General features: G+C 35.6%; 2 protein-coding genes across 6 annotated transcripts; both read left to right on the top strand.

The window, feature by feature from the left end:
* The first annotated feature begins 47,446 nt into the window (after positions 1-47,446).
* Positions 47,447-84,915, top strand: XIAP (X-linked inhibitor of apoptosis). Of its 2 annotated transcripts, none has more exons than XM_051969255.1 (8): positions 47,447-47,543; positions 55,981-56,043; positions 68,563-69,448; positions 71,481-71,580; positions 72,443-72,521; positions 72,972-73,011; positions 76,492-76,686; positions 79,345-84,915. In XM_051969255.1, the coding sequence occupies exons 3-8, from the start codon at positions 68,590-68,592 to the stop codon at positions 79,536-79,538; spliced, it is 1,467 nt and encodes a 488-aa protein (XP_051825215.1). In that variant the 5' UTR covers positions 47,447-47,543; positions 55,981-56,043; positions 68,563-68,589; the 3' UTR covers positions 79,539-84,915. The 2 variants fall into 2 exon arrangements, with proteins under 2 accessions (XP_051825215.1, XP_051825216.1); XM_051969256.1 differs by having other exon boundaries at positions 68,558-69,448.
* A 58,176-nt stretch (positions 84,916-143,091) lies between these two features.
* Positions 143,092-271,483, top strand: STAG2 (stromal antigen 2). 4 transcript variants are annotated; one of them, XM_051969250.1, is made up of 34 exons: positions 143,093-144,782; positions 192,742-192,888; positions 196,920-196,998; positions 213,182-213,343; positions 214,071-214,167; positions 216,061-216,137; positions 218,805-219,009; positions 219,964-220,115; positions 220,597-220,670; positions 221,044-221,167; positions 221,904-222,002; positions 222,109-222,188; positions 227,482-227,589; positions 229,181-229,292; positions 231,687-231,804; positions 232,177-232,280; positions 233,003-233,095; positions 233,255-233,344; positions 234,159-234,362; positions 237,769-237,839; positions 238,457-238,544; positions 238,629-238,709; positions 239,881-239,973; positions 243,130-243,304; positions 244,950-245,101; positions 246,125-246,226; positions 246,662-246,810; positions 248,741-248,869; positions 250,057-250,262; positions 253,489-253,678; positions 253,771-253,884; positions 260,132-260,258; positions 264,182-264,259; positions 269,515-271,483. In XM_051969250.1, the coding sequence occupies exons 2-34, from the start codon at positions 192,845-192,847 to the stop codon at positions 269,536-269,538; spliced, it is 3,801 nt and encodes a 1,266-aa protein (XP_051825210.1). In that variant the 5' UTR covers positions 143,093-144,782; positions 192,742-192,844; the 3' UTR covers positions 269,539-271,483. The 4 variants fall into 4 exon arrangements, with proteins under 4 accessions (XP_051825214.1, XP_051825213.1, XP_051825210.1 ...); XM_051969252.1 differs by having other exon boundaries at positions 143,094-144,782; positions 244,962-245,101; XM_051969254.1 differs by lacking the exon at positions 253,771-253,884 and having other exon boundaries at positions 143,092-144,782; positions 244,962-245,101.
* Positions 271,484-272,441: the final 958 nt, after the last annotated feature.

The raw sequence follows: 272,441 nt of genomic DNA, 5'->3' as shown, positions 1-272,441 counted from the left end.
GTCCAATTAAGCAACGTGTATTAGGAAAAGAGCATTCTTTTTTATTCAATTATCATAATTTATTCAGCTATACCCCAATGGATGAGCACCTTCTTAATTACCTGATCTTTAAAACTATTCAAAAGTACTGCCAAGGTCATATATATGATTCATTTCACTCTTTCTGTAATCTCTTTGGGATACTGCATAGTGTATTTCTAAGTCAAAGGGTATGCACAGTTTAGTAACTTTTGAGGCACAGTTCCAAATTTCTTTCCAGAATGGCTAGATCAATTCCTAGCTAATAGTGCATTAGTGTGCTATTTTCCCTTCAGCCCTTCTAACAATTGTCTTCTTCCTTTTTTTTTTTTAACTTTGTCACTCTGACAGGTATGAGATGGAACCTCAGGGTACTTTCATTTTCATTTCTCTAATCATTGGTGGTTTGGAGCATTTTTCCATATGGTCTCTGATAACTTAGATTTCTTTTCTTGAAAACTATAGGTCTTATCTAAATCAAATGCACTTCCCCAAATGGCTTTCCAAGGTTGATATCTATTCCCATCTAGTGAAATATCAAGCTAATATGGGATAGAGTGATTTTGCCCTCCTCCATTAACTGTAGAATTCCAATCCCCTAAATTAATTTTATTTACTCCTCATTTTAGTGTACTTACACTTAACCCTTTAGTGTTGGTTCTTTGTCCCTTTCCCAGTATGATCCGGCTTCAAAATCTCATTCCAGATCCACAGACTGTTTTTAATTCTGGAGTCCTTGACGCTGGAATCTGGTCCCAGAAGTCGGGGAACCAAGAACCAGGGCTCTAAATGGAACCAAAGACTGCAGATCAAGAAGTCTAAACCCTTGATTTCTAAAATGATCAAACTGAAACACAGTGAATTAAACGACTTGCCCAGGACACACAGCTAATTAATGTCCAAAACAAAACTCCAACCCAGGTCTTCTTGACACCAAGTTCACTTGCTCCCGTCCCTATGCTTAGAAATACAAGCCTAGAATATATTCAGAAATAATACATGTGGATTACTTGCTGTCTAAGGGAGAGGGTGGGAGGAAGAGAGGGAAAAAATTTGGAACACACGGTTTTACAAGAGTGAATGTTGAAAATTATCCATAGATATGATTTGAAAATAAAAAAAACTTTAATTAAAAAGAGAAAATACCCTTTGATCCAGCAGTATTTCTACTGGGCCTTTATCACAAAGAGATCAAAAGGAGGGAAAGGAACCCACATGTGCAAAAATAATTGTGGCAGCCCTTTTTGTAGTGGCAAGGAACTGGAAACTGAATGGATGCCCATCAGGTGGGGAATGGCTGAGTAAATTATGGTATATGAATGCTATGGAATATTATTGTTCTAAGAGAAATGATCATCAGGATGATTTCAGAGAGGCCTGGAGAGACTTACATGGACTGATACTGAGTGAAATGAGCAGAACCAAGAGATCATTGTACACAGCAACAGCAAGAATGTACGATGATCAATTCTGATAGATGTGGTCCTCTCCAACAATGACATGATTCAGGCCAGTTCCAATTGTTCAGTGATGAAGAGAGGCATCTACATCCAGAGAGAGGACAGAGGGAGCTGTGTGGACCACAACAGAGCATTCTGATTCTTTCTGTTGTTTGCTTGCATTTTGTTTTCTTTCCCAGTTTTTTTTCCTTATTGATCTGATTTTTCTTGTGCAGCAATATAACTATGTAACTATGTATCCATATATTGGATTTAACATATATTTTAACACTTTTAACATGTATTGGACTACCTGCCATCTACCAAAGGGGGTGGGGGGAAGAAGGGGATAATTTGGAACAGAAGGCTTTGCAAGGGTCAATGTTGAAAAATTACCCATGCACAGGTTTTGTAAATAAAAAGCTTTAATAAAAAAGAAAACTTGTTAACTAAAAAAAGAAATAATATATGCTATAATGATAATGTTAATCTATTAGCAACACATATGTTGTCTGCTTTGACTAATTTTCTAGACAAAAGTGGGAAACAGAAGGAAGAGAGGAGGGAAGAAAAGGTATGGCACAGGGACAGGAGTATTGCACTGGCATTAATTATGTGACCTCTCTGAGCCTCAGTTTTCTCATCTGTAAGACTTTTACTCCTCCATCAGAAGACTGTTGGGAGAAAAGCAGCTTGGAAACCATATAGAACTCTTAGCTGGGCCAGAAAAGTATTTGTCGGGTACAGACAAATAGGCTATTCTCTGAACTTGACTTGGCTTGTCATTGTTACCCACCCTAAGGATAGCATTGCAGGGTGAGATCACTGATTTCAATCTGAGGATCATGTAGTGGGACTGCCAAGAAGCAGATCTGCCAAATGATACCCATTAAAAAAGAATGGCCACTTTTTTAAAGAATAGAAATATGTGACTGTAAATATTTCATTGACTTTACAACACAGAAAACAGTTTTTCATATTGAGAAATCAGAAGTCTTGAAAAATTGTCTCCAGAAAATATCTTACAGAAAAAATAAAGACTGTTTTTGCACTTTTAAAAAGACTAATCTTTGATTTAGTGTTTTCATTCATTCTGCTTTGTCTTTAATTTTGTCTATTTCTGGTTCTCAGATTACTAGGAATGTTTCCCTTCTCCATAATTTCAAAAGACAAACATTCTGATTTTTATGGTGTGTTTTGTGGTAGAGGTTGAGAATCGGAAGCAAGTCAAAAAGTTATCAAACTGTGCATACTCTTTGATCCAGCAGTGTTTCTACTGGGCTTATACCCCAAAGAGATACTAAAGAAAGGAAAGGGACCTGTATGTGCCAAAATGTTTGTGGCAGCCCTGTTTGTAGTGGCTAGAAACTGGAAAATGAATGGATGCCCATCCATTGGAGAATGCTTGAGTAAATTGTGGTATATGAATGTTATGGAATATTATTGTAATGTAAGGAATGACCAGCAGGATAAATACAGAGAGGACTGGCGAGACTTACATGAACTGATGCTAAGTGAAATGAGCAGAACCAGGAGATCATTATATACCTCAACAATGACACTGTTTGAGGATGTATTCTGATGGAAGTGGATCTCTTCAATAAAGAGAGCTTTAATTGATCAAAGATGGACAGAAGCAGCTACACCCAGAGAAAGAACACTGGGAAATGAATATAAACTGCTTGCATTTTTGTTTTTCTTCCCGGGTTATTTATACCTTCTAAATTCAATTCTCCCTGTGCAACAAGAGAACTGTTCGGTTCTGCACACGTATATTGTATCCAGGATATACTGTAATCTATTCAACATGTAAAGGACTACTTGCCATCTGGGGGAGGAGGTGGAGGGAGGGAGGGGAAAAAATCGTAACAGAAGTGAATGCAAGGGATAATGCTGTAAAAAATTACCCTGGCATGGGTTCTATCAATAAAAAGTTATAAAAAAAAAAAAGAATCGGAAGCAAGGCACAAAGAATAAAGAGTAGGCTGCTGGATCTGGGAATACAAAGCATGGAAAGACCTACATGAACTGAGATAAAGTTAATGAACAAGAACCAAGGGATCATAACAATGAAGATTTTTAAAAAACAACAGCTATCACAACACAATTAAAAATGAATATTAAAAATTGCAAAAAAAAACCAAGCTTCACCAAAAAGAGAGAATAAAAAATATCTTCCCTAGGCCCCCTCAACACACACACACCCCTTTGCAGAGCATGGATGGATCTATGAGTCTGGAACATAGCACATTTTTTTTCTTTTATTAATCTGTTCCTTCCTTTATCTTTCCCATTTTCTCCATTTGGAGGTTTAAAAAAAATCTGAAGAATAAAGTTCTCAATACTCACATGCATGGTCTAGCAAGACAAATTCTCACATTGATCATGTTTTAAAATATGTTTCTCCAAACAGCAGGATGATTTCAGAGGCCTAGAAATTCTTACATGAACTGGCGCTAAGTGAAATAAGCAGAACCAGAAGATCATTGTACACAGCAACAGCAAGACTATACGACATTAATTCTGATGAACATGACTCTTTCCAACAAAGAGATGATTGATGCCAGTTCCAATGGTCTTGTGGTGAAGAGAACCATCTACACCCAAAGAGAGGCCTGTGGGAACTGAGTGTGGGTCACAGCATGACATTCTTACTCTTTCTGTTGTTGTTCACTTGCATTTTGTTTTCTTACTCATTTTTTCCTTTTTGATCTGATTTTTCTTGTGCAGCAAGATAATTGTATAAATATGCTTACATATATCGGATTTAAACATATTTTAACACATATAACATATATTGGATTGCTTGCCATCTAGGGGAAGGGGTGGGGGGAACGAGGGGAAAATCTGAAACACAAGGGTATGCAAGGGTCTGTGTTGAAAAATTATCCATGGATATGTTTTGTAAATAAAAACTTAAAAAATTAACTGAGGGTGTAGGACAAGGGAAAGATAACATTAGTAATTGCCTACTATGTGCAAAGCACTGTGGATGCTACATGCTGAAAACATGAAACTAAACTAAACAGTCCCTGTCCAAAAAAATGTTTCTTTTGCTACATTTTAAGTTCATCACCTCTCCAAAAAGAGATGAGTGATGTGTTATCATGGTTTATCATTTCATTGTTCCATTCTAAAGTCTTTCAGTTATTTATCTCTTTAATATAATTGTAATTGTATAAATTCTTCTCCTAGTTCTACTCACTTCACTCCCCACAGATTCATAGAAGTCTTCCTAATTTCCTCTGAAAGTGTCCATTTCATCATTCTTAATAGAATAACATTCTATCACATTCATAAATCACAACTTGTTTTGCCATTTCCAAAGAGGATACACTCTGAATTTTCAATCCTTGACCACCATAAAAAGCTGAAGACATTGTTTTATATACATGTCTCATTCCTCTTCCTTCTATTTTTAGAGGGGTGGGGAGATAGGCCTAATAGTGGTATAGCTATGTCAAAGGGAATACTCATTTTAGTAACCTTGGGGACATTGTTCCAAATTACTTTTGAAAATGGCTAGACCAATTGGCAGCTCCTCAAGCAGTATATGAATATATTTCTTTTCCTACTTTTCCTCCAATAGTGTGATTTTCCTGTTTTGTCATCTTAGTTGGTTTCTGAGAAGTGTAAGCATTTTTCCTATAGTTATCATATAGTTTGGATTTTTTTTCTCTAAAGACCTGATCATTTATCTACTGGGGAATGGTTCTTGATCTTATCAATTCAAATTAGTCCCTTATATTTCTTGGACAAATGATAACTTACTTTTTTTTGCTGTTGCACAAACTTTTTTATGAATGGAAGCATTTAAGTTTAATGTAAAAGGGTTACATGATTCATATTTATCATAGATCACATTTGCAATCCTATTGTCTTCTTTTTTTGCAGTAGTATTTTATTTTTCCAAATACAGATAAAGATAATTTTCAACATTCATTTTTCTTCTTTTTTCCAATAGTATTTTATTTTTCCAAATATATGTAAAGAGAATTTTCAACATTCATTTTTATTGAAGCTTTTTATTTTCAAAACATATGCAAGGATAATTTTTCACCATTGACCCTTGCAAAACCTTGTGTTCAAATTTCCCCTCCTCCCCTGACCCCCTCCCCTAAATGGCACGTTATCCAATATATGTTAAACATGGTACAGATCTATATAAATACAATATAGGCATACATATTTATGTATCTTGTTGCACAAGAAAAATCAGGTCAAAAAGGGAAAAAATGAGAAAGAAAATAAAATTCCAGCAAACACCAACAAAAGAAGTGAAAATGCTACAGCATTCATTTTTGTAAAACTTTTTGTTCTGGATTTTTCTCCCTCCCTCCCTTACGTCTCCCCACCCCAAAACAGCAAGCAACTTGATATAGGTTAAATATCACCATTCATTTTTATAAGATTTTGTATTATACATGTACAATACTTTTAAATATATTCCCAGGTGTTCCAAATCATTATTGATTAGAGAAATGCAAATTAAGAGAATTTTGAGGTGCCACTACACACCTCTCAGATTGGCTAAGATGACAGAAAAGATGACGAAGGTTGGAGGGGATATGGGAAAACTGGGATGCTGAAGCATTGTTGATAGAGTTGTGAACAGATCCAACTATTCTAGAGAGCAATTTGGAACTATGCTCAAAAAGTTATCAAACTGTGCATACCCTTTGATCCAGCAGTGTTTCTTTTTTTTTTTTTTTAATAACTTTTTATTGATAGAACCCATGCCAGGGTAATTTTTTTTACAGCATTATCCCTTGCACTCACTTCTGTTCTGATTTTCCCCTCCCTCCCTCCATCTCCTCCCCCAGATGGCAAGCAGTCTTTTACATGTTGAATAGGTTACAGTATATCCTAGATACAATATATGTGTGCAGAACTCAACAGTTCTCTTATTGCACAGGGAGAAATGAATTCAGAAGGTAGAAATAACCCGGGAAGAAAAACAAAAATGCAAGCAGTTTATATTCATTTCCCAGTGTTCTTTTTCTGGGTGTAGCTGCTTCTGTCCATCTTTGATCAATTGAAACTGAATTAGCTCTCTTTATCGAAGAGATCCACTTCCATCAGAATACATCCTCAAACAGTATCATTGTTGAGGTATATAATGATCTCTTGGTTCTGCTCATTTCACTCAGCATCAGTTCATGTAAGTCTCACCAGTCCTCTCTGTATTTATCCTGCTGGTCATTCCTTACAGAACAATAATATTCCATAACATTCATATACCACAATTTACCCAGCCATTCTCCAATTCATGGGCATCCTTTCATTTTCCAGCTTCTAGCCACTACAAACAGGGCGGCCACAAACATTTTGGCACATACGGGTCCCTTCCCCTTCTTTAGTATCTCTTTGGGGTATAAGCCCAATAGAAACACTGCTGGATCAAAGAGTATGCACAGTTTGATAACTTTTTGAGCATAGTTCCAAATTGCTCTCCAGAATGGCTGGATGTGTTCACAATTCCACCAACAATGTATCAGTGTCCCTGTTTTCCCACATCCCCTCTAACATTCCACATTATCTTTCCCTGTCACTCTAGCCAACCTGACAGGTGTGTAGTGGTATCTCAGAGTTGTCTTAATTTGCATTTCTCTGATTAATAATGATTTGGAGCATATTTTCATATGTCTATAAATAGTTTCAATTTTTTCGTCTGAGAATTGTCTGTTCATATCCTTTGACCATTGATCAATTGGAGAATGGTTTGATTTCTTATAAATTAGAGTCAATTCTCTATATATTTTGGAAATGAGGCCTTTATCAGAACTTTTGACTGTAAAAATGTTTTCCCAGTTTATTGTTTCCCTTCTAATCTTGTTTGCATTTGTTTTGTTTGTACAAAAACTTTTCAATTTGATATAATCAAAATTTTCTATTTTGTGGTCAATAGTGATCTCTAGTTCTTCTTTGGTCATAAATTCTTCCTTCTTCCACAGGTCTGAGAGGTAAACTATCCTATGCTTTTCCAATTTATTTATAATCTCATTCTTTATGCCTAGGTCATGAACCCATTTTGACCTTATCTTGGTGTACGGTGTTAAGTGTGGGTCAATGCCTAGTTTCTGCCATACTAATTTCCAGTTTTCCCAGCAATTTTTGTCAAATAATGCATTCTTATCCCAGAAACTGGGGTCTTTGGGCTTGTCAAACACTAGATTATTAAAGTTATTGGCTGTTTTGTCCTTTGAACCTAACCTATTCCATTGATCAACTAGTCTATTTCTTAGCCAATACCAGATGGTTTTAGTAACTGCTGCTTTATAATATAATTTTAGGTCTGGTACAGCTAGGCCACATTCATTTGATTTTTTTTCATTAATTCCCTTGAAATTCTTGACCTTTTGTTTTTCCATATGAACTTTGTTGTTATTTTTTCTAGTTCATCAAAGTAGTTTTTTGGGAGTCTGATTGGTATAGCGCTAAATAAATAGATTAATTTAGGTAGTATTATCATCTTTATTATATTTGCTCACCCAATCCAAGAGCATTTAATATTTTTCCAGTGGGTTAGATCAGACTTAATTTGTGTGGAAAGTGTTTGGTAGTTTTGCTCATAAAGTTTCTGATTTTCCCTTGGCAGATAGATTCCTAAATATTTTATACAATCAGTAGTTACTTTAAATGGAATTTCTTTTTGTAACTCTAACTATTGGGTTTTGTTAGTGATATATAAGAATGCTGATGACTTATGTGGGTTTATTTTGTTTCCTGCAACTTTGCTGAAGGTGCGGATTGTTTCTAATAACTTTTTAGTAGAGTCTCTGGGGTTCTCTAAGTATACCATCATATCATCAGCAAAGAGTGATAATTTGGTTTCCTCATTGCCTATTCTTATTCCTTTAATCTCTTTCTGAACTCTTATTGCCTCCAGCAGTGTTTCTACTGGCTTATACCCCAAAGAGATACTAAAGAAGGGAAAGGGACCTGTGTGTGCAAGAATGTTTGTGGCAGGCCTCTTTGTAGTGACAAAAAACTGGAAACTGAGTGGATGCCCATCAATTGGAGACTGGCTGAATAAACTGTGGTATACAAATATTATGGGATATTATTGTTCTATAAGAAACGACCAGCAGGATGAATACAGAGTGGCCTGGAGAGACTTACATGAACTGATGCTGAATGAATTGAGCAGAACCAGGAGGTCATTATATACTTCAACAACAATACTATATGAGGATCATTTCTGATGGACGTGGCTCTCTTCAACAATGTGGGGTTCCAAACCAGTTCCAATTGTTCAGTAAAGAGAAACAGCTACACCCAGAGAGAGAACTATGGGAAATGAGCATGGACCACAACATAGCATTTTCACTCTTTCTGTTGTTGTCTGCTTGTATTTTTGTTTTCCTTCTCAGGCGTTTTTCTTTCTTTCTAGATCCGATTTTTCTTGTGCAGCAAGATAAGTATATAAATATGTATACATATATTGTATTTAACATATACTTTAACATATTTAACATGTATGGGACTGCCTGCCATCTAGGGGAGGGGGTGGAGGGAAGGAGCGGGAAAATTGAAACAGGAGTTTTTGGAAGAGTCAATGTTGAAAAATTGCCTATGCATGTGTTTTGTATATAAAAATCTCTAAATTAAAATAAGAAAAATAAATAAATAAATATATCTCCATATTTGGCAGGATATGAAACTTTTATCAGAGAAACTTTCTGCAAAGATTTTTCCTCCAGTTACCTATTTCCCTTCTGATTTTTACTAACTACATTAGATTCAGGCAATATTTTTTTAGATTAATAAAATAAAAATTATCCATGTTACCTTGTGACATCATCTCCACTCCTGATTTAGTCATGATCTCTTCCCTTATCCATAGATCTGAAAAGTAATTCATTTCTAATTTGATTATGATATGATTTTTTTTTATATCTAGATCATTTATCCACCTGGAGCTTGCCTTGGTATGTAGAATGAAGTGTTGGTCTAACCTGATTTTTGTCATACTGTTACCCAGTTTTCTCAGAAGTTTTTGTCAAATAGTGAGTCCATTTCCCAAGAAATGGCATCTTTGAATTTTATGGAACATTATGCTACTGAGTCTGTTTGCTTCTCTGTATCTGTACCTAATCTGTTCACCTATCAGTCTCTCTCATTTTAACCAGTACCAAATCCTTTGCTATCAAACTCAAATAGAAACAGATCCCTGCAGCCATGTAGTAACTTAGAAAATCACAAATTAATATTATGTTGCATTGTATTTTTTTGCTTATTTTGTTACGCTTTTCCCAATTACATTTTAATCTTGTTTAGTCAGGAGTTTTGCCAGGCTTTTGGAAGCTGTTAATTTGGTACCTTTGCTTTAATGATTACAGCTTCATGTAGTACAGTCTGAAATCTGGTACTGATCCTTTTCCTTTCCTCCCACCTTCTTGTTATTATAAAAATTATTACTGAAGTACTTGACCTCTCGTTCCTTCATATGAGTCTCATTATTTTTTCCTATATTTATTCCTTTAGGAGTTTAATTTATACTGTTTTTCATTGAATTGTTTCAATCATGTCTGACTCACTTTGGGGTTTTCTTGGCAAGGATCCTGAAGTGATTTGCCATTTCCTTCTCCAACTCATTTTACAAATGAGGAAACTGAGGCAAATAGGGTGAAGTGACTTGCTCAGGGTCCTACAGCTATTAAATATCTGAGGCTGGATTTGAACGTAGATCCTTCTGACTCCAGGGCCCATACGTCAGTGCCACCTAGCTGCCCTTTTTGTACCATACTAAGTAAATTAATTTAGTAGTATTGTTACTTTTATTATATTGGCCTGACCTTCCTGTCAGAATACTCCCGTCTTATCCTTATTTATAATATGATGATGTTTCATCCCTCCAGGGATATGTTAACTCTGATTATTGGACAACAGCCTCACATTTAAAGTAAGAGTAGCAACAATTCACTTAATTATATGGAAGACCACAGTTTGGGTAGAGCTATAGGAACATAGGAGAAAAGCTTTTATACCTTACTAAAAACATTATTCAAGTTAATATTTTAGTGATTGGATAGACTTTATTATTTTTCAAAATCTTTGGATATAGCTATGGGAAATCAGGCAAAAGTTTCTGGATCTTGCTAAAATTACCATTCGAATTAACATTTGTAGTGAGATCAAAATGTTTGAATATTATTGAAGAAAGCAAATATGCAGGCACAAGTCAGCCAGAATCAGTCTTTATTAAGCTAACACAATTCTACATGAAACGATCTGAGGTAACATTGAACAAGGAATATTGAACAAGGAGGGATAATGTACAATTATACAAACATACAATTCAGTGTTAACATTCCAGAGGGGAATCACTATTCAGTTCCTTCCTGGACCACTCCCCTCAAATATTCTCCAGATGTACAAAGGAACTCTTTCCTGGGATCTAGTGGAAAAGGATGGATCATAGAATTAGCACTTCAGGGGATGGAGGCAGAGGGGTTTTTTCTCTTGACCTAACCTGCCTTCAAACAGGGAAGTCTAGTAAGGGCTTTTTGGACCATAGAAATATTATTGTAGATAAACGAAAAAGGAAGTTTTAAATATGATTCGTTATTTTTCAAAATCTTGGACAGTGATCAACGTGCCTCTGTACGCCTGCTAAATGACTAGCTTCTAACTTCACCAACTTACGTGGCAGATTATGAAACAACTTTCAAACCATAGCTCATTTGATATATTTTTATAAGGTTCCAGCACTCCTTACCCTATCCCCAACTTAATAACCGACATTTATATAGTTGCAAAGTTTTTTTTTTCCCCCCATAGGTTGGTTCATTTGACTCTCAAAGCAACCCTGTTAAATGAGTTAGTATACACATGCATTTTATAGATAAGGCCATTGAAATTAAGAGGTTATCAAATAATAGATCTAAAAGCATTAGAAAGCTCAGATGTCAGCAAGTCCTATCCCCTCTTTTGACAGAAGGAAACCCAGGGATGTAAAATACCCAACATCACACATAGGTTCTTAAATGTCGATGATGGAAGAGGCCCTAGTGGCAAGATAGTTTAACCCTTTCATTTTTCAGAAGAAGAAACTGAAGCCCTTGGAGGTGTAATGAGTTATTCATAGGTCTGCAGATATCCTTCAGGGGTATCAGAGGCCATCCAGTCCAAACCTCTCATTTTACAGAGAAGGAACTAGGCTCCAGGGAAGTCACACAGATCACACCGATAATATCAGAGCCAGGATTTGAACCCATGTGGACAGAGTGCCAGGTTTGGAGTGAGGAAAACTCTTCTTCCTGAGTTCAAATCAGGCTTCAAGACACTAGCTATGTGATCCTGGGCAAGTCATTTAACCTTGTTTGCCTCCATTTCCTATTCTGTCAAATGGACTGGAGAAGGAAATGGCAAACCATTCTGGTATCTTTGCCAAGAAAATCCCAAAGGGTCACAGAGAGTTGGACACAACTGAAAATCACAAATAAAAACAACCTCTGACTTTAGAACACATTTTATTTCTATTACATCATAATTCCTCTTCAAATGCTTTCATACAACTTGCTCATGTTCATATAACTGCTAAAGTAGAGAGCCTAAATACATTTCAACCTGGGCCTTCAGCATCCAGGTCTAATGCTCTTGCCATTGTGTACCACTCTAGTCCCTCTTGCACTGTGATAATTTCCTACTTTCAAATGAATTCTTTGAACGACAGTTCTCCCTTCTTTTTTCTTTTTTCTTTTTTCTTTTGTAAGCTTTTTATTTTCAAAACACATGCATGGAAAAAATGTTCTACATTGACCCGTGAAAAATCTTGTTTTCCAAATTTCCCCCCCTTCCCTTAGCCCCTCCCCTAAATGGCAAGTAATCCAATGTATATTGAACATGTTAAAAAATATATGTTATATGTATGGGACTACCTGCCATCTAGGGGAGCGGGTAGAAGGAAGGAAGGGAAAAGTTGAAACAGAAGGTTTTGCAAGGGTCAATGTTGAAAAACTACCCATACATATTTTTTGTAAATAAAAAACTGTAATAAAAATATATATGTTATGCCTTCTAGGGGAGGGAGTGAGGGGAAGGGGGTAGAAATTGGAATATAAGATTTTTCAAGGGTCAGTGTTGAAAAACTTATCCTTGCCTATGTTTTGAAATTTTAAAAACTTAAATAAAAAAGAATAGGAAAAATATATGTTAAATCTAATATATATATGTGTGTGTATATAATTATAATGCTGCACAAGAAAAAACACATCAAAAAGGGGAAAAAATGAGAATAAAAGCAAAAAACAAGCAAACGACAACAAAAAGAGTGAAAATACCATGCTGTGTTCCACGCTCAGTTCCCACAATCCTCTCTCTGGGTACAAATGGCTCTCTCCATCACAACATCATTGGAACTGGACTGGATCATCTCATTGTTGGAAAGAGCCATGTCCATCAGAATTGATCAATGTATAATCTTGTTGATGTATACAATGATCTCCTGGTTTTCAAGTTCTCCCTTCTTACCAGGAATAGAGCCATAACTAGGGTAGAGCAATGGGGCTTTTACTCACGGTGCCAAGGGTAGCCAACATTTTCCGAAAGAAGTCTTCTGGCACACTCTCTCCATACTTTATGGTCCTCTATCGTGTCCTCCCTGTTCTTCGTGGTACCATGAACCTCACTTCTTCACTCTGAGCTACCATTCCTCACCTCCCCCGTCCCTGCAGCTTCCATCATTATGGCACCCACTAACTCTGGCCCTATTCTCTTAGGCCTTCCACCTCCCCCAAGGTTAAATGTTAGTGGAGGGGGTTAAGGTAAGTTTCTCTGGCCTAATATAAATAAATTTACCTGTTGACACCATAATGGCTCATTATGTCTCTAACCATACCTATTTGTATCAAGAAGTCAAGAGAGGGGGAAAGGACATTTCTCATGGGTGCTCTGAATTATAAGTGATATGATGTTGATAATATATGCATTTTGTAGCATTTTCCCTTTTTCTGAATAGAGTACTATGATTTCTATCAGTGTTTGGATTCCTCAGTTGCATTTACCAAGTATGACCACCAGAGGTCACGATCACCTAAGCTAGAACCACAATTCCCCAGTTCACTTGGCCAAGAGACTGACTTTCCGTTCATTCCTTCCCAACCCTTCTTTCCCTTTCCCTCCACCCCCAAATAAACCAATGAATGAGCTGACTGCAGCAACACCCCCTCCCTTAAACTTTGGCAGAGCTGGTGTGTTGTGAAATCTTCCTGCCTCTAAACTTAGGATGAAAAATTGTGGGGCTGTTAAATAACCTCAGCTCAAACTTCCCCTGAGTCTTTCAGAGAGCAATATTTTGAAAATTACCAAACCAAAACACCAGTAAGGCAGCTGAGATTAGGCCAAAAGTGGTGGAGACAAAGGAGCGAGAAAACCTGGAAAGGAGAAAAGCAATCATGAAAAGGAAAAAAGTTTTCCCCAAATCCATAGCAGTTCCATATTGTAACTGTTTTTGGTCCTCAAAATACATCTGTGGGAGGTGATATGGTGACCCTGGAGTCAGAGAACCTTCCAGATCTAATTCTGTGACATTGTGATCATAAGTATAGAATTCTGCTTCTGAAGCACCTATAGGTCCTTTGGACTCAAAACTCTGGACCTTTGAAAAAGTCAATTCCCTTCTCTGGAGTTCAATTTTCTTAGCTATGAAATAAGGAGGTTGCATTAGTTCTGGCTCTATGACTCTATGATTTGCTGCCCCACTCCTACACAAATATCTACATACTAATGTCTGTTTCTAGAATCATCCACCTTCTCAAAATAGTCACAGTGTTGGTGCTCTGGGCTTTCCTTTTTAGATTAGATTCATAGATAATCTCAAATTAAAAGGAGCTTCAAAGGATATAAATTCCAACTCCAATTTATTTTACAGAGGAGGAAAATGAGACCCAGACAGGTAAAAGAAAATGGCCAGGGTCATACAGCCAACTGGTAAGTGTACACAGAATGATTCGGGGCCAAGGATTCTGACTCCAAGTCCACCGTTTTATCCACTGTGCCATACTGCTTCTCTCTTGTCGATGCTTGAAATATTGGTTGAATTTAATTGAGTACATTTCTGAAACCTGATCATAACAGAGTGATTACTCACCCCATTTCTATTTTGTATTTGGTTTTTTCTCTAATTATTTCAAGAACCTCTTATTGGAAGAGCCATTCCCCAAATGAAAATTGATCAAAGCACATGAACAAGAAGTTCTCAAGGGAAGCTATCAACTGTTATATGAAAAAAAATGCTCCAAATTGCTAATAATTAGAGAAATGTAAATTAAAGCAATTCTGAGATTATACCTCACACCCTTCAGATCTGCACAGTTGACAGCAAAAGGGAAATGACGATTCTTGGAAGAGATGGGAGAAAATAGGTATGTTAATGCACTTTTATTAGAACTATGACTTCTTGCCATTCTGGAAAACAATCTGGAATTATGAACCATCAGTCATTAAACTGCACATTATCTTTTGATCCAGCTATCCATTATTAGGCCTATGCCCTAAAGAGATCAAATAAAGGAGAAAAAGACACACATATGTATATGTGTATGTATATTATACAACTTATATTTCTATTTCTATAATTTATAGCAGCTCTTTTTATGATGGCAAAAAATTGTAAACTAAGGGAGTGCCCCTCAACTGGTGAATGACTAAACAAATTATGGTATATGAAGGTGATAGAATACTATATTTTACTGAGAAAAATGATGAAGGGAACAGCTTTAGAGAAACCTGGAAAGACCTGTATGAACTGATGCAAAGTAAAGGAAGCAGAAGTAGAACAATTTATAAAATAATAGCAACATTGTAAAGATAAATAATAACAATATTTGAAAGACTTAAGAACTCTGATCAAAGCAATGACCTGTCACTATTCCAGATTACTTGTGATGACACAAGCTATTCAACTCCTCAGAGAGGTAATGTAATGGACTCAGGGTATAGATTGAGATGTATATTTTTTGTATATGGCCAATGCTAGAATTTGTCTTGATTATGCATGTTCATAGAGTTTTCTTTTTCTTATTTTTATAGCTTTGTTTTTCGTTCTTTTTTTCAATGAAAAGAGGAGAGAGAGAAGGATTTTTTGTTATTTGAAAAATGTTAAATGGCAATAGATGAATGTAATGGAGTACTCTTGCTCTGCAAAAAATGACAAAGGGGACAGTTTCAGAGAAAATTGGAAAGACTTCAGTGTATTGATGCAAAGTCGACAACATTGTAAAGATAAACAATTCTGAAAGGCTTAAGCTCTCCAATCAATACAAAGATCAATCAAGATTCCAGAGGCCCAATAATGAAGACTGTGGGAATTTGTTCTGCTAGACTATGTAAGGTTTCTCCCCTCCCACTAAGGATGTGGAGAGGAGAAAGAGAGAAAAAATAAATACTTATTAAATGGAAAAAGGGAAATTTAATTTTTTCAAAAGGAACATCTTATTGCTTTTATTCAGTCTCAGATCCAGAGCTGGAAACGACCTCAGAGACTATATAATCCAGCCCCTTCATTTTACAAAGGAGGAAACAGGTTCAGGGAATGGAAGTGACTTGTCCAAGATCTTAAAAACAACTATAAAAAGTGGGATTTGAAGCCCATTAGTCTGTCTGCAAGTCCAAGCATGTAGCTACTTTATCATGCTGCCATATGAGACATATGTCTCTTGGTGCTGTTTACTAGACAGGCACTTTAATTTTCAGAGTCCTTTGGAAGCTGCTCATCAAGGGGAAAGTTCAGAAGAAAACATGAATAAGCAGGGTAGTTTTATTACTATTGTGTTAAATTTAAAATACAATTTTTAAAAAATCTATCTTATTTTCTTTGGACTTTAAAATATCTGTTGATGTTCAAGTTCATAATTTTAAAAACCTGTTTAAATGGACTTTTCAACCTGCCTTGATTTTTTAATTAATTACTTTAGGTCACATATGTATGTACATTCATTTCCATATGAGTCATGTTGAAAGAGAAAAATCAGAACAAAAGGGAAAAACTTGACTTACCTTTTTTAGTAAGTTTCCCTGTACCTCTCCAGTCTCTCCATTATCATTTTTTAAGATGCCTTTTGCATTTTGCAATTAATAATCTGCTTGACCTGTACAGTTAGCCAGGCTGAATTTTTTCATTCTTCTAAGGCCTGATGGTTTTGACCCTCAGCATATATTTTTCATGGGTTTCAGATAAGGTGTTTGTAAATGGTCTCCAGGCTTCCTCTTGGTTATTGATTTTTTAAACTCTGCCTTTTCATTTTCCCTAATGCTTACATTTAGTCTGGCTCCTTTTTCTTTCTTTCTTTTTTTTTAGATTTATTGATGTTTTTTTTTTTTACATACACCTCAGTTGCTTTTAAATATAGTCTTCCCCTCTCCCCCATATAACTCTACTTTGATTTTTTGGGGTTTTTTAATTTATCTATTTATTTTTCTTAAAGCTTTTTATTTTCAAAACATATACATCAATAGTTTTCAACATTCACCCTTGCAAAACCTTGCATTCCAAATTTTTCTCCCTCCCTTCACTTCCTCCCTCCCGTAGATGGCAAGTAATCCAATTAATGTATAACTCTACTTTGTAATAAGGAAAAATAGTTAAGCAAAATCAGCTGATTTCATTGAGCTACCTGTAGCCCACCACCTCTCTGCCTAAAGAAAGGTGTTTCATGCCTTATCCTCTGAAAGCAAGATTTCACATTTAATCTGAGTTTTTAATATTATTATTTTTTATTAAAGCTTTTAATTTTCAAAACATATGCATGAATAATTTTTAACATCAACTCTTGCAAAACCTTGTGTTCCAGATTTTCCCCCCTTCCTCCCACCCTCTCCCCTAGATGGCAAGTAATTCAATATATGTTAAACAAGTTTAAAATATATGTTAAATCCAATACATATACATATTTATACAATTGTGCTGCACAAGAAAAATCAGATCAAAAAGAAAAAAATGAGAAAGAAAACAAAATGCAAGCAAACAACAACAAAAAGAGTGAAAATACCATGTTGTGATCCACCTTCAGTTCCCTCAGTCCTCCCTCTAGGTGTAGATGACTTTCTTCATCACCAGACCATTGGAACTGGCCTGAATCACCTCACTGTTGATGAAAGCCACGTCCATTGCAATTGATCATCACATAATTTTACTGTTGCCGTGTACAATGATCTTCTGGTTCTGCTCACTTCACTCAGCCTCAGTTCATGTCAGTCTCTCCAAACCTCTCTGAAATCATCCTGCTGGTCGTTTGTTATAGAACAATAATCTTCCAGAACATTCATATACCACAATTTATTCAGCCATTCCCCAACTGATAGGCAGCCACTCAGTTTCCAGTTTCTGGCTGCTACAAAGAGGCTGCCACAAACATTTTTGCACATGTGGGTCTTTTTCCCTTCTTTATGATTTCTTTGGGATATAAACCCAATAGAAACACTGCTGGTTAATCTGAGTTCTGATGCCTTTTAGAGGGGTTTTTATTTGCTTTATTATAAATAAGTTACTGTATATATCCTTTCCCTGATTCTACTTTCTTTTCACTACATTGGTTCATAGAAGTCAGTCAACAAGCATTCATTAAGTATTTGCTATGTGCAAAACACTGTGCTAAGCTATAGGGAGATAAAGAAAGACAAAACTGCCCAAGGAGCTGCAATTCTAACAGATAATTTAATAATAACAGATTGAGACAGATAATCCTGAAAAAAATGTTCCTACAAGATACACAGGTGTAAATGGAATGTATTTTCAGAGAGAAGGCATAGGGTGAATAAACAGATAGATAGATAAACAAACAAACAAATAAATGAATAAATAAATAATTGATAAATAAACAAATAAATAGATTGGTAAATTAAAAAATAAATGAGTAAGTAAGTAAGGTGAATAGGGTTGGGAAAAGCCTCCTGAAGAAGGTAGGATTTTAGCTGGGCCTTGAAGGAAGCCCCACGAGAGAAGTAAGAGAGGGCATTCCAGGGATGCGGCACTACTACTGAAAAACCATGGAATTGGGAGATGAAATATCATGCGTGAGGAACATCAAAGTCAGTGTAACTAGGCAATGAAATATATGGAAAGGAGTAAGATGTAAGAAGACTGGATCAATAGGGGATCATTGAAGTTTATTGAATGAGGGTAGTGGGATGACATGGTTAGACCTGTTGTTTGGGAAGATCCCTTTGGTAGCTGAATAAAGGGTGGAATGCAGTGGCACAAGCCTTTCAGCAAGGAAACCAACCAAGTAGGTGATTGCAACAATCCAGGTGTGAGGTAATCAAGGCCGACACCAGAGTGTCAGCTGTGTGAGTGGACAGGGTACACACACAAGGGGACGTGATGAAGATAGAAACAATAAGACTTGGCAACAGATTGGAGATGTGAGGGTGAATGTAAGGGAGATGTCAAGGACGAGAACAAGGTTCCAAGCCTATCTTCCTCTGAATTACTCATATCCATTTGTTACAACACAACAATATTCCATTGCATTCGTTTCCTCCAATTTGTTCAACCACTCTGAAATCAAGGACAGACCTTCCTACTAGCTGGGAGGAGGATAGGAGGAAGAGTGAGAAAATCATCAGTGGTCCAGCCCTCCACCATCAATAGAGACTCACCTCCAGGATTAGAGATTGTGCCACTAGGGTGAATACATCAACAATGCCCATGGCCTTCCAGTCCTACCAAACTAGACCAAACGTTGGTTGAGAGGCTACATCTATAGCTTCATGCTTATACAGAACTCTGAGATGAAATCCCTCTGCAGTCTGGCACATCCTCTGTTTTAGAGTGTTATGTGGGGCACTGAGCATGAATTGCCTAGGATCACAGTGCCAGCATGTTTCAGGATTTGAATCCAGTTTTTCCCGGTTCTGAGTCGGGGTCTCTGTTGGGAAGGGTGAATAAAATCACCAGTGCCTCAGACCTCCATAACTGAAGTACTGAGCACCAGAATCTCTACCACCAGGTCCCCATCCTGGACCGGAGTCTCAGATATCAGACCGCTGGGTAATAAAACATCCTTTCTGGCTCAACCAGAACCAAGTGCATATTCCATATGAAGGATAATTAATGACCACATCAATTATCCCTCTCTTTTGGAGATGAGGCACCGAAACTGATTTACTGAATGTAAAGTTAGCCAAGCCCCTGGGGTCCCAATTATTGGATTTTTACTCTATTAGTTTTCCTTCTTCCCTGGTATTTGAGAAAACACCAAAACATTACTGCCCTCTTGCATTATCTGAACACTCTGAGGTGGGAGCCCCAATCAAAGGGTACTTACTTCCTTGTTCTATGGCAAGCAAATACTAATCTGCACTCCTCACTTTAGCCTGTGATTCAGGGTCATAGGCTGGCTAGATGAAAACCTTTTTCTCCCACTCCCATTGCTCAGTCCCATCAGCTCCATCCATATCAACCCTACCCCTCCCAAGCACCTATCTGATTGTGCTCTCCCCTTCTACTGTGCCCTCTGCCAAGCCAATTCTATCATGAACAGCCTCTTCATCTTAGACTTCTTCCTCTGAGGTTCCTTCCATCCTCTCCCAATCATCAAAAACTGGCTTTCTTCAGAAGCCACTGAATTCCTGCTTATCTTCTCAAGTATTATTACCTGCTGTCATGCCTCAGTTATGCTGAGCCAAGAGGAAAAGGAGGGATACTCCATGGCCCCATTTCCATGTCTTCCCTCTACACTGCAGGGGTCCTCAAACTTTTTAAATAGGGGGCCAGTTCACCATCCCTCAGACTGTTGGAGGGCCGGACTATAGTAAAAACAAAAACTTTGTTTAGTGGGCCTTTAAATAAAGAAACTTCATAGCCCTGGATGAGGGAGATAATCGTCCTCAGCTGCCACATCTGGCCCCGCGGCCGTAGTTTGAGGACCCCTGAGTCCTAGAGGCCTTTAGGTAGCACAGTGGCTATCCACTGGGCCTGGAGTTAGGAAGTTAGGAAGACCTGAGTTAAATCTGTCTGGGCAAGCCACTTAACCTCTGCTTACCTCAGTTTCCTCAAATATAAAATGCAGATAATAATAGCACCTTCCTCCCAGCATAGTTGTGAGCATCAAATGAGGTAATATTTGTAAAATTGAGTAACGCAATGCCTGGCATATAGTAGGTGCCTAATAAATGCTTATTTCCTTCCTCTGTCACTCAGCAACATTTCTTCCTTTGCTACATACTTATAGGAATACTACACACTCTTATGCCCTACTATCTAAATCCTGGCTCCAACTGACTATCAACCGTGAGATCCTTTTTTATTTCTCTTTTCTCGCTTGACTCACAGTCCTCCTGAACCTGAATTCCTGACCTCATGCAGGAAGACTTCAATATCCACGTTGATGTCTTCTCAAATACATCGGCCTCCTAGCTTCTCAGCCTCCTCAGTTCCTATGGCCTCCCAGTCACACGCAGGGATCTAGATCTCATCATGCTTTAAAATTGTTTTTTTTCACCAGGCCAAGACTCTGTCATTCTATTTTTCCCTCCGCCTTTTTTCTTCACCATCACTGCAGCCTCTCTATTCTGCTAGACAGTCACCCATATTCTGCTCTCCCTTCTTCACTTGACCTTTGAATTAATGGACTCCATGATGTGCTATCCTTGACTTTCACATCTTTTCCCTCCTTGCATTATATCCATTTCCTTTGCTCCCACTACTATTCAATGCTGATGGATCTCATCTGGAGGAAGTCACATGACTGTGGTTCCTGGGTTCAGTACAAATTCATGCTATCTAATCTCACCTCAGGTCACTACAGGGCAATGCCTTTATTCTTCTTCATTTGGCTAGCTGAATACTCACAGCAGCTATTCCAGACATTTTTTTTAATTGAAAGCAAAAACAGATATCCAGAAAGCTTCATATAAAACTCAACTGACCCATTTTATCCCAAAAGAATTTGTCGATGTAACTGGCAAGAAAACAAATAGATGGAAAATGAGACGAATTTGTCAGTATCTCTATATGCTCTAAAGAGGAACCATCAAATTATTTGAACCCTCTGACTTCAGTATTTGATACGTGCTAAGAAGACTTTTTAATAACATGAAGAATTTTTAAAACACCCATAATGAATATGAAAAGAGCAGCCTGACCAGACGAATTACAAAGCGAAAAGCCAGGCTGGCGATTACACAATTTTGAAAGCATTGAGGAATTATTTTATACAACATGAAAGCAGTGTGTTCCAGTCGAAGTTGAGTCAAATCCCACTTCTGATATTTATAGCCTGTTTGACCATGGCCAAAGCACCTAATATCCCTTGGACTATTCTGAACACTAGATTTTTTTTTTTTTTGGCAAGATGATTGGGGTTAAGAGACTTGCCCAGGATCACACAGCTAGAAATTTTTAAACAGTCTGAGGTTGGATTTGAACTCAGGTCCTCCTGACTCCTGGGCCAGTGCTCTATCCACTGGACCATCTAGCTGCCCCTCAGTTTTCTTTTCTGGAAAATGGAGGGATATGGTAGTTAAATCAAATGGCCTGGCAGTCATGAGAGAAAATGGCCCTTTAATGGGAATAGAGAACATAGAAAAGTACATTAATGTAAGCAATGAAAAGGAGCTAAATATTGATATAGGGACAATATTGTAATTGAAAAAACAAGCGTCCCTTTGGAATCTGTTTTGTAAGCACACTGAGAAAGATAAATAAGAAAATCAAAGGTCTGGGAGTTGATTGGTTCTGTTCTAAGATTTTTGAATAGGGGACAGAGAAGAGAAGGTAAAAATATAATGTAAAAAAAAGGAGATAAAGCTTGCCATTTTTCATAATTGCATTAGAAAAGGAGCATATAAACATGGAGGAAATGGGGGAGTAGGCCATAAGATGAATTTTGCTCTTAATTTAAACAGATGAAGGAAGGTTGAATAAACACACAACACACAACACACACACACACACACACACACACACACACTTGCAATTTGTAGAAGTACAACATTGTGTTATAGGCTTGTAGTCCATGCCTCTAGGAGAGCTGAGTCTAGTGAATTGGGTGGAGCTATTGGGCTCAGGAGTTCTGAGCTTTAATAAAGCTAAAGTTGATTAAGTGTCCACACTAAGTCTAACACCAATATGATAAGTCTCAGGGAGCTAGGGACAACAGGACTACACTAGGAGAAGAGAACTGGGCCAGATCAAAAACTGAGAAATTATTATTACTTTTTCCAGTAGTATTTTATTTTTATAAATACATGTAAAGATAGTTGTCAACACATATTTTTGTAAGACTTTGTGTTCTAAATTTTATTCCTTCCATCCCTTATCTCCCCCTTCCCCAAGACAGCAAGCAATCTCATATAAGTCAAATATGTGCAACTTTTAAACATATTTCCATATTTGTCATGTTGTGTAAGAAAAATCAGACCAAAAGGAAAAAAAACATGAGAAATAAAAAACCAAAAACAAACAAACAAAAAGGTGAAAATCCTATGCTTCAATCCACATTCAGTCTCCATAGTTCTCTCTCTGGATGTGATTGGCATTTTCCATCTCAAATCTATTAGAATTACTTTGAATCACCAAATTGAGGAGAAGAGCTAAGTTGATCACAGATTTGTTGTTACTGTGTACAATGTTCTGGTTCTGCTCACTTCATGCAGCATCAGTTCATGTAGATCTTTCCAGGCTTTTCTGAGATTAGCTTGCTCATCATTTCTTACAGAACAATAATATTCTATTGTCTACATATATCAAAACTTATTCAGCCATTCCCAATTGATGGGAATTCACTCAGTTTCCAGTCCTTTGCCACTACAAAGATTTTTGCATATATGAGAGTCCTTTTCCCTCTTTTGTGATCTCTTTGGGACACAGACCCATTAGTGAGACTGTTGGAAAACTGAAATTATTCAAACTTCCATGCTGATTAGTAATGTGATTAGTCCCATAAGTGGTTGTTGTGCTTCCAACTTTGGTAAAATTTGGAAAAGAGAGAAAGGAAGGAAGAAAGGAAGGAAGGATGAAGGAAATTGACTAAGAGAAAGAAAGAGAGGGAGAGAGGGAGGTAACTTGGAAGAGGGAAGGAAGAATGAAAGATTGATATATCAAATTCAATGATGAAACAATTTGCGATAGAGGAAGGGAGGTGATGAAAAGGGACGGTAATACCAGTGAGGGAATAGATACAAGTAAACCAAACTTCCTGATCCTGAAATGGGGAGTTTGAGGTGGAGAAAAAAGCAAAGAACTAGGTTGTTTAAGGGGAAGAGTATTAGATAACTTCTCGGACAACTTGAGAACAGCTGAACAAATTATGGCATATGAATTCTAGCTTGTATAAAATGACACACACCAGAACCAGGAAAACAAAGCACACAAAGGCGGCAACATTGTCAAGAAAAACAGCTTTAAAAGATTTAAGGCCTCTAATCCGGACCAGTGATTTCCATACACCTGTCTCCAGAGGACATATGATGAAACATGTTACCTAAATGCTGAAAGAGAGGGCATAGACACAAAGTGCAGAGATATTTATATTTTTGTAGCTTGCCATCATATTTTTTTTAATGAAGGGATTGGACTCAAGAGACTGTGAAGTGTCTTTCCATCTTAAACCTTTTCCTTTTCTCCTTGCTCCAATCCTTTGGCTTTCACTGCGACCTGGCTCCCAGCTTAAGTGGCCTAGCTACCATTTCCAACTTCTCTCCCCCCAGTTATTGAGAAAGCAAGCAACATCATGCTAGTTATTCATGTGAAGTCATGCAAAACCCATCTCGAATTGCTTCATATCCTCCGACATCTCAAACTGGACGTGTCCCAAACTGAACTTATCTTTCCTCCTTAAACCTTCTCCTCTGTATGTCTCCCCTGTTCTTCCTATAGTGCGGATGTGATCTAACCTTGTCACACACACACACACACACACACACACACACACACACACACCCCTCCAGCTTTCCTAACTAACCATTCTTTTAACTTCTCTCTCCACGTACAATTCCACTACACAGGCCTTTTTTTTTTTTTTTTTTCCTAATCTTCAGACACGATCCCCATCTCATACTTGGAATTTTGGTTTTCCTGACTTCTCTCCAGCTTCAATTGCAATCCCACTAACTTTAGTGCCTTTCCTCTGAGAAGGCCTCCCATTTACACTATCTCTATCTGGTATGTAGCTATTCACAAGCTGTGGCCCCTGTTGCAACATGATTTTTTGGAAGACAGGAACTGGGTTTTTGCCTTTCTTTGTATCCCCCAGGGTTAAGTGCTTCAGAAAAACCTTTTGCCTATTCCTCTAGTTCTAGATCCCTAAGCCTATTTATGACCTTCAGTTACTAACTTATTGCCCCGGGTCTCTTTTTCCTACTCTGTAAAATGAGAGGACTGGATGAAACGGTCTCAGTTTCCCTTCCAGATCTAAATCTACAATTCTATTTCTCGTGGACCAGATGGGGGAAAATACCGTTCCTGTTATTATCCATTCACCAGGGGGACATTTCGCTTCATTGCCTGTCCGTCTGTCTGGTTTGAGGATCTCCAAAGGGCTCAGGAGAATCAGAGATGATTAAGTGGATTTCTAGAGCCATTTGTACAGATCCACCCTAAAACAGCGGACATTTTAAAAGGAAGGCGACTGTAATTCAATAAGAAGACTTCCGGAGGATTGGGAGTGGAGAAACTTCCGGGGGAGGAGGCGGGAGGAGTGGGGGAAGTGAGGGGGGAAGGGCAGGGAGGAAGTGAGGTTGGACAGCAACCAATGGGAGCTAGAGGAAGGCCACAGGCAGGCCAGGCCCTGCTTGAGGAGGAAGGAGGAGTTGGGGGGGAGGGGGAAGGGCTGCTACAGTCGGCAGCAGTAGGCCAGAGCTTCCTAGAAACCACTAAGAGCGATGCTGATTGGCTGGGACCGGGCTTGGGGAGCCAAAGAGGCTTGGCTCCCGTGCCCTCCTTTGTCCTTGAGGAACACTGCCAGCATCCTCCCCTCCCCCTCTCCAGCCAAGCTGGGCCTGCGTGGCAGTTCCCCAGCACAGAATGGCTGATTTTTACAGACTCCAGGAAATAGCTCGTTTGAGTGGCAGCCCAGGGTTCAGATTACCCAAGCTATATGTCTCAGAGCCCCTCTGTTTTCCAGTGAAGGGACGTGAAGTCCCTGGCAGGACCCACTGAGAGTGGGCTACCCTGGCCAAGGTACACAGTTCCTCCAGACAGTCCACATTCCTCCTCCAGGCCAAGATCCGGAGCAGAGGGAAAAAGCCTAGCAACAGGCCCCAGCTTAAGTCAATGGCTTGCAAAAAAGGAGCCCAGGGGATCTCCAGTGCTTTCCTTTCTTCCTGGTTTTGGGAGCACTGCCCTTTGGGTCACCGCAGGAGTCCTTTAAAAGCCACCCGGCCACATACAATGATAGTCCAAGGACCAGATTGGACACACGCAGGCAAAATGAGTGCAGGAGCCCATATGCTATGGGAGGCCACGGGGCACTTGAGCCAAAACATCCCTCCTCATTAAAGGACAACCTTCTCCCTTTTCTATCACCAGGATATGTGACCTCAAATAGAACTGCCCCAATTCTATTCCCTCTGTCCACTTCTTGCCACAGAAAATGGAGATCTTTTAGTCTCAATTGGGCTCAAGGAGTTGTCAAAGAATAATATCAAATGAATTTGTGAGGGAAGGGCTCCCATTTGGGATTTGCCCCAATGCTCTAGACGCTTAACCCAGTAAAAAGCTTCACCAGTGGCTGCTGTACTTCCCTGTCTCTGTCCTGACAAGGTTCACCTTAAGGGAGGGGAAAGTCATCAAAGCTTTTTGACATCTGATTTTGATATGCAATCTGCAGGAGGGACACCTGAGATCAGAAATGCTGTACAATGGGAGCCATGTTAAGGAGTTCTGATAAAAGCTAGAGACAAATAGCAAAGGGATCACCTTAAGGAGCCAGTCATTGTATTCAACTGGCCGATCTGCTCCCTGGAAGTTGGATGGGCCAGGCAATGATATTAATAATAATACTATCTATATAATACTTTAAGATTTGCAAAGAGTTTTACATAATATCTCATTTGATCCCCATAACCCAATGAAGGAAATGCTATTACTACCCCCATTTTACAGGTAAAGAAGCAGAGACAGACAGCAGGTGAGTGATTTGCTCAGGATTACAAAACTACTAAGTAACTGAAGCAGCATTTGTACTTTGGTCTTCCTGATGGCACATGATGGGTTTTATCCACTATACCGCCTACATGCGTGAGGCAAAGGCAGGAAAGGTTCTGGGAGGAAAATTCAATTTCCAATAAGCACTGCTGGGGGCTTGTGAGAAACATTTCTAGGTATTCTACCAACCAGTCCGCAAAACATGAATTAAGCACCACCTAAATTCATGGTACTGGGAAGACAAATATAAAACATGAAGCAATCTTTGGTCTCCTGGAGAGCAGAAGGAGACAAATGAGGGAGGGATGTGTGTGTGTGGTGGCTGGGCGTAAAGAATAAATACAAATAAACCCAAGGTAGTTTAAATATAGGAAAGGCTTCAAGTAAAAGTGTTTAAGCTGCTGCTTGAAGGAAGTGAGGAATTTTCTGAAGTTGATGAATTCTAGCCAAAGGTCCAAAGATGTGGGGGAGTAGGGTGGAAAGAGGTTTATTTGAGGAGAGGAAGAGGGCTAATCTACTGTATTTGGGAGTGGAAAGGCAAATAATGTAAAATGAGGTTGGAAATATGGGTTAGGGATAGATTACAAAAGACTTTAAACAATAAACAGGGAAGTTTATGTTTTAACCTAAGGTCAGTGGGGAACCACTGACATTTATTGAGTAGGAAAGTGATTGGGTCTATCAGCAGGATGAGCAGCCCTGTTTAGAGAAAGACAGAAAATCTCGCAGATTGGGCTAGTAAAGGTCAGAGCGTGAAGGGAGGAAGCTAAGGAGAAAATAGCCGTAGTAGTGGCAAGAAAAATTAGAATAGACTAAAGAGCTGCCCCACCAAATTACCAACTTCTACCTCCTACATTTTGTCCACTGACTCCACAATGTACCGCAAGCTCAATCATCATCCTTTGGGATTTCAAGGAGGCTTGGTACTGTGTGTGGTTTGAATCATCCCCTATATTCACACGCTGGACCTCTGAATACCTAAAGTGGGAAATGGTCCTCTATAATCCCCATGTTAGATCTGGGAATAGGGCCTAGGACTGTATCCATCACAGCTTGAGGTAATAGAAACTCCAATAGTAACAGAGACCCTAATACTTTTCAAGAAACTCTAGGCTACCGGGCCTTGGGAATAATGTAGTCATTTTAGGAATAGAATTATTGGGAGTGATGTACCCCCTGCCTCTGAGAATGTGTATGAAGGAAAGGGAAGTGGGCCTGCTATCTTTCTACCACCAAACTATCCTTCAAGGATATCTGTTTGTCATCCAAGAGTCTGGGCCTCTATCTCACATCTGGACTCAAACAATGAGCACTTCTTAGTTTCATGAAATAAGAAAAGGGGTTGTCATTAGCCTTCATTATCAAACTTCCCATCAATCAGGTGAACCCCAGTCTCGTGATGTCATTTACCCTGCTCTATTCAATTAGATACAGTGTAGATGCACTGTTAGTGTTAGGCTGTATGAGAGAGGAAGAGTGATTAGGAGTAGAGAATTCATTCAAAGCACTGGAAATATTGACTATGGAGAAGAAGTAAGAGGAAATAGGCCATCATCAAGTATTTTAACATCTGCCATGTGGAAAAGGAATTAGATTTGTTCACAGAAGGGAGAATTAGGAACAACAAGTAGCAGTTGTTAAAAGCAAATTTAGTTTTGAAGTCAAGAAAATCGGTTACTGGATTCTAATTCAATGACTCTGTGAGTTGCTGAACAGAAAGAGACCCGAGCAATATCCCTAATATATTCTCCTGCCTGGTTTTGTATTGCACTAGGTACCCTGTTGCTCCTATATTCATTCACTGCTACAAGGGACAGGGAGCTTGTTTGAGAGGGAGTGGGTTGTATTTGCACAGGTTCCAGTGCTTCTATGTATGTCACCTATCACAGGATGTGCTGAAGGCGGGGCAGGCTCATCCCCTCCCTCTCTTCTTCCCTCTTCCATGGGGTAAAGGTGGAGGGAGAGAAGGGGAAAGCGGGAACTGTCAGCAGGAGCAGCCAAATGCGATTGGGGAAGTCATATGGTGCAGCCATATGGCACTGAGGATAATGTGCCAGTCCTAATGTGCCTTTTCTTATGCCCTGTAAGTACATGGGGAGGTTCATGTGTCTGCAGGTACAGGAATTTCTCTATCTATGATTGGTACCTTTTGACAGTAGTACCATATTTTCTTTTTTTACTTATTAAGTATCAAATAATGGTGAATTCTAGCAATCATGGTCCACTTGAGTCCAGCCTCCAAGTACCAGCAGTGTTGGTTGCTCTGTATGTATGCTTTTTCATTTGTTAGGAGCAGAATAAGAGATCTGGGATCCAGGGGGAGAGTAATCAGTTATGGGGCAGCTATCGGACATCTTGGTGGCCATTGAAGATGCAACAGTAGGCCCTAAAGTTAGGAAGACCTGAATTCATATGACCTCAGGCACTTACTATCTGTAAGGTGTAAATATGACACCTTTGCCTTCCTGATTGCCTTTGCCTTCCTGCCCAAAAGACAAAGTCATCAGCTAATGGATCAATTAACATTTATGAAGTATTGCCTACCTAGACTCTTTTCTGAGATGGCCTGGCACCGTGCTAATACAAAGAAAAAAATAGTCCCTGCCCTCAAAGAGCTTCACTTTTAATAGGAGTAACAACATATACATATATAGACACATATGGGACACCTACAGAATAAATGGAAGATACCCCTAGAGGAGAAGACTTTAGTAGCTGGAGAAAAGGCCTCTTGTTAGAATGTGGAGTTTAAGATGAGTCCAGAAGGTGGATTCTAATAGTGGATGTAAGGAGGAAGAAAATTCAAACCGTGAGGGACAGTCATTACAAAGGTATAGAGATGGGAAATGTAACATCTTGTATGAGGAACAGCAATGAGGTCCAGCTATGCTAGATCAGAGAATTCACTTAAGAAGAAAGATGCAACAAGATGGGGAAGGTAGGAAGAGCCCATGTTGTGAGGAGCTTTCAATTTCAAGGAGGCATTGATATTTGATCCTAGAGATAATGGGAAGCCACTGGAATTTATTGAGTAGAGGGGCAGACATGTTTAGACCTGTGTGGGACAGGGGCTAGACCCATTTCCCAAATTAACTAATCAGAGACATCTTCAGGTACAAAGAGAAAGCATTTATTTAGTCCCTGCAGAGAGAGGCCTAGACACACACCAGGGAGCCATCCCCACTGCCACCTTATGCTCCTGGAACCCAACCAGCTTCTGCCTTCTCAGGTTTAAATAACAAAAGACCCAAGCCCTCTCATTGTTTAGACTAAAAGGAAGTAACCATCCTTGACCAATGGTCACCAATGTTGTCTGCTTCGTGTGGGCTTGACTTTTTAGAGATCACATGACTCCCTGCAACCCAGGGTTCAAGACTGGGAATGGGGATCATATGACTTAGGCCTAGTCTAACAAACTGAGAAAACTTCATCCAGGCTTTGCCATGCAGACCTAAGCTCCAGGAAAATCACTTTGGTAGTTGTTTGGCAGATGGAATGGGGAAAACACTTGAGGGAGGGAGACTAATTCGGAGACAGTTGTAATAATTCAGACAAGTGGTAATGAGATCCTGAACCAGGGTGTTAATTTTGTGAGGAGAGGGAAAGGGACATATCCGAGAAATGTGGATCCTCAATTATCAATTCTATGCAGATAATTCTCAAATCTATTTATAAATCCTGAACTCTAATCTCCTATCACCAACCTCCTAGTAGATATGTCAAAATAGGCATTCCACAGACCTCTCACACTCATCTCCAAAACAGAACATGTGATTTTTCTTCCCTTTTCTCTTTTTTCTTTCCTCATCTCTTCTTTTCTCTTCCCAATATACTTATTACTGCCCAGGATATCAACATCTTCCAAGTCACCCAGGCTTGTAATCTCAGTATCATCCTTTAACTCTCAACTCTCTCATCCTCCATATCCAATCTATTGCCAAGGTCTGTCATTTGATCTTTATAATATTTTTCCTAAACTTGCTTCAAGCTCTCAAATGAAATAATCTTCTCAGCTTGTTTGATAATTTGTAAACGCTCTCTGAGGCATAGCTAAGTTTTCTGAACCTATTGGAATATAACTTTTGTTTAGGTCATTTCAGTTCAAAGATCTTTAGCCATTTAGTTTCAAGGTTTTTCAATGAATTTGATTGATTGGTATCTTATGTCTTACTTTAAGTGGGATGGGGTCCAATAAATCGATTACTTTTCACTTTTACACTATGAAATATAAGAGGGAAACAGGCTTTCACAAACAGTTCTCCACAGCAATCATATCTTTAGAGTGACACAATGGACCGAACGGTACAGAGAATACAAGGGTTTATTGTGTTTATTTTTTGTTGGTTACAAAAAAGCATTTGATTTGGGAGAACATATGCATCCTTAAGGATTCTCCGACTCTCTCAAACATGTGTTAAGCTGAAAAAGATTCCTGGGCAAATGCAGCAACAGAGACTATTGTTCAACAATCCTCTAAGTATTAATGTTAAGGCAGGCATAAAATAAACAGGTGAATGCCCAGTAAACCTGTTTGCCATCATCATGGAGAATATCATAGGCAAGGTCCAAATAGAAGAGAGATTCCTTGTAAACAGTGAGGTAATCCAACAGTTCCTATTGTCCTAGTTACATTGAGCCTTAGGACATAACAGAGCCTACTCAATGGGATATATGATTAGTCAAAAGAGATCAGTTTAACAATCCAAACAGCAAAGTTAAACGGATAATGGATGCCTATAGTCCGAATTATGACATACAATTGGATAGTCATTTCATTGAGTTGGTAAATCAACACATATATTCAAGACAGGTGCTATACATAGACAGTGATTTATGTGCGGGGTTAAAAAAGAAGAAAAGAATTGACTAGGTTGTGTTTGGAAGTTGTGTTGTGCTTTCAGTGACCTCAAACTCCTACCCAGAACAAATGTACATCTTTTTGATGAAAAGATGGTTGCAAATTTTGGGACACCGTGTTCCCCAAAGAATCAAAGGAAAGTTGACTAATCATGCTTTGAAAACAAGGGAACAGCCTGAGTCCTACACTAGTGCTGGGAAAATTTAGAAAGTCTTAGAAGGAGGCCTCCAGCACATTAAATAACTCCTCTGCAGAAGATTTATGGGAACAGCAAGTAAAGGAATTTGCAGAGGATGAAAAGTCATGGGTTGTGATCTGCTCTTCTCTCAGATTCACCGATGTATTACAGCATCCAGAATCAGGAAGTGAGTCTGCCCTGTCTTCTGCCCTGATCAGACCCCAACTGAAATCCTGTATTCAGTTCTGGAAACTACATTTTAGGAAAGTCATTGATAGAGATGAAAAGTGTCAGCCAGAATAAATAAGAATTTTGAGATCACAGGGAGAAAAAAATGGAAATCAATATCTTATGAAAGTAAATGTTGAAAACTATCTTTACACATAACTAAAAACTTCCCAAATTCCAATCTAGCCTCAGACACTTACTAGCTGAGTAACCCTGGGAAAATCATTTCCCCTGTTTGCCTCAGTTTTCTCATCTGTAAAATGAGCCAGGAAAAGAAATGGCAAACCACTCCATTATCTTTGCCAAGAAAACCTCAATTGGAGTCATGAAGAATTAGACACGACTAAACAACAAACCTGGAGAGGAGACAATTTGGCAAAGAGTGGGAAAGTGGGGCAAAAAAATTGTTGCATTCAAATATCGATGGGCTGTCAATTGACATATGGATTAAATGTGTTATACTTGTCCTCAGAGGTCAGAATTAGAAAACAATAGGTCAAATTAATATTTAGACTGTATGTAAGGGAGAGCTTTCTAACTACAGAGGTGTACAAAAGTAGAATGGGCTGCTTTAAAGATCAAGGATGTCCCTACACTATAGGTCTTCAATTGAAGGCTGAATGATCATTTGTTGAAGATTTTGTATAATTCTGGTCAATATGACTTACAAATGATAGCTTCTGAGAATTGTGAAAACTTACAAATATATGAATAACTGTCTCTCTGTTGCTTTGACTATCGTAACTGCCAAAATCAAACTAAAGTCAATTTTCTCTTTCACTACACCATTTAATGGGTAAGCACCTCACATCTGAAGAATTAGTGATATTTGTCACTTTTTCTTCACCTCTTATTTCTCTGCATTACTCATCACTACACTATCTAATCTAGATTCCCATGCATCTTTCTCTATCTGCTTCTCTCCTTTTCCATTTCTTTCCTTTTCATTTTCTAGCTTTAGGTCCCACTCACACATGATCCTTGTAAAAGCTACCCGAGGTTCAAGGCATTCCTTGGGTCAGCATCCACTCAAAATCACATCATGAGCCCCCATTGGTGTTTCTTTTCCCGACCAAAAAGGAGAACACCAATTCAAAGCAAATGACATTTAATTAAATAACATTGCAAAATAAATGATGAAGAAAATTTCCTCCTATGGACAAGGGGAGTACATTGTCTTACAGATTCCTACAGTACTGATGAATGCAAGAATATGTATGGTTTACATGAGGCCTAGGAACATGTGTAGGAGAGGGGTACAATCAAAAGGAACGCATATAGCTAGGGTACACGTATGGAACATATAAGGAACAGAAATAGTCCAAGAAAGTCAAGTTCTCAGAGAGAATGTTCCAAATGGAACTTTCTTTCTGCCATTTCCCATTCCTTGTGGAGCAGTCAACATTAACTGGCGGTTAAGTCAAGTCACTGAGTTACGGGTTGCTGGATTGGACTACCGGATTTCATTGTTGGGCTATTCTATGCTCTCTGCTGCCATCTGATGGCATTTCAGGCCTAGACTTCTTTCTGCTTCCATCTACTACTGGTCCAAAGCATAGGTCCATAGGAATGGGGGAATAGCCTACCATTTCTATTTGCCATTTAAAGCCTTTCACAATCTACCCCACTTTCCCTTTACCTCCTTATCATACATTACTTCTCTTCACACACTCAACAGGATAGTCAAATTCATCTTCTTGCTGTTCTTTGTATGAAACACTTCATTTCCCATCTCCATGACTTTGCATTGGCTGTTCCTCATGCCTGGAATTCACTCCCTCTCAATCTCTTGGAATCACAGGGTTTTTTAAAGACTTAACTAAAGCATCACTTTCTTTTTTTGTGAAGCCTTTCCTGATCCCACCCTTCAGTTGCAAATGACTTAAATCCCTTCCATCCCCATGATCTATCTATTGGATCTAGCTAGCTAGCTAGCTAACTCATTATCTATCTATATGTTGTCTCTCCTGATTGATGTAATAAAAGGGCAGGGACAAAAATTACTTTTGTCTTTGTATTATCCAGTGCCTCAAATGGTGCCTGGCACATAGGACCCTAAATGTTTATTGATTGTAGATTGATTGACAAAGCCAGAAGTTATCTCAGCTCTTTGTTATAGTTAGCCCTTAGGCATTACATCTGTCCCAATGAATTCCTTTGCCTTGTGGTCATCCTAATATGCCAATCTCCCATCTGCTTTGCTCTTAGAAAATTCTTTTCAAATCCTTTGCATTTCCATGATGAGAACAGTGGTCAATGCAAGTCTCGCTTCAGGAGCAAGGCTAAAAGAAGCTAATAGAACTGGCAACTTTTGTTCTATTACTCTGCCAGAACCAATTCTCTATACTTTTAAAACTTCCATTCATTCTCTTCCCTTCCATATGTGAGCGTTCCCTTCATCGACGAGGATTGTGACATATTTCATGTAATTCTTTTTGGTGTTCTCACATAGATCTTTCATTGCAAATCTATTCAATTTGCTAGGTCTTGCTCTAGTTGATTTTATATTCTGTGGATAACAGTGCAGGGTTCAAGTCAAGTCAACATGTATTTTTTAAAAGTGCCTACTATGTGCCAAGCACTGGGCTAAAGAGATAGAAAGGCACAAAACAACCTCTTCTTTGAAGGAATTCCTAGTCTAATGGGGGAGAGAGAGAACTATGTACAAATATATAGATGATAAATTAAAGATAATCTCAGAAGGAAGGTGCTAAAAATAAGAAGGCCTAAGAAAGATTTCTTGTAAAAGATAGGATTTTAGCTGAGACTTTTTAAAAATCTCAGGAGGCAAAGATGAGAAGGGAGAAAAATCCAGACTCAAGAGAAAGCCAGAGAAATCACATGGAGTCAAAAGATGTCTAAGGAACAGCAAGGAAGCCAATGTAACTGGATCGCAGAGTATATGGAAAGGAGTGAGGTGTATAAAGATTGGAAAAGTAGGAAGAGGTCAGGTTATAAAGTGTTGTGAAGGCCAAACAGAAGATTTTATATTGATCATGGAGGTAATAAGGAGTCACAAGTTTGTTGAGGAGGGAGGTGACCTGGTCAGACTTGTATTTTCAGAAGATCAATTTGACAACTGAATTGGGGGTGGACTGGAGTGTAGAGAGACTTGAAGCAGAGAGACTGCTAGGTGTGAGATGATGAGGGCTTTGCACCAGGATGGTGCAAGTGTCAGAAGGGTAAGGGGGCATGTATATGAGAGATGTTGCAAAGGTAGAAATGACAGAGCTTGACAACTGATTAGATACAGGAATTGACAGAGATTTGGGCTTGTCCATTCCTTACTCTCACCATGGGATTATTCCATCTCCTTTTCTGATATTACATTGTTGTATTATCAAAGGAACTGTGAATAGAGAGCCAGAATGGAGCCAGGAAGGCGTGGGTTCAGGTTCTGTATCTGACACATGTCTCTATGACCCTGGGTTAGTTGTTTAACCTCTCAGTGGTCTATGCAACTCTCATGGACTAAAAGTTACATCATGAGCATGGGATAGCATTCTTTTTTTTGAAATAGCCCCTTATTTTCAAAATAAATGCAAAGATAGTTCCCAACATTCACCCCTGAAAAACCCCATACTCCAAATTCCTCCTATTTCCCCACCTCCTCCCCTATACAGCAAGTAATCTATGTTAAACATGTGCAGTTCTTCTACATATATTTCCACAATTATCTTACTGCACAAGAAATATCAGATCAAAAGGAGAAAAAATGAGAAAGAAAACAAAAAGCAAGCAAACAACAAGAGTGAAAATATCATGTTGTGATCCACACTCAGTTCCCACAATCCTTTTCCTGGATGCAGATGCTCTCTCTATCATAAGACCTGTAGAATTGGGCCGAATCACCTCATTGGCTAGCATTCTTTTAAAAAGAGATACAGAGAAAGAGACAGAAAGGAACAGACTTCCTACTGTGTCAGATCTATGCAAGATACCCTCAAGGAGGGACATCACTTTAGTTGGTATCTTGGCTCTCTCTCTCTTTCCTTTCTCTGTGTTGAATCTGCTTTTCTCACCTTGTTCTTCTAGTCTCCACTGCTCTCCCTACAGTACTCAGGTTATATCTTCTGTTTTGGGTACCATCTTTCTGCCTCTGTTACTCAACTTGTTTTTGTCTCGCTTGATTATTTCTGTATCTATATTTCAGAGCATCTGTTTCTGTTACTCTGTTTCCCTGAGATCTTTTCCTTTACCATTTTTCAACCAGTGTTGCTCGTGATCTCCATCACTGCTTCTGTTGGTCACTGATCCTCACAAGGAATGAGGACAAGATCATTGGTGTTCAGATGTATATTCCTTGCTCCCAGCCCTAACAAGGATCTCTGTTCATCTATCACAGGTTCTACGGTAGGGGCATCCTGCTGCCTAATCAGTGAATCTTCACAGCTGCTTACTGGTCCTAAGAAAACATACCCTTGGCCACTGGGAGCCCTCAGAGCAATTGTTCAGGGCGGACCACCGGGTACCCTACTCTAAGTAAATCTCAACCCCATCAACCATGACCTCATTCTGCTTTATCTCAAGAAACCAGTTAATCTGACCCCCAAAGTTCAACCCATTAAGCTGGGCAAAAGACTAAGTCTATCTATCTATCTATCTTGAAACAACTTGCTTGGTGTCAGGCTGGGGGACCATTTCCAGCTTTTTTGCCCAATTTCCCAGCTCCTTCCAGTGCTCGAATATCAGTATCTCATCTGAGGAAAAATGCCAAAATCACTCCAGGTGTGGTTTGTGCTGTGGACAAGAAGGGTAGAAAGGACTCCTGCCAGGATGGGGGTGGGGGCCTTTGGCATAAAACATGTCTTGGGACATAGAATACTGAACTCTGGTCAAGTATCCTGGTGTTTATACTATAAATACCTCTGGTCAAGTATCCTGGTGTTTATACTATAAACACCTGTGCTTTTACCAAACTTGTATCCAAAATGAAATGCAGAAGAAGCAGCAGCCCTGACATGCACCACTCCCTCCCTCTCCCCAGGAAGGTTGCCTAGTCCAATCTTTCTCCAGTCCTGTTCCTTAGGTAGCCTGAAACTCCAGCCATACACTCTATAAAAGAAGCCAGGCACCCTGATCCTTTGGATCAACCCAAACAATCTGTTCTCCATGCCCCAGGGACAGAACCGAGGCATCATGATTTCCCAGCCATGGACTTCTCAGAGGACTCAGGTTTTTCTAGGCCCCATTTCCAGTTTGGATTTTGATGCATGAGAAGGGAACCAAAAGGATTTAGAAATGCATCAGACAGGAGGTCTGGAAAGGGCCTTTTAGAAAGACCATGTACTCCAATTTTTACAACTAGGGAAAATGAAGTTTAAAGTAACCTCCTAATGTTATATAGCTAGGGTAAAGCAGAGCTAGATTCAAGATTAGTGTTCTCTCTCAGACTGGGGACTGAAAGCACAGGTCTATCTCTTATCTCCCAGGAACCTTATCCCCTTCTATGAAACTCTTGGCTGTCATTGCTCAGGTATCCAGAGCACTCTGGAAATGGTCCCTCTAGATCACCCCTCTCTCTCTCACACAGTAAATAACAGTCTTAGATTAATAAGACCTACAATAGATTAATAAAGAAGGTATGAATTGACTTCAAAATAAGAATTCTGCTTATTAACTCACCAAAAATGTATCTGACAGAGGGGAAAATACCTCTAAATGCAGAGAAGGTGCTGACTTGCATTGTATACTCACTAGGGAGTTCATTCCTTATACCAGTGAGTGAAATCACAGGTCAAGACCCTACTCTGTTTCTCTCTCTACAATAGCATCCTTGTTCCTACAAACTTTGCAAATAGCATTCCTACATTCTGGACCCATTTCAGGAAGTCTTCTGAAGACACAACCACTTCCTTTCTGAATACTGTAACACATATTAGAACAGTTTTTAAGCAAAGGAATTTGTAAGCATAGATAACAGTTTCCTCCTAATGTAAAGTGCACGTCCATGCCAGACATTGGGAATATCACTATAAATAGTTCTAGATCTCAAACTATTAGCCATTTCTACTTAGATGAGCCATCTACTTAGATATAGATGTCTACATGTCTACAGTATATCTAGACCCATTATCTCTCCCTCTAACTACCTAGCCTCTCCTAATGTCCCTATTTCTCCCAGTTTTACTCCAATTCTCTGATAGAGAGATAGAGACAGAGACAGAGAGAGACAAAGAGACAGAGATAGAGAAAGACACACACAGAGAGATGGAGAGAGAGAGACAGAAAGACAGACTCAGAAACGGAAACAGAAAGAGACAAATAGAGAAAGAAACAGAGAGAAAAACACTCATAGATGGAGCGAGAGAAAGAGAGACAGAAAGACAGAGAAACAGAGACAGAGAGACAGGCAGAGAGAGACACACACAGAGAGAAAGAGACAGTTTTTTTCATGCCTACAAGGCTAACCTGATATATCACTTCAGTCAATCAATAAACATTTACTTTGTGCCAGGCACTGTGTTAAGTGCTGGGGATATAAACATATAACTATAGCAGCAGTAGTAGAAACAACCACAATGCTAACAGTAGCAGCTATTATTTAAAGAGTGCTATGTGCCATCTCTATGCTGATTGTTGGGGTTTACAAATATTTGAGTGGCTACTGTTTTCATGCTTAGGCCCAGAGATGTGTTCACTTTTATTCAATGGTTTAAAAAAGGCTGCAATCCTCTCAAATTGATTAATGGGGTTAATCAATGGGGATGGAATTGTTAATTCTTTAATTTACTCTATTGCTTGCTTGATGGATTCAAATGAGGTATGTAGGACTTTTATGATTATGTTAATTTGATGCTGTTTCTAGTGGCAGTGCAGAGAGTTGTGGGAATCCCCTTCTTTGGTTGGAGGTGGAGGTCCAATGTAAAAAGAATTCATGAACCTGAAAAGTTTGAATTGGCACTGAGAAGTCAGCTTTACTAGGAAGGCAGACTTCTGAGTGGCAAAGTCCTGTTAGAGAAATAGAGGTTAGCACTGAGAAGAGAATGTCTTCACAGTGGACACGAGTCCTGATAGGCAGCTGTGCCAAGAGGAGAGAGAGGTCCCTTGGCAGAAGCATAATTCCTACTTCAGACTTCTGCAAAGATACGGAGTTTAGAACTGTCCTTTATAGAAGTCTTGTAACATGTTTTCATAGCATTTACTATTACCAGTCTCTCCTGATTCCTAGGCCCTCAAGGTACCTCTGGCCACTTACCTTTGCAATATCAAGTAATTCTACCAATTCCCCTCCTCTGAAGCCTTCTTGAATCGTAGTTTTATAACCAATAGCACACTCAAGAACAGCCACATGCAAACTTAAAGTCTTTATTATATCTATTCACATAATGCCCTGACTTGTTAACTCCCTAGTGAACACCTGAAGACCCATGTGTTCACTATCAAGCTCCTTACCTTTTTTGGCTATCCATCCACTCAGCTCGGCTACCCCAGGATAAAGAGAATGACTTGCTGCCCGCAGTGGGCTTAAAGAGGGTCTGTGAGGTCTCACACAGGCCAATCAGAGAGAGAGAGCTTTCTCCCGTTAACAAGCTATCTCAATATGGACAGGATCCCGCCCAAGGGGCAGTCCTTACCCATAGAAATTACTTCCAGGCCACTCAAATCTCCTGTTGCACTGTGCCCATCCATTTAAAAGACCCTTACAAAGTCTGAGGCTAAAGTTTCCAGTTGAAAAGAGAGCTTATGCCCCCAGACCTAAATACTTATCTTGGAGTTTCAGCCACTCTATATCAAGCTGAGATCTCCAATTGAATGAAATTCACTTTGAAGGCTTCCTGAATGCGGATCAGGCTACCCAAAAGATCAATGGGGGGGGGTGATTTGCCTTGTAAAAGGCCCAGTCTGGAAAATATGCCTTCTCCTAGACTCTCTGGAATCTGGGAGACCCCAAATCAAATTCAGAGTGATTATTTTACAGATTAAAGGGGACACAGTTTCACCCCCATCAAATTGAAGTAGGGGATAGAACTTCTACCCTAACAAATATATAGTTATTCATGTATCCCACTGAAAGGCAAAGCACCACAGGCTAAACTAATGTACTTTCTAGAGTTATCAGTTTTGAGTTTCTAACTTCCCAAATTTATAAGTGTAGATCTTTAAGAGAAGTATCTTCTAAAAATGTGACATTTACTTATGAAATTGAAAAATTGAAATATTCTATTCATTACTTTGTTACATAAAGGAAAATATCACCTCTTAGAAATAAAACAAATCCTAAGAGAAAGTAAATATTTAACATGAGTGATACTTCAGTGTGGAAAGAAAATTGTGATAAATCTAGTATTATGATGGCACTTAAGTGGTGTAGTGGATAAAGTGCTGTAGTTCAAATCTAGCCTTGACAGTTACCAGATGTGTGATTTTGGGCAAATCACTTAACTTTAGTTTCCTCAGCTGTAAAATGAGGGTAATAACGATACCTACCTCACAAAGTAGTTGTGAGGATCAAGTGTGATGATATTTGTGAAAATGTATAAAGATAATGTTTGACACATAAGTGCTATATAAATGCTTATTCCTTTCCTTTCCTTCTACCAAGACAATAAACTTTTTTCCAAGTTTTATCCTGGAGAAAGGGACTTAGATACTTAATTAAAAAGACCAAATTCATTTTCTGCTGATTTCTTTATGAAAAGCATTTTAACCCCAGAGATAACTAACTCCATTTTCATAAATTTGTGGACACTGACAAAGGCAATCAATAGGAGGAAAAACCTTAGTGAATTTTGTAATCGTTGGTATATTGGATTGGTACATGGTTATGAAACCTAAATTTACCACTAGACATAAGCTGAATGTAAGTCCTTTCACAAATTATTTATTGTCCATTCACTCTGTATCCCAAGAAAGCCACTGGTCTCTGGTATCCAGGTGCACCTGTCATAGATTCAACACTGAGAGATTCCTCGATGACGAGGTGGTTTTCTGTACTGGACGTTGAGTCAGAAAGACATTTATTAGATGTGTGACTTAGATGACTTAGCAAGTCACTTCACCTCTGATTTAGTATCCCCATTATAAAATGGGGATAAGAATAACATCTATCTTAGGTTGTTCTAAGGATCAAATGAGATAATATCTGTAACTTGGCACAGTCCCTGATGCAGAATAAGAAACTATCAGTTTAGAAATGGAAGCTAGAAAATCTCTCTTAAGTTAGAAATTCTTGGTCAGTGTTAAATTAATAAAAAGTCATTTCTGCTAGATTTCTGCCTATTATAGAATTGAATATTAATATTTTTATTAGTGTCTTTTAGATTTTGATTCTGATCACTAATAGAAAGCCAGCATGGGCTCACGACCACCTCTCTTCTAAAGACTTCCATAGTCAACTAAATGGAAGTAGGAGACCTTTAAAACATCTCTAGGCAGTTTTTTGGAGAACTGCATAGTGCTACTGATTCCTGATTAACTTCTTTTAATATGACCTTTTAAAAAAGAAAGACCAAGTCTGGAAGCCACAGAGAAGGAGGTATTTATGCATATTTCTATTCATGCCTGTATTTTTAGGAAGGAAGGAAACAAGCATTTATTAAGTGCCTGCTATGAGCCAGGCATTTTTTTTACAACTATTCTCTCGTTTGATTCTCACTAACAACTCTGGGAGGTAGATAAACTCTGTGATTTCAGATCCAGAGCTCTGTACCACTTAACTCTCCTTGAGATGGGAAGGAAATTAGTATTCATGCCAGGTCTTGTGCTTTACAATTATTATCTCATTTGGTATTCACAACAAAGCTTTGCTATTATTATCCCCATTTTGCAGGTGATGAAACTGAAAGATGTCACATAGTAAGTATCTCTCAGTGTTTGTAGCTACCTCCTATGTTGTATTTTTTAAGACTTAAACTATGCTAGTTTTAACCCTTCTTCTGACAGCTATAAGCCACCTACCTACTCTGAGACTAAATCCATTTTAATTATATAAGACCGCTTGTGATGCCTTGAAGGGATATTTTTTGACCTTTTAGATTGGACTGCAGATCTTGATTAGGCCTAGGACAACTAGTCCATGAACCAGAGTTTGCTCCCAGCTCCTCAAAGAATCCTATAACTCCATGGCCTTCTGTCCAGGGACAAAAATGATACATTTTGTATTTTCTTCGTTTTTTTTGTTCAGTTGTTTTTTACTTTTTATGACCTACTTTGGGGTTTTCTTGGCAAAGATACTGGAGTGATTTTCCATTTCCTTCTCCAGCTCATTTTACAGATGAGTATACTGAGGTAAACAGGGTTAAGTGGCCTTCCCAGGGTCACACAGTAAGTGGAGGAGGCCAGATTTGAACTCAGATCTTCTTGACTCCAGGGCTGGCATTCTATCCAATGGACCACCTCACTCTCACAATTTTTTCATTGCTTATTATTCAATAATTTTAATTAAATTAATAAATTTAATTTAAATTCGGTAAATTAAACAATTTAGTATATATGAAGCTGTTTTGTGTTTAGAGGTATAAGGGAGTAACAGATCTTCAAATGAATAGATACTCCACTGTTAAGAATGTGTGACCCCAAGAGTCCCCCCCCCAAGAAATCCCACCCCAAGAAATGTTTGCTCAACATAATCTTCTGGTCATTTCAAGGTCTTTGACCCAAACTGGTAACTGACTTTAAAATGGGAAACAAGGCTAACAATGCCTTTCTGCCAGAAGGAAAGAGCAGGTTCCCTGTTAAAGGATTGCAGCTGGAATCATGTTAGTGGGCTTTTACCACAGAAACATGCAGACAGAAGTTAGTTTTGAGTGCTTAACTTAGGAAAAGTTGGGAGGGCTCAGAACATATATAAAATGTTTCTGTCCCAGAAGAAGTCAGTATTCATGTCACCATTAAGAAGCAAATAAAAATATATTTAGAAAAATAAAACATGAAGATTCTTAGACTAAATTGTCTATCATGTTTTTTTCAAAAAAGGATTATTTCAGTATAAATTAAGGATATACACAGTGCCTGTCTTCTCAATTGGTGGTGGGGGAACCAGAGGGAGAGAAAGAATTAGAAATTCAAAATTTAAAAATTAATGTTAAAAATGTAAAAATAAAAAAAAAGCACAGTAATTGGATTGTTTTGGTTATAATGTTTTGTTTTGGTTTTTGCTAAGAACAGACTGTCTTTTCTGAGTTTATGTAGAAATCTTTTTTCTAAAAAAAATGTTCAATGCTTAACCAAATGAAGCCAGTTTAAGAGTTTTTTCTCCACTGACTACTAAAAAAGAGGAGAGGGAAAAGAGTTTGCAGTTACTTCACGTTTTAAAATTTTGCAGTTTCTAGCAGCTTAAAAACCCTGCTTTGTAGTTATTGTTTTAACTTTCCCTTCTCTTCACATTGGAGGGAAGAAAACTTCCTTTTAAATTGCCTTGAAAAAAGTAATTGCCTCAGAAAAAAGGAAGTAATTTTTTAAAAGGTAAAATTTCACATTAAGATTTGGGTTTGGCCAATCACAGTGAGCTCCTGAAGGATTTGTCAGAATTTAATTGCCTGGTAAATTAGAAGCAAAACCCCCTGAAAGGAATTAGAATAGACCATGCCATTTGCTACTTCTTGGGGAAAAGACAAAATTGGAAAGTGTGCTGTTTTGGTTTTTTTTTTTTTTTTGTGATGAGAAGATGCCAATAAAACGGAAAGTTTGTGATGAGATGAATAGGAATATTGTGCTAATTTGCAAAAGGGCTGGAGACTAGATCTGAAACATAATAGTGAAATATGATTTGAAGGCAGAAAGTAGATGTTAAGCAATTACTCAGTATTGAATAGAAGATGAAATATTGAAGCAGTATGAAGAGAAATGCACTACTGTGATTTATATCAGTCTGGGTTATAAAGAGTTAATAACAAAAATAGGCAACAAGCTTTTATTAAGAGCCCACTTATGTACCAAGCACTGTGCTAAGCCCAGGGGATACTAAGACAAGCAGAAAAACCAAAACAAACCCAGTTCCTGAAGGATGGCAGGCTTGGGCCTGTTCTCAAAATGAAGGCCCCAGAAGGAATTTAATATTAAGAGAGAAGGGAGCTGGAGAGATGCAGGGATGTTCCAAGGACCAAAGGCTTCAGGCACTGAAGGAAATTCCAGGTTGAAAGGGCAGCTGATAGTGGTAAAATCCTCAGACACAAAGGTGGAAGGGGAATGAAGAAGTACTGGTTTGGGACTGTCCCAAAATGGAAAACTGGTCAAGATCATTAAAAGAAGTGAAATGTTTAGGGGTCCTCAAACTTTTTAAATAGGGGGTCAGTTCACTGTCCCTCAGACTGTTGGAGGGCCGGACTATAGTAAAAACAAAAATTTTGTTTTGTGGGCCTTTAAATAAAGAAACTTCATAGCCCTGGGTGAGGGGATAATAGTCCCCAGCTGCCGCATCTGGCCTGAGGGCAGTAGTTTGAGGACCCCTGGACACTGATGAGATATATAGCTGAACCTTGATTGTAAGAAAATGAGAAATGTATAGAGATGCTTTTGAAAATAAAAAAATTCTAAAAATACACTTTCGAATACAGTATTTTTAACTCATGTAAAATCCAGATTAGTGTCTTCAATTTCTGATTCTCCAATGGCAGAAAAATAGAACAAGTGACTTTCACTTAAACAGGGACCAATACTGGATTGCATTAAGTAGAAAAACAAGAGATTGTCATGCCCAGTTTCAACGTTCACTCTGTGAAACACTTATTTGCTCCCCAGGGAGTTGGAGTTAGTTTTCAGATTTCTAATGATTTCAAAGCTTCACTTTATGGATACTAGTATTCTTGTGAATTTTGAAAAGAAGCTGGAATTATATAGCAACTTTTAAATTTAAATAGTTCAAAATTTGAATTTCTATTGGATTTATGTTGGGTTTTTCATTTATATTGGGTTGGATTAATTGAGGATAGTTACTATTCATGGAATAGTTGATATGTGCTTGGGGTTGCTGGTGCTCTACCTTTGCAGGTGTGACAATAAAAGCAGGAAAAAATCCTCTATGCTAGTTTCTGAACACAATCAACATAGACCCCTGCTTCTTACACTATGGTTCCAGACCCCATATGTGGCTGAATGTAGGGGGCACAAAATTATGATTTATTATCAGTAAGTGTTTGATTTGTATAGCTATTTTATATGCCTGGAGTCACTGAAAAATTTCGGGCGAAGAGAGGGCACAAGTCTACCAAAATTGGTAGATGAATGGAATGGATTTTTTTTCCATTGATGATTTGGAAATTTGATTCAACTGGATTCATATTACTAGATTGACAATAGTTTTATTTCATGTTTATGTCTCAAGTCCATGAGATTGTTTTATATTTGTGCTATGTTTATAGGTTTTGTGGGTATGAGTGTGGAAATTATATAGAAGTACTATTTATTTGAGACATTTATAACATTATAATTTGAATGTTGTGATTGATTTATAATTGGAGTCACTCTTCCCCAAGTTAATAGTCATAAGCTTCCAAATGTGTATACTCTGGTTTGTCAGACTTAATTTGGATTTGATAAACGGTACAACAAACTTTGGGAATGATCAGAAAATGCAGTTTGAAAACAATTAAATTCCTAAGGATTAGGGATATTTGGAAATAATCAAAACTGTAAAATATATTGTATTTGAGTGGATGGGGTGGCGCCTGCAATCCCTACTTCTGAGGAGGCTAAGGATGAGGGATTACCTGAGCTCTGGAGTTGTGAACTGCAATGGGCTATAAAGATGACTGTCTACAATAAATACTGCACCAATTCAATGAGCCCGCAGGTTTTCCTAAGGGGTGGTGAACTGGCCCAAGTCTGAATAAATGAGCAGTTCAAAGATCCCATGCTGATGAGTGGCCACTGCATCTGGGAGAAGATGTGGAGACCCAATCTCTTGAAAAAAAAAACTATGGAAAGGATAAATTTGGTGGGTATATCTTAGAAATACAAACTCAATTGCTATAGCAATTCTCATTGAGATAGTTAACCTTGTGTTGGTTGATGAATTGGGCCTAGTATACCCTTAGTCATTTGCTTCCATCTGTAAATGTGAGACATTCCAGAATGTGAATTTTTGAGGAGTTTCTGTAACTACCTTTTATTTATTTTGTATTTAATTCTGTATATATTTATTTATGTTCCTGATGTATCTCACAATATGCTATCTTTGTTAGGATTGTTTCACTTTTTCTCAGGGGCCTGACACAGGGCCTGGCATATGATGGCCATTTAATAAACATTTATCGATTGATAATTAAATTTCAGAAGGACTGGAGAAATTCATAGCTCCAAATAATGTTAGAGTTCATCCCTCCAGCATGAAAACGTGTCTTTTGTCAGCTTTGCCCTTTTCAGGGGCCTGAAGTGAAATCTCAGGATTGCCTTAATATGCAGTTCTCTTATTATTAGTGATTTCTTATTTCATTCTTCTTTTGAAAACTGTCCTCTCCATTGGTCATTTACTCAATTATTGTGTATTTAGATTCTGCCTTCCAAGAGCTCTTGCAACATGGATTATTGATGCCTTTTATCCTAGTTCCACTCTGAAGGACATATTGTGAAAACTCAGCTTTATCATTGCTGCCTTGGAGAATGTTGCAATTCTTTTAAAAAATATTTAATATCCTTTATCTTTTAGGGAAAGGCTCTTGTTCTCAGATATTGATGGTAATTCCCCATACACGGGATCCTATACTTTTATCTTTGATTATTTGATAAAAAGCTCTTTTCCCCCTACTTTAGTTTTTCTTACTGTAATGTTATTGATTTTGCTTGTGCAGAAGCTTACTTTTTTTTTTTTTTTAATTTCATTGGCATAGGAAATTTCAGTGAAGAAATTCCCTTTGCCAAGGAGGTTCAGCACAAACTCTTGCAATTTAGTCTTCTAATTGTCTGAATTATTAAGAGGCAAAACATCTTGCTCAGTATTTTCCTGCCGGTGTGTGCTCTCGGGCTCGTTGACTTGGAGCCAAAAGGGAGGTCTAAGGCAATCTGTTTAAGTTCCCTCCTTTTTTCAGAGGCAGAAACTGAGGTTTAGAGATCTAAGATCATACAACCAAGATATGTCAGAAATGGCATTTAAACTCGGGTTTTCCTAAGAGGCCAGCTCTATTTCTTGGATGTAGTCAAAATTGCCTTTTCGGTGAACTCCTCTAGCCCTGGCTTCCAGGAATTTCTCCTCTACTCATAATTTTGAAAAAGTATGTCCCTTCTATTGTCTCTATTCTTAAAAGAAAAATAGTGTAATATTTGGTGCGTGTATCTATTTGAAATTTATTTCTGTATACAATATTATCTGTTGGCTTAAATTGCTAGCCGTTTTTCAGCTGCTCTCGTTAAAACAGAGGGTCCCTCTCTCACTGGAAGCAATGGACTGCTGAGTTCACTCCCTTCTAGCTCAGCCCTGCGGATTCATTTCAGCTCGGCTCCGCCCCGCCCTCTTTTTCTTAGGCCCGACTCCATTTTTTCATCCTTCCCTTCCCTTCCCTTTCCTTTCCTTTCCTTTCCTTTCCTCGCCCCGCTCCTCTCCTCTGCCTCCTCCCCTACCAACGGAAACAGGAAAAGGTTTTGCGTGGATTAAGCTGAGCTTTACTGAGCATGCGCCAACGTGGCCCGGGAGGTGCTCAATGGGCATGCGCCAAGGCTGACGCCTGTCGCCGCCTGACGCTGCCTTTCACTTTCTCAGCTGATCCGTAGACGTTTTTTCTCAGAGCCGTCGTCTCCTCTCGAGAAGCGGCGCAGGCTGCACATGCGCGGTGGTTGTGGTTCTCTCTGGTTGCAAAGGTAAGTGAGCGGATGGGCAGAATAAGAAGGAGGGGCCCGAATTTAGAGGCAGGTGTGGGAGAATAATCTCCCACCCGTTTTAGAAGGGAGGGGTCGCCCTTCGTGTTTTTTCAGCCGCAGTCGGCTCGGTCTTTACGGCAGGCCTGGGGAATTGAGTCCTGGCGCTTTCCCCCGGTAGTTCTTCGTCTCGTCTGCCGAACAGGTAGTCTTTTCGGTGGGCCCACGCCGCGGATTCGGCGCGCGCTGTATTTGTTTGCTTGCCCGTTCGCCCTGTGTTCGTTCCCCGGGCCTGAACTGGGACCGAGATCGTGAGCGGGGGGGATGGGGGGGGCAAGCGGAGGGAGAGGGCGGTGGCGGTCGGGCAATACCCGTGTCAGGGTTTTCTTCTCCCTTATGTCGTGAGGGACTAAGACAGGCGTGGGGGCGGGTTGGTTCTTCCCCTAGTGTTATCGGAAGGAAAAGGAAGGCGGGAATTGTGGCGGCCTGACTATCCCCTCCAGGGCTGGGAAATACAATGGGAATTTCTAGAAAGTTCCGTGAGGTTGTGGTGCACCCACTCTTAAAAGTGGAGCGGGCTTGAGGGAAAGGGGGAGAAAGGAAAAAAGACTCGCTCTAAGAGGTCACTTCTAGAGGAAATGAGCCCATGATTCATCCTTCTGCTACCAAAGCCTTTCTCCCAAGCCAGCTTTGTGGAACAAAGATGAATTTGAATTTGATAGAAAGCTTTGGAAAATAGCACAAAAAACCCGAAGTGGGTAAATCCTTACACCCCTCTCGCGAGTCTCTCCTCCACCCTTCCCCCCAAGCAGTAATGTCTCCCATCATGTGTAAGGACTGTCCGTCGTGGTATTCAAAGATAGTTATTTCATAACTAGAAAAAGTCAAAATTACAATGTATTTGTTACGAATTTACTTGGAGCAGACTGGTTTTTGTTGCTCTACGGGATTTATGTTTAATATTTGCTGTGACTGGATCAAGGAAACACTGATAATGAACTGGGACATGGAAATAACTTCCTTGTATTCAGATGTACAACTGTTTGGGTGGTTTTTTTGTTGTTGTTGTTTTTGTTTTTTAAGGCTCATTAATAAAGCACCAAGTTTGTATGTGAAACTGGAAATTTGGGTTTTAGGAGGAAATCAGCAAATATTTCTTAAGTATCTACGTGCCAGGCATTACTGTCTATACTTAGGATACAAAACAAAATAATTTCTTCTCTCAAGGAGTTCCCATTCTATTTAGGGGATAGGGGATTTTGTATTCATTTAAATATGTACGAAGTTCAGGAAAGACCCCATGGAGGAAAGGTGATTGAGGTTTTTTTTTTTTTTTTTTTTTGAAGAAATTTAGGGTTCTGAAAGGAAGTGGAGAAGGGAATGTGTTGTTGGTAGAACAGTATGCAGTTCGGTATACAGAAAAATGAAGAAAAGATGCTTTGTTTTGTGTGAGGAACAACAAGTTTCAGTTTAATTGGACTAGAAAGTGCAAAGTCGAGTGATTTCGAACCGGGCTGAGAAGAGAAATTGGTAGATGATTCTTCAAAGTTTTAAATAACAAATACGAATTAGCATTTGATCCTGAAGGTAATAGGGAGCTAAGGGAGTTTATTTAGCAGGGATCTAACAAGGCCAAATATATCTATGCTTTGATTGTTTTGCCGAAGATGAATTGAGAAGGGGGGAGACTTGAGGCTGGAAGAACATTTAGAAAGTTTATTTCGTGATGCAGGTAGAAGCAATTACGGCCTGAAATTGGGCGTGGCCACATAAGTGAAGAGAAGGATTCTGTAGATAATATCATGGAGGTAGAATGGACAATGCTGAATAGGTGTATGGTTTGAGGCATCAGTGGTTTGTGTTATGAAAACTCAGTGTGATAAATTTTAATTAAAGAAGGGAAAGACCTAATTTAGAAGGTTCTTATTTCTTTCTTTCTTTCTTTCTATTTTTTATAAAGACATTTTAAAATAGCTTCTTTTCATTTGCAGAAAAAATGTCAAAGTTAGGGCACGGATTCGTCTTTATTTTACACAGAAGAAAACGGAGTTTTAGAAAAGTATATTTACTTGCCTAGGATCACATAGCTAATGAATGCTATGTTGGGGATGCACACCTAAAAGAGTCTATTTCCAAATCTTTGCTATAGTGGGCTTGCCTTTGTCCACGTTAAATCTAATGGGTTGGAAGTTAATGTGACTTAATTTGCTTTTAAATGCAATTCAGTCCAGGAATTAACTGGTACCATTTAATTAATGAAAGGTTATTGACTATGAGACTTGAGATAAATCATGTTTTTTCTTAAATCAAGCACTGCTGAAAAGCAGGGAGTGCAATAGTTTGATTCTCTGTATTTTTTTCCCTATAGAATGGAGCTAAAAATAATAGTATATGAAATGGTTTGGAATTTTTTTGTGAGAATGCTATCACTACTTTCTCACTAGTCCTTCATTCCTTAATCTTTGTAATCTGGTTTACATACAGCTTTACTCAAATTATGCTCACAGGTCATTTTTTTAGTTTTAGGAAATCCAGTATTATTTTCAGTCCTCATTTCTTTTATATTTGATAGGACTAGCTCTCTTCAGGAAGTTCAAGAGGCTTTTCCAAGTCCACCTAGTTGTTAATGCCTCCTCCTTTCTATTTTTTATTCTATTTTATTTCTATTATTTTATTTATTTATTATATTTTATTTCTGTTTTATCATTTATCAAATGATAAGTATTTCTCATTGAACATGTTTTGTTCTGGTAGAATGTAAGTTTGAAGGCATGGTCTGTCTCATTTTTGTTATTGTATCTCTGGCACATTGTTGATTAATAAATGCTTGTTTGATTTTTAGAAAGTATGAATTGTTTTCAGTGATCCCAAACTTCTCCTTGAGAGAAACAAATCTGTTTAACACCAGTATCCTTCTGGTGTGCTGTAAGGCTTTGAATCATGAAATACCACAATCTGAAGATTGAGAATTGCCCAAAATGTTACGGTGAGATTCAGAGGTACAGCCTTAATTAGCTGTGACTTGTTACATGTAGTATAGGGATAAGAGGAGAAAAACTGCAGAGGTCACAAAAATGATGAAGAAAGCTACAGGAAAACAAGAAAACCTCAAGGAAAGTCATTGACATAAATATCAAAGTTTCTCTAAGATAGATTTTACTTTCCTCTCCCATTTCAGGATTAGCAAGCAAATAAATTTACAGTAAATGAAAAGTTTCTTTTCAGTGTGGGGCAACAGAATCTTGAAACCCTTACTGGTTTCTTGTTAATGTCTACCCCTTTTTCTCCTTTCCTGTAAGTCCCCAAAACTTGGTCAATGTTTTTATCACCTGGTCTACATCTTTCCAAGTCTCCTTGGAACAAAATTACAAGTTAACAACTATTCTTCTGCCTTACAGTCTTTGAAACAAGTAGGGAACACTCCCCCTCTCTAAGATTGTCCTTTCCTCTAAGCATTTTTGAAAATTCTGATAGCTGAAGAGAAAGATTCCAAATAAAAAGTTACAAGACATCTTAAAAGCTTATGGTGGTTAGGAATCTTGTCTTCTTTAAAATGGGAACAACAACTCCTTGCCTCTTTGAATGATTCCTTTGGGTCCTCATTTTTGGGCATCAGTTTTGCTAAAAGCTTTTGGATTTCCCTCTTCTCTTTTTGGTCAAAAAGTAGATATGAGTTCCATCTTTATCCTCATATCTTTACAATTCACCACTGCTAGACCCCAGGTAAAATAAAAGGTGTGCATTGGGTCTCATTAGGCTCACACAATATTTGTTTGTTTGAAGAAACAGAAAGCTGCCTTTATGATGAAAATCAGCTGGGTAATTTTTTTTAAATTCAGTTTTTTCGTTTCATGTGCTAAACAAATATTAGAATATCAGTTTGGAGCAAATAAATACTTTAATAGTGTGATTTTTTTAAAAAATGAAACGGCTTGTGTCTAAAAGACCAGTCTGTATATATTAGACTAGAAATAGTCAAGAACCTATACTTAACCCTTTACTTGCCTGTATTAGGCCATTTGTCAAAATGACAGCTTTTACAAAGAACTTACAAAGAAATAATTATTTCATTATTAGATCTTACCATAAAATAATAGACTTAAAATAGTCATGGAATGGGCTTATAGTATGATCATTTTGGATTTATACCAAAATGCAGGATTGTTGCAGTATAAAGAAAGCTAACAGCATAATATTCTATATTACTAACAAACATAATAAAAACTATGATTATATTATTACATTCCAAATTTTGTTAGATAAAATACAACAGCTATTTCTGTTAAAAGACTCTAGAAAACATAAGAATAAATGGACTTTTCCTTATCATAGTGAGTAGTAAGCTATCTGAAGCTGAGTGATCATTATTTGTAATAGAGAAAGGTTAGATGCCTTTCCAGTAAGATGGGACAGAACAATGATGTCCATTATCACCAGTGTAATTTAACATAGTGTGGAAAATGCTGTCTTTCACAAAATGACAAAGAAATTGGGGGAATAAAGATTTAGGCTAGTTAAGGAAACAAGTACCACTTTTGTAGATCATACGATCATATCTAGAGAATCCTAAAAAAGAGTCAACTAAAAATTAAATGAAAGTATATTAGCAAAGTTGTAGGACAAATAATTAAGTCCACATAAATCATCAATCAGCATTTCTGAATGTTAAAACAAAATCTAGCAGTAAGATAAAGAAAATTTTAATTTGAAATATGCTACAGAATATAAAAATACTTGGGAGTCTAATAAGCCATAAATAAGGACTATATGAATGTAACTACCAAACTGTCTTTGCAGAAATAAAGACCTAAATAATTGAAGAAATGTTAATTATTGTTGTTAGTCCAAGTCAGTCTAATAAATGACAATACTACCTAAGTTAATTTATTCATTCAGTTGCATTCCAATCAAACTACCAAAGAATTATTTCATATAACTTTAAAGAAAATAAAATTAATCTGTCAGAAAAAAAGTTAATCTCAAGGGCAATAATAAAAATAGTGAGAAGGAAGGGAACCTAGCAGTACCAAATCTCTAAGCAATACACATGAAAATTATTCAGCAATTGTTAAACAAAGAGGGTATGTGGAGCAGATTAGACTCCAGCTTACTGGTAAGGACTCAACTATTTAACCAAAATTTCTGGGAAAGCTGGAAAGCAGTCTAATAGAAAAGAAATCTGCAGCAAATTTCTCTGATTCAAATTTATTTTTAAAAAAATTTCACAACAGTTCCTAATTCCAGTATCAAAGTTTACAAATAGTTCTCAAAGTAAAGAACCTAACATGTTAACAAAAGTGAAAAAATACTCTGAATCATTAATAATTAAGGAGATAGAAATTTAGGCAACTCATATTGCATCTCCTGCCCCAAAAGAAAATGACTGTTGTTTGAAGGGTTAAGGGAAGGCAGGTACACTCATGTACTTACTGGTAGAGGTAAAAATGAACGAGTCATTTTGGAAAGCAGTCTAAAACTATAGCCCATAAACAAACTGGTACATAAATGTAATGGAATGTTACTATACAATAAGAAATGATGCCCAGAGAAGCACAGAAAGTTTTATAGAATGAAGCAGACAGAACAACTACAACAACAAAAAAGCAATATGCTACATGATGACTACAAAAATGTAAATGGAAAAAAAACCAAAACAATCAAATGTGAGTCTTGCAAAATTATTGAGAACAAGCAGAGTTCCAAAGAAGAGATAAAAAACCACCTCCATCCCACCCTTTGCAAAAATGGGAAGTCCATGAACGTGGTACCTTGCATAGGTATTCAGTCTTTTTGATGGATTTGTTGGTTTTTTTCCCCTTTTTTCTTTAAAAATGTTATTTGCCATAGGAGATGGCTTTCTTGGGAGGTGAGTGGAGAGGAACACTGGGAAATTTTGATGGTGTAAAAAGGCAAATTATTAATTAAAATGCCTTTTTAAAGTGTTAAGAGAAAAAAGACGAAATTAAAACTCAAAAGTCACTGAACTAACTCTTATTTTTTACTCAGTAATACTACTACTGGGTTTATTCTCCAAAGAGAACAAAAAAGTGAAAAAGGATTCATGTATTCAAAAATATTTATTTGTAACACTTTTTGTAAGTGGCAAAGAACTGTAAATTAAGGTTTGCCCATCTTTGGGCAATGGCTGAATAAGTTATGATATATAAATGTTATAGAATACCATTCCAGAGAAACCTGGGAGGAGACCTGTATGAAATGATGCAGAATGAAGTGAGTAGTCAGAGCAACATTATAAAGCAGACATCTTTGAAAGACTTGGAAATTCTTTATTAGTGCATTGACTAGTAACTGATGATAGCAGCTTATTTTCCACCTTATGACATATAATGGACTCAAGATACAGAATAAAACAATGCTTTCCAATTCAGAGAATGTGGGAATTTATTTTGTCTGACTATATATATATATATTTTTTTAAGGTTTTTCTTTTTCTTTTCTCAATGGTGGGGATTGGGTATGGAGTGAAAAGATAAGGATACGGCCTGAAAAAAAGTCATTGAGGCAGTTTTTTTTTTTTTAATTCTGAAAGGGGACCATAAAAAGGCCAGTAAGACGCCTAGACAAGCAGGACAGCTTTGAAAGTTATATGATCAATTTATTATATACATAAAAGGAAAAGCAAGGCATTCTTTTTCTTCCTTTTTCTAATTCTGATATGTATCTATCTGTATATGTATCTGATATGTTTCTGTCCTATATAAGAGGCAGACGTGATCAGAGATGAGAAGCTTTAAAGAGGATCAAACTGGGAGTATCCACTGCAAGGCATAGACAATTGGAATATATTCAAAGCGGGGTAATCAGGTTGAAGGGACTGTGCTAGAGGATCATTTGAAGGAACTGGAGAAGTTTAACTTGGAGGAAAAAGACTTAGTGGGGATATGATAGCTGTCTTCTGGTGTTTTAAGATATGTCATGAAGAAGGGAAAAGATTTGTCTTGGTTCTAGAAGGCAGAGATAGAGGCAATAGGTGCTGATAGCACATTACCTTTTCCGACGTTCAAAGAAAGGGTGTTAGGATTATGTAAGTCACTGCTCTCCCCCAGTTGAACAAATCTTCAAAAGTTGATTGCCATTTGCTCAAAAAGACTCTGATATTTATTTTTATTTCATTTATTTATTTATTTTGCGGAGGCAATTGGAGTTGTGACTTGTCCAGGGTCACGCAGCCAGGAACTGTTAAGTGTCTGAAGTCAAATTTGAGCTCTGGTCCTCCTGACTTCAGGGCTGATGCTTAGCCACTGCACCACCTAGCTGCCCCTAAGACACTGATTTTTACACTGTTGCCCTTAATCCCATTTTGTAAGGCACAGATACTAAGACTAAATTCAGCAAGTTGCTGGTGGAACAGCCCTCATATTTTCTCTGCTTCACTCATTCAGCTTTGGTTGACTAGGTTGAAAGTTATATGATCAATTTATTATATACATAAAAAGGAAAAGCAAGGCATTCTTTTTCTTCCTTTTTCTAATTCTGATATGTATCTATCTGTATATGTATCTGATATGTTTCTGTCCTATATAAGAGGCAGACGTGATCAGAGATGAGAAGCTTTAAAGAGGATCAAACTGGGAGTGTCCACTGCAAGGCATAGACAATTGGAATATATTCAAAGCGGGGTAATCAGGTTGAAGGGACTGTGCTAGAGGATCATTTGAAGGAACTGGAGAAGTTTAACTTGGAGGAAAAAGACTTAGTGGGGATATGATAGCTGTCTTCTGGTGTTTTAAGATATGTCATGAAGAAGGGAAAAGATTTGTTTTAAGATATGTCATCAAACTGGCAAACTTCACTTTTCATGGTCAATAATCATTCATTAGATGGTATCGGCCTTTTCTTGGACAGATGTAGTTAGTAGCAAGAATTCTGGATACAGCAGTAACATGTGAACTCTAGAAATTCATTTCATCCAAAAAGCAAGGCAGCTCCCAATCTATTTGATTCATTTGTGCAATGTATTATTTCTGGAAGCCTCATGCTGCAATTTGTCAAGTAGCTTATACTTATAAAGGAATAATACACTTTTAAAGAAATGTCCAGTAGATGGATAGGTATGGAATTTGGGGATAATAATTTCTCTTTCTCAGAGATAAGATGGACTCATTTTGTGTTATTTCCCCCTCCCCATTTGCCTCTCAGGTTAATTAAATTTAACAGATTGATAAGGATTTAAAAATCTTATTTATGTCTAAACTGTGAATGAATAAATTCTGAATGAACTGGTCTATCTTCATATGAAACTGATCTTTCTCTTAGGTGCTTCCTAATGTGTTTCCTGGTATTGATAGAACTCACTCTGGGATTTAAAGACCAGCACATATTATACTCTGAAGCATTATTAATAGTATTATAATTCATTGAGCCAATGGGCTCATTCAGTTATTCAAATGACCTTAGTGACCTTAATGCTTGCTTTCAGGGAAAGAATTTTACTTTCTTGCTGAGTCCAGAGGGTAGAGCTGATTTGGCTGAGAGTTGGAAGGTGAGTACTTCATTATGTCTCATTCCTCTCTAAAGGATCGTGCCTTATTTTTCCCACCCCAGCTCTCTACTTCTGCTTAGGAATAATAGTCAAATAAACATTATTATTGCCTTTGATTCTGATTTGTGAATTGGTAAGGCCGAGGCTTCTTCTTCTGACCATCTTTCCCCCTCCCTGGCATATATCATTATCAGACACAATCATCCGGTTCCTCTATCATATGCTACTCTGCCATTCTATTATGTCTTCTGTTGATAAAAAAAATTGCTCTTCATATTGGATCTGTACATCCCCCCCCCCCCAAAAAAAAAGTTTGGATATATCTTATATTTAATTTTCTTTGTGTGTGTTCACCTCCAATCCCCCCTCCTCCCTCCCAAAAAGAGAGAGAGAGAGAGAGAGAGAGAGAGAGAGAGAGAGAGAGAGAGAGAGAAAAGGGGATGAATATAAGCTTGAGGGCAAGTTTAATTTTGGTCTCTGTAGACTCAGGATCTTGGACATTGTCCAGCACTTAGTTGGATACTTAAATGCCAATTGAATTGACTTATTTATTTTATCCTATGACTTTAACATTAAAAAGAAACTCCTTGTTTAAAGAGGGTAGGTTAAAATACCTATTGAGGATTTTTTTTTTTCCTGAGGCAATTGGGGTTAAATGATTTGCCCAGGGTCACACAGCCAGGAAATATTGTGTCTGAGATCTGATTTGAACTCAGGTCTTCCTGACTTCAAGGCTGGTACTCTCTCCACTGCACCAACTAGCTGCCCCTATTAAAGATTTTTTTTTAAAGCTTAAGTAGTTCAGTTAAATGTTCTGACATTTGACAGTTTTACATTTGTGATTTTTACATTTTATTTTATTGTAGCTTTTTATTTTAATATAGTTTTTATTTATTCTAATAACAGAGATCTTATTAGCTATTTATTATTCCCAGATGTTACACTAAAATGGCATTCTTAAAGAGGAAAGTACCTGTGATTTTAAGATATTTACATTGGGTCAGAGACAGTGCCACCCAGTTAGAAAAAGTGTAAAATTTTTGTTCCTTTTTAGCCTGAGGGAGAAATGGAGATTGGGTTTATAAAGAAATTTAGAGTTTTTCTGTAAATACTGTAAAGAAGATAGTTTTTTTTTTTTTTTTAACAAAGGTTAGTAGTATATCTTCTTAAGTTAGCACATTTTTAGTTTTTATTATGTAGCTCTGAAAGAGTTTATGAATATTATATCAAACCCTCAAACCCTGTGATTCAGTGTAAATTTTTACAATCACAGCATTATAGTATTAGCTTATTGTGCAAAGCACTGTTTTTAGCTTATACTTTCTGTAAATAATAGCTGCATTGGGAACTTTGGTCTTAGAGGTTTCATATCCAAGGAGGTGGCAGTGGTAAGTGTTCAGACATGAACCACTGGAAAATGTATTCCTGATTTGTCCATTGTATTTTAACGTTCTTTTTAACAAACAGCCCTAAGCACAAATATTATTTTAAAGTATTGCAATATTGGATCTGTAGGTATTCATGTTGATATCTTATTAATTTTTGCCTTTTGAGGTATAATTTAAACAAAGAATCACAGAATCTTAGAGTAAAAATGGGACTGTAGATGCTCTTCCCTTCCCTTCCCTTCTTTCTTTGTCTCATTCCCTCTCCACAGTCCTAGCTGTGCACTTGCCTTTGTTCAAGGCACAGTTCAGGTCCTACTTCCGTGAAGTCTCAATTTTTCTGTCAACCTCTCCACCTCCCACAGTGATACCCTAAGAAATTTCTCTCTCCGGTTTCTTTGTATTTTCCCTGGACTTTATATCCTTGTATCAACAATAGTGCTGTGTATATAACCAGCATTTAATAAATCTTTGGTAAGTAATAAACATTAAAAAATAGTTAAATGGAAGAATATAATTCGAGCTCTTTATTTTATAAGGAAACTGAGACTCATAAAGGTTAAATGATCTATTCAGGGTCACAACTAATTGGTAACTAGAACTAGGGTTTTGGGTCAGGATGGGGCTCTAAGATTCTGTGTTCTGTCTTTCCTTCCCTATTGTTCCTACCCTTTTATTCTCTACAAAGAGCAAGCCAGCCACTGCCATTTCCCTGCCCCCACTCTCATTATTATTAAAAGAAAAGGCTCTCTCCACACCAGCCACAACCCCCGTCTATACCACCAGACCTTTATAGATTCATGTCACACACGATTGCTTGGCTTAAGTCGGGATTCTTAACCTTTTTGTGTCATGAACCCTCTCTCAGAATGTTTTTAGATGTATAAAATAAAATTCATAGAATTGCAAAGGAAGCCAATTATTTTCCAAAGCAGTTGTAAATATATAAAAAACCCCACAGATTCATGAACCTCAACTTGAGAAATCCTGACAAAGGATTGGTTTATTAATGCTTTTCTAATCTACAGACTTTTCAGTTGATGTTAACAGGTCAGAGTTTATAATTTCAGTCATTTTTAAAAATGTCATTGTTTAAACTCTGGGGAAGAATGCTACTTAAATTATATTTGAAATATAATCAATTATATTTAATATATAGCAGAAGTATTTTAGTGAGGTGTAGCATGAATTGAGTAATAGAGATATTAAGAGAGCTGGGCTAGAATCTTGACTATGAATTTAACTGTGACTGAAAAAGTTGCATGCCCTTTTTATCCCCAGTCTCTTTATCTAAGAAATTATTAAAACTTCTATTACTTACCCAAAGTAGTAGTAGTACTACTTTCAAAATATGAATAATGACTATTATTACTAGCCTGTGAAGTTTAGGTAAATGCCAAGTAGATTTTAAAAGAAACTATTTTTTACTAGCTCCTTTTGGAGCTTGATTACTTTAGTGGAGTGAATAGTCACAGTATTAAAACATTTAAGGTTATTCCAAAATTTATTGAAATAAATTAATAAGTATCTTTAAAGCATACTAAATAGAATCAGTTACATGACTTGGTGGATACAGCACTGAGCTTGAAGTCCAGAAGACCTAAGTTCAAATTCAGCCAAAGACACTAGATGTCTGACCCTGAGCAAGTGACTTAACCTCTCTTTGCCTTAATGCACTGGAAAGGGAAATGGCAAACCAACCACTCCAGTTATCTTTGCCCAGAAAATGTCAAGTGTCATGAAGAGTTGGCCACCACCAAAACACTGAATAACAATAACAAAAGAGTACCAAAGCATGATATTGCTTAGGTCTTCTAAGATATTAGTAGCTAATCGGAAGAAACATCACAATCGGTGCCCAATTCTTTTATAGTAAGATATAGTAGGTGTCCCAAGACAAATAGGATCAAATTTGGTCAAATTCTGAATGGAAAAGAAACCCTGATGTCCAGTTCAAAATGGGAATTAATGGTACTGGACTCTGGGCTATGTGGAAGGGGGGAAAGTGGTTTATGTTCTCAAATAGTATTTATTAGACAGTACCTAGTTGGAGAGACAAACTTAACATAGATAAGATAATTAACAAGCAACTACAGCAGCATATAATTAGCTATTAAATGGTCTGATGAGGAATATAAATGAAATCAGAATTAGCACTTAAAAGATTTCAATGAGTGAAAATGAGGGAAATATTCCAGATTGGAGTGGAAGAAGCAAGAACTGGGACTACCTACCTTGGAGAGCATATATACATGCAAAGGATTAACATGATTAAAATGATACTTGGAAATTCTGTTGTGCTTTATTGTTTATGAAGGATTGAAGGTGGGAGAGAATAGGAGACAGGGAAACTTGCTAATAGAAATAGCCGAGGCATGGGGTATTGGCTTAGATGGGGACAAATTCAAAACCATATGGCAACTCTGAGAGATTTCAAGGAGAGAATCATCAGGCTTTAGTAGTACTAGATAGTGATAAAGGAGAGGGAGTCAAAAACGAAAGGTTCTTGCATGATAGTAATGACAAAATTTTTGTTTAATTTAGTACTTTGTTTTTTTTAGTCATAGGGTTTTTTCACTTGGAGAAAATATCTCTAACCTTAACACTTGTAGATTTTAATTAAAGGGACAGAGTCCTATCATAATGATGATAGTATAGTAGTTTAGAAAGCAAATAGATTTGATCTTGTGACTGGGGTCCTATGAAGGAGCAGCAGGCTCAAGAGAGATAGTAACCCCCCAAAAATCCCTTAAAGTAAAATTCCCAAGTTCTGTTAGTATTAACAGATTGTTCCAAAGAGGAATTTGCCTTTGGGGAGGGCAGATGGAATATCAGAAAAATCTTCATGAAAGGGAGGGTACTAAATATGTACCCCAAATCACAGGAGGAATTCTACAACAAGAGATGTATGTATGTGACTCAGGAGATTGAAGAATTTATAATAAACAAAGGTACAGTGACATATTCATTTTGGTACCAATCCTTACAAGTGGAGCAGTGGGAGATGATGCTGGAAAGAGAAGTTGAAGCAGATTTGTGGAGAGTCTTGAATGCTGGCCCCTTAAATTGGGACTTTCTTTGGTGGGCACTGAAGAGAGATTGAAAGCTTTTTAGGAGCTCTGGAGGGAATAACAATAAAACTAACTGGCATGTATATAGTGCTTTAAAGTTTGTAAAGCAAGCTGGCAGCATTTTATATTATGGCTTGGAAAGAGAAGAGATTTTGAAAGGAGAACAACCAGTTAGGTTATTATGAATGTCTAGATGAGAGGTTATGATGCCCTAAATTAGGGAGATGGAAGATGAGAGCTATTGTGGAGAGGACCAGACTCTGGTGCTTGTCAACTGATTGGATGGGGGGGAGGGGGCGCGGAGATAAAGAAGGGAGCAAAATGGATGAGTCAAAAGATGACTCATGAATAGAAATGGGGATGTCAAGAGGAGTTGGTGTGTGGGCCAAGATGATGAATTGGGATTTAGTCTCTTGATTTTCTATTATCATTATAATTCAGTTCAGCATTTATTAGACACCTTCTGGGTGCTGGGACTACAAAAACAAAACAGGCTCTGATGGAATTTTGAGGAGTAGCCAGCCTCTGAGGTTTCTGGGAGGCAGTGCTGTGATGTTGAAAGCCCCTTGGCTGGGGGGGGGGGTGAAGGAGAAAAAAGCCCAGAGGCTTCCGGGTAGCTTTAGCGCTTCCCCCCCCCCCCCTCCTCCCTTTAAAATATTTAGGTCAGTATGGTGTTAGGTTCTGAGTTACTTGCCTTAACTTCTTCGATTGTGGTTTTATTTTCATTGCCATTTAATTTTCTTTGTACAGTGCCACGTGCAAATGGGCACTTAATAAATGCTAGGCTTACGTAAGCTCTCAATTTGCATAGATAACATTCATTAAACATTTACAACTCCTTAAATGAGCCAGTCCACATTGCTCAGATTTCACCCAGAGGCCTCCAGGCGCAAACATAATCAAACAAGGTAATCAGCAAGTAGGAGATTTATGAGCTCCATGGAAACTGTTTAAAGGTTTTACACTCATTTTTGTGGATTTAGAATTGTGGCTATTGCACACATTACTTTGGCCCTTTAAGTAATATGGGCATTTCAAAGGTGTGTTTGTCAAAGATGTTAAGGATATTTTTTCTGGTCAGCCATTTTAATCTGTACTGCCTGTAATCCCCAGAGTCCCCTGTTTTGTTTTCCAATGGCTGATGCAGACAGAAAGCTGTTGCTGTTTTTGGTTTTGGCTCTGACATTCAGTCCACAAACTCTGAATCTTGGAGCTCCTGACTTCCTGGAGTAAATTATTTTTAAAATGTTGAACCCTGGAAAACTAGATTGGGGGGGGGGGAAGCTACCCAATTCAGTCTTATTTAAGGTGGTACACACTTGAATACTAATAAGGTTAATCCTTAAAACTTTTCAGAGTACTGCTTTGTTCTTCAAATAGTATTTTTGTTCCAAGTCAAATTTGATAGTTCTCAGAGTGTCTAACTGTAGCACAAAAGGAGACTAAAAAGAGCTTTGGGATTTGAGATTGTTAGAAATTTGGTCTCTCCTAACAACCTCAGCTTTTAGTAGCTGCTCTGGGCTAAAATAATTTGTCTTTAGTGCAGTTACCAAATGGATATTGAGGAGTTATTTTCTTCCATTATAACTTGGCCAGAGACACTAGTAATCAATCCCTTTTTCCTATTTTTCTTCTTTCAAACTCTTCTCTCCCCGCCTCCCCCAGGTAAAAATAACCCATTTAGATAATAGCCCAAGCTTTCTAGGTATAATGTCAGGGGTATTAACTACTTGATGGGTTTTTTGTGCTACCTATGACTTACTACTTTTGCAACTTTTTATTTCGAATGACTCATTTCAGACACTGTCCCCCAGGCTCAGAATGAACTTCCTCCCTCAAAATCCCTCTCCCAGTCAACAAGCATTTTAGTGGTATAATATCCTCCATTCAAGGTGCTGTGCCTAGGGTGCCAAGACAAAATGAAGAATAGCCTCTATCTTCAAAGAGTTTTCATATTTTTCTAGAACATTTGGACTGGATGTTCTCTTTGAACCTTGTTTGTACACTATTATCATATTTCTCTGTGTTTCTCTTCTCTCCCTGTCCCTCTTCCCACCTCCTCCCCAAGTAGATTATAAAGTTGAGAGAAGTAGTTGACTACTTTTTTCATCTTTGTACCCCAGACAGTCCCATGTTTGAATTGTATTCCTAAGTGATATCTGGAACTAATTACTTATTCAAGGAATTCAAGGGTAGGATTGAAACTACCTCCCCCATCCTTTTTGGCCCTGGTGCCTAGCATAGAGAGAACACTTGTTGATGGCCACTTTTGCTTTTGTTCCATTTAAATTCAGCATTTCGAAACCTAAGCCCTCTTTTTTTCCTTGTTGTTCAGTCCTGTTTTACTCTTTGTGACTCCATTGGAGTTTTTTTTTTTAAATAGTATTTTATTTTTCCAAATAGATGCAAAGATAGTTTTCAGTATTCACCTTTGTAAAACCTTGTGTTCCAGACTTTTCTTCCTTTCTCTCCCTCCTCCCTTAGACAGCAAGCAGTCCACTATAAGTTAAACATATGTTTAGAAAAATTGCATATTTCCATATTAATAGGACTGTGCAAGAAAAATCAGATCAAACATAGGAAAGAAAAAACAAGCAAGCAAACAACAACCAAATAAAGGTGAAAATACTTGCTTTGATCCACATTCAATCTCCATAGTTCTCTCTCTAGATGTGGATGGCACTTTCCTTTTGGAGTTGGCAAAGATACTGGATCACTTGGCCATTTCCTTTTCCATCTCACTTGACAGATGAGGAAACTGAGGCAGATAGGTAAAAGCGACTTGTCCAGGGTCATACAGCAAGTAAGTGTCTGAGGTCAGGAGGGTAAGTCTTTCTAACTTCAGATCTAGCATTCTATCTATTATGCCATCTACCTGGCCTGTGATGGCATCAAACACTCAGAACTGTGAACAAGGTCATTATGATAGTGCTGGATCACCTAGGCAGTTTGAATAAAAAGAAGTCAGCTTGGAATTGAGGAAAAGAGATTTTGAACCTCTGGATTAGAAGGCTGGAGCAAAAGGGACACTGAACTGAAATGGAGAAGGAAAATATCGAGAAGTCATGGTCTCTACAGACCTCAGAGGAGAACTCAGACAAAAAAAAGTCTCAAGGAAAGGTCAGCTTCCTCCCTCCATTTCTCCTCTGCAGCTTATCTGTCCACAGACACTAATTTTATCCTGTGTTTTCTTGTCCAGATGTTTCCAGGAAACTGAATTTTGTCTTATTCCTAAAGAGATCAGGAGATATAAATGTGAATTTACTTTTAATACCTCTATCTAGGTGTTAGGAATTTTCCAAACTGGGGGCATTGTGACTGAACATTGAATTTTATTTTAATCTAAAATAAACTCCCTAAAGCCAAAGAGAGAGAGAGAGAACCAGTTGGACCTTAGAGGCTTAAAAGACACTAGTCATTCTAACAGGGTATTACATGAAAATTCCCTGCTATACACTTGACACCAAACTTTCACCAGCCATTCCCTTTGCCTTTGGACATCTTCACAGATTTTAGCTTCTCACCCCACCCCAATCTATTTTCTCTTATAAATAGCCTTAAATGAGGCCTTTTTATAACCAGTCCAAGAGCCCTCAAGATCCTCTTAACTGCCATCTTAGCAGTCATTTCTATTACCCTTCCCTAATATTCTGGGCTGAAGGGTCCTTCGTTTGCTACTTAGGTAAGCACTCCACCCTCCTCAACAGATCTTCCCAAATCACTCACAACTTTCACCCATACTTCTTCCTTGGTCTGTTTCATTGCCCAGCTCCTCAATAATCTACCTCTATTCTTTTTTTGGTTGAGGCATTTGGGGTTAAGTGACTTGCCCAGGATCACACAGCCAGGAAGTGTTAAGTGTCTGAGGTCAAATTTGAACTCGGGTCCTCCTGAGTACCTTTATTCTTAAATATTTTCATATCCCTACTTCTCTTGGGTGGTTTATCAATTTCATTATCTTTCTCCAGCAGCTCTCTTTCTCGGTGATACCGTGTATGGGACAAACCTAATAATACTCAGTAGTGAAGAAACAGCTTTCAAAACTATAAATGAATTCCCATCTTTTATTGTTTAACAAAGAGAAGGTATGGTTCTCCCTTGGAAATTTCAAGTGAAGATGAGCATTTATTAAAATAATACAAGGGCCAGACTTAGTGACACACACCTATAATTCCTGCTGCCAAGGAGGCAGAGTCAGGCATGACTCCTGTGCCCAGAAGTATTGAGATCTGGCCCAGGAATAGCTACTTGACTTTCAGCCTGGGAGAGATAGGGAGACCCAGTCTCAAAAAACTGAAACAAAATAATATAGGGAAGGGATGACTCCCAAGGAGGGAGGAGAACACAAGAGAAAATTTAGGCAATGCAAACCCACCCACTCCCCCAAAAAAAATCAATAGAAATTTATTTAAAAATCAATAATAATCGACTTTATTGTTCAACATTAAAATTGTGACAAACAAATCAGAATACTAGTTTGGAATGTGAAAGTACCTTACGTCTTTAGATTTTCTTTTTCCTTGAATTAGTAAATTAGATCACTAATATCTCCGACAAGATGATTTTTCTTATGTTTTTTTATATACCCAAGAAAATCACTTCATTGTGATATTAAAAGTTGTTGATGGTTGCCTAGTGGCCTTTGCAGTATATTGATTGTCTCAACATAGTGTCAGCACAACCTATCAATTTTGTTTTGTTTTTTTAAAGAAGGCCGACTTGTTCTAGCAGGCATAATCATTGTTCTGTGACATCACCATTCTAGTTTCAGCCAGCATTTTTGTAGGTTAGAGACAGTATTCTTACAAGAAACTGTCCACTTGCCACCTCTTTCCCCCATTTATATAGTTTACTGCCTGTAGCTAATACGCTTAGCATACCTTCTCCCTATATATCCGCAACCCTTTTATGACTTGGTAGACAGCCTTGGAGGGCAAGGATCTGTGTTTTTTTTTACCCAGTGTGGGAACTCCCTCTACCTACCTGTGACCAATTGTCTATATATAACTTAGTAGGCAGGTTTTGAATTGCCTCATATTGAGAAAGGTTAAGTAAGTTGCCTCATAGTCATACTGCTAGTAAATATCAAAGGGAAAATTTGAGCCCAGTTTGCCTTAACTCAATCACCTGCACCCACATCCACTATACCACACTGCCCCATCCTGGAGAATTTCTATGGCCAAAATAGTCTTCTTGTAGCCAACCTGACAATGAGCACTTCCAGTGATGGACAGTCTTCCCATGTGAGAGCCCTTTTTAGTTTGGTAGGATCTGCTAGATCTTGTGTCCCACCGATGAAGCCTTTGAGAGTCCAGAGTTAATATTAATGACAACAACAATAATGATAATAGATAACATTTTTGTATCGTTCACATGTGCCAGGCATTGTGCTAAGGGCTTTACAGTTATCTCATTTGAGCCTCATAACCACTGGGAGGAGAGTACTATTATTAGCCCCATTTTATAAGTGACTTCACAAGCACAAAACTTGTGCACCTTTGGTTATCAATTTTGAACGCAGACCTTCCTGACCTTAGGCCCAGCTTTTTATTTACTGTTCCACCTAGCTGGTTATTCACCATAATGTGTACCATAATGAAGCTTTGGAGTAGACATAGCAGGATTGGAGTAGTAACTCATGTTCATATAATATTTTAAGGATACAAAAGAATCCCCTCATAAATAGCTTTATGAGCTAAGTAGTGCAAGTATTCCACCAATTTTACAAATGAGGATATAGGTTAACAGTGGGAAATTACTTGATTGGGCTTATATAGCTAATATGTATCAGAACTGGAATTATGGAAGAAAATAATTTTTGTTTCGGAACTGGGTTGGGATCCCCTCTCCCCCTTACCATTTAAACACTCTAAATCAAAAGACAGATATGATTTTTTCCTAAACCAGCCTCCAGAGGGCAATATGGTCCTGGATGTCTTAAGTGATCAGACTCCTGCCCTGACTTAAATAGTTGGAAGGGATTGGGTAGAATTGCTTTGGAGAATTGTACAATGCCTTTAAATGAACCCTATGCTTCTCTCTGGGGGGAAAAAAGATCCCAAATTTTGTACCACAATATTGTTTTGATTTTTGAAGTATTAGTGTTATAGTTGACTTGGACGGTGGAGAAGATGAGTGATAATTTCAAGTTATTTCCAGTGATTAAGGTAGAATAATACTGGAAGATATTATCAAGGAGTATGTGATCAGAAAAGGAGATGGACATATTGTGTAGCAAAAGAGATAACTGGCAGCTCATGTTTCTCCATCATTAACCCCATCCTGGAAGACTACTTAGCACCTTGGGTGATGAACTGCCTGTAGAGGATTTTTATGAGAACATTTTTAACAGTTGCATAAGCTCAGAAAGTGTGGATGGGTTGATATTGACATTGTTGAAGAGGGCATGCTTAAATCATTGTGACAAGTATTATTAAACAAAAACATTGATTAGAAAGTGGCATCATGGCTTCACCCAAAACCGGCCTGGCCATGCCAGACTAATTTCATTTCCTTTTTTTTTTTTTAATAGACTAATAAAGTAGGTGAATGTTGTAGATACAGTTGGCCCAGATTTTAGGCCAACGTTTGACAACATCTCTCATTCTAATGTTATCGGTAGATGGAGAAATGTGTTGTAATCTTCATCTTTGGAGGGATAAACCCTCCCCTCCCCCCCAATGAAATTAAATATCCATCAAAGTGTTTAAATGGCCCCAGCCAATAGGGGGCAGTGGTGTATGTCTGAAAACCTGAGATGATGAAGATAGTTGAGATTTACAAACACTGAGGTTTGCCATTTTGTTTTATGCATATTATTTTCCTGTAAAATTAGTACTGCATGAATTATTGTCTTTATTTTGCACATAAAGAAACAGGCTCAGAGAAGAAAAATGACCTGGGTAGAGTTCAAACTTTTGATTCACCCCTACTGATTCTAAGTTGGATGCTCTAGTTAGATTTGTTATTATAAACAAAATTAGTTAGAGATTTTTTGTTTGGTTCTGAGAAACGTTCAAAGTCATTCTTTTAACTTTCTGATCACCATCTTGAAATGAGAACTTAATATGGATGCTTTGATTATGTAGCGGTCCATTTATTCTTGTATGAACTTGATAAATATCTGTATTCAACATCATGTTTTCCCCAGTTGATGACTATGTACTTAACAATTGGGATACATGGCCTTTAGCATTATAAATAATTTAAAATTAGTAGTAGGTTTGACCATCTGTTTCCTCAAAGGAAAAATAAAAATACCATTTTCTGCCTTGTAGTACCTATGCTAAGATTACTTTGATCTCATTAATTTGTTCACTTGGTATGACAGGCACCAACCTAGTTCAGTCCTTTATCACCTCTTTCCTTGTCTAGTCTAATAGCTTCCTAATTGGTCTCCCTTCTTCTGGTCTCTTCCCTTTTCAATCCATCCTTCACATAGCCACCAGAATCATTTCCCTAGTATCCATCCAGTTCTGTTCAGAAGACTTTAATGGCTTCTTATTTCCTTGGATAAAACCAGAAGTCCTTAGCCTTCCACAGTCTGATGCCACTTCTTCAGTGAAGGCTAGAGAGTGGGGTTCTGATAAGCTAAATGTGTTTTGTCCAGGATTACACAGTATACATCAGAGACAAGACTTTATTTTTATATTTATTTATATTTATATATTTTATATATTATTTTTATATTTACTTTTTGAAGTCAGGTCTCTCTGACTTTGAGAGCAGTCCTTTATCCACTTTGGTAAGCTGTTTCTCAATTTGCTTGTGTGTGTGTGTGTGTGTGTGTGTGTGTGTGTGTGTGTGTGTATTGTATGTGTATAGGTGTGTGTACAGATATATATGTACGTACACACATATGCATATATAATTTGGCCTCCCCCCTAGAAGAATGTAAACTCCTTGAAGACAGGGATTATTTTGGATTTTGTGTTTTGGCACCTAGCCAGGTTTCTGATAGATAGTAAATACTTAATAAATATTTGTGGAATCAAATCGACACCCCATCTGGTATGTTTTCTGCTTTTCTATTCCTTAATTAAATGTTTTCTTTTTCAGCACAGGTGGACAAGCATCACTTTCCAGAGAAGATGACTTCTAAAGCCTGTGTGCCTCCGGATATCAATCAAGATGAAAATTTTGTTGAGGAAAAGAATAGATTACAAACATTTGCTAATTTTCCGAGTAATAGCCCGGTTTCAGCATCAACACTGGCACGAGCAGGTTTTATCTATACTGGTGAAGGAGATACTGTGAAGTGTTTTAGCTGTCAGGCAGCTGTAGATAGATGGCAGTTTGGAGACTCAGCAGTTGGAAGGCATAGGAAAGTTTCTCCAAACTGTGGATTTATTAATGGTTTTTGTTTTGACAGAAATGCTCCACAGTTTCCAAATCCCATTGCCCAAAACTGTCAGTATAGACCTGAAAATTGTTCAATGAATTTAAGTCATTTTGTTTTGGAGAGGCCCCTTGAAACTTACAAGGAATATCTTTTGAGAAGAGGGCAGGTCATTGATGTAGCAGATACCATATTCCCAAGGAATCCTGCCATGTGCAGTGAAGAGGCTAGACTGAGATCTTTTCGTAATTGGCCAGAGTATATTCACCTCACCCCAGAAGAGTTAGCAAGCGCTGGACTCTATTATTTGGGTATTGATGATCAAGTGCAGTGTTTTTGCTGTGGGGGCAAATTAAAGAATTGGGAACCATGTGATCGGGCAATGTCTGAACACAGAAGGCATTTCCCTAAGTGTTTTTTTGTTTTGGGACGGGATGTTGGTAATACTCCAGTTAAAAGTAACGCGAGTCTTGATAGGAGCTGTCCAAACCCAACCTATATCCCAAAGAATCCAGCTATGGCAGATTATGAAGCACGACTCCTTTCTTTTGCAACATGGGTATTCTCGGTGAACAAGGAGCAGCTTGCAAAAGCTGGATTTTATGCTTTCGGTAAGCTTTATTATTAAAATAGACTAATAGATCTTTTCAGTGTTACTAAGTTGTTTTAAGAAAAAAAGTAAAGGGATGTCCCCTGAGTTGGTAAATACTTAATAACCATGCCAACTAAATACTGAAGTTATTTCAGCTGACTTTTATGGGCAGTTAAATTGGCTTTGTAATGTTAACATTTATGTTTATTCAAAAAGGACTGCCACAATAGAGTGGTTTATTATGTTTATCTTCATTTGATATATTCTAGGGGAGGGGTAATACTTGAATGGCCTTCTATGTCCATGGTATAAAATCAGCTCTGGTGGTTACAGCTGGTTACAGTTTTTTTGGTTTTCCCTTTTAAGTTGAGATGGCAGATGATTCTTTATCAAGGTTTGATATATAGCATTTAAGAGAAAGCAGCACTATATTATGCTATATTGTGAGAAACGGGTTTCTTTAAAGAAAAATCTTGCCACATATAGGGCCATGCAGTTAGTTGAGAAACAAAAACAACATACTGGATTGATTAGGTTGTGAAGGACTTGGGTACTTTCCCCAGCTTTGCTGCTAATTCATAGTGTCTTAGGGGAATTCACAATCCTTCTAGACTTCAGTTTCCTTCTAAATGAGAGGTTTGGATTGGATTCAGTACATATCATTTATTTATTAACTTCCAGGAACACTTACATTGGTCTTGGGGCAGCTAGGTGACGCAGTGGATAGAGCACCAGCCCTGAAGTCAGAAGGATCTGAGTTCGTATCTGGCCTTAAACACTTCCTAGCTGTGTGACCCTGGGCAAGTCACTTAACCTCAGTTGCCTCAGCAAAAAAAAAAAATTACATTGGTCTTTTTCTCTTTTAATTAATATATCCTGAATGATTATAAAATGCTTGCATTTTTTGTTTTTCTTCCCGGGTTAGTTTTACCTTCTGAATCCAATTCTCCCTGTGCAACAAGAGAACTGTTCGGTTCTGCAAACATATATTGTATCTAGGATATACTGTAACCTATTTAACATGTAAAGTACTGCTTGCCATCTAAGGAAGGGGGTGGAGGGAGGGAGGGAAAAAATCGGAACATAAGTGAATGCAAGGGATAATGCTATAAAAATTACCCTGGCATGGGTTCTGTCAATAAAAAGTTATTTTTAAAAAATTAATATATCCTGTCTCTAAATATTAGGCTAAATAATTCCAAAACAAATCTGATTGGTTCAGTTAGAAATCTGTTAATTATTCTAATTTTTACTCACAAAACCCTAAATAGCTAGCTTAAAGTTCGGGGTTGTTCTTTTTCTTTCTTTCTTTCTTTCTTTCTTTTTTTTTTTAACCTAAATTGACTGGAAATGTTATAGATATGATTTTAGAGTGATTCTGGTCGAGATTTTGAATGGAATAAACATTTAGTAATCACCAATATGTGCTAGGCACTGTGCTTTATAAATATTATCTTAGTTCATTCTCACAACAACCCTGCAAAAGTAGGTGCCATTGTTCTCTCCATTTTATAGCTGAAGAAACACAGACCAGACAGAGGTTAAATGACTTTGCTAGGGCCACACATCTGGTCTTTGAAGCTACATTTGAACTCAGGTCTTTTTGACTTCAGGTCCAGCATTCTATTTCACACTTGGCTGCCTCGCATTAAGTTGGATTCATGAGTATTTCCAATATATGTTCTTTAGAATGCTAGTATATTAATTTAATTCTCAGCTTTCTCAAAGGCTACATATTTCCAAGTGAGAATTGATATATGTTCAAAACACAAGTGCAACATGTAAGACATCTTCTTGAATAAAAAATTGAATTTAGCATCATAAATTTTTATTATTAGGTCCTTAAAATGACCTAAAAAAGCAAGTCTAAATAATAACTGAGAATTTCTTCCCCAGATTACATAAATGTCAATTATTTGAATTTTTTTTAATTAGGCACTTTTGTTTATAACTTAGCAGAAAGTCAGCTTTTTTTCATTTTCAAAAGCTGAAGTTCCTGTGTAAGTTACCACTTTATAAGCACTTCTACTTGTGCTTGTGTGCTTTCTCAGGTGACCGTGATAAAGTAACGTGCTTTCATTGTGGAGGTGGACTTAGTGATTGGAGACCCACTGAAGACCCTTGGGAGCAACATGCTAAGTGGTATCCAGGGTAAACTGCTTAAATATTCTTTTGGTAACAGGAGGAGAGGTGGAGTATTTACACTTTGAAGGCTTAATCCTTGCCACTTTATTAAATATTCTTGCCATCAAAAAAGGCATGGATTTCATGCCCAAGTCCTAAAAATCAGGTCACCTACTTTACAGGATACAGTCTCTGGTTATGAAAATGTTCATTCTTTGTATATGACTAATTATGCATCTCTCAACCAGATGTACAAAATTCTCATTCTCCAGATTAACAGATACTTCTTTGGGGTAGACTGTTAAAATATGATAAATTGATATTGATAATTGAGTTACCAGAGAGATCCTTCAGAACCAAAACCAGAAGATATATTAAGACATAAAGATAGCCTTGGCTATCTTTGCCCCTTCAGTATGTTTTTAAGAAGGAAAACTCTGAATAGTTGATTGTTAAGCACCTTTCATACCATTGTTTTGAATATTTGTAATAAACCACTTGCAACTTCAGAGTGACTACTAAGGAATAAAATTTAACATTAAGAGGAAAGACTGAACAGCATACAGAATTACTTTGAAATATTTAATTGGAAAAGCTTTTATAACAGTCTGTTAATAGAATACTCTTTAGAATATAATTCTGTGGTGCTAATTTAATGATATTCTTGCTCACAAATGGAAAGTATTTAATTGAGAACACATTGCTTTAATAATAAATACTAATATATATGTTGTAATATAGCATATATTTTTATTATAATGACTAATGGATTACCAATACTTATTTGATGACTTAGTAATGTCTAAAAGCAGATTAATGGCATTTTCAACTTATTTACAACTTCACAAGTTGTTTGTCAGTACTTAAAGCTTAACCTTTAATTCTATAGATGCAAATTTCTGTTAGAAAAGAAGGGCCAGGAATATATCAACGATATTCATTTAAAGAATTCACTTGACAATTCTGTGGTAAGTCTTATAAAATGATCTATTTTGTCAAATATCATATGATGATTTTAGAATTTTTTCTTTCTGTTAAATGTATAATATGGCATTTGAGAGGTGGGGAAGATTTTGAAAAATGTATTTTATTCTCTACTCGTAGCAAATGTGTAAATGTCAGGATAATGTGATTATTATGAGCCAAAATGTGAGCTTAGAGAATTAAAAAATGTGGATGCTTCCCTCTTGCCAAAATCAAGGGCTTTCTAGAAAGTGGCCCATAGCTTTGATTGTCTCCTGTCCCCCCGGTAAACTAACAAAACTATTTGTTTAACAAGATTTAAAATCTAAAGCATGAAACTCAGTTCACGGAATGAATGCTGAGTAAAGCAAGTTTTATATGTTTGTGTCATATATAACTTGAAATGATTGCTTTTAACAAAAAGAATTCTAATCTGAGTTCATGTCTCTATTTAGGCATCATTGGCCAAAAGACCATCAGCAACTAGAGAAATTGGTGAGTAACTTCATCAAAGTAAAACTGCCCTTAAGTATCTCTACCAGTTCTTTATTTGATCCTCTTTTTTTAATGTAGAAAATCATATGAATAGCTACATTGCAGTATTTGTGGATTTAAGAATTGGAGGAGATTCTCTGGAAGTTCAGCTTGCCAACACTTACAATGCCATGGCTTGCTTAGGGAGAATTTGTGAGGCATTTCTTTCTCCCCCTCTACCCTCCCTCCTCCATATCCTACACGTGGCATTCACTTATGGGGGAGTAAAGAAAGTATTCCAATCACTGTTGTCTAGAGCCATTCAAGCACTTTTCTCTTGGCAAGACTTGAAATTGTTTATTCTATTCATACACTATAGTTATTGGCTTTAACAACTGAGCTCTCCTTTATCCTGTGTTATCTATGAGTTCACCCCACCTCCCCTTTTTCACGAGATCTTGACAAGACCAGATCTCCATTGCCACATGCAGAGGCTTTATGGAGCAGCTGTTAGGGATATTCATCACAGATTGTATGTCCGTTATGAATCCAGGCTTTAGAATCTAGGATTAGCAGTAGGGGGATAAATAGTTTACATTGTCAGGGGTAAAAACTGAAGTTGATGGAACTTACCCAGAAAATACGCAAAGCTCCTCAGCATTTATTAAGTACCCACTATGTGCCAGACAACATGCTAGGAGCTAGGAGCTAGGAAAACAAAAGCAAAAATGCAGTAGTGCTTGCACTCCGAGTACTTCTGTGTTCTCGGGGGCTGCATATGCCAGGTGTTCCAAAGGTCTTAATGTAACTTTAAACTATTTAAGTTTAAAAGTGATAAGACTTTTGAGATTCCTTATATAAGTAGAAACAAAATATATGCAAAGGAAATTTCATGGATGGGGAGTCCCAGACAGCTGTGGGGTGGGAGTAGGGTAGGAATCAAAAAAGGCTTTATGTATTTTGAAGAAAGGGATTTTCATTTTTTTTATGCATGTCTGTACGTTATATTTTCTTACATGCATGCTTTTTTATCATTTGAACTGAAAATTGATAAAAGATATTGATTCTCTGAGGTTGAAAGAAGTCTAGATTTTTATTCATCAACCCAATTTTTTTTGTCCACTTCATAGCCACTATGGCCACTTTTTTTTGATTTCTTTAATAGGCCTGTGAAGTAGGTGGGCCAGGTTATTAATTTCCTTATTTTATCAATGAGAAATCAAAAGCTCAGAGATTATGGTTTGCTTGGTAAAGGCAAATCTAGAACCAGAATCTGGGTCTTCTGACTCTTCTGTGTCTTTGTTAGCTTTCAGAAAAGTTACAAGTAGGAAGTTTGATTTAGAATGCAGCTATCTGATAATTTCCATTTCCTGTACTTGTTGTGGCAGGGTTTATTTCATATCTTTTATTACAAAAGAGAATAGTTTTTATTTATAAATATGTTTGAGAAAGACAAGAGAACTATTATGTTACTTATTATAAAAGTTGAATAAGGCATGGACAATATGTGGGATGTTACATAAAGCTGATGTGCCAAAATCACATTACAGTGAAATACTCAGTATAGTTTGGCAGCCATGATGAAGTAGAAAAATATATTAATAAATGAGTTTAGAGTTGAATTACCTTTTAAAATTCTTTGAATGCCTAAGGAACTAAACTAAGTACATTAGATGAATTCTTACTGTGTATGAAGTTCCAATTATACTTGAATGTATTAATAGGCATAAAACTGGAAGGACCTTCCAGGGGTCATCTAATACAGCCTATATTTTTAAGGCTCTCCAAATATGGAGAGTCCCATGGCCTGCCTTGGTAACAAGTTCTAATATTTAGATCACCATACTGAGAACAAAGCATTCCTTGAACTCTTGGTGTAATTTAAATCCCTTTTGCCATTGTCCTAGCTCTGCTCTACCACTTGCTAGCATTTAAGACAAGTCACATAACTTCGTTCAGCCTCAGTTTCCTTATCTAAAGATGGAAATGTTCATACTTAACAGGCTACATAATGCTAGTTCCTTGAATATTTCCAAATCCAAGTCTATTTAGCTTTAATCTAATTTTTTTCTCTTTCCTTCTAGATTTCAATAAGTTTCTTAAAGTTTAAGACCAAAACTTAACACAGTTGAGTTTTATTGATGTGTTTAATGAGAGTTTGAACAATACCAAAAAACTGTCTTACATCCCAGTATCTTAGCTATTTAAATGCTGTATCATTAATTCACTTTTAATTTATTGAGAAGTTTAAGAAGATTTGGCATGAGCTTTCTCATACATATGCCCTGTACTTTCTGGAAATAGTTTCTTTTCTTTTTTTTTTAAATAGATTTTTATTTACAAGTTATATGCATGGGTAATTTTACAGCATTGATAATTGCCAAACCTTTTGTTTAAGTTTTTCCCCTCCTACTCCCCACCCCCTCCCCTAGATGGCAGGATGACCAATGCATGTTAAATATATTAGAGTATAAATTAAATACACAATAAGTATACATGTCCAAACCATTATTTTGCTGTATAAAAAGAATCAGACTCTGAGACATTGTACAGTTAACCTGTGAAGGAAATCAAAAATGCAGGCGGGCAAAAACAGAGGGATTAGGAATTCTATGTAATGGTTCTTAGTCATTTCCCAGAGTTCTTTCGCTGGGTGTAGCTGGTTCAATTCATTACTGCTCTAGTGGAACTGATTTGGTTCATCTCATTGCTGAAGATGGCCAGGTCCATCAGAATTGATCATCATATAGTATTGTTGTTGAAGTATATAATGATCTCCTGAAATAGTTTTTTAAAATCTTGATTGCAGACTGCTTGTGGTTGATTTCAGCTCCAGAACTGATTGTTACTGTTGTGGTTTTTCTTATGGAAATTGTTGATTTTTTTATTTATTTTACAATTTACCTGGTATGGACTCTTTGTGTATATTTGTGTCAATTCTCTATATATCTTAGGAATCAGAAGCATTTGATCCAAAGATCTTCCATATTCACCCCACCCCCATGACTTATCTTATTCTGGTTTCCTTGGCTTTATTGGTACAAAAAATTTAAAGTCTCATATCATCAAAATTATCTTTGGAGGGGTGTGTGTGTGTGTGTGTGATCTCCTCTTCCTTGTCTGGTTATGAATTCTTCCCCTAAGTGTTGTTCTGATGGGTACTTTGTTTGGGTCTCCTGTATTTTTAAGATTATATTTTATATTTAGTTGCTTATTCATTAGGAGCTTTAGTGTGGTGTAAAGTAGTTGTCTAAATCTATATTCTGCTAAACTGTCTTTTGGTTTACCCAGCAGTTCTTCTCAAATGGGAAATCCTTCCCCATGGTCTTGCTTTTATGCTCTCTTCTGTTTTTTAAACCAGATAATTTTCATGCTTTCTGCTTTGTGATATATTTTCCAATCTGGTAAAACCATAACTTTATTAGTGAATTTGAATTATAATTGTAATTATTGACTATGATTATACTGTAGGTGATTTGTTAAATCCAATTTTCATTTCAGGTTATATTGTGTTACAAAGTCCTTTGGTACAAGATGCAATGCGAATGGGTTTCAGTTTTTATGAGGTTACAAAAACTATGGAAGAAAAGGTAAAAGCGACTGGAAACAACTATCAGTCACTTGAAGTTCTAGTAGCAGATCTGGTGAGTGCTGAGGAAGCACGCACACGAGGAGCATCAAGTTCATCACAGAAAGGTAATAATCTGCTTTATGATTTAAAAATAAAATGGACCCTAATATCAGTGCTTGGGACTTGTTGCCTATTTGTGAGTTTGGGGGGGAATTTTTGATTTTTAACTTGGTTACTAATTTAAAAGTAAAATACAGTGATGGAAGTTAGCTTATGTGGAACTGAGGAAAAGATAAGAATTATAGCTGAAAAATATTTTTTAGAATATTCCTTTGTTTCATGTTCCTTGAAAATAGTAGAAAATGCTTAAGTAAATGAACTTCCTGCTATTGCTCAAATGTGCCAGATATGATATATAGTGTCAGCAGGCTTGGAAGGTCAAAGTAATTCAGGGGCTAGGAAGAAATAAGAGATTTAAAGAGACATACAGTAAGGAAGCTTAGGGGGAAGAGGTAATGTCTTTAACATGTTTAGAAACCTCTGCTATCTTCTTTTTTTTCCCTTTATTAAAGCTTTTTATTTTTCAAAACATGCATGGATAATTCTTCAACATTAACCCTTATAAAACCTTGTGTTCTAATTCCCCACCTCCTTCCCTGACCCCCTCTCCCTCCGCTAGATGGCAAATAGTCCAATATATCTTAAGCATGGTAGAAATATATTTTAAATCTAATATATTCTGCTTTCTTTTTTTAAAAAAATTATACAGCATGATGATGTAAATAAGTTTATGGCATTTGCCAAGATCAGACACAACAGCCAATGGGGGGGGGAGGGCTTTCCTTTATTAAATTTTTAATAAATAAAAAGAAATTGCTAAGTGCTATGGTTACTGACTGCCTCTCTGCTCTGGAACCCACAAAGAACTCAGTAGCAAAAATCCCTAATTTTGTTAGCCTGTTGCTATTACAAAACAAGAAGGTAACAGAAGTGGTAGGATCTCAAAGCTAAAGAAGCACAGCTTCTAATCAGGACAGCTTACTAATTGCTGAGGAACTACTAATGAGTTGAAGCTCCCATCTTTCATCCTGGGGCTATCATTGTTCTTTCTTCAAAGCTGGGTGGCTGGGAGAGGCCCCTGGCTAAGCTAACTAACTCAGCTAGGGACTAGGATAGAATCTCTCTGGGATTATCTGATTGCCCAGTCCTCCCTGCTGAATGTGCCTCTTTATGTTGCTGGCCATGAGGCAGAGTGGAAGATGTATGGATTGTTGAACTAGATGACCACTAAGGTTCCTTTCAACCCTAGGTCCGTGACATCCAGGTGGCCTACAATACTTACTATTAAAGGGAAACCTGTTGTAGTGAGAGAGGGGGCCAGTATTGAAGTCTTTGCAAGAGAAAGAACCACACTCAGGTTCTCCCTCTAACATATCTCTTTGCTCATGGACAAGTCACTTCACATCTTGGTGTCCCTGTTAACTCTGAAAGGCAGTAACCTCTGTACATCAGTGGAGGAAGGTGATGATATCACAGTTGAATGAACCTCTTCCCCCCAAAAATACTCCTAACAACAAATTATTAGATTGGCTGGTTCTCAGATGACTGGTACAAAGTCTACTGACAGATTTTTCTCATATAGCACCTGGCACTGGCCTGTACTTGCTCTCTTTCTTTCCCTTCCTCTGTCTGTCTGTTTCTCTCTGTCTCTCCACATTATTTTTGAGTTTCAAATTCCCTCCCTCCCCCACATATTGAAAAGGCAAGCGATATGATACCCATCATACATGTGAAGTCATGCAAAACATTTCCATATTAATCGTGTTGCCGAAAAAAGCAAGAAATATAAAGCAAGTGAAAAAATATGCTTCTTATATGCATTCAGATAGACTTGTACTCCCAGTCCAACTTGGCCAACCTTAGTAAGAATTGTTCAGTTTTGCACTTAGTTGGCATAGCTTTGGAGCTTTTGGAGAACCAGGGTCACCTTCATGTCATAATGAAGCATCAGAGGAGAACTTAATTAGATGATTCAGTGAGGTTAAAAAAAAAAAAAAACAACTCAACTTTTCCCTATAAATCTCTTTTCATCTCCCCTTCTCCTGGGGTGCCTGTTGGTAGAAACAATGAGTGGCTCCAGCTAATTCTAGGCAGATATAGAATAATATAATTGGAATGGCGGTCAGAAGCATAAGCTAACTGACCTTTTCTTCTCCCTCTCCAGTCTCCGTGCCAGTGGCCTTGTGACTTGGCACAGAGGACTTAGGGAGGAAACAAAGAAGAGGGAGAAGTGCAATAGGGAGAGATGGGAAGACATGCAGAAGCATGTGGGGCACCATCAGGGGCACATGGGACATTGGACCGGGAGCTGGAAAAACCCAGTTTTGAATCTTACTGTAGGTACTTGTTAGCTGTCATCTCTAGTCAAGTCATTTAACATCTTTGGGCTTCAGTTTCCTTACCTTATTAGCTGTAAAACAACTTATTGCATCCCTTTTTGGTAAGGATGCTCATTTTGTAATAATGTTATCCTATAAAACTTTCCCCATAAGCATTTAATTTCCAAGGATGTTCTGTATCAACACAAACTAAACTGCTCAATTCATAATAGTAATCATACATATTTTGTTATCAGTGATTCAAGAAGTATACCTACCATAATAGATGAATATAGCCTGGGCATTTTTCATTAGCAACTTGATTGAACTGATTCCAAAAAGTGGGTGGGATTTAAGCAATTAATCTGAAGTCTGTTCATTTTGTTCCCTCTTTTGTTCCCACAGAGATTAGTACTGAAGAACAGCTCAGGCGTCTGCAAGAGGAAAAGTTGTGTAAGATCTGCATGGATGAGAACATTGCTATCGTTTTCATCCCTTGTGGACATCTGGTTACTTGTAAATCCTGTGCTGAAGCAATTGACAAATGTCCGATGTGTTATACTGTCATTACTTTCAAGCAAAAAATTTTCATGTCCTAATTGCAATTCTGTAGTTGGATTAGTCTGGTCTTTCTGTTGGCTTCGCTGTGCAATGAGATGCTACTTGAGTGGCTTTTGATTATAGATGAAGGATAAAATAATATCCTCAATGATAATTTTTCCTAAAAACTGACCAGATTAATTCCTTGAAATGTCTTTGAAACCTTTGTGAAGTGTTTTCTGTTTTGTTTTCTTTTTTCACAGTAAGCAGTAGAATTCTTAAGAAGCTATACCCAAACTGACCAAAGTGTCTGCTCCTAAGCTATGCTCTTTCCTATTGACTTGATTATGTGATATGAAGCCACTTGAGTGGCTCTTGATATGTGAAGGAAGAAATAATGCAGACAATGATAACTCTTCCTAAAAACCAAACAGGTTCATCCCTTGAAATGTCTTTGAAGCTTTAGCATAGCATCTATCTCATTTGTTTTGTATTTCACAGTAATCAGTAGAGTAGAAAGCTATCTCCAAATGGACCAAAGTGTGCTAAATGGGTGTCGATGTAAGGGGCTTAATCAGCTGGGAATTTTTGTCTTATAAAAGACTTGGCAAAAACCTCCTAAGTCACTGTGGAGATTGTGATTAACCTGACCAGTCAGTTCATAAGAGGAAGGAACTATCCAGGCAGTCATGAAACAACAAGGCTAACACATATAGTTTTTCTTTCAGGTAATCAGAATTAAAACAAAAATACCATAGAACAAAGGTATATGAGAATGGTGAAAGAAAAACAATTTTTTGATATTTAAGTAATTATTTATGATTTAAAGTCTTAATAGTGTTGAAACACCTACAAATATTAGTTGTCACTCAGCATTGGTTTTCCTAATTCTTCCAAGAATGGAAGGCTTTTCCTTTTAGATTGGTACTGAAAAGCTTTAAGCATCTGTTAGTACTTCAGGGTGGGGGGGGAGAAATTTCCCCCACTCTCTTGTTTCCAAGTCAAATATTTCTGGTTTCCTAAAATTGAGGATGGAAAAGACTCCTCATTCATAAGTAAGACACTGAACACTTTGCTCATTTAAAGTTGCCTAAGTTATTCTCCAGAACTTCCAGAAGATTTTTATTAACCTGGTGTAAAATCTGGCAGCCAAGGTAAGGAAAAGTAGAATAATGTTTGTTCACTGACTGACTGCCAACCCCAGTGGAAAATAGCCTCTTTCTCCTTTGAACTCCCAAGGCACCTCACTGTAAACTTTCACGCTTTATCCTTGTATTTATATTTATATGTGAACTTGTTTTAGTTTCCCAGCTGGACTCTATGTTCCTTAAAGGCAGGGAAGACTTTGCATCTTATTCTTTATATCTCCTACAGAGCATAGCATGGGGCTCTGGGCATACTAAGTGCTCAATAAATACTTGTTGTTTGGCAAATATGATTATATTATTGGCTTTTAGTGTAACTATTTTAATGTCCTCTGCCCTCTCTTTCTTCCTGTTGTGAGCACCCGTTAAGTGCAGTTCCAATGGTGTTCAAAACTACTGGTATCTTGGACCCTGGGGCATGTAATACTTGGTGGGGAGGGAAGCACTAGTTATAAAAATCCTAAGTACTGACAAGGACATAACAAAACAAGCAGATTTTTATGTATTGTCAAGATTACATAAAAGCACTCCTGAATTAAGAATACTTAGCTATAATAATGGAGGTTGCCTAATGTTGTAAGGCGTACCTCAGGGGCTTGCATTAAGAGAGCCTCCTGGTGCAACACTTGACATCGAGGCATTTTACTTCACAGAAGAGGTTCAAAATACAACCATTAAAGCTGTTATTCAAAATATATTTTGCAAGAGAAAGATTAGTCATGCCCTCCTCCGAACTTCATCTGATATTGCTTTAAGTTAGCTTTGCACCATCTTAGGTGAGATTTTTTTTTTTAATAAATGGCTTTTTTCCCCGTTCTTACTCCCTGAATCCTGGGTTTCCCCAAGTCTGCGTTGTCTTTGATTTAAGCTGAGTTATGTATTTTGTTTACATATTACACATATCTAAGTTTATCAATCCTTTTAAGGAGGAATAAGTGTTATGGCTCACGTGTTAAGGAAATTCATTTTTTTTTAAGTGCTACGGCCTAACACTTAGAGTTGAACTTAGTTATTACTAGCAAAGGCTAGATTATTTGAAGGGGAGAAATTCCTCTTCGAAGAGCCTAAGTTGAGTTAAACTGTGGGTTCTTTAGAAACCTATATGTTTGGAAGAAAGTAGGGGTTGGTTGAGTTTTGGTTTTTTTGTTTTTTAGAAGCAGGCAAAGACTATCATCATGAGTGGTGACATTTAAAGCTAGTGTGGTGGCTAACGAGTTCTATTTTAGGAGTTGTTTGGAAAATACTGTTGCTTTGGGTTCTTCAAGTCACTCCACTTCCAGTCCTATTATTTTAAGACTTTGGTGTATTTGGCCACTTGTGAAAGGAGAGGCAGGGTGGTTTAGAGAAGACAGTGATGGATTTGGAGCCAGGAGACCTAGGTTTAAGGCCTGGCTCCCATACTGTGTGACCCTGGGCAAATCACGTCAACCTTCAGAGCCTTGGTGTCTACAGATGTAAAATGGAGATATTTTACACTAAATACCTCATAGGATTGTGGTTGGGAAAGTATTTTGTAAACTGTAGAGTACTGCAACAATGGGAGCCACTCGCCATATTTCAGAAATATCATTTCATTTGTGAGAGTACTTTATCTACCAATGCCAGTCATCATAAGCTGTCCATAATTTAAAGCTTCTTGAACCCTCCAATGAACCCCTCTTTGGCCAGCCTAGCATTAAGCTGCTCAGAACTTTGCTAGGCCAGTCCTTAGACAACAGACCAAACAGTTCATCATCAGACCCATCCTTGAAGCCTTTCTGGCTTGATGTAAATAATTGTTTAATTTATTTAAATGTATAAATTAGCAGTTCGTTGTATTAGTAGACCAGTCTTAAAATAGCAATGTGTGATTTCAATGCTGTATTTCAACTTTTTAGAAGGAGTTATAATAGGACAAACAGCAAAGCTAGGTTTAGCATTCGTCTGTAGTTTGGATGGTCTTTTGTTAGCTTGTTGTTTTCTTTAAAATGCATCTATTAGAGAAAAATGAGCAGAATGGGGGATAACGTAGCTTTTTTTGGCAGGGGAGAGAAATTAATGGGATAGATTGTCAAACAGATAATGACCCTTTTGGTCAAACCCACTAAAAAGATAGCAGGTTCTTAGTGGGCACTCCAGAAAAGGAAGGAGAAAGAGCATTCTCATTTCCATCTGGGTTTAAGTATTCCCTCAGATTTGAGACTTGAATTTCATAGATATGCCTTCGCAAATATGAAGGTCATAGGATCATAGGTTTTAGAGAGGGTGCATCCTGCCTATTATTTCTCCCCTCATTGGAATGCAGCCCTAGCATAGTGAATAGAGAGCCTGCCTTGGAATCAGTGAGACCTGCTTTAAGTTCTGCTCCTAACACTGGCTGTGTGACCCTGGCTGGGCAAATCACTTTATCTCTCTATGCCCCAGATCACTCTGTGACTAAAACTTGCTAAGGAAGTGGTTATCTGTGCTGATAGACAAAGGGCCAATTCCCCCAGATTACTATAGTACTTGTCTGTAGGATTGTTGGGACGTTCAAATGAGTATCGTAAGTGTTTTTCAAATTTTATAGTACTATAGTAATGTCAGTTGTTATTAAGGCGGCAGGATCTTCCCACATCACTGTGTTAAATTCACCCCTTGAAGAAAGGTCAGTGTCACTACTCCAAGGAGCCTTGCTCCTCATTTTTAAGGACTGTATGGACCAGAAGGGACTACTATTCAGAATGATACTATTAGAGTATTTTTACTATTCTACCAAAAGAGGGAGAATCAGTTGAAATAGGCCTTTTAAGGGTTTGTATTGCTATATGATTATCAGCATTTAGAACTATAAGGGACCTTAAATGAGATCTAGTTTAATTCCCTTATTCTACATTTAGAGACTCAGAATGCTGAACCAACTTGGCCAAGAACACAGATGATGGTAAATAGCTGGACCAGAATTATATCCCTGGTCCTTCCAGTCCAATTCTCATACTCTCCACTATATCAGTCGCCATTGTCTTGTTATTTTTTGTGGCGTTGAGTTTTTGCCTTAGATTTTAAGTATGTGTAAAATAAAGTGCTTTTTAATTGTGCTGTTCTTATTCTCTATTTGATAAATAGCAAACAGAAGCATTTCAGTGTACCCCAAAACAGAAAGAATTGAACAGAAATTAAACAGTCAGCAACTAATCAATCAACACACATTAAGTGTATACTATATTGTCAGGCATGTAGAACTAGAGATACAGAAAGAGGCAAAAGACAATCCCTGACCTCAGGGAGCTTGCAATCTTATGAAGGAGACACATGCAAATACATATATACAAAGCAAGGTACATACACAAGATAAATTAGAAATAATTAACAAAGGGAAGGCACTAGAATTAGGGCTTGGGTGACATAGTTTGCATCTTTAAAGAATATAACAAGTTAAACACTTAGTTTTAAAATTGTCCTATTTGTCTCTTGTAGAACTTGCTTCAATACTTTTGTGCATTTTTTAAAAAATGCTACAGTGACCTTCTTTTGCTTTTCTTGTTTGTTTTTGGTGATACTATTGATAGATCTAGGCTCCTTTCCAAAATCCCTCCCAAAATTGGGAGATGAGGGAGCAAGAGGGAAGCTTTCCCTTATAAGAAATAAGACAGTAAATCTTACCCAAAACATATCCGCCCTTTGACCATCTCTAAATAGATCTTAGTGTCTATCTCAGCCTTTTCCATAAGTACCCCACTACTCTGTAAAGCTCTGTAGCAGAAGGTAGTCACTGCATTGTTTAGAGTTCTTAAATCTTTCAAAGCTGTTTCTCTTTACAGTGTTGTATTATATTCATTATTTTAGTTCTGCTCAATTTGCATCAGTTCATGTCTTCATTTTCTCTGAATCCATCCCTTTCCCCATATAAGAAATGGTAAATGGCACAAGAACTTATGGAAATGGAAAATGGCACAAATGGAAAAAGAAAATATAATGTATTATGTATTGGTTATTATTCTTTTTAGTGGTATAAATAAATGTACTTGTTAATTTTGATTGTGATAAATTTCAAGTTTTAATTTGATGTAATCAAGGCTTTTTATATAATTTCTTGTATTTGTTATTAACAGAATCCATATTAACCCAACAGGTTTATTTTAATTTTTTTTAAGTAATCATAATAACATTTTAAGATGAAATACTGTATTGAAGTATATAACTAGTTGTTTTGTGTATTAATGTAACAGTCTTACTGATTAGGAAAGTAGTTCTTCCGACTGTAAGGAAGCAACATTGGTAGATACAGTTTTGAAGTTTAAAACATTCAATAAAGTGTTGTATTTGGAAAAAAGATCTCCTGTGATTTTATGGGTTTCTTTGAGGCAAAAATCTACCAGATTAGACCTTTTACCAATAGCTTATATACACGCACCCTTTTCATCCTCAAAATGCCATTATGTGTCAGGTACTAATAAATATTGACCCCATTTTAAAAATAAGAAAAATAAGGCCCAAAGAAGTTAAGTAATTTCCCTAAGATCATACTATGAAAGTGGTAGAGTCCTTCCCAGGTATTCCTACTCCCCAAGTCCAGTGAATTGTTTCTTTTACCATGCTGCTTCTCTTTAAGAACTAGTCTATATTATATCTTTATGCCTCTGTCATACATGTGAGTTGTTGCCTCCATTCCCAGATCCTGAGACTACAAAAAGAAAATTGTCATACTTCCAATCGCCCAGTTACCTTCCTTCCAAGGAAAACATGAAGAGTAACCAAAAGCACAGGGAGGGAAGATTGCCCACGTTTAATAGAAGTGAAGAGTACAGGAAATTGGTTATGTGTGGATTAGTTGATTTCTAGCTTATTGTTTAGTTATTTTTCAGTCATGTTTAACTCTTCCCGAGTCCAGGTCCAGACTCTACCCACTGTGTCACCTACATTTGTATTATAAAGTAAGTTCCTTAAGGGTGAGGACTCCTTTTCCTTCTGTCTTTGAACACCCCACATCTGGCACAATGTGTCAAAAATTTCTGAAATTAAATCAATTGGGGTAACTGATTTTTGTAGTTTGGTATTCCCTGTTTTATGCCTCACCTGAGATTAATGATCAGAGAATCTTCAAATGAGGTTTCTCATTTCTTTTTCAAGGAATCTGGAATGATTTTTATGTACAAATAGAAGATTCCTTGTTGGAAGGGAGCCTTTAAGGCAGCCATTTGCTTGGCCAAATCAAATGCTTTTTTATAGTCAATAAACAATAAGCACAGTGGGCTTCTCCACATCAGTTGTGAAATGATAAAGATGTAGTATTCTGTAGAATTGTGCTTATGAAAGCCTCCCTGTTTCCTACCAATACCCTCATTGAAGATGCCCTGGATGGCTGTATGGATCATTCTCATAACAATTTCAAATAGATGGCAAAGTAGACATATAAGGTCAGTGGTCATTATTGTTCTTTTCAGTTGCCTTAAAAACATTTTTAATGCTTTCATGAAGTCTGAGACTTTTTTTCCCTTTAATATCTTTTAGGTATTTTTTTTGTCAATCTCTAATTGCCCTCATAATTGTCATTGTCACCTCCAACACAGAGGATTGTGGCTGAAGTTCCTCTATTTGGCTGAATCCAATTGCTTTTCTTATCTTGTTCTCTTTAGTGCCATTTCTATTTTCTCTATAAACATATCTGGGACTGTGATGTTAGAATCCAAGTGAGACTGAACTATCTTTGATGGTGAAAAGACTTCCAGTTGTCTTCTTTTTGTTGTTTTCCATGTTCATTCTTAGGTGCCCTTAATGATTTTTTTGGTTGGTCAGTCCCATCAAGCTTTCACTAAGCTGATTTTACTTTCTACTGTTTCTCATTCATAATCCTTCACCATCTTTCTCCATAAGATTTTACACACAAGTTTATATTATGATCTGCCCTTAGCCAATATCTCTCTGCTTGGCAATTAAGACCAGTGTTTATTGCATAAAGTGCTTTTAAGTTCTTTTTGTCTCCCTGTCACAGCATTGTTTAATAAACTTGTGTTTAAAATGGTAGTCTGTGTTCATTTCCCATTTTTTTATCATCAGTTTATTTAAACAGATCAGGATAGAGCTGTGGATAAATCAGGATAGGTTCTTTTGAATGCCATATCTTTTTTTCGTTTTTATTTTTCTAGTGTTGTCCTAATTTTTGCTCTCAGAAAGTAGTGGTCTGATTGCACATAGTGAGCTGACTCAGGAATGATTCCCACTCCAATAAGGAATCATTGTCTGTTAAAATATAATTCCTCAAAGTTGGCGAACAGGTAGATTAAAGTGAAAAGACAGTCACCTAGATTTGCCAAAAAAAAATTATCTCAGGTTTTTTTTTTTTTTTTTAATAACAAGTTGAATGAGGGAGGGAAAATGGACTATCAGTTTTGTCACTTAGTTCTTATGTTGAAATTTCCTTTTTTTTCCATGAAGGTTTTTAGAAAGTAGATAAATATTTACATATCAGGATTTAGATATGGTGCTGTCTCATGTTAATTTAAAAAATGGGGCTACAAAATCAACAAACATTAAGCAATAATCATATGAACTTCATATAGCACTTTGTACTTCTTTGATGATCTCACTTACCATATAATGCGTATAATCTGTATTGGTATTTTATTGCTCCTCTTAGACAATGAACTCCATTGAGGGCGGGGACTCTGCCTAATCATGTATCTCATTCATACAAAAGTTAATATTTGCTGATGTAGTATGTGCAAGACATTATGGATAAGTAGATAAATCTGTGATTTCTTCAATGTAGACAGTGCCTCTATGCCTTTCTATCCCATCCATGTAACTCCATGAGCCCTCTCATATAGGATGGAACCAGTAAGTTAGAGGCTTTCCTCTAGTTCTTATATCTTAAGATATTACCAATGGAGTAACCTGGTAGCATATTTGTTATTTCTCATTGATCTACTATATAATTGTGTATGACTGGATTGTGATGACTGAACCCCAAAGAATATACATTAATTGCTTGATAGCAACTTGGAAGGAAGTTCCTAGAGTGTCCCTTGGCCTTGGGATTCTCTACTAGTTATTTTTTTCCTTACTGACTCAGATGAGAGCATTTTAAGTGGTACATTTGTCAGATTTGTAGTTGGCTACGTGGTGTTCACTAACACCAAGATCACAATTGGGATCCAGAAGATCCCAACAAACCAGAGTGATAGATCAAAGTCAGTGTGATGAAATTAAGTTCTACACTTAGGTTCCAAAAGTCAATTTCAAAAAGAGAGGGTGAGGGAAGTGTAGCACACCAAGTGATTCAGGATTTAGATTAATGTGCTCAGGGAAACTAGGAAGTACTGCAGTGCATAGAGCAGTAGGCCCAGGTCCCAGAGCCCAGAAGACATTGTGGATTCAAATCTGACCCCACACACCAGCTGTGTGACTCTGGGTAAGCCACTTAACCTTTCTTTGCCTCAGTTCCTCATCTGTAAAATGAAGTGAGAAAGGAAATGGCAATATCTTTGCCAAGAAAACCCCAAATAGAGAGATGGAGAGTCAGACAGAATTGAAACAAATAAACAAAAAGACTATGGATCTGCAATGCAATATGGCAGCCAAAAAAGCTAACTCTAGGTTAGACTTTATTAAGAGATAAATGTTGGTGGAGTTTCAGAAAAAAAAAAACAAGTTTTTTTGGGGGGGCTAGCCCTTCTGGTGACAGGCTGTTTCTGCTCTTGATGTTTCTGCCGCTTCTCCTGTCTGGTACTCTTGTCCTGCCCGAATTTCTCTTATCTGGCATCCTTGCCGGAAATGTTCAATTAAAAAAAAAAAAAAGCAGGGACTATGTAGGGACAGCTAGATGGCTCTATAGTGGATTGAGCTCGTGACCTGGAGTCAGAAGGACCTAAGTTCACATCCCACCTCAGGCATCACTTACTAGCTGTGTGACCCTTGGCAAGTCACAACCCCAATTGCCTTGCCAACAAAAAGGCAGGGGGAAATGTTCATTTTTGTAGCTAATAGGCACCTATCTGCCTGTAAGAAAGACCATGCTCACCCCAACCCACTTTAAACCTCTACATGTCCTCTGCATTATGAGGCATCTCCGTTGTGTGGGACTGACCCTGATGTACCCTCTCAGGTAGAAAAGTGATTAGCCTTCTTCTGCTCATCCCCAGAGGGCAGCTTGCACAGAGACAAATTTAGGCTTGATATCAGGAAATTTTTGCTACCAACTAGAACTATCCAAAGTGAGAACAGGCACCCTTGGGAGGGAAGGGGCATTCCCCTTTATTCTAAGTGTTCCAGCAGAGACTGAGCAATCACTTACTGAAAACATTTCAGAAGGTATCCTCGATTATATACAACTTGAACTTAGGTGATTTTTGAGCCCCCTTCCAGCAGTTGAATCCTGAGACTTTTAGGGAAAAAATGGAATTTGAGTTTAGAAGAAATTCAGTTTACACATGACTTTCTCAAAGTATATTTCTTGGGCAAAATAAGGTCTCCTAAGATAGATAACACTGTACTGTATGATGTTCATGTTTTTCAAAGTATCTTCATGCAAATTACTGCATTTGATTCTGATCACCCTGCAAATGAAGTAGAGCAGGAAATCTGCATATTTTACAGATGAGTACATTGAGGCACAGAGTGGGAAGTGATTTGTTCAATGTCACACAACTCATTTGTGGGATACTTAGGAGTAGAACTCTGCTTTGATCTTTGGGTGCCATACCATAAGGTTTCCCATTAGATGTTTGTCAGAGCATCTCTGTAATTTATACAATAAGGGAGAGAGATTCCATGACTCATTTCAATTATATAATGTCATCTTTTGCCCTAGCTTTTGTGAATACAGGGTCTTCTCCATGCCATGGTGATGCCTGGGCAAACCATTTGTGAATGAAATGGAATTTGGTTTGGAAAAAATTCAGTTTGCACTCAACTTTTTGGAATCTCATCTCTTGTAGAAACCATGGTCCATAAATTTGTCTCTAAAGAGGTGAGACTATTTGTCTGCCTCCTAGCAATGAAGATAAAAAGGGGAAAAAAGAAAGGGAGAGGAAAAGAACAATAAAATATTTTAAAATACTTGGTTAAATTTAAGGTAAACAAAATTGATAACAAAAATTTATAGGGTCATATACAAACTCTTTGTATTTGTATATCAAAAGGTTTGCATTGGTTGACGATTTTTAATTTCATAAGAAGGTATTGTCGGGTTGAAAATGTACCTCCCTTCCTGGCAGAGGCAGGAAGTATTAGTATGGGATATCAGACTTGGTTTGATGTGTTAGTATTGCCACACTGCTTTTCTTCTTTTTCATCTTTGTTTCAAGAGATACCTTGAATATTATTGTTTTATAAGAAACAATCAGCAGTATGATTTTAGAGAGATCTGTAGAGACTTGCATGAACTGATGCCAAGTGAAATGAGCAGAACCAGGAGATTATTGTACATGGCAACAACAAGATTAAATGAGGATCAATTCTGATGGATGTGGCTCTTCTGTTATTTGTTATTAAAGCTTTTTATTTTTCAAAACATATGCAAGGATAATTTTTCTTTTTTTTATTATAGCTTTTTATTTACAAAACATGCATGGGTAATTTTTCAACATTGACCCTTGCAAAACCTTCTTTTCCAACTTTTTCCCTTCCTTCCCCCCACCCCCTTCCCTAGATGGCAGGTAGTCCCATACATGTTAAACATGTTAAAGTATATGTTAAATACAATATATGTGTACATATTTATACAGTTCTCTTGTTGCACAAGAAAAATCGGATTTAGAAAGAAGGTAAAAATAACCTGAGAAGGAAAACAAAAATGCAAGCAAACAACAACAGAAAGAGTGGAAATGCTATGTTGTGGTCCACACTCATTCCCAGTGTTCTTTTACTGTTGTAGCTGGTTTTCTTCATTACTGAACAATTGAAACTGATTGGAATCATCTCTTTGCTGAAGAGAGCCACGTCCATCAGAATTGATCATCATATAGTCTTGGTGTTGAAGTGTATAATGATCTCCTGATTCAGGAGTGAAACAAGGTTGCCCAGTATCACCATTATTATTCAATATTGTATTAGAAACGGTAGCCTGGGCAATAAGAGTCAAGAAAGAGATTAAAGGAATTAGAGTAGGTAATGAGAAAACCAAATTATCACTCTTTGCAGATGACATGATAGTATACTTAGAGAATCCCAGAGATTCTACTAAAAAGCTATTAGAAATAATCTACAACTTTACCAAAGTTTCAGGATACAAAATAAATCCCCATAAATCCTCAGCATTTTTATACATCACCAACAAAATCTAACAGCAAGAGATGCAAGAGAAATTCCATTCAAAATAACTGTCGATAGCATAAAATATTTGGGAATCTATCTACCAAAGGAAAGTTGGGAATTATATGAACAAAATTAAAAAACACTTTCCACACAAATAAAGTCAGACTTAAATAATTGGAAAAATATTAAGTGCTCTTAGATAGGCCAAGCGAATATAATAAAGATGACAATACTCCCTAAACTAATCTATTTATTTAGTGCTATACCAATCAGACTCCCAAGAAACTATTTTAATGATCTAGAAAAATTAACAACAAAATTCATATGGAAGAACAAAAGGTTGAAAATTTCAAGGGAATTAATGGGAAAAAAAATCAAATGAAGGTGACCTAGCTGTACCTGATCTAAAACTATATTATAAAGCAGCAGTCACCAAAACCATTTGGTATTGGCTAAGAAATAGATTAGTTGATCAGTGGAATCGATCAGGTTCACAAGACAAAATAGTCAATAACTACAGCAATCTAGTGTTTGACAAACCTAAGGATCCAAACTTTTGGGATAAGAATTCACTATTTGACAAAAACATCTGGGAAAATGGAAATTAGTATGGCAGAAACTAGGCACGGACCCACACTTAACACCGTACACACCAAGATAAGATCAAAATGGGTCCATGATTTAGGCATAAAGAACGAGATTATAAATAAATTAGAGGAACATAGGATAGTTTACCTCTCAGACTTGTGGAGGAGGAAGGAATTTGTGATCAAAGATGAACTAAAGATCAGTACTGATCACAGAATAGAAAATGTTGATTACATCAAATTAAAAAGCCTTTGTATAAACAAAACTAATGCAAACAAGATTAGAAGGGAAGTAACAAACTGGGAAAACATTTTTACAGTTAAAGGTTCTGATAAAGGCCTCATTTCCAAACCATATAGAGAATTGACTCTAATTTATACGAAATCAAGCTATTCTCCAATTGATAAATGGTCAAAGGATATGAACAGATAATTTTCAGATGATGAAATTGAAATCATTTCTAATCATATGAAAAGGTTATAACCTTTTCTAAATAACTATTGATCAGAGAAATGCAAATTAAGACAACTCTGAGATACCACTACACACCTGTCAGATTGGCTAAGATGACAGGAAAAAATAATGATGAATGTTGGAGGGGATGCGGGAAAACTGGGACACTGATGCATTGTTGGTGGAACTGTGAATGGATCCAGCCATTCTGGAGAGCAATTTGGAACTGTGCTCAAAAAGTTATCAAACTGCATACCCTTTGATCCAGCAGTATTACTACTGGAACTACTAAAGAAATACTAAAGAAGGGAAAGGGACCTGTATGTGTCAAAATGTTTGTGGCAGCCCTGTTTGTAGTGGCCAGAAACTGGAAAATGAATGGATGCCCATCAATTGGAGAATGGCTGGGTAAATGGTGGTATATGAATGTTATGGAATATTATTGTTCTGTAAGAAATGACCACCAGGATGAATACAGAGAGGACTGGAAAGACTTACATGAACTGATGCTGAGTGAAATAAGCAGAACCAGGAGATCATTATATACTTCAACAACAGTACTGTATGAGGATGTATTCTGATGGAAGTGGACTTTGACAAAGAGAAGATCCAACTCAGTTCCATTGATGAATGATGGACAGAAGCAGCTACACCCAAAGAAAGAACACTGGGAAATGAGTGTAAACTGTTTGCATTTTTGTTTTTATTCCCGGGTTATTTATACCTTCTGAATCCAGTTCTCCCTGTGCAACAAGAGAACTGTTCGGTTCTGCACACATATATTGTATCTAGGATACACTGTGACCTATTTAACATGTATAGGACTTCTTGCCATCTGGGGGAGGGGGTGGAGGGAGGGAGGGGAAAAATCGGAATAGAAGTGAGTGCAAGGGATAATTAAAAAATTACTCAGGCATATGTACTGTCAATAAAAAGTTATAATTATTTTTTAAAAAGGAAAACAATAAACTGGGAAAACATTTTTACATTAAAAAATGATCTCCTGATTCTACTCATTTCACTCAACATCAGTTCATGTAAGTCTCTTCAGGCCTCTCTGAAATCATCCTGCTGATCATTTCTTGCAAAACAATAATGTAAGGATAATTTTTCAACAGTGATTCTTACAAAATGTTGTGTTCCAAACTTTCCCCTCTTTCCATTACCCCCTATCCTAGATGGCAAGTAATCCAAAATGTTAAACATGTTAAAATATATGTTAATTCCAATATATGTATACATATTTATATAATAATCTTGCTGCATAAGAAAAATCAGATCCAAAGGAAAAAAAAAAACTGAGTAAACAAAACTCAAGCAAACAACAAAAAGAGTAAAAATGCTATGTTGTGATTCATACTCAGTTTCCACAAGCCTCTCTCTGGGTGTAGATGGCTCTCTTCATCACAAGATAATTGAAACTGGCCTCGTGGACTTCCGGTTAAGATGGCGGAGAGGAGGCTCACAGCTGCATAAGCTCCGCGCTTTCTCTCACTATCCACTTCATTACAAGCCTCTGAATCAATGCTTGACTGAAAAAAAACCCACATATAGTTACCAAGAGAAGCCATCCTTGAGATCCGCCAAGAAAGGTCTGTCTTTACTGGAGGGCTGGGACGGTTTTAGATCGGGCGCAGGCGGCGGGCAGCGGCAGTGAGAGCACGGGAGCAGACTGGAGAGGGGGTGGGGAGTGATCGCAGCCATCTCTGCGGGGAGAGCTTCGCTACAGGTTTGGATACTTTGCTCCGGCAGCAAGTCAGCAGCCCAGCAGAGAAGCTAAAAACACCGGGGCTGAAGAATACAACCCCAAAAAGCTGGAGTCTCTCGGGACCTGGCCGCCCCCCCCCCCCTTTCCCCCCCCCCCCCACAGTGACTCAGCACGCTTTGGGATCTCAGAGCGCAGGCGCAGCACAGTCGGGCTAGTAACTCACTGCTGCCCCCCGCAGTCTGTAGAGGAAGCTCGATAACACACCCAGCCCCCCCCCCCCAAAGAAAGACTCCAGTTTTTTCTGTTTTTCTTTGCTAGTTTGTCTTTGATTATTAGACAGAATGAGCAAGAAACTGAAGAGGACTTTAACCCTTGACAGCTTCTATACAGATAGAGAGCAGACTCTAAATCCTGAGGAGACTAAAAACAGGCAGTCCCCAGGTGAATCCCCAAAGGAGGAGATCGTCTGTTCCTCAGCACAGATGAACCTCATAGAAGTGATTAAAAAGGCTCTCACAAGGGAGCTAGAAGAAAAATGGGAAAAGCAGAGTGAGGCTTGGCAAAAGGAGAGGGAAGCTTGGGAAAAGGAGAGGGAGGCTTGGCAAAAGAGCCTGGAGAAAGTTAAAGAGAGAGTGGATAAAGAAGTAAAATCCTTGAAAAATAGGATTAGTGAATTGGAAACAGAAAACAGCTCTCTAAAAAACAAAATTGGCGAAATGGAAAAAAATTCCACAGAACAAAAGAACTCAATTGGACAATTAGAAAAAGATTTTTAAAAAGTGAGTGAAGAGAATACTTCACTGAAAATCAGAATTGAACAAGTGGAATTGAATGACTCGAGGAGACAAGAAGAATCAGTCAAGCAAATCCAAAAAAATCAAACAATGGAGAAAAATGTGAAATACCTTCTGGGGAAGACAATAGACCTGGAAAACAGATCCAGGAGAGACAATCTGAGAATCATTGGACTTCCAGAAAAACATGATGAAAAAAAGAGCCTGGACACTATTTTCCAGGAAATTATCAAAGAGAACTGCCCAGAAGTCATAGGAACAGAGGAAAAAATAAACATTGAAAGGATTCATCAATCACCCACTGAAAGGGATCCTAAAATCAAAACACCAAGGAATATAGTGGCCAAATGCCAGAACCCTCAGATGAAGGAAAAAATATTGCAAGCGGCTAGAAAAACCCAATTCAAGTATCAAGGAGCCACAATAAGGATCACCCAGGATCTGGCAGCATCCACATTAAAAGATCGAAGGGCCTGGAATATGATATTCCGAAAGGCTAAGGAACTTGGTATGCAACCAAAAATAGCTTACCCAGCGAGAATGAGCATCTTTTTCCAGGGAAGAAGATGGACATTCAACGAAGTAAGCGAATTTCATCTATTTCTGATGAAAAAACCAGAACTTAACAAAAAGTTTGATCTACAAATATAGAACTCAAGAGAAATCTCAAAAGGTAAAGATTAATCTTGGGAATGATATTTTGACTATATAGATGTATAAAGAATACATGTATACCTTGTTCTAGAAATTGATGTGGAAAGGACATTGTATCAGAAAAAGGGTAAAGTGGGAGTAGTACATCTCATGAAGAGGCATAGGAAACCTATTATATCTGAGAGAAAGAATGGAGGGGGATGAATATAGTGGGTATCTTACTGCCTTCAGAATTGGCTTTAAGTGAAAAATCTTAAGACATATTCAATCTATAGTGAAACTTCTCCCATCTCATTGAAAAGTGAGAAGGGAAAAGTGAAAAGGGAAAGAATAAGCTAAGTGGAAGGGAATACGGGAACTGGGAGGGAAAGGGGTAAGATAGGGGGAGGAACTCTAAGGCGGGGGGAGGGATACTAAAAAGGGAGGGCTGTGAGAAGCAAGTGGTGCTCACAAGCTTAATACTGGGAAGGGGGGAAAGGGGAAAGAAGGGAGAAAAGCATAAACCGGGGTTAACAAGATGGCAAGTAATACAGAATTGGTCATTCTAACCATAAACGTGAACGGGGTAAACTCCCCCATAAAGAGGAAGCGGTTAGCAGAATGGATTAAAAGCCAGAATCCTACAATATGTTGTTTACAGGAAACACACCTGAAGCAGGGAGATACATGCAGGTTAAAGGTAAAAGGTTGGAGCAAAATCTACTATGCTTCAGGTGAAGTCAAAAAAGCAGGGGTAGCCATCCTGATCTCAGATCAAGCTAAAGCAAAAATTGATCTAATTAAAAGAGATAAGGAAGGGCACTATATCTTGCTAAAAGGTAGCATGGATAATGAAGCACTATCTATATTAAACATATATGCACCAAGTGGAGTAGCATCTAAATTCTTAAAAGAGAAACTAAGAGAGCTGCAAGAAGAAATAGACAGTAAAACTATAATAGTGGGAGATCTTAACCTTGCACTCTCAGAATTAGATAAATCAAACCACAAAATAAATAAGAAAGAAGTCAAAGAGGTAAATAGAATACTAGAAAAGTTAGATATGATAGATCTCTGGAGAAAATGTAATGGAGACAGAAAGGAATATACTTTCTTTTCAGCAGTTCATGGAACCTATACAAAAATTGACCATATATTAGGACATAAAAACCTCAAACTCAAATGTAGTAAGGCAGAAATAGTAAATGCATCCTTTTCAGACCATGATGCAATGAAAATTACATTCAACAAAAAACCAGGGGGAAGTAGACCAAAAAATAATTGGAAACTAAATAATCTCATACTAAAGAATGATTGGGTGAAACAGCAAATCATAGACATAATTAATAACTTCACCCAAGAAAACGATAATAATGAGACATCATACCAAAATGTATGGGATGCAGCCAAAGCGGTAATAAGGGGAAATTTCATATCTCTAGAGGCCTATTTGTATAAAATAGAGAAAGAGAAGGTCAATGAATTGGGTTTGCAATTAAAAATGCTAGAAAAGGAACAAATTAAAAACCCCCAGTCAAACACTAAACTTGAAATTCTAAAAATAAAAGGTGAGATCAATAAAATTGAAAGTAAAAAAAACTATTGAATTGATTAATAAAACTAAGAGTTGGTTCTATGAAAAAAACCAACAAAATAGACAAACCCTTAGTAAATCTGATTAAAAAAAGGAAAGAGGAAAATCAAATTGTTAGTCTTAAAAATGAAAAGGGAGAACTCGCCACTAACGAAGAGGAAATTAGAGCAATAATTAGGAGTTACTTTGCCCAACTTTATGCCAATAAATTCGACAACTTAAATGAAATAGAAAAATACCTCCAAAAATACAGCTTGCCCAAACTAACAGAGGAAGAAGTAAATATCCTAAACAGTCCCATCTCAGAAAAAGAAATAGAACAAACTATCAATCAACTCCCTAAGAAAAAATCCCCAGGACCAGATGGATTTACATGTGAATTCTACCAAACATTTAAAGAACAACTAACTCCAATGTTATATAAACTATTTGAAAAAATAGGGATTGAAGGAGTCCTACCAAACTCCTTTTATGACACAGACATGGTACTGATACCTAAACCAGGTAGGCTGAAAACAGAGAAAGAAAATTATAGACCAATCTCCCTAATGAATATTGATGCTAAAATCTTAAATAAAATATTAGCAAAAAGATTACAGAAAATCGTCACCAGGATAATACACTATGACCAAGTAGGATTTATACCAGGAATGCAGGGCTGGTTCAATATTAGGAAAACTATTAGCATAATTGACTATATCAATAACCAAACAAACAAAAACCATATGATCATCTCAATAGATGCAGAAAAAGCATTTGATAAAATCCAACATCCATTCCTAATAAAAACACTTGAGAGCATAGGAATAAATGGACTTTTCCTTAAAATAGTCAGGAGCATATATTTAAAACCATCAGTAAGCATCATATGCAATGGGGAAAAACTGGAAACTTTCCCAGTAAGATCTGGAGTGAAGCAAGGTTGCCCACTATCACCATTATTATTTAATATCATATTAGAAACACTAGCCTCGGCAATAAGAGTCGAGAAAGATATTAAAGGAATTAGAGTAGGCAATGAGGAAACCAAACTATCACTCTTTGCAGATGATATGATGGTATACCTAGAGAACCCCAGAGATTCTACCAAAAAGCTATTGGAAATAATTCATAATTTTAGCAAAGTAGCTGGTTACAAAATAAATCCCCATAAATCCTCAGCACTTTTATACATCACCAACAAAACCCAACAGCAAGAGATACAAAGAGAAATTCCATTCAGAATAACTGTTGATACCATAAAATATTTGGGAATCTATCTACCAAAGGAAAGTCAGGAATTATATGAGCAAAATTATAAAAAAGTCTCCACACAAATAAAGTCAGACTTAAATAATTGGAAAAATATTAAGTGCTCTTGGATCGGCTGAGCGAACATAATAAAGATGACAATACTCCCTAAACTAATCTATTTATTTAGTGCTATACCAATCAGACTTCCAAGAAAATATTTTATTGATCTAGAAAAAATAACAACAAAATTCATATGGAACAATAAAAAGTCGAGAATCTCAAGGGAATTAATGAAAAAAAAATCAAATGAAGGTGGCCTAGCTGTACCTGATCTAAAATTATATTATAAAGCAGCAGTCACCAAAACCATTTGGTATTGGCTAAGAAATAGATTAGTGGATCAGTGGAAAAGGCTAGGCTCACAAGACAGAATAGTCAATTATAGCAATCTAGTGTTTGACAAACCCAAAGCCCCTAACTTCTGGGAAAAGAATTCATTATTTGATAAAAACTGCTGGGATAATTGGAAATTAGTATGGCAGAAATTAGGCATGGACCCACACTTAACACCACATACCAAGATAAGATCAAAATGGGTCCATGACCTAGGCATAAAGAACGAGATTATAAATAAATTAGAGGAACATAGAATAATTTATCTCTCAGACTTGTGGAGGAGAAAGAAATTTGTGACCAAAGATGAACTAGAGACCATTACTGATCACAAAATAGAAAATTTCGATTACATCAAATTAAAAAGCCTTTGTACAAATAAAACTAATGCAAACAAGATTAGAAGGGAAGCAACAAACTGGGAAAACATTTTCACAGTTAAAGGTTCTGATAAAGGCCTCATTTCCAAAATATATAGAGAACTGACTCAAATTTATAAGAAATCAAGCCATTCTCCAATTGCTAAATGGTCAAAGGATATGAACAGACAATTTTCAGAGGATGAAATTGAAACTATTACCACTCATATGAAAGAGTGTTCCAAATCATTATTGATCAGAGAAATGCAAATTAAGACAACTCTGAGATACCACTACACACCTGTCAGATTGGCTAAGATGACAGGAAAAAATAATGATGAATGTTGGAGGGGATGCGGGAAAACTGGGACACTGATGCATTGTTGGTGGAGTTGTGAACGAATCCAACCATTCTGGAGAGCAATCTGGAATTATGCCCCAAAAATTATCAAATTGTGCATACCCTTTGATCCAGCAGTGTTTCTATTGGGCTTATATCCCAAAGAAATACTAAAGAAGGGAAAGGGACCTGTATGTGCCAAAATGTTTGTAGCAGCCCTGTTTGTAGTGGCCAGAAACTGGAAAATGAATGGATGCCCATCAATTGGAGAATGGCTGGGTAAATTGTGGTATATGAATGTTATGGAATATTATTGTTCTGTAAGAAATGACCAGCAGGATGAATACAGAGAGGACTGGCGAGACTTACATGAACTGATGCTAAATGAAATGAGCAGAACCAGGAGATCATTATACACTTCGACAACGATATTGTATGAGGACATATTTTGATGGAAGTGGATTTCTTTGACAAAGAGACCTGAGTTTCAATTGATAAATGACGGACAAAAGCAGCTACACCCAAAGAAAGAACACTGGGAAACGAATGTGAACTATCTGCATTTTTGTTTTTCTTCCCGGTTATTTATACCTTCTGAATCCAATTCTCCCTATGCAACAAGAGAACTGTTCGGTTCTGCAAACATATATTGTATCTAGGATACACTGCAACATATCCAACATATAAAGGACTGCTTGCCATCTAGGGGAGGGGGTGGAGGGAGGGAGGGGAAAAAAAATCGGAACAGAAACGAGTGTCAATATAAAGTAATTATTAAATAAAAAAATTAAAAAAAAAAAAAGAAAAGAAACTGGCCTCAATCCTCTCATTGTTGAAGAGAGTCACATCCATCAGAATTGATCGTCATATAGTCTTGTTGTTGCCATGTATAATGATCTCCTGGCCCTGCTTGTTTCACTCATCGTCAGTTCATGTAGGTCTCCCCAGGCCTCTCTGAAATCATCTTATTTCTTACAGAATAATAATATTCCATAACATTCCTATACCATAATTTATTCAGCCATTCTCCAACTGATGGGCAGATCCAATTTCCAGGTTCTTGCCACTACAAAAAGGGCTGCCACAAACATTTTTGCACATGTGGGTCTCTTTACCTCCTGGGGGAACTGAATGTAGATCACAACATGACCTTCTCACTCTTTGTTGTGCGCTTGCATTTTGTTTTTTTACTCATTTACTTTCCTTTTTGATCTGATTTTTCTTGTGCAGCAAGAGAATTTTAGAAATATGTTTACACATTAAAAAAAAGAAAAACAAAAAAAGAAACACTGCTGAATCCAAGAGTATACACAATTTGATAACTTTCTGAGCATAGTCCCAAATTGCTCTCCAGAATGTCTGGATCCATTCACAGTTCCACCAATAAAGTATTAAGTGTCCCAGTTTTCCCACATCCCCTCCAACATTGGTCATTATTTTTTCCTGTCATTCTAGCCAATCTGACAGGTGTGTAGTGGTATCACAGGTTGTCTTAATTTGCATTTCTCTGATCAATAGTTATTTAGAGCACCTCTTCATATGACTAGAAATGGTTTCAATTTCTTCATCTTGAAATTGCCTGTTCATATCGTTTGACCATTTAGCAATTGGAGAATAGCTTGATTTCTTATAAATTTGAGTTATTTCTCTATATATTTTAGAAATGAGGCCTTAATCAGAACCTTTGAATGTAAAAATGTTTTTCCAGTTTATTGCTTCCTTTCTAATCTTGTCTGTGTCAGTTTTTTTTTTTACAAAATCTTTTTAACTTAATATAATTAAAATTATCTATTTGGTGTTCAATAATGAGTTCCAATTCTTCTTTGGTGACAAATTCCTTCCTTCTCCACAGATCTGAGAGGTAAACTTTCCTATATTCTTCTAATTTGTTTACAGTATCACTATGTCTAAATCACGAACCCATTTCAATGTTATCTTGGTATAGGGTGTTAGGTGTGGGTCAATGTCTTGTTTCTACCATACTACTTTCCAATTTTCCCAGGAACTTTTGTTAAATAATGAGTTCTTATCCCAAAAGCTAGGGTCTTTGGGTGTGTCAAACAATGAGATGTATAAGGCCAGTTCCAATAGACCAGTGATGGAGAGAACCATCTACACCCAGGGAGAGAACTGTGGGAACTGAGGGTAGATCACAACATAGCATTTTCACTCTTTTTGTTGTGGTTTGCTTGCATTTTATTTTCTTTCTCATTTAAAAAAATTTTGATCTGATTTTTCTTGTGCAACAAGATAATTGTATAAATATGTATGCCTATATTGGATTTAACATACAGTTTTACCATGTTTAACATATGTTGGATTATATGCATCTATGGGAAGGGGTGGGGGGAATGGGAACACAAGGTTTTTCAAGGATCAATGTTGAAAAATTATCCTTGCATAGGTTTTGAAAATTTAAAACTTTACTAAAAAAAGGGGGGGGGGGACAATGAAATGATTCAGACCAGTTCCAATGATTTTTTTAATCGGAATTTTTATTTTTAATTAAATAATTCATTTCAATAGACATTGCTTTTTGAATCATATTGGAAGAGAAAAAAGCAAAGCAAAAAGGGAAAACTATAGGAGAGGGGAAAAAATAGGAAAAAAAAAAGAAGTGAACATTGCATGTGCTGATTTACATTCAATCTCCACAGTTCTTTTTCTGGATGCAGATGGCATTTTTGTCCAAAATCTATTGAGATTGCTTTGGATCACTGAACACTGAGAAGAACCAATCCTTGATAACTGATCACTGCACATTATTGCTGTTATTGTCTATAACGTATGTCTGTTTCCGCTTGTTTTGCTCAGCATCAGTTCCTCTAAATCTTTCTAGACCTTCCTAAAATCACCTTCTTTGTAATTTTTATAGAACAATAATATTCCATTACCTTTATATATCACAGCTTATTCAGCCATTCCCTAATTGATGGGCATCTACTCATTTTCCAAATCTTTGCTACCACAAAAAGCTTCTACAGGCATTTTTGCTAATGTGGGTACTTTTCCCTCTTTTATACTTACCTTGAGGGGCAGCTGGGTGGCGCAGTGGATAGAGCACCAGCCCTGAAGTCAGAAGGACCTGAGTTCAAATTTGATTTCACACACTCAATAATTCCTAGCTGTGTGACCCTGAGCAAGTCACCGAACACCAATTGTTTCAGCCAAAAAAAAATTTAAAAAATAATTACCTTGAGATACAGATCTAGTAGTGACACTCCTTGGTCAAAGGTATGCACAGTTTGATAGCCTTTGACTAGTATGGTACTGAACAAGTAGACCAATAAAGGTAGAATTGTCATTTTTATAATATTAGTTCAACCTACCCAAGAGCAATTGATATTTTTCCAATAGTTCAGAAATGCTATGGAAATGTTTTCATATAGTTCCTAAGTTTATCTTGGCAGATAGATATCCACATGTTTTATTTTGTCTACAGTTATTTTTTTAAATTTTTAATAGCTTTTTATTTACAAGTTATATTCATGGGTAATTTTACAGCATTGACAATTGCCAAACCTTTTGTTCCAATTTTTCCCCTCCTTTCTCCACCCTCTCCCCTAGATGGCAAGATGACCAGTAGATGTTAAATATTTTTTTAAATTTAATTTTATTTAATAATAACTTTGTGTTGACAGAATCCATGCCAGGATAATTTTTACACAGCATTATCCCTTGCAATCACTTATGTTTCGTTTTTTTCCCTCCCTCCCTCCTCCCCCCCCCAAGATGGCAAACAGTCCTATATATGTTAAATATGTTGCAGTATATCCTAGATACAATACACATTTGCAGAACCGAACAGTTCTCCCGCTGCACAGGGAGAATTGGATTCAGAAGGTAAAAATAACTCAGGAAGAAAATCAGAAATCAAATAGTTCACATTCATTTCCCAGTATTCCTTCTTTGGGTGTAGCTGTTTCTGTCCATCATTTATCCAATGAAACTCAGTTAAGTCTCTTTGTCAGAGAAATCCACTTCCATCAGAATACATCCTCATACAATATCGTTGTCGAAGTGTATAATGATCTCCTGGTTCTGCTCATCTCACTTAGCAAGTAGATGTTAAATATATTAAAGTATAAATTAGATACGCAATAAGTATACATGACCAAGCTGTTATTTTGCTGTACAAAAAGAATCGGACTCTGAAATAATGTAAAATTAGCCTGTGAAGGAAATCCAAAATGTAGGCAGGCAAAAATATAGGAATTGGGAATTCTATGTAATGGTTCTTAGTCATCTCCCAGAGTTCTTTCGCTGGGTGTAGCTGCTCCATTGGCAGTTCCAATGATCTTGTGATGAAGAGAGCCATCTATACCTAGAGAGGACTGTGAGAACTGAGTGTGCATCATAACATAGCATTTTCAGTCTTTGGGTTGTTGTTTGCTTGTATTTTATTTTCTTTCTCATTTTTTTCCTTTCTGATTTCATTTTTCTTGTGCAAGATCATTGTATAAATATGTATGCATATACTGGATTTAACATATATTTTTACCATGTTTAACGGATATTGGATTACTTGCCATCTAAGGGGATGGGTTGAGGGAAGAGGGGGGAAATTGGAACACAAGATTTTGCAAGGATTAATGCTGAAAAATTATCCATGCATATCTTTTGAAAATAAAAGGCTTTAGTAAAAAAGAAAAAAAGAGATATCCTGTAGATAGAGGAATGGGGAGGGATTTATTTGAAAATAAAGGTGATGTAAGAATACAAAATATAAAGAAGCAAGGTCCACTTGTACAAGGATGATTCCTTCCCATTAGTAAAAATTCACCATTTTCAAAACATTTTCTCATGCATTAATACATTTGATCCTTACCATAACCCCGTGAGGTCAAGTTGTTCTTATGCCCTAATGAAACTACTTATAATTTGGGACCTGAGTGAGCTCAAGTGTTTGGCGAATTGCCTGATCATGAACTTAGATGCACATTCATTTGAGATGCAAAACCTTGGCTACATTTAGTTAGGGATAATTATCATAATGATGCTCATGATTTCTTCTTATACTCATCAACTATTTGGTCCTGAAATGGTGATTTCAGCAAAATCCCTCTACTAACTCAGATTAGCAACTGTGCCACATTTATCTTCTTAGAGAGGTGCCTCAGAGACCCTGCCTGAAAGTTTATGATTCCAGGTCACACAAACAATAAACAAACATTTATTAGGCTCCTACTGTGTGCCAGGTACTGTGCTAAACATGGTGGGGGAGAAAGGCAAAAAGAGACCAAAACCAGTTTCTGTCCTCAAGGAGCTTAGTGGGGGGACACACGCAAACGTATACAGGAAATAACAGGGTTTGGAGAAGGCTTCTTGTAGAAGGTATATATATCATGAACTTAGATCTGCCTGGCTAGGAGACCACTCTATGCCATAAATTCCCCCAGTACTGTGCGCATACCTACTCAAATATAAAAAAAAATAGAAGACAAAAAACCCCACGATTTAATATTTACATATCGAATCTCAAGACATGGATGATGGCATAAGGATGATTCCTTCATTATGTCAAGTCAGGCTTTGTTCTGAGTAGGAAGACTTCCCCATTTTAAATAATGAGTGCACTGGAGTTGGTGTCTGCAAGACTATTTGGAGTTTTTATTAGTTTTCCTTCAAATAATGACCCAATTCTTGAATGAGAAGTCAAATGATAACCAATCAGCAATAATTTAATTATTAATATATAAATTATATATATAAATTATTAATCATTTAGTTTAGTTATTTTCTCAATTGTATTATATTTTTTCCAAATACATGTAAAGATAGTTTTCAACATTCATTTTTGTAAGATTTTGTGTTTCAAATTTGTTCTCCTCCATCCCTAAAACAACAAGCAATCTGATATAGGTTATACATGTGTGATAATACTTTAAATTTTTCTATGTAATAATATAAGTATAATATATATGTAATATATAATAATACTTTTAAACATATTTCCATATTTGTCACATTGTACAAGGGAAAAACCACAAGAAAAAGCAATCAAACAAAAAAAAAAGGTGAAAACAGTGTGCCTTGATCCATATTTGGTCTCTCTGGTTGTAGCTGATATTTTCCTTTGCAAGTCTGTTGGAATTGTCTTGGATAACTGAATTGCTGAGAAGAGCTAAGTCTATGATCAGCAAATATTTATTGAGCATTCACAAGGTGCTTGATTTTTTGGGGCTCAGAGCTTTGGGGAGAATATTAACATTACCTACCTCCAGTTCCTATTATCCCCCCCACCAAAAAAAAGGACTTTGAACTTCAGGGTAGGGTTATATAAATGAATCTTGGAAAAAAGAAGTATCGGGGCATATTGAATGACCAAGAAGCCCAAGGCTACCTTAGTACAATGGCCTGGCCCTGGGCTTTGCTGAAGCTTAAGGCTCAGGCCAAGTAATCCCCAGGTAAATCCATCTTACTTGAAATATGTGTGTCTATATTGGGAAATCTGATTGGTTTTACTTTGCACTTAAAGGGAAGTGCTTTAATAAATAGTTGGTATTGAATTTGTGGAATTGAATTGTCCTGGGCCTTAGTAGGCATCTCTTTCAGGATACTACTGAGGCAAAGAAAGAACACTGGGAAACTAATGTGAACTATCTGCATTTTTGTTTTTCTTCCTGGGTTATTTATACCTTCTGAATCCAATTCTCCCTATGCAACAAGAGTACTGTTCCGTTCTGCAAACATATATTGTATCTAGGATATACTGCAACATATCCAACATATAAAGGACTGCTTGCCATCTAGGGGAGGGGGTGGAGGAAGGGAGGGAAAAAAAAATCGGAACAGAAACGAGTGTCAATATAAAGTAATTATTAAATAAAAATTTTTAAAAAAAGGATACTACTGAGGCAAGTGAACTAATTAAAGTGGGGGGAGGTGGGAGCATAAGAGAAATAGGAATCATGGGATCAGAATTAGAGCTAAAGAGGACATTAGAAGTTACCGAGTCTAACTCCTTGTCACCAAGTCCAACTCCTTCATTCTTCTGAACAAAACTTTAATTCATTTCTAGAAGCCATAGGATCAAACCGCAAAAGGAGACTTCAAAAGCCAACTAAGTTCATTTGAGGTAACTGAGGCTCAGAGAAGTGAAGTGATTTGCTTGGGGTTGCAAAGCTAGTAAGTTAGTATAAAGGGATTGCTAGCTCTTGTACTGTGCCTGAAGTCAGGGAAGATTCATCTTCCTGAGTTTAATCAGACAGAGAAATTCAAAAAACTCTGAGATACCACTCATACCTCTCAGATTGGCTAAGATGACAGGAAAAGACAATGAGGAACGTTGGCGGATGTCATAAAAGAGGGACACTAATATATTGTTGGTGGGGTTGTGAAGTGATCCAACAATTTTGAGTTGAATGGTTCAACGGCTTGTTGAACCATTCAACTAACTAGCTTGTGTGACCCTGGCCAAGTCCCTTCACCCTGCTTGCCTCAGTTTCCTCATCTGTAAAATGAGCTGGAGAGCGAAGTGGCAAACCACTCCAGGATCTTTGCCAAGAAAAACCAAGAAAGTCATGAAGAGTCAACAGTGACTGAAAAACGACTAAACAACGACAACAACAAAAGCTAGTGTAAAGATTTGAGCCCGAGTTTTCCTGATGGAGCACCAAGTCCAGAATTCTATCTAGATACCAAACTCACATGGTCTCTCCCTTACAGTCTTATTTGGAATACAATATTCCACAAATCACAAAAACACCCAGCATGTGGCCCACTACAGTACATAGCACACGGTGTCAGGCACGTAGCCGGCCAACTCAGCAAACATTTATGAGGTGCCTTCTCTTCTAGACACTGTGCGCGAGGTATTGGCTAGCAAGGGCTTAAGCAACTCATTGATTGACAAGAAACAGCTGGAGAAAAATACAAGGCCATATGTGTTCAAATTCCAGGTTGTGTAGCACAAAGACTAAAATGACATCAGTGGCTGCTTGAATAGCTGGGGAGGATTTCATGCACATGGTGGGAAGTCTTGGCTCTGAAATTATGGGCAGGTGTTGAACTGGTGGAGAGGAGGGGGGGAGGACATTCTGCACTGGAAGGCTGTAACAGCTGTAACCTTTCCCATCCGTAGCACAGACAAGTGGAAAGAGTGAGCCCTGAATTCAGGAGTCCTGGGTTTCAGTGGGAGCCAGGCTCCAAATTTGTGGGTAACGTTATAGAAATCGCCTCTCCTCTCCAGACCTCAGCGTCTCCCCTTTGGAAAATGAAGAGACCGAAGGAAGGAGGTGACCTTCAAGGGCAGCCCAATTGTTGGATGATTTTCTATGTGACCCAGTTTGGCAGTGTTACTAAGACAGGATTGTATGTGTGTGCAGGAATGTGGTCTGAATACCATTTCAATATATCTCCATACACATTCCATCTAATAATAACACTGGTACACATTCCATCCAAGAGGGAATGGCAGCCTCTCTGGCTTCCAAACAAGAACAGAAGCCAAGATTCATTGCAAAAATTGCACAGGCATGCTATTTTGCAGTTGAGCAATGGTCAAATCATCCCAGCACCAAACTGGGAGTGGGAGCCATTCGCCAATGACTCATTGTGTGAGTTAAGAAGTTGAGTAACCTCTCTGTCTGTTGGAACTAATAATAATGGCCTCACTGAGGTATTATGGAAAATAATTAAAGTTGCTTAAGTGCTTTGAGATCCAGGGGGGGAAAATGGTGCTTTCCAAGCATATAATTATACAGTGTTGTGGGTCTGTCAGACTTGCTTCCTCCACTGGCTTCTTTACAGGTGTGAAAAATGACAGAGTCTTTGTTCTTTTTGTGCAACAATTATTTTATTTGTCCACTAACCCAAGTGTCCTTTTTGAAACAGAAAAATTGGATCAAGAAAAAAAAAACCCGAGAAAGAAAACAAAATGCAAGCAAACAATAACAGAAAGAGTGAAAATGCTATATTGTGGTCCACACTCAGTGCATACAGTCCTCTCTCTGGGTGCAGATGGCTCTCTTCAACACTGAACAATTGGAACTGGTTTGAATCATCTCATTGTTAGAGAGAGCCATGTCCATCAGAATTGATCACCATATAGTATTGTTGTTGAAGTATATAATGATCTCCTGGTCCTGCTCATTTCACTCAGTATCAGTTCATGTGAGGCTCTCCAGGCCTTTCTGAAATTATCCCGCTGGTTGTTTCTTATAGAACAGTAATATTCCATAACATACACATACCATAACTTATTCAGCCATCCTCCGGCTGATGGGCATCCACTCAGTTTCCAGTTTCTTGCCACTACAAACAGGGCTGCCACAAACATTAGTGCACATGTGAGTCCTTTTCCCTCTAAGATCTCTTTGGGATATAAGCCCAGTAGTAACACTGCTGGGTCAAAGGGTAAGGCATATTGTTTGTAATCACGTTTGTAAGCTGTAAGGGATTGGACGTGATGGTTTCTGAGGTCCCTTCTAGCTTGAAATCTATGTAATGATTCCCTCCTCAATTCCCCTGTTAGTAAAACGAAGGGATTGGACTGAATATCTCATGTCCCTTTCAGCATTGAATGTTAATTCAATGATCCTTGGACTCTGGAAACAGAGCATGCTCTGGGTGACCTTTGTTTTGACACACACTGGTCTGGCTCAGATCACAGTCCCAAATATTTTTGAAAACTAACCAATGGCCTGGTTTTTGTTTTGCTGAATGTTTGATTTGTCTGCAGTCCTGACTTTTCCCCCCAAATCGTCTCAGCCTACAGGTCCAGACTCATCCCTTGACTCTAACTGGACTTGTGAAAATACCAGCCATGAAATTCCTTAGGGGACTCCACAGCAGGAGATGCAATCACAAAGCAGAATAGGGGCTGGGATTGGGCAGAACAAGAGAACAGATGCTAGGAAGGTGGTGAGACAGGACAACCTGGGACGCTCTCTAGGGAAGGAGGAATCACCGGAAGCCACAGCCTGGCTCAAGAACAAAGGAGCAGCCCTTCCAGGTCAACACAGGATGCAAATCCATCTCCACCCACCAGGGAGAAAACATCTGAGAGCTTACTGACACTAAGAGTGAGCAGTGGTAACACAGCCTCTTGAATTGTTAGAACTCAAAGGGTTCTTTTCCTTTTAAGTCCAAAGGACTTAAATGTTTATTTCCAAAGTACAAATAGTAGAACTTGAGCCACAATGACCACAGAGCTTTGGTTCTCTCCACTCCACCTCTATTTTCCTGACTTCTAGCAATTTAGATGACTTGGTAGTCAGTCAGTGGCAGAGATGAGACTGGGATCCATGGACTCTGAAAGCAAATCCACTTGTGTTGTCCCAGTCCCAGAAGCACTCACACAGTTTTCTGATTACACCTGAAAATGGCCATTGGGAAACAAATATTACTTTGGTGACCTAAGAGCCTAAGGGGTGTTGGGAAAGAAAGCCAGTTTAACCCTAAGTTAAAAGCCCAATCTCATATTTTGTTTTGACAAAATTGTATTTGTTTGCCAGAAGGTCTGCTTTGAATAAGTGGGAGCTTTTGATTGAAATGTGGTGTGATAGAAAAGAATACTTGGGACAGTCAAAGAGCCATGTTTAGAATCCCAGCTCTACTTGTATGGCCTCTGGCAAGTCTTCACCTCTCAGGGCCTCAGTTTCTTTTTCTGTAAAATGGTAGGCGGGGGGGGGGGGGGGAATGGGCTAAATGACCCCTAAGGTCCCTTCCTGCTTTAAATCTTTGATCCTAAGTCATTATCATTAGTTATTGCTAGTAGCTTCCTTTTCTCTCTCCCCTCCTACGGCCTCCTCTCAGCTTGAAGAATTCCTGCCCAATCTTTAAAGCAAAAGCTGTTTTTTCCGGAAGCCTGTTGAGAGCTTCCCCAATTGCTAATTACCTTTCCCCCATGTCAGACCTCCAGTAACTTCTTTGTTAGCTCTTCTGCCCTTCTCGTGTATTATTTGGTATTCTAGTTATTTGTATAAAATGAATGCTAATGCCTTTTTGCTACTGATGAACTCTTATCTTGTCTACATCTTGTTTGGTCATAGTTGTTTGTATGTTGTCTCCTTCATGTGACTGTGACCCCCCCCAAGAGTAGCCACAGTCTTTTGCCTTTCTTTGCATCCCAGGGCTTATTATAGCGTCTGGCATGTAGTAGCTACTTAATCAGGCTTGTTGACTTGCATATTAGCTTTAATTGACCTAGAAGTTCCATCAGTGCAGGGGTCCTTTCTTATCTAAAGTTCAGATTTCTACCATTCTCTCCTCACCAGTTGTTGTTAATCGGTCATTTCAGTTGCTTGACTCTTTGAACCAGTGGTTTGCCATTTCTTTCTCCAGTTCACAGGCAAATGGGGTGAAGTGACTTGCCCAGGGTCACACAACGAGAATTTTAGGCTGGAATTTAACTCAGGTCTTCCTGATTCCAGGACCAGTGCTTTATCTACTGCAGCGCCACCTACCTGCCTACACACCATCACTAGCAGAACTGAATAGTATTGTTACTTAACAGCTTGGGCATTCTTGTGTACTTAACTTCTCCAGTCCCTTTCTTCTGTAATTTGAGGACTGGACTAGAAAACTTCTTATTTCCCTTCCATCTCTGGAGCTATGATTCTGTTCTCTACATACGACAGACATAATAAATGCTTGTTACGCTAAAGTGAATTGAATTGTTTTTAATGGAGTTTGTAAACTTTGATCCAGGTCCTTAGAGCTGAGGTGCAACTTTACCATTATGTACAAAAGGAATGGTCCTTCCTGAGTTCAAATCTGGTCTCAGACACACTTAACACTGCCTGGCTGTGTGACCCTGGGCAAGTCACTTAACCCCAATTGCCTCAGCAAAAAATTAAAAAAGAAAAAAGAAAGGAACAGTCCTTCCCTGAGAAGAAAAGGGAAGGAGCAATCAAGTTATCTTCATTCAGGTGGTGGGGGAATATCTCTTGACTTGGGGGAAAAAGAGCCAAGTCATCCTTTACACTGCTCATAGTATCTCACTGCTTTTACTCAGCTTGTTTTTCACTAATTTTTACAGAAAAGAAGCAGGAGCTCATCATTTAGGGAAGATGAAGTTAGCTGGAATAGCTATCTATGTTCTTTCAAGACAAAGAGTATAGCTGGCTTCTGAGAGAGAAAGAAACAGGTCCAAGTTGAACTTTGAGATATCTGTGTCCTACAAGCTAAGATTTCCGATGAGTTGATGAAGGAAAAATGAAGAATCAGTGAGAAAAGTCTTGAATTGTTTGTTGCTCTAAAAATAGCTTCAAACATAAATATAGCTTCAAAAATATCTTCTTTTTATATATTGTTGAATGTTTTTTACTTTGTTTTAGTATTTTTATTTCTGACACCTTTTTCAGGCCCTGAAAGCCACACAGACCATCCACTAAGTCAGAGAAGAGGTTTCGGTCTGTGAATGTGGATGGAGTATCCTCACCTGTGACATTATAGGTTCTTGAAATATTAACAGTATTATTATTTTGTATATTAACAGCATTTATATATAAATATATTTTTAATTTTAATTTAATATTTATTATTTTAAAATTTAATTTAATTTAATTTTAAAAATAAAATAAAATTTAATTTAATAAATAAAATAAAATTTAATAGATTATTATTCATATAATAAAAATAATATATTAAATATTATATAAACATTGTGTGTGTGTGTGTGTGTGTGTGTGTGTGTGTATAAATTAATAGATATTAGAAAGATCTGTGGTTTTATTAGCCTTGGAACTTCCTCAACTTATTTGGATCTCAGCCCTCCACCCCTCTGTGGCTTAGCAGAAAAACCCTAGAAGACTCCTTGTGTTCTGGACTATGCAACTGGGGACATATGCAACACAATGTCAGTGTACTGAGGCCTAGAGAATTTAAGTGGCTTACCCAGGGTTACACAGCCATGGATCTGATTTGATCCCAGATTTCCCTGATTTCTAGTCCAGTTGTATCTATCAATTATAACGTGCCCACTTCTTTATTACTACTAACACCAGCAATATTGACATTTGTATAACACTTTAAAGTTTGGAAAACACTTTACTCAGATGTCCTCCTCAGGACAACCTTAAATGATCTGGCTCTCAGAAGCCAGCTATATTCTTTGTCTTGAAGGAGCGTAGGTAGCTATCCCAGCTAATTTCACCTTCCCTAAATGCTAAGCTCCTGCTTCTTTTCTGTAAAAATTAGTGAAAAATAACCTGAATAAAAGCTAGATAAGTTACTAGTAAAAACTAGAAAAGTTAGATAAGTACAACATATGGGGAAACTGAGGCACAGAGAAGTTAAATCACTTGCCCAGGGTCACATAGTTCATATGTTAACCTAGGTCTTCTTGATTCCAAAACCCAACCATTGATCTATTACATCATGAAACAAGAAATATTTGTGAACAATTTACCAAAAAAAAAAAAAAAAAAAGTTAAGCTGCTATTATGGGTAAGGCCCTTCACTGCAGTCCTCCTTCTGAGGTTCATTGTGTCATGGAGGTGATTTCTGAGTTCTCTGATGCTGTATCATTTAAAGCACATCAGCTCTGGCAGGTTCGACCATATCGGACAGATTTGGAGTATGGGCTGGCTGGGGGGTACCATGTCAAGAATTCTCTTAGTGAGAAGAAGACAAAATCACAGCTATTTGAAGCATTCCAAGAATATGCTAGGGGATCCAAAGGCAAAACTGCCGATCAGATATGAGAATGACTATATTTCTTTGGGGGCTTGAGCCAAGAGAATCCCACTGGAGTTTTCGGTGAAATACACACTCTGGAACAGTGATTCTTAACTTTGGACGTGTCTTGGACCCCTCCAGCAGGCAGTCTCCCGAAGCCTCTCTATGGACATACTCCTCAGAATCACATTTTTATGTGTATAAAGTATATGTGTGTATATATATATATGTGTGTGTGTGTGTGTATAATAAATATATATGTATAATATATATGAATAATGTATATTATATGTGTATAATATAAATAATATATGTATAATAAATATATGTATATAAATATGTGTATAATAAATATATAGGTATAATATATAATGTATAATATTATATGTATATGTAATACAAATAATATTATATAATAAATATATATGTGTATAAATTAAAATGCATGGGATTACAAAGGACACTAATCATATTGAAATACACATCATTTGTGGTACTATTGCTGCCTTACAGTCTGACCACATGGCTGGAGTTTAGGTGTCCTCTTTTGGCAGCAGACCCAAATTGTAGATGGGGAGTTTTGGAACAGTGACTGAAACTCTGTTAAAGGTTTACAGGTACTACAAACCTGTAGTTCTCCAAACATTAGCATCTGACATTGCTGAAGCCATTTAGAGCTATTAGGAAAGATTAGGGCTAAAGGGTTGGAATGTGGTTTTTGATTTCCATTTTTATTGATGTCTTTAGCCTTCATATCACCTTCATTGTCAAATGTATTCTTCCCTTGGTTTCCTCTCCCCTCCCCCCACTCTTAAATAAGAGTTAAAGATGAAGAAGGAACACAAGAAACAGTTTAGGGAAAACTAGCCAACATGTTAACTGAGTCTAAAATTACAGGGGTGTTCCACATCTGTAATCCTTACCTCTTCAAAGAAGGGAGGAAGGGAGGTGTATTTTGAGGTATGGGTTTGAAGAAAAAAATAATGAGTCAAGAAACACTTCCCTCCTCCAAGCAAAGTGATGACATGTCAAAGTGAGGAAGAACAATGGACTCTTGAGTCAGAAGACGTGGATTAAAGTCCTTCTACCAGTCATTGTTGGGTATTTGTCAATTTCATTGAGCCTCAGTTCCCTCATCCATAAAATGGGGGCAAGAATATCCCCAGATTGTGCTTTTCTTTCAGAAACAAAACATTTTTATGGAGGGATAGGATGAAAGGAGAGAGAGAACAGAATAAACAGGGGAAATATAATTAGGAAATTTTTTTGATAAAGTCCTCATTTTTCAAACACATAGAGAATTGAGTCAAATTTGTAAAAAAATAAGAACTATTCTCCAATTGATAAATGATCAAAAGATATGAAATTTTCAGATGAAATAATCATAGCTATGTGTAGCCATATGAAAAATTAGTCTAATTCACTATTGATTTGAGAAATGCAAATTAAAACAACTCTAAAGTACTACCACATACCTATGAGATTGACTGATTGGACAATAAAGGAAAATGAGGGGATATGGGAATAATGAGACACTAATGTACTGTTAGTGGAATTGTGAACTGATTTGACCATTCTGTAGAGCAATTTGAAATTATGCCCAAAGGGCTATAAAATCACACATATACCCTTTAACGTAGCATTACCATTCCTAGGTCTTTATCTCACTCAAAAGAGATAATAAAGAAAAAGAAAAAGGACCTATATGTACAAAAATATTTATAGCAGCTCTTTTTTGGAGGCAAATAATGGGAAATTGAGGGGATGCCTATCAATTGGGGAATGAATAAATAAATTGTGATATGTGATTATGATGAAATACTATTGTGTTATAAGAAATGATGAATAGGATGAATAGGATGCTCTCAGAAAAACCTGGGAAGACTTCCATATGCTGATACAAAATGAAATGTCTTGTGTACAAAGTAATAACAATATTGTAAGATGTTTAGCTATGTTTGTTTGGCTTTGTTATTCTTAGCAACACAATGATCCAAGACATCTCTGAAGGACTTATGATGAAAAATGCTATTCACCCCCAGATAAAGAACTGGTGGTATCTGAATACAGATTGAAGCATACTTTTTAAACTTTATTTTTCTTGAAGGTTTTTTTGTTGTTGATGATGGGGTGGTCTATGACAAACTACTCCATTATCTTTGCTAAGAAAATGCCAAATGATGTCACAAAAAGTTGGACATGACTGAAATGGAATAAACAACAACAAAATGGCAATAATACTTGTACTACTTATGTCACTGATTTTAGCTTCCATTGCTTTTCTCTGCTTTATGAAATGATTGATACAGTACTCATTGTCTCAGATGTTTGATGACCAAGACACTTTCTGAATTCTTTTCGTCTCTCTGTTGTGGCAATTAATTTACATTGATTTAACTTATGTTTCATCAACTACATCAGTGTAGTTGTCATTTCCATTGTCCATTTCCCATTTTAAAATTTAATAGCTTGTTTAAATAATTCAGGTTAAATATTAATTGTATGCCTTTTTTTCTCATTATAATTTATCTTATTATAACTGCTGGTATTTCCTTTGATTAGTTAATGGTTTAGTTGTGTACAGAGAGCTGGCTGGTTTTTGGCCACATCCAAAAAATATTTTTTTCTTGTTTGCTAAAAAGTAGTCAATTTCATTCTTTGTGACTATTTGATGTTTACCTTGGTCAATATCTACCAATTTTTTTGAATCAAGTGTTCATGATAGAGGTGTGAAGATTCTCTAAAACCTACTCTCTCATTTCTTTCCCCCTAAACCATATTTTCCCAGAAATTTCTCCTCATCCTCATCTTTTCCCATTTTTGTATTAAAGTCATCAAATATCAGAGTCTATCTTAACTTTATTTGGAAGGTCTTATCAAGTTCTTTGTAGAATTTCTCCACCATTTAGTTTTTCTCAAGTGATGTCAATTTGTGCCTTGAGATTATTTTCATGGTAGTTTTTTCTTGAATACCCATGAAACAATATTTCTTGTGCTTTTTGAGCATGGGATAAAAACCCATTCTGCAACTTCTTTCTTTGCCTCTCCAAGGAGTACTTGCAAGTTAGCCTTCCATTTAGCTGCAGCTTCCTTCTTTCTTGTGGTTTAATTTACAGCAAAAACTTTCTGATTGCTATGATTCAGCTCCTCTAACAATAACTTCACTCACTGGTCATTGGACAAGGATCTCACATTTAAAGTACCAAAGATGAAATTAAAGTTTGTTGATGTGATTGTGTGACTCTTAGTATCCTATGTGCCCTTTCCTTTTACTCTCTTATAATCACTGAAGAAGTGGAAGAGACCCCCACAAGATTTGAGGGTCATTTTCTATTTTTTTCCTCTTCTACAAATTACTTTATTTTTAATTTTTTATAGCTTTTTATTTATAAGATATATGCATAGGTAATTTTTCAGCATTGACAGTTGCAAATCCTTTTGTTCCAACTTTTTCCCTCCTTCTCCCCACCCCTTCCTCCAGATGGCAGGTTGACCAATACATGTTAAATATGTTAAAGTATAAGTTAAATACAATCTAAGTATACATGTCCAAACAGTTAATTTGCTGTATAAAAAGAGTTGGACTTTGAAATAGTATACAATTAGCCTGTGAAGGAAATCAAAAATGCAGGCAGATCAAGGTAGAGGGATTGGGAATTCTATGTAGTGGTTCATAGTCATCTCCCAGAGTTCTTTCCCTGGGTGTAGCTGGTCTACAGATTACTTTAACCAAAGACATTGTATCATGGGATGGTCAGTATACTGACGATAGGCCTTTCCATGATTAGTGTTCTAAGAAAGTCTATTCTTAGTCTATACTAGTATAGTATAGTATAGTATAGTATAGTATAGTATAGTATAGTATACTAAGAAAAGTCTATACTTAAAACATTTCCATCATGAAGAACCTGCTGGAACTCAGTGGGGTCACTTTTGAGAACCTAGGGTCACTTTTAATCTATGATAAGGCATTGTGGTTGGTTGATTATTATCTTAAGTGCTCAAAGAAAACCAAAATTATATCACTATATTAGCATTAAGGTACAGTGTGTCCAACTGTGGCTAATCAGACCAATATGAGTTCAAAAGGCTGTACCACAGGTCACACACAAATAGTTTCTTATGAACATTAGAGGTGAAAATGTCTCTAAATTTTCATCTCTAAGTGGTTCTTTTGAGCTATTGCAATTCTGGGTGGTCCTTTGCTAATGTCTCCCATGTCACACAATCTATTCCAGAGTTCTTCACAGACCTTGAGAGTGTCCTTGTATCATTTCTTCTGACTTCCATGTGAGCACCTTCCTTGCATAAGTTCTCTGTAAAATAATCTTGTAAGCAAATGAAAGTCTGGCATTTGAACAATGTGGCCAGTCCATTGGAGTTGCCCTCTCTGCAATAGAGTTTGAATGCCTAGAAGTTTAGCTTGAGAAAGGACCTCAATGTACAGTACTTTATCTTTCCAGATAATCTTCAGAATCTTCCTGAGGCAATTCAGATGGAAGTGATTCAGTTTCCTGGCATGGTGTTGGTAAATGCTTTCATAAGCATAAAACAATAAAAGGTCAATACAATGACTCTGTAGACCTTCATTCTGGTAGGCCATCTAATACTTCTTCTCTTCCACAGTTTCATTTGGAGTAGAAGAACTTATGTGAGTAACTCAATAAGCAAAATCATGCCAAGGACATTCAAAGAAAACAGAAATAATATGAAAAACAAAAGAAAATTGGAAAAGATTTGTAAAAATTTTTGTAGCAAATTAATTTTTTTTTCTTCCACACTTTCCTTTGGAGTACAAGTTTTGCAAGTAACTCAACTAAGCAAAATCATACTAATGACATTCAAAGAAAACAGATATAATATAGAAAACAGAAGGAAATTGGAAGAGATTTGTAAATTAATTTTTTTTCTTCTACACTTTCCTTTGGAGTAGAAGTTTTGCAAGTAACTCAGCTAAGCAAAATCATACTAATGATTCAAAGAAAACAGAAATAATATAGAAAACAGAAGAAAATTGGAAAAGATTTGTAAAAATTTTTGTAACAAATTAATTTTTTTCTTCCACACTTTCCTTTGGAGTAGAAGTTTTGTGAGTAACTCAACTTAGCAAAATCATACTAATTACATTCAAAGAAAACAGATATAATATAGAAAACAGAAGGAAATTGGAAGAGATTTGTAAATTAATTTTTTTCTTCTACATTTTCCTTTGGAGTAGAAGTTTTGCGAGTAACTCAACTAAGCAAAATCATATTAATGACATTCAAAGAAAACAAAAATAATATAGAAAACAGAAGAAAATTGGAAAAGAAAATTTGTAAAAATTTTTGTAGCAAATTAATTTTTTTTCTTCCACACTTTCCTTTGGAGTAGAAGTTTTGCGAGTAACTCAACTAAGCAAAATCATACTAATGACATTCAGAGAAAACAGAAATAATGGAAAACAGAAGAAAATTGGAAAAGAGTTGTAAAAAATTTTGTAACATTTTTTCCCTTCTCTTTTTTCTTTCTTTTGGAGTAGAAGTTTTGCGAGTATCCCATCTAAGCAAAATGGTGACAAGGACATTTAATGAAAACAGAAATAATATGAAAAACAGAAGAAAACATTTGTAAAAAAATTAGTGGGTTTTTTTTGGTAACTATGGTAATAATTTGGTAATCAATTGCCAAAACAAGATGACACAAAAAGACTACTTAAAAAATCTTAGTCTGAAGGCACTTGTCATGAGCAATGAGATGGAGGCCAAAGGCAACAGCAGGTTAGAACATAAAATAATTTGTAAAAACTTATTGAGAAAAAAGGTAGGTGATTATGATATCACTTCATAAAAACAGAAACTGAAGGAGAAAGCTAATTTAATCAGTGAGGACCAACCAAGGCCATGTCATGGAGACATTTTAGGATGAAAATGTAAGAATGACAATGAACTGAAGAAAAATGGAAAAGATCTGAAAAGTTTTTGTCTTGCTGAGGCAATTGGGGTTAAGTGACTTGCTCAGGGTCACACAGCTAAGCAGTGTTAAGTGTCTGAGATCGGATTTGAATGCAGATCCTCCTGACTTCAGGGCCAGTACTCTATCCACTATGCCATCTAACTGTCCCCCTGTAAAAATTATTGTAACAAATTATTTTTTCTCTTCCACTTTCCTTTGGAGTCCAAATTTGGCGAGTAACCCAACTAAGCAAAATCCTACCAAGGGCATTCGAAGACAACAGAAATAATATGAAACACAGAATTAAACTGGAAAAGATTTATAAAAATTATTGTAACAAATTATTTTTTACATCAGTGACAATGAAATCACCACACTTAGACATTCATCTAACATCTCAGTTAGTGAAATGCTTACAAATGGCACCGAAGAAAAGCAGTTGAATCACACAAATTGTGAGATTCTTGCTACAAAATAAACTAAAAAAATGCTAAAAATAAATAAATAAATAAACCAAAAAGAAGAAAATTGCACTAAATGGAAGGACAGCTTGAAGGTACTCCTTGGAGAGGCAAAGCTTTCCTCCTCACACATATCAGAGATCTGTGTTGAAGATTTTATAATTATGAGAACGTTGAGGGACCAAAGATTGTTGTCTTTCCTGCTCAAAAAAGACCAAAATGATATCACTGCGTCAGGGTCAAGGTACATTGTGTACTGTGGCTGGCCATCTGCGGCTGGCCATACTGATTTAATACAAGCTCAGAACTCTTTATCACAGCTCGGGTACAAATAGTCCGCATGAATATTTGGACTAGAGAGACCTCTCAATTTCCATATTCACATTTCTTTTGAACTAGTGCAATTCCATTCTATTCACAGAGCACGGTATCTTCTTTGAAACAGATGTGCATTGCTAGATGATCTTGCGTCAATGATATCTGCGCTGCTGCTTCACCACTCACTCTCTGACATGGGGCTTTGAGGTAGGTCAGATGGTAAAATAGTGTGTCTGATGTTCATAAACTGAATTTAAATGAGGGATGGGTGCCGAATCCGTGGGCTCCTCTCTCTCTATTATAGTCATCAAAGTCCAATGGCAAGATAAAGTAAGATGATAGCAATGACTGGGGATGAGGTGGATGTCCTCGGTTATTCTGTGGTTTCTGACCAAATTTTAAGCCTCCACAGTGCCTATTTTGCCCACTTTCTTTGGAACAAATTGTTGCCATCCTCCCATTTTGCTGGGGAAAATCTCAGGATAGACATCCTCTGATTTCATCGATGGCCTTGAGGCCCATTGTTTATCCTCAGCCTAGTTTGGCCCATCTGCTGAAACCGTGTGGCTCCTGCACAAAGGTACAGCTTTTTGGAGTCATAAGTGAGGGTCCAGTGCTAGATAGATACCAAAGGTAGATGAGCAGGCCAGAAAAGGGTGTGGCAGCCCTCACACCAGAGGTACTAGTCTTCCCTGAACCATCATCTTACAAGGGTGGGGGACCAATTTATAAGATATACAATGGAGGAAAAGATACCAAAAGCATGGGAAAAACTTGTAGGCAATATTGATGCCTAAAAAAGTGCCACAGAGAACATCAACAACTGTTGACCTATATGCCTATTTTCCCATTGATAAAAATCTTTTTGTGAGGGACATCTATATCTATATATCTATATGTATGTATGTATGTATGTATGTTGAGGGTATCCACTTTGAAGGGATTAGCAGGGAACATGCAAGCTTACATAAATAACATGATATAATAATATAATAGTATATTAATAATATAATGTAATAATAAATAATATAATAGCCTATTCAACAACAGGCTACATCTTTCCCATCTCACAATTGATTGAAAGGTGTAGAGAATGTAAGATTCCAGTGTTGATTATGTAAAAGCATTTGACTTGGCAGAACAACATGCCACTTTGCAGGATCTTTTGATGAGGATCCAGTGAGTTCAAAGTGCTTTGCAAACCTTAAAGCAATATATAACCACCTATTGTTGTTGTTACCATTATGACTATGATTTTATTTTTTTTGGCTGAGGCAATTGGGGTTAAGTGACTTGCCCAGGGTCACACAGCTAGGAAGTGTTAAGTGTCTGAGATCAGATTTGAACTCAGGTGCTCTATCTACTGTGCCACCTAGTTGCCCATTGTTACTATTTTTAATTGTATTTTTTTATTATAGCTTTTTATATACAAAACATATGCATAGGTAATTTTTCAACATTTACCTTTGCAAAACCTTCTGTTCCAAATTTTCCCCTCCTTCCCTCCAACCCCTCCCCTAGATGGCAGGTAGTCCAATACATGTTAAATATGTTAAAGTATATGTTAAATGCAATATATGTATATATATTTATACAATTATCTTGTTGCACAGGAAAGATTGAATTTAGAAAGAAGGTAAAAATAACCTGAGAAGAAAAAAAAATGCAAGCAAACAGTAGCAGAAAGAGTGCAGATGTTATGTTGTGGTCCATACTCATTTCCTAGTGTATTTTCGCTGGGTATAGCTGGTTGTGTTCATTACTGGTTTAGATCCTCTCATTGTTGAAGAGAGCCACTTCCATCAGAATTGATCATCATATAAACTTCTTGTTGTTGTGTACAATGATCTCCTAGTTCTGCTCATTTCACTTAGCATCAGTTCATGCATGTCTCTCCAAGCCTCTCTGTATTCATCCTGCTTGTTACCATTATTTTTAACAAAGGATTTCCTATCCGTACATCAAGATCCATACTCAAAGATGTATGGACAGAAACAATACTATTCATTGACTCTCTGATAATAAACATCAGGGGAGGCATAAATCAGGAAGATTAATACTCATCAAAAGTATCCACCACCACTCTGATGGAGGAGAGCCTGCTTAGAATCCAGATTGAGATTCACAGTGAATAATGAAGTCCTCTAGATATTCCTGTTTGTGAATGACACGGTATTCCTAAACACTTGTAGAGTCTCCTGGAAGGGACATTTAATCATCCAAAAGAGTTTGTCCTTTCCATCCACAGAGAAAAGACCAAATGGACAACAAATATCCATTGCCCATATTTCACATATAGCTGAATGGTCATCTTATGGAACTTGTACAATTGTATGTATAACTGGGCCCGAAAGCACAAATGGACAATAAGTTAGATTGTTTTGGGGAAATTGCAAAATTCTTTCACTGACTTCAAGCTTCCCATAATAATAAGGACCTATCTTTTCAATGCAAACATTTTTACCATTGTTGCTATATCTCATTGAGATTTGGGGAAATCACTTCCTTTGAAGAACTACAGGTGAGCATACTACAGAGGATTGTACGGGCTGCAACACATGACTGAGGAAGAATTCTGAGGAACAGAGTCAGGGGGCCGTCAAAGAAGTTTAAGCATCAGAGCTAGGATCAAAACCCAGGTTTCTGGATTCCCAATCCATGATGAAGTATCTTCAGGGTGAATGGAGATCGTGGGGGGAAGTCCCTTGCTGTCAAACCAGCTCTGCCCAGTGCCACTAGGCCATTAGAATCAAACTTTGTGCTTGCATAATCAGTCCCCAAAAGACAGGAATTTCATTTCTTTTCATTTCTTTCATTTCTTCATTTCTTTTCAGAGATCTCCAGATGCCAATTGTGATAGATGATAAGCTTTCTTTTTAATGATGGTCCATCAGGGAATGGGGAAAAATGTAGATGATTCTGCTTTCAAGATAATCTCTAAGGCTCCTTCCAGCTTTAAGATACTATGAACCCATGATAAAAATAGTGGACTGAAAAAAGTGCTGTGCCGCAGCAAAACCCTAATCTTCCTTCCTTCCTTTTCTAGCCATCCTTCTCAGTCCTTCCTCCCCCCTTCTCAGACTCTGTCTATCCTCATCTTGATTAAATAAAGGAAAACTAGCCAGGGAACAAAGAGTGTCTGAAAAGATCATGCACTATAACATAGAGATGCTAATAGCAATACCTTACATTTATAAGGGCTTTATACTTTTCCAAGCTCTCACATTTGGTTTCATTATAAAGAAAGACGTCTGGCTGGAGGGAAAGAAAATGTGAAAGAGAAAGAAGGCACATTAGCATGTCTTTCATATTTGAGCTTTCATTTCAATTTCTATTCCAACATTTGTACTAGAATGGCTAGTTCAAAGGACTGTTGTGAAAATTAATTGGATTAATTAATAAACATGAGATGTAGGTTATGGAAGAATACTAAATAAATATAGAAGGGAAATGAACTATGAAAATTAAAGTCAAGTAGTTGCTAGTTAGAAACTTAACAATCATTTACTCCCAGAGGTAGGCGGGACCTTAATAGGTTCAATAGCCACCTGAAGCATGGATCTCCTCTAGAATATCCTTGACAAATGTTCACTCGACCCCTAGACTTAGAATCTTCCAATGACAGAGAAGGAGGAAGGGAACAAGCATTTATTAAGTGCCTATTATGTTCCACGCACTACGCTAAGCATTTTACAACTATTATTTCAATAATCCTCAACAGAAAGTGTTGTTATTATCTCCATTTTGCAATTGGGGAAAATGAAGCAAACAGAGTTAATTGTTTTACCCAAGTAGTAAGTTTCTGAGACAGGATTTGCCTGAACTTGCTTCTTCATTCCATTGCTGGGATAGCTATATATTATGAGAAATTTTCTTTTATTGGTTTATTTGTCTTTTTCTGTAATTTGTACCCATTGGTTGGAGTTCTGTCTTCTACAGCCAAGAGAATAAATCATATCACTCTTCTACATTCTAGCTATTAATCAATAAACATTTATCAAGCACATTACTATGTGCTAGGCTCTATGCCAGATGCTGGGGATACAAGCACTAAGAATGAAACAATCCCTATTTCCAATGAGCTTAGATTCAAAAGACAAGACAGGAACATATATAAATACATGCAGCATAAATAAACATAAAATGAATAGATGGTAATATATACAAAGAAATTAAACATTAGATAGTTGGGGAGGGAAAGCACTGGAAATTTAGGGTCGTTCAGAAGATCCCTAGATCCTCAGATACAGAAGTTGGGACTTTAGCAGTAAAGAGGGTGTACAAGTATTCGATAACAAAGCCTTTTAAAATCTTTTCTTCTATAGACCAAAATCCCTCTTTCTGTCAGATAATCTTCATATAGTATGGTTGCAAGTTTCCTCATAATCCTGGTTACTCCCAGGTCTCCTAGAATGCTTTCCCTCTATACCTATACCTCTTGGGAATTCCTGGCTTGCTTTTTTCTTAATAGCATTTTATTTTTTCCCAATTACATGTAAAGATTGTTTTTAACATTCATCTTTGTAAGGTTTTGAGTTCCAGATTTTTTTTTCCTTTTACCTCTCCCCAAGACATGTACAATTGTTTTAAACGTATTTCCACATAAGATAAGTCATGTTGTGAAAGAAAAATCAGGACAAAAGGGAAAAGCACTAGAAAGGACAAAAATTAAAAAGTGAAAATAGTATGCTTTAATTTGCATTCAGTATCCATAGTTCTTTGGATGCAATGGCATTTTCCATCTCAAATCTGTTGGAATTGTTGTGGGTCACTGTATTGCTGAGAAGAACTAAGTCTATTGTAGTGTAGTTGATCACACAATGTTGCTGTTGCTGTATACAATGTTTTCCTGGTTCTGCTCACTCCACTTAGCATCAGTTCATGTAAGTCTTTGTCCCTGGCTTTCTTTAAGATTCACCACAAGTTGGAGAGAGCCCTCTACATCCAGAGAGAGGATTGTTGGGACTGAGTGTATATCACAACATAGTATTTTCACTTTGTTGTTGTTTGCTTGCATTTTGTTTTTTTTACTCATTTTTTTCCTTTTTGATCTGATTTTTATTATGTAGCATAATAATTGTGGCAATATGTATAGAAGAATTACACATATTTAACATAGATTGGATTACTTACCTGTAGGGGAGAGGGTAGGGAGAAAAATGGGGAAAAAGTTTGGAACACAAGGTTTTGCAAAGGTTAATGTTGAAAATTATCCATGCATGTTTTGAAAATAAAAAGCTTTTGAGTGAAACGAGAAGGGCCATGAGATCATTATATACTTCAACAACAATACTATATGATGATCAATTCTGATGGAACTGGCCATCCTCAGCAATGAGATGAACCAAATCAGTTCCAATGGAGCAGTGATTAACTGAATCAGCTATGCTCAGTGAAAGAACTCTGGGAGATGACTAAGATCCATTACATTGAATTCCCAATCCCTATATTTTTGTCCGCCTGCATTTTGGATTTCCTTCACAGGCTAATTGTACACTATTTCAAAGTCCGATTCTTTTTGTACAGCAAAATAATGGTTTGGTCATGTATTCTTATTGTGTATCTAATTTATACTTTAATATTTTTAACATCTACTGGTCATCCTGCCATCTAGGGGAGGGGGTGAGGGGAAGGAGGGGAAAAATTGGAACAAAAGGTTTGGCAATTGTCAATGTTGTAAAATTACCCATACAGATAACTTGTAAATAAAAAGTTATTTAAAAAAAGAAAGAAAATAAAAAGCTTTAATTTTAAAAAATCCTAAAAAAAAAAAAAAAGAAAAGAAAACAAAAAGCTTTAATTAAAAAAAAAAGATTCATCCCAAGTGCCAGCTTCTCCCTGATATCCTCAGCTGCCTTCTCATCCAAGGTTATTTTGTGTCTGTTTACTTTGTGTATGTTATATATGTATGTATGTACATATGTGTATATATATATGATATATATATGCATATATATCTTTTTTGTGTGTGGTTGTTTTTAAACATTTTTATTTAAAGTTTTGAGTTCCAAATTCTATCCCTCTCTCTTGCCACCCCTTCACCTTCCCTGAGATGGTAAGCAATAAGATATTATACATATACAATTATGTAAAACATTTCTCTAATAATCATTTTGTACAAAAAGACTTGAATAAAAAGCAAAAAAATCAAAGTGAAAAATACCAGATGTCAGTCTATGTTTAAATGATATCAGTTTATTCTCTGGAGGCTGATAGCATATGCATATATATATCTATATGTATATATGTCATCTACCCTAATAAAATGTAAGTTCCTTGAGGACAGGGACCATTTCGCTTTTGTCTTTGTATCTCCATTGCCTTCCCAAGTGCTTGGCATGCGATAGGCATAGAGTTGTAAGTTTAGGGCTTGAAGGGCCTGCAAAGATCATCATTTTACAGATGACAGAACCAAGAAAGTGAATTGATTTAATGCCAGGATCACCCAGGTAGTCATTTGATAAATGCTTGCTGATTGAAAGAATGAAGATGTAATCCATCTTCCATTGACTTCTTATTCCATTATTATTATTCCATTTACATCTTACATTACACTGGATTGTAATCCAATTCAACAATCATTTATTAAGCTCCTACTATATGCAAGGCACTGTGCTAGTGTTGGGAATAGTAAGTCTGAAAGGAAAACCAATCCTTGTTACCAAGTACTTTGCCTTTTGCCAGGGGAAAGGGGAGAATGACATAAACCCAGATAAGTAGGTACAATATAATTGACGAGAAAGAAGAAGGGAAAGAGAACTTTGGCTCAAGGGAGAAGTTTACTGGGTGGGTGGGGCTATATTCTGAAATTACTAGGATATTCTTATGTCAGGTGAAAATGAAGCTTTAATTTAAAAAAAGTTTTTAAAAAAGAAGAGACAAAAACACCAAAAAAAAAAATAAAAGAAGGGACAGGACAGGAGTTCGGGAAAGGTATGTATGAGGTGACACATGAGCTCAAACTGAAAGAAGCCAGAGATTTTCAAGAAGTAGAAGTGAGGAGTTAGTATCTTAAAGTCATAGAAGCAATTCATAGTTATAGAGAATCAAGAAATTTTAAAGAGACAAGATTTGTTTCTTAGGTCAACAGGATGGTCATTCTTGGGGAGGTAAAGAAGCTGAGGACGTAAGCTAAATCCAGGTCCAGATTTGATCCCTGGGCATTAACAGGAAGCTATGGAGAACAGGATCTAAGGAGAGGGATTACTAAAGCCAGTAACCTTTGATATTCTGCCTTCCTCAATTTCTGGCTGCCCTTTGGAGCCGAAGGATCAAAGTGCTAGTGACAGCCTTCCCTCCTCCTTCCCTGTACACATAATCCACTTGATGAGTGCCAGCTGCTAAGGCAGGTGACAGCAGGTGACAGCTGACCCCTCAGGCATGGAGCACTCATACATATACATACATAGTCTTTAGTTACCCTGATCCCACAAGGGGTGGGGCAAACCCTGATGGCATCAGAAAGCAGATCCTCAGAACACGCCACATCAGCTGTTAAGGGGCTAGAATTCTTTCTTCCCTTCCTTCCTGGCCAATCCCCACTCTCCTCCAGAACCCTTTTCCACTAGGGCTTGGAAAAAAAGACTCAAGTCTTCCTCCCAGACCTAATTGTGCTGGAACTGCAATTTGTTTTCAGGCCTTCTGGGTAGGCTAAGTATAGGGCTGAGTGGAATGGATGTCAGTTCAGATCTCCCAGGGTAGGGAGTCCTTTTGCCAAATTTTAACCAAACCATTGTCTCTTTATACTTGTTTATAGTTTTTATAGTGAACAGAGGAAGATTATATTTTCTTCTTATTCCATTATTATTCCATTTACATCCATTTGCATTTCACTTTACACTGGATTGTAATCCAATTCAATAATCATTTATTAAGCTCCTACTATATGCAAGGCACTGAACAGGAAATCTAAAGTATATAAACTGAGTACATTCAGAAAGTTTTTTATTCCAGAGTCTTTTTTTATATTAACAGCTTTTTCTTTTTTTAAATTTTATTTTTAAAGCTTTTTATTTTCAAAACATATGCATGGATAATTTTTCCTTTTTTTAAAATTATAGCTTTTTATTTACAAGATATATGCATGGGTAATTTTTCAACATTGACCCTTGCATAGCCTTGGGTTTCACATTTTCTCCTCCTTCCCCTCCCCCCTCCCCTAGATGGCAAGCAATCCAATACATGTTATACATGTTAAAATATATGTTAAATCCAATGTGTAAATATATTTATACATTTCTTTTGCTGAACAAGAAAAATCAGATCAAAAAGGGAAGTAAATGAGTAAGAAAACAAAATGCAAGCAAACAACAACAAAAAGAGTGAGAATGTCATGTTGTGATCCACATGCAGTTTCCACAGTCCTCTCTCTGGATATAGATGGCTCTCTTCACAAGATCATTGGAACTGGTCTGAATCATCTTATTGTTAAAAAGAGCTGCATCAATCAGAATTGATCATTGTATAATCTTGTTGTTGTCAGGTACAATGATCTCCTGGTTCTGCTCATTTCACTCAGCATCAGTTCATGCAAGTCTCTCCAGGCCTTTCTAAAATCATCCTCTTGGTGGTTTCTTATAGAACAGTAATATTACATAACATTCATATACCATACCTTATTCAGCCATTCTCCAACTGATGGGCATCCACTCAGTTTCCAGTTTCTTGCCACCACGAAAAGGGTTGCCACACACATTTTGTATTAGAAATGTTAGCTTTGGTAATAAGAGAAGAAAAAAAGATTAAAAGGATTAGAGTAGGTAATGAGGAAACCAAATTTTCACTCTTTACAGATGATGTGTTGGTATACCTAGAGAATCCTAGAGAATCAACTAAAAAATTACTAGAAACAATTCACAACTTTAGCAACGTTGCAGAATACAAAATAAACACACAGAACTTATCAGTATTTCTATATGTTACCAAGGAAGTCCAGCAGCAAGACATACAAAAAGAAATTCCATTCAAAATAACTGTCTCTAGTATAAAATATTTGGGAATCTCTCTGCCAAGGGAAAGTCAGGAACTATATGAACACAAGTATAGAGCACCTTGTATACAAATAAAGTCAGACCTAAAGAATTGGAAAAATATCAAGTGCTCATGGGTAGGCAGAGCAAATATAATAAAAACGACAATACTACCTAAATCAATCTACTTATTTAGTGCCATACCAATCAAACTAACAAAAAATTATTTTACAGATTTAGAAAAAATAACAACAAAATTCATCTGGAGGAGCAAAAGATCAAGAATTTCAAGGGAATTAATGAAAAAAAATGCCAATGAAGGTAGCCTAGCTGTGCCAGACCTAAAGCTATATTATAAAGCAGCAGCCATCAAAACCATTTGGTACTGGCTAAGAAATAGAGGAGCTGATCAGTGGAATAGGTTAGGATCACAGAACAAAATAATCAATAACTATAGCAATCTACAGTTACCCTGCTTTGGGGATAATAACTCACTATTTGACAAAAACTGCTGGGAAAATTGGAAACTAGTATGACAGAAAGTAGGCATTGACCCACACATAACACTGTATACCAAGATAAGGTCAAAATGGGTTCATGATCTAGGCATAAAGAATGAGATTATAAATAAATTAGAAGAACATAGGATAGTTTACCTCTCATATCTGTGGAGAAGGAAGGAATGTGTGTTCAGAAGAGAACTGGAACTCATAATTGAACACCAAATAGATAATTTTAATTATATTAAGTTAAAAAGTTTTTGTACAAACAAAATGCAGATAAGATCAGAAGGGAAGCAATAAATTGGGAAAACATTTTTACATTTAAGGGTTCTGATAAAGGCCTCATTTCTAAAATAGTGAATTGACTCAAATTTATAAGAAATCAAGCCATTCTCCAATTGATAAATGGTCCAAGGATATGAACAGACCATTTCCAGATGAAGAAATTAAAACTATTTCTAATCATATGAAAAGGTGCTATAAATCACTATTGATCAGAGAAATGCAAATTAAGACAACTCTGAGATATCACTACACACCTGTAAGATTGGCTAAGATGACAGGAAAAGATAATGACGAATGTTGAAGGGGATGTGGGAAAACTGGGACACAAATACATTGTTGGTGGAATTGTAAACAGATCCAATCATTCTGGATAGCGATTTGCAATTATGTTTAAAAAGTTCTCAAACTGTGCCTATCCTTTGATCCAGCAGTGTTTCTATTGGGCCTTTATCCCAAAGAAATCTTAAAGAAAGGTAAGGAACCACATAGCTTTTAATTTTTCCAAATACATGCAAAGATAGTTTTTAACATTCACCCTTATAAAACCTTGTGTTTCAAACTTTTCTCCCTCCCTTCCCTATCCTAGACAGCAAGTAATCCAATATAGAATAAATAGGTACAATTCTTCTATGTATATTTCCACATTTATCATGCTGAAGGAGAAAAAGCAGATCAAAAGGGAGAAAAAGAGAAAGAAAAAACAAACAACAACAACAAGGTGAAAATACTATGTTGTGATCTACATTCAGTCCCTATAGTTTTCTCTCTGGATGCAGATGGTTCTCTCCATCACAAGTCTATTGGAATTGAGCTGTTAATTCCAGAGTCTTAAATCGAACGCAATCCTCCTTTGCTATTGCTATGGCTATAACAATACATTATTACTTCATACATTTTGGTTTGTGATGATAATTCTGAATGCATTCATTTTTGGTCTCCTACCCAATACAAGGTGTTATCTTCCCCAATGAAGCTTTCTTTGATCTCCGCCCTCCAAGCAATCTCTCTTTGTTTAGTCCTCTTTCTCCCAGTGTGTCCATTGTTCATGGACCCAGCCAGCAAAGCATGGACATGATCATTGGCTACCAGATGCTGATCTATTCTGATCTTGTATCTAGGTTGTCAGAGGAATACCCACACCAATGAAATGGAAGAATTGACCCCAGTCATTAGACCAAAGGGGCTCAGTTTGTTAATCTTTATTGTGTATGTATGTATGTGTGTGTGTATGTGTACTGTTAGATTTCTTACTAAAAAGATTGCACCAGTTCCAAATTCTAAGAGCATGACAGATTATTGGGTCTGTTGCCCACAGCCCAGTCAACTTGGTATTTTGTTGGGTTCTTCAGCCATTGTTAAATTAAAGGGAGGCAGAGCAAGACAAACAAAGCCTTGGAATGCTTAATGACTGCGCCTGATAGCTGGGTCAACTGGGTCCTATTGCTTGGGCTATCCATTGAGGTTTGGGTTCATTCTGAGCCTGGTTTGTGTATGCAATGCAGTCTTCCTGACTATAAAATAATGTCCATACTTAGTAATTGGAATAAGTTTGTAAGGATGCATTTTCAGGTTATTTGAAAAAGGCATTTTACATTATTGTTACTACCTACTACTATAATGATGATGGCTCCCATTTCAGGATTACAAAGCGCTTTCCCCAGGACAACCCTGAAAAGAAGGCAGATACTATTGCATCACTTATCTTATGGCCTGCTTTGGTTGCTTTAGGCCCATATAAGCTTTTTAAAAGAAATTTTCTAAGTTTATTTTAGTCATTGAACACATTAGCCCCAGATTTTTTTTCTCTCTATTCCTCAAATATTAGATTTTCCTGAACATAAGATTTAGAGCTGTCCAAGGGACCTCGGAGGCCATCTCACTTTACAGAAGAGAAACCTGAGTGCCAGATTGGGAAAGGGATTCAGCCAAAGTCATATGAAGATTTCAGAGCTAGAGTAGAAAGGGAACTTTGAGGCCAGCTAGTCTAACACCCTCATTTTACAGATGAAGAACTCAAGGTTAGAGAGGTAAAATAATTTGCCCAAGGGGGCCAAATTTGAATTACAGTCATGTAACTTAAAGGTTGCAAAAGGCTTCCCCCTGTATCTCAGTGCTTCTCCTGAAGAGTGGAAGTTTAAAAAAGAAATCAAGATCAACAGTGATGGACTTGGCTCTTTTCAAAAATGAGGTAATTCAAGGCAATTCCAGTAGGCTTGGGATGGAAAGGGCCATGTGCATGCACAAAGAGGACTGTGGAGAATGAATTTGGATCAAACCATAGTTTTTTCACCTTTTTGTTGTTTGCTTTATTGTTTTTTTCCTTTCTCTTTTTTCTTTCTTTCTTGGGTTTTCCCCCTTTTGATCTAATTTGTTTTGTGCAGCATTGACAAATATGGAAATATATTTAGAAGAATTGTACATGTTTAACCTGTATCAGATTGCTTGCTGAACTGGGGAGCAAGAAAGGGGGGAGAGAGGGAGAAAAATTTGGAACACAAGGTTTTGCAAAGATAAATGTATATTTGTACCATGTTTAACATATATTGGACTACTTGCCATCCAGGAGAAGGGGTGAGGAAATGAGGACGGGGAGGAATTGGAATACAAGGTTTTGCAAAGGTTAATGTTGAAAAATTATCCATGCATATGTTTTGAAAAATAAAAAGCTTTAATTTATAAAATGTAAAAATAAGAATTTGAAGCATAGAAAAAGAGATAAATGTTAAAAACTATCTTTGAATATATTTGAAAAAATAAAATATTTTAAAAATTTAAAAAGACAAAAAAATAAAAACCTGGTACATTCTTAGCTAGACTTGTGCTTGAAAAATAGGTACACAGTATTTTTGTTGGTATGTTTCTAAATAGATTTCAAGCTATAAGAGAATTTAGAGGGTATCAGTTCAAACCTTACCCCTCCCCACATTTTACTGTTGAGGAAATTGAGACAGAAAGATTAAGTAACATTCACACAGCTAGAAAGTGTAAGTTCCAAGAAAATCCCAAATGGGGGTCACAAAGAGTCCAAATCGACTGAACAACACCAAGTGTCTGAGGTAGGATTTGAATTTGTCATTCTGACATGGGTCCTATATCCTATCTACTATAACACACTGCCTTTCCTGCTCACCAGGACCTTCCCCAAGAGTGCATTCAGCTGGCATCATCTTTGAGATGCCCCAATCCCCTTCATTCTATGACCTTTTTTTTTTTTTTTTTTTTTTTTTGAACAGAGGAATGACATGACTCCAGACCTGTGTTTTAGAAATATCACTTTGGCAGGTATGTGGAAGATGGATTGGGCAGGAGATCAAATGAGTTCACATGTAAAGCATTTTACAAACCTTAAAGCACTGTATAAATGCTAGCTATTATTATCTGGCATTAGTCTGGGGCTCCAGAAGAGAATTAACCTCATTAGAAACATTCTCCCTAATCCCCATTCCACCCCACCCCAGGTCCTTTAAATCTGTAGTTCTTAACTTGGGTGTCCATGAACTTGGATGGGGGAATAGGAGTACACTTTTATTTCAATAATTGATTTCCTTTGTAATTTTTTTTGTATTTTGTTTTATGTCTTTAAAAACATAACTCTGAGAAAGGAGTTTCCCTTCTTTCCAGGACTTTGCAGGACTACCAAAAGCTTAAAAACCCTTCCCTTCCCCTGTGTAGTTTTTCCTGGAAATATATTTTCTCTCTGGAGTGAGCTTTTATCTCCTACTTTGTTATTTTCCACTTCCCCCTCCCCCATAACTTCATTGATTTGTTCTCATCTCCACTCTTCCCCATCTCTTTCTCACCTTTTATTATTCGGACCCCAACCGATTCTAGCATTAATTTCTAGTGTCTAACATTAGAAGTGCTATCAGCATAAAACAGCAGACTTGCTACAAATGATAGACATCAAAGGCTGATCAGGCTTCCAGTGTTTGCTTTTTTTTTTTTTAATGTAGCTAGTCACTAGTAAATCCTTTTTTGCATTTAAATGCAAGTAGTGGTCCCTGGTTGTCAGTTAGAAGAACACCTTCCAAGAGTTTTGCATTATATTTATTAGTACATATCCTGATAAAACTGTAATTCACCAAGAAATACCTTAGTAATTAAAAGTGATTTCCTCCCATTTTGTGGGGGAGGGGGAAATTGTCATTTATATTGCTTCTCCTTTTCAAACTGATTTCATAGAAATGCTGATTTCCATGAATTAAAAAAAAAAAGTTTAACCTATAAAGTCTTGGAAAGGAGGACTAATTCAATTCCATTCAACAATATCTGCTGAGCACTTGTTATATTTAAAGATCGCTGCTGGGGACGGAAGGGAAATGTCAGTGGTAGGGAGAGGAGACAAATAAACACTGTGAAAATCAATCAATCAATCAACAAGCATTTATTACTAGGTGCCATCCACTTTTAACAATAGGAGGCAGTTTCTCATTAAATGTCCAAAAGAGTGAATTTGGATCCATAAAGAGAAAGGGGGTGGTGTCTGGGCTAGACTGTGAGACTGTCTGAGCCTGGGGCTGGGGGTGGGAATGAATATGCCATATTCTTGGATAGTGAGGTGTGTGTATTTGGGAGAAGGGAGTGAAAGGAGTTGAGAAGAACTAAGGCTATACTAGAGATTCTTAAGTAACTGGGCCAGGCCAGATTATACTGCACTGTGGCACTCCTATAATACTTCTCACACTATTCCAGTTAATTGTGTAAATGGTTTACCTTCCACACTAGATTACTGCCTCCTAAATGCCAAGGACTTTGCCTTACACAGTTAAGTATCCTACAAAGTGTCTTCTATGTAGTAAACAGTCAATAAACGTTTGTGGAATGAATGAATGATGAATGGAGGCCTTGAAAACACTGAAAGTTTGAGGATTTTAGACTGCATCCTGAGACTAATGGGGAGCCACTGAAAATTTTTTGAGCAAGGGGAATGTATGATACAAGTTCTTTTTCTAAAGATTAATCTTTTTTCCCCCAATTTCATTGATATATTTTGTTTTTACTTCATCTTCATTTTTTTTTCTCTCTTTCGCCTACCCGCTGGTTAATCAATCTCTTATGACAAAGAATAAAAAAAAAAAGAAATAGAAAAAGAAATCAAGCTTGGTCGTTTTTATGCATACACACATATATAACATACATGCATATTACACATACACACATACATATATGCACATATATATAAATGAATTTGGCTAGCATCAACAAACATTTCCATATTCAAAGTATAGAAATTGGAAACTATGAGGCTCTTACATGCCTTTTAAAATATATATATTATACATATATATGTATAATACATGTATATATATATATATATATATATATATATAATATATATATATATAATATATATATATATAATATATATATATATATATTTAGATTCACCCTGGTAGTACCCACAGTGGCAGGCATGTTTCCCTTTTGAATTTTGCTCTGGTCTCTCCTGTGTATTTTAAAAAATATTTTGTAGTTGGTCATTATAATTATATGACATTCAGTTTAGATTGAAGGCCGGAAACTCAGGCAGCAGGAGACTATAAGAGTAATCTATTCATGAGATGGTGAGGCCCTGGACTAGGATGTTGACAGTGAGAATTGAAAGGAAGTACTATATGTATTTTTAAGGTAGTAATGATAGGACTTGGTGATTAATTGGCTGAAGGAGAAAGAGGATTACTTAGGGATCATTACTCTCTGGGGAATCAATTCCTGCTACACTAACTCTCAAGAAACTGATTTATAAACTAGAAAGCCAATTTAATTTACAAAGATGACTAGAATACTGATGTCCACTCTACAGGGTACCCCATTCCTAGTATCTGGCGATAGGTTCCTAGAAAAGCAAATTAAAAATTAGAAAGTTGTTTAGTGAGCACAAAATTAGCACAAAAGGAGTAGGATAATGTAGAACTTGGAAGATTTCTATCTACCCTACTACAGAGTACATCTTTTAAATTAATTAACTAAGCATTAGTAAAAGCCTACTATGTGTCAGGCCCTGGCTTTAGCCTCAAGTAGTTTATATTCTATGGGGGTTTGGGAAAATAATATATATACACATAAATAAATCTAAGGTATATGGTGGGAGTGGCACTAGCAGCAGGTGAATCAAGGAAGGCTAAATATATAAAAGGAGGCACCTGTCACGAGTTTTGAAGGAAACTAGAGGTTTTAAGAGGTGAAGGTGATGAGCATAGGGTAATTCAGGCACAATGGTAAGGCTTGTGCTACAAACACAGAGAGATGGGAAGTAGAAGGACCACTGTATGTGAGGAACAGCAAGTAAACCAGTTTGCCTTGGAATAGAGTGTGTGAAGGGCAGTGATGTAATACACCTGAAAAGGTAGGTTCCAGACAGTTCATGAAGGTTTTCAAGGCCAAATAGAAGAGTTTCTATTTGGTTCTTGAGACAACAGTGACTGGCGCTTTTTTGAGCAGTTATATGACTTCAGACCTGTACTTTAGGAACATTGCTCTGGCAGGTAGGTGGAGGATGGATTAGACAAGAGAAGAAACTGAAGGAAAGAATACAGATCAGGAGGTTACAGAACAGTCTGGGTGAGAGGAGATGAGGATCTGAACAAGGATTGGTGGTATTTGGGAAAGATTCAGGAAAATACACTTATATATTAGGTATATTGTCTCTCTTCCTTGGATACTACTTGAGGTTAAAAAAGAACTCCATTCCTTTTCATTTTGGTGATGCCATTCATAGAAGCAGGGAAGTTGTAAGGGAGTGTTGATTTGAAGAGGCGGGAGGAAGATGATGACTTTGGCTAGACTCTTGACAAATTGTGGTTAAGATTAGGGCCTGGATGTGTGTGTGTGTGTGTGTGTGTGTGTGTGTGTGTGTGTGTGTGTGTTTGCACACTCTATGATTTCAACAGGGTGGGGAATTCTAGTTTAGGAACTTCTTCCACCAAAACAAATCTGGCAACTCCTTAGTCATTTATAGTTTGAGTTTCTTATGGGGAATTGGCTAGGATTTACTGAGTCATGAAGTTAGCATATATTAGAAACAGAATTTGAATGGAGGTCATTCTGACTAGAGAGAGGTCATCTATCCACTACACTGTATTCCCTCCCTGGAGCAAGAAATTTAACTGGAAATGGCAACTACATAGTTGGAGTTATTGCACTGGAGCTCATATGAGAGGGCAATATGTTGAATAATTGATCAGTTTCCTTGTTTTGCGATGATCATACCAACATTATCCAAGAATAACTAGTAACTCTGTCTCTCCTTCTTTCTGTTTAAGTTGTACAAGACCTTGGACTCTAAACTTACATGTCTGCCAACAAAAAGGGAAGCCTTATTTGGAGTCTTTGAGCAATGTTAATTTTAACGGAAAGTGCTTTTAGCAACATTGGGAAATAGCCCAATTTTGAGGAAGAATGCTGATAACCCAGCTTATAGCAAGCATTACCAGTTGCCCAACAAAGACCTTTTTACCCAGAATACATTAAATATTACCCACATGTAGCTATTGAATATGCTTGCATTTAACATTGTGAAAGTCTCTTGAAAATGCTAAAATCTTTTTTTAATCACCTTAAAAAGAATTCCTAACAGTTCATAACTGAAAGGTTTGCTTTTGTTTGTCAGTCACTGCAAGAGTAGCATGGCATTTAGGGACTTCAGTGAGAATTCCAATGTCACCTTTCTTTAAGATTCAATGAAATATTTTAAAGTGTTAAATGAATGGCTTACCAAAATGCATAGAAGTAGTGGGGTACATTGGATAGAGAACTAGCCTTGGAACTAGGAAGGCCTGATTTCAAATTCTGACTGACCCATACAAATGGTATGCCCAAAGGAAATGTATGTAACCTCTCAATATGCTAGTCAGTTAATCATAAGCATTTATTAAGCTCCTATTCTGTGCCAGGTAGTATGCTAAGTGCTTTAGATACAAAGAAAAGCAAAAGACAGTTTCTGTCCTTGAAGAACTCACAAATAAATATAAGCAAACAAGGAATATACAAGAAAAATAGGAAATAGTCAAAAGTGGGAAGGCATTAGAAGTGGAAGGACTGGCAAAAGCTTTCTGTAGAAAGTGGGATTTTAGTTGGAACTTGGAGGAAGCCGAGGAAGCCTGGAGGTAGAGATGCAGAAGGAAAGAATTCCAGTTAAGGGAACAGAGAAAATTCCAAGATTTGATAACATTCTAGAAACAGGCAGAAGTCCAGTGGCACTGGATCAAATTGGACCTGGGAAGGGGTATAAAGCATAAGAAGATTGGAAAGGTGGGAAGGGGTTATGAAGGGCTTTGAATGCCAAGCAGAGGATTTATTTCATTCTGGAGGCCATAAGGAGTCACTGGAATTTATTGTGTATGTGTGTGTGTGTGTGTGTTGTGTGTGTGTGTGTGTGTGTGTGTGTTTGCACACTCTATGATTTCAACAGGGTGGGGAATTCTAGTTTAGGAACTTCTTCCACCAAAACAAATCTGGCAACTCCTTAGTCATTTATAGTTTGAGTTTCTTATGGGGAATTGGCTAGGATTTACTGAGTCATGAAGTTAGCATATATTAGAAACAGAATTTGAATGGAGGTCATTCTGACTAGAGAGAGGTCATCTATCCACTACACTGTATTCCCTCCCTGGAGCAAGAAATTTAACTGGAAATGGCAACTACATAGTTGGAGTTATTGCACTGGAGCTCATATGAGAGGGCAATATGTTGAATAATTGATCAGTTTCCTTGTTTTGCGATGATCATACCAACATTATCCAAGAATAACTAGTAACTCTGTCTCTCCTTCTTTCTGTTTAAGTTGTACAAGACCTTGGACTCTAAACTTACATGTCTGCCAACAAAAAGGGAAGCCTTATTTGGAGTCTTTGAGCAATGTTAATTTTAACGGAAAGTGCTTTTAGCAACATTGGGAAATAGCCCAATTTTGAGGAAGAATGCTGATAACCCAGCTTATAGCAAGCATTACCAGTTGCCCAACAAAGACCTTTTTACCCAGAATACATTAAATATTACCCACATGTAGCTATTGAATATGCTTGCATTTAACATTGTGAAAGTCTCTTGAAAATGCTAAAATCTTTTTTTAATCACCTTAAAAAGAATTCCTAACAGTTCATAACTGAAAGGTTTGCTTTTGTTTGTCAGTCACTGCAAGAGTAGCATGGCATTTAGGGACTTCAGTGAGAATTCCAATGTCACCTTTCTTTAAGATTCAATGAAATATTTTAAAGTGTTAAATGAATGGCTTACCAAAATGCATAGAAGTAGTGGGGTACATTGGATAGAGAACTAGCCTTGGAACTAGGAAGGCCTGATTTCAAATTCTGACTGACCCATACAAATGGTATGCCCAAAGGAAATGTATGTAACCTCTCAATATGCTAGTCAGTTAATCATAAGCATTTATTAAGCTCCTATTCTGTGCCAGGTAGTATGCTAAGTGCTTTAGATACAAAGAAAAGCAAAAGACAGTTTCTGTCCTTGAAGAACTCACAAATAAATATAAGCAAACAAGGAATATACAAGAAAAATAGGAAATAGTCAAAAGTGGGAAGGCATTAGAAGTGGAAGGACTGGCAAAAGCTTTCTGTAGAAAGTGGGATTTTAGTTGGAACTTGGAGGAAGCCGAGGAAGCCTGGAGGTAGAGATGCAGAAGGAAAGAATTCCAGTTAAGGGAACAGAGAAAATTCCAAGATTTGATAACATTCTAGAAACAGGCAGAAGTCCAGTGGCACTGGATCAAATTGGACCTGGGAAGGGGTATAAAGCATAAGAAGATTGGAAAGGTGGGAAGGGGTTATGAAGGGCTTTGAATGCCAAGCAGAGGATTTATTTCATTCTGGAGGCCATAAGGAGTCACTGGAATTTATTGTGTATGTGTGTGTGTGTGTGTGTGTGTGTGTGTGTGTGTGTGTGTGTGTGTGTGTGAGTATGAGAGAGAGAGAGAGAGAGAAAGAGAAAGAAAGAGAGATTGAGTGATTGATTGAGAGATTGATTGATTGAGAGAGAGAGATTGAGATTGAGAGAGATTGGAAAATGGCTTGAAACTACCTGGGTGATTGGGAGGACAGTGGTGAAAGATAATGAGTTTAGTTTGGGACATGCTGAGGTTGAGATAGCTACAGGACATTCAGTTCTAGATGGCATTTGGAGATGTGAGACTTAAGGTCAGCAGAGAGGTTAGGGCTGGATAAGTAGATTTGAGAATCATCAGCATTGAGAGATGATCATTAAATCCAAGGGAGCTGATGAGATCTTCAAAAGAAGCTGTACTGAGGGAGAAGAATGTTGATTTGATTACCAAACCTTGGGCTAGAGGCAAAAGAGATGTATGTGTGGGGGTGGGAGGTGGGGGTGGGTGTGGGCCTGTTTTAGGTCTTCTGCTTGTAAAGAGGGAGTTTTCCTGGAGGGAATTTCTATAGTGGGAATTCCCTACACAGATGAAAAAAAAAAAGATCCTATTCACCTCCCTACCCTCAACTCCTAAAAAATGCTGATGATACAAGAATTAACTGAACTAGACTTGGAGTTAGAATTATTCAGACAATTTAGGCAAAAGTGGATTTTTAATTTTCTCATTAGGAATTTCATGGTTGGGGTACTGGATGGCACAGTTGGTAGAGCACCAGCCCTGGAGTAAAGAGGACCTGAGTTCAAATTTGAGCTCAGACACTTAACATTTACTAGCTGTGTGACCTTGGGCAAGTCACTTAACCACAGTTGCCTCCTCCCCCCTCCCAGAGAGAGAGAGAGAGAGAGAGAGAGAGAGAGAGAGAGAGAGAGAGAAAGAAAGAGGGTATAAGGAGAGGGGTAATAGGAGAGAGAAATAGAAATTTCAAGTTATTGTTTTTCTTTTTTCTTGCATTTTTCAAGTTTTCAATTACTAAGCCTTATTATTATTATTATTATTAATCATTTCAACACTCATGTCAGTCAACTGTGTTTAGTTGGGGGAAAGAAAAAACCTCTTGTAACAAATATTAATATCTTGTAATGAAAATGAAGCAAAACAAATTCTAGAATTGGATATGTCCAAAATTGTCTCCTGCATCTTGAACCTTTAACTGCCCTATCAGGAGATGGGGAGTAACTTAAATCAACTCTCCACGTTGTCTTACCAGTCTTTCAAGGTTCTGTTTGTTACGCAAAGTTAAGAGGACAAAGTGTTCATGCAATTGAAATTTTTTTTTTTTACAAGCAGATATACTAAATGTCACTCTTGAGAGGTTTAGGACAGATATCTACTTGGCTGTTTAAGGTCATTCCCCTGGGGTACTTGGTGGGGTTGTCCTGGTTTCCAGGGTCTGAGCTTCAGCACTGAAATTTCAGGTACCCTATTTTTATCAAGTTGATAATGATATTATTTAATGAACCATCGTTCATCAAACTCCAAGGATTTGCTTCATGAGAACACAGCTCTTATGAACCTGATTTGTAAAATTGAATTGACAAAAGTGACTAGAATACCTGTGCCATTTATCTTCAAGTAGTCCCTTTCTGGTTTCTAGAAAATCAAGTAGGTAATCAAGTAGTGGCTTGGGGAGCATGTTATCAGTATAACAGTAACTGGATGATAGTAGAGTACCAGAATTAAAGTCTGGAGGACCGAGGCTCAATTTTTGCTTCTGGATATTGTGGGACCCAAATGACATAATGTATATAGTGCTTTACAAACCTTAAACTGCTATAGAAATGGAAGCCATTATTATTTGTGCAAAACCTTTAATTGAATGTAATCAAAGTTGTCCATTTTGCCTTTTCATAATGTTCTTTAGTTCTTCTTTGGTCATAAATTCTCCTCTTCTCCAAAGATCATCAGATTATCCCTTACTCTGCTAAATTGTCTATGGTATCATCCTTTTTGCCCAAATCATCTATCCATTTTGACCTTATTTTGGTACGGGATGCGAGATGTAGGTCTATGCCGGGTTTCCGACATATTATTTTTCAGTTTTCCCAGCAATTTTTGTCAGTTAGTGAGTTCTCATTCCAGAAACTGGAAATTGGGAAGCTATTATTATTAATCATGACTCACATCTTATAGCATTTTTGCATTAAGGTTTGTACCTTAAACCACCTATGACCTATATGATGAAAGTATTATTTCTGTTTTACAACTGAGAAAAAAGGCTGAGGGGCTAATTAGCCTTACCAAGGAAGGCCATATAGCTAGTTATGTGGCATAATGGGGACTCAATCCAGGTCCTCTGACTTCAAATAACCAGCCTGAATGGCCTACTAACTCCCTCACTGAGATCAAAGGGCTCGCTTTTCTGATAACTGGGAATATTTGTATGCACCCGATACATTGTCTCTCCTTTATATATTGCTAGAGAAACACTAACAAATTGTTATCACCATGTTATCCTTTTTCAGTATTTCTTATCTTTCACTTAGAGCTTTTGTTACTGTATTTCTTCATGAAAGAATTGCTACTTAGTTAGGCCACTATGGTTTTTTTTTTTTGGGAAACATATTACAATACAATTGAGATTGAGATGTTCCTTGGAACAAAGTAGAGAAACATCCTAGTCTCTGACATTATTCCAAAGTAGGCTTTTGTGTTATTTTTGAAGCTTTAATTCTAAAAGGCATCATCTTTTGACTGTTACCCCAACTAAATCTTGAGGGTCCCTTCACCCAATCTGAGTCTTGCCATTCCCTTTTCCAAGAGCCATCCCAGTGTGACCATGTAACCACCTCTCCTCTCTTTAGTTTCCTCCTCTGTAAAACGAGGCATTTGAATGAGAATGAAGAATGAGTGACACAATCCCAAAATTAGAGCTTGAAGGGAGCTTTAATACAACCTTCCGGTCTTCCTACCCTGGTTTTAAAGAATAGGAAACCTTGTAGTTCAGAGAGTGCGAGGGACTTGTCCAAAGTCACACTGCTAAAACCGCCAGCAAAGAGATTCAAAGCTCCTCTCCCTCCAAGGCTATTTAGCCCACAGCTTCACAGCTTGCCTCCCAAAATCAGGTTCAGTTTTAATCACAATTACATTGAACTCCAGCTTTCACACCTCCACTAAGTCTTGAATACACAGATCTCCCCCCACCCCCCCACCCCCAGGCTTTTAAGAATCTTTAATTCACTTCTACTACTCAGTTCCTCAAATTACTTTGTATTTACTTTCGGTGACAAAGTTTCCTCCTAAGTAGATTGTAAGTTCCCTGAGGGCTTCGACTGTTTCCTTTGTACTCTCCCCAGGGATAAATGATTTGGTCTTTAAGTCTAGAGTCTAGTTGGGTGGATTGCCGCTATTGTATATGAGGGTGTGGCCTAAGGCACGTAGAAGTGGCCAGGGTCACTGGACTAGTTATCGGTTAAAGAATTTGAACCCTGACTCCTAGCTCCTGCACTCCATTAGAGAATATTTCCTCTGTTGAATGTGATTTCTTTAAGTCAGCTCCAGTGTCATCCTTTTCTTGAAGCTTTTTCCATCCCTCCAGCTAAAAGATGTACTGACCCTCTTCACAATTTCCTGTTTACTTGATCTGGATCTTTCTTGCTCCCATCATATTCGAGGTCTAACACTGTCCCGTTTGTTTCCCCTCCCCTCACCCATCCCCCCGCTCCTGCCCAACTTTGTTATTTGATTTTAGGCAATAGGCAATTTTTCACCTATCACCCATCTATCATAATGCTTTACACAGTATAGAACAAATCATTTTGCAAATGTTCCACTATTCGGTAGTTAACGTTGTAACCCTATAGTTTTATACACCTGCATGATCCCCAAGAGGAGTCTTTTTCTCTTTTCCTCCCCCTCCCCTTTCCTTCCCAACTTCCCTTAATTTCTATCAAGAACACGGCTATCCTTTCAGACACTGAGGGCCAGCCTGAGAAAGGATCGTTTCCACTCGGAGTCCCCCTACTCCCTTCCCTCCTCCCCCTTCCCCCCTTTCGCCCGACTGTATCCTGCCAGTTGCCCAGTTTCGTCAATTCCACCCCACCCCCACTGCTTACAGCAAAACCACCCTGGTTTAGGCCTTCATCATCTGTGGCCTGGACTGTTGCAACCGTCTCTCCTTGATAGTGCCCCTCGTTACTTCGTATATGGGGTGTGTGTGTGTGTGTGTGTGTGTGTGTGTGTGTATGTGTATGTTGTATTTTAATTTTATTTTTACATATGTGTGTGTATGTTGTATTTTATTTTTATTTTTACATTCTCCCTTCCCTTGGGGGCTGAAACATTTTCATTTTTCTCTGGAGTTTTTTTTTTTTTTTTTTTTTTGGTACCTGGAACATAGTAGGGTCATAGTGCTTGTGGAGCAAGGCTCGAATCCATTACAAATTGTAGATCACTAAAGGCAGTCTATACAATAAATTGGAATTTACTTTGCCTTAAAGTCTCATCCTCAAGAGCTTTAGAAAGCTAAGGAGAAATTCTGCAGACGAAAACGATCATCGAGGGTGGGAAAAACTAAACTACAACCCACACCCCACCCTCCAACCCCCGCTAAATCGATAGCAAAAATTTTGGCCCAGTTTCCTATGGCTCTGGCATCGAGTTCGCGACTCCAGCGCGGTGCTGGAGCATGATGGGAGTAAAGCGTTTTCACAGCATTGCCAGGCCGGCGTGGGAGAATCGGCCCTCCCCCCTCCCCCAGCCTAAAGGAAACCCTTAGTCTCGGGCCGGGGAGCCGGCAGACTGTCCGGGAGGCTCGAATTGCCTTTTTTTTTTTTTTTTTTTTTTTTCCGGGAGTGGGGGAGGGATAGAACTGATGATGGAGCCCAAAGGAACTGGAATTGCTAGCGGTAAAGAGGAAAAGGAAGAGAAACCTGGATCCCTAATCTGACGGCCTGGGCCTGAATCCGTGCTCAGACCCTCGTTGGCTAAGTGACCCAGGAGAAGTCTCTTCCGGGGTCTCTGAGCCTCAGTTTCTTCCTCAGTCAAATAAAGGAAATTATACTGTTTCACGGTTGTGATGGGAGAAGCGCTTTGTTTCACGTGAATGCGCGATCAAAAAATGGGCACGATTGCGTTTGTCTATTCCAGAGGGTTGGGGGAGGCAGAGGGAAAGAGGGAGTGAGGCAGGCGGGCGGCCCCCAACGGGGTGTGTCCTAACTCGACACATCACCGCACCCCTCCCGCGGGGGAGGGAGGCCGCCCACGTCCGGAGTTGCCCGGGCCTGGCCCCCTTCCCAGCCTCCCCCCCCCCCCAGGAGGGAAAGAGGGGAGGAGGGGAGGAGCCGCCTGGCTAGGCGGGTTAGGGAGTAAGCGAGGCGCGGCCACGACACCTTGTTTACTCGGCGGCGCGCCCCTGCGGGCGCCTCGTTCTCAATCCCTACGTCACAGAGAGGCCCGTGATGATTGGTTGGGAGTTCAGAGGGGGGCGGGGCCGGGGAGGGCGGGGATCAGAGCGTTGCCATGCCGGCGGCGAACCGCTAGATGCCGCCGTTCTCCAACGGTAGTCGGGCGCGGGCTCGTGGCCACCAGGTGGCGCTTACAGGCACCATTCGCCTCCAAGTCGCCGAACAGCAAACACCCCAAACAATCCCGAAGCGCCACCAAAAAAAAAAAAAAAAAACCCGCCGGATCCGACTGCCACTTTCAACCCCCCCACCCCCACCCCTACCCCCGGCGCCGGCGAACCGCGGGAGCCGGAGTCCCTGAGAGGAGCCCGGGGCCGTTAAGGCCAGTCAGAGGTAGAGACGCCGTCGCGCCGGCCGGGCCTGGGCTGCTGAGGAAGGCCCCGCGTCAGGAAGGAGGAAGGAGCGGGGAGGCGGCCAGGGCCAGTACCGCCGCTGCCTCTGCGTGTGCCCGCGGGGAGGTAAGTTAGAAAATGGCGGAGGCGAAGCTTCGAGAAGTTTGCGGGGGGCTTCCTGTATGTGCGTGTGCGTGTATGTGTGGGCTGGAAATGGGGGCAGAGCAGGAGCGGGAGGGGGGGCGGGAGGAGGTGCGAGCCTTCGCTCAGGCGTCAGCCCGAAGCCGTCGGTGGTGGTGGTGGGGATGTCGGTGGCGGCCCCGTACCTTGTTTGCCCTCCCGCACCCCCAGATCCTCGGGGGCTCCCAAGGCTGTGTTCCCCTCCTTGGCCGCGCCATCGTCGTTGCGCGGAGTTACCGAGTCCTCTGGCCCTGCTTCCCCCACCAAGCACTGGGGGCAGCCTTTTTCTCCTCCTCCCCCAACCCGTAGCCCCCCATCGAGACCCCCCTCCCCGTTGCCCCCCGCAGGCGGCCCAAAATGGAGAACGCGGAGCCGCGCAAGATGGAGGCTCCGCTTCTCCGGGTGTGTAACGAGGGGGGGCGAGGTGCGGACGGACGGACGGAGGGAGGGGAAGGATCGAGGCTGTCGTCGGCAGTGGGAGCCCACTGCGGCCCCGTTTAGGTCGGCGCTGAGGGAGGGTGGTGGTAGTGCGGGTGTCATGATGGGGGGAAGGAGCGGAGCAAAAATGGTGGTGCTGGGAACGGCGGGGGAGGGGGGGTGGGGGGAAGAGGAGGGAGAAGGAAGGAGGGGGCTAGCTTGTGTACATCCAGGCTTGGGGGAGAGGAGGGGCAAGTATCCCTCCCTAACTCCCCCCTCCTTCCTTCTAGAGGGAACAGCATTCATGTGACCTGGCCCCCCGCCCACTCCGTCCCCCCCAGTCTCGGCCCCGGCCCCAGCCCCGCCAGGGAGCCCGCTCCGCGGGAATGCGTAGGAGCTCGACCCTCCCCCTCGCTCCCCAGGCCCTACTTTGGGCAATTCTCCGAGGGGAACAATTTCCAAGTGGGCTGAGGCTGGGGGGGGAGAGCTGTAGGGCCCGCGTGCTGGCCATGCTCTGAAAGGGGCTGCGCTCGTCGGCTGGGGGGGGGAAGGGCGGAAGGGGGAGGGCTGCGGGTTGGGGGGTTTTGGCGCCACTTTTGTTTTACTTTTAGTCCTGCCTTGCGTCTCCACCCCCGCCCCCCACGTCTTTGCTCACCGCACACTGAACCGAGCTGATCTTGCCTCAGGTAGGTGGGAAGCAGCAGCTGCTTGGTCCTTCTACGATCTCTTCTTCCTCGGCTTTGGGGAGTCTTAACATCAGTCGCAGCATTTTAACCCCGGATCGGGATCTCGGGCCGTATGTTTGGGACGGGCCGGGGGGGTTGGGGGGGGAAGAGGGCAGGGGTTGAGCTTAGCACCCACTAGTCCCACCAAACTTTAGAGCCCCGTTCCCATCTCTTCTACTCCCCCCCATTCCCCCCCCCACCCCAAGCTTCGAAAACTAATAGCTTATTTGTTGCTTTTACTTGTGGGAAATGAATCTTGTTTTGCCTTTGCTCCCCAATTAAAACAGTTTCTCTTTTCATTGCCTGTTTCCTCTTATCACCTACCTCCCTATCCCCTCCCCAACCCCTGGTAAAGTCTTAATGCGTTTGTCATTTCAATTCCAAAGTGTCTGGGCTGGCGTGTTATTTTCATGTTGTAATATTCGGCTCTTGTATTTAATTTCGCTTTTTTTTCTCTCAATGCCCTAGAAGTTTTATTTCTCTTCTGTGACTTCGGCGTCCCCCCCACCCCCCCCTTTTTTTTTATCCCCACTTGGTGTTTCCCCGTTGGCGTTTTAAAAAATCTCTTACGTGTAGTTGTAAGAGAAAGGGGTAAAGGTATAATTTGAGTCTTTACAGGCTTTAGCCTAGTGTTGAAAGGTTCGATTCCTTTTCTATGAAATTATTTTAATAGAATTTTAAAACGAAGGATCAGGCTTAATTGTTAAAAATTTATTTTTGTATTTATTGTATTGGTTTGTGTAGCAGAGTGCCAGAAATATCCCCTCCCTCTTAAAAAAAAAAAAAACAAAAAACAACACAACAAAATGACGCCTTTATATTGCTTGGTAAATTCTGTACCCCTATTTATCTCCCCGACTCCCTGTTTCACAGTCGCCACACCCTGTGTCTGTGTCTTTGGACTGGACTCTATATTGGCTTAATTTAGTGACACTGGACTTTTCCTAAGCATGAAGCTTCTTTTCCTCTTTGGCTTAGTCGTCTGTTGAAAGATTAATAACCAAGGTTTCTGGAATCAACCTGGTGATCTTTGCCTATTTATTCCCTGTTGTCTCCCTCCTTCGGGCGGGTGGCAGTGTCAGCACCACTGCTGGGAGAGGGAAGAGGAAAGGAGGGGAGGAGGGAAGGGAAAGGGGAAGGGAAGAGTGGAGAAGAGAAGAGAGAGTCGGGTTACCGAAGTGCGTCATTCATGGCTCTTAACTGGGCCTGCTCTGGAGCCTCTTGTGTTTGTTACTGTCCTAGCTGCACTTTCCTGCTCCTGGTATTGGATAGGGGGAAAAAAGCACCAGGCCTTCTCCTAGTTCTCTCCTGGTGCCTAGAAGCCTAGGAATTGGGCTACCTTGTGAAATCGGGCCTTCGAAAACCCGAGCCTTTTTCTTGATAGATGCTTGCTTCCCCCAGTTTGATGTGAAAAACTGATTTAATCCTTGGCCTAGTTAATGCGGTGTCATCTAATCACCGAACCATTAGGGTTCCAAAATGTATTTTAAGTGACCTAATCATATTTCTATTAATGTCCTATAATTAGAAATGAAAAGGAACAATTTATTGTAAAGCTCTTTTTCTAGCCGTTGAAACATGATTTCAGGAGACAATCCTGTTAATTTCTCGTGCCTTTTTTTTTAAATGGTAGAAAGTAATCGCAGTAGTAAAAATGCGTTTATTTTCTAATGTATTCTTATTTAGAATTGTGTCTCAAGGAATAAGGGCTATGTTTAAAAGTTTAATTTAAAATTTATTAAAATATTCAAAGGTCTCCATTTCAGATTTTGAGTAACTTTTTTGTAGACTTAATTTTTATATGAATACCTTTTTGTTTTTACCTCAGTCAGTTCTGAATATATTCCCTCCTTTAAAAAAAAAAAGCTAATTTAGAAAAATCAACCCAAAAAAGATCTAGAAATGGATGTAATATCCTGTGCTCATAGGCACTCCCTTCTCTTCCTTATTTCTGGATCAAGATTGATTATTACACAGCTATTGGTTTGGTTTCACTTTATTGTCTTATTAGTTTTTAATAGTTATTTTTGGAGGGAAATTGAGATGGGATGATTTGATTAAGTTCTTTCAACATATATGGATGATAGATCTTGTTGCAACAGATTTTTTTTTCCTGGCTCCCCCCCCCCCCCAACTCCAAATGAGGTATCTTTCTTTAAGGAAAATACTATTAGATAATTTGATATATTTATGGAGAAAGAACTTCTAAGCTCAATTTTTCTGTTCTCATTAATGGATAACTTATTTTGAGTTTATACTTTAAAATATCTGGGGAAAGTAGCCACCCATGATTACTGGCCTCTCTGGCTTGTAATATACATTTAATTGCCTTGACTTAAAAAAATTTCAAAAAATGATTAGCCTCTCCAAATTTAGCTAGGATAGTTCTCAGAGACAATAGAATATTCTACCATCATAGTAGCAACCTGTCTGAGCTTGTCTTTTGCTGTTGCCTTGAATTGTCAGTCAACTCCATGCCATGCTGAGTATTTGAAGTTTATCTATTTTAAATGGTTTGCCTAGCAAAATTAGAGTCTAGTTATGATTTGTATTAAGATCTTGGCTGAATTTGTTTTTGTATTTTTACTGAAAACAGATCCCATTCAGGTTAAGCTTCTGAATTTTTCTTTGAAAATGGAAAAATGCAGTGTTAATGAAATTGGGCTTAGCGAGTATGTATTAGAAAGGCCAAATCAATAGTGGCTATTTTGAAGGCCCTACTAGCAAAATATAAGCTGTATGTTCTGCTGGCAAGGATTTATAATAGAATGGGTTTTGCCAGTTTAATGGTAGCACTAGAAAGAATTTGGTGAGTAGCACCTGGGATTCAGTGATTATATGAAGGATTATAGGGGCTTAGTTCAGGATTCCTGGAGGGATATGAGGAGGGACCAAAAAGTAGAAGAATGCTACTTATTTAACCAGTCCTCTCAAGCAGCTAGCTGTAGGCCTGAAAAGAACTATTAGCAATTCTGTAGGTAGGCATAGTTGATAGGGGGATGGGAGAGGTGACTCTCCATTAGTTGTATGGATCTGTGATATTGTGAATCGGCCTCTTCAAAGGTGCAAATTGCAACTGTTGCCTTTTCTTGCCAGAATATTGTCTTGTTCCGGGTCTTTCTGCTAATTCATGCTCACTAAGATTATTTACTTCCCCCTCCTTTTATCCATGTATGTATTTATTATTTTGATAAACTTCAAGTGTCAAGTTTTTAACAGATGGTATATGAAACCTAAAATGGCTTGATGGTTAGTATTTTTTTAATGTTACAAATGAAAATGATCTAATTTTGCTTACAATGTTTCCCCTTAGTCCAAGAAGTTTAATTGTTACAACATTTAAATTAGACTTAACTTTTCAAGGTAAGTATCTTTGTTTGTGCTGTTTGTATGGCTCACAAGGCTTTTTTTTTTTTTTTTTCTTTCTACAAGGTGTTTTTGATTATATATTCAACTTGCAAAGATTGTGAAATAATGAAAATCAAATGACTTTTCAAAACTGTACTAATTAATTCTAAGTAAGAATTAAATATTTAAATGTAATTTAATACATTTTTAGTGCCTTCTAAGAGCCCTGGGGACTACTGAGACAAAGAGAAACAATTCTTGCCCTCAAGGAACTTAGATGGGGTAGGGGAAGTGCAGAGGGTGGAGGGGATGCTAAATCTTCATGGTATAAAGTAAATATAGAACTATTTCAAACCAGAAAGTGCACCACCAGTAATTGGACATCTTTGGAAGGAAGGTTTCTGCTGAGGTGGCATCTGAACAGAGCCTAAAAGGAAGATGAGAATTTTGTGAGGAAGGGGAGTTGAGAAGGGGAATTGATTTTGGACATAAGGAACTAGTTATACCTATAAGGGCTAGGAGATAGAATATCCAATTTTTGCTTGTTTTAAGAAGAGTAATTGGGAAACAAAGGTGGGGCAGGTAGTTTACAGATTATGAGTGTGCCTTAAATGCCAAGCAAAAGAGATTTTATGTTATCCTTAGAAGCAATGAAGGTGGTGATCCCCTTAATTTAAGATTTTCATTCTACCATTTTTGTTTTCACTTTCATAGTGAAATAGTGAAAGTTTTCATAGAAAACTAATGTAGAGTAAGCAAATAGGATGTGGAATGGGGATAACATCTTACTTTTTGTTATAATCCTCAAATCAAGTTCCTATAAACTACAAGAGTTTTTTTTTTTTTTTCCCTTTGCCAATGTCATTGAAAATTTTTTTTGAAAAGATTGGGCTTTTAGCAAAAGATTTCTTGACCTCAGCTCTATTTGTTTAGATTTTGAAAAATCATTTGTTCTAACATTTGACATAATTATCCTGCTGTAGAGTTTTACATGAAGCATTCTTGTAAAACTTGTTTTAACATCTGCAAATTTGGAATCATGGAATTGATCTTTCAGTCACCATCATGTAACTTCATTTGTAATCAGGCTTAAGTGTGGGTTGTTGCCCATCACCTTTCCAAAAATTGTTTTCATGGTAACAATTGAAATGTATTAAATAAGCCTGGTCTTTAGTTATGCTTGAACATGTTTACTACTGCAAAGTTTGTGAATATTATGTTGAGAAACCTTACTGAAAAGTGAAGTGTCACTTGTGATAGGCAGTGAAAACTTTTTGGGGGAGTGGGTGTATGGGTTCTCAATCTAAAATGGTCGCCTTAGCTGGCTTAACACTTACATAGGTGCATTAGAAATTAACTCAAGTTAGCTTTTTGTTAACTTGCTTTGTTATTTGACTATGGAGAATAATGTGTGTGCTAAAAATTTGATCATTGGTTAATTTCTCCCCATATATGTTAATTATATTTTTTGCTTTTTTTCTCCAAAGCCTTTTTTCTTTTCTGTTTTACAATAAAGACACTTTAATTTTCACAATAAAAGCAAAAACTATATAGGACTGGATATACCTGGTATCACTATTTGACTTTAGTCAGTTAATAGTTATCAGTAGTGGTCTTAATGCATTTATTGTCTCTTCTCTCCCCCAATAATAAAAAAGTATGCAGTCTTTTTAATCTAAAAATCTGACTTTATATTAAGTTAGGTAAGTCAGATGATATGAGATACTAAATATATTTGTAGTGTCTTTTGGACAGTTATGTCATATTTTGTTGGCCAACTGATATGTGTGTATATGTATATATATTTATTCACATGATATATATATGCTTAAACTTCAGCTTTTATACTATAGTCAATATTTAGACTACTGAATTTCAGAAGTAGAATTTTTTCCTCTCCATATTTGTATCTTTTTGGAGAGTATTTTTATAAAGTACAATTTCATTTGGTTCAAATGTCAGGCGGTTTTTATAGTTATTTTCAGAAAAATGGTATAGTGTAGTAACTTGTCAGTTGTCTTGTCAGTTATAAAATATGAATACCACCATTGATTTGTCAATTAACATTTCTCTGATAAACTAGTTAATGTAATTTCTAATAGTTGGTGCTACTTTGTATTTTAAAGACTATCTGGGAAGCTAAATATATAATTTTATTTGTGATAACTTGCTGGTGCAGTGTTGATTTGGTACATAGTTTTAAAAGCATTTTATAAAAAAGTCATTGACAGTGACTTTTAAATTAGCAAAGTGATGCTTAGAAGGCTGGAAGTGGTTTTAATTCCTTGATACAGCTGGACTCTAAGGAGCTATTTATCTTTTAATAGATTTCTTCTCAGGCTGTTTTTATTAGTGTTTGATTTATTATGAAGGTCAGTTTATAATTTAAGCTGAATATTGTGTATCACTAGTAGGTTTTTAAGTCAACATTTTGGGGAGATTATAGGCATTGTGTTGATTAAGATTAATCGCTGCATATCCCTAAGGAAGAAAAAAATTAAAGGAAATTGCTTCCTTTTGGCGTTTTGGTACTATTAAGTTTTTTAGTCTTTACCGAAGTAATAAGAAATGAGAAGAAAGTTTTAAATATGGAAAATTCAAGGGCATTGTTTGGAAAATTGGGCTTCAAGGAAAGCAAGTGAAAGATAATTTTCTAACTAGGGCAAAGTACAGTGGCATTTAAAAAAAGTTAATCTGAGCCAGAACTTCATTGTTAGTAGAACTGATCATAATGGATTTTAATGATAATAGTTTTACACAGATAGGTCTTTGATTTCATGTAATTAATGCTAACTTGTTATTTTTTAAAGTTTATTTTCCAATATTAAAATGTAATAATAGCTTCTCAACAACTGAAAGTATAGACAGTTTATCACCTGTAAGAAAATTATATAGGAGTATAGATGAAAATAGCATCTACTATTTGTAAATAAAGGTTTTCTTGAAGTGTGGGGGGGAATGATGATTTTGGTTTATAACTTGTTTGTATATTTTCAACCAGTAATTTTTCTTGTGACACTTCTTTTGGTGTTTGAACATATAAACATGAAGTTGTGAGATTCTTTGTTGCAATTATACAAATTAGCATACACCTTGCTTATGCCTCCTATCTCATTGAAACTCCTGGTTCTGAAAGGCCGCAACTTAAAAAAAAATAAGAGAAAAATATAAGCTTTGTTCTTTCCTGTTCTATTTTTTAAGATATTTATAAGAAATTGTTTTTGAGGATTAAACTTTGTGCTTACTTCCTGTATTCTTCTATTCTCTTAACAGCAATAGATAGTGTGACCATTAATAATGACTTAAACTGGGCTCCCGTGCCCCTTAACAGCATTCCCTATATCTGGATAATTCCAGCTCAAATGTTATCCCCATAAATCATTCTCCTAAGACTTCAGATGACTAGGATTTTATCACTTCTTTGTAATTATCATATTGTTTTGTGTTCTGATTATTTGTACATCTGAGATGAATCACTAGATTTTCTCCTGAGCTCCAGTTTCCCATTACCACCTGCTTACTGCATATTCCTTACTAGGTATCTCAAACTCAGTCTTGTCTCTCCTTTTCTCTCACTTTTATATGACTATCTTCTACTGAATCCATAACTCCTCCCTTAAGATACAATTCATTATCCTGCCAATTCTATCATAATATCTTTTTTGTTGATCACCTTTCTACTCATAGGACTACCACCCTAATTCAAGTCCATGGCTTCTCTCACCTGGACTGTTGCAATGGTCTCTTTATTGATCCCTGGCTTCAGTCTTTTCACTTTTCCTTCTAAATGCAGCTGATAAAAGAGATATCCCTAGAGACCAGATCTTTTTTGTCTTTTTCTTTTCTGGCTATCCAAGATACAGGTACTGATGAATCTATAGTTTGGGCAATAGACATTCCTTATATAATTAGTTTTTCCTGTGTGGATTGTTGCGCCAAATGTTTGTTATTATGGACTCCCTTATTAGAACACAGGATTTTCAGAATTAATGGAACTATCATAATGTCCTGTTGCAGTTGGAGCATCTGAAGTGCCTCACCATCTCATCTAAAAGTATTACTCCATATCGATGGCACATACATTTCTTGGGTCCAAATCCTGCTCTTTCATTTCTTCATTAATAATGAGGGGATCATCAAACAAAAGTTATTTGTAATATTTCTGAAGGAATCTTATGTTTTTGATTTGTGAAGGAAAGTTTTTAAGACTGGTTTGTGCTACTAAATCAAAATCTTTAAAAAAGTTTATCTAGTCAATTGTGTATGCAGCATTGGGGCATAGTGGAGTCAGCAAAGACTTTATAATCACTTTGGTTATGTAAGAGAGGATTCTTGTTCTATGCTTGCATTGGACGAGGCCACCGAGGCCCTTTCCAACTCTTTACTCCCATGATTTTGTGCAATGGTATAATTGTTATCGAGTAATAATTCCCATCCCCCCTTTTTTATTCTTCTAATTAAGTTGTGTGATTTTTTTTTAAAACCATTTATTTACTTTATTATTTTTTAAAATTAAAACTTTTTATTGACAGAACCCATGCCTGGGTAATGTTTTACAACATTATCCCTTGCACTCACTTCTTTTCCCCTCCCTCCCTCCACCCCCTCCCTCAAGATGGCAAGCAGTCCTATACATGTTAAATATGTCACAGTATATCCTAGATACAATATATGTGTGCAGAACCGAACAGTTCTCTTGTTGCACAGGAAGAATTGGATTCAGAAGGTAAAAATAACCCAGGAAGAAAAACAAAAATGCAAACAGTTTACATTCATTTCCCAGTGTTCTTTCTTTGGGTATAGCTGCTTCTGTCCATCATTGATCAATTGAAACTGAGTTAGATCTCCTCTTTGTCAAAGAAATCCACTTCTATCCGAATACATCCTCATACAGTATTGTTGTTGATGTATATAATGATCTCCTGGTTCTGCTCATTTCACTTGGCACCAGTTTATGTAGGTCTCTCCAAACCTCTCTATTCATCCTGCTGGTCATTTCTTACAGAACAGTAATATTCCATAACATTCATATACCACAATTTACCCAAACATTCTCCAATTGATGGGCATCCATTCATTTTCCAGTTTCTAGCCACTACAAACAGGGCCGCCACAAACATTTTGGCACATACAGGTCCATTTCCCTTCTTTAGTATCTCTTTGGGGTATAAGCCCAGTAGTAGCACTGCTGGATCAAAGGGTATGCACAGTTTGATAATTTTTTGGGCATAATTCCAGATTGCTCTCCAGAATGCCCACCCCACTTTCAATTAATTCTTTGGTATCCCAGATATGATAGATCTCCCCTGGATTAGGAATCTTCTTTGTATTTGATTTAGTCTACCTCTTCTTGGCTTTTGTATAGGGCTATTTCTCCTTTTGCTTAATAAATGAAGTTAGATATAACTAGCAGGAAACAGAAGTATGAAGGGTAAACTTTATTTAAATTGCTTTATAAATGGTGAACGGTCTTCATTTTTCTTGAGCAGATGTGCTATTTAATAGGAATTTTTTGCTAGCTCTCTTTGAAATATTTGAACTATTTTTTTCAGATCGTAAATATTGGGATATTAGGATTGAATCAGTCAAATGTTTATTAAGAAACTATTTAACTCTATGTCAGATACTATGTTGTACTTTAGAGATACAAAGACAAAAAAAAAGAAACATTTCTAGCCCTAGAGAGGTTTATTGTGTATTGGAGGAAAGGAAATAACATGTACATAACAAGTATATACAAAGTAATCTATGAGTAAGGGGTGACACTTGGAACTGGAGTTAGATGAAAAGCCTTATAGAGGAGATTGACTTGAAGTGGGCTTTGAGGGAAGGTAGAGATTCTAGGAGGCAGTTTGATACAGTTGAAAAAGGACTGGTTTAGTAAGCTCTGCATTGAAAGATCACTCCTGACTGACACTACCTGTGGACTTTGCACAAGCCACTTAATGGGCTCTTTTTCCTCATCTGTAAAATGAGGGAGTTGGACTAGATGACTTCTTAGATTCCTTTCAGTTCTAGATCCTAAGGAGTAAAGATGAGGAGGGAATATATTCTAAAAAAGAAAGAATTGAAGACAGGAAAAGGAGTGTTCTGTAGGAGGAACAAGTAAACTAGTTTGTCTGAACTGCAGAATGAGAATGGGAATAATGTGTAACAAACCTAGAAAAGCAGTCTGGGGACAGATTTTGAAGGACTTTAACAGACACAGGAAGCAAGAGGGAGCCACTAGAGCTCACTGAGTGATGATATGGTTTTATCTGCACTTGAGGAGTATGGATAAGAGAGCTCCTTGTTGATACCCACTTTGACTGGTATACTCCCTTCATATCAACAGATGGTGGTTTGGTCACTGTGGGAACTCCCTTCACTTGGTAGATCTCAACCCATAATACAATTTAGGATTTAATTGATTTGCCTGAGGATTAAAGAATTTCCATTTGCCCATTATCACCTATGAGAGGCAGGGCTGAACACAAGTCTCCCTGATTGAAATATAGCACTATATTATACCCCCTTTTCCCCTTTCAGCTATCTTTAAAGTCCTTCAGGGTAGGGAGTATGATTTTTAAACCTTTTCTGCATGTATGTGAGCTGTTATGTACCTTGTACTTCAAAAGTAATGGAATTAAAAATTTACAAGGAAAAGAATGCCCACTATTTTTTAAAAAGTCTTTACTGTCAATAAGGTCTTTAGGGGAATAGTATAATGGAGTTATTAATAAAAGGTGTTATTGACTCATCTCTTATTATTGTTTATTGTCATGTTGCTTTCTAAAAAGATTGCACCAATTCTTACTTTCTTTAGTAGTTTGCATGCCTGTTTTTCCACAGCCCTACCAGCATTATTAAATTTTATATTTTTAGTTAATTTTGCTAATATATTACATAACATTGACATAGAGGGACCTCAGAGACAATGAACTCCCTCATTTTACAGATAAAGAAACCGAGGCTCAGGAAGATGAAGTGATTTACCTGTAGATACATAGCTACACAATAGTATTTAGCAGAAGTAGAATAGGACCAAGATATTCCAACTCCAAAAGACACTGCATATAAGGTGGTATTTGTGTTGTTTTAATATGTCTCTTGGATAAAACACAAATTACTTGGCTTCTAAAGCCTTTCACAATCTGGCTCTAACTTATCTTTTCAAACTGATTTCCCTTTCCATGTGTATAAAGCCAAAATAACGGAGTTGGCTTTCAGTGTACAAAGTAATCCTTTTCCCTACATAGGCTGCCTGTCTACCATGAGTAGAACCTTCTGTACCTTTGCCTCCTATAATCTTTTAGCTCCCTTCAAGACTCAATTCAAAAACTACCTCCTACCCAAGACATTTCTTCCCAATTGTTATTGCTTCTCCTTCAGATACTTTGTATATGCTTCTAGTGTATTTTGGATTTGTGTGTTTCCCTTCTATTCCCCATGTAAATTTAAGGATAGGGACTTCTTTTTTTAAATCACAGTGCATGACACATAGTAGGCACTTAAAGAATAATTATTGAATTGGATGTAGAGCTTATTTTAATACTTAAGCCTAACCCAAACACGATAAAAGAAAATGAACTTTTCCCTTTGAATTTCTCTTTTAAATCCCGTAGGAAAACGGAATCTCTGGTAGCAGTATTAGTAGTGTCTTGGATTCTAGCCATATTGATGGATTTCATTTTCCTTAAATCTTTGGCATGATAATATTGAAGATCCTGAATAATCAGATTATCTTTAGTATATTGTACTTTACTAAGAAGGTAAAATAGATGTTTTAGATGATTTTTAGAAGTGGGGCTGAAACAAATCTTCTGATAAAACATTATCAATCTATTTTTTTTCTATTTAATACGAAATCTTGAACATTCCAGCTAGTTGAAATTCTGCTGTATACTGATTGCATTGAACGTTTTCTGAAATGAACTAATATCATGAAGATATCAGTATCATTTCTAATTTGGAAATCAGTAAAGCACATTTACCTGATTCATTAGTGGGAAATAAGGTAGTTTTTTAATACTAGGTCAGGGATAGCAGAATACATCATGTAAAAATTTTACATGATAAAATTTTCTTGGTCATTGATGCTTTATGGTATTTTAATAGCTCTTAAATTGTTAGGAATTGTATGCATTGATCATTTTTGTGAATACTAACAACAGAGAGCATTTAAGTATAATACATTTTCTTTTTTCATCAGCTGCATTTCTCAATATGGATTCTTTTCCTTTATAAGAAAGAAGACAAAAGAGAAAAAGAATCCAGCAAATATAATCAAATTTGATATTCTTTATGCATATTAATTCCATGTCCATAGACCCTAAGTTCTGCAAAGAAGAGCAGATATGCCTTTTGACTATTACACTTCTATAGCATTCAGTTGTAATTGTTTTTTTTTTTTTTTCAGTTTACATTGTTTGTAGTCATTGTTTCCCTGCTTCTGCTTACTTCACAAATTATTTCACATTATTTCATTATTTCACAAAAGTCTGCCATAATTAGCTATTTTGGACATTTTTCTCAAAAAATGGTGAGAAAATATTCTACCAATTATCTTTTGTGAGACAAATATTGTCTTAATACTTAAACAAGGAGACAATAAAGCAAAGAAAAATAACCAATACCATTAATGAATGTTGATTCAAAAAGTTTAAGTACATGTTTTGCAAAAAAGAGTACAGAAAAAAATTATTCACTGTGAATCATGTTGGATTTATACCAGAGATGCAAGGATAGAAGAACATAAGGAAAACAACATGATCATGTTAATGGCAAAAGAATCCCAAATTCTGTGATTAATTGGATAAAGCCTTTGACAGAATATAGTATTTGTCCTAAAAATACTACAAAGCATAGACATAGTGTCATTTTATTTTAAATTAAAAAGTAGTCAGTGAGGAAATGCTAGAAGCTTTCTCAGTAAATAAAGTAGTAAAATAAGGAATCATATTTTCCCCAGTGTTATTTTAAATTTTAAATACTTCTCGAAATGTTAGTAATAGCAATAAGAAACTAAACATAAGGCTAATGAAAGAAACAAAATTGTTTTCTTCTGATAGGCTATTTTGTTTAGAAATCCTAGAGAAACAGTTTAAAAAACTAATTGAGACAAACTTTAGCAAAAATAGCACCCACAGAGAAACCCACAGAAATGGATAGCAATTTTATATGGCAATAACAGAAGTGGGAATAATAGAAGAGAAAATGCCATTCAAAATAAATATAAAATGTATTATATATCAGAGAGTTATCTTAACCGGGCATACCTAAGATTTTGTAGTACTATATTATGATAATACAATTAGAATATACTGCTTAAACAAAGTGATTGAATTTAGAGATTCAGTAGTTGCACTATCCAAAGGCATAATTTGCAGTTAGATAAAGTAGTAAAATTCAATTGGAGCAACATGAGATAAAGGGAAACAATGAAAGAAAATAGGAAGGAACCAGAAACCTCAAATTTTATTATAAAACCGTGATTAAAGATACTTAGAATTGGTAGGAAAAAAAACTACCTCAGTATAATAGAGTAGAGAAAGAGAAAAATGAATCAAGCCAACAAATTTAATGCAATAATGTTCACTAAACCTGAGAACATAATTTATCTGGGGAACAACCACTTATTTGATAATAAGTAGAAAAACTGAAGAACAGTCTGTAAGAAATTAGGTTTGAATCAACGTCTTAAACCATATTATCTTTTCAAAAAACTTAAAATTGCATTTTATTTTTCTAAATATGTTGCAAAGATACTTTTCAGTATTGATCTTTGCAAAACCTTGTATTCCAATTTTTTCCCTTTCTCCTCTCTTCCCTCCCAAGATAGAAAGCAATCCAATATATGTTAAACATGTTCAATTCCTCTAAATATATTTCCATATTTTTCATGTTGCACAAGAAAAATCAGATCAAAAGAGAAAAAAAGCAAACCAAATAACAAAATGTAAAAATACTACTCTTTGATCTACATTCAGAAGATGTAGATGGCATTTTTGATCACAAGTCTATTGGAATTACCTTGAATCACCTGATTGTTGAAAAGAGCCAAGTCCATTACAGCAGATTGTCATATAATCTTGCAGTGTGTGTATAATATTCTCTTGGCTCACTTCATTCAACATCAGTTAATGTAAGTCTTTCCAGGCTTTTCTGAAATCACCTGCACTCCCGCTCTCTCCCGCTCTCTCCCGCTCTCTTTTTTGCGGCATTTGGGGTTGAGTTACCCATTTAAGTGTCTGATATGATCTTGGGCCTCCTCACTTCAAGGCTGGTACTCTCCACTGTGCTACCTAGCTGCCCCTCATTTTAAAAAATAATTTAAATGAAAATTAAAAGAATTTTAATTTCAAAGAATTGAAATTGCCTCAGATCACTGAATTGCTAAGAATTATCATCACAGTGTTGCTGTTGCTTTACACAGTGTTTTCCTAGTTCTATTTGCTTCACTCACTTATCAGTTCACATAAGTCTTTTCAGAATTTTCTGAAATCAGCCTGTTGATCATTTCTCATAGAACAATAGTATTCCATTGCCTTCATATACTATTTAGCCATAACCCAGTTGATAAGCATGCATTCAGATTCTAGTTCTTTGCTATCACAAAAAGAGCTGTTTCAAATATTTTTTAGACATGTGGGCTATTTTCCCCTCTTTTATCATCTCTTTGGGATACCGACCTCGTGGTAGTGGTACCGCTGCTTCAAAGGGTAAGCACAGATTTATAGCCCTTTGGACATTGTTCCAAATTGTAGAATGATTGGCTCAGTTGCAGCACTACCAGTGATGCATTGTTTTCCAGTTTTCCCACATCCCCTCCAATATTTATCATTTTATTTTTCTGTTATCTCAGCCAGAATGAGGTAGTACCTTATTGTATAACCTTTTGTTTAAATGGCATTTCTACATACTTTATGGGAATAAGAAAGGCATGTGTGTTGGTAGTTACTGCTGTTTTCTTTGTTGCTTGCTTTTTTTTTTAAAGTAATATCAAGATTTTAAAAATCTGTTCTGCAACATTAAATTAATTTTAATCAATTTATAATTTAATTTATTATATAATTATTATATATTTATTAACAATTTATATTGTTATATATTTATAATGATATAATTATTAAATTTAATTTTAAAATTAAATTAATCTCTATTATACTTTCAAATTTTTTTCATGTGCAATTGGTATAGTTTAAGCTCTTCCCATTTTTGTAATTTTAGTGTTATTTGTATTTCCTCATTCTAATATATTGAAGATTATGTGTTACAATCTAAAATAAAACCTGTTTTAAAAAAAAGTTTTCAACTTTTCATTTTTCACATCTTTTCGGTTTCCACTTTTATTAGGAAATAGTCTTGGCATTATTGGCTTAGATGGGTTTCCCAGTGAGCTTTCTCTTTTGAAAAAAAAATGCATATTTTAAAGTGTCATCCTTGGCTGCTGTGTATTTCTGTATGCCAAAGGGCATCGTTTACTAGCTAATGTGTTTGTGTTTTGAGTGTTTTACTTAATATCCATATCATTGCTTTGATCTATTTCCCAACAGCTAATTTGAATAGGTCACGTTGAAGTTGTAGTAATTTCAGTAAGTTTCATTTCATCTATATCTTTTTGAATTTGATGTTCATTTATAATAAGTTGATAGATAACAAAGAGACAAATGGCCTTAGAAATACTTACAACATCAATTTGCTGTCAAGACATTGTTACATTTTGATTTTAATAGTCAATTTTTCTTTTTATTTAATTTAATTTTATTAATTTTGTGTTTTTTAAAATATGTGTATTTTAAAAAATATTTTACTATTTTAATTCTTTTTTTAGGATTCAAAATTCTCTGCTTCTCCTTCCCTTTCCCCTACTTAGTGAGAAGGCAAAAACATAAGAAAAGAAAACCCATTACAAATATGTGTAGTCATGAAAGACAAATTTCCACATAATCCAAGTTTAAACAAACAAAAAAAAGCAAGAAAAAAATTCTTCAATGTGCACTCTTACGCCATCATTTTTCTAACTGGAGTAGATAATCATGAGTGCTTTAGAATTGTTTTAGATTATTGCATTGATCAGAGTTGCTAAGTCTTTCTCAGTTGCTCATCTTTACAATATTGCTGTTATTATGGATTCCTGGTTGTGCTCACTTCACTTTGCATCAGTTCATAAGAGTCTTTCCAGGTTTTTCTGAAGCCATTGACATCATTATTTTAGCACAATAGCATTCCATCACATTCAAATACTACAACATATTCAGCCACTTTCCAGTTGATGGGCATCTCTTCAGTTTTCGATTGTTTGCCACCTCAAAAAGAGCTGCTGTAAACATTTTTATACTTAAGGGTCTTTTTCTTCTTTCTTTGATCTCTCTGGGGTACAGACCTAGAAGTGTGGTATTGCTGGGTATATGCACCACTTTTCATAGTCTTTTGGGTACAAATCCAAGAGTGCATCAGTGTACTTGTTTTCCCATATCTTTTTCAGCATTTAATATTTTCCTTTTTTTCTCCGTTAGCCAGTCTGAGGGATGTGAGGTGGTTGCTCAGTTATTTTAATGTCTTTCTCTAATTATTGGTGATTTAGAGGATTTTTTTTCATGTGGCTATTGATAGCTTTGATTTCCGCCCCCCTCTCAAAATTGTTCATATCCTTTGACCATTCATCCACTGGGGAATGAGTTATACATTTGACTTAGTTCCTTTATATACTTTAGAAATGAGATCTTTATAGGAGAAACTTCCTACAAAATTTTTTACCTTCCATTTTCTTGCTTTTCTTCTAGTTTTAGCTGTATTTTATTTGTGCAAAAGCTTAAATTTTATGTATTCAAAATTATCTATTTAACTTCCTATGAACATCTTCATTTCTTCTTTGGTCACAAATTCTTCCCTTATCCATAGATCTGATTGCTCCATTAATTTATCGTTCTTTAACTTTAAATCATGCATCCAAAGAAATTGGTTCTTTGATAGAAGCTTAGCTTCTATCAGATTGATTTTTAATTGTCAGCATTTGTTTCCTTTTCCTTTTTCTTTCTTTCTTGCTTGCTTGCTTGTTGGGACGTTTGAATTTAACACTAGATTACATTTCCCATTTGCTTCTGTATTTTAAGCTTTGTTTTATAGCTCCCTTACTGAATGTTCTTTTCATTAATTCTCATGATATCCTTTTTTGGGGGGATATTAGGGGGTCTAGGCTTATTCCTTCAAATTATTTTTCTTGTCTTATTGCAATAATTACTTTTTCTAGCACAATGCTGATGAGTAGTGATGATGAGACTTCTATGCTTCCACTGTTCTTATTGGGAAGTTCTACCTTATCCCCATCATAAATAATCCTTGTTCTTGGTTGCAGATAGATACTGCATATTCTAAGGAAAGCCCTGTTTATTCCTACGCTTTCCATTTTTTAAATAAAAATGTATTTTGTCAAATGTATTTTGTCAGAATCTTTTTTCAGCATATATTAAAACTATTATAACTTCTGTTTTTTGATTATTGATCTCATTTGTGCTTACAGTTTTCATAATATTGAAGCAAACTTGGATTGCTGGTATTAATCTCACTTGGCTCGTTAGATGTATTGTTCAAATCTCCTTGCTTGTATTTTTGAAATTTTTTTGCATCACTATTCATGAGGGAAATTGGTTTATGCACCCCCTCCCTTTTGCCTCTTGCTTTAGGTATCAGGAATATATTTATGTCATAGAAAGAATTTAGTTGGATTCCTTACTTAATCTTTTAATCAGTTTATGTAGTATTGGAATGAATTATTGGTAGAATTAACTTGTAAATCTATATAGTATTGTGGACTTTTTCTTAGGGAGTTCATTTATGGCTGTTCTAGTTCCTGTTCTGCTAATCTAGACAATTTATATTTTTGTAAATATTCATCCATTTCATTTAGATTTTAGTTTTGTTGGTATAGAGTTGGATAAAATAGCTTCTAATATTGTTTTTATTTTCTTTTTTTGGTTTTGAACACACCTTTTTCATTTTTGATACTTGAGTTTTTGAAAAAACCCATTGGTTTTTTTTTATTTTTAAAAATTAAACAAAATACAATTTGTAATTTTTATTTCTAATTTTTTATTTCTCAGTTAAATGCTTTTTAAAAATCTTTTTTTCCTTGAGGAAAATCACAAAAGGGGTTACTATAAATATCTTTTATGTATATGGAATCCTATAAAATAGGATTTCTATTTTAGTTTTTAATTGAAGTTTTGTTTCTTTTAGTTTTTTCTATTTGCATGCCCAGTTTGTTGAGCTATTCTTTCTCTCTTCTATTGTTGTAAATGTTTAGAGACATAAATTTTCCCCTAAGGATTACTTTGGCAGCATCCCAGAAATTTTTGCATGTTCTTTCATTATTGTCATTAATTTTAATGAAATTATTGTTTCTGTGATATGTTCTTTGACCCGACCCACCTATTCTTTAGGATTAGATTAGTTTTCAATTAATTTTTAATCTTTGCTTCAAAAACCCTTTATTAAATGCATTTTTAAATTCCATTGTGGTCAATGAAAGATGCATTTAATATTTCTGTTCTGCATTTGTAAGATTTTGATGCCCCACTTATGTTCCTTTTTTTTTGTGAAAGTGTCATGCACAGCTTAAAAAGAGGTATATTCCTTTATTCCCATTCAGTGTTTTCTGGAAGTCTCTCATATCTAAGTAACTTTTCTAAAATTCTGTTCATGTGTTTAGCTAATTTTTTATTTTATGATTAGATTTATTCAGATTTGATGGGTAGAGGTAAATTGGAGTCTCTTATTAATATGGTTTTACTGTGTGCTTCTGTAACTGATTTAACTTTACTTTTTCCTTTTAAGACTATGGACGCTGTGCTCTTCTGTGTATGTTTAGTATTAATTTTGTCTTTGGTACCTTTTAATAATTTTTTAATAATTTTTTGTTTTTATGTTCTGGATGCCTCCAAGTTTTTAATGCCTCTCAAGTGGTCTGATATGGGTAGGAGGGTTCTTCACTACTCTCCTGGTCAGAGCTCTACAAATTCCTCACCCAGGTTTGTGCCTGTTGTATTCAGTTATTGCTAACTCAAGGTTTAGAGGTATTAAATTGCTGGCTTTATTTTCTTTGGTCTTGTTCTCCAGGCCTATCTCATTGCAGTCTAAAGGATAGAACTCATTTTTCACTTTTTTGTTTTGCTTAGAGAATTTTTGGGAGATATTCCTTGTTCCTTATTCACCTTGAATCCCTTTATACTTGTTTCTCCACTATTTTTCTGTAAGACAGAGGTACCTGTTTGTATCTGTTAGTTCTCCTAGTGCTGGTTCATGGATCCCCTAGAATCAAGTTCTGTCTTGGTAGTTCAGTCTTAGTCTTTACTGTCCTTAGGTGCTAGAATACACTGTGTTAAAGCACTTAACAGATTGTCTCATTTGATTTTGACAAAAATCCTGGGAGGTTGGGAATTGAGGCAACCAGAGTAGGTGACTTGGTGTTTCACAGCTAGTAAGTGTCTGTAGTTGGAATTGAACTCAGGTCACAGTACAGGTTCAGGAATCTATCCACAGTGTTACCTAGCTGTCCTATCTTGTCACTTTAGTAGAATCTACATTTTAACTCACTGCAAAAGTGAATAGTACAATGGTGCAATGGTTTTTCCTGATGGTCTTTGCTTATGCTCATCATTGAATTTGTAGGTAACAAAGGTCCTATGAAATTGGTTCTTGTTGCTTTTGAATATATGGTAAAACTAAGAGCAGTTAACAAGGTGGATTAGAATACAATGAGTTGGGATAAGGAGTTTGTATTCATCTATTTGCAATGGAGATCTATTGAGTAAAGCACTTTAATTTGGGCAATGACGGAGTCAGTCATGTACATTAGCAAAGATTGTTAATTGTTTTATGTTTGAGCTGGAGAGAAGAGATTGGAGGCAGGGGTACCATCTAGAAGGATATTACAAACCATCCAAGTAAGAGGTAATGTGGATGTGAGGTGAAATCTCATTGTGGTTTTGTATTTCTCTTACTAGTAGTTTAGAATATTATTTTATATGGTTACTTTTCAATTATTTTGAAATTTGTGTTTATTCCTATCCATTGACCACTTGTTTTGGTTTTATATATAATGTATGTGTGTGTTGAGGATATGTATTTGTGTGTCTATGTGTACATTTGGAGAAGGGTTTTCATTTTTCATGTAATTTATTTATTTTCTTTGATGATTGCTTAATATAATACATTCCCAACACCTAGATTTGAGAAATCTATGATCTACTTTTTTATAATTGATTCATGATATCCAGTAAGAATGTATTATGAAATATGGTATAAAGTGTTGCCACATTGCCGTTTCTGCCACCTTGCTTTCTAGTCTTCCCAGAATTTTTTATAAATAGGCTTTCCCCCCCTTGTTTTCCTGTTTCTTGAACATTGGCTATTGTTTATGATTCTTCTTTGACTAGTCCGCTCCATTGGTCTCTCTGTCTTTCTGTCTCTCTCTCTAAAACAAAAACGGGTGTTTTTGATGACTGATTCAGCTTGGCATAGTGCTTGGCACTTATTAGGATCTTAATAACTATTGATAGACTTACCATTGCTATATTACTTAGTTTTGCGTTGGAGGTGCTATTCCCCTTTTCATCATTTCCCCTGATATTCTAGTGATTTTATTTTTGCAGTATCCATTTGATTATTTGTTTGGTTTAGTATTTTAACTTTGATAATATTGTCATTTTCTTTGTAATGGAATGACCCAGCCACAAGCACTTGTATATTCTTCCAGGTATGTAAGATGTCCTCTATTTCTTTTCTTTCTTTTTTTTTTCTTTTCTTTTCTTTCTTTTTTTTTTTTTTTTTTGGCTGAGGCATTTGGGGTTAAGTGTTGTGCCCAGGAACATACCTTTTGCCTCATAGATTCTGTTATTGGGCTTAATACCCCAAGGAGGCAAGTTCCATATACATAAAAGATATTTATAGTAACCCCTTTTGTGATAACAAACAATTGGAAACAAAAGTAGATGCTCAGATTGAGAAATGGTTAAACAAACTGTGGTATGTGGATGTGATGCAATATTATTTTTTAAGTACTAGCTTTTTATTTTCAAAATATATGCAGATAGTTTTCAACATTCACCCTTGTAAAATTTTGTGTTCGAAGTTTTTCTCCCTCCCTTTCCCCATTCCTTCCCTTAGATAGCAGATAATCCAATATAGGTTAAACGTGTGCAATTCTTCTATTTATATTTCCACAGTTATCATGCTGCACAAAAAAAGTTAGATCAAAAAAAATGAGAGGGAAAAAAAGCGAGCAAGGAAACAATAACAAAAAAGTGAAAATACTATGTTGTGATCCACATTCAGTCCCCACAGTTCTTTTTCTGGATGCAGATGGCTCTCTTCATCATAAGTCTATTGGAATTGGCCTGAATAACTTCACTGTTGACAAGAGCCACATTCGGCAGAATTGATCATCACATTATCTTCTTGTTGCTGTGTCTAATGTTCTCCTGGTTCCACTCACTTCAATTAGCATCAGTTTATGTATGTCTCTCCAGGCCTTTCAGAAATCATTCTGCTGATCAGTTCCTTGCAGAACAGTAATATTCCATAATGTTCATAAACCATAACTTATTCAGCCGTTCTTCAATTGATGGTCATCCACTCAGTTTCCAGTTCCTTGCCACTACAAAAATCCTTGCACCTACAAAAATCCTTGCACCTGTGGGTTCTTTTTCTTTTTAGTGATCTCTTTAGGATATAGACCCATTAGAGACACTTCTGGACAAAAAGGGTATGCAGTTTAATAGCCCATTGAGTATAGTTCCAAATTGCTCTCCAGAATAGTTGGATCAGTTCACAACTCCACCAACAATGTATTAGTGGTAATGGAACATTATTATGCTGCAAGAAATGTGTGTGAATACAGAGAAGTATGGAAAAATCTACATGAACTGATGCAGAATTGAACTAAGCAGAGCTTAGGAAGCTTTATGCATAGTACTACAACAATGTAAATAAAGCCACTAAAAAAAACCAACTAAACCCCAAAAGTGAATGTTGGAAAAATAAAAAGAACAAGTATAGCTTGGAAAAAAAGAGATCAGAAGATACTTCTATGGCACTCTTTGCAGAAGTAGCTTGTTCACAAGTGTACATATTTTAGACTTTTAATGTATTGATGTTATACTGATTTTTTTCCATTGAAAATTTTTGACTTTTAAAATGCTATTCTTTGGTAGGGAATACAGTACAGGGGAAAAATTGTGATGATGTAAAAAGACACCAGTAAAAAATTAATTCTAAAACAAAGTATCGATGGCATGAGGGGTGGTGAACAATGTGAGTGAATGGTGAATTGCTAAAATTGTTAGAGGGAAATAGGATTATTAATAGGAACCCTTCAAGTCTAAAGATGAGAAATTTAGAACCTGGTGCTGTAAGGTTGAAAAGAGGAGCAAGTGTAGAAAATAAGGTTGAGGGGATATTAGGATATAAACTACATCTTTGGGATTCATCTTGGGATTGAGTGTAAGGTATTTTTATAAGGAGAATTTCCTATAGGACTAACACATAGTGCTTGGAAAGCTATCTAATGTTACATTCCTGCTTTTTAAGCACTATAATGAATCTAAGCTTTTTTTTTTTTTTTAATCAGTGGTTCAGGGTTATTATGAACATCAATTGCTATGTAAAATACAGTGATGCCTGTCAACTTATTCATGTATTTAGGGTTTTTTTCCCCTCCTTTACTAAATTGCCCTAGATTGCTTTTTGGAAACTGATTATGCTGTTTGTGCTATCTCAAGTTTTAGTTTCTTGAATTTTATATCTCTACTGTTAAACTGACCATCTCTGATATCAGCATGGGGCTCAGCATGAATTTTAAAAAGGGTTTTAAAAATTATATATAACAGGAAACATGTATAAGTTTAAAGTGATGGGAAAAATAAACACATGTTATAAGTCTTAACTTTGTCCTTCAAAGTGTTTGTATGGATAGCTAGACTTGGATCTTTATTATTCATTTCTCTACATCACTCTTCCCTGAGAAAATCAACTGAATGTCAACTGAATGTTTTAACTTCTGGACTTCTGATAAATTTAGATTTTCTGTCCATGGTAGAAGAACCTTCTTGCTATCATCTGTCTCTAGTTGTTGAACTCTCAGAGAAATAACTCTTCAAAAAGTCCTTTGGCTTCATCTCTATGAAAATGTGTCTCCTAATATGTCCAAGTCCTTTCTTCTAATTTCACATGTATAAGAGAATCTTCTGTGTTTGGTCTCCACAAATTATTCTTTTGGGCTTTAGATCTTTTGGTGAGGTAAACCTTGGAAGTATTTTCCTTTACTTTGACCAGGTCTTAGTGACCCAATGACTTGAAGCCTGCTCATCCTTGACCTATTGTCTTGTTTTCCTGAAGCTAATATGGTAGAAGTGTCATGTTCCTCGTTTTCCACATCCCTTTTATGGGTCACTCTTGAAGAGAACATCTAACCAACCTATCTTTTGTAAAGTAATCATTTGGCTTAAGTTGCTCTGTCTCCTATGCTAGACCTATGTCTGAATTGGATTTGATTTTTTTAAAAGTCATCTTCAAAAGAATGCTTGTTAAATATATGTATATATTTATACTTACATGTATTATCTGTGTATGTTAAATATATATAGACACACAATGCGTGTATGTGTGTATATGTATATATTATATAATACACACACATATAGGCACTGTTAAGTTTCAGAAAGTTCCCTTTTCACTCAATGTAATATGAATTTTGTAGGAATGGTGTTTAGATCCAGGCTCTGAAATTTTACTACCTGTTTGATCTTGAGCAAAATGTCTCTTAGTTTTTCTGGGCCTTATCTGTAAAATGAAAGTTGAAATGAAAGTTAAAACATTAACTTTTCTTCCAGTGGTCTTTTAGAGTTTCCAGATCGTTTTTCTTTTATCTTTATATTGCAAGAAAAAAAATACTGCCTGGCATAGGGTACTTCATAAATGTTTACTTGCTTTATTCACTTAGGAAGAGCATGGTTAGAAAAAAAATAGAAACAGCACTAAATGATTAATCTAGTTTTATACTAGGCACTGTATAAGTAATGTTTTCCTCACCACCAACCCTGAGAGAAAGGAAATGCAGGTATTTATTTCAGACAAGGAAAGCCAGAGGGCTCTGAGAGATTATGTGACTTGATCATAGTCACACAACTCAATAAATGTGAGAGCTGAGACTTGAACTTTCATCTTATGACTCCAAGATGGGTTGTTTTTCTACTCCGTGGCTGATCCATGAGCTGAGTCTTAGATGAAAATTAGTTGTCACCTAATTTCTGCAGAATATCTGGCAGGTGCTTAGTAGTTGACTTTAGAGTGGTCATAAATATCACATCTCTTGAACTTTTAAGTCATGCAAGAAAAAAGACCTGGTCATTTTCAGGGGATAGAGGGAGTCTAGAGTGAGGTGGAGAAAACTTTCTTCTTAAAGCTCCATTTTACACCTTTAATGTATGGTCTTTTGATCTGTATGACCTGTTATTTCATCTGTTTCTGTGGAAATACTTCCTATACTGATACAGATGGAAAATTTGGAGGCAGAGTGCTTGGGTTCACATACTAATGTCTCTGTCACTTATTACTGTGTGGTTTTGTATAAGTCACTTAACCTTTTGATACATTAGTTTTCCTCATCAGTAAAATGAAAAATTGGGACTAGATGACATCTAAAGCGTCTTCTAGCTCTAAATCAATGATACTATCTTAGACAATTACAATTTTTTGGATCAGTCAGAGGTTAAATAACTTGCCCATAGTCACAGCTGTGTGTCACAAGTTGAAACTGGTTCATTGATTCAAAGATTGCCCTCTATCCACCACCACATGTTACTTTTATACTTTTGTTTTAGAAGTATAACAATATCCAAAGAAAGTTCAAATTCGAGAAGAGACAGTCCCCTATTTACATGGTTTGCATTATAGAAGTTCATTGTAAATCACTTCTTAGTTCTCTGTGGAAATATTCCTAGTATTTTGGCCAGCCAACAAAGGTCTTTTAGCTTATAATCCTGTGCTCAGACTAATCACTAAGTGTGATGTTGTTTCCATGGGAAAATGAATCTTGACTCAATACTGTGTTACATACCCCAAACTCACACCCCCTGCAGTGGAAGAAGCAGAAGGCAAACTTGCATCCATTAACTCTTTCTGAGCAGTGGGAGTGCTGACTCCTATTAGCTTCAAGCTAATGGTGGTAGCTGCTAGGATAAGGCCCCAAGGGTAGATGGTGATTTTTTTTTTAGGTCCTGAGAGTTAGAATCAGGAAACTATTGGACATCTTGCAAGTATAAGATCCTGGCATGTTCCTCGAACTCAACAGGTTCTCTATCATTTTGTTTCCTTATAGGCTGCTTCCCTTTCTTTCTGTTGTCTCTATTTCTGCCTATAATTTGTCTCTTTCCTATATTTTGGCACCTTTTCAGAGTTTATAAGGCTCCTTGTTTTTTTTAGTTGCTAGTAAACAACAAAAAAGGAAATCCAAGAAGAGTAAAAAAACTTAGCAGAGAATGAGGGAAATTAGACCATGTTTGTAACAACAAAGCTATAGGTTTGTACGGGCTAATTGAGGGGTCTTTGTATACAAGGTACAGAATTAAGATAAATTTTGTACTTTTGCAAAAAGTATTCTCTGAGCTTCTTTGGCCATACCTGGGCAGGGACTCTTCCCCCCCCCCCCCCCCCTTTTTTTTTTTTCATTTAATATTTTTATTAAATATTTTTATTTAGAAAGCACATGCATGGGTAATTTCCCCAACATTGACATTAACATTGGTTATGTTACATAACCTTTTGTTCTAAATTTTCCCCTCCCCCTAACTGGCAGGTAGTCCAATACATGTTAGATATTGTTGAAATACATGTTAGATCCAATATATGTATACAGCTATCTTGTTGCACAAGAAAAATCAGATCAAAAAAGAAGAAAAAGAAAAACTGAGAAAGAAAACAAAATGCAAGCAAATAACAACAGAGAGAGTGAGAATGCTATGCTGTGTTCCACACTCTGTTTCCATGGTTCTCTCTCTGGGTGTAGCTGCTTCTGTCCATCATTGATGAATTGAAACTGAGTTAGATCTTCCCTTTGTCGAAGAAATCCACTTCCATCAGAATCCATCCTCATACAGGATCGTTGTTGATATATATAATGATCTCCTGGTTCTGCTCATTTCACTTAGCATCAGTTCTTGTAGGTCTCTCCTCCAAGCTTCTCTGTATTCATCCTACTGATTGTTTCTTACAGAACAATAGTATTCCATAGCATTCATATATCACAGTTTATTCAGCCATTCCCCATCTCATGGGCATCCACTCAGTTTCCAGTTTCTTGCCACTACAAAGAGGGCTGTCACAAACATTTTTGCACATGTGGGTCCCTTTTCCTCCTTTAAACTCTCTTTGGGATATAAGCCCAGTAGAAACACTGCTGGATCAAAGGGTATGCACAGTTTGATAACTTTTTGAGCATAGTTCCAAACTGCTCTCCAGAATGGTTGGATCAGTTCAGTTCTACCAACAATGTATCAGTATTCCAGTTTTCTTACATCCCTTCCAACATTCATCATTATCTTTTCTTATCATCTTAGCCAATCTGACAGGGGTATAGTGGTATCTCAGAGTTGTCTTAATTTGCATTTCTCTGATCAGTAATGATTTGGAGCACCTTTTCATGTAGCTACAAATAGTTTCAATTTCTTCATCTGAAAATTGTCTGTTCATATCCTTTGACCATTTATCAATTGGAGAATGGCTTGAACTATTATAAATTTGAGTCAATTCTCTATATATTTTACAAATGAAGCCTTTATCAGATCCTTTGGATATAAAAACATTTCCCCAGTTTATTGTTTCCCTTCTAATCTTGTCTGTATTATTAGTTTTGTTTGTATAAAAACTTTTAATTTAATAAAATCAAAATTATCTATTTTATGATCAATAATGATCTTTAATTCTTCTTTGGTCACAAATTCCTTTTTCCTTCACAAATTTGAGAGGTAAATTATCCTATGTTCTTCTAAATTGTTTATAATATCATTCTTTATGTCTCCATCACGAACCCATTTCAACTTTATCTTGGTATACAGTGTTAGGTGTGGGTCTATGCCTACTTTGTGCTATATTAGTTTCTAATTTTCCCAGCATTTTTGTCAAATAGTGAATTTTTATCCCAAAAGGTGGGGCTTTTGGGTTTGTCAAATACTAGATTGTTATAGTCATTGGCTATTTTGTTCTGTGAACCTAACCTATTCCACTGATCAATTTCTCTATTTCTTAGCCAGGACCAAATGGTTTTGATCACTGCTGCTTTATGATACAGTTTTAGATCTAGTACAGCTAGGCCATCTTAATTTGCTTTTTTCTTCATTAATTCCTTTGAAATTCTTGACCCTTTTGTTCTTCCAGATGAATTTTGTTGTTTTTTCTAGTTCAGTAAAATTGTTAATATTAGGAAAACTATTAGCATAATTGACTATATCAATAACCAAAATTTTTTTTTTTTGCCTTTTTTGCTGAGGCAGTTGGGATTAAGTGACTTGCCCAGGGTCACACAGCTAGACAGTGTTAAGTGTCTGAGACCAGATTTGAACTTGGGTCCTTCTGACTTCAGGGTTGGTGCTCTATCCACTGTGCCACCTAGCTGTCCCTGTCAATAACCAAATTAACAAAAACTATATGATTATCTCAATAGATGCAGAAAAAGCATTTTATAAAATCCAACACCCATTCCTATTTAAAACACTAGAGCATATAGGAATAAATGGACTTTTCTTTAATGTAGTCAGTAGCATCTATTTAAAACCATTAGCAAGCATCATATGTAATGGGGATAAACTAGAACCATTCCCAGTAAGATCAATAAAACAAGGTTGTACACTATCACCATTGCTATTCAATATTGTATTTGAAATACTAGCCTTGGCAATAAGAGAAAACAAAGAAATTAAAGGAATTCGAGTAGGTAATGAGGAAACTAAATTATCACTCTTTGCAGATGTTATGATGGTATACTTAGAGAACCCCAGAAAATCTACTAAAATGCTATTAGAAATAATCCACAACTTGAGCAAAGTTGCAGGATACAAAAATAAACCCACATAAATCATCAGCATTTTTATACATCACTAACAAAATCCAACAGCAAGAGATACAAAGAGAAATTCCATTTAAAATAACTGTTCATAATATAAAATATTTGGGTGTTTATCTTCTAAGGGAAAGTAAGGAAATATATAAGCAAAACTACTATAAGGAACTATATAAGCAAAACACTTTCCATACAAATAAAGTCAGATCTAAGCAATTGGAAAAATATCAAGTGCTCATGGATAGGTTGGGCGAATATAATAAAGATGGCAGTACTTCTTAAACTAATCTATTTATTTAGTGCTATACTGGGCAGGAACATACCAAGGAGACAGGAAGCCACTGTGTGCATTTAAAAACAAGCACCAGTGAATGAAATAGTCTGGGGCTGGTAGGACACAGGCTGTGTCATAGCAAGCACTTTGTTGCTATGTAGGTTTGCCTTAATGTATAGTGCAGTGGAAATCATGCTGGATTTGGAATCAGAGAACCTGGAATCCTAACTCTTATATAGTGCTTCTATTATTATTCTAATCTAGAAATAGTGACTTAAATCTTTAGGCCAGTTTCCTTATCTGTAAGATGTAGTATAGGATCCTTTACTGCTCTAAAATCTATGATATTAGTTCAAATGATTGAAGATGTTTCATTAATTTTCAAAATACTGAAATTTAAATACTCAAGATAAACCATGGACAATTCTCTTTGCAGAATAGAACACAAAGATGATTGTATACGAATGATGAATATTTCATATCTCTTACTAACTTATTTTCTCTTCCATTCCCTCCAATTTAAAAGGGAAAAAAACTGTTGGCAATACATATAATTAAGCAAAGCAAATTTCCACATTGTTCATGTCCAAAAAGGTATTGATTTTTATTTCTTTTAGACTCAGTGATATTCTCCTAAAGTTTGTAATAATAATAACTTTTTTTTATTGTAGTCTGACAGCAAAATTCAATTTTGTTGTAGATTTTTGCTTTACTTATGTACGTATTTAAAATACCTGGTGGTCGTGGACAAGTCACTTTATCTCCCTGCATGAGGTGGCCTTCTCTGTAACATGAAAGGAATGGAGTCCTTTCTTGATCAATTTATCTATAATTCTAATGTATAATTCTAGGCCAGACATGGTGGTTTATGCTTCTAATTCATCTTGTGGGAGACTGAGGATGGTGTATCACTTGAGTTCAAAAGTATTAAATTGTAGTAAGGCTAAATCAAGATGAATACTCTGGAAACAGTAATTATGCTGTCGAAGGAGTGAACTAGACCCAGGTTGGAATGTAGTCTTTGCTTCCAAGATGATCAGCATTGGTAGTGGGTCATATACTTCCACGGTGATATCTACGAATACTTTTTCTAGAATAAGGTCTTTTTATTTTTTAAATACTAAATTTTTTAATTTTTTAAAAAAATGAGTCCCAAATTCTCTTCAGGCCTTCCTTCACTCATTGAAAAGGCAAGCACTATTTCAATTATATGTATAGTCATACAAAGCATTTCCTTATTAGCCACGTTGCTCCCCCAAAATGAAAAAAAGGTGTGCTTCAATCTGTACTCAGATTTCATCAATTTCCTCAGTTTTCTTTCTGGATGTGGACAGCATTCACAGTTGATTATCATTGTAATATTGCTGTCATAGGTACAATGTTCTCCTTGTTGTGATCACTTCACTGTGAATCAGTTCACAGAAGTCTTGCTAGGTTTTTCCAAACCATGCTGCTTGTCATTTCTTACAGCACAATAGTATTTTATCTCAATTTCTTTAGCCAGTATGGGAATCCCCTCAATTTCCAATTCTTTGTCACCACAAAAATAGCTGTTATAAACTTTTGTACAGATATGTCCTATTCCAGAATAAGGTATTTAAATGCATACATTAAAATACATAAAGACTACAAAAGAAATCAAGACATTAATTACAATTTCCAATTATTTCTACATTTGATCTTGTGTAAAACTATTTTCTACTAAAACTAGATCACAGTAATGGTAAGGATTATAAACTGCAATATAAATATCAGGTAGGAAGAGAAACCCTGTTGGGAATAGTAATGGCCAGCAGAAGTTAGCAGCATTTAGCATTTTGGTAGCTTCCAAACTATAGATGATATAGTAGAGTAGTAGAGTCAACAGGGAAGGAAAAGATTAACACTGGAGGATCATATAGCCAGTTTAGTCTCCAAATATGCTTCTATGGGCACCCGTATGCTTTAATTGAAATATTGCTAGCCACTACAGCTCAACCGTACCTCAAAGGAAACTTTGGTCACTGTAGTTCAAAGGAAAGATTTCCATTCTATACAAGCGACAATGACCAATTGTCTCAGCCCTCTATGTCCAGCAACATCTGTGCCTACACCTGTAGGCCCTCTATGTCCAGCAACACCTGTGGCTATGTTATGGTATATTGTAGATAAATTTTTAAAAAGATCATGATACAAAAAGGGCAAAAAACCTCCTATCATAGAAATTAATTCTCCATGGGGTTTTTTGGTCTATTCTGTCTTATTTGACTGCTCTAGAGCTTAATTTTTACTGCTAAACAGTCACCAATGGTTGTGTGGAAAAAAATGCTTTGGGTGCTAGGAGACATGAGTTTCTAGTTTTGTTTCTGTCATGAATGAGACATAACAGAAGAAAAAAAAAATTAAGACCTCTTTTGACTTTAATACTCTCATTACTGATAAATCTTTGTAATTGCTTTTCTGTATATGTTCTGGGTTTTTTTTTTTTTTTTTTTGGTTGTTTTTCATTCCCTGGCTTCCTCAATAGAATGTAAACTTATTGGCCATGATATTTTTTTGTCTTGTTATCTGTATAGTTATAGTCTTACAATACATGACCTTCTGACCTAAATGTTCAGTGACAGGGTTTTAGAGCCCTAATTTCCTCTCTCCTTATGAAAAACACCACTACTGCCGCTACCAAGTCTTTATTTACTATATATGCTTTCCTTTCATATCTTTTGTTCATCTCTAAGACAAGCAGCTAGCATGAGTCAAATTCAGACTTTTAGATGAATTCAATTTTTACCCTAAGCTCTCAGCTAAATTATTGAGGATATCTGTAGTAATAAATGGATGCTATTGCTAGTGTGATACTTCACTTATAGTTCTTTGTGTCATATTTGGGACAGGAATCAAAAGTTAATAATATATCAACAAAGAAGCTAGTACTGAATCCTTCTTCCATCTCTTATGAAAATGGTGGTATTTCCAGGATGTAGAAATCTTGTTATTCTTGTATCTTACTGCTTGGTTTGTTGTATTTATTTATACGTTCATACTGTAGACAACTTAATGTTCTATTTTTTTTTTTAAGATAATTTGAGGGGGAGAACAAAGACCAATTAAAATCATGGGGAATGATTTAGAATAAATAAAATGCTTCCTTGTTCCCAATCACCAGTCTGGTCATAAAGAAAAATATATACTTAATTTTAGGGGTTCTAGAAATTAGGTTTACAGTGGACTTTGAAATTTCTACTATCAAAAAAATGATGGAATATGGTAAATGAAAACAATACTAATAGGGGTTCAGTTGTTTTTTCATCATGTCTTACATGACCCTATTTGGGAATTTCTTGTCAATGATACCGAAGTGGTTTGCCATTTATTCCTCAGTTTGTTTCAAAGATTAGGAAACTGAGGCAAACAGGGTTAAATGTCTTGCCCAGGATCACAAAGTTAGTAAGAGGTAGGCTTTGAACTCGGGTCCATGAGTATTTCTCTCAAGATGTGTCATTCTATCCATCGCATCTGACCTATATTAAAAAGGAAGTGGTGTTCAAATTGAATACATTGAATGATCTATCTTGGTCCTGATAAGATGATAAGAAAGGTATATCTATTGGTTCCAAACATTACTAGATGTGAGGTGATAGGTTCATGGGTCATCTCTCATTTTACTGATGGAAGAAATTGAGAGAGTTGAAATAACTTGCCCAGAGAAATTGGATTTAATTAAACTCGGGTCATCCTGACAAGTTCAGTGGTCTACTTAGTGAACCATTTTGTTCATTTGATGAATTTTATTTTCTTTGTTATAAGGCAGAGTGATACTGGAAAGAGGATTGGATATTGGGAAACGACTGGAATTTAAAAAAAAAAGTTAAAAATATTGAAGTTAAAATATTCTGCTGTTAGAGAATCTGCCTTTCAATGACTCTTCCTCCATATGTTTAACAATTTTTCCTGCTTATTACAAATATTTTCATGTTTTTGATTCTTGTTTTTAAGATTTTTGTATTGACAAACTTAAATTTGAAATATTTTAATTAGTCAGTAAAATACTGGAGGTTGACCTTGAAATTAAGTATTAAAGGAGTCTCGATGAAATTTTTAATTGAATTTATAATTGACATGCATGATTTGAAAAAAATAGAGCACAGAGTCCTATGAGCTTTACAAGAGAAGTACAAGTCATGGTAGTCTCATATGTACACATTAAACAATTCAATTCAGTAAATATTTATCAAGCTAGGTACATAGTAGAAATATCTAGGCTACATGTTTCATCATGCTGCCACCTTCAGGATCTCTTTCTCTTTTCAGTTTCCTTATTTTTGTCATTAATATAACCATTCTAGAAATCCTGCAGTTATTTTTGACTTTCCATTTCTTTATCAACATTTCCAAACTCCATTTCCAATCAACAATTCCTATAAATTCTAACTACATACCATTGCGGTACCTTCCTTGAAACACTCATGTAACTCTTCTGCTTTTTAAAACATTTATTTTTTGTTACATTTTGTTACATTGTTACATTTATATTACAAACTTCCTCCCTCTGTTCCTCCCTTCTCCAGTCCAGATTAGAAAAGGCTACCAGTTGACAGACAGCATACACACATATATATTAATATGTATACACATAAAATAAATGTAAAACCATAATATACATCCTTTTATTTATTCTTTCTCATGAGGTGGATAACATCTTCCTTCATAGGTCTTTTGACATTGATAGCAGTATTTGTGATACTCAGAATTAACTTAGTTCAGTATTATTCTTTGAACAAGGTTGCTATTATTACATGCAATGTGCTCTTGGTTCGGCTTATTTCACTCTTCCTTATTTTATGTAGAACTTTTTCCTGTTTTTCTAAAACCAACTTGCTAATCATTTCTCATGGGACAGTAGAATTCCATTATATTCATATGCCACAACTTGTTCTGCCATTATCCAAATGATAGTTATCCCCTCAATTTCTAGTTCTTTGCTTCCACAAAGAGAGATGCTAAAAATATTTTGAGAATATATAGGTTTTTTCCTGATCACCTTAGGAAACAGACCTGGGTGAAAGGTATACATTGTTTTATAACTCTTTGGACATGATTCCAGATTGCTCTCCAAAATGATTGGCTCAGTTCATCGCTCCCATCAAACAGTGTATTAGTGTCCCAGCTTTTGTTTGTTTTCCTCTATTACACATCCCCTCCAACATTTGTCATTTTCCCCTTCTATCATTTTAGCCAACCTCTGATAGGTGTGAGATGACATCTAAAAGTTATTTTAATTTGCATTTCTCTAATCATTAATGATTTAGAACATTTTTTATATAGCTATACGTAGCTTTTATTTTTTCATTGAAAAGCTGCCTATTCATATTTTTTGACTGTCAGTTGGGAAATGACTCATAGTCTGATAAATTTGAGATAATGAGACATGAGACATTTATTGGAGAGACTATTCCCCCAATTTTCTGATTTCCTTCTAATCTTGACTACATTGGTTTTATTTGTAACTGTCTACTTGGCCATTCATCCTATCTACCTAACCCTTTGTCCCACTAGTTCCCAACCAGACTCCTTTTCACCTCCAGACTTCTCACAATCCAGATAACATTCCTCCTTCCCTAACTTTGTTCCTACTCTTACCCAGCATACACTGACTGCTTTACTCTTCTCTATTTAAATTCTAACAGCTTAAAATCCTGCCTTACCCAGCTACATACCAACAAGCTGATCATGCTGAACTTGTCATCATCACTCTTGCACTTACTCAAAACGACATAATTTTATCAGTTTGTTATAGATTTCTCTTTTGGTACAGATGGTTCTTGAATCAGACATCTGACTTTACAATATCTTTTTCATTCAAATGGCCAGTTGCCAACTACACATCGCTACTGAGACTGCCACCTATTTGACTGTGTGTGTGTGTGTGTGTGTGTGTGTGTGTGTGACTCAGTCTGTCTGTCTTTGCTAGCGTCTCTTCGGTCTTTTCCTCATCACCTTTTTTTCCTCACAGTTTACTTGTAGGCATATCATACTCCCCCAACCCCTTTCCCATTTTCTCATGCACAGAGTACAAGGATTATTTCGCCTCAGATTTCTCTTCCTTACACCTTCATTTGGGCTGAATATTTATTAAGCTGAACCTGGGACAAATAGTATGTTTAATATAGATAGCAACTATAGTTGAATGCAATGTGCTTATAACCTAGAAGACAAAGAGGTGATAAATTGAAGAGAGATACTGTCCAGGTGCCATCCTCCTTCCCTTTTTATAGTTTATTTAGTTACTTTAGAAAAAAGGTTCAATTTACCTCCCAGTATTTGTGGAGACGGAGGCTAGAGAAGGATGGCCTCACTGGTGACTAATAGGCAGCGCTCATTGAAAAAAAGTTGTTAATTTTGACATTCCTATTAAGTAAAGGACTAATGCCTTCTGTCCTTGAAAGTATCACAAACTTTCCCCAAAATCTCCATCTGATCTTCATTTACTTGTTTTATCTTCTGTTTAAATATGATTTCCAGCACCCCTAGAATTCAAAATAAACATTTATCTTTTATTTCATTGCTATAATTGTAACAATTTGTTTCATGCTATAAACCATAAACCATATATTTATACTTACGTAGAATTTTATGGGACTTATGATTTTTATAATTTACAATTTATTTTAAAATTTTTATTTTATTTTATTAAAGCTTTTTATTTACAAAACATATGCATGGGTAATTTTCAACATTGACCCTTACAAAAACTTTCTGTTCTAAATTTTTCCCTTCTTCCCCCTTCCTCCTCCCCTAGATGGTAGGTAGTCTAATACATGGTTAAGTATGTTAAAATATATGTTAAATCCAATATATGTATACATATTTATATTTATCTTTCTGCACAAGAAAAATCAGATCAAGAAGGAAAAAAAAAACCTGAGAAAGCAAACAAAATGCAGGCAAACAACAATAGAAAGAGTGAGAATGCTATGTTGTGGTCCATACTCTGTTTCCATAGTCCTCTCTCTGGGTGTAGATGGCTCTCTTCATCACTGAACAATTGGAACTGGTTTGAATCATCTCATTGTTGAAGAGAGCCACGTCTATCAGGATTGATCATCGTATAATCATCTTGTTGCCGTATATAATAAAAATCTCCTGGTTCTGCTCATTTCACTTAGCATCAGTTCATGTTATCTCTCCAGGCCTCTCTGAAATCATCCTGTTGTTTGTTTCTTACAGAGCAATAATATTCCATAACATTCATATTTCACAATTTACCCAGCTATTCTCCAACTGATGGGCATCTGTTCATTTTCCAGTTTCTAGCCACTACAAAAAGGGCTGCCACAAACATTTTTGCACATGTGGGTCCCTTTCCCTTCTTTAGTATCTCTTTGGGATATAAGCCCAGTAGAAACACTGCTTGGTCAAAGGGTATGCACACTTTGATAACTTTTTGAGCATAGTTCCAAATTGTTCTTCAGAATGGTTGGATCTGTTCACAGTTCCACCAACAAAGTCTCAGTGTCCTAGTTTTCCCACATCCCCTCCAACATATCATCATCATCTTTTCCTGTCATCTTAGCCAATCTGACAGATATGTAATGGTATCTCAGAGTTTTCTTAATTTGCATTTCTCAATTTAATGGAAATTATGGAATATTTACTAAGCAAAGACAGAGTTTTTGGGTCTGTAGTAGCTGTCATTATTTTATAGATACACTATAAAATTGTTCTTATGAGGAAAAAGTCCATATGATGGACTTTTGAAATAAGCTTTGTTCATGAATGAGGAATTGGAACTTTTATTAGCTAGAGTAGAATTCGACCAGAAAGGATAAGAAGTCTTTTTTTCAATTTAATAAAAATTTAGTTGCTTTCCTAGTTACTTTCTCTCCCAATTCTTAGATTCCATGCTTCAAAGCTCCTCAGTAGGAAAAGGATGGGATACTGGTATAGTATCAAAAGTTTGTAGTTTCATTTAGTATAATTCAAAAGAACCAAGTATCATACTGGTTCAAGTCAAAACTTATTAGGCTCAAGTTTAATTTAACTGATTTTTATTATGGAATAATTTTTAGTAGCATGGAATAATTTTTGGTAGCACTTAACTTAGTCAAAGGCAGGGCCTGATGAATTTGTACTGTTGGCATGCTATTTCTAACTTGATAAAGACTGTCTTCTTAAGATTGCTTATATAAAGCATCATAATTTTGGTTTAGATTTTGTGAAACCACGCCTCTCTGTGTTACAGCTAAATCCTTAATGCTAGAAAAACCAGGTCTATCAATTAACAGCAAGAAATAAAAATGTTCTTTCTACAATGTTCTCTTCCTTATAGGTTAAAAAAAAAGCACTATCTTGATCCTTTGAGATACTTTTAAATTCCAGTTATAGTGTTGAAAGTGTATAAAGTCTTCTGAAATTTACCACCATAGTAGTCTTTACTGGTCTCAGTGATAGGATTCATTCACTCATTCATTTATCTACCTATCTACTTATTTATTCATTCATTCATTCTTTTATTTTTCATTTATTTATTTTTGCTTGTTTAGAGAGATGTCTTGTTCTCTACACACACACACACACACACACACACCTACCTTAACAAGTTCTCAGTATAATGACTAAGTTGAGAGAGAGCTTGGGTAGCAAGGTAGTGAAAAGGGGGCGAACCTTGTAATCCTGAAAATTTGGGAGCAAGTTCTGCCTCTGACACCAGTAATCTGGTAACTTGGGCCAAGTCACTTAACATCTAGTACGCCAGACAAGTAACTCTTCTGTTACTAAGCAGGACTTGAGAGCACCTCCCAATGGGGGAGGGGATTTCTCACAATATTTGAGAGTTCCCCTAGGGGATGTTATTAGAAGATCCTAATTTGGCCAAAAGGTCTTACTACTCACTGGGAAACTTTTGAAAAATTAAGGATTACACATTTGTCGTATGTGAACATATTGTAATACTGTAATAATCCAGTATTAGACAAACAAAAAAAATAGGGAAGGACTTTTATGAAATTACATTAAGTGGGGGAAGGAAAATAGAACACCAAGGATGAGTGTTCAGTCATATAACACCATGTGACCTACATTACTATTTTTTTCTGATTCTTTAATGGGGTAACAAATTAGGAAGTGGGACATATGAGCATCTGTAATTTGGCTAATTTTTCCTGAAACTCTTTAGTCCCTGCTAGTGGAGACTAGTGTCTCACTAACTTGATTACCTTTCTTGAGAATAGGGCCTGGTGTTAATTGCAATTAGTTTTGGGGTTCTAAGTAGTGACAGCTTTGGGAGAGAATTAACTTGAGGGTAGATACAGTAAACTGATTTATGACTTATTTTCCAGTTTCTGAGCTACTGGAACAAATGGATTTCCTACTTCTATTCTCTTCAAATGTTTTTGATAAGTGAAAACAGTGGGTTGTCCTTGTGGTATCTCATCAGTCTTTTTTATCCTTTAGAGTGGCAGAGGAGTATCTTTTTCTTAATATCTTAAGGAGACTGTTGGAAGTGAGAATAAAACTTAAGAATTAGAAGAGATTTTAGAATCATGAGGACATTGAACTTTGAGGATGTCTAAGTAGGAATGTTAAGCAAAATTAAACCCAGGTCTTTTGACTTTCAATCTATATGTACTTTATATTTTTCAAATATTTGTTTTTAATTGATTTTTTTAAACATCATATCATTTCCAGACATGTCCTTCCAATATCCAGCAAGTTTTCTCTTGTTTTTTTTTTTTTAAAAGGTGGAGAATGGCAAGTTCAGCAAAACTTATAAATCTGTTAAAAAGGAAAAACAATAAAAAACTCCCAATAGTTACATATACTTTATGCTATAGTCTGATGTTGTAGATATGCTACTCTCTGCTTTTGAGGGTTAATGTGTATTTTCTTAATTATCAGTCCTTCATTTGATATCACTTGAATTCAGCTTCATTTTAAGTCTTTTCATTTACTTTGTTTTGGTTATATCAGTTGTCTTTGTTTATTTTACTCACAGTTCATACAGTTCTTAGCACATTTTTCAGGATTTCTCATTTGTTGTTTCTTATTACACAATAATCTACTTAAATTTTTAATTTTGTTTCCATTTGTTTATAAAATAAAACTCAGTTTGTTCACTCCCTTAGATTTTTTTTCTCTTTCAAAGTCCATCTCAGAAGCTTCCATCTCTTCCATCTCAAAGCCTTTTGGGATCCTTTCTCCTTAATTACATTCTCATTTCATATTGTCAGTTTGTACTCTTTGCAGTCATCTTACTGTAATTTGTTTTATAGTGTATTTTATGTGTGTCCCCTATAATCTAGTAAGCCCCTTGGGGACAAGCATCTTGTTATATTGTCTTGTCTCCTCCCCCCCCCCTCCCAGCCCAACATAGCACATTACATATAGGAACCACTTAATGCCATACTTCCTAAAACGTACTATTTTTGTGTTCAATTATTGTTCTAACTATTTTTACAGTACTTCTAAATAGCTGACAGTAGCAGCGTATCTGTCATAGATAGTGGAAGTCATAAAAATTTCTTGAATCTTTTAAACCTTTTTTAAGGACAAAACTTAGCCTTTTAAAAATGTAATGTCTCAAAGTGAGACAGTAGAGAATGAGTGTCAGCTAGTTTTGTGTCAAATTAGCAATGCCCTCAAACTATATAGCAATACTATTAAATATGGGAAATAAGAACAAATCAATGGACAAAATTCTGACTTTCAGAGATTTGTTAACTAGTAAGAATATATTAAAGAAGGGAATATTCCTATAAATTCATTATGTGTTACTGGATCACAAGTGCAGTCCTGGTAACTAGGATTCTAAAGCAGGAACAGGACAAAGTGGTAGGGTAAAATAAACGATGGTAAAGAAAATGGTGTTCTGCTTTGGTAGAGTTCAGGACTTGGAATCAGAAGAATCTGGATCAGATCATTGTTATGGACCAGGCTGTTTACTTTTATAAAATGAGAATAATAAACATGGAGTGTCTATTGTTCCTCTGTTAATCAAATGAAATATTATATGTAAGATGCCTTGCAAACCTCAAACATACCAACTATCTGTAGTAGTGCTTATTATTCATCACTCTTTTTTGTGTGGTCTACTCACTTTCACCACTGGAATGAAGGAGAATTGTTCGAATTATTTTGTGCTTTTGACTATGCAACAAGGAAAGTTCTTGGGTTTCTAAATTCATGGGAAAAATCCAATAGACTAGAAACACATATCAGAAACTTTCCAGTGTCTTTTGATGACTCCTGAAAATGCTGTTCACACTGCATGTTTCTATTGGTCTGAAACCATTGACCATATTTTTATATAATGACAACTTCAAATAGTGTTGAATTTAAATACGGGAAGTTTTATCTCTATTAATGGGGACCTGCTGTGCCCATATTGTAGATTGTTTTGCACAATTACCTAAGTATAAGAAATCAGCATTATATACTGTCCTGCACCACTGAGGTTTTTTTTCAATTTTGTCAGCAATAAGGAACTAAAAATTGTCCCTTTGGTTATTGGAACAGCTGTACATTCTGCATTGTATGAGTAGTAGGCAAAATAAAAGGATACCATCTATATTTCATGGAAAGAACCTGGGTTTGAATCCTGGCACAAGGATGTAACATATATATTTATTATATAAATGAAGTTTCCTTAATTTTAATATAAGTAGGTTAGATTCATGTCTAAATCAATGAATAATAACTTATTTGTTATTAATAAGTTATTTTGTTTCAAACTTAAAATCCTATCTCCTTCTTTTCCCATTGTCTTCATTTGTAAAATGGGAGTAATGATAATTTTATTACATCTGACTTAATCATTTCACAAGGTCGTTGTGTCAAATGAAATAACGGTTTCACAGTGTTTCATAAGTTGCTTGATTGTATTGGGTAATAGCTTGGTATCAATTTGGCATTTACCTCAGAAACAATAAAGTGTTTGTTTTCTTTTATGGTAAACTGTTTAACTTAGTGTATGAGCCATACTTATTGTGAATAGGAAGGTAGGATTATCAGTAAGTTTCTAGAATCTGGACAGTCTACCAGCTTACTGTGCTTGCCAGCTACAGTACTCTTGGTAGGAAGTATGTGGAGGATGGATGACAGCAGGATACCTAAACAGCTGTTATGACTATCAAGAGTAGATGACTATACAAGCTGGGCAAGCAGAGAAAATCTATATAAGGACACATGGAAACACAATTTAAGCCAAAGTAGTATAGCTGTGGGATATTGGAAAATAGTAGCAGACATCTTGGCATGAAATAATCAGAAACTGGAACGTTCTTTTTGAGCAAAGACAGCATCTGAAGCAGAGGGGGAAAGTCATAAATGACAATTTTAAAACAACAATTACAGATCCATAGTAAAGAAGCATCTTTAATGTATGCAGTATGAAATAAGTGGTTGCTGTTATCTCATTATTCATACTAAAAAGTTAATTGTTTGCAACAATAAATATCATTCAAATATGAAGAACAGCATATGTATTTTGCATATCTGTGAGCTATATCTATAGGGTATCCTAAATGTCTTAGTTCAATTTTTAAGATTATTAAGCTTCAATTCTTAAGCTTTAAAAAATAAAAAGAACTAGTCATTTCTTCTGACCATTGTTTAGTTTACTTTTTTCCATTAATTTATATAACACAAATGATTTAGAGTGAATTAGTTCTTTGAAGAATTATGAAATTATATGCAGTGTGGGGTAGAGATGTCTTCTCATCTCTTTTTGAAAACTAGCTTTTGTTGGGCAATTAAATAATTCATTTTTGATAGTTTTGTGCTTTTTTTCATTTATATTTTTGTAGTTATATATCTCCTTTCCTTACTTTGCATCAATTCATTAATGTTTTTCCATTCTTCTTTGTTTAACATCATTTCTTCTTACTTCATGGTGCTATTTAATTATTGGGAATAAGTCTTTGTTATTTAAGATATATAGAATATTAATAGAAATATGAAAGACCAAGTAGTTAAAGGATAGTTGTATTGTCTTAAATAACTTCTCTATCTCCATTAGATGGCACGGTACTGTATTGTCTTGAGAGTAAAGGGATTTGGGATTTGTAGAGTGAAAAATTTGTGTTGAACAAATTCTGGGGACTGCTTGTTGTATTAATAATAAATAAAGTAAAGTTTGGGGAATTTATATTTGTGAAAATTATTACCAGCTTATCTTGTTCAACAGACTCTAATGGGAATTTATCAACATTACATGCATGTCTATTGCATTTCTTTATAGAAAGAAAGAGTCTGCAGCTTAAAGACTTCAAAGGCTTCTTTTCTATCTTCCCCTTTTCTGAGAAGGGAGCACCTGGTTTTCTCATCTGTAAAATGAAGATGATAATAGTTGCACCACATACTTGACAGGATTATTATAAATTGCCGTGTAAATGTTAGTTATTACATTGTCGTCTATATAGTGGATAGTTGTAGTTAATACATATTTAAAAACACACACATTTACCTAAATTTGAGCAGCCTCTTCTGTCTGTCTGATGGCTTTAAGTGATAAGAAAAATTTTACTTTCTTTGCCAAAAGTATGGCTTATCTTTGGGGACAAATGTTGTCATGTTTTCTGATAGGGTTGGATCATTCTGCTCTAAAATTGGGTAATTTGATATCATTTAACCTTTAAAAATAGACACATTTGCATTTTTGCTATATTTAAAATATTATAAATGTAGCTGATATTCTTTTAATTTATAAAATGGCTATGTAAAACATCAATCTTTTTAGTCCAGAGGATGGTATTCTATAATGATCAGTTGATTCAATTTCACTTAATTTATAACATTAGAGATTTAAATTGTGGAGAAAGGGGGGGGTATTGTATGCCTAATCTTTGGCCAGAAAGATTGCCATGTTGTAGCAGGGGACTAAATTAAACTTTCTGGAGCCACCTAATTCTTAACTACATTTTTATAAATTCACTATATTCACTACTTAAAATCAAATTTGTTTATATAAATATTTTAATAATTAATTATAGAAAGACTTTAAATTTTTGGCTAATAATAGTAAAAATTGACATGGAATGCCTGAGGGTAATTGATATCTTAGTATGACATTGCTTAATATGAAGTGAAAGGAATAAGAAACTGTTGGAATTTGGAGGAAATGCTTAATAAAATTTGGAATAAATTTGGCTGTTTAATTTATTAATACAATTGACACTAAAGTAATTTATTAATAATTTAAAATGTGATCATTAAGTTGTAAAATTATTACTCTATAAAAATCTTTTCTCTTGTTTTTTACACATTGAACTGAATTCTCCTTCACTTTTGTACTGTTTGACTTATATATGTTTCTTTTAAGAATGATTGGGAAGCTTAGGGCTTAATATATAATTTAAGATTTTTTAAAAACCATAATCCTGTCTAGAACTAACATTTTCTGGTATGAATTTTCTTTTGTTTTGAGATTTGCCACTGGACTCAAATGATACCAGGTATGAAGTGATTTTTATGATACAAATATCTACTGGGATTTAGATTTAAACCAGTAAAAGACTTGGAATTATGCATTTCTAGGTCTAGAAATCTTTTATTTCATTAATTTTATTTTGTAATTCTCTGAAATATATTGGTTATTGGCATTGTATTTTAATCTTTTGGCACATGATCAGTCATGGTTTTTAAATTAATATAGTGCAAAATAACCCAAGGCTACTATGGTTTTAGAAACAAATGAGCCAAGGAGTATGCAGTCAACCCTGTTTTAGGGGTTGTCTCTGTTACTGGTTTTTAGATGTCAAAAATGGCAGAACCTTTGAAATAACTTTTAAGGGATATTCCATAAAGAAGATATATTAGAAAAATCTAACATGATTTTATATTGCATTGCAATATAAATTTTGCAGACAAATAAAAATGCAGTTCTTAGAAGATGCTTAAGCATTCATCCATTCTGCTTAACCAGCATTATACACTTAACAAATGGTTGTTTCTAGGTCTTATTTGCATTACTTAAGGTTTTTTTTTTCCTGCTAATTCTTAATTCTTAGATGTGTCAACAACTATTCCCTTTGTTGCCCATTGAAAACTTGTTTGAATAATAGGGCATGGCCTTATCCCTATTGGAGGGTCTCTTCCTAATTTTGTAAAAAAAAAATACCATTGCCAGAAATGTCTTAAAATTGTTCATTGGGGACAAATGCCATAATAGATAATTCTGTCAGCCTCTAAAACCTATCTTGACATTTGAAGAGACTGATGGATCAAAGTAATGAATGCATAGAGCTTTAACACCAAATCTAAGATCTGATGAAATTGTTTGTTTATCTATGTCTGCAATCTCTCTTCTCCAAAATAATTACCCTTTTTAGCTGGAGTTTTCTATTAAGGAGAACTCATTGTAATTGACAAAGTTACTTTTCTTGTGCCAACCTCTGATAAGGATGATAAGTACAGAAAATACTGTTCACATTTTATAGATAGGGAAAGAAAGTTTCTTAGTAGTTTAACCAAGAACCATTTTCTATATTATGTATAGGAAAAGTTTACATAAAAATACTAGACAGTCTATATTCTCTAGTAACTTTTAAGCTGAGCTCCTAAAAGAAGCCAGGCATTCTCAGAGGCAGCAGTGAGGAAGGAAAACATTGCAGAATAATTAAATGGTGTTTAAACAATATGAATTTGGGTCAAGTAAAACTTGCATTATAAAATCAAAGAATCTTTTCAGTGATATGAGGATTTGTCAAGAGGAAGGTAGTGTTTTGTTTTAGTGATTGTCTATCTCTCTGTAACTAAAATATAACTATATAACTCCTAGGTCATAGTAGGTGCTTAATAAATGCTGATTAGATTGGATATTGAATTGGTATTTTAGTTGCAAAATTAATGAAAATGCCAAAAATTCATACTTATGAATTTGATCCTGTCGGTTTTTGAAAAGGGATGGCAGATAGTTTTTTTTTTTTTAACTCCCAAAATCATTATAAATTGGTCCTTTTCTCCATCTTTTCCCTTCTAGGAATAATTTTATTAACTTGTCGCTATATGGAATTAATATACCTTATAAAGAGTAACTAGGGGTTGAGATTTGTATTTCTAGCTTTGGGTGAGAGCTCCACCTTGTGATCTTTGAGTATACATTTGTATTTTGAATACACTGATTATTTACAAAAGTATAAGGATAAATTTTTTTTTTTGCTAATTTATTTTGTTAAATTAATCAAAAGTAAATTTAATCATGCCATTGTTATGCTTCCATCAAATTTTACCTTATGTCCACCTAGGAAATTTGTTTTGTCTAAAAATATGTGACTTTCATATACTCATTATCAATGTTATATTTAACTGTATAAATATGCTCAAGATGGAAAAATATATTCTGTATTTATGTGAACCAAGATTGACTTCAAAAAACCTCCCACCACATTTTCTATTAGCCAAACCGGTTCTCTTGATGGCAAGCTGTAGATATTTCAAGATAAAAAATGCAGAGAATAAAAGTACTTGGGATTTAGTATGCTATCATGTACTTAATTATTATTATTATTTTAATTCAAGACCTGTTTGATATGTGGAACTCCCCTTAGCCTCATCCCCATCCTGTTTTATCAGCATAATTCTGCAATTTAGAGTCTGGTTTGGGGTAACTTGTGACTTGCTTAGGGGCACATGATTGAACAGTTTGTGTGAAAGACAGTATTTTAAACATAAGTCATCCTGACTCTTAGGCTAGCTCTCTTCTTCATCCACCATTTTCTTTCTAGTCAAAGAAATTGCCTTTCTTATCTAGAAAGAGATATTGCTGTTACAGGGCAAATAGTCTTTTCTAATTTTTAAAATATATATATACACACACACACACACACACACACACACACACACACATATGCTTTTTTGTAGTTACTATAGCTTTTTATTGACAGAACATATGCACGGGTAATTTTTCAACATTGACCCTTGCAATCACTTCTGTTACAACTTTTCCCTTCCTTCCCTCCACCTCCTCCCTTAGATGGCAGGCAATCTCATACATTTTAAACATGTTAAAGTACACATGTTCTTTTTTATAGTTTGTGTAAAAACAGTTGTGACCGTAATTTTTTATTATAATGAGATGAAAAAATTAGTTGGCAAACTTTATTAATTTTTTTTAAACCAGTGTTCCGTAGTGCGAGAGGCTCATACTTTACCAGACACTAAGTTTATATAATGTTGCTGAACATGATTTGACCTGGCAACACTTACTGAATTTTTCACTAGAAATGATACAAGGAATGTTGTTATAGGAAATACTTTCATTTAGCACTTTTTAGGGGTTACCATATTGTTACATATGGTTACTTTTTATGTCTTTTGTTTTCTTTTTGTCTCTTAAAATGTGAACTCTTACAGAGCTTCAGGGTTTGCAAATTTCTTTCATTACAACCAGCATTTTTGGACAATAGGTTGTGGAAAAAAAAGTTTTCCCTATTTTTCAGATCAGAAAATTCAACTGTTAGAGAGGTTAACTGACTTGCTCCTGATTATACAACTAATGTCAGAGGTGCACATTGAAGCCTGAGTCCAGCACTTTATACATTATTCCATGTTGTCTAGTCAGAATACATTTATAAACTAAATTTCTATTTAAATTACAATAAATCAAATTACAAAAATAAGGTGGCCAATTTTTTTTCCCCAAATGACTTGGCAGTAGGCACATTTCTATAAATTCTAGCTTGCAGGGAACTTCTACTCACTTGACTAGTTCTGAGAATCTTTCTACATACACACACATGCACGCGCGCACACACACACACACACACACACACACAGAGTTATTTTTAAATAGAAGTATTTAAATGATAGTCTAAGAGAACAATTGTGGATTTAGTCATGTAATGGGCATGTCACTAAATAAGATATTTTTACAATATGAACACTTTAGAAGAGTGACAAAATTCAATATGGTTTTAGAAGACAACTCTTGGGTAGTTCAGGAGCAGATTATCCATGCCTTCTGTTTTTCCCTGTCCATCTCCTTTGGTATTGAAATTTTCTAGTTCTAGGGCAAAGGTGTCAAATGCAGGCATGTGGCCAAGTGTAAGTAGAAGCAGATTAAAATGTAATTGGGAAATACGTAACAAAATAAATTTTAAAAATACAATAAAACACAGATGATATTATATTTTTATTTATGCAGCCAGCAGGGATCCTTATGCATAGTTTAGTGGTCTCTTTTCTATTGGAGTTGGACATTACTCTTCTAGGGTTGAGAATGACAGCATTTTCAGCTTGATATGTTTTATTGTCCTTTTAAGGCCATTTGCTTAGAACTTTTGTAGTGGCTAATATAATACTTGGTCAAGGAAGAAACAGAAACTCTTAATTTCTCATGAGCCATTGGAAAAGATAATCAGTACCTTATTGCTTTGGGATGTTAACTTTAAAGTACTTTCAGTTGCTAGATAGTAGTAAATTAAAAAATCATGAGCCTCTTAGCTGATGTTGCCAGCAGTTACTAGTAAAGCTGTGTACTGAGTTGCATAGAAACAAACTGGCTTATATTTCTTTTTCTGATATATATATATTGCTCACCTACTTGGGACTTAACCTTTATAATCTTTATAGCTTTCTAAACTAATCTGAAATCTTCAACTTTGGAACACTTTACTAACTTCACTATGAGACTGTTAGTTGCAGTTTAGCTAGTCAGTTACTTGAGGGAGAAGAGTTGAGATTATTATTATTATTTTTTAACATTTCCTATCTTTCCCCAAGCATATAATAGTTGTTCTTTAAATGAATGTATAAATGAGAAATTTCAGAATTTCATATTGTTCTATGTAGTAGTTGAATTTTGTGAAGCTCTTTAAAAAGATCAGTGCTATACTATAAAATAGTATAAAATATTTATAGTAGAAGTCTTTTATTTTGTTTTTCTTATGGCATTGTACCTGCTTGTTTCAAAAATGAGCATCTAGGTAAAGGAGTAAAGAGGAGGTAAAAAAAAACAAACTTTTTTTTGTCATAACATGGTCACTCATATCTATAGTTTTGGAGGATAATCATTTTGTTCTCTTCTCTTTCTCAACTTTCTAGAATAAACATGGTCTGCCTCTCTTTTCTTTTTTTTAGGAATTTTCTGTCACAGAAGAAAGAAGTACAGTTTCATTTTGCGAATATAAATTTATGAACACATTATTTCTAATACTGTGGTGTTCCAGAAGATGATAAAGAAATGATAGCAGCTCCAGAAATACCAACTGATTTTAACCTTCTTCAGTAAGTAATTTTTACTAGTGATAATTATTAAGGTTTTTTGATGTGATTTTCCCCATATTTTCTGATTCTCCATTGGTAGCAAAAACAGTAAGTACCACATGTGCTTTTAAACAGGCCTTTAAACTTTTACTCTGGAACTGTGATTCCCAGCCCTGGTTTTGTGATATTCCAGTTAATTTAGTTGTGACATACTAATTATTTCAAGTAGCGTCACAATTTTCAAAACTAATTTTTGCTTTTTTTAATAAAAAGATGTTATTTTACCAAGCTTTTGCATACCCCTACTTCCTCAAACTCCAAAACTAGCACCCAGAAATGAAAATATAATAAATGAGAGGGAAAATAGCCGCTCTGGCAAAATGTTTAAAAAGCCTTCAGTGGTTATACCAACCAGTGTCAGAAGTGTATGGTAATAGAGATTTGAGATCCAGGTAGATCCTGCTTTTAAATATAATTTACAATAAATTAATTACACTATATTACATTAGGAATATTTCAATAAACCTAATTTTTAGGGTAGAGAAGTATAAGCACACTGTAATCAAAAGATATTTTGTGTATAGGTCCTGAAGAGTTATCCATAACTTTTGGTTACATTTTCTAAGTCAATTTGGGGAATTAAATAGATCAGATAGAAATTGATAGTCAGTTTTGAAATATATATAATTTTTTGGTAATGTCACTAGAATAAGTAGAACATTTCTCATGTCACACTATTTTTAGTTTTAAGTGTTTTGATGAGATTTGCTGTTAGATTCCTTTGGAGGTTAGGAGGGGGTATTTGGGAGAAAAATCTTTTATTATAAGTACTATAAATTTACTTTGAATTAGCATTTTTAGAAAGGAAATTAGCTGTTTTAGTTGGCTATAAAACTATATGATTTTATATATATTATATATATGTATATATATATATAACATATGATTTTCTTAGATTTTAATGTCCTCATAAAAGTGGTAATTACAATCACGTTATCAATAATCCTGCCTAAGACAGTGTAAAGATTTAGCAAAAAAGATCCTATCCCAATCTTTATGAGCTTACTTTATACAAAAAAGAGGAAAGAGGAAAAGGTGGAGCTACATAAAACCAACCTTAATGTGAAACTTTGCTTCATTGTTTTATTGGTCTAATAGATTTCGGTCATGATCTTTTTTTTATGGAATAAAAGAAATATTGTGATATGATAGAAAGTGTTGTGACTAGACCAGGAAGACCTGGGTTCAAGTTATGTCTCAGATAACCTGCTGACATTTTCTGACCCTGGGATCCATAATAGATTTAGAACTGTGAAGTTCAAGCCTCTGGAACTGAGGACCCAGAGAGATGAAATGACTTGCCCAAGGTCACAGGTAGTATAAGTAGCCAGGATCAGAATCCAGATCCTCCAAATCCAAATTCAGTATTTTTAATACTGTACCACAAAGTTCCTCAAAATCACTAAACTGCTTAGTCATTTATTTTCTACACCAATTAAATTCTTCTTAGTGGTCACAGCATTTATTCATGATTTGGCCTTAGAATTTCTTCCTTGCTTTGAACATAAAAGAAAGAAATAGTATCCCATCACACTACTTCAGGGTTGGCCTCCTCAGGAGAGGGGAATATAGATAGTAATGCATGTTAGCTTCATGGATGGAAAAACAATCTTCCGTTCAAAACATTTGAAGTATTACTAATACTTAGAGAATCTTGTTGTTCTTTCTCATCATGTATCTTCCTACAAAAAAGCTGGTTGAAACTCCTTTCTACCATAGTTCTTTCCCAAGCAATAACTCTTGTAACATAGGAAATAGAAGTATTATTAAGGAGTAGGCTTATACAATTGGTATTTGAATATACCATCCTCCCAGTCTTTTCATGAGGTTGCTGAGATTGAACATTGCACAGGTGAGATGTAGTTAGAATGTGTACTCAAATTGCCTGGCTCCTTATGCAAGTTCTTTCTTACTTTCAGGCCTACTGTTCTTTACTTAATTACTCCCAAGACCCAATGTGACATCCCTTATCCCCCACCAAGGAATAATTTGTTGGCTACCCTCTGTAGTGGAAGTAGCAGTAGAATTGAAGTAGGAGTTGTACCGTTAAATAATTCTGTCATTGACCCATCAGCAAGCCATTTTATCCCTCTGAGCCTCAGTTTCTCAATTTGATTAAATTCATGCTGTGCAATTTTCGTCAGTTCTCTTCCCCTGGATCATCTATCAGTCTCTGTCTATCTTTGTCCTTTTGTTTGTCAAAATATATATTTTTTTAAATTGAGAGAAACAGTCTTGCAATTTTAGTTTGAGCTTATAGATTTTACAGGTGGAAGAGACTACCTAGGTAAGCCCCTAAATTTTTCAGCCCCAGGAATTTAATGTGACATGTCCAAGTTCAGAGAGCCCAAATTTCCTAGCATTTTTATACCTGTTGTATATATTTCTCCCTCCATTCTCACTCCCCCTCTCCCTCCCCCCTCCAAATACACTAGTGGGTATGTTGTGAAGAATAGTTATAAAGTCTACTTTTGTGGAATTTCTGTTTTGTGGCTTCCTGTTGGCCGTTTAATTTTGTAGGCTTTAGAAATTTTGCTCCTAAAACATCAGGTGGCTTTTAAAACAGTATATTTTCATTTTTCTTTTCTTTGCTAGGAATTGTATTGATGAAGCTTTAAGGATTTAGTTGAACTTCTGTTTTAAATGTTTTTCACACTTGATTATTTCCCAGGGACTTGGAAAAGAATAATGCTTTTTGCTGGATTTTCAGAGAAGTTTATAGAACTCTTTCTAGAGCTGAGTGCTTAGGAATTTTTGCTGATGTTCCATAAATGTGTTGGAGAGAAAACAATTCTCTCAAGTCCTGTGGTGTGCAAGAACTTTTCCAGTTTTGGAAGATTGTGAAGTTTAGCTTCCTGTTAGGGTAGGGTGTTTTTCAAAGAGCAGAAACTGGAGCTAGCTCTTCTAGAAGTTAGCTTAAGTGTATACTTTTTGTGAAACTACTGATTCTCTACAATGATACCCCATTCTATTGTCAGTATCCCTGGAATTAGAATAGAGATTACCATAGTGTTCATTACACTCCTGAAATTCTCTGAAGAAAGACACCCAGGCCAAGGTGCTGATGAATAATAATATTTCATTAAATATTGGTTGTTAGTCATTGTTTTAGATATAAAAAAATCAATGCCACTACATGACATTTGGAGAACTATTTATTGTAGTAATAAAATGTAAGTAGAAGACATTTGATCAGAGAAACCTAACTTAATAGTCTGGTCTTTTCAATTTACTTCCATATGTCTACTTACAGATTTTAGGATGCTATGCTAATTTTTGTTTATTAATCTTCTTAATAAAACCCAGTTTATTTTACTTTTTTCCCTGCATGGACCTACGATTTCATTGGTGTGAGGAGCTCCTGCATTAGGGAACTTCCTCAAATATAGGTGTATAATATAATATAATATAATATAATATAGGTGGATTCAAATCCCATCTTGCAACTTTAGACAAATCATTTTGTCTGTCTCTCCTTATTTTGGTTATCTACAAAATGAAGGGCTGGTTTTGATGACTTCGTAGTCTTGAAATAGTCAATTTCTCTTCATAATTTAAAATAACCCAACATACACAAACTCTTAACATAAAGTGTGATATTTAGACAAATATTATTTTAAAAACAGTATTATAAGAACCAGAAAATGAAACATGTAATGAAATTTATGTCCTAACTCCCAGTATTTAGTATTTAAAGGTTTTTCATTTTTCCTTTCTCAGATAAAATGAATTATTTTTAAAAAATATTTTTAGTTTAGGTAGTTTTTGATTCATTTTTACATTTGAACTGCTCATGTAGTAGCTTAAAAGTAATATGCAGTATTTAATAAAGGGAAGATTTCATGGGTTATTTTATGGAATTTCTTTTAGTGACATTTGGGTTTGAGTATGCAGTTAAATTTCTATGACCTGTCAGCTTTTGTTTTTGTAAAACAAATGAAATTTGAAATGCTTTCTGATTAAGTTTCCAAAATTTCCTTATCTTGTTACAGGGAGTCAGAGACACACTTTTCTTCTGACACAGACTTTGAAGATATTGAAGGAAAAAACCAAAAACAAGGCAAAGGAAAAGTATGTACAGCATTCATATTACTTGTGTTGTGGATTTTGAAGTCATTAAATATTGATGTTGGTTTGAAGAAATTTAAAGTTGTTAAATGTTTGAACCAGGAAACCAACTTTTAAAAGAATATCCAAATAATTTTGTTGACTGCTTTGTTATTGATCTATTTCCTAGGTTGTACTAATGATAATGAACACAATGGTATTTGGCCTTCAGACCATCAAATAACTTTTCTGCATCTATAAAAGGAGAACCAGTATATATGCAGCACAATTTTTAGGATGTTTTCTTTTTGAAAATTTTTTTAGTCCTCTTAATTTATGTAATTTTTTTTGTTTTCTTTATATGCTTTAGTTTTCAGTTAAATTTCTAGGGTGCTAAAAATCAAGGGTTTTTTATTGCTCAGTTTTTTGACAAGTAAAAAAATATTTTTATTACAGCAAAAGTTCAAACATAATACTTGCATATTTACATTTGTATGTGTGCACACATGCACATATTTGTTTTGAGTTTGAAAAGAAAAGCATGGTGTTTTAGAGCTAATTTTATGGATAAGATTACTATCATTTCCTCTACCAATACTGATCTGAGTTCCTTTACTTTTTTCTCTTTTTTAAGAAATCAAGTTGATTTTTAAAAATGATTTTCTCTCTCCACTTTTTTCTTCCTCCTTGGGCAGGGGGAAAGACCTTTGTTACAACTTTTTGCATTGGCCATGTGCAATAAGTCTCATTGTTCTTGTACCCTGATTCTTATCACTTATCTCTAGAGAAATGTACTTCATGCATCTTAAAATCTTGGTTTGTCATTACTTTGGTAAACTTTCTGAAGTCTTTGAAATTTGTTTATCTTTATAATGTTGTTACTGTATGAATTTTTCTTGTTCTTCTCATTTTACTTTGTATCAGTTTATATCTGTCTTCCTGGGTTTTTCTGAAACTGTCCATTTCTTTAAGTAAAATATTGTTTCATTACAGTCATATATCTTCCTGGTATATAACAATTTCTAAAATAAATGTCGACCACCTTAGATTCCAGTTTCTTGCTACTACAAAACAGCTGCTATAAACATTTTATATATATTTCCTTTATTGAACTCTTTAGAGCATAGCCCTAGGAATTGTATGTCTATGTTTAAAGGAGTAACCTTTATTCAGTTTCCTTTTTACTCTTTAATTTATGCTATTTTTGTCTGTTCTTTTCCATCAATACTTCATACTGTATTGGTTCACATCCTGTTGGATTAAATACTGCATGTGTGATCTTTGGCAAGTCATTTTGTTTTTCTCATGATCTCAATTTCCTCCCTTAAATGAAGACTTGGACTAGATGGTCTCTAAACATTCCTTTAACTTTCTACGGAGCCTAGTGATTCCTTTTATTAGTCTATCATGTAGTTATAATGAGGAATTATCAGTAATATTTAGTCTTTGTATTTGTGCAAGCTATATGATGAGTTCAGCTCCTTTTCTAGTAATGTGTAGATTCATAAAATTGAAGCAAGTAGGTTAGGTTTTATATAGCTATTATGTCTGAAACAAAAATTCTCTTAGTCCCACTATGCTTTTTCCATTGTCATTCTCTCTCTCCACCCCTCTGTCTCTGTTTCTCTTTCTCTCCCTCTGTCTCTCTCATTCTCTCTCTTTGTCTCTCTTTGTACGTTTCTCCCTTCCTTGTTCTCTTCCTACCTTTCTCCCTTACTCTTCCCACCTCACCCGTGGTCTCTTTAGGATTCAAAGCCATACAGAATTACAGTGAGTGGTTATTAAGTATTACCTGTTGGTTGGTGGAGGCCTAGGGGATGATGGTGGAATATGCTGTATACATGTGTACAGACAAGTACAATTAAATGGATCTTTGATCTCATTGATGTTTATGTTCAGCCATACTGTTATCTGGTTGATATATGGATTCTGCCCAGCTTGGTTTATTTTGACATCTTGATGATTCCAATTGAGTCCTTAGTCTCTTAATCTTTCCGCATAACTAGGCCATTTTCTCAATGATTACATTTCTTTGATGACATAATTTATTCCAGTTTTTCTTATTTTCTTATTTATTATGTATTGAATCCTGCTTCTATCCTCTGTGTGCCTCTTTGCCTTCTGACTGATAATCAGTTCTTCTAACATAGCAAACTTCTGGGAGAAGTTTGAGCTCTTTAAAGGAGTTTTTCTGTTTCCCAAAGGCAATTCAATCTCTTTTTCTCCTTTTCCTCTTTGGGACTCCTGGGCCCAGCTCTCATCTGTTTGCAGAATGGAAGAACTTTTAATTGCATGCATGCATGTCACAATCTATATAATAGCCATTATTTAATATTTTTTCTTTCAATTTTTTCTTTTTCTTTAATTTCGGTTAAATTTTTTTTTGAGTGCCTATGGATATACTTAAAGGATATTCAGGCATTTGCTGAGTGAAGATTGCAGTTTTGATAGTTGGAGTCATATGCATAGCAACAATAATTTGAACCCCTAGGAACTAATGGGATCCCTGAGCAGTTACTGCTGTTAGGTGGCAAGGTATGAAAATGGTGATCTGACAAATGAAACTGAGGAATTGTTGTCAGAGAGAAAAGAGAATTGGAATTTTAGAATCTTCAATCTGGAAGACAGTCCAGAGGCTGTCTAGTTCAACTCAACTCTGACCCTTCAAACTCAACAAGCAAGATCTAGATTTAGGAACCAGGTAGGTTATCTGCAGTGTTATGTTCCACAGATGTATGGATGACGATTAAGAAAAGGCTGTGGAACTTTGGTAACATTGTAAAGAGCTGTTTTAGGTCAGAGGTGAGATGGGATTGGACTCTAGATTGTGAGGGGTTGAGAAATCTGAAGAAGTAGAAACAATGGAAGTATGAAATAGTTTGAGGTGATAGGATTAAATATTTTTGTGAGCTCTTTAACAACAAAGGCTGACCCTTTTCCTCAACACCTATTTTTTTTTTTTTTTTGGCTGAGGCAGTTAGGGTTAAGTTTGAAAGGAGTTAGTAAAGACGCAATCTCTTTGAAGAGATATAGAATAGTTGGCCTTGGATAAAAAAGTCTACCTGTTTGTCCTATCCTGGAGTAAAAGGAGGACATAATGAAGGACAGGGTGGTTTTCAGTTGTGAAATAGGAGAGAATAATTATAATAGGTCACCTTTATATAATGTTTGGCAAAACACTTAACAAATTTGAGCTGCAAACAACCCATTTAGGTTGACTGTAGTTTACAGAGGAGAACACTGAGGCTGAGACTATGTTAAACCACTTCATCAGATTTTGATTTAAGTTCTGTTTTACTAGTTCCAGGTCTAAAAAGTCTACATACATTATCAGAAGAAGTAGTATAATTTGGAGTCCTCTGCAGAAATTGTAGGCATGGTTTAGGGTGATTTAAAGAAATAAGGTAGTTTGAAATAACTGGTTTTGAAGAGTGCTGAAGAAAGTCATTTAGGGAATTGTTGGTCAGCACTAAGGGCCCAGTTGAGATTAAGTATGATAACTTTGTTGGGAGTCCAGTTTGATTTTGTAACGTTGTCCAGAAGAATTGTTAAGCAGTAGGAGCAGAGTATACAAATGTTGGGAACACCCAAGGTCATAGTTTGGCTTACACATAAATCGTAGTAAGATAAGGGGACAAGGGATCCAAGAATAGTGGATCACATGTAGTTATTCTTATTTTGAGAGGAGGAAAGTAAGGAGTGGTATGATGCTAGGGGAGAGGAGGGAAAGAGGAGTGGCCGAATGACATCAGATCTGGATATGACATTGTAGTCAGTCATTTAAAGGTCTGCATCACAAAGAAACTGGGGAACTTTTACAAGAGCAGTTGGAGATCATTGAAAACACCGTTCATTTTCTCAGGTAAATCTCAGCTTTGTCTTTCCTTATTTTCTATTGTGGTTTCTGCTCCTGCTTATTGTCACTTCCATTTAAGATACATATAGTCTCAAGACTAATTCTTCAAGCTGATTGACCAGTTTTGTAATTTGCTTAAAATGTTTTATATGTTGTTTTTTTTTTTTTTTTTTTAATTGTGGATTGTTAGACCATTTTCTTTCATTTCACTGCGGATTTTGTTTTTTTTGTTTTTGTTGTTGTGGTTGTGGTTTTGGAGAACTGAACATCTGCTAGTGGGTAAGGTTGGTTTCAAGCGTTATTCTTGAGATCCTATCTCTTCACCATTCTCTGAGACAGCTGGGGAAAGCTTACACAGATAATCCATGTACTTCAGTTGTATAACCAAGATGATTTTCCTCCATAGAAAATTGTCTCTGAAAGCTGGTCCTTTCTTCTTATATTTCCATCCTGTATGCATACATGTGCCTGTCTCATAAAGATTTTGTAAAAATGAGAAAGGCATATGGTTAGATAGTAATTTGCCTCTTGTCCCTTCCTAAGAATTGACTGTAATTCTCTCCCCCACTTTTCTTTTTCATTCACTTCTTTTGAGCTACATTGTGTCCATTTAAATTAAATTGCCTCCAGTACTGATTTCTTGAGTATATACTTAATCAGGACTTGATGTTCTACTGATATTAAATACCATTATGCTTCTTTGACTGATAGATAATAAAATAGTCTTAATTTGCTACTTTTCCTAATTTTGTTTTATGAAACTTGATCTTAGCCATTTCTAGTTAGCTTTGTTGCCTTCCCTACCTGGTTTTATCTCCAAATGTTCTCTAAAGAGTAGGATTTAGCTAGATTAAATAAACCATTCATTTTCTCAATCATTTTTCTTCAGCAAAATTTATTTTTTTCTGTCTTTCTATATCACATAATTTCTGCTTTTCCTTTCTTCCTCAACCATTTTCCTTTTGGCAAAGAAATAATTAGGTAAATATGTGTGATATAGTGATTACATATAGCCACATATTGTAGTCATTGTGTATATCTTTTTGATTTTATTTCCATTCATATACTTTTTTTCCCTGAGACAAGTGGGGTTGTGACTTGTCCCAGGGTCACACAGCTAGGAAGTATTAAGTGTCTGAGGTCAGATTTGATTTCAAGTCCTCTTGACTTCATATACTCTTTCAATTTAATGGAAACCCACTGTGTTGCTTCATATTGTTCCTATGAGTTCCTATGAGTATTTTGGTCTATTTTGGACTTTGAAATATACATAAGTGTTCTCAAGGATTTCTTTCAATCCTTAATTTAATTTCTTTAAATCTTTAAGTAGTCTTAAAAAAAAAAAACCAACAAAACGATGAGAATATGTTGCCTTAAGGCTGACTAAGGTTTGGGGTAGGTGGGCTCATGGAATAGTCTGTTTGAAATTAAACTTTTTTATTATATTCTTGAAGGAAGCTAATATAGATGTTCCTATATCACCTTTATCTTTTGATTTTCCATTTTTTTAGGAGTCTATAAAGTGTAGTGATGAAGCAATGATGACATTTTAGTGATGACATTTTCTCCTAATATTTTCCCCCTAAATTATAGTAAGATTTTAAAATATTAGGATTAATGGTATGAAAATACAAAATAGCCAAAATAATGTTACCTATGTTATACATATTACCCTGTCCTATCACAGTCATTCAGTATAGAGTTTTGGTTTAGATTAGGTTTTAAGCCCTAAAGGAAATTGTAGATTAGGGTCAAGTCCTTTCAAACACTTTTTCCTTTGTTGGGAGTGTGATCTCTTATTGTTTTGCTAATTTTAGGTAGATTCCTTTTTTGCTTTACTTTCCTGTTTTTCCACTTATTTATCAATTCCTGTACTTAACTAGAATACAGAGATGTCAACTAGGCTGAAGGAACTCAGGACTAAATGTTGTCAGAATCAGCTAGTCTGGGCACTGATCTTAAAACTGAACAAACTCTAGAAAAAAAATTCAACAAACTCTAGACAAAGTCTAGAAAGATGAAATTATCTTTTTGCCTCAAGGTTACATGGCTATTATTGGTAGTGAGCAAGAATGATGGCTTTGGAGTCAGGGAAAATATGGGTTTTCTTAATCCTGTTTTTGACCTTCATTAACTGTGTCACCATGAGCTAGTTACTTAATCTACCTAAGCCTCAGTTTCTTTACTTACAAAGGAGGGATTATAATACCTATACAATCTACTGCCCAGCATTTCCATTCCTCTCAAATGGGATAATGCCTTTGAATTGCTTTACAAACTTTGTAAATGTGTCATACCTTAGACTTGAATGTAGATCTTTTCATTCACAAATCTTCCTTATTTTTCATGTTAGTAAGTAGGATAAAGAGAGCAACAGCATCAAGCCCTTTAAATGTGGTATAGCAAATTCTACTAAAGGTTTAAAAAAAGAGAGGAGGAGCCTAGGACAATCAATTTATGCACACATTTAATCATATTTGCCTTCAAATTGACTGGAATAAATAAATTGGGGGAGTAACTTTGTCAATATAACAAAAGGAAGATTTGCAAATTTTCTTTTAATTTTAAAACATTGCCAAACATACATAACGTGTGTGTGTGTGTGTGTGTGTGTGTGTGTGTATTTCAGCTTAATTGCTAAAGGATTTGTTATCTGCTCTAATTGTATTAAAAACTGCTTTGGAGAAAGATTGAATGCTGGCTTCAAAATTCTTTTTGCCACCAAAATATTGTCCAAACATAACTTAAAACCTCACCATATGACTATTCATCCTTTATATTTTTAATGTATATTTTTTGATCTGGTGATGCTATATGACTATGAGGCCAATTACCACTTTAGGTGATGGGTGATGTTTTTGGTGGCTGGCTGCAGTATATTAATGATAGTTGGAGAGAAAAGAGGTCTCTTATTTAGACTTATAAATAAGAGATGATCCAAGTAAGTAAACACAGCTTCCAGGTTCTGAATGGGTCTTTCTGGAAGGTTATTGGCAAAACCATGGGTATCTTTTTCCTCCCCTTCATTTTTCTCCACCCCCCCCCCCCAAAAAAAAAAAACCACACACACAAATATACATACACACACAGAACAAGAGAATGTGAGATACTATTTATTGTGGAAGTAAATTGTTTTTCACAAGTTGTTGAAAGAATAGTTCCACCAGCAGACATTTTATAGTCCTGTTGGATGTTTTGGCTTGACAGGTGGTATCCTCCAGTTTTTTCAGTTTGTATTCCTCTGAATATTAGTGATATTGAACAAATTTTCAGATGGTTATAGGTATTTCTTTTCAATAATATGTTCATATTGTCTGTCCACTTATCTGTTAGAATGGTTTTATTTTATTGATATCTTTTTCATTACCACAGTAATTTCTTGTTATACCTTCCTTCCTCAATAGATTTCATTTTTTTTTTTTTAGGGAAAAGGTACTTTATGCAAAGATTTTTGCAAATGATTTCAGTGTTCTAAAGTAGTTTGAATAAACTTTGGCTATTTACCTAAAATGCAAACATCTCTTTTAGTTTTATAAGGATTCTGTCAAATGTAAAGTGCTTTAAAAGTATTTTTTATTTAAATCAAATCAACAATGTTATATATACAAAGACTTCTAGTTGTGTGATCAATTGAAACGAAATTTTTTCAAGTTGATTGGATATTTCCCCTGTTAAAGATCTAGGTATCAGGTGGTTGTTGTTGTTGTTGTTTTTAATAGCTTTTTATTTACAAGCTATATACATGGGTAATTAACCCTTGTAAAATCTTCTGTTCCAACTTTTCCCCTCCTTCTCTCCCACCCTCTCCCCCAGAAGGCAGGTAGACCAATACATATTAAATTTAAAGTATATGCTAAATACAATATATGTGTACATATCCATACAGTTATTTTGTTGCACAAGAAAAATAGGACTTAGAAATAAGGTTAAAATAATCTGAGAAGGAAATCAAAAATGTAAGTGGACAAAAACAGGGAGTGGAAATGCTATGTAGTTGTTCACACTCATTTCCCATAGTTCTTTCACTGGGTGTAACTGGTTCTCTTCATTATTGAACAACTGGAACTGATTTGGTTCGTTTCATTGTTCAAGAGAGTCATGTCCATCAGAATTTATCATCATATAGTATTGTTCTTGAAGTATATAATGATCTCCTGGTTCTACTCATTTCACTCAGAGTCAGTTCATGTAAGTCTCTCCAGGCCTTTCTGAAATCATCCTTTTGGTCATTTCTTACAGAACAATAATGTTCCATAGCATTCATATACCACAGTTTATTCAGCTATTCTCCAATTGATGGGCATCCACTCAATTTTCAGTTTCTAGCACTACAAAAAGGGCTGCCACTGATATTTGTACACATATGGATCCCTTTCCCTTCTTTAAGCTCTCTTTGGGATATAAGCCCAGTAGTAACACTGCTGGATCAAAGGGTATGCACAGTTTGATAACTTTTTGAGCATAGTTCCAAATTGCTCTCCAGAATGGTTGGGTGCATTCATAATTCCACCAACAATATCAGTGTCCTACTAGCTATCAGTTTTAACAATTTGTTCTGAATGGGGCTTCAACTTCCCCTGCTCTTTACTCCCTCTTCCCCTTTTGGCAGCTAGGTAGCTGAATACAGGGCCTAAAATCAGGAAAAATCTTAAGTTTAGCTTTGGTCTCAAATATTTACTATCTGTGTCATCCTGAGCAAGTCACTTAACCCTCTTTGCCTTAGTTTCCTCATTGTAAAATGAGCTGGAGAAAGAAATGGCAAATCACTTCAGTATTTCTTTGCCAAGAAAACTCCAAATGTGTCACAAGGAGGCAGATGTGACTGAAATGACTGAATAACAGAAATCTTCCCCTTAAATTGGATTTGTTAATATTTGAATATGTATGGCTTGTAAACATTTTCAGTGTATACTTATTTTTTGATTAAATACTCTCATTGTTTGTGATAGGTATTTTTTTTCCTTTCAAAGAAGTGTTTGTATTATTATATGTATATAATTGTACTGGTGCTAATATGACACTTAAATAATATTAATAATTATCAGAGCTTGGTGACACATTTTGCTCACTTCTTTTCTTCTTCCTCTTCCTCTTCTTTCCTTCCTCCAAAACTTCTTAAGGACAGGAACTGTTCATTTATTTTGTCCCCTCCCAGAGGAGGGACATCCATTAAAACAATTTTTTAAAAAGAAAAATCTGACATTATATTCAATATTTTACATTGGTGGGCTCTTTGCCTTTTCCCTCTACCTTTAACCAAGGGGAAAAATAAATACTTGATCGAATTAAATTAACTAAAGCTCATTCGATTTTCTTCACTAAGTTGTGAATTACTTTCATTGTTTGTGATTGTTTTGTTATTTGGATTCAGGTTTGGTGAGAAAGATGATAATGGAAGTAGAGACTAAGCAAGAAATATTTTGTTGGTAGACTGCTAAAACTTTGTGTTCATAATTGGCCGTTACCTGTACCCCTCTTTTTTGATATCCTTGTTTGTCTGAATCATTGATCTGATATATAAAAATCCAGTCTTCCATGTTTTTGTCCTTTAAGATATTTTTAGTGTTTTAAAAAAATTATCCTTTCAAGACTCCAAGGTCATTTAGTATAATCTATACCTAAATAGGAGTTGTTACTTATAAAATATCTGATGCAAGTGGTCTTCCTACTTTCACTTGAAGATCTGAAGTATCTATACCTACCTATACTTTTGAGCACTTTTAATAGTTAAGCATTTTGGAATTATTTCCTGGTTATGTAGCTATAATCTGCCTCTCTGCAACTTTATACTTACTTTGCAGCAAAATTTCTTGATTTTTTTTTTGGGGGGGGGAGAGTGGGGGAATAGTTGGAGAGTCTAAACTAAACTTGTTCTCAGTATTGATGGATTTCAGCACTGGAATTGACGTCAGTAGTCGCTTAGACAAATTCATAACTGTGTTAAAACTGCTTGAAGACCACCAATTATAGAGAAATCAATACTTTAGTCTTGGATAGCACTAGATATTACTAAGCTTTTTCTCATACCAAATCTACATTTAGCTTTTTGCAATTCCCACTTACTGTTCCTGATTTTGTCTTTGGAGACAAAATAAGTTCAAATCATTCTTCCTCAGCACCCTTGGGTCTTCAGCCTAAATATCCTTTGTTTCTTCAACTGATCCTCAAGACAAAGCCTTCAACATTCTGGTTATTCTTTGCTAACTTGTGGTACTTCAAACTGAACCTAGGGTTTCATATTTGATCTGATTGAAATAGAATAAAGAGGAGCCACCCATTTTCTATTTATGGAAGATACGTTTGTCTCAGAGGAAATGTTTTTGAGCTTAACTGTAGGTTTTAGAAAGGCAAGGTTGAAGACCATGTGCCTTTCAGTCATTGCTAACCATCCTAAGGCAGGTGAAATCCTGAGGTGTAGCTGTTATGAGGCAGCTAGCGAGGTGGCTACATAGTGAATAGTTCAGCAAGTTTGAAGTTCACCTCACTTACCATTGGTATAATCCCAGGCACGTCACCTCAAAATGTTAATTTCTTATTATGTAAAATGGGAATAAAAGTAGCATTTCTCCCTCTATATAAAAGATAGGTGTTGTTATTAATAAACAGCCCAGTTTAGTTAAGACTGTTAATCAGAAATTATAGTGGGTTTCAAATACCTTACATTTTAAATGTCTTGTCCTCCTCATGGAGAAGACTGAGATGTCTATGTTTGAAAATACCAAGTTTAAATGGATTCAAAATTGAATAACTAGATCTAAAAACAAAAGACAAAATCAGTTCAATTTCAAGCATAAATAATTTAGCAAAGCAAGAAAGAATTACCTGTTTTGATCTTGGAAGATAGATGGAGAGAAGTTCATGGCTAAAAAAGGGATAAAGAATGTTACCAAAGAGAAAATGCAAAATTTAATTATATCAAATCAAAAGTACAGTTTGGTATGGATATGTATACCTATATTGTATTTAGCATATACTTTAACTTATTTAACATGTATTGGTCTACCTGCCATCTAGGGGAAAGGGTGAGGGGAAGGAGGGGAAAAGTTGAAACAGAAGGTTTTGCAAAGGGTCAGTGCTGAAAAATCATCTATGCATATATCTTGTAAAATTTAAAGCTATAATAAAAAAATTAAAAAAAGAGTACAGTTTAAAAAAAGCCATGCATGTAGCATGATGTCTGGCACTTTATAGGTGCCAAATGTTAAGAGTTCCTGAAATGGCGTCAAGAAGACCTGAGTTCAAATCCTGCCTCAGATACTGTGTGGCTTTCGGCAAATCACTTAAGAGCTGTTCTTCAGTAGAATGGGGGTCAAAGGATATCAACTGGTAGATTTCAAAGGAAGACATCCAACATATCTACAAACATAAAATTGGTTCTAAATCATTAATAAAAATAAAGGCAAATTAAAGCAACTCTTAGGTTTCATCTCACACCTATCAGATTGGTAAAGATGACAAAAAAGAAAAATGACATTTGTTTTAGGGCTTTGGGGAAATCTTCACACTAATGCACTTTAAATTGACTTGTGACTTGATCCAGCCCTTCTGGAAAACAATGTGGAACTCTGATCCAAAAGTCACTAAATGGGACATACCCATTGATCTAGCAATACAACTACTAGGCCTATCCCTCTACATGTTTTTGTTTGTTTTAAATAATTGCTTTTTAAAAATTATACATGCAAAGTATTCAACATTCACCCTTGCAAAACCTTGTGTTCTACACTTTTCTCCCTCCTCCCCATCTTTCACCTTCCCTAGACAGCATGTAATCCAATATAGGTTATACTGCAATTGTTCTAAATATATTTCCCCATTTATCATACTGTACAAGACAATTCAGTTCATAAAGAAAAAAAAAACAAGCAAGCAACCAAGTAAACAACAACATAAAAGGTAAAAATATTATGTTGTGATTCACATTTAGTCTCCATAGTCTTCTCTCTGGATGCTAATGGTTCTCCCTGTTATATAAGAATTGGTTTGAATTCCCTCATTGTTGGAAAGAGCCACGTCCATCACAGTTGATCATCACATGATCTTGCTGTGTACAACGTTCTTTTGGTTCTACTCACTTCACTTAGTATCAGTTCATGTATTTTTTGAGGAATGGATAAATAAATTAGGATATAGCAGTATAATGCAACAATGTTGCACTGTAAGACATGATGAAAAGGTTTTAGAGAAACCTGGAAAACTGAGTGTATGAAATGAACAGAACTTCTAGAAGAAAGAGTTTCTGTATTAATAGCATTATAAGGAAAAGTAACTGAAAAACTTGAACCCTGATCAGAATCAACTGGTAAGATGTGATTCTCGAGTTTGGATGATGAAGCATGTTATTTATATTGCCATTAACGTGATAACCTAGCCACATTTTTTGGGACATGGCTAATATAGAATTTTTTTTTGGCTTGCTTATTCATAATTTTCCCTAGGTTTTTTTTTTAATCTTTCCATTGGAGGAGGGAAGGTAAGAGATGCAGGTTGGGTACAAAAATGTATGTTAAATAAATCAAATTTAAAGCTTGAAAATCAGTGTTAATTTGAGAAGTCTCTAGTCAGACCCTGTTCTACATAGGTATTATTAATAATTCTTTTTTAATCTATGGTTTGTATACAGGCATAGATGACATGTTTTTAAACTATAACTGTTATACATATTAGGTAGATGTTGCTAAAAGCTGGATTCCAAGATGAAAAAATTCTAGATAGGCTAGAATTTTGGACAAAATATAATAAGATTACACTTAATATATTTTGCATTAGACTTGAGAGTACAGAACTAAGAACACCAGGTAGAAGTTGCAGAGAGACAGCTTTAAGGTAATAGTTGTAAAGAATTCAGATGTGCTAGCTCGGGAATCTTAAATCAAAGACCAGTATTGTAGAAAGAGTTCTTTTTGGAGTATAGTTTGGTCTATAGAACTTAGATTAATCCTACAGAGAATTGAAATTTGCAGGGTAATGACGATCATTAGAAGGTTATTTTGGCAGTTATGTGAAAGATGGATTGGAAAGTAGAAGGATGGAAGCAGGGAGACTGGTTAGGTGTAATATATTTGAGTGTAATGAGAGAGGATCTCAATTGAAGACTGCAGAAAAGTTAGGGACTAATGGAAGGCATATGGACAGAACAAGTTTCTCTATTTCCTATCCCCACCCCTAGTAGAGAAATGTCCTTGAAAGCTGTATTTCAAATTGGTTGAAGAAATAAGTGGTTGGTGTGGAGATGAGAACTGTCTTAAATGACTCAGAAAGTGGGATGCCAATTGAAGGGTAAATTGATGAGGCAGGTACAGGAAGTGCAGGGGTTAGCTTTGGCAAAGAGGAAAGCTATTTCGTTTATGTATCCTGGAGTCAAAAAGTAAAACCTTCAGAGGAAAGCTCACAATCTCCATTGGAAAATCAGAAAGTAAGTTCTCAGAGAGGCATTAGGAAAAAACTAACATGGAATTGGAAGCTAGCAAAAAAGCTTTGCTCTGGATACCAGGATAGTACTTCTCTCACATAAGTAAAGGCAAATACTTTTGTTCACTCAAGGTTCACTCAAGATTTCTTTTTGTAATACCCAACTGTCTTGAGAGTAAGGTGTAGAAAGTACTTTTTAATAAATGGATATATTTATATCTACTGCTACATCATTCATGATTTGTTACTATGGGCAAGGACCTGTGCGTTTCATTGCTGCTGATGCAAAGATGAAAAAGAAACAGCTTCTGCCCTCCCGGAGCTTACATTCTATTGTGGGAAGGTTGTGTCTCATGGTTACAGTGTGTACACGAGAAATTAAACTGTGATGAGAATTGAGGAGAGAGAACAATGATTTAGATGTGTAGAATGAGGGAAAGGATCTCTGAAAATAATCTTAGCTGACTCCTGCAGGAACGAGTTCACTCTCTTGTGCCAGGACCAGTTAGACTGATTTGCCAGGAATATAAGAGTGGAAAAGTTCTTGGGAGCTAGGTTGTAGAGGGACTTAGCTAGAGCTAGGTCAGGAATTTGTTTGCTTGTTTTTTATCCTGTTGTCAGTGAGTATTCACAAATACTGTTTGAATTGGGGAGCAACTTTGTAAAGATCTTTGACTTAAAATCACATTGATAATTGTGTGGTGGAAGGATTGGGCAGGAGAGAGGCTGAAAGCAAGAAGCCAGTTGGGAAGCTATTAAGGGTCATTAGTCCAAGTGAGAAGGCTTTGCACTTGGGTGATCTATTAGATCTATGGAAAGAAAGAGAATACCAAGAGATGGGATCAAGAGAAACCTCAAAACTTGAAATTAACTTATAATAAGTAGCTTTGTAATGACCCTCATTCATGAAGCAAAACTTAAAATATTCTTCTAGAATGGAGGAGTAAATATACTTTATGTGTGACAATTTTAACTTAAAAATCTATATTTTTCTAAAATGCATGACTGATTTCTCTCAGTATTCCTGATTCATATTTTGACTAGTTTAGAAGGGGAAGAGGACACAAGGTTGCAAAGGAAAAGAGAGTTTGAGGAACAAGGGAAAATCGGCATAATTCTTAAAATCCCACCTCTGATTTAAAATATCTGGTATGATAATGGTCAATTTGACCATTTCTCTCCTCTACATTGATAAGATGGAACTCCATTTTATCTGTCTTCTATTGAAAGGCCCATGCTTTTTATTTATGTTAACTTTGTTAGCAGTCTTTTGGGGAAGAAGAGGTTAGTTATATGACTTCCAGTGGATAATGCTGGGCTTTTTCAAAGTATTTTTAAATAGCTTTTAGATTTTCTATGGGTTATTAGCCATATAGCATTAAAATTTTCTCTGATAAATTTTATTTGGTTTTCTCTTTCCTTGCCATGCATGATATTGAATTTTATTTTGTTTTGATCATCCTTTATGATCTCACTCAGAAAGAAAAAAGAAAAAGAAAAGGATGTAAGAGCTTCCCCTTGTGGCCTTTTAGGATATGGCTGCCAAAAATTCATAAAAGACTTGGAAATGAAGGTTTTTCTCAACTGTTGTCACAAATAGTTATTAACACTTGTTCTTCATTAAAATTTGATATATAATGGATCTAAAACAATGGGTTTGTATTAACTGATAATTTTAAGTTCCTGTTGTATATAATCTTTAATGTTTTTTTCTTCTTTAAATTTGATAAATATTCAAAAACATGAACACTCATAAAAAGAACAAAAAAGAAAACCATAAATCCTTGCTATTTATAGTACAGCTTGATTTTTGTTTTTGTATTTTAAATTTAATATATTTGAATATTGTCCCTTTCCCACCTTATAAATGACAAAATAGATTATTTTGATGACCTGGTGTCATGACGAGGCATCAGACTAATGAAGATAAATCTTTTTGAGCACAGCTTATAACAAATAGTTTCATAAACTTGTCTTGTTTCTCATTTTTAATATGGCTTTGATTTACCAGTCAAATGAGATCATGGAGATATTATGGAGACAAATAACATTTTAAAATAATAATGTAAAAGCAGAGCTAACCCTTTACTTTTACAGATGAAGAAACTGAGGTCTCGGAATGTCAGGTGACTTGGAGGTACTTAGAAGTAGGGACAAGTTCGAGTCCTATTCTCCTGACTTCCAAGCCAGTGTGGTTCCATTACATGATGCTAATTCCAGTTTTGTAAAATACTTTCTGGAACTACATAATTTCAGTGTTAGCAATTAGGTGAACATTTTTGAACATTTTTTTAGGAAGCAAGAAATTAAGCATCCAAGTAACAAGTATTTTAAGACTTCGTTGTATTTTTGACAGAAATGTCTGGGAATAATCCTATATAATATGGCAGAATGGATGACGGGTATAAGGAGAATGAAAAGTAGGAAGTAGGAAGGAAGTAGGTTATAAAAGGACCTAATAGGCAAACAAGATTTTCTATTTGATCCTAGAAGTAATAGGGAGCCCCTGAAGTATGTTCAGCATGGTTAGAAGATCACTTTGGTAGCTTAATGGAGTGTAGAAGGGGAGCAGGCAGAGATTTGAGGCAGGGGGGGCCAGCCTGAGGCTTTTGCAATAATCCAGGTCTGAACTAGGGTGGTGGCATATTAAGGAAGAAGAAAAAGGACATGTATATACATATATATTGTGTACGTTTATACATATACACACACCTGATCTTGAAGATAAAATTGACAGGACTTGATGTGTCTTGATTTATGAAGGACTAGGAAGCCAGTCCTTCTCTCCTGGAGAAGTATATAAATGGCTTAATGTAATTATTGGGCTGGGAAATTAGATCTTGCAACAAATCTTTTGGGGAGGGATTCTCTTTAAATTTGTAAATGAAAAATTTTATTTAAGCATACTTGAACTGTACATATATCTTTTATTTTGAACAGACTTGTAAGAAAGGCAAAAAAGGTCCTGGAGATAAGGGGAAGGGTGGAAATGGAGGAGGAAAACCTGCTGGTCCAAACCGAATGAATGGGCATCATCAACAGAATGGAGTGGAAAACATGATGTTGTTTGAAGTTGTCAAAATGGGCAAGAGTGCGATGCAGGTACTATTTAAAATTTCCTACCTAGTTTTAGAAACAAGTTTTAAATATTTTATGTGGATCCTGGTTATTGCAATTATGTATCTTAGGTATCTCTTTTGTGAAGCAATAGAATTTAAAGAGTGGAGGCTAGGGAAAAGGAAATGGATGTGGATTAGCTTTGCTGCTTTATTAGCTGTGTGATCTAGAAGTTCTCTCTCAAGGCTCAAATTTCTTAAATTCCTCAATTACTGAAAATGAGGTGGTTGGACTGGATGATTTCTACAATTCTCATAAATGAAAAATGTTAGCTTTAATGTTTTACATTATCAACAAAATTTACTATTTTAGGGAAGAACATGCTTACTCTCCAAGAATTTGACTTTGTTTTAGGCTTTCTTTTATTGCAGAGAAAATGAAAATGTTCTTTTCATTTTGTGTTTTTTTTAATATCCTATCTAACAAATTGGATTTTATTTTGTTAAAAATGTTATAGTAAATATTTTCATGTTGGATAGACTTTTCACAACAGTGATATGAAACTCCCCACCCTTCTTTATTTAGCACACGTTTTCACATCAGTCAATGACAATTTTCTGTTTTGTCCTTCTACACTGTCCAGTCTACACTGGGAGTGATTGGATAGTCATATAAGTAGATCTTCAGAATAGTAATATTCTCCCCCCCCTTTTTTTTATAGCACATGTGAAAATTCAATGACAATTTTATTTTCTATTTTTTTCTCCTCCAGTCTGTAGTGGATGATTGGATAGAGTCATATAAGCATGACCGGGATATTTCACTTCTTGATCTCATCAACTTTTTTATCCAGTGTTCAGGCTGTAAAGGTAAGACATATGTATGCATTCTGTTCCATACATGACATTAACAAATGGAACAGCTGAAGGTGTTGAGTAGTGATATACTTGTAAAGGGATTGAGAAGAGGGCCAAGATTAGCTGTAGTGGGAAGGCTATTGTGAAGGAAAATCAGGCGAGACACTGTTGTATTTAATTTGGCTAGAACCAGCCTTTTTCTGCCTTTATTTTATCTCTACTCCCTAAAAAAGAAAACCTCCTTTTGTTCAGCTTAAATGAAAGGGGAGGACTAAGGTATACTCCAAGTGGTACTACCTCCTCAAGGAAGTCTTCCCTGGACAAAAATTCTTTTATCTATTTAACCCATCATTTACTCCCTTTGTTCAACACTGCTCCCCACCCCCGACTCCCCCAAGAGGAAAGAAAAGAGAGGAGCTGAAAGTGATTCTCAGATTTTTCTAGGTCAGTCCTTTGACACTTATCACACACTCTTCTTGTATCTCAGTTATTTGGGTTGGGGTTGTCTCCAACTCTCCCCCTGTATTTTAAGCTCCTTAATCTCTATGTTTCATAGAACAATATATTGCTCAGAGTAAATCCTTAAAGTGCTGAATGAAGCTTCCTTTGAATTGTTAAACTTATGTGTTCTTAATTCATTAAGTTTAGGTTTAGGTTTAGTTGAAACTTGGGACTACTGAGATATTGATACATTTTGCCCCTACCCTAATTGCCCCAGAAGATTGTTTGATTGGTTGTGTCTTCAACAACCTCTTGTAAACATGCCCTTGTTGTAATTTTCCTCTTTCCGGTGTTCTACTTTCTTGCAGCCACCTAAATCCCTCTACTGTCTTCAGAATTTAACTTTGTGCAAAGAAAGTTATCTAGGGTCTGGCTAATTTTCCTCACAATTCTAACTAAGTCTTTACCCTTTGTCCTCATACCTTAAAAATGGCTCAGATTTTCCCTGAGGAATGAAGACAGTGGACTTTGTGATGGATCCTTTTCTCACCTGAGGCCTAAAATAATTTTTTAATGTTGCTCCACCTATATTTCCCACTACTTAGTTCTCCTCCCCTTTCTATGGAAGCCTTTTCTCATAATAAAAGATAAAAAAGGAAGAAAAATGTTTAAGAAATGAATTTTTCATGAAAAGTTGTAAGATGTTGTCTAGCATCACCATGATCTTCCCCACCTCTGCAAAAAAATTGAGGGGAAGGTGCTACTTTTGTTAGCTCCTATTTCAGGCAAAGCTTAATTTCTATTGTTACTGTTCTTTCCATTTACTTTGTTGTAGTCTTTGTGATGTTCTCCAGGTTCTATTTACTTTACTTTTTATGAATTCATATAAGTTGCTTCTCCCTAGTCAAAGTTTTTGTCATTTCTTACATCATAGTAATATTCCATTCATGCACCACATTTCGTTAATCCCTTCTAAGTCTTTTGGCTTCTACTTTGTTGTTTTCAGTCCTTTGCTATCACAAAAACTGCCACTATAAATTTCTTGGTGTACATGAGACCTTTTTGTCATTGTTTCTTTTATCTTTAGCGATTTGAAACATTTCTTTCATGTTGTTAATCAGTTACAATTCTTCTTTTGTATACTGTTTATTTACATGCTTTGAATGCTTATCTAGTGATTAGAGACTTTTAAAGATTATTTATTTTCAAGAGGCCTTTTAACAGCCTTTTCCCTTGTATTCTGGCCTTGGTTCAAATTGTTGAGGTTGCTAGAAGTATTCCTTCCTCTATACCTGCCTTCCTTTTTATTCAGAACTTTTGTCTTTGCTCTAATTCTAGGCTTGAGTGTTAGGATTGATATAGAATTTTCTATTGTTATATGCCTATTGATTGCTTCAGATTCATCATTGTTCTATTTCAGTATATCTCCTGCTAAACTCTCATTTTTTACAAATTAAATTGTAGGAGTTGTCACAGCTGAAATGTTTCGGCACATGCAGAACTCTGAAATAATTCGAAAGATGACAGAAGAATTTGATGAGGTAACTTAAATGTTTTGAGAAAGTCATTTGTAGCTATTACTATTTTGTTACTAGTCAGATGTTCTTAGTTTAATCTTTTTAAAATCAAATTCCCAATGCAAGATGAGTTTATGGTTTTTGTAGGACTCTATGTTATATATTATAGAATCTATTTTTTTGGGGGGGGTTTATTGTTCAAGTGAAGAAAATAAAGCATCTAAAAATTTAAGTGTAAAATGATTCTATATAAATTGAAGTATCTCCCTTTTGAAAAATCATGGTTTTATTGTTGGCTTATAGCCTAATACTTTACTCAAATATTAAATTTTCTAAATTTTTTAGAAAAGCTGACCATTAAATTTAATATGTAAAATAAATCACTAATACATACTTTAACCATTAAGATTTTCTCCTCGGTGGTATTTTATTTTTCCAATTAGATGTAAAGATAATTTTCAACATTCATTTTTGTAAGAATTTGAGTTCCATATTTTTTCTCCCTCCCTGCAGTCTGAAATAGTTTTAATCATTAAATTTGTCCATTAAAAACATACTTTTTGCCAACATCAGTCTCTTAGGAAAAATATTAAATTATCGTCCCCATTATTTGGTCAAAATTTGGGCTTTGTTCACCAGAAAGAAGAATTAAAGTTAACATTTTTGTGGACCAAATTCATTTTATAATTCAGAGTTTTAAAAATGATTATTTTAGCTTGGTTGTGAAGACATACTTCTTATTAAAGTAGTAAGCATTTGATCTTTGTGGTTTTCTTTTTTTTTGTTGTTGTTGTCATGGTATTCTACTGTAAAATTTGCATTTAGATGTATTCAGGGATGAAAACGGCTAAGTAGAATTTGAAAACTGACCAGAAAACTTCACCAATTCCTTCAGTTCATATTATTAGCTTAAAAAGGGACCCTTATAAACTTGAAAAAAATGTTTTCTCTGTTACTATTTATCAAAGAATGATAAAATCTCCTTAGCTAGTTTTTAGTTTTATCTCTTCCAAAACCATTGGCTTTGGAATACAATACTAATAAAAACATCTAAAAGCTAGTCAGGCAAAAAGTTTGATATATCTCAGCAACTCAATATTTCCAAATCACTCATCCAGCAATCGACAAATAATAATGGCTAATGTTATTTACTTTAATTTCATCTTTAATATTAGATGTGTGTGTTAATTAAAAGAGAAATTCTGACAAAAGTTTAGATACTTTAAATTTTTCTTTGACCTGTGATTGCATTGTTATGAGTATGCTGTTTACTCTTGGAAATAATTTATTGTGTTTTAACAGTCACTGATCAAATAGTTTACCTTAAGTTTAGTGATATTCTTTTCTGAACTTGGGTGAGATTGATCCTTAGGAAATGGTCATCACTGACCCCCTCTTCTGCTGGCATTGCCAGTAGAACCACACAGTAACTGCTATGTCATGAAGGGGCATCAGAATTGGACTTGAATAAAAATTAGACTACTGTTTGTAATGAATGAAGATGGCAATTCTAGGTGAATTAAGAGTATGTAAATTAATAGTTACTTCAAAAAAGAAAAGAAATTAGGGTCTTCAGTTGCCAGAGATTTATCATTTCTTCTAAAATAACTTAAAAACAATGATGAGGATACCATTTTATAGATTGAAAGTATTGAGTCACAGTCCTAGTTTTTTTTTTTTCCATTAACAATGCTGTATGCAAAACCATCCCTTTTCTTCTTAGTGCAAAACTTTCACCATTGACATTTTAAATAGTCACACCTTAGGTTCTTAATAGTATGTGTATCAGGATGTGTTCTAAAACCAAGTAATTAAACTTACTGTATTCTTGAAGACTCATAATGAAGTCCTGGAAAAAGAGGGATTTGTTAAATTTGCTATTACTATTATATGCAGCCATTGTACTTTCCTTGACAAAAATTGGCATTTGGTGGTGCTTAGTTCTGCTATTGTGTGGGTTTTTTAAAAATGCTTTTAAAGTGCAATGCTTGAGTGAACTGAAAATTATTTTGGAGAAAGCTATACTGTTATGCTTTTCTGTTTTAGTCTTTTCACTGAAATGTCATTTTTTCTTTATTATTATGAAGTTTACAATTATTTCTTTATCCAAAGAAGAATAGAAAAGAGGAATGTATATGACACTGTGAACTTGGGGTATAGTTACTAAGTGCTATTCTATAGTGAAACAGACTCTTGAGGCACACAGATAAACGTAAGATAGGAACGTCATTAAAGTCCTTGTGGACAGAATTCTCTAGTTCTTTCCATGGTGGTGTCAGTTGATATAGGTACTATTTTTATTTGAAGTCTTTGTAAGAATATGAATTGTGTGAATATGTGAGAAGAAAATTGTATTTTACGTTACCATTGTATATCACATTAGTCATTTATACAGTTAACATTTTTTGCTAATTGCCATACCATAATAGTAGATGATGGCCACTTGGGTTTATTAAGGCTGGACAGTTTTTAATTTTTCTTTTGAATACCCATATTGGAAAGCTAAAACTGTTTCCAAGATAAAAATACCTCTCTCCTTACCTCCTCCCCGTAATCCTTTACTCCCCCTAATATTCCTTGCTTTGAATTCAATACGGTAAGATGTATCTTTATTAGTGTTTATTACACATATAGCATTTTTTTTTCTGTCAATATTTGCAAGGAGATTGATGTTTGAAAATTTTATTTTAGGACAGTGGAGATTATCCACTCACCATGGCGGGTCCTCAGTGGAAGAAATTCAAATCCAGTTTTTGTGAATTCATTGGTGTATTAGTGAGGCAGTGTCAATATAGTATCATATATGATGAGTACATGATGGATACAGTCATTTCACTGCTTACAGGATTGTCTGACTCTCAAGTCAGGGCATTTCGACATACCAGCACCTTGGCAGGTTAGCATTTCTAATTCTTTTCTATGTGCACTTTGAAAAGGTAAGGTAAATGTGTCAACAAGACATGAGCTGAATTATCGTCAGCTTAATTTTGTTTAGAATCTTATCATTAGGAAAAGGCTTCTTCTGCTGTATGAGTTACTGGACCCTGGGCCGATACATACTAGATGGCTGAGTTTAATGACAGGTTATAGATAATTTGGGAGGACTCTTGATTTCCTTATTGTGTACTCATTTATAATGATGGTACTGTTTTGTTTTTTTTTTAAATTTAGCTTTTATATCAATGGCCACAGACCAGATTAGAGACCAGAGTTTGATATGAAGAGGGAGTCAAGTAGATAGAATAAAGTTTAAAAACATCTCTTCTTAGATCCTCATCAATTGCAGCATCAGAAAACTCTTTGCATAGTAGACTTTGGAGAATTTGTAGTAATTATTTCTTCATTGTCTGGTTCTGATAGGTTTCACTTATTTTTAATAACTTGTGTGTATCATTTTTAACCAAAATGAATGTCTCATAAAGTTTAGTCCTAGAACTTTTGGGGGAGGGGTGTGGAGAGTAGTTTGATGCTTACTTTATGATCCTTTATACATTTCCCCTTTTTAAAAATGTCATAGAATAATTTTTTACAGCCATGTGAACACATTTGTTTTTTATTAAATATAGAAGGATCATAGATTATATAACTTTACTCAAAATTCTGATTAACTTGAATTATGTGATTTTTTTTTGGGGGGGAGGGGGTTCACTCCATTTTGAAGATGGTTAGTTTTGAAGTGCTACATTCTTTAAAGGAAGTGCTATTATATAACAGAGTAGAAAATTTTGAGTATAGTTGTGGCAGCTGCCTGAACTTTGCCTTTTTTTCTTGTGAATAGTAGGTTTGAACTTAGCTTAAAATGACCTAAAATTGCTGTTCTTTGCTTCTGATTCTTCTTCCTTAAAAATAGCTATGAAGTTGATGACAGCATTGGTGAATGTGGCTTTAAATCTTAGCATTAACATGGACAATACACAGAGGCAGTATGAAGCAGAGCGAAATAAAATGATTGGAAAGCGAGCAAATGATAGGCTGGAACTTTTGCTACAGAAGAGGAAAGAGGTAAATGGCTAACAGTATGGTTAGCTGTCAGTACATTTCCGGGCATAGGCAATATTTAACTAACTCGGTGGCACTGAATTATTCATCTAACTTTGCTAACTTCTTTTCCACAGACATAAAATGGATTACTTCAAATTTTATGTAATTTAGGATTTATTTTAACAACTAAAATAATGCTTTTAAAATTTCTTAGAAAGTAAAGAGAAGTATGTTTTTTTTCCATCAATTTGGTTTTAGATAAAGGCTGAACGTGAAGTGTTTCAGTCAAGCACTTTCAGTATACAGGATGCATTTTTTCAGTGACTACATTTGAAAAGCAAAATTGAGTAGAATTGCCTAGGCACATTTGTAAGAGAGTAAGCTTTATCTTAGTAAGAAGCAATGTCATGTCCCCCTTTGACATCCCTAAAAGATTTTTTGTGCTTTTGGAGCATGTATCCACTTAAAAACATTTTATTGAGTGTTGTGTTTATGCTTTTAGCTTCAAGAAAATCAAGATGAAATAGAAAATATGATGAATGCCATATTTAAAGGAGTCTTTGTACATAGATACCGGTAAGTCAAATCATTTCTTCTGTAGGCATGGGGAGCGGTTTGGGGAGGATGGTTGGAGCTGAAACCAGATCAGGTTTTGTTGGATACTATTTATTTTTATACTATTTGTGAGCGACCTGATATTTATTACTGTGGCATATATGTAGAGGCTACCAGATGATACTTTTTTTTTCCGAGGCAGTTGGGGTTAAGTGACTTGTACAGGGTCACACAGGTAGGATGTGTTAAGTGTCTAAGGCCAGATTTAAACTCGGAACTTCTGACTTCAGGGCTGGTGTTCTATCTACTGTGCCACCTAGCTGCCCCTCAGATGATACTTCTATACTCAGATGATACTGTATTAAGTGGGTATAACTCTCTATTTTTTATTCAGTGATGCAATAGCAGAAATCCGTGCTATTTGTATTGAAGAGATTGGAATATGGATGAAAATGTACAGTGATGCCTTTCTTAATGACAGCTATTTAAAATACGTTGGGTGGACTATGCATGATAAGGTAGGTTAAATGTAAAAAGTTATTTGGATACAACATAGAGATGAATTAGGTATCTTAGATACTATTCCCTCATAATCTTTGACAGTATAGTTCTTCTCTTTGAAAATAATTTTCAAAGTGTATTTCATAGAATACTTTGAATTTGGGGAGAATTGATTACTTTTACATATTTTTGACATTAGATTTTATGTATACTTAGACCAAGAAGTATGGAAAGAATATATATAACTTTAAAGATGAATTTCCTGAATGATGTAGGTGGATACTATTCATTTATATATAGACATAGACCTAACTACAAATATTTAACATCATATATGCCAACTTGATTTAAGTGTAATAAGAAGTACAGAAGGCAAAAGTACTTTTATATGACTTACCTTATATACTGTTTTCACTATATTGATATGGATTAAGATTTTACTCACATCGAAGGGCAACAAGGCATAGAAGGACTTTGATATTGGTGACTTGAATTGCAGTTTTATATAGGGTAGGAAACTGTTCTTGGCAATATATACACTATTTTATGCACATTTATGGAACCTTAGAATTGTACTAATTTATTTCTCCACTGCTTAAATATCATAAAATAATTAAGTGAAAAAAGGCTTTTATAAAGTTTTAGAATTTTTTTCTCCTGCTTAGTTTCCATTTTAGTTGACAGTATTATATACCTTGAAGATTAAAATGTAAAATTAAGTATACTTTTAATCTGTCTTTCAATTTCATTCAGCAAGGGGAGGTAAGACTAAAGTGTCTTACTGCACTGCAAGGGCTTTATTATAATAAGGAGCTTAATTCCAAACTGGAGCTCTTCACCAGTCGATTCAAGGTTAGTAGTATTTGATATTATCAAGCAAATTATCTTGAATTTTAAACTGGTTTTTATTTCCTCGTCTCCCTTTCCCTTTTAAACGTATTTTCTTTCCTTTTTATAGGATAGAATTGTTTCCATGACCCTTGATAAAGAATACGATGTTGCAGTGCAAGCGATAAAATTACTCACTCTTGTTTTACAGTAAGTAGCTATATCTATTGCATAAATGTATGTGTGCAGACATATTCAAAGAGATGTGATACATTTAGCTTGTTTAACCCTATTAGTCTCAAAGTTGATGAAAAAAGTTGAAAATAGCTTATTTTACATCCTTCAATGCCTCATGTGTACATAGTTTCACTCCAGTCATTCAGGGTACTTAGAGAAAAACAAAACCATTCTTTTAAGGAGCTGGATGTGGGATCAGGGTGGTAATTGGGGTATATCGTTTGTACCTGAATCACTCAAGAAAAGGTATTTTGAGTCTGTAGAAGCATTTCAGGAAAGACTTCATGTGGAGACTTGTACATGAGCTGATAGGGTTATATTCCACTTATGGGAAATTTGAGAGTTTAGGGAATATGTGCAAAGGTAAGATTCTTCAAGCCAGAGTGTAAATTATATTCAGTGTCAGGCTGAGGAGTTCATATTTATCCTAGATTCTGTCTGGAGCCACTTAAGGCTTGAGTATGGGAATGATATGCTCAGATCTTTGCTTTAGGAGGATTATTTTGGCTTATCCATGGAAATCCATGAGTTTTGAAAAGTGTGATTTGGTTGGGAGGAAACCATATAAGAGAGGCTTTTATTAGTCTAGGAAATATAAACTATGTTAATGATTGATTATGGAGAGGAGGGAATGTGAGATTTTCTTAAGACAGAAGCAGTAAGGTTTGGCACCAGGATATAATGTAGGGAGAGAGGCAGGATTCTATGATGACTGTGCCTGTGAATCTGAGAGAATTAACAGAAATGGGGAAGTTTTCATTAAATTCTAATTTATGAGGGTACATGGTGAGTTTAGTTTCTTGATACATTGGATTTGAAATAGTATAGAAGTCTCTTTGTAGTTAGTGCTGTATGACTAGAATTATATTGAAAAATTAAGGGAATAGAGTGAAGAAAGGGAATATAAGGTGCCCAACTTCTCTTCCGACTCCCAGTAAGTATTGCTTTTCCAATATCCTGTTGGACATCTCAAACTGCATATCTGGTAGACATCTTGAACTCAGCATGGCCAAAATTGAACTCATTATCTTTCTCACCAACCCTTCTCCATTTCTTATCAAAGGCCCCACTATCTTTCCCATCAGATAACCTAAATATCATCCTGGACTCTTTATTCTCTCTCACCCTTCATATGCAGTCTGTTTCCAAGGCCTTTTTAATTTTTTCTTACGTATTCTTCCTTCTCTATGGACACTACCACCATCTGGATTCTTCATTATCCCATGCCTGGACTGTGGTAGTATGTTGTTTGATCTCTGTGTTTTTGGTCTTTTTGTTGTAGTCCATCTTCCACTCAGCTTTCATAGTAATGTTCTCAAAGTACAGGTCTGACCATGTCATGCCCTTACTCAGTAAACTTTTAATGATTCCCTATCACTTCCATAAAATCTTGTTTGGCATTGGAGCTTTTTAGAACCTATTGCATCACATTTTTATTCCCAGACTTCTTATACTTCCTCTCCCTCCTCCCCTGCTATTTTCTTTTTGAGCCAGTGACACTAGCCTTATCTATTCTTTCCCCTTTAACTCCTTCTTTCCCTCTCTCCTCCCTCCCTTTTTCCTTTCCCCCCATTCTCCTCTCCCCCTTCCTCTCCTTCCTCCATCTCCAACTTTGGATATTTTTTCTGGCTTCTCATGCCAGGAATGCTCTCCCTCCTCATTTCTGTCTCCTGGCTTTCTTCAAGAAGCCTTTTGTAGACCCCTTAATGTTAGGCCCTCTAAGATTGACTGTAGTTTTCCTATATATAAATTATTTGCATGTTTTCTCTCCACTTAGACTGAGCTCCTTAATAACTGGGTCTGGTGTTTTTTTTTTTTTTTTGTTTTTTTTTTTTGCTATTCCCTTCTTCCTCCCTCCATTGACTCTGTCCCCTATACTCCCTGGTTTCTATCAAGTTCCAGATAAAATTCTATCTTTTCTAAGAAACCTTTGTGTCCTCCATAATGTTTGTTCCTTCCCTCTGTTGATTATATTTCATCCTGTACAAACACACAGATACTATTCACTGTTTGTGTATAGTTGTTTGCATGTTGTCTTCCATTAGATTGAGCTCCTTGAGCATAGAGACTGTCACATTGTCTTTCTTTGTATCTGAGTTTTTTTCCCCCCTTTTTCACAGTACACATTAGTTACTTATTGAGATGCCTTAAAAAGTTGATAGAAAAAATATATTGATTTATCCTTTCATTTAAAAAGTTGCTGTCTACATGGAATTCTAACCAGGTATAGAAAACATGTGGTTATTGAAATAATATTACAACGGAACAAGAATTGTGCACTTTCTTAGCTCCATATATTCAACTAGGTCCTAATGATTTACTGTTTGGAGGGGAAAAAAAACCAAAATAGTTTAACTAAACCATTCGTTGTGTATGACTTGGACTACTCCCTTATTTTGTTGCATTTAATCTGAAAGGGTTTTATAAAATACAAAATACTCAAAAATTAAGGATTATAATTCTTTTGCTATGTGACTTTTTGAAAATTGTTCTGTCCTCAAATGTACCCCATCACCATACTAGGTGCTTGATAAATGTTTCTTGGCTAAACTGTTCATCCTAATAAAGAGTTTTAGTTTAGGTTCTATCAGTCCCTACACTTGGGGAATATTATATGCATCATGATTGTGCGAAGAAGACTGACCCATAGGTATCTATTTCTGAAAGGAGAATACAACCAGAGAACGAGGAGAATTAAGGAGAATGAATATTAAGAAAAGGAAAAGATCATTCCTAGTCTTTGAAAGAACAATTTTAGCAAAGAAGTATATTCAGAATGTAGATTGGAGAAGAGAGAAAGGATGACTATGTAGTGACAAAATAGAGGTAGTCAGATGTAGGTGACCCTTTCTAATGATTTGTCATCAACTATGAACAAAGGTAGGGGCAAGATAGTAGCTGTGGGGGAGGATTAGGTAAAATGCTGGGACGATTTGGATATTCTTGTATGCATCAAGGATTGAGGCCCCCAGAAGGGAGATATTTGTGTTGTGGAGTACAGGGAGCGAGTTGACAGGCCATTTCTAGAAGTTATATATTAAAAGATTAGACTTGGAAAGGTTACTAATGGAGCAACTGAGAAAGTTATATAAGAGAGATTATGGTACTTTGCAACTGTTGATTTTCAAAGTTTTCTCAATTGAGTAGAAAAGGCAGAGTGAGTGGAGTAAAGGTTTGTAATTGGATTCATTGAGCCTCTTGTTCATTTGTTTCAGTGGCTTCGACCCCATTTTTTTTTTGTTGTTGTTTGTTTTTGCAAAGATACAGGAGTGTTTTGCTATTTCCTTCTCATTTTACAGATAAGAAAACTGAGGCAAATAAGAGTAAAGCAACTTTTTAAAACTTTTTTAAAGCTAAGTAAGTTCTCTTGAACTCATGAATGTTTTGCTCTTGTTTACAGTGTTAGTTAATTCCTGAACCAGCCATTAGTACCCAGGACTTCTGAATCCTAGTTTTCTGCTCTTTGAATAAGTACTTTTAAAACTAGTTTTTCACATTTTTGGAAAATGAGAATTCCTCAGGAACCTTTATAACATTTTTCTTTCAAGATCTGCTTTATGGGCTTAGGGCAAGTTATCTGGAACATTGGGATAGAAATTTGAAAGGGAAATGAACTGAGAAGAAAAACCATGACTGTTTTTGAAGTTGAATGAACTTTCTCAGGAGGTACTGAGTTTTTTCCCTGTAATATCAGATGACTTGTCATTGACAGTGTAGAGAGAATTGGAGTTGTTAGACTAGTTGGCTTCTAAGGTTCTTTATAAATCTGAGAAGCTGTCATCATATTAAGTAACTAATGAAATTTCATCGACTATGCATTATCTTTACTGCCCTATAAAATTAAGACCTAGGATAAGTTAAATGCTTGAGTATTCTAAGATTTTACAGAAACTTTATGAGATCATAGGTTAAAGTGTTGTGGTAGTAAATTGAAAATAGTGACCATCATTTGAGGAGTAATTGAAATATGAATACATTAAAAGAATGTGAAATTCTGAGAAGTGTTTGTAGACTTGAATGAACGGATAACTCAGATAAATCAGCAGCAAGGAAAACAAGTTACATAATGATTACAGTAATGTGAATTAAAACAGTTCCAAAAGTCAACTGAATTCAGTTTAATTGGTAGGATAGATGAGAAAACTCAGCATTACTTAAGACTAGAGCTCCAGATTGTATGCTGTTAGGCTGATATCAAGTACCAGCGACCTTACTTATCCAATTCTCTAGATTTTTAATAAAAGTGGGAAACATACAAGAAGATTGACAATTGAGAAGAAAGAAGACTAAAAAAGTCTAAAAAGACTAAAAAACTTTTTAGAAAGGTTTCCCTTAGAAATGCCTGCAAAATTCCCTTGTTCTCTTTCTGCCATCAAAGTAAGGTGCATGTGTTAGTCACTGTGCAGTTATTTGGGCCTCTGATCCTATTGGTTTGGGTACTTCACCATTATAGAACACAGCCCATTTGTATCTTATTATTCTGTTCTGTTCTCTATACTTTCTCCACAGTGTAATCTACCCAACTTGAGATTTCTTAATATTACATGGGTACCAGTGGAGCATTAGCCATTTACGTTCTCAACTGGTTGTGTATGATTTCTGTCATTTCGATTTGGTAACTTACGATAACAGAAATGTGTCCCTTTTTTATCTTTTGAGATTGATGGTTTGCATTTATACTATGAAAAATATTTTTTTTCAGAAACACTGTAGTTAATCATCTAATTATGTGATTTAAAATTTTAGCTTGTCTTATCTTTTCAGTATTACTAGCTGATTGTAAGATGATCTTTAAAATAAATTCTAACTCTTACAATCTTTAGCTCTTTGATAGTGTTGTTTCCTTTGGTCAGTGTTCTTCACTTTAACTTCAAGGGTTTTATTTTTTTATTATTTGACACATGAAAGCAACCAGTTTAGAGGGATTTGTTTAAGAAAAAGGATTCAAATGTAAAGACAATGTTGTGGAACTGCAGATGAGTTTACAAGTGTTTATCATCCAAAATGCCAGTTTTTTTTTCTTCATATTATTTAGTTAGGCTGCAATATTACTACCATTTTTCTCAGGTGGTTGGTGGCCATTTGCCTACTATGGTCAGGGCAAGTAGGTATTTGTGCTCACTAAGATAGAATGAGGCTTATTTAATTTCTTTTTGAATTGCTAATTTTGGGAGGAGATCCCAGTTGTGGGTTTTTTGTCTTTGAACTGTAATTTGAAGTTACACAACTGAAAAATGAGTGAATCTTGATAACTTTTTTCCCATAGGAGTAGTGAAGAAGTTCTTACTGCAGAAGACTGTGAAAATGTGTATCATTTGGTTTATTCAGCTCACCGGCCAGTTGCAGTAGCAGCAGGAGAATTTCTTTATAAAAAGTAAGTCAGGTTTATATGTCTCTTTGTGAAATTTATAATGTTTACATTTTTCTGTGTCTTTTAAGAATCGTAACCAAAACACTTTCTCCTAAGAAAATGCTAGTTTAAGTTAAGTTGGCTTTTTTCCATATTTAATATTACTTTAAAAATCCCAGGTTGTATCATTTTTAGTGATATTTTAACAATGACAAACTCAATGGATTTGATGCTGAAACAAAATTGCAGACAATCTAGTTCTCTGTCTTTATTTACATGTGAAGTCACTGAGCCCCAGGGAAATGAAGTGACTTCTCATGGTCACAGAGGTTAGTGTTACATGGTCACACAAGTTAGTGCTTTGGAGTCTTTGATCCCCAATTCAGTGTACTTTCTGCCCTGAACCAGAAATGTATTCATTGTTTTTATTTGTTTCAAAATATATTTTAATGGACTGATCTTTAGAGTAAAGCCTATAGTGATACTCAACTTGATTTTGTAAGTTCAAAATGTGACTCATCAAACCCTCAAATTTGACTTCAACATTTACTTCTGCTTAGTTATTTCTCTTCTGTATTATTGATTCAATAAAAGCTTTACTAAATTTCCCTGATAAAGTAACATTTTAGAAACACATGTTTAAGCCATCCACTTTTTTGGAGGGGTCCTATCAGCAGAAGTTTAGGAATTGGTACACAGCTTGGTAATGTAGCAATTAAAGCTCATTCTAGAGTCAGGAATACCTGAATTTAATTCTGGCCTCAAACAGTAACTTTTTGACTGGAGGCCTCAGTATCCTTAGTTGTGAAATATGCTGAGGCACTTAGCACAGCATCTCTCTCATAGTAGGTACTTATTAAATGCTACCTTTACTTTGTGTGATTTTTAACATCTTTATTTGAGGGGATAGAGGCTGGAAGGAAATGATAGTTCAGAATAGGGAGAATGAATATATAATGATCTATGATCATTGAGCAAATTTTGTGGGAAATTAGGATACTGATAGTCAGAGGGAACATGAGACTACATGGAGTCAGAAATTTTTATGTGCTTTGATGTTTTCCTCACGAGGTTTTAGTATTTGAATTACATGGAAAATTAAACAAAAATGTATATATTAGGTTTTAGTAACATGCCTTCATCTCATTGAGTAATGAGATTTAATTTAATTTTTGTTTGTTTTTTGAAAAACAACCCTCTATTACCTATAGAAATGTACTGCTGACTGTAAGTTTGTAATTTTTCTTTTTTTAAATTGAATTTTTAAAATCCTTTTTTTGTCAGGGGATGTGAATTAATAAGTGAGATTGAAAAAGATTAGTGCAGCACCTTTGGGGAAAAAAGCCTTTATTTGTTGAATTGAAAAACATCAAATGTCCCCTACTAAAAATATGAGTTATTTTATAAAATGGAAATATTTTAAAGTAATTCAACAGAGTAGGAAATAAAAATGGTTCACTTTCCATATATGGAGGAAATATTGGTGGCCATTATGGACAAAAAGTGTGTGTTTGTCTTTTCTTAAATTGTTAGTCAGAATGAGTTTGGAAAACATCTTTTTTAAATTACAGAAATTTTCTTTTTTTAAGTAGTAAATTTTTTTGTTTGGTTGTAGGCTTTTTAGTCGCAGAGATCCCGAAGAAGATGGAATCCTCAAAAGAAGGGGAAGACAGAGCCCAAATGCCAACCTTGTCAAGACATTGGTATTTTTCTTTTTGGAAAGCGAGGTTAGTAGCATTTTTATATTCTGTTCAACATTTTCTTTGCTAATTTTATTTTATTTTATTTTATTTTGTCTTCTTTTTTTTTAATAGCTTTTTATTGACAAAACATATGCATGGGTAATTTTTCAACATTGACCCTTGCAAAAACTTCTGTCAACTTTTTCTCTCCTTCCCTCCATCACCTCCTCTATGGGCAGGTAGTCCCATACATGTTAAATATGTTAAAGTATATGTTAAATACAATATATGTATACAAATTTATACAGCTGTCTTGCTGTACAAGAAAAATTGGATTTAGAAAGAAGGTAAAAATAACCTGGGAAGAAAAACAAAAATGCAAGCAAACAATAACAGAGTAAATTTCGCTAATTTTAAAAGCTCATTTTGATAATTATTCCTGCTGGTAGAACAAGCTCAACCTGGATTGAAGCCATTTAATGCATTTGTAATTTATTGTGTAAATGATGTATTCTGTCATAATATAATGACACTGACTTTATAATGACACTTGATCACTAACTTTTTTTTTTTTTTTAACTGAGTCAATTGGAGTTAAGTGACTTGCCCAATGTCACATAGGAAGTGTTACATGTCTGAGGCCAGATTTGAACTCCGGTCCTCCTGACTTCAGGGCTGGTGCTCTATCTCCTGCGCTACCTAGCTGCCCCAATCACTAACATTTTAATGTTAATAGAATAAGTCTGCCTTCTTCCTGATGGGCTTAGCTAACTTGTCTAAGTTTGTGACGTACAGGTTTTGCCTGTTTACAATCCATCAGCCTGTTCTACATAGCAGTTTTACTTGTTTTTTGGCTTTCCTTTGGATTACTTGTCTATGGTTGTTAATGTCCTTAGTGTTTGCTTATCTTCTAATTTTATAAAAATTAAATAAGATAATACATTTGAAAAAAGACTTTAAAAGAATCACTTGGCAGATATATTGCTATTTTGTCCCGACCCTACTGATTTTAATTGAATCTACGTTTGTCAACAAATTTTTGGATAGCCCTGTATTAAAACATTTTTTTCTTCTTCTTTACATCTTTGAATACTGGCTTTTATTGGAGTGTTCCAAACTGAGATCTTGAATATGCATTAAGATAAATTTTTATTTAAAGTTCTTATCAATTGTGTCATCTTCTAGTTTTAAAAATCCCTATTATATTTTATAGTTTGATATAGTATGTACTTAGTGGCACTCCTTGCAAGTCAGTGCAAAAAGAAGTGTATGCAATTTATAAACAAATATCTGAAGTCAATTTTATTTTTGTATGCAAGTAATAGATTTTTAATTTCTAGGTTAATATGATTCCTAAATATATTTTAGTTGCTACTCTAAAAAATGAATAGGAGTTAAAAGGAAAAATAAAGCTAGTTTTGAATTTGTCTCTCCACTTATCACATGGGGAAGGTGAGGCTCTACATGGGCTGAATATTTCTGGATCACTTTGAACTGTGCTTTCTTGTAGTTACCTCATTATCCTGATTTGGTTTCTATTGTTGGTCTATAATTTTACATGCAATGCAGAGAGTAAACAGTAACACAAAGTATTTTTTTTTAGTATACTTTTGTAGTCAGAATGTTCTCATTGGAAAGGGACATTAAACATTTTTCATTTATAAAGTGGGAAAATTAAAGGATGGATATAAATGCTGCTTTTAGGTCATATGTCCAAGTAGCAATATGCTGTTCTTTGATGTATATTAAGCTGTCATTTATGAAGTATTCAATTTTTAAAGTAAATTATTTCATCTAGAGTTCATCCTGTATTTCAAATTCCTTTTCTCTCCTTTACCAGAGAGCCACCCCTTTTAACAGAAAAATTTTTTAAAAGTATGAATATACAGAAAAAACTTAAGATTTGTCAAAATCTGAGGGTATGCTCTACCTTCCACATACTTGGATCATCCACTTATGGAAAGGAGTTGGGGTTGAGAGAGACATGTAGCTCCTTTCTCATATTTCTTCCTTGCTCTCTGTAATTTTGTGACATAAAAGGTTGTTGGTTCTTTCTGTTTATACAATGTATATAATTTTAAAAATATTCTAATTTGTGTTACGGGATTTAAAAAAAAATTTTCATATGCTTCTCTGTACTTATATTTTTATGGCAATAATATTACTATTTCTTTAGCCATTTAAAGTTTCCCAATTTTTTCCCATATACCTTATATGATATTAATGTTATTAACGAGAGCTTTGGTGTGATTTCTGGTAATGATCCAGCCTAGATAGTTTACCTGTAGCTTTTCTTTTCTGTTTTGTGCTAATCTTTTTTTCTGTATAAACCTTAGTCTTTTATTTGGTGACAAGGAGTTACAGAAGGGCAGTCCCTGAAAGGGATATGATGTGAAGCAGTTATGTTTTTAACTAAGAAAATATTCATATTCATTTCAGTTGCACGAACATGCGGCATACCTTGTGGATAGCATGTGGGACTGTGCTACAGAACTGTTGAAGGACTGGGAATGTATGAATAGTTTGCTGTTGGAAGAACCACTCAGTGGAGAGGAACGTAAGAAAGTTTTAAATTTTAGTCTTTCTAGACCCTTTTGAATTTAAACTTCTGGCTGACTAACAGTGATATAATTCTAATTTGACATAAAGAAATTAGTGTGTTAATTATTACATTAAATAGAGATGATATGTGTGATTGATCTATCATGTATATGTACGTATATATAAACACATACATGCAAACAATGTAAAATATATCTATATATCATGTTGTAGATTGCAATTCCTATACCTAGATTTTTCTAGGTAAATTCATTCATCTGAGAAGAATGAGTCTCCTAGAGCCTGGTTATAGACAGGAGAGCCAGTTACAGAATAATTATTTGCGGTAATCTGGTGATAGAATTGACTTAATCTTTCTCATTTGCAGCATTAACCGACAGACAGGAGAGTGCCCTTATTGAAATAATGCTCTGTACTATTCGACAAGCAGCTGAATGCCATCCTCCTGTGGGAAGAGGGACAGGAAAAAGGGTATGATAGTACTAAAGACCTTGAGATATGAAAATTTTCTTTTCAAACATTATGAATTTGCTTTCTAATATGTATTTCACTTAAATTATTTCATTTAATTTGGGGTATATATAATTTGAATTTATAAACTCAATAGATTCTTTTTATTTTGTCTGAAGTTCAAGATTGATGTTTTCATTTTTTTTGGTCTGGTTCTCTTGTTATTGTAAAGATCTTTTAGGTTCATCTGTTGATTTCAGTTTGGTTACTAAAAACCCCAGTATTTTTGTACTCTAGCTTTTATTATCGTTAATAACATTATTACAGCGGTCACTTATAGTTTTGTACTTCTTATACATGGTTCCCGAAGAAGAGTTTAGTAAAGTAAAGCATATTCTGACATAATTTCACTGTCCCTGGTTACAGTTTTTATTCCTGTTTTTCAAAGGTAAATATGAGAGTTGTTAAGTAGGGGTGTGTTGATTTTGCTTCCTGCCTTTTTAGCTTTTTAGTTGAGGGAGGATAGAATCGGATAGCTGAGGAAAAATGATTTTTTTAAAAATTAAGTTTCTTAATTTTTATTATAGATAGCCTGCTTATGTAGACTAATTCATAGTTAATATATAGCATTCAGGTGGAGAATTTTGATACTATGATGTTTAATAGCAGATAAAAATTATATTTTAGAATTAGTATTTGTAGTTTTTAAACTTTGCCACACCTAACATATCTTCTAAATTTAGGTTCTGACAGCAAAGGAGAAAAAGACCCAACTAGATGATAGAACAAGAATTACTGAACTGTTTGCAGTAGCCCTTCCTCAGTTGTTAGCAAAAGTAAGTTAAAAACTGATCTCAATGTTATTTAATACTGACTGTCACTTGGATACTTCACATCTATAATTGCTTTACAAATACAGTATTTTATAAATATACTGTTACTGATAATGCTTATTTAACACTGCTATTATTGTTACTTTTTTTTAAATTTCAAAGTACTCTATAGATGCAGAAAAGGTGACTAACTTGTTGCAGTTGCCTCAGTACTTTGATTTGGAAATCTATACAACTGGCCGATTAGAGAAGGTAAGATGGTATCTATGTACACAGTATTTAACCTTAAAAATTAGTTTCTTTTCTATTGTATTGCATAGTTGTGTTCAAGATGTAAGTTATTAATAGTACCCTTGGGACATCTAGATGATGCAGTAATCCTGAAGTCAGGAGGACCTGATTTCAACTCTGGCTTCAGACATTTAATGCTTCCTAGCTGTAGTGACGCTGTGCAAGTCATTTAACCTCAGTTCCCTCAGCAAAAAATAAATATATAAACTAAAAACCAAAATTCTATAATAGGTGGGATCAAGAAAATTCCTTTTTGCCACCTTCATTTCTTAACATTATTACAAAGATAATTTCTTTTTTTTTTTTTTTTTTTTTTTTTTGGATTTTTGTTTATAAAATAGTCGAATTTTGGATCAGATAATATCACTTTAAATATTTGTTCAATGTTTATGTTAATTTATGTTAATTCTAAATTCTGTAGAGTTGATATGAAATAAAATAAACACATTAAATACTAGGTTTTTCTACCTTGTATTGGTTTTCTAGTCTTTTCATCAAGGGGCTATTATTTCTCAGTTTTATATCCTAGTTTATTTTCTTAGAAAAGAATGATCATAAAGTTAAAAATAGGGGTTTGATTTTTGAACTATTTTGTTTTCAGTTTTCTTGTCCAGCCTGGGTATGAATCTAGGTACAAGAGCAAGACAGTGTAATATGGCTCTTAACTCACAATATTTATAAGCTTTATTGATTTTTATTAGTATTCCATCTTTCTCTTATTATGGTATTGTATTTACCTTGTTTTACTGACAAATGTTAATTGACTTTTTTGCAGCATTTGGATGCCTTATTACGACAAATCCGGGATATTGTAGAGAAGCACACAGATACGGATGTTTTGGAAGCTTGTTCTAAAACATATCATGCACTCTGTAATGAAGAGTTCACCATATTTAACAGAGTAGATATTGCAAGAAGTCAATTGATAGATGAATTGGCAGATAAATTTAATCGGCTTCTTGAAGATTTTCTGCAAGAGGTATTTGTCCTTTTTGCCTTTGGGACAACATCTTCAGTGTTCTTAATAGATTATTATTACTTGCTTAGTAGAATTTTTGGTCAAATTTTCATTTTTGACACTTGCCATACTGTTTAGTATATGTCTGTCAAAATAGAGGCTCTAATGTTCATATTTAAGAATTTTATAGTGATTTCATTTGAAACTATAGAAAGTTAGTAAATCATAACTTATGATTGGATTTAGGCAAAAATAGAAGTCAGTTGATAGATTTTTGGTAAACTTGCATGTATTACCTTCACAGTTATTAGTTTATAAATGACTTGAAGCTGAAGAAGAAAGCTGAGATTGAAAAAATGGGGGAAAGAAGGGTCAAAGAATAATACTTCATAGCACTGATCCAAAGGAGTGGGATGATGATGAGAATAATAGTTTATATTTGCATAGAAGATTTTCATATAGCACATTTATTTCCTTATGAGGTAATACAGGATTTGGAGATAGGGATTTGTCTAGCTGATCATGTCAACAAGCTTTTACTAAACACCTACCATGTTTTGGATTTGTGGGTGATACAACAAAAAGCTAAAGCAGTCCCTATTCTCAAGGATCTCAGTGTTTTTGGGGAGACAGCATACAAACGAAAAATGTCCAAATAAGGAATGTAGGACAACTTGGAAAGCACTGGCATTGAGGAGGGCTAGGAAAACCTTCTTAAAGCTAAGGTTATAGGAAAGAAACTAAGTTGTGGAAGATGAGATTTCCAAGCCTGAAAGAACGTTAATTAAAGGCTATGTCCATACAGGATAAACTCTTCTTTAGGGAATCCCTTCTGTTGCTATCTGCTAGCATCAGAGGCTGTAGAAAGCTGTACTAAATTGGAAGAGGTATTTATTTATTACAGGGAGAATGCAACATGCTACTGTAGAAACAGCAAGGAGACATAATCGTATTCCATACTAATTTGGTCCATAATATTCCATTATATTCATATAACATACTTTTAAAAAAATACCCATTACCCTGTCATTGGGCATCTATTTTGTTTTTGGCTCTTATTTTAAACAATATTTTAGTATGCTTTTTGGTGTCTGAAAAGCAGGATTCCCTTATAAAAAAATCCTGCCATGGAGTTGTTGAAAGCTTACCATAGTTATTTAGCTTTCTGACCTTGATCAACTTTTTTTCCCTCTCCTTTTGCTTTGACTTCTTCATATGTGAAATGAACTCAGCCCAGCATGTAACCTATGATTCTTCTTCAGGTATATTTGAGAGGAAAATATTGTTTGTATACAGTTTTAATTGCAGTTTGGGCTAGATGGTCTCTGAGCTCTCTTGTTAGTTCTTTGACTTGCTTATTATGTGTCCACATACATAAGTCAGTATGTTTTGGTGGATGAACCTAGGTTCAGACCAAGCGTGCTCATTATTTACTCTCTTTAAGCTTCAGTTTCTTCATTTACAGAATGATATTTCTAATTCGTAGGGCAACTGCTTCATAAGATTGTTAGATTCAAATGTGCTACATGGAAAGCACTTTTCAAATTACAAGTCCATATTTTCATTTTTGCTTTTTATTATTAAATATTTTCTCTACAGAAATTATTTGCACAGTTGAAAAAGCCATATTTCTACTTCAAATTACCAGTCTTTGTGTTTTACTTCCTTTGTTTTTACTACAATAATTATATGAACTCCCCTTTTAAATTAAATGATCTGTGTAATGTTTAGTTTAATATTTTATAGATTATCCATTTGAATTCTATTCTTCAGTGTGTTTACAGTTTTCAAGGAATTAAAAGGTATTGATATACTGGTGTGGAATTCTTAAATGAATTCACCATTTAAAAATTCTTAAAATAGTAATTTTTGTGTGTAGGAGAAATTTAGTTTTTGAATTTACAGTATCAGAATTCTAGAATTCTGCTTCTTCATTAGATATAAGACAGTAGTGAATAATTTAAAATTACAAGCACATAAGAAATGAATCAGAGAAACATCCTTTTTTTCCCTTTCTCCTTCCACCTTGCCGCCCTCCTGGGCATAGAAGAAAAACAAAGAAAAACAAAACTCCTTTTAAAGCAAGAATAATCAAGCAAACCCAATTTTCCTATTGGCCATCCCCTCTCCCAAAGAAAGACTCTTAAGCAGTACTCTGAGTTTATTACCTTTGTTGGGAGATAGGCCATTGTGTTGATCAAAGTTCCTAAGTCTTTCAAAGTGTCTTTAGGTTATTGTTTATCATATACTTTTTTCTCCTGGTTCTACTCATTTAACAGTTTGTCAGTTCATAGTTCACAAGTTTTCCCAGATTTTTTTCAAACTGTCCCCTTAATTATTCTTATAGTATCATTATGTATTCTCTTATATTCATATAACATAACTTTTATATTTAGCAGTTCCCTAATTGATGGGTTATTGCCCATTTAAAAAAAAAAGACTACCCTTGGCAAATTTTTAAAATTTCTGTAGAAGAAGCTTCTGGACTTTTCTTATCTTTCCAGCCTTATTCTCCTCATCTTAACATGGGGATGATAATAATAATAATAGCTAAAATACATTTCTTTACAGTTTGCAAATTTAATTTTTCTATCACCTTGTCTTTTAATCTGAAACAGCTTAGTTAACTGAATTTATCACATAGCTAACTAGATATTTGATCCAGCTGGTTTTCCCTCCTTCCCTTTCAGTTTTAAATGAGATATTGTTAAGTACCTAGCAATGTTTTTGTAAAAAACAACAGAGTAGCTAGCACAGTGGGTAGAGTGCCAGCCTGAAGACTCATCTTCCCCAGTTCAAATCTGACCTCAGGCACATATCAGCAACATGACTCTGGACAAATCATTTAACTTTGTTTGCCTTGGTTTCCTCATCTGCAAAATGAATTGGAGGAGAAAATGGTAAACCACTTCCTTTTCTCTAACAAGAAAACCTCTGTAGGGTTACTAAGAGTTAGACATCAATTTATTACAACATTTAGATTTTTATTTAATAACTTCTCATTTTACATGAATTTAGCCCGTATATCCTTGAGACTTTTTCTTGTGACACATATTTAGTACTTGTAATAATATTTTCTTTTTTGCTCCTCCCTTATGTGTTCCAATTTAGCTACTTTATTATGAGCCTGATTTTCTTCCTCATTTCCCCCTTTCTGTTTTTCATTAACATTGGAAAAAGATTGTTCATCCATTTTATTTCTCTCCTCACTCATCCTTTATTTGTAATGTATCTGTGATGTAACACTTGTTATTTCCTATGTCTCTAAAATGATTGCAGGCCTTGAAACAGGAGTAAAAATTGCAGTTCTCTTGTTGTTGCCCATCTCATACTTTGCCTTTCTCCAAGGTGGTGGTTTTGTTTTGAACAGTTAGGACTTTCCTGTAGTGATTTATAGTGTCTAATATTATACAATTAATATTAATAGGGTGAAGAACCTGATGAAGATGATGCCTATCAGGTCTTATCAACATTAAAAAGGATCACTGCTTTTCACAAGTAAGTGTTAATGTTACAGGGTGATTTATTTTATTGGGTCTCAAAGTGTAGAACCAGAGTGGTTGGAAACTTTAGTAAAGCAGATTCTGTTCACTTTTAGAGAGGAGTGATTATTATTACTCTCTTAGAATAGAACAGGCTGCTTTGGTAAGTAGAGTTAATGACTGCTTTTCTGTGGTTGGATGAGTGCCTGTTAAAAAATATTGTAGATTTTATGTTTTGTCTTAAAGGACTAGTAAATGTCTCTTATAATTCCTCAGAGACTTCATCAATAAACTCTAATTTATTTCATACATTGTCAATTTAGCTGAGTTATTCTTGGAAAAATTTCCTGAGGTTGAAGAAAGTTATAATTTATCATCCTTTAATATACTAATACTTATATTTTGAATTGAAAAATTACTAAAATTATTTTAAAAATTTTCAGAATCCTAAAAGCAAATCAGACTTTGAAAAAATAGTATTGCGGGGAATTTATTATTTGGATCTGTTTTTTGTTTTTATGGAATGGGTGTTTATGGTGATAAATAAGTATTATTTCTTTAACAGTAATGTTACAAATTAATGTGGTTAAATTTGATTTTTTAATGACTTCAGCTTTTCAAAATTTCTTCCAGTACCCATGATCTTTCAAGATGGGATTTGTTTGGTTGTAACTACAAGCTATTGAAAACTGGTATTGAAAATGGAGACATGCCTGAACAGGTTTGTATTTAAAAGTTGTATGTGTAGGTTGGATTCTAGAAACATTTGACTTGTCTGCTAACTTTGTGTTGTTTATTTTTATAGATTGTTATTCATGCATTGCAGTGTACTCACTATGTAATCCTTTGGCAGCTAGCAAAAATTACCGAAAGCAGCTCCACCAAGGTATGTGTTACTAGCTACAAGCTTTTAAGTAGTTAATGTTAGTACAGATAGTATAGAGATTTGTTAGGGGGGGACCCCAAAAAACTTATTTGAATGCCCTCTTTACCTTATTTGCTGTGTGCACTTGCCTAACTGAAGTCAAGTTCTTCCAACTCTAGTCAATTTTAAATATTTTTAATGTGATTGTTAAAATTTGCTTTATGTCCAGAAATTTTTTTTTCTTGTTTTAAATTAATAAATCATGCGTGGCTATTTAAAGTAGGTGCAAATAGTATTTCACAAACACAGATTGGGAGTAGTTGAAAGACAAAGCACATTTTAGCATATATTACTCAAAAAATAAAAGAAAAACTACTGAAGTGAATAAGTAAAAAAATCAAATACATCCTACTGCAAATCATTTCCTCTTCCTGGGGCTCAGTTTCCTCATCATTAAAATGAAGATGTTAGTCTACATGTTGTAGATTTTTTTATGCTCTTGTTTTCTTCTGGCATTGACCCTTCTCAATAAATGAGAGCAAAACTTAGATGTTATAGTTAATGAATTGGAAAGGTAAATTATAGAGTCTTTTCATAGACTCATTAAGACAAATTAAGTAGAAAGTCCTTAATGAATTTTCCTAAAGTTTTGGATTTTAATCTTCACTTTTGTTGCATAAATTACACTTCTGTGCATGAAGAAAACCTTAAAACCAATACTAGCTCATCAACTATCCTTTAAGGAAAAAGGAATTCATATAGAGGAAATCACATTTCTACTGCTCATTTACTAATAATCAGCTCTAATTTATACTGGTTTCTGTTAACCATATATAGTTTTTCTGTACCATTGAATTCTGAAATACTAGAGAATACTGTCCAGAAAAATCTGAACTTGGGTTTCTGTTGAATAAAAATCAGTCATGTATGGTACTTTTTTCATGTATTCTTTTACAATGAAGAATGATGATAGAGCAAAAGAAGGCAATTGGATTTGTAAATTAATATTTGTTAGCTAAGGATTAGTTAATTAGCATTGTTAGCATTTTGATAATATAGCACTTGAATTGTTTTCTTTTATATCTTGACTTTTTTATAGTAATAAGTGAAAATGTCTGTGAGAATGATTTCTGAGAAAACAGGATTCACAATACACACTTTTAATTTTTAATTATCATAAATTATTTTCCAGGAGGACCTACTTCGTTTAAAGAAACAAATGAGGGTCTTCTGTCAGATTTGTCAGCATTACCTGACCAATGTGAATACTGCTGTTAAGGAACAGGTTCGTTTTGTCAATATCGTAGCTAGTGATAACATTTGGATAATTATCTAAGATGCCCTTTTGTTTGGTAGGGATCTGGAAAGCTGTGTTTAGTTTGGTAATAAATCTCATTTTATAATACAAAACTTACATTGCTCAAATTGTTAGGCTTGAATATCATATAATTGAGCGGGCAGTTCTAGTGAATTTGCTTCATATATGTTTTTATCAGCCTGTTTTCTTTGTGAAGCCTTTTTGGAGAGTCTAGCAAACATGCATTTCCCAGCATAGAAACTGATTATTAGAGTTTATTGACAAGCAATTTTCTAGGAGTTTGAAAGCACATGGCCATATAAATCATATGTTTGAAGTTTAGTATACTCATTCAACTCTATTACATGTCACATTGTTTTTATGAGGAAATTTTTTGAGAATTCTCCCTGAGATTCTAGGAGCACATTAAAGCTATTACATCGATTGAAATTCCCCAAAGTTTATGGTGATTATTTTGGTCTGGGAATTAAGTGTTCTACTAGAGGGAGCATTGGAAGTAAGAGGTGAAATCCTCCTTCTGGTAGAAACCTTTGCCATAGTTCTTAGCAGCCCTGCTGTAGATCCCTGTTCCTTATTCCTTTAATACAATCTTGTACTTTCTCTTCCACATATCCTACTCCTTCATACCCAATAGGAAAAGACAGAGTCTCATATCTGAGTCTTTGTTTATACAATTTTGAAATAAAGGAGATTGGATACCTTGAAGAGCTGGAAGCGCGATCACCCTTGGGAAAATATAGAAAATGGGTTGGGTATTCCTAAGCAGCATCCAGAGGCAATTGTCAAGGATAAAGAAATCCCAAACAGTGCCATTGACAGCCTCTTCATTGAGATAAATGTTGTCAAGTATTTTCTGCATATAGAAGGGATGTATAAAAATTAAATGTGCACGTACTTTGAAAACATGTTATACTTTGAAAACACTAGTGGGAATTTGATACCAGTTGTTTGAGGATCCTGTTGATCCTTCACAAGCACTGCACCAACAAAACAATTTTCTACATTTGAGAGCAGGCAGGAATTTTAAAGCTGAAATATTACTCTTTTGTCTTTTCCTTCAGCCATCTAGGATTTGAAACTTGTATCAGAATTTGATAAAATCCATTGTGATACTTGGTTACCATTAGGCTTTTGATGATCCTCCTCCCTCCATCTTTAGTATCACCTTGAATAAAGAGGAAGAAAGTATTGTGGTGTTTATTCCTTTTCTAGGAGATTTTGTTGATTAGGTTGCTGCTAGCTATTTTCTTACTTTCTAATGGAAATGCTTTGGCCATTTATCATTATCCAATCTTCTTACACCATTTTTGTAGGATTCAAACGTTAATCAAAATACTGTCATCCTATCTTTCCAAGAGCTTGTTTTAGGGTTAACTAATAGACTCGGAGACTGCTTATTTTTTTAACTGGCTTACTGACATTAAATGATAAAGTTGCAAACATTGCCAAAATAAATTGCATATTAATTTTTTGTCATTAAGGTACAGCATTTTAAGTCAAAAGTAAGAAATTAGAAAATACTTTGAATTCCCTTTTCTGATATCAAGATTCAGTGACTATATATTTCTAGTAAGAATATACAATATAATCTGTCCTTCACAGCATCAGAATTTTCTCCTACTTAAAATATGCAATTTTGAAGGTGGTAGGGGTTGTTGTTTTTTAAATAAAGGGGAATATGACTTGGATTTTTTTTCCCAAGCATTATAATTTCTGAAATGTAGGTCTCAGAAACTGCAAAATGAATTTGGATTCATGTACAAAAACTAGTCAACCTGAACTTTGTATCCTTGGTACATACAATATGACTGTCTTCCTGTTGACTATACCAGTTTTTTTGCTTATTGTTGTATGGTTAGCCCATGTGATTTTTAAAAAATGTCCTTCCAGATGCCCTTCTGGAAACCTATTGATCTAGTGACTTAAGACTTATATTTGACTCATTCTGTATTCTGTGTACATTTTCTGGCCTCTACATATGTTGGAGATCTCTGATGTCTTGTCTTGTTATTCTCTGAATCCTCAATACTTTCCTATTAGATACCTCTCCATCATGTAACTTTTATCTGTTTTCCCTTCTTTACCTCTGAAATGCCAGAGAGGTGGGGTCAATTACTCAAATCTCTCCTTTCTCATTTAGTGCTGTCACCACAAGTTCTCTCTTCAGAATGCCCATTGATTTCTGATTGTCACCTTCCTAGATTTTCTTAGCCAATCATATTAATATTTATCATTTTATATATAATCCACACATTAATTTTTAATATTAATTTAATCTCAGTTTATTACATTAATTAAAATGCGTAATTATCCATTACGAAAATATACCATACATAATATATAATTAATTGGCATGATTTAGTTATTAAAAATAACAAATAATATCATTCATTTATTATTTTATTCGTCTTACACTTTAATTTATTATACAAATTGCCTAATTAAGGTAGAATTACATATTATATGATAATTTATAATCAATATAAATAATTAATTCTTAATTAAATATAATTAAGAAAATAATTATTTTTCATAATATATTTATGATACAAATTTTAATGTATGACAAATGTATATTATATACAAACATAATTTTTATTATATTTATAATTATTATCATCTACTCATATCTATGTAATAGTCTTCCTTGTATCTTCATTCATCATCTCCATAGCTTAGACACATAGTTGTATTCAGTGTCATCTCCCCTCACTCTTTGACTGTGAACTCCTTATCTTTTGCCTTTCTTTGTATGCCCAGCACTTAGCATCAGGCTGTCCTGTAAGACTTAAAAAATGCTTATTGATGGATTGAGGCAATATTTGAAGTTGGAAAGGCTAACTTTTCTGGTCATTTTTCTGGTGCAATACATCTTTAAGATTACATATTTTTGCAAAACATAAGTATGTTCCTTATGTATCATATATTTCTTTGTAATATAGTGGTATTTGTCAACATTTGTCAATTGTTATTCTTAACTGTTTACATTTGAGAAGTGCCTCAGAACCACCTTTTTTCAATATCTTAGAAAAGTTTTTGAAGTAACTGTCAGATTTTGGGAAGTGGGGAATAGAAATTTAGTTAGAAATGTTGATTTATAACAATTTAAATTTCTTTATTCAGGCCTTCACTATTTTGTGTGATGTGTTGATGATCTCCAGCCATCAGATTATGTCAGGAGGACGTGACATGTTAGAGCCACTAGTTTACACTCCTGATTCTTCATTGCAGTCCGAACTGCTCAGCTTTATTCTGGATCATGTCTTCATTGACCAGGATGATGATAACAATAGTGCAGGTAATCATGAGTTCACAGAAAAGGGATGCTTACTGAAGATTTGGAGCTACCTTTTTTGGAAATATTTAGTAACCTGGAAGATATATTGCTTAAATGCTCTGACTATTCATCAAGATCTTTTACTTTTATAGATGCTTAAAAATTTCATTAACTAACTTCAGTAAAATAATATAGTACTATGCATCATTTTTCTAAAATAACTTTTATAGATCCTTTTAAATCTATATTTCTTTATGTTATAAATAGATTTCAAAGTAATTTTCTGAGTTAGTTTTTCAACTATTGTGCAGAATAATTAAGAGAATACAAAATGTTCTGGGGAAGAAAAGCCAAATTTCTCTGTATTTAACTGAGACTTTACAGATAATTTGATTTTTCCTTAACAGTCTTTTCAAGTAAAGCTTACATCATGATTTTATGATTTCTCACATTTTTGGTGTTAGGTTCTACTTCAAACTTAATGTCAACATGTATATAAACATACATACAGATTTAGATGAGCAAATTAAAGATTTTTCACCAAATACAAGCAGCATTTATAATATCCCCCTCTCCCCCAAATGTAGTTATGAGGGCTTGTTTCCTGGAGAGGGTGTCTGTCTGTGTGTGTATTTTTGTGTGTAATGTATTAAGAAATCTGCAACTAAACAAAGACGTTTAGGGTAACATGATTTCCTGTGGATTTTCAAAGTTAGAAAGGACCTTAGAGATAGATCATCTTGTTCTGATCTCATAAAGTTCAAATCACAGAATCAGTATATTGGTAAGGGAATTGCTGCGGTTTCTGGTCTAACTCATACAGTTCAGTGCAGGTCTATATATTTGATTGATTGTGAATTTCCTTTTGGTTGTTGATCCCTTAGATTAGGTACCTTTGAACAAACTTCATAATCTCTTTTTTTCCCTCATCAGATAGCAAATTAAAAGCTCAAATTATAGAGGGGAAGGAGGGATAAGTAAGTGCTGTTCATTAGCTACCATCAGTGAGAAGATAATTTAGCATCATGGGAGGAGATGAAAAGTCTACAGAAATCAGATAGGGACTTGAAGAGCAGTCTGGGATGATATTGCATAAGGACTAATCACCTTAAATGTTTGACTCCAGTCCTAATCATTGCACTCCACCATCATATGGAATTTGGAACCTCTAATTGTGATCTTGAGTCATCAAGAGTAATTTATGTTCCCTATATTTTGTTTGTAAGATATGTATAAAACTTAAAATAGTTAAAAGTGAAAAAAGAGTACATACCTATCTATTGTTTTCAGTAATATAAAGGCAGACTAGAGCCTCTCTTCACTTTTGAAGTTGGTCATTTAGAACTGGTATGCCATGGCCTAAACTGCAAAGAAGTCTTTTTGTAATTAAAGATGGTCCTTATGGGGACCATTCTGAAATGCTTTCTCGCTTATTAGAATCTGCCAGGCATTATTCACGACTTGAGAATCCTGGATCACTTCCATGTGAGGACTAAAGTAGAGTAGTGGGTTTGAACTTAACTGTTAAGAAAAACTGAGTATTGTGAAAAACTTGTATTCAAGGATTTTCTTTAATCACTTTCTTTTTTTGAACAGATTTTTTCGTTGTTAAGTTGAATCATGATATCAAATAAGTAGCTAAAAAATCTCATAGTTCAATATTTAGGCCTTTTTTCAGATGGACAGCAGGATGATGAAGCTAGTAAAATTGAAGCACTGCACAAGCGGAGAAATTTACTTGCAGCTTTTTGTAAACTAATTGTATATACTGTGGTGGAAATGAATACAGCTGCGGATATTTTCAAGCAGTATATGAAGGTAAATACTTGTAACTACTTGTAACAGAATTATTTTTTCAGATTTGGAGACTATACCAATTTGTGGTAGGCATCATATATATCCTTTTCCCTCAATGTTGTGCTAAAAGTGGCCTTGCATGTGATTCTTAGTAAATAAATGTTAACATTTCATGGAGAAGATTTAGCACTGGATTTTTTTTTTTTTTTGCTTTCAAACAGTTTGGATTTTTATTTTGTAAGATTTTAGAGCTTATTGTCAGTATTTTGGAAGCCAGTTTGTAGTCTTGCAGGCCTAGAAACTCATTTTTATTGCATTACCCAGGGGTGATCAGGTACTAGGGGAATAATTTGTGCTAACCAAATTCACAAGAGGGATTTATAAACCAGAATGCCAATTTATTAATTTACTGAGAGAGATATATTGCAACCAGAATACTAATTCTCAATACCCAGGACACCCCAAGCTTGCTGGGAAACCAAATTACCAATTTAGACAGTTACATTGTAAGTATGGAATCAATGCAAAGGGAATTGGATAGTGTTATGAGGTACTTTGGCTGTAATGAAGCCTAGATTATTTCTGTTCTCCCACTGAGTATACCTTTCTATTGATCAGAATTTTCTTTTTCACTAGTTTCTTTACCTTAGACAAGGTGTTCAGATATTTCAATTCTGCTCCCTTTTCTAGATTCTAGATTCCATAAGCAATAGCATTTAAGTTTATCACAGTCCATTACCTGACCTTGGATTATAATATATTTCCTTGCATATCTTATTTATTGGTTACAATGAGTCTTTCTAGGTAGCTAGAGTGTCATATGTTCCCATTTAGTAGATGAGGATTCTGAGGCTGGGAATTTGTGGCTTTCCCCAAACCACAGAACTAATTAGTGGCAAAGCCAGCATGAGAAATATAATTCTTCTGATGCCCACGAAAAGCTTTTTTTCCCCCTCACTATCCTTTTCTGTCTGTCTACTTACCAGTCACAATTTTTTTTTTATGATGTGAAGTTCACTTAATACATGCAAATTTCTTTTCTAGTATTACAATGATTATGGAGATATTATTAAAGAAACAATGAGTAAAACAAGGCAGATAGACAAAATCCAATGTGCAAAGACGCTTATTCTCAGTTTACAGCAGGTAAGAAGGAATAATTTTAAGTATTATTGATTCTTTCAAAAACATTGTTTAATATTCAAACCAAGAAACCTTGTTTTTTCCTAAATGAATCACATGCCTATTTGCCTCTTGTATAGATAAAGAAAAAAATCAGAACAGCAATAACCCCTTCTTGTTTGCTTGCTATGGATATAATTAATGTGTTGGGCTTTGTTTTTCATCTTTTTATATTCGTATTCATTAGGTTCATAATTGTGTTGAAACCACCAGGAAATAGTTTTACCTTGGCTTAACTGAAAAGAACTTAAGAGGATAACTGACACCAACTTAAAGTGCTTCTTTATTAATTTGTACAATATTAAATATTTATTACAGATTAGGTATAGAAGTGTTTATACTAATTATTAATATTAGCAACCCAAAAAAACCCCAAATGTTTTCTTTGATTCCAAACAGCTGTTCAACGAAATGATACAAGAGAATGGGTATAATTTTGACAGATCATCACCAACATTCAGTGGTATTAAAGAACTTGCCCGACGTTTTGCTTTAACTTTTGGACTTGATCAGTTGAAAACAAGAGAAGCCATCGCCATGTTACACAAGTAATTTCCCAATATTTTACTTGAATTCAACTAATCATAATGGCTGACGTTAATAAATATAACACCTTAAGGTTTATAAGCGTCTTATACTTGTTTGTTCCTCATGACAAACCTCTGAGGGCAGGGAGTTCAAGTATTGCTCCTATTATATGGATTATGCAAATGAGACTCAGAAAAGGAAGGTGACTTGCCCAGTATCATGGAGTTAGTAAGTGGTAGAGCTGGGACAAGAATCCTGGCTTCTTGGCTTCAGATTCAGTACTCTTTCTGCTATTCTATGCTCTCTATTTTGCAGATTATTTTAAAAATTAGGATTTGAATCTTTTTTAGAATTGAGAAAATTGTTGGGCTGATGTGTAATAATGTCCTTAGTGTATGGACTTGTCTTCTAACGTAAATTCTTCATTCTTAGGATTAAAAAAATTAGATCTAGTGATACCTCAATTAGTGAATCTGGACATGAAGCTCCATTATAAAATAAACCACACACCAAATCTTCATAAATCATTGGAAGTAAGGCTGTACATGAATTTAGGCATGACACCAAATATCTCTCTGTACAATTTCTATTTCTTCTTAGCTGAAGGTAAAGAGTGTTGATCATAGGTAATGTTGAGTAGTATGGGAAGTTTCTTTTGTGTCTTCAGTAGCCTCTACTTTTTTGTAACTATTTTTCATCCCATGGTAATTATGCCCCCTTATTTCTGATCCCTTTTTTCCTTTGCAAAAGAGCTTTTGATGTTATATCAGTTGTATTATATTGACAGAGCAGTTCTTACTGATTTATTTAACCTAGGTTTAGATACTTTGGCTTTATCTCTATTTACCTATACTGTGTAATGAAAAGCATAGCTCACACCCCTGTCCTTCCAATCAGAAGAATTTTAGAAGTCACAAAACAGATCAGGTAATATTCTTTGTTTGGCAAGAGTTCCCTGCACTTACTCTTCCACCCCCCAAACTGTGAACATTGTCAAGTAGCCTGTCTTACCTTAAGACCTTTCATTTCCAGCTACAAATGAAGGCACCTTTTCTAATCTGCTCTTTTCCTACTTTTGCTCCTGAGTTCCCAGTTCCATACCTTTTGTATTGTTTTTCCTACAGTAACCCTGGACCTCTTCTCTCCTGCTCTCTTAGACTATATTATGCTTCTCATTATCTTAATAAAGTTACTGGCCATGTGTCTATAATTGGAGTACATTCTCTTTCTTAATTGAAGTATTGTTGTACTCCCATTCATCACTCCAGGCCTTGTGGGAAGTCCAATTGCACTGTTGTTGAACTTCTTTTCTTGTTTATTTTGTACTGCTGGTTTGCCATTTTGTCCCTTCTTTACCTAAACTTAAGTAAATGGTTCAACCATTTCTACAGTTGACTTAATTGCTTTATTTTACATTGGATTTGTGATTTCACCAGTGTGGCTACTCTTGACACAAGTGTAGATTGCAACCTTACTATGCATGCTGCCTTTTCTTATGTGATTCTTGTCTATATCCTTCCTTAAATCCACTTAACAGCCTCTGGAGGCCTCCTTATGGGTCATGGTATGATACTCTCCTAACATTCTTATAACGTAGAATGGCTCAGTTGCTTTGGATTAGTCCACTACCTGGAAGGAGCTGGGTTCTTGCTGGGTGAGATGCTATAAGAACATCCCAGAAGTAATTATATCCTATCTATATTGCTTTCAGGAAAGATAGAATTATCATGGCCAATAAATCAAAAAGTAATATTACTGCTCTTTCTCTCTTGTTATCCTTCTTCTTTCATCCACTTCTTATTTGTGTATCTGAAATTTATAGACATAAACATAAATCCATTCTATCCATTCTTGTTAGTGGAAAAATTATCCAGATACGTTTCTTCCATTCTATAATAGCACATTTGAATTATACTCTTTCAGATATTCATTATGTCCTTTCCTTTCTAGGGATGGGATAGAATTTGCATTTAAGGAACCTAATCCACAAGGTGAAAGCCATCCACCTTTAAATTTGGCATTTCTTGATATTTTGAGTGAATTTTCTTCTAAACTTCTCCGACAAGATAAAAGAACAGTGTAAGTATTTAATTATCCATCCTCCAACTAAAGTATTCAGTTTGGGGAACTCTGAAGCAACATTTATGCATTTTATGCTTCCTCTTTGTATTGAATTCCAGAATTGCACTAAGGCTTAATATGTTCTAATAACAGCAAATATTTTGGCTTATAACTTTTAGAACTGTATTTTGGAACAATTTTATCCTTTAAGAATATTGTTAATATTTTTAAACAAAACGATAATGTTTACTTTTCGTAGTGTCCCTTGTTAAAATGTTGCGAGAGATATCTAGGGAGCTTCTAGTTTAGCTTCATATAATGTCCTGAAATGTTATCAAGTAAATTTAATCCTGAAAGTCTCATCTCTTCCTTTTAAAATTTGAATATGTTCTCAAAAAATGCACTATAACTATGCATTTTCTTCACTCCTGGTTTGGAGGGGGAAGGGACTAGGTCAATCTAATTTAGAGAAACTTTGTAGATAACCTGCATGAAGTGCAGCGTTTTCTGTGACTTAATCTTTCTTTCACTTGGAAAAGAGAGTAAGATACTGATCTGAGAATCAGCCACATAGTATTGTCATATTAAAGTCTTAAGACATAATCTTTAGAGCCCTTTGGTACATATGTGAAAGAGAAGACCTGGGCAATGCTTTATAGTAAGCATATCATTGCAAATGATTAATAATTTTCCATGCTACTGTGCTGTCCTATGTAGAAAAGTGGTTAAAGTAAACTTAAAGACCTCAGTAATACTTGGCGAAATAAACTATCTTATACACCCTTAATTGAGCCAAGTCACTTAATTTTTTTCAACTTAGAGGAATAATCATGGCTTGTATAACAAATCATTAAAAAAAACTAAATGGTTACCATTCCCTGGAAATTTTTGTTGAAGGGAAAGAACCAGTAAGTTAGAACAGGATTATATATTTGGGAAATTCACATAGTTTATATTTAGTTTTACATGTGCCTCGTGTGTTTTAACACAGCGGCATGATCTTGATGAAAACTTTTTGAAGGTAAATATATTTAAAACTAGCAAGAATTTTATAATGAAAATACTGCAGTTGAAAAGTAAGATGTGTGGTGCCAAGCACTTTATTAGCAAGTTCCCTTCTCTACATTTTTCTAAGCTTCTAGGATTACTGTATATATTTTATTTGAATATAAAAACATTTGTAACCATTATTATTTCTCTTTAAGGTATGTTTATCTAGAAAAGTTCATGACCTTTCAGATGTCACTCCGAAGAGAAGATGTGTGGCTTCCCTTGATGTCTTATAGGAATTCTTTATTAGCTGGAGGGGATGATGATACCATGTCAGTCATCAGTGGAATTAGCAGTCGGGGATCAACTGTGAGAAATAAAAAAACAAAACCAGCAACAGGAAAACGAAAATTACCTGAAGGTTAAGTATCCTTCTTTTCTTCCTTTCTTTATTATTTATGAAGACATCCATAGCCTCAATAGGAAAATATTAGATTTTATTAGTTAAAGGTACATTTCACTTTTCATTGGACAAGTCTAGTTTGTTGAATTAAAAAGTTGGAATGGTTCTTTGAAGATTACCCTATTCCATCTGACTTTTCCAATAAGCAGAATGGAAATTCATGTCTTCTAGTTCACGAGTCCCTATATATACTATATTATATTATATAAATACTGCCTATATATGTATTATGAAGTGTTAATTTGTATATTTCCTGACTTCTTGGTTCTGTAGTTAATATTTTAAATTGTAATTTGATCATTGTGGAGATGAAGTTTTTACTAAATATTTTTAGACAATATATTTTACAGTTAAGGGAATTGAAGCTCAAATAGGTGAAGTGACTTATCTGGAATCACGCAGCCAGTAACTATCAGTTAGAAGTTTAACCTAAGTCTCACAGTCCTGACCCAATTTTTCACTATACCAGTCTTCCCTTTATCATTAGCAAATTAATAAATCAGGTGACTTGAGGTTTAAGCTGTCGCATTTTCTATTTTTTAAAATAAAATCTACTTATAGAGCTTGCCTTATTAATTACATCTTCTAGGATTTGGCACCTAGCACCTAATGCATGAAAAGACAAAATGAAGTTTAATATAGTTCTTTAATAGAATGAAGGAATGAAAAGTGGGCATCGCTTTTCTAGCAACTTGCTTGAGAGTCATTTACTTTCAGCATACCTCTCTTCTTTAAAATGAATTACCATTATTTCTGATAATGGAGGAGAGCAGTGACCTAGAGAGTCCAAATCCCCTATCTCTGTGACTTGGGAAGAGATATCTCACTGTGCATTTTGTTGGAAAAGCCAATTGACTGTCAATTTTTCTATTTGATATTTCTGATCAGTGTTTCCTTAGAGCACTGTTCAGTTTGTTGGCCTCCAATAGGCTAGATCAGTGGCATTCCTGAGCTATTCTTTTTCTACAGTCATAGACAAGGTGTTGATTGAAATCCACCTTTATATATTTTTTTCAAAGTGAAGAACGATATAATTCAGCTTTGTCATTAGCTTTTTTTTGATGGCACAGCGTATGATAGCTTTTTATTTTTTCAAATACACGCAGAGTTAGTTTTCAACCTTTGTAAAATCTTCTGTTCTAAATTTTTCTCCTTCTTTTCTCTTTTCCCCCTCCCCTAAATAGCAAGTGATACAGTATAGATTTAACATGTTCTGCCTTTATTTAGCTGAAAATAGATCCTGAGGTTTAGGTAGCAGTATTTAGCAATAAAAGAAAAAAAAACCTTTTCTGGTTTATGGTGTTTGGTTATTTTCTATTTTTTCGACTTTTCTTGAGTTTATAATTAATAAGGTAGGACCCTTAAAACTATTCTTTCTGTAGTTTGTTCTGTGGATTCGTTGTGCTCATTATTTAAGAGAAATAAGATACAGTTAAGTTTCTGAATCTTGTTGCTATGTATTAGGTTATACTGTTGAAGGTGATCCCATTCTTAAACTGAATCTTTTCCTTTGGTAGTTATTTAAAGATTGCAATATAAAGCTGACATATCTTGCATATATCAGGAATAAGTATACTTCTATGTATCCACTTCTCTCATTAAGCCCAATAAGATTATTGTTCTTTAATTCCTTTTGACTCTTTTTGACTTAAGAACATTTCTCTATTGTAAAGTCATTATTTATAAAGGCAGAGATTGTAAGCTTCTTTTAAGAAGACATTCTTTTTGCAAAGCACAGTATATTGAAAGTCTCTCATTGCTTTTCATAAGAAGGAACATTTCTTATTCTCCTTGAAATTCTGATCTTATATGGCACTAATTCTTTGGGACTCTTTCCATATTAGAATGATTGCTATAACTCAATCTTTCATTGTTTTAGTGTAAAAGTTTTATTTTGAGTTGCCAGATATTTTATCTTTAGATACTGGTGGCATGTGTATCTCCTTTTTATGCTTTACTTAATACTAACAATGAGAGTATTATTGAGGTAATTTTTGTTGGCATCTTTTATAGAGTCATAAAATTTTAACACTTGCACGGGCTATCTACTCGTTGGGATTAAAATCTACAAGATAATATTTTGTTCTTCTGAATATTGGAAAAAATAACTTTTATAGTCAATAAGCAGTGCTTTTTCTTCCCTATAGCTAACAGTCATGTGACTACAAATATACGGTCTCCTATGGAATATCTCTTGTGAAGATCTTCATATTATCAAGGATGCTTTTATTCTCAGATTTTCTTAAGATGAAATAGATATGTCTATCTATAAAAGATATATAAAGATGAAATTGATATTCACTAGATCATTTCTTTTTGATAGTTTGATCAGACCTGATTTTTTTCTTGTTGTTCAATGTCTTTTTACAATATCTTGAAAATCAATTTTCACTGCCCTTAAAATTATGTCACATACTGTATAGACTTCTTTGTTTATTACTTATTTACTTTATTATGGCTATTCTTCGCTTTTTTTTGTCTTTCCTTCTTTCTCACGTAGTAGGTATTGTATAAATTACAAAGAGTTCAAATGTGATACCAATATTGATGAAATTGTAATTTTAACAGAAATTTTGATTGACTTTTCCATTTTTTCTGTTATTTTCCTTTCATTTTCATTATTAAATACTCCTAGGACTTAAATTGATTCTCACCCCAAACTTTCTGTAGATTCCTTCCTCTTTCTCTCCATTACTTCATGCTCTCTCTTTTATAAAATAGCATTACTCATAATTTTCCTCATTCTGTCCCCAAATTTGAAAATGGATTTCTCATAAAAAGTGATGATAATTTGCAGTTTCTTGGCTTTTTATGTGGGGGCAAAGTGTTGAAAATGTTCCTCAATGGGAACATTTGTTGGAAGTGATAGCTTGAGTAGACAAGTGTATGAATCAAGGGAAGAGCATTTATTAAGCACTTATCTTGTACCAAGCTCTGTGCTAAGAGTTTGGGATATAAATTTCAAAAGTTAGATATCTGTTTATCTATTTCCCATTATCCATTCCCAATTTGGTCTTTTGGGCACCAGAGAAATAATATAAAAAGCAAATTTTTTAAAAAGTGCATACATACATATACATATGCACACACTTAAATCTCCACGTATCTTATACATATCTTAGTAATCTGCTTGTGGTGTACATTGATCACTGCTTAATTGATGTTACTTTTTTCTTCCATCCAGCTGAAGAAAGTAGTAGTAGTGATAGCATGTGGTTGAATAGAGAGCAGACAATGCACACCCCTGTTATGATGCAGACACCACAGCTTACTTCAACTATAATGAGAGAGCCTAAAAGATTACGGCCAGAGGAAAACTACATGGGTGTCTATCCGATACAGCCGGAACACCATCCTACACCACTAGATTACAAGTAAGTACCGTCGATAGTTTTCTGTGCTTTACATTTATTAACAACATACCAAAAAAAAGTTCAGTTAAAGAAGAATAAAATTCTCCTTGAAGCACGCAGGTAACATGGATGTTAGCTCAAAGACAACAAGAAGAAGCAGCCAGGCAACAGCAGGAGAGAGCAGCAATGAGCTATGTTAAGCTGCGAACTAACCTTCAGCATGCCATGTAAGTGAGAGGGCCATATTTTTGTAAGTCTGGGATTTTCTCTAATTCGGTTTTAACACCCTTGAAATTGTGCCTAGTCTAAACCTTTTAGCAGTCATCTTAGTGCAGAGAAAAGAGTATCAGGATATCTAGTCTCATTCAGGATATTTGCTCTCATTTACTTAATATTTTTGAGATGTTCACCAAATCATAGTTAATTCATCTGTAGAACGTGGATATGTGCCTTGTCTGTTTCACAAGGCTGTCAATGGGGGCCAAAGAATCTGAATTTTGGAAATGACCAAATCTCAGTGGCCATTTAGTATAAATCTTACACCAGAGGCATTTCCACAAGTAGTTGTCTAACCTGCTTGAAAACCTCCAAGGATAGGAAACAATACCTCTCTAGGTTATTCCATCCTTTTTTTCATAGCTCTAATTGTTACAAAATCTTTCATGATATCAGGCCTAAATTAACTTTTAAAACTTATGCTGGTTCTGTTCCCTAGAAGCCAGACCACCCCTCTTCCACAAGATAGCCCTTCAAGTATTTTCTTTTGTAGGTTAAACATACCTGCTTTCCTCAGTCTTTATGACATGTACTTACGGCTTGACAATTTTCATTGTTGTCCTCTTCTGCATGTTTTCCAGTTTATCAATGCCCCTCTTAGCCCATGGTTGACTAGAATTGAACACAGAAATCAACTTAAGGTCTGATGAGGGCACAGTACAAAAGAACTAACACTTCCTTATTCCTAGAAGCTGTGTTCCCCTTTACAGCCTAAATTCATACTCACTTTTTGGCTTTTACATCATACTACTGACTCATCAAGTCCACTAAAACCTCCAGATTTTTTTTCGTCAGAACAACTACTGTCTTAACAATCCTTCTCACATCTTATTATACTTAGGTTGATTTTTTTTGTACCCAAGTACAAATATTGCAATTTTTACTTTATTTTTAATCTTATCAAATTCTTGTTAGAAGCATTCTATTGTATTGCTTAAAACACTGGCTTTAGAACCAGAAAAACCCAGGGCAATTCCCTAAACTTCTCTCAGTACTCTAGGACCTATGTAAAATTTTTCCTGGCAGCCAGGTAATGTAGTAGATACAACACTGACCCTAGAGTCAATAAGACCTAAATTCAAATCTAGTCCCAGACTCTTACTTGCTTGGGCAAGTCATTTAACCTCTGTTTGCCTCAGTTTTTTTCATCTGTAAATTGGCAATAATAATAGCACTGTGTACTTTTTGGCATTATTTTGAGCATCAAATTAGATTATAAAGTATTTAGCACAGTGCCTGGCATATAGTAAGCACTATATAAATGTTACTGTTGTTATTTTTACCATTATTGACTACAAGGGCAAAAAAAGTCTTTCTACCTGTGGAATATTTCCTCATCTGGTATTTCCCTATGCCAGTGAAAACACAGGTGGTCCATTCTCTGTCCTTAAACCATTATTATGATCATTTGAGATCCTGATTCTATTATCCAGTGTTTTAACTATTCTTCCCAGTTTATATCCTTTGCATATTTGATAAGCATGCTATCTATGCCTTGATGCATGATATGTATATATAGATGTCTTTGGGGTACTCTGCTAGAGAGCTTTCAAAAACAACTGAGATTGTTTAACCAACCGGTTGTGAATCTATATGATTGTAGTTTCATCTTCCCCATAAGGATAGTATGAGATAAAAGTTTTGGAAACATCCAGGTTAACTAGTTTCATAGTGTCCTCCTCATTTGCTTGTTGTTCTGTAAAAAGTGGCAATAATGTTAATATTCTGCCAAGACTTGTTTTCATGAGAGGCATGCTTCTCTTTGTAGTAACCACTTCTCTTTCCTAGTTGGATTTTCTTTTATTTCACTATGCATATAGGAGGACTACAGATTGCCAAAATAAAAAGAAAGGATCATCAGAACACTGCCCTGTTCTTTGTATTTATTTGAAGTTTATTAAATTCAGATTTAAAAAATTTTAGGATTTTCCCAGGAAACAAAAACAATCTCACTTTATAGTTTATTCTTTTTTGAACATCAAGAATATTTGTTCTTTCCCTATATCGTTCTACCTCTACTGTTTTACTGATAGTGATTTAGCAATCACAAATATCAGTTATTTCAAGGGCCATAAATATAGTTCTTCTGGTCCAAGTTACTTGAATTTTTGAAAGGCAATTCAGTGTTCCTACTGTCTTTTTAGTTATCCTAAGTATCAACTCCCAATTAGTTATATAAAAGTGTTTTGTAAAATATTTTTGCATGCAAAGCAACTGAGATGCATCAAGAAGCTACAAAAAAGTCTGCTTTATATTTAAAAAGATTATGTTTCATCATAAGTAAAAAACTTTTTCTCTTAGAAATTTGACTGGGCTTGATGAAATTTAAGTATTGATATCTTTTCAAAAATTCATTTATTCAGATATTTAAAATTCATAATACATTTTCTTTTTAGGCAAAATAAAATTGAGAACAGCTGAGCTTCTAAGGCTAACCCATAAAAATCTAACCCATAGTGTACCATAGCCCATGTTTCTTTGCAAGGTGGTTTTGGACTTATAATTTTTGTTGACGGGCACATTAATTATTCAACTCCACACATTCCTTGCCTTGGCTTTCCTAGCCAGGTTACAGGAATATAGTTTCCCTTGGCTCCCACTTTACTTGTGGTAGCTCTGTTCCCTTGCAGTAGTTTTCTTTCAAGAGAAACTTCAGGTAAAAGGATTATTGGTAGGAAAGATAGGGAATGTGGTTTAATGGCATTACTTTGCCTTTTATCCTCCTATTTTAGTCCTTTTCTCATTTCTTTTCTAAGGACTCAGGTGCCTGCTTCCTTACCTTTTTGCTTTTTAACACTAGCAGTAAAATGGAAGCCATAGAGGAAATAAAAATGCTCTCTGTATCTCTTCTGTTACCTTTTTTAGCTGGCAGGTGGGCCCTCCATGATTGAATAAAAATAACTTACATTTAATAGAAAATCCAGACTCTAAATTGTGTGCATTGAGTGAGTGTGATGTGTCCTGGTGTATAAAGTGAATGTACAAAGATTTGAGTTTAGAAGACCAGTGATTAAATTCTGGGTCTTTCATTTTGTCCCTAATCTTGGACAGATTGTCTAACATCCCAGGACTTCAGTTTCCTCAAGTGAATTGGTTGCTTTAGATGGTCTTTAAGTTCCCTTCCAGCTTTAAATATATGATCTAGTGATGAGGGCTAGAGTATAGAAGTAGGAGTGGATGGAGCTTTGTCTTTTCCTTCTCCTTCTTATTGCTATACTCCTGCCAATACTACTCTAGGCCTAAATTGGAGTTCTTCCCTAGCAGTTGAGAAGAGGAGAGAGAAAGAGAGATTCTAAGTTGGAAGAAAAGTCAATTCTCTGATGATTCGAATAAGGGAGAACATAGTTGGCACCTGCTTATTACAAGCACATAAAGGTGCAGTAAACAACAGTTTTTTTTTAATAATGATTTTTTTGGTACTTAATAGTATTTTTTCCAGTTATACATAAAGATAGTTTTCAATATTGATTTTTGTTGGATTTTGAGTTCCATATGTTTCTCCCTCACTCCCTTTCCTCCCCTCTCCCAAGACAGCAAGCAAATCTGATATAGGTTATTACATGTACAGTCATATTAAACCTTAGTCATGTTGTAAAAGAAGACGTGGAATAAAGGGGAAAAACTACAAGAAAGGAAAAAAAGTGAAAATAGTATACTTTGACCTGCATTCAGACTTCATAGTTTCTCTGGATGTGGATAGCATCTTCCAACATGAGTCTTTTGGAATTGTCTTGAATAATTGTATTGTTGAGAAGAGCTAAGTCTGTCATAGTTGATCATCGCACAAATGTTGCTGTTACTGTATACAACTGCTTACTTCATGCAGCATCAGTTTATGTAAGTCTTTTCAGGTTTTTTTGAAATCAGCCTGCTCATTGTTTCTTATAGAATATAGTATTCCATTACATTCATATACCATAACTTGTTTTGTCATTCCCCAACCAGGTTTTTCTGAAATCAGCCTGCTCATTGTTTCTTGTAGAATATAGCATTCCATTATATTCATATACCATAACTTGTTTTGTCATTCCCCAATTGATGAGTATCTCCTCAATTTCCAATTCTTTACTGCCACATAAAGAGGTACTAGCAATATTTTTGGAACTTTTTCCTTTTTCATGATCTCTTTGGTATACAGACCTAGTAATGGTATTGCTGGATCAAAAGGCATGCGCAATTTTATGCCCCTTTTAGGGGTATAGTTATAAATTTCTTTCTGCAATAGTTGGATCAGTTCACAACTCTACCAACAATGCATTAATATTCCAATTTTCCTGCATGCTCTCCAATATTTATCATTTTTCTCTTCTGTCATCTGATGGGTGTGGGTGATAGTACCTCAGAATTGTTTGAATTTGTATTTTTTAATATTGATTTAGAGCATTTTTTTTCATGATTATCAGTAGCTTTAATTCGTCATCTAAGAGTTGCCTGTATCAATATCCTTTGATATTTTATCAATTGGGAAATGACTTGTATTCTTATAACTTTGTTTTAATCGCTGTATATTTTAGAAATGAGGCCTTTATCAGAAATACTGGCAGTAAAAATTGTTACCCATATTTCTACTTTTGGTTGCATTGGTTTTGTTTGTACAAAAACTTTTAATTTAATGTAATCTAAAATATTCATTGTATATTTCATAATGTTCTCTATCTCTTGTTTGATCATGAATTCTTCCCTTACCCATAGATGTAACAGGTAAACTATTCCTTGCTCTCCTAATTTGCTGATGGTATCACTTTGTATGTCTAAATCATGACCATTTTGACCATATCTTGGTATATATGGTATGAGATGTTGGTCTATGTATGAGTTTGTCATACTATTTTCCAGTTTCCCCAACAGTTTTTGTCACATGATTATTTATTTGACAACGTTATTTGACAACAATTTGACAACCTTGACTATTCAAGGTTGGAATCCTAGTTTTTAGGATTTTGAATTTCCAACCAAACTTATGAATTCCTTTTAGAGGGATACTATTTTTTTAAAGCATCTTTTTAGAAAATTACTTTCCTACCATATGCCAGTTACAAATTGGGATCTTGTTGTCGGAAGGGACTCAAGTATTATTTAGTCCAACCCTTACCTGAAGCATGAATTGTCTTCTACAACATCCCTAACAAATGATAAAGAATTTAGACATTCTCAGGGCTACCTATTCTGATTTTTAGAATGGGTTCCTAATTGAGTGCCTTATTTTGATTAAAAATCTGCCTTGCTGCAACTTTCACTAACCAATTTCTAGTTTTGCCCTCTATGTCCAAATAGTGTAATTTTTATTTATATATACACACACACATATAAATTTTTTTCATATTTGGAAATTGTTTACTGTGTTGCTAGACTTTGTAAAATTGAGTCTCCATAATTGTGATAACTTGTTCAGAGCCTAAATTTGAACACGAATAGTTGGTAGATGTATTTATATCATGATTTGTACAATGAAAATGTTTCTACTCTGGAAGTAGCTATGGTTAGAATACTCAATTTAGCTTTTACCAATAGGTTTCTCAGTTTTCAATTTCATAGCCTTAAAAGGTGTATAAGGCTCAAATTTTCAATGTATAAGACTTAGAAATTGTCAATGACAGAAGTTGCTCTTTGTATTCTAAAAAACTTCAGTGGTCTCTTTTTTATGTCTTAGGGAGACTCATTTGAAGAAGCTATAATGAAATAATTCTTGAATTATTTCCTCACTTTTTTCTTTCTTTTCATGCTGTACCTAGCACACAGCCCCTAATTAATGATTACTGACTGATTGAGAGACAGCATGGTGCAGTGTGTAGAGTACTAGATGAGGTATCAAATGACCTGTTCAAGTGCTTCAAGTGCTTCAGGTGCTTATTTAACTGTATGATTGTAGATCAGTCACATAACTTCATTTTCCTCATCTGTTCCTATTAGGAAAGTATTTTGCAAATATGTTTGCTGAACTAATAATCCCAAAAATCACTTCACTTGCTAAGGTTATTTGATACCCACATAAATTTATTTTATTGACATTTAGAGGATAGCAAAGTTTAGTCTTAGTTAAATTTCTCAGATCAAAGTAAAATAAACATAAATTTTGGGGCGTCATATACATTTGAACATTTTGTGTTTTTAGAATTAATTTAATCATTTTCTCTTCTGCCATTAATCTTTCATAATATTTTCTTCCAATATTGACTATTTAAATTTTGTTTTCTTTAGTCGGCGTGGTACCAGCCTAATGGAAGATGATGAAGAACCAATTGTTGAAGATGTCATGATGTCTTCAGAAGGGAGGATTGAGGATCTTAACGAGGGAATGGATTTTGACACCATGGATATAGACTTGGTAAATATTTTTTTCTCTTTTCTGTTAATGATTCAGTAATTTTAGTTGTAAAGTTGTTACCTTTTAGTATTAGTAAGAAATATTGGTACCACTGGATACCCTCAACTGAACTATTTTTGTTGCTGTTAGTGAAGGGAATTGAGTATTGAAGCATGCTGATTAATGAAGATTTTCCTTTAGGTCTCAGAGCAAGATAGCCTCCAGGTCCTTCTTTTGCAGATAGTCTATTTGTATCTAATTTTTTTAAAAAGCACATCTAACCTTCTATTCTTATATCTAAAGTAAACTTAAACACACATATTTAAGTGTTTGATTCTGTTTTAAAATATAATATCATCCCAGAATATAATAGTTTTCAAAAGATAGATGATTAGTTCAATGCTTTTTTTTCTCTCTTCCTTTCTTTTGTGGAGGAAGAACTGGCCTTTCCCAGTGCCAAGATTAAATTTATGACTTGCAGTTTTTATGCCATATCCTACCTCTGTGAAGTTTCTCTATATTTTATCCCCTCTTTTGACATTTTTCAGTCTGTCCCCATACATAGGCTATTCTTCCATTCTACAAAGCTGCTTATTTCTCCCTTGTTTTAAAGTGAAAACAGAAAATTTCTCTCAATCCTGCTCCCTCAGAATTCTTTTTCAGTTTCCTTTCTCCACTTTGCTGACAGGATCCTACTTTCAGACTCAGTTTTTCCAGTTCTTCACAACTTATTCCCATCTTCATTTGCTTGCAGTCTTGTTCCTATTTCTCTCTACTGCTCTATTAAAATTCAGAAAGAAGAGTTTAATGATAACTTATTATTGAATAAATTCAATGAGTCTTTTCCTCTTCCTTGACTTCTGGATAGCATTTGATAGGGTTTACTGTGGACGAGGTTTTACATCACCTCTGTCTACTCACATTTTTAAAATTTGGTTCTTGGTTTCTCTGACCTTGCCCCTTTCTGAATGTATTTCAAGATTAAGCTTGCCTTTCTTGAAAATGCTTGAGTCTTCTACCTAGCCATACTTATCCTTTTTGATAAAAATTGACTTTTTTAACCCAAATTTTTCAGTTATCATTTCTTCTTAATAGATGTGGATCACATTCTACTGTGTTGCTTCCTGTCACATAGTACATTATCTCTTCTGGCTCTATCATATGCAAATTTGATACTTATGTATCCAAGACATTGATTTAAAAAATATTACAAAGCAGAGTCAAGTACAGATCGCTTTTGGTTCCTTTACCGATGACTTGCAAGTTAACATCAAACCATTAATTAACCCTTTGAATCTGACTGTTCATTTAGTTCTGAATTCACTATTTCTTAGCATTTTTCTGACTTCTCCAGAAGAACTGTTTGAAAGGCCATCTGAGTTTAATAATTCTTTCAAAAGTGACACTGTGGTTAGTCTACACCTATTTTCAGGGAAGTTAGACTGGTTTTTTGATAACTATTGCTTTTCTAGTTTTCCATCTAGACCATTTTTATAAATGTGTCTTTTAGAATTTTTATGAGGAATCTAAGTCCTCTGATTTGTAGTTTGCAGGGTTCAAGTTGATTTCTTTTTGTAATCAGGATGTTTTCTTTTCTCGATCTTTGTGGAACCTTTCCTTCGTGATCTTATGAGTAACATCTATCAGTTCTTTCAGTATCCTAGATTGTAATTTGTTTAGGCCCTTGAACTTGAACTCATGAAGGACATGTAGCTACCATGTGGCTTTCTCCTTATTTGTCTTGTTCTTAAGCTGTTTGCTAAGCCATGTGTTTTTTTTCCTTTTGCATATTTAGTTCAACTTGCATTATTTTCATAGAAAAATCAAAGTAAAGTGAGAGTAGTTCAAAGAAATAATTCTATCTAATTCCAAAGCCACTCTAAACAGTAGTCTTATCCTTTCTTTGCTCCTCCTCTTTTTACCACTCATTTTGAGCATCTTTGCTCTTTAAGTTGTTATGAAAATCCTGGACCATGATTTTATGGTCACCTATATCTTAATACATATATATATTGAACTCATAATTTCTTTTTACATAATTTTTATGAGTTTTCAAATTGTGATGAAAAATCTAAATTGCTGTTTTACTCAATGTGCCTTTTTTTTTTCCCCTGAGGCAGTTGGGGTTAAGTGACTTGCCCAGGGTCATACAGCTAGGAAGTATTAAGTGTCTAAGATTAGATTTGAACTCAAGTCCTCTTGAGTTCAGGGCTGGTGCTCTATCCACTGCACCATCTCTAGTTGCCCCTGTACCATTTTCTTTAGAAAAAATACTCTCTTCATCAGAATTGTTTTCTTTTGTATAGTTAGCATTTGTTCTTAAATGCCTCCCATCTCTTTTTGGCTGATTTCCCTTTTCTGTTATAATAGCAGATACTTCTCCTTTCCTTCCTTCCCTGTGTATCCTTTTTCTCTCAAAGCGTTCTTTAGTGGTGAGAAGAAATTCTGTTTTCCTTGTTAGTTCTTTTTACCTTTCTGAAAGATGAAATTATCATTAGGTCAAGCCAAGAAAGTATTAACTACTCAACTTTTGGCAGAGAAAAGACTCTAGAAGTTGTACATGTTAATAGATGCCTATCACTATTTCATGCCAAATGTATGTCTTTTTTGAGCTTCTCATCAGTTTGTTCTTTTTTGGTACACTGTATGGAAATAGCATTTTTATTTTCTTTCTCACTTGATCTTGACTTGCTACCTCCCTTTGATTTCTGGATTTTTTCATATGATTTTTCAACCATTTCTATCTCTTGAAAATATTTTTATGTAGTCTACTTTCTCCAAACTCCGAATAAAAAAATCTACATAGCCAACTGCCAGCTAACTATAATTCCTATTGGCTCCTCAGGTTTATTGTGTGCAAAACCCCCAATTCATCTTTTGCTCTCAAATCTGTTTTTTTTCTCTCCTAAGTTACTGTTCATTAACTAAAGTATCATTCTCCTAGTCACTTTTGTATAAAATGTTTTTAGCTTCTCTATGTCCTTTACCTTTCATATCTCTTCACTTCCTATGTCCTGTAAATTTTACATATCTATACTATCTCTTGAATCAGCCTCTTCTTTACTTTCTCATTATTTTGATTCTAGTTCAGCTTTTAAAAATTCTTTATTTGGACTGTTGAAGTAGCCTTCTAATTAGTGTCACCCCTCCCTCTAGTCTGTTGACTCTTTAGGTTTGCTTACTGTTTCCAAAGAAGAGTTTTGATTATAACTCTAATTTTCTCAAAACATTTCAGAGGTTCTGCTCATTTTCCTTTACCTACTGAATCAAGTATGTACATTGCTTATGTTTTGGGCTCCCTTCAACTTTAGTCTTCCAACCTTTTTGTTAGATTGAATTGAGTATTATAAACTGACCGATGATTTTTGCGTATGGTAATTTCATAGGCCAATTCCTTTGTTTTCAAGACCTCTTATACTTCTTTTTACCTCTCCTCTGCACTTAGTTGGGAAATTTAAGTCACAATTTAAATGTTTTCTTTACTCATTTAAGAGATTGTAAGCTGCTCAAGAATAAAGGTTCAGTTCTTTATATCCTTGCACTTTCTAAGATTTAACATCAGAGCTAGCAGGGATTTAAATTATTACTAGTTGAAGTTGTCAAAGAAATGCACTAAAAAACTGAGATGATACAGAAATAATTGTTTTCTTTTGGCCAAGTCCAGTTCATTTTTACTTGGCTTTATTTTCAAGTATTTTTAAAGATAGTCTTGCTTTAGATAGCGTGTTGTGAAATGTAAAGTTGGATTTGTGTATTTTGGCTCTTTTTTCCTTGAATGAACTATATTTTTATTCTTTTAAATAATATTTATGTATAATATCTTTCCAGTGTTGTAAAATATTTAGACTCTGTTACCTGATCAGTGATGATGTGAGGACTACTTTTTCAGATACCATCTAATTATTTTTGAATTTCCACTTATTTGTCCTTTTCTTTTTTTAAAGCCACCATCCAAGAACAGGAGAGAGAGGACAGAGCTGAAACCTGATTTCTTTGATCCTGCTTCAATTATGGATGAATCAGTAAGTCTAATTTAAGTCATTAGGATTTTAAACTCACAAGTATAAGTGGTTTTCAACTTAAAATTTGGGCTGTGTTCAACATGTTTGTGAGTTATTTGGAACTTGGAATATGATGATCAGTTTTCTAGGCTCATTGACAAAGCCTAATTAATTCATTCTATACCTGAAGTCTACTTCTGTAAGACTTCATTATCACATATAATGTGTCTTTGGTAAGATACATTGAGTTCTGGTTTAGAATACTAGGAACATATCTTGGTCTATTTTATTTGAAGCAGTAGGAATTGAGGTACTGGAGCCAGTGGAGTTTGTAGGGAGAAGAGGTTGATGGAACAGTTCATCGGTGAATCTTTTGTAGTTTGGAGCTTTCTAATGGCATAAATACTTGGGTATACTTTATAGTCTTTGTCAAAATCCCAAGTTACTGCCCTTTTCCTGATTATCCCTCTAACTTGAACTTCAGGGCTTTTCCATTGATCACTACAGAATAGGCATAGTTCCTGAACCCTTATGTTCCAAAAGGATATCTATGTATTTTGGGAAAGTTTTTAAAGAATTTTTATTATTTTAGAGGGGTAAAAAACAATGAGAAGAGACAAAAAGTTTTCTTGTATTCATTGGAATGCAACTAGATCTTAGATCCTCATATTTGTTAGTTTCTCTTTCCCCTAAAACTGAATATTTAGCTTGGTCCTTGGGCACTAGCTTTCTATACTTCTTACAATTAAAGATTACATTTTTTCTCCTATCCCTTCAGTAAACATTTGAAAGGGAATATAGAGATGAAAATGGAAGGAAGATTAGGAAGAACATTAATTTCCTCAACCCATATTCAGTAAGCATATACTATGTATAAGGTTCTGTCCTGTGGGCCTGTAATAAAGAATTAGTTTTTTCCCTTGTTCTTTATCTTAGAAGAAAATCCAGACATGTTTTCCTTTGGTTCATCTTACCTTTTAAAAGAAGGAGAATTTGAGTATTTTTTCTCAAAGAACAGGAAGGAAATTATTTATATTTTAAATTTTTATGAAAAAAAATGTCAGAAGCACGGGTCTTCTTTGACCTCAAATAAAGTTCTAAGATATACAGAATTTCTAAAGGTTCAACACATTGACATTGTCTTTAGAGTCAGGCAAGCAGGGCCGAACTAAGCAGAGTATCTCCTTGGTGCCATATTGCCTCATCTTTCAACATGTTTTTCCAAATTATCTAGGTGCCTGATACCTTTATGCTATTCTGGGGTCACCTACCCATATCTGGCTTCATTAGGAAAAACTCCCTTCCCCAGAGAAATTCCAGATATAAATTAGAAATGTGATCATTAAGTTTTAGTGCTTAAAATCCAGGGGATGATTTTCAGAGGGAAGTCATGATAAGGCGACACCTTTGAATCGAAGCCTCTTAGAATCACATCCCTACTGTTGCCATTTAGCTGTGTGGCTGGCTTGCCCACACAGTGAGTCCATAGTGTCTCTGTTAATACAGATATTTGTATTTTTGTTAGTTATGCATAGATATAACATTTAAAGATTTTACTCATATAAAGCTGTTACTTGCTAAGTTACAGAAGCAAGAGTCCTTTTCTGTAAATTTTATACAGAAACACCCCTAGCTGGATGTCTCTAAATCTCTTAAACTCAAGAAATAATTTAGTCTAATCTCATAACACACATAGAGCCACTGTTTTGTACAGTTACAGTGTCTTACAAAGTTGTATATGCCCCAACAATTTTGAACAACTAATTCATGGGAAATTCCTTACATTAACTCACCAGACAGTGGTTTCAAAAATATATCTTTGGCTCAACATCTATTCAACTTAATCTTAACATTCTAGATTATGAGACTAATTTTCAGAATAGTAGTGATTAACATTATATTGAATTATACTCAATATTCTATGTCATAAGACAGAAAAACAGTAAGATATTTTAAAGATTCACAGTAGACATTAAAATCAACAGTTTTAGCTAAAGTGAGTTTCTATATTTCTTTAATATAAAATTTCATTTTTCTTCTGTTTGTTATCCTAGGAGAAAGACAGGCTGCCATTATGAAATTTGTGTTTCTTAAATATTATCCTTTACCTATGGGGTACCATGGATAGTTTTGATATGATGGGTGAAAGAGTAACTTAATTTTTTTTTTAATGTAGCCATTCAAAACTATAGCTCAGTATAGAAAAATGGAATTCACCAAATTGTGATTTTACAGTTTTATATTCTTTTTTACATCAATTCTATGTGGCACAGCACTCTTATTGATAAAGATACAGAGATTATGTTAAAGACTTCATTGCAAATTGTATTGCTGTTTTGTGATTTTTGTCAATCTCAATTGATTTTCCCACATCCTGTGGAATCTAAATCTTCATTTCCTCACTATCACCACATGATGGCAGCAGATTAACATGTGGTTATGTGCTTTTAAAAAAAAGTTGAAAAAATTTTCCAAATTAAGAAATCGACTTGATTATTTCAAGGTACATGTATAGCCTTTTCATAATCCCCCTCCCTCAGTTGTACCAATGAAAAATGATAATGAAAATTTCCTTAAACAAATCTGTTTTGTGTTTCAGTTTTGATTTATGAAATGCCTTTTGTTTTTAGTTTTTGCTGCAATAGAGAACTGGATTTTTTTCTGAAGCCAGTTTAAATTTCCTTTTATATGGCCCTGACCTTTTCATCACTCACTTTTTAAAAAAGCATACATAACGAAGATATCAATGGTGTTTGAAATATGCAGCAAGAAACATGAAACCATTCCTCTTAATATTGAGGTTTTTAAAATAAATTCTTTGATATTTTAAACAGATTTTCACAAAATTGTAACCTTTTTTATATCTTCTACATGCTGGGATTATGGGTAGACACTAAAAATTGACGTTTGAATATTTTGTTTATGCGTATAAACTTGTAGAAAAGATACTAATAATGATCAAATTTGTCGTCACCAATGACCTGTAGAAATAAATGTACAATTCAAGAGTGGGAACTAAGGATGTCTTTGTATAATGGAATTTTTTAGAGTAACAGAACAAAATTCTACCAATAAGTCAAGTTTCTACTGTACTGTATTCTTTTACCTGATTCCTACTCTCAGGGAATTTGTAATGTATGTGGCAACGAATTAGAAAGCAACATAAATATTATGTTATTAAATACTATAATACTTTAATAAAGGGAATTAGCATAGCACGAAATATAAAAGCTTACACTAGACTTGTGATCTTTACTAAGACACAAGTCTTCTCATCTGTAAATAAGGAGGTTCGACTGTTTGATCTCTCAGGTTTTATAGCTCTTCCATTCCATGATTTTCTCTTCAGAGATTTGTTTTCCTTATGAAAATGAAAGAAAAAAACCCGATCAATTCAAAATTCATCTTCAGATTGCCATTCTTTTGTCTGATATATTTAACCACTGTCCTGACTTATTCCAGTAGCACCGATGTCCACATATATACTTATATTCAATTTTAGGATGATGTATAGGTTACAATAAAGACAATGAATAATAAAAAAAAAATTAAGTTTCTACTTGGAAGGTGATATAATACTGAAAGCGGTACATTTCTGACTATATCACACCATCTCCCACAGCAGTCCTGAAATCATTTTAAAACAATTCTTAGATAGGTCTATTTTAATGAAATACTGTCATCAATTGAGATAAAAGTTTCTAGCACATTATTTTTGACGTATTCTCTTATTAGACATTAGCCTTTAAAATATAGGCAATCTACTGTCTGGAAGCATAGAATGCTGCTTTATCCCATTGTCACCCTGCTTTTTTCCTCCACATACAGGTCAGCCCTTCTTAGACATTAACACCAAGATAACACAGACTTTTTTTTTAAAACTTGTGTTGTCTGTATTGTTGTTTACCATAATCCTGGTTTGAACAAGCCTGTTTTGGATTAAAAGAACAAAAAGACTTTTGAGAACAAGAAGATTTTTGCTTTTGCTTTTACCATCAAAATATAAAACAATAATGACATAAACACAATACAGTACATAATACAATAATCACAAAGAAGGCATAGCATAACAAAGCTATTCTTATGTCCCAGTACCTAGTTCATGCTTGAACGATCTACTATTAGCATATTCAATACAACAAAGATTCTTGCATACACATTCTGTATTTAAAAGTTTAAGTATTCCTGATATTGTTGTTGGCGCTAATTTTGACCCATGTGGACTGTAACCACAAAGCCAGACACTAGGACAATGAGAAAATGATGCATTTTTTTCTTTCCCTAAAGAGTTCAAAGCATTTATTATTCCCTATTAAGTCTAGACTCAGTATCTTCCTATGTCTTAAAATGTTATTTTTCTAGCAGCATACATTTATTCAGGGAAGCAATTTGAATGTTTCATGGGCTTCATTGTAATGGTACTTAGCTTTTCTCCTTTCATCTGTAATCATGAATCTTGGCCCATTCAATCAAGTTCATCTTGTCTTTCTACTCAGGATCACAAAGATGATGCTTTCTTTTTAACTTTACCGAAATATAACTGCTTACATTTTTTAGTGCATAAATAACTAAAACCTAGGTTCTGCCTTTCTTTTTAAAAATAATGTGCCCTAGCCCCTCTGCTGTTTTCCTTAGTTGTCTAATATTTGATACCTGATAAGTTATTAGCTAGTGCTTGTATTGACCATCTTTTCCCAAAATAAGGATTCTTAACCTAAGATGGGAGAAAATAATTTTCTAATCTAATATAGGATTCTAGTCTAATGTAGGATTCCCTAAGAAATGTAGGGATTTCTTTCCGTTATTTCCAAATATTAATCTGAGGAATCCAGAGGTCTCACAAGACTGTTAAATGGTTTCATGACACAAAAAGGGTAAAGCGCTCCTGGCTCCTGCCAGGAAGTCTTCTGTTTGCCATGTGCCTGCTCTTTGATAGTTAATTGTACCTGTTTCTGAGTACAGATAGTCAAATATAGGTGCACTGAAATTGGGTTCTCACTTTTTCCTCTGGGCTATTCTATGTGAGATAATGCAAGATGTTACCTTTTATTTAGATAATTTTTGATTTTTGAGTCTTCTTTGCCTACTTATACAAATAAGATTAATCCTGGTTTTATCATTGCATTCTGGTTAAGAAACAAATGTCATTCTCAAGTTAGCAAAAGAGTTGGGCCATTTCATTACACTGACTGCAAACTTTTTTTCCTTTGAGTTAGATAGAAAAAATGATCAAATGTGTGTTTGTTTTTTAACAGTCTTTTTTCCTCTCTCATTAGGTCCTTGGGGTGTCAATGTTTTAAACTGTGGTGAAGTCATTTTCTAAGTGGAAGAGGAAGTTTTTCAATAAAGTTGGGGTAGTAGATACAGTGAAATCCTGTACAGATTTTTCTCTAAGGAGAATGAAACATGCCTACCAAGATCAAGTGCATTGTGAGAGGCAGTTTTGTTTGCCTAAAAAAAAAAAAAGAAAAAAAGAAAATAAAAAAAGAAAAAAAAGAAAAAAAAAAGAAAAGTAAAGGACAAGTAAACAATTTGAGGATAAGCTACAGTTTTTGTTGGAAAGCAATTGTTTTATTTATGTGTGTTATCAGTTGATTTTGAATCATAACAAGTATTCCCTCACGTTTTTAATCTAACCATAATCTGAGAGGTACTTGATACAGATATGAGTCCTTTTCTCACTCATTTATTTACTGGGTGTATTAAATAATCACCACTTCTGCTGAATTTTTATTTACATCAGTGAACTTAAATGACAGGTAGATTAATTTTTCCCATCCTGGGATTGTAGAACAGAAGAGTTTGGCATTTTAAATTTAAATGCTCAAAACTTCAAGCAATGGAAGCTTTGTTTTTGAAGTACTGTAATCTTGGAGAAATTAATTTAGAAGCAGAACTACTTCAACTTTTTCACCTAAAATGTATTTTGAGATATTTTTAAATTCCAAAAGCTTCTCTAGCCTTCTCAGAAATACCCAGATGCAGTGAACTGCCAGAAGGTAACCAGTCTCAGACATGCTTGCCCATTATTGACCCTGAAAGTTTGCTTGTCCTTTAAGAAAAAAAAAATGTAATGTTGTGAAATTCCTTCCAGTAGTGCCACTGTATTTTGTCTCCAAATAAAAGAAGCTTATTGTAGTATGTTTGCAGAAAAATTCTAAACAAAAATTATACAGCTTATTAGAGTGTGGGAATAGGGAATCTAAATTTTAAATAAAATTATATATATATATAAATTGGTGCTGATTTTATAATTGCGCAGTTTGTTTAGTTTTTTCTTACTTTTAAATTCCAACTTAAAATTATGAGGTTTCAGAAATATATTGAAAGTTTAACAATGTTTAAAAATAGAAAAGCATGAGTGTTCCATGCTTTAAAATGATTTTTAAATTTGTATTTTATATTGTTTTATCTATCTGTCTTTGCAAGCAGTCTTCAGGTTAAAGATACTTCTAACAGGTTACAGTACATTTCCTCTGTATGTAAATTAGATGGGATAATAGAAATTCATAACCCATAATATTCTTTGAAAGCTAAGCTTTAAACTTCATTTCGTGTCCTTTCACAAACAAATCAAACAGAAAGTGGCGACCTGCCATTTTGACATCAACTCATTTTGCTAGGCTTAGGCAGCTAGACATCATTTTAAACAAAATATTAACTTATATTACATATGTATATTTTTTGTCAGTTGTCTCTCAGTTCTTGAGGTATATTCTTTTAATCATTCCATGCCTTACTATGCTTGCAATACAAGAACATCCCCAGATAGGTGAATTTTAAGAAAGGCTTCCCGTTTTTAGATTCCCCAAAGTAAGCATTGGGCTGTGGTAGCCAAAAACCATAGATTATCTAAGGGATTGTGATCAAATCTAAATATTTTACTAAATCATTGGGGTACTAACCAGCCCCAAACCAGACCTGCCTAACTCACTTTCATAAACAAATATTCTCATGTCTGAAAGTACTGCCTATGTTGTTTTCCACACCACTGCATTTAATAGAGCTGCTGAGAGGACTGTATATATGATTTTAAACTTAAGTTGATTTTTTTTCTCACTCTTGAAAAGGAGCATTTCTTTGTGAAAGCAGTTCTTACAGCTTTGTTTTCAACCAGCTAAAAATGTTTTATATATTTACCTTAACCTGTTGTCCTCCACATTCTATTGTCCTAATTGTACTGTTTTCTGATTTGTATTTATGTCTTGAGACAGTAACTTTTTGAATAAAAATAAACCTACAGTATGTTGTATGTTTGCTCTTTTTGAATCACATGGGATGGGGGGAGGGCAGCTAAAGTAAGCTTTATCCTGATGGAAATGTTATGTTTATAGGAATTCTTTTACCATGTCTTTTAAGTGTTTGTTTCAAAGTTGATATAATGTATGGAAAACAGCACTGTTTTATATTTGTAACAAATTGTACAAGTTTTTTAATGTGAATAAAGCACTAATTGGGTTAATAACTTAAAGTAGAAAAGCTATGCAATCATGATTGTTTTAAATGTCTTCTAATGTGGGATAAAGCTGTTAAAAATAACTGCTTTGTAAAATTGTCTCCAGAAAAAGTCTTTAAGTAATCTGGTTAGTGTTGAAGGTGTCAATGACCTTCAAAGGTAAAATGAAGCTTGTTTTTAACAAATGAAAAGAAAGTCATCCTTAGTGTGACATAATCACTTAGGTTGTAATTGATCTAGTTACAGTTAGTTATGAGAGATTGGATTGATTAACCCTATAGTGAGAACCTAAAATGGTAACATGTAAACTCTTTAACATTTGTCGTTGCTGAACATACTTTAAAAATAAATCAAAACTGTTACTGTCACGTTAAGAAATATTATTGAAAACACTTTATACATATCACCAAATGGGTATATGCTTTGTGGCAGAGTCAAGAAACTTTGCTCCTTTTAAGGAGTCGGTTGGATTCATGATTTGAATGATGAATAACCTAGTTTAATTCATTTGAAAAGTTTTCAAATGAAACGAAGAGAATGAGTAAAATTGAAAAGGTATAGTTCTTCCTAGGATTCAGCTAAGTTAAGACATTAATGGGAATCTTGGAGATGTAGGACATTTGGGGAAAGAGATACCAGGAGGGATTACTTACTACTCTCAATATGTTAAGAAGCCCACAAGCAGAGATTTTGCTCTGATTTTGGAATATAAACAAGATAAAGCATATTGTGTCTCCTAGTGTCTGG

The sequence above is a fragment of the Antechinus flavipes genome, chromosome X (genome assembly GCF_016432865.1).
Source record: "Antechinus flavipes isolate AdamAnt ecotype Samford, QLD, Australia chromosome X, AdamAnt_v2, whole genome shotgun sequence".
NCBI lineage: Eukaryota > Metazoa > Chordata > Mammalia > Dasyuromorphia > Dasyuridae > Antechinus > Antechinus flavipes.
Note: the sequence above shows the minus strand (reverse complement) of the source record. Positions and strands in the feature narration are given on the sequence as shown.

Excerpts from the sequence above, each read along its gene's own strand:
- STAG2 (XM_051969250.1), top strand. The coding sequence starts at position 192,845 with ATGATAGCAGCTCCAGAAATACCAACTGATTTTAACCTTCTTCA. Across the intron at positions 222,189-227,481 it reads TTACTCACTCTTGTTTTACA|GAGTAGTGAAGAAGTTCTTA; the intron begins GTAAGTAGCTAT and ends TTTTTCCCATAG. Across the intron at positions 248,870-250,056 it reads CGACAAGATAAAAGAACAGT|GTATGTTTATCTAGAAAAGT; the intron begins GTAAGTATTTAA and ends TTTCTCTTTAAG.
- XIAP (XM_051969255.1), top strand. The coding sequence starts at position 68,590 with ATGACTTCTAAAGCCTGTGTGCCTCCGGATATCAATCAAGATGAAAAT. Across the intron at positions 71,581-72,442 it reads CATGCTAAGTGGTATCCAGG|ATGCAAATTTCTGTTAGAAA; the intron begins GTAAACTGCTTA and ends TTAATTCTATAG. Across the intron at positions 72,522-72,971 it reads ATTCACTTGACAATTCTGTG|GCATCATTGGCCAAAAGACC; the intron begins GTAAGTCTTATA and ends GTCTCTATTTAG.